We start from the raw sequence: 213,900 nt of genomic DNA on the forward strand, positions 1-213,900 counted from the left end.
CTCTTTCTGTCCAGAAGCCATACCACTTCTCAGATGTACTTCCCTCCCAACATTTTCTTTTCCCAGAATCCTAGCAAAATATTCCCAAAGATGAGACCTTTGGAGAAAAAAAGATAAAAACAAATGTGGTTTTGTTTTTGTTTTTTGTTTTTTTTTTCTTTTTTCTGGTAGCTTCTTCTCTTGGCCAGTTAACACAAACCTGTCTCTAGGCCTGGCTCTCTTTATGTCTGTGGTGGCTGGGGGGACAGAGCCGGCCCTGCAGATCTCAAAACATCCTCATGCCATGGTTGGAGCTGGTAGGAGTTGTGATAAGTAGGAGGCCTGGGCCCCAATCTCTACTCTGGGTCCCGATGTCTTCGTCAATAAAATGGTTTAGAGGAAATGCTGGGGAGTGGGAATGGGAGAAGTTCAAGCAGTTTACAAACTAGATAGGCCTCACCCAAATCCCTAGCAAAATGCCCCAGTCAGACCCATTCCTACCTGGACAGTGAGGGGGGGAGACACAGGGAAATGGGGGGCTAATATGTGTTGTAGGCTTCCAGGTGCAGATGTGATGTGTTTCCAACCTGCCTCTGTGATTATACAAGACAGAAGACAGTGTGCGGGGGAGGGTTGTGGATGGTGGCGGGGTGGAGGGGGTCAGTTAAGAAATAACAGAGGGTACCCACAGTCACATTTTAGTATCACGACAAGGGTTCTTAACTGGGGTGCACCAACCACAGACCACATGTGGTAATTCAGAGTCCATGAACTTGGCTTGAAAGGTATTATCACTTTCCTTCCACTGGCGTCCATGCCCTCGGTTCTGAAGACTATGGTTGTAGTAGCGATGTTGGTAGGAAGCACAGAGCTTTCCGTCTCCCTTTATAGTTGCTGTAGCTCTCTTGAAACACCACGTACGCCCATTTCTATTTCAAATTTGTAGTTTATCAGGGTCCCAGCCAGATCTTGTTATTTAATGCGTCCATAAAGAAACCCATGAATTACAACATCACACACTTAAGTGTTTTCACAACTGTATTTCAACATAACCAGCTTTCCTTTGTAATCCTGTGTATTTCGTTTTAGGCATATGAAAATATTGTTTTGAGGCAGGATCCAGGGCACAGAAAATGGTCATGAGTCTCCCCCACCCTCCTACCCCTTGCCCAGAGTGGCCTCATGGACCCTGGCCCAGAGCAAGGGCAGAGGTTCAGTTCCTGTGGGAGGAACCAGATTAGAATTCCAGCAGGCACTGTCCCTGCTCCAGGAAATCTCCGGGGGGGGGGGGGCGCAGGAGGCCTCCCCAGGGACCTCTCCCTGAGAGCTTCGATCTGATGGAATGGTGTTGGGCCTCTGCTGCCCTCTGTGGAAAAGGAGAAAATCATTAGCTTCCTACCTTAAGTCACAGGAGAATTCAGGGGGGATGAGGACAGAGCCCCAAGCATCCCAGCCTTGGTTCTTAGGGAATTGTTTCCACTGAATTTAAGGACACAAAAGCCAAGAGTGGGGAGAGGAGGTGGGAAGATCCTTCCGTCCTCAGAAGCAAGTCTCCCACACCCTGGTGGAGAACAAAAGCCATGTCTTTGGGCCCCAGACGAAAGCTGAGCCATTCCCCCTTGCAAACAAGCCTCTGGGCTTGCAGGCACTGGGGCACGGATGCACCCCGGACTCTTCCCTGCAAGGATGGTTCCTCCGTCTCTGCCTCCCATGAGCTGCCACCGCTAACACGCCAGGCAAGCCTTGCTTCGGGGGACACAGCAGCCAGGCCCCAGCTGAGGCCCCCCATGGTCTTAGGAGAAGAGCAGCATTATCATACAAGGACTCGAAGGAGGAAATCCAGGACAGAGATTCTCTTAGTCAACTGTCCCCTGTCCCTGAATTTAGCCTCCCGATCTCTGTCAAGACCTTCTAAGCTTCCCTACCTGCCGCAGGGCAGATCCCACCCTCGTCCCCCATCGGGAGCCAGGGACCCAAGACTTGTCAGAGGTCCTATAGGCCAACTCTGAGAGTAACTGAGCCCAGATCCCCCAGTCAGCCTAGAGTTGGACTCACTTCCTGTGACTCTGGCTATGTGCCCATAGGGAGAGGCCCGAACCCATGAACTCCTTCCCAGTGCTCAGCAACTTGCCCCCCTTCAGGGAACCCTCCCAGGTTTGAGATCATTGTAAGGAAGTAACATAAAAGGTTAATTCCAGGATGGGGGATGGACTGGAGGGACACTGAGGGATGATGAGGGAAAGACCTGGGAGTCTGAAACCCTAGAAATTTTCAGGGGAGCCCCTCGAAGAGACAGTCCAGGACTACTCACTTCTGTTTCCTGCTATGTTCTTCGCTACCCGTGATAGCATGCGTGCAGTCTGGTCAGGGCAGATAAATGATCAACAGGACCCCGGGACGTCATCCATTTATTCATGCATTCATTCATTCATAGATGTTTGTTCCAGGCTCACAGTGTGCAATGGGGATGGGAGGCAGAACCACAAACAAAGTAACTGCTGTCCACAGGAGCTTGGAGCAGAGGGAGGGAAATACCCATTCTTGAGGGAGGATTGTGGAGAACTACTTCCTGGATGGCAGCCTGAGGCAAAGCCTTGAAGGACAGGGAGGATTTTCCTGGGAGGAGGGGAATGAAGGGCCTCCCAGGCAGATGCTCTGAAGGAAGCTCCAGGTCCACCGGGAGAGTACTGGGACCTGTGCACTGGGCTGCACTGGGCTGCACTGGGCTGCACTGAGCAAAGAGGGCTCAGTGTGTGATGGCTCTCAGGAGTACATGGGGTCCTAGGGTTAGGTACATTTGGGAAGTTCTGGATTAAACAATGTTGAGTAGACCTCTTCGCTGCAGGACTTGTCAGAACCTTTAACCTATTCACATGCAGGGTGAGCCTCATGGTGTGTCCCAGGACTGGCATTCTGGCTATCTTCACTGGGATAAGGAACATGGAAGGCAGTAGGATTGTATGATGTTAGAGAGGAGGCAAGGGGCTTTGAATGCCAGGCTGACAAGAATGGAATTTGTTCTTGGGACCAGTGTGGTGTCTAAGGAGGCTAAAGGATTTAACTGAGGGATCTTGGCTTGGGACTTGGGACAGTTTAGTAATCTTGGGGCAGTTTAGTAACCTCAGGAGGACAGGGCTATGGCAGGACATGGCCAGCCCCTCCCTCCTTGACAGCAGGGTCACTCTGTGGGAGACGAAGCAGATTCTACGAACACAGGCAGTGAAGGAGCTCAGAGAGGCAGGCCAGAAGGTACAGAAGGCTGGGCCACCGTTGAATCCAAGCGTGGGTTAAGACCACAGTGGTCAAGGCTGCTGGCTTCAAATCCTGCCTACAACCACTCTCCAGCTGCGGGAAAGTGACCCCATCCTCCTGGGGCCTCAAGCTCCTTTTTTTTTTTTTTTTAATAGACATTATTATTTAGAGCGATTTTAGGTTTGCAGAAAACTGTCAAAGTACAGAAAGTTCCATATACTCCCTCCCAACACGACTCGTACCCCGTGCCTCACAGTTCCCCTATTATTCACAACTTACATCAGTGTGGGACATTTGTTACAAGAGCCGAACCAATATGGATACGTTGTTACTAAGGGCAGCAGTTTACTTGGGGGTTCTCTCTGTGGTGGACGGGTCCACTGGTTGTCACTAACGCATATGTCACGTGTCCACCATGACAATATCATACAGAACAGTCTCACTGTCCTAAAAGTGCTGTGTGGGCCTCAGTTTTACCATCTGTAAAATGAGTGTGAGGCCCATGTGAGTCCCAGACTCTCACTGTCCACTGCTGATTTAGGCCTCTTGACAAATGGGACAGACAACAACTAAATGTTTTCCTAAATATGGTCTGATATACATCAGAATCCCTGGGCTTGGGGGAGGGGGGTCTTCATTCAAATGTTCTCTAACCTCAGTCCCATACCCTGCCAAGTCAGAATCTCTGGAGTAGCGCCCAGGAAGCTGGATTTTAACCAGGCCCCTGGCACCCAGGGCCAGAACTACAGGTACCTGGAGTTGGTTCTACCAAAGCTTTTCAAATGCAAACAGAAAAATCCTAGCCATTGTCAGGTTAAAGCTCAGGAGAGATGCACCATTCCTGAGGAGGCGGGAATAGAACTGTTTTTCCATAAAGTCTGGAAAAAGCCCATTTCTGCCTTCTGCAGCTCCCAGCCCACAAGCCCGCTATTGTTTCGTATCTTGATTGCTTATCACTCACCCAAAATAACCTGCGTGCCACGGCTCACCAGCTGCAGTTCTCTTTGCAACTCCCTTAATTTAGCAGCCAGACACGTTTGGCTCTGCGACAGAGCCCAGGGCCCAGGAAAGGGGCCCCTCCCTCGTGGCCATCTGTAGGGGGTTAAATGGTGTCCTCCCAAAATCTGTGTCGGCTGGGAACCTCAGAATGTCACCTCATTTGAAAACAGGGTCTTTGCGGATATAATGAGTAAGGACGGAGATGAGATCCTGCTGGAGGAAGGTGAGCCCTCGGTTCAATCTCTGGCGTTCCTATAAGGATAGACGGGACAGACAGAGCTCCATGGAGGGCAGGGGGCCCTGTGAGAACAGAGGCAGAGACTGGAGGGAGGCAGCAACAAGGTCAGGCACACCAAAGAGGCTGGTAGCCACCAGAAGCTGAAAAGAAGCAAGGAAGGATTCTGCTCTAGAACCTTAAGAGGAAACATGGCCTTGCCGACACCTTGATTTCAGACTTCCAGCCTTCAGAACTGTGGGAGAATATGATTCTTTTGTTTCAAGCCTAGTTTGTGGTGATTTGTCCCAGCAGCCTCAGCAAACCAATACACCATCACCACACAGTCCCCTGCCCCAGCTCGGCCCGTCCCCCAGCCTCACTCCAGCCCCAAGGAAGGACCCCACACGTGGACGAGTCTCCAGATGGACGATTTAATGTGTCTGGTTGTGATCAGAGCTGTTTTCTCCCAACCAACATCTCTGAATTCTGCAGCTACAAGGTCTGTTTCTTACAGCAGGACCAGGCCCCTCTCTCCTCCACCCCGGAAGGGGATAATCCCAGAAGGGCCGGACCTGTCCTAGGGACCAGCAGGCATCAGTCCTAGCGGCAGGATCCCCAGCAGGTGACGCCACAGGTGGTCCCTGGGCTCAGCCAGGGGTCCGGCTAGACAGGTCACTGCAGCTTCATGCCGCTGCGGCGCCGTGAGTCCCTCCGGGCAATGGGACTGAAGTTCACGATCTCCTTGTAGATGTGCTCTGTGAAACACACAGGCTGGCTCAAGGTGCGTTCGGGAGGCCAAGGGCAAGAGAAAGCCCCTCTCCCCCGACGAAATGTGGAGCAGAGTTCAGCTCAGGGAGCAAGCAGTGGGCACAGGAGACAGTATCTGCTCAGAGAGGGGATGGCAGCAGGGATCCAGGAGGGCGGCGGGCCAGCTGAGGCCAGGTCTGGAGACAGAAGGGGGCAAAGAAGAGACAGACCAGAACCCCCAAGTTCCCCTGCTCTTACGTTTCCATTCATCCACTGTGAGTTTCTCATGTTCTAAGGAATCATCAAATGGCTGCGGGGCCTCTGTCTCCTCCTCGGGGTCTCGGAAGGGCTCAAAGAAGGGGTGGGCGAGGGCCTGCGAGGCCGTCAGGCGCTTGTCCACATCCAGCTCCAGAATCTTCTCCAGCAGGTCTATGGCTGCGGCGACAGAGGAGGAAGCTCACGCCCCAGGCCTGGGAGAGCCCAGTGGCTGAGCCAGGCCACAGCTGCCCTCCTTCACAGCCAGGCCCCAGCACTCACCCTGGGGGCTGGCACGCGGAAAGAGCTGAGAGAAATCCTTCTTGGGGCTCTGTGGCAGGGCCTGGATGTAGGATTTGGCCTGGAAGACAGAGGAGTAGTGAGTAATGCCCCAAGGTCAGCCTGTCAGGGGTTAGGCCTTGGGGTAAAGGGCAGGGACTCCAGAAAAGCCCCAGAGCTGGGCCAAAGGCTCAGGGCAAAGTCCAAAGTGGGAGGAAGGCAAGAGCACATGCCAGGGCAAAAGGAGGGGGCCAGTGAGGCCTCCTTCCCAATGGCCTAGAGCCCACGTGACCCCCCAGCTGGCCAAGTGCAGAAGCCTCAGCCAACGTAGACCCATCCGCCACTCACTGCCTTGTCGTTCAGCTTCTGCACAAACTCTGCCCCCGGCACCCCGGTCACTTTTAGGATCTGGGACAGCTGGTCCAGGTCTTGGCAGCAGGTTAAGGCTCAGCCTCACTCTCTGCTGGTGGATCTCTGGCTGTCCTTCCCACCGCCCTCCCATCACTCCCCACCCCCACCCCCAGGCACCCGGGCGCTTTCAGGAGAAGGTGCAGGTCTCCGGGAGGCTTCCCGCCCTCCAGGCTGGGTTAAGGGTCCTTCCCCACAGATGCTCCTGGAGGAGCCGCCTTCCAGGTTCCCATCCCTGCCAGTCAGCCACCCTCACATCGGTCTCTTGGTCACTGTCCCCCACCCTCACGCTGAGTTGGGTGCTGCAGAACCACATGTTCTCAACACCCGCACAGGGCCGCTCAGTTAGAGCACGCAGTGCCAACACGAGAAATCTTTCCTACACGGTGGTGGAACAGCAGGTGGCTGCTTTCCAGCAATTCCCTCATCTGCATTTTAAAGCTGTTCTATGGTCAGTCCATGGAGTGGCCAACCCTTGATCTCAGCCCAGGTCTGGAGCTCAGGGTTGTGGGTTCAAGCCTCGTGTTGGGCTCCAAAAACCAAACAAACAAACAAATAAAATCATTCTACAGGAAGCATGTATCACTTTCGCATTAACCAAAAAAAAAAAAGAGAGAGAGAGAGAGAGAGAGGGAGAGATTTAATCAAGTGTCTGTGGAAGGAGTGAATCCCTGGGTGGAGTTTGGCTTTTCCAGCAAAGGATACAATCTTTCCCCTTGAACAGAGTTTTCCCCGTCAGCATCTCCGCCATGATACAGCCCACAGACCAGATGTCCACTGCAGACAGAGGAGAGGAAGCGTCACCTGAACCAGCTGAGCCGGGGGTCAGTCCACCCAAAGTAGCCAGAATGGTGCTGGAGGGGCAGCCAGAGAAGTCCCCCATCCCCTCCCTGGGCAGCGGGCCACTGACCAGTCTGATTGTAGTGCATCCAGCTGAGGATCACCTCAGGGGCCCGGTACCAGCGGGTCACCACGTAGCCCGTCATCTCGGCGTCCGCATGCCGGGCCAGCCCGAAATCCAAGATCTACGGCTCAAGGGACACAGGGAGAAAGAGTTGCCGCACACAGGAGGCTCCCACCCCAACGCCAGGCTGCCCCTGCCCCCACCCGCTCACCTTTAGCTCGCAATCCTCGTTCACAGCCAGGTTGCCGGGCTTCAGGTCCTAGATGAGAGGAGAGAGCGAGCGCTGGGCTGAGAGGCAGAGACGGGAGCTGGTCTCCCTTCCTCTCTCTGGGTGTCCATCTCCTCAAGTGTAAAGTAGGGGGCTGGCCTAGGTGTCCTCTCGGGCCCAGCCAGCTCTAAGATACTCTTGATTCCCGGAGCCTAAGACCCCCAGCTCAAGGCTCGCTTTGTCTGCAGCATCCAGAAAGTTCCCCAGAACACAGCATTCTTCTGAGCAGGCCTTCCTGGGCCAAGGCCGGGTCTGCAAAATCCACATTCCAGGCTCCAGAGGACTTTCGCCTCCCCACTCCTTTCCTCCTTCCCAGCTGTGGAGAATCTCTCCGGGGTAGAAGGCCCTCTGAGGACCACCGCAGAGAAAGCACTCACCCTGTGCACGACCCCAGCTGAGTGGATATACTGCAAGAGAGACAGAGAGAGAGAAAAGTGAAGCCAGCGCCGGGCTTCCATCCCGGGCGCTTCAGGCTAGCTCCAAACCTCCCCCACCCTGTCCCACTGTGCCTTTCCAGCCCTGACAGCCGGACATTCCCCAAACCTCAGGTCTCAACACCAACGCCCCCCTCCCTCCCCGGCCCTCTCCGCTCCCCCTCAGCCCCCTCCTTCTCCCCACACACACACACCTTGAGACCCTTGAGCATTTGATACACCAGGTACTGGATCTTGTCCTCACTGAACTCCATCCCCATGATCTTCTGCAGGTCCGTCTGCATGAAGGGCATCACCAGGTAGCTGCAAAGCATGAGAGCTTCTTGCCAGCCCCGGCCCCACCGCAGCCAGCCAGACCCCCACACGGGCTTCCCGGCTTCTGGCTCCCAGCCCGCCATGGTGGACCCCCACTGGCAGAGTTCAGGATCAGCATTTTAGCTGGAGCATGCTCAGGGAAACCAAATGGAGCTGTGCTCCCTCTCTTCAAAGGCACCCTCTCCTTGCCCTCCTCTGCTGCACCCCCTGACCCCAGGAAGCCACAGCTGTGACTTAGGAGCACCTGCCAGCATTTCCTTCTGCTTCTGCCTAAATATTTTCTCCCCCAGAGGGTCATGCCCGGCTGGGAGAGCTCCACAAACCACCAAGAACATCTGCCCTTCTAAGAAGGAAGTAATCCCACAGCCTCTAGAAGAGCAGAAGGAAGAAGGAGTAGCTGAGCCACAGCACCCTCTGATGGGATTGCAAAACAGGTCAAGGTCAGCAGAATATGGCTGTTGCTCAAGGTAGTAACGGCAAAGTCCAGAACAAAAGATGATAGGTTTAAAAAGGAATATTTACAAAAAAAGAAAAAAAAAAGGATGTGGTGGAGGCCATCTCTTTGAGCTTATGATTTCTTTTTTAAGATTTATTTGAGAGAGAGAGACTGAGAGCATACACGTGAGAGAGAGCACAAGCAGGGCGGAGGGGCAGAAGGAGAGGGAGAAATAGGCTCCCCACGGAGCAGGGAGCCTGATGATTCGGGGTTCAATCCCAGGACCCTGGGATCATGACCTGAGCTGAAGGTGCCCCAAGCCTGTGATTTTCTGAAGCTTTCTTCTACCTGATCATCCCTTCTCCCCCACGGGGACCCTGCTCCATGCACGGTCCCCTCCCCACTGCTGTCCTTCACCTCCGCGTGGACCCAGGTTCTCTCCTCTTGGCTGACAAACTTGTTAAAGTCTTACTGTGCTTGTATCACCTTCTCTTGACTTGATACTTCAAAGAGCCACACCTTCTCACTCTTTCCCTCCCCAACCAAACTTCTAGAAAGAGTGGTTCAACCTCTCGACTCTCTGCCTTAACTTCCAATCCCCTGACAACCTGACCTCTGTTCCCACCCCTTGAAAACTGCTTGGACCACTCTCACCAAGGGCTGCCCAGCAGGCACTCCCATGGCTCCCTTTCTTCCTGTCGGACCTCTTGCAAAGTCTGACCCTCCCTCAAGATTTCTCTGTTGATCTCTTCATCAACAGTATTGCATCGTGTTCTAGCTGAGTGCAGAGCTTCCTGAGTTTCCAGATTTATTTGCAACTGCTGATTAAACATCCAAACGTTTACAGGCTCCTCAAAAGTTGTGTCCAAAACAGAGCTCATTATCTTTCTCCCAAGATCTGTTCTTCCTTCCCCTTGTATTCCAAGCAGGAGCCTGGCATCCTGACTTACTACAGCCCCTCTCCCAGCCACTCCATCTCCCAACAGATATGACCCTTTGACAGTCCTGTCTCCTGACGGTTCTCAGGTCCGCTCTCAGCCTCCCATCACCTCTGCCTTAGTTAGATCCAGGTCTGGAATGCCATTCTCCAGGAGTTCTCTGCTTCTAGAGCTGCTCCCTGTTTCTCTGCCCCCTGCTAAAGTGCACCCCCAAATCTGATCTGACTACTCACCCCAATGTTCAAATCCTCTGTAGACTTGAGGCTGCCTACGGGATCAAGTCTGGACTCTTCCCTTGACCAAACCAGCTGCTGGCCTTCACCAGTCACACTGAACTTACCCATATTCCCCTAACAGTCCAGTCCCAGGCAACGTGGTCGTTCCTTTGTCCACTCAGTTCCTCCTACCTGGGATGCCTTCAGCACCCTCCACCTCAGGCAAACCTCTATCCATCCTTCGGGGCTGAGTTTGAGCCTTGCCTCCTCCCCAAGGCAGCATGCAGTCCCCCGACCATACTTAGAGCACCCACCACACCTCTGTGAGTCTTCCTGTAGGAACTGTACCCCCACCCTGCCAGGGGGCGGGGGAAACTGGTCCACTTTAAATGCCCAATGCTAAGCCCAGCAGCTGGCTTTATAGGAAAAAAAAAAAAACCTCTTCAGAATCGCTGCATTAAATTTAAAACAAAAGCATCCTAACAAAGGGACCTTCAGCTGCATCTGAAATAGAGGTTGGGAGAAAAAAAATGAGAAAAAAAAGTCCACCTTCCCAAAGGTTCCTGCATTTTAGACCAGGCACTGCAGTAGCAAAGCAGTGCATTAAACAACTAAATTTTCTGGTTCTGTGTGACTGTCAAACACCCCATCAGCCAGAGGCGGCCAAGGCTTCCTGCTAGGAAGACCCCCAAGGTGTAGGCCCACACCTGGGCCCCCACGGAATGGCGAGGTAAGTTGGTGCAGACCCTGTGAGGACTGCCAATGAGGTCTTGGTGGTATTAAAGTGCATAATAAGAAAAGCAGAGGAGCAGACGTCTCTTGGCAGGCAAGCACCCCACAGAGCCCCTCCCACCTCTTCCTGCCAGCCCTCCCCCACCAATTCCCGCCAAGAAACTCCAGAGAGAATCACACAGGGGTGAGGGGTGGACAGCCCAGCACAGGAAGCCTACTGCGCAGAAGAGCGAATCTGGACTCTCCCCCAGCTGGCTCCCGAGCAGCAAGTAAGGCCCACAAATGCCCTGGAACCCAGCGCAGCCCGACTCACAAGTCATGGAAACTGCGCAGGGAGGAGGCTGAGGTGAAGACATCCAGGAGCCCGATGACCTGGGGAAAAGGTTGCCAGTGAGGCCGGGCAGCCGCCACAGCCCTCTCCCCCCTTCGCTTGGGGCCCTAGCCACGCACACAACCACCCCCCATTTCCTGGTACACCATCTCTGGCAGGAGGCAGGTCCCCAACCTTCTCCGGAACAGTAAAAAGGGCAGAGGCAGAAGAGAGAGCCCCTTAATTGGGAGCGAGCTTGCAGTACACAGTGATTGCCCCCCAAGTCTGGGGTTCAGGGCAGGCGTGCAAACTCACTCTCAACTCGAGTAGGCAACCATAAGTGGGGAAGGGAATCAAGGAGGGAACAGGGAAGGGGCCTTCCAGCCAGCAGCCTCCCTGCCCTTGACCTTGGGTCTCCCACCATATCCATCCTTGACTGCCAAAGGGCTGGTTCAGAGACAGGGGAAACGTCACCCTGGGGAGGTGTCTGCTGAAGAGGAATGGGGCTTAAGATTTGTGCACAATATTTTGAAATCATTATTTTACCAATCTAGGTATCCCAGAGCAAAGACTGGTTGTTAAGCTCAGCGCTGGATGGCTAGTCTTCCCAGCTGTTTCTATCAGATGGGATATTCTAATGGTTATGCACTGAGGCCTGGGGCCAGGATGCCTGGGTTCAAATCCCCAGCTGGGCCACTAACTAACGATATAACCTATTAGTCTTTCTGTGCCTTGGTTTCCCCTTCTGTCCTTGGGAATAATACTACTCGACTCCTGTAATGTTGGAGTAACACGTTCGTTTCCGCAAAGCTCTGAGGACAGCACTTGGCACAGAGAAAGTGCCCAAGTACCTAGAGTTATTGTTCTTATTATGGGGCCACATGCGGAAGCTACATCAGCCAGGGTGCTGTGCATCCTAGCTCCAAGATCTAGAAAAAATCACAAGTACCTCGGTGCCCACTTCTTCATAACAGAGAGGAAACAGTAAGTTTGCCCCTCCCAAAGTTCATTTTGCTCCACCGCCAAAAAAACCATCCTTTGCACCCTTCCTGGGAAGTAGGCAGGGCAGGTCCTGGCTCCTCATTTTAATGAGGTGAGGAAAAGGGCAGGAGGGGCAGGAGGCGATCCCGATTCCCCTTCCCCTGGCCCTGTCCTGAGCTCTCTGCACCCTCTCAGGCCATCTCTCCCACACATGGGGGTAGGGGGGAAGCTAGTTAGGAGTCTTACAGGGCCCCTCCCCTGCCCGCCCACCCGTTTCAGAGTGGCCCCCAGAGCCCCCGGGCCCAGCCTACGTTCTCATGCTGCATGTGCTTCAGCAGCCGCAGCTCTCGGTAGGCCCGCTTGGCAAAGATCTCAGACTGGAAGGGCCGGCTCAGCTTCTTGATGGCCACCTTCTCCCCTGACCGCTTGTCGATGGCAGAGCTGGAGGGCACGCACAGGTCGGCAGGTTGTGGCTTTCTTGCCGCCCCAGCAGCCCCCACACCACATCCTGTGTGCTATCTCCCAGGCCACTCTGGGGGAGCCCAGGCCATCCTCACCAAAATCCCTCCTGGCCAGCGGGCTGGGCTGGGAAGAAGGGAACCCACCACCTGGGAGGTGACGAAGCAGCTTCAAACGCAGTGAGGGATGGGGGGGGTATTGGGGGGGGCGAAGGGGGCAGTTCTGCACGGGGTCAGACCCAAGTTCAGGCCAACAAGATCCAGAGCCCGGCACTGTGTACCTTGGCAAGTCACACTTCCTCCTCTTTGGGCCTCAGGGTACCCGCTTGTAACAACGGGGATTTGCCTGGATGAACTCTGGGGTCCCTTGTAAGGTTCAAGTCCTGGGGAACCAGACCCAGTCCTAACTCAAACTACAGAGACCCCACAAAGCCGGTGAGGACAGTGAGGTGGTGCCCGCGGTGGCCGCAGACCAGTCTCTGCCACAGCCTGAGGCTTCTGGCTCCCACTCCGCTGCCCCTTCGCGGCCTCCCAGCTCCAAGCGCTCAGCCCGGAAAAGCCTCCGCCAGAGTCTTCCGAGCCCGTCAGACTCGGGGCTTTGGGGTCTTCGCTCAAGGTGGTGGGGGCGCAGCACCGAGCGCCCCCCAGGAGACGGGGATCCCCCCCAACCCCGAGGCGGGTCCGGGAAGAGGTGCACTGGCCGGGCCCGGGTCGTCGGGAGGCTCCACCTGCGTGCCGGTGCCCGCGCGCCCGCCGTAGGTCCCGCCCGACGCCCCGCGCGCCCCCGGCGCCCCCCAGCGGCGCGCTGTCCCGGGGGTCTCACCACACGGCGCCATACGCCCCGCTGCCTACGTGCGTCGGGGACACGTAGGTCTTGGGCAGCTCCCAGGCGGTCTTGTTGACGTCCTGCTTGTAGAAGCCCTTTTTCCGCGTGAAGCTCATCCCGGGCCCCCAGTCTCGGCGGCCCCAGCACGGCGCCTGCGTTCGCGGCCCGCCGGGCTCCCAGCACCCGGCCCCCCGTCCGCCGGTCCGGCCCGCCCCGCCGCCCGCTCCTCCCCCGCGCGAGGGCGGGGTCCCGGGCCCGCGGCGCGTCCCACCTGCCGGCTCGCCCAGGTGCGCCGGGTGCGGCCACGCCCGGACCTGCCCCGACAGCCCCAGCGGTGTGGGGCCCGGGACCAGAGTCGTGGCCCGGGCGTCAGGTGCGCTGCCCCGCAGGAGGGGGTGCTGCGGGCGTCGCCGGCGGCGGGGTAGAGCCCGGGGGCTCTCGCGGGGGGCGTGACGGGGGTGGGGGTGATGAGGGTGGGAAGACAGGGCCGCCCAGGTCCTTCTGGCCCGGGACTCGATGGGAAGGTCTGCGTGGAGGATGGCGGTACGGCTAGTGGAGACAATACTGGAAAAACAAAACGAAACCCCACAATGTTTTGCTTACGGGAAGTTTCAAAAGTACCAAAGTAAACAAAACAGCCCGATGCTGCTCACCACTGAAGGTGCCCGCTCCCGGACTCAGGGGCTCTCTGGACCACATTTTGATAGTGAAGTTCTAGGGAATCTGCGTGACCCCAGTCCCTCAGCTTCAACGATTATAGCAACCCTTAGCCAATTTTGTTTCCATCATTTTGATGCAACACCAGGCATCATGTAATTTCATCCAATATTTTTTCATCGCTTAAAGATTAGGGACTACTTTTAAAACATAACCACAATATTTTTATATCTAAAATTACCAGAATGATTCTATCACACCAACTATCCAGTCCAGGCTCAGATTTCCAGTTTTGCACGGTTTTTTGTTGGCTTCCTGATGCTGCATGAGGGCAATGACAAGCCAGGGCCTTCTGCCACTGTGTCTGGCGACTGGTGCAGCCCAAGGGAGATTCTGTGCTCAAATTAAATCACGGAGGCCTCCCAGAAGGGGGTTGGGACAGAGAATGGCCATAAGGGGTCCACATGTCTGGTCTGACTTATCTGACCCTTCACTGGTCTGGGGAAGGGGTTGTGGAAGGGGCGGGGACCATTGGCTTCACTTAGTCAAAGGGAGAAAGGGTGTCTTGAAGAAGGAAAGGAACTTGCTTGTGGCCTACACCAAGGAGGGACCTCACTAGGGAGTCTGCAGGCCCCAAACCCTGGGCCCCAGTCCCCCCACACAGTCTGGAAGACCACCACAGGGTGAGGGCGGCAGGGTGATCCCACAGTAATACCCAACAGGCGTATCTTTCAGAAAATCTGCCTTATTCATATCTGGCACACAGTAGGATATCAAAAGCTGTATTGAGAATGAATGGAAGAATCAGCCCATTCGAAGTGAAAAAACCTTTCCGGAACACTTGTGCGTGCCATGGGCCAGTCATTATTATGAGGGTTTTACATATACAACTCCCTTAGTCCTGGTGAGAGGTCTCTGAGTCAGTGTTATGATTATGCTCAATTTAGGGATGAGGAACCTGAGGTACAGAGAGGTTAAGTAACTTGCTGAAGGTTGCACAGTGGCTAAGGGGCAAAGCTGGGTTGAAGAAGTGAGCGGACCCTGGTTCTAGAGGCTATGTTCTCGGCTCCAAGTCTGTGCAGTGTCTCTGAGTTGAAAGGCCTTGCTTCTTAAAGGCAATGGTCTGCATTTCACACTGTCCCCCTCACTCACGTCATGAGGACATGTCTATTGATCAAACTGGGTCTCCCTCCGCACATCCTACATGAGGGTATCTGGAATATTCTCCACCCTCTTCCCTGCCCCTCCCCTGCCTCTAGCCTTGAGACACTGCAGGAGGAAGAGGGAAGAGGCTATGAGCCTGGGGGGGGGGGGGAGGGGGCGGTGCTCCAGGAGTTTGGGACCTTTGAGGTTGGTGGTGCCAGGGGAGGGCATCCTGACTCTGAAGCAGGGGTGAGGTTCTGGGGGCTGGAGTTCAGGCCCTGGGCGCAGGCAAGACAGAATTATCCAGGAAATTCAGGGCTTCCTTCTGGCATGAGGATCACAGTCCCCAGGACAAGGACAGAGCTGAGTGTGGCAGAGGTGAACCCAGAAAGGTGGGGGTACCAGGGAAATGGTCCTGCCCAAGTGGATATAATCCCGCAAGGGCACGAGCTGGCCACTCAGGCTGTGGCTCTGGATGCTTCTTAAGCAATGGTCAGGAAGTGACTCAGGCCTCAGTCCGATGACACTGCCCCCCCACCTCCACCCCCACCCCTGCTCCCTCAGGCCTCAGCTGACCCGTGTTTACTCAGTAGCCAGGTGGCCATGGCCTCAGGAGAGAAATACCTTGGAGGAATCGAGGCTGCCTGGCTACTCACACATGGGAGAGGAAGCACAGTGGGTCACTGAGGCCCCAGGCTCTTCTTCTCTTTCAGCTCCAGTCTCCTCTGCACTTCTCCCAGATGCTGGCTCAACGTTGTCATGTTGGTTTCTGCCTTACCAAGGCTGAATCAAGGGGGTTAGGAAACCCACTTTGGAAGGGGACCCGAGCTGCCACCCTGACTCTGTGCTCCCAGCTGTGTGGCCCCGGGCAAAGCTGCTGCCCCTCTCTGTAGAGGTCTCAGCGTCCCCGTTGTGAAGTGAGAGTGATAGCATGGCAAATAAATCTGAAGAGTCCTGGGAGTATATCATCCCAAGCAAGACTGATCTGGATTAGATGCTGTCGGGAAGTAGAGGTGATTCTATGGTTGGGGATCATAAATCTTACCTAGAAGGAGAGCCAACCAGAAAGAGGCAAGAGCTGTAATTGGTAGAGAAGCAGCCTTTCCTCAGATTAGCTACACGAGGGATGTTTGGTCATTTCTGTGGTCTGGACGGTATTCCTGTTTTGTCTGTTTTCAGGCGTGATTATGGAGCAGTCTTGTTTTTGTCTTGACCCAGCACAGTCACAGATGGCCTTGTCTGAGCTTGGAGGAGTCCAGCAGGAGGGAACTTTGCCGGGCCTGCTGTGAGCACCACCAAGGCCTGGCTGATGGGACCAGGCATCTCCCAGATGTCAGGGCTGCTCTGCTCTGTCCAGACGGAGAGACGGAGGCCCAGAGGTGTTAAGTAATTGGCCCAAAGTCACACATGACCAAGGAGCTGGTGGATGTGATCTTCCAGAGGCTGTGCATTCAACTACCAAGTAGACAGCCCAACACCCAGCAAGCCCCTGAGAAGAGGCTGTTGTACTGTTGTCCCCCTAGTGATGCCACAGGTGGGGGGCAAGGGCATGGGTTTTCGGGGGATTGATGACTCATTTCTTACAACAGAGATAAAAGCCTCACAGGACAATGAGGCTGGCTGCCCATGTCCTCCATCCTGGCCACCTGGACTCCATCTTGCCTCAGGAATCCAGCCATGCCTCAAACACCACAGGCCTCTCTGTCCCAAATGCAGAGCCAGCCACTCAAATCCTCACCACAGTTGGCTACAAAATGAGAAACCGTGATGGGTCTGGGGTGCCGCCGGGATGAAACAGCAAGGGAGCCCCCAAGAACTTGGTCTCCAGCTCTGAGAGGTTCCCTGCTCCTAAGGGGCTTTCAAAAGTCCACAAAACAATCAAAATCAAGAGGAGGTAGGGAAAAAAAAATAAAAGAGGAGGTAGGGAAATGCAGAGGGAAATCCGCACATGTGCCTTGTTGACTTAGCTAGTCCTGGGCAAGTTAGCCTGCCTGAGCCTCAGTTTCCTCATCTGTAAACCAGGAGTGGCAATAATACCCACCTCATGGGGCGTTACGAGGACTGAGAGAGACAGCAGGAGAGGTGTGTAATTCAGTGGCTGGCACATGGGAGATGCTGTCCAGATGTTCTTCCCCTCCCCGCCAGTATTGTCCAGCTTTGCATCCCAGCGCTAGACCCCACCCCCCGCCTGCCCCCCGCCCCTTGCTCCCAGTCCTGCCCCAGATGCTACTTCCTGGATGGCTCCCACTCACATCCAACTCTGTTATCAAGCTTTTAAAATTTTTTTGAAGTTTTCGTTTAACTTCCACTTAGTTAACATAGATTAAAATATTAGTTGCAGGTGTACAATAGTGTGATTCATCACTTCCACACACCACCTGGTACTCATCACAACACACGTGCCCTCCTGAATCCCTATCACCTGTCTCACCCATCCCCCACCCCCTCCCCTCTGGTCATCATCGTGTGTCCTCTGTAGTTAAGAGTCTGTTTCGGAGGGTGCCTGGGTGGCTCACTGGGTTAAAGCCTCTGCCTTCAACTCAGGTCATGATCCCAGGGTCCTGGGATCGAGCCCCGCATCGGGCTCTCTGCTCAGCTGGGAGCCTGCTTCCTCCTCTCTCTCTGCCTGCTTCCCTGCCTACTTATGATCTCTGTCTGTCAAATAAATAAATAAAATCTTTTTTAAAAAAAAGTCTGTTTCGGGGCTTGCCCCCCTCTCCCCAGCCTCTCTTTATCCCAGCCCACAGACTCATTCAGTCAATGTGACCCACTTGGTGTTTACTGAGTGCCCCGGACTGACCCAGGCGCAGGGGAAGTAACTGAAATGTAACAGATAAAGATGCCCCCCGCTGGACCCCCGCGTGGAGCTGACATTCTAACCGTGGAGGCAGATGGAAAACCAGTGAACAAATACGTAGCCTTGGGCTGATCCACACAAAATTGCTGATATTTGACCATTTCGGATGATTCGAGCAAATGTCATGTCAGGCAGTGTTAAGCCCTGGGAAGAAAATCCCGCTGAGTAAGGCTGTCAAGAAGGACCGGGAGAGCTCTTTTAGACAGGCTGTCAGGGAAGGTCTGTCTGGGGAGGCCCTATGTGAGCAATATCTCACTGCACAGGGCAGTGAGCCAAGCAGATCTCCAGGGCAGGAGCAGGTGTCTGCCTTCCCAACTTTTCCACTGAGTTCTGGGCCTGCCCACCACCCCACCCAGCCCCACCCCGACCTCCCTCCCCACCCCACCACCCCTCCCACCCCCTCCCACCCCCGTCCCCAGCCTCATCCCTCACTCCAACCTGACTCTGCTCAGTCCCTCAAGGGACCAGTTCACCACACCTGGGGCCAGGTCAGTGGCCTCAGGGTCCTGGGCCATCTTCCCCAGCCTCTCTTCCCCTTCTAGGGGGCTGAGGCTGGATAACAGCCTCGGGGCCTGATCGGAACATCCATCCCAAGACCAGAGAATCTGGCTCCCTCTTCTCACAGGTGCTCCTCGACTATATGAGCTTTTCTCTCTCTGCCCTCCTGGTCCTCTCCGGGCCCTCAGTTTGAGCACCCCCTGGTGGAGGACTGGGTTGGGGACAGCTCTGCGGGAGCGGCCCCTCCCAGTCAACATTCTTGGGACCCAGAAGGTAAACTTCACCTACTCACATCAAACACCGTTCTCTTCCTTGCTCCCCCTCCCACTGCACCCCAACACCCACTTCTGTCTGCCCAGCCTTCGTGAGACGGGCCCCTTGACCAAGTCCAAGTCCTGTGAGGATGTGGTCTGCGGTCAGTCTGGTGAGATACTCCCGTGATGGGGCAAACTCTGCTCCATTTGATCTGCTTTGTCCTTTGTGGCATTCATTGTAATTGTAGTTTTTCTTTAATATTTATTTATTTGACAGCGAGAGAGGGAGCACAAGTAGGGGTAGTGGGATAGGGAGAAGCAGGCTCCCCACTGAGCAGGGAGCCCAATGCAGGGCTCCATCCCAGGATCCTGGGATCATGACCTGAGCTGAAGGCAGATGCTTAATGATGGAGCCACCCAGGCGCCCTTGTAACTGTGATGAATCGGCACTGTCCTCCATTAAATGGCTGCCTCCACCACTGGATAAATGACTCGGTGAGGGCGAGGGCAGTGTCTTGGTTACCACCAAGTGCCCAGCACTGTGCCTGGCCCACAGGAAGTGCTCAGTAAATAGTGAATGAATGAATCAAAGATCTTTGTCTCTTGTTGGTTCAAGAGGCAATGAGAGGAATGAGGTTTGAAGACCCAGAAGGTGGAATGGAGGAAGCAATAGCAGGGGAGTCATGCTTGAAGTCGGGTCCATTGTGAGGTGTCTGGGACATGTGGTCCCTGTTGGGTTGGACACGCTCTAGCCTGAAGGGTGTTTGGCTTTTCACTATTACTTCACTGCTCTCTGAACCAGGGCCTATGGGGGTCCCCCTCGTGTGGCCCTCCAGCTCCCATGTGTGGTGGTAAAGGACTTTTAATTAAAAACCAAGGGACATAGGGGGCACCTGGGTGGCTCAGTTGGTTAAGCGACTGTCTTCAGCTCAAGTCATGCCCCTGGAGTCCCAGGATTGAATCCCACATTCGGGCTCTCTACTCAATGAGGAGTCTGCTTCTCCCTCTGACCTCTCCCCACTCATGCTCTCTTTCTCATTCTCTCTCTCTCAACTAAATAAATAAAAATAAAATTAAAAAAAAAAAAAGAACCAGGGCACACAACCCAAATTTGGGGACCTCTTCTTCCTTCCCCAAGAATTTGCAGCAAACTTCCATGGTAAAGCAAGCCCCTCCCTGCCTTTCCTGCTCCCGCTGACACTGCAAGTAAGCCAGACCCTCTACACTTTGGAATTGCCCTTCCTTCCTGATCTTGAAAGTTCAGCTCCAAACCCACCTCTTCAAGGAAGTGTTCCAGAGTGACCTCCAGACCCGCTTACCTCTGTACCCCAGTATCTACCCTCCCGACCCCACAACCCTGGATGTTCCCCACCGCACACACACCCAGGCTTTGTGACAACTGCAGAGTCATTGGATACACTCTGGGGAGCAGGTGGAGAGTAACGAGGACAGGGAGGAAGAGCTGGGTTTGAATCTCTGGCCGACATTTACAGGCAGTGTGACCTTGAGTAGGTGAACACGTGTCTCTGAGCTTCCTCATCAGTAAGGTGGGAGAACGACACCCACACAGCAAGGGCGAGCAGCAGGATTTAATGAGACCCTGGAGGCATGGGTGCTCCCTCACATCCTTCAGGGTTGCTCACCTGTCACCTCCTCTGAGTGTCCTCCCTGACCCCATCGCCAGCCACACCCCACCTGCTTCTCCTGGCCTCATTTTCCTTTAAGACCTTATATATCTCTCAGTGCACCTTTTGATCAGCTATCTGCCTGCCCCCATTAGATCATCTGGTCTGCAGGAAGAGCGGCTTCGACTACTTTGTTCATTGTTGAATCCCAAGTACCTAGAACAGTGCCCCCCCCCCCACAGTGACTGGCCAGGAGTGGGGGCTCTCAGCAGAAGCCACTGTTTTTACTGTGCCTCTCTGTTCTCTTGGTTTGCAGCTGATAGGTTGGCTCACTCACCTTCCGGCCTGGGGCCGTCCCAGCTCAACGACCTGCCAAAGCTTGGGACAAGATCAGTGTCCCGCCTGGGGTCCTGCGTGCCCTGCCCTGGGCTGAGGAGGCTGTGCACCCCGGAGGGCATCTCAACAAGCTGCCTTTCCAGGCCAGAGGCCACTGGGGCTGCCCGTTCTGCCCTTCTGATGTAAAGCTCCAAGGCCGGGACACATGACACCAGGACACACAGGACACACAGGACACCAGGAGCCCCACAACCCTTGTCAGAGCCAAAGGAAGCCAGATAAGACTACCAGGACTGCCTGCCATGGCAGAAGTTTGGGCTCTGATCCCAGCTCTGCTTCACGTTTCCTGTGTGACTTGAGGTAAGTCACTCTGCCTCTCTGGGTACTTCGGTTTTCTATTTTGTGTATTTAACAAATATTAATAGAGCATTAATTTGTGGCCAAAAATTGTTCTAAGAGCTTTACACACATGTAACTCATTTCATCCTCTTAGGAATCCTATGAGATGAGTTCATAGTACCCTTCATTTTTCATATGACAAATCTGAGGCACAGAGAGGCAAAGTGACTTGCCCAAGGTCACACAGCTCACAAGGGTCAGAGCCGCAATTCAGGCCCTGGCAGTCTCAACTGCGGTTGGTGCTGGTAACCACTATGCTCACCTGCTCTGCACAGCACCCCTGGGGGCCTAGACTTTGCCTTTGAGAAATCTGAATTCCTCCTGATGGTGCCCCATTATTTGGCCACACATTTATCTTCCTAAACGTTCCATTTAGTTTCCCTAAACACCTGGGTGGCTCAGTGGATTAAGCCTCTGCCTTCGGCTCAGGTCATGATCTCAGGGTCCTGGGATCAAGCCCCGCATCGCATCGGGCTCTCTGCTCAGCAGGGAGCCTGCTCCCCATCCTCTCTCTCTCTGCCTGCCTCTCTGCCTACTTGTGATCTCTGTCTGTCAAATAAATAAGTAAAATCTTAAAAAAAAAAAAAAAAAACAGACTCTCCTTCCCATGCTTCTCCACACCTAATCACAGGATCCTCCTTATTTCTAGAAGGAAATAGCCAGTGGTATCTTGGAAAACCGGCATTAGGTGAGGTGGGGTGGGATCGGGAGTCCCAGCGCGTAGCACTTAGTGATTTCCGTGGTGCGAATACTTCCGCCAGGCCAAATTCAAGCTATCAACTTGATGTCATTGAACATGGAGTTGAGAAGAGCGACACAAAGTCAGCTGTCAAGAGCTACAGCGAGTGGGCTCTGGGGCTGTCGGCCTAGGCAGAGACATGACAAGAGGGATCCGTGGGATACTGGGTACAAACCAGCAGCAGGGCCTCTGGGCCCTGGACACGGTGCTTCTTCCTGCCTCACGGGCCTTCCAGGATCTCCACTCCCTCACACTTCCGTGCTCCTGCTGGCAGCTGGCCAGAAGCTCAGGGCAGGTGTGACCGCAGCCCAGCTGTGACTGCTCTTCTTGGTTAGGACAGCCTTTCCTCCTTGGTGCTCCCTGCCCCTGTGAGCTCCCTTTTGCCCCCAGGAAAAAAGTTTAGACTTCTTAGACTGTTGGACAAGGCTTGCCCCCAACCCGGCACTGCCTTCCTTTCTTGCTAATCAGATCCTCTGTAGTGTCAATGCCCAGATGACCTCCATTCTAACTATCTCACAAACATGCCTTACTCAGCCCTGGCACCACACCTTTGCATGAGCTGTTGCCTTTCTGGAATGCCATTCCTCTGCTTTTCCAACGATGGGGAGGACCCTTGTGCCTCCAGACCCGGCTCAGGAGCCCTTCCTAGGGCCAGCTGTGCCCGGCCACTCCTGCCCAACTGCCCCCTTCACCCTCTGACTTGAATTGTTGGTTAACATTCAAACAAAATGAAACTGACTTTCTTGAGGCTTGAATGTCTTATCTCTCTCTGTCCCCTGAATCAACTTGTCATAAAGCCTTAACCCATGCGAACAAATTTTAGGATGAAGCACCTAGCGAGACATTAAAGACACATGGACATATGTCACTCAAGAAACTCATACCCTAGTGAAGGAGGCAGAGAGAAAGAAGAAATGACAACTGTCACCCGCGGGTGGGAATGTAAATTGGTACAAGCTTTTAGGAGAGGCGTTTTAACATGTTATCACAATAGTGAAAATGTGTACCTTGTTTATCCTGAGAATTCCACAGCTATCAATGTAGTCGACATGAAACAGACAAGGGCCCTTCCACTCATCACTACTGTTCCTCATCTATATCGATAAAGAGACTTTCCCAGCATCGTGAGAAGAAAGTAAAAGGGAAAAAAAAAATGCCTGGATGGATTGTTCCAGATTTGCTGAGTGGGTGTGCATTATTCCCATATGTGATTTTTACTTGTGCTATGTATGTATCTGTAAAAATATCAAACCGGATCAGTCTGCAACTTCCTTTTTCACTCAAGATTGCTGTCGGGATCTGCCCATGTTGATTCGAGCTCGCTCGAGACTTCTCAACCTCAGCACCAGCGACACTCGGGGCCTGCTAATTATGGGGGGGGGGGCTGTCCTGTGTATCATAGCAGCAGCCCTGGCCTCTACCCATTAGATGCTCACCCCTTGCCCCCAAGTCGTGACAACCAAAAATGCCTCCAGACATTGCCACTTGTTCCTGGGACGCAGACAGAACCTGGGGGGAGGCAGAGTCCTAGATCATGTGTCCTCATTGCTGGGTAGGATTTTGTTGCAGGGACACGCTTCAGCTATCTTCCCATCCTCCTACTGACGGACTTTGAGGTTTGCTCCAGTTTTTCTTTTCTTTTCAAGTTTGTTTTTTTTTTTTAATTTTTAAGCGAGCTCTACACCCAGTGTGGGGCTCGATCTCAACCCTGAGATCAAGAATCACACGTGTCACCAATGGAGCCAGCCAAGCGCCCAAGTGTCTTTCCATTACGAATAATTCTGAGTGAAAAGTCCCCTGTATTGATTTCCTTGAGCCCAGTGGTAAAGTTTCTCCAGAACAATTACCTACAAGTAAAACGTGGTGTCATGTGGTATTTATGATGTCTTCTAACGAATGGAAGTTTTACGGCCTCTGCATGATCCAATTCGTTAGCCTTTTCCTTGAGGGTTTCTGGCTTTTGTGACATGCTTCAAAAGCCCTTCGCCTTTTAAACCTTTGCTTCGTCTGGAAGTGATCCTGGCTAAAGGAGGAAGGTAACTGTCTATTTGTCTCAATGCCATTTATTGACACAGACTGAATAATCTGCATCCATTTTTATAGAAGTCACGTATTTTTACAGATTGAGAAAATCTAGAGCTTAAAGCACCTTGTCAAGAACTATTATTTGTGGGGAGTGGGATAATGGAGGTTACCTAGCTCCACTGAAAACATTTTCAATAATCAACACGTTCTGTGTCATGGAAGAATAAGAGTAGTTAGAGAAAGTAATGTGGTCAGTGCTTTGATGTCGGCAAGCTCGGTGCAGGTTACAAACCCCTGCAGTGGGGGATGCCTGGGGCGCTCAGTGGGTGAAGAGTCTGCCTTCGGCTTGTCCTAGGATCGAGTCCCGCTCCCCCGGGGAGTCTGCTTCTCCCTCTCCCTTTGTGCTTCTCCCTGCTCATGCTCTCTCTCTGTCTCTCTCTCAAATAAATAAATAAAGTCTTAAATTAAAAAAAGAAAAAAGAAAAACAGAACGCCAGCAGCGGGCACCTGAGTGGCGGCCGGGGAGAGGCTCGGTGGGGCGGGTGCAGGTGGGGCTTTTCAGTGACAGAATAGCCTCCAGATGAGAGGCTATCATGTCAGCGGCCATGATCAGAGAGTCACGGCCGTGTCATCCCTGAACAATGGAGTCGTGGAGTCGTGGGGGTGAGTTTTCGGGACAAGGGCCCTGATCACCAGCTGTGTCATCCCTGAACAATGGCCGAGGGGAAACGGCTCTTCGGGTAATGGCAGCAGGGGATGACTTGACATCTCCCAATGAGAAGCAGATGACTATACTGGCAGCTCTGCAAGGGAGGCCAGCTGATCAGGTCACAGACACCCAAGCCTAGGACTCCCATGACAAAATCCCACTGTCAGCTGGGTGCCAGGGAGGGGGACCAAAGGTATCCCTGGCCCAGAAATGGCCCCCAGCAATGAGCACTGAGGTCCTGTCCTAGGGGTGCCAGGGAACTAGTACACTGTTTGCGACCATCTCCCCCATTAAGAACATCAATTCCGAGAGGGCAGGAATCTTTTATTTTTTTCTCATGTTCCCAGTGCCTGACACACAGAGGTTACCCAACAGATGCGTGTGGAACGGCCGAATGAGGGCGCAAGACATCATAATGACTTCCGTTTCCCCCTTCTTTTTCCCTGGTATTTTCATTCTAAAGTGGCAGATGGATGGGGAAACGGGAGGAATTACCTGGATCACGGCCATCAGCCGCCGTCACTAATCTTTTGATTCTTGTTCCAAGTCATTAAAGTGCTGGGCGTCCAACTCAAACGACATAGCAAGAGGCAGCCAAGAGAATCGGGATCCAATGATTCTAACGCTTGTCGCTTCTTAAACCGGAAATTTCCACACAGCACCGATTCTTCGGGCAGATAATTGGTCCGTATTTGGTCTCTTTCTTTAGATGGCCTTTGCTTTTTAAGATCGTTGATTATAAAAACAGGAAGCAGAGGACAAGATGGTGTGCGAGTGATTAAAAGAGGAGAGTCATTTACTGACTCAGCCGCCGGGGGTTGGCTGCCCACTGTGTGCCAGGTACCAGGAACACGGTCCTGAACAAGACAGTCTGTGCCCTTGAGGACATACAGTCCTGAACTGACAGGTCCTGAGTGATGTATGCCAAGGGTTTACGCGCCTCAGCTCAGATAATCCCCACAACAACACTATGAGGTAGATTCAGAAAGATTAACTAATGTGCTCAAGATTGGACCCCTCCCTGGGAGCTCGAGGGGCTAGGACTTGGACCCACTCAGACTGTTTCCAGGGCCTTTGTCCTTAACGTTTGTATGTTTCTCCTCTGGAGCAGGTGAGACAAACCCCAGGCAATGACAAATCAGTGATGACAACGCGCAGATGGTGTCACCATCGATCAGTGCAGACAAGAACAACAGCACACAGAAGGGACCTCTCACCCAAGCTTGGGGTGGGCAGGGAAGGCTTACAGAGGGAGTGACAGGGATCCGTAGCCTGGCGAGCGAGAAGAAGGCAGGGGCTTCTGCATTGAGGGAACGCCACGCATAAGACCAGAAGAGAGAAGGCTGAAGTCCATGGTGGCCTTCAACATGCACAGCATGGCCCTAGAGGGCGAAAGGCACTGATGGGGGCAAAGGTAGCTGCTGCGGCCCGCCCCACCAGCCCCACTTCCCTCCTGAGGCTGGGGGTGCATCTCCAGTCCAGGTAAGCCAGAAGGCCAGGTGTGGCGCCATGGACATTGGTATCCTTTTCGCTCCTCTCCTCTTTGGTCCAAACCAGCCGGCAAGTCTTTGGGGGAAACTATGCAGACTGAACACATTTTTTTCTTGATTTTCTTTCAAAAACCAAGAGAGGCATGTCTACTGTCAATGCTGTAAAACTCTGTGGAGCTAGGAGTCCCTCAATGTCGACTCCAGGATGGTCGGTGGATTCCGGCCTCAGGTGTTCTGTGACTCTGGATGAGAACTTGAGACATGACTTGTAGAGCATATAGTAGGGGTTCAATAAAATAACTACTTTCTAGTAGGGAAGGAGGGAAAGAGGGAGGAGAGGGAGAGGAGGAAAGCAGACCTGTCCTTCAGCGTGAAGTCTCACTCCACGGCCTCCCAAGCCGGGCCTGTCTATGTCAGCAGTTCCCCGAGGGTGAACTTGGGAAGTCTTGGAGCCATGTACGGTCATCGCCATGACCGGGGCTTCTGATAATTCGCACACAGGAGGCGTTACGCAGAGTGAGATTCTCAGCAAGAATTGCTTCATGTAACAAAATACACCCTGCTGGACATTCATGGAAGTGGAAAACCCTATTTATTGTTATCTGAGCCTAGACTGTAACTCGATTTTAAAGATTTTTATTTATTTATTTATTAGAGAGAGCGCGCACAAGCAAGCAGAGTGACAGGCAAAGGCAGAGGGAGAAGCAGGCTCGCCACCGAGCAGGGAGCCCAACGCGGGACTTGACCCCAGGACCCTCAGATCATGACCTGAGCCGAAGGCAGACGTCCAACCAACTGAGCCATCCAGGAACCAAGAGCTGAGAGCTTTATCAGAGCTCTTTGTCAAGGGGCTAAGCTACATTTTTTTTTTTACCTTTTGACACGCAGAAGTGGTGGTGTATATAGATTTTCTTCACTGCAAAACTGGATTTAAGGTTACTTCCTCACTTAACTTCTTAGCGACTTCTAAATAAAGCACATTCTCTGAACTGAATGAATCAAGAAGGTCGGGAGTATAACAGTGTCCCTCTGGCTGTGCGTACTCAGACCACAGCCTCTGGCCTCAATAATGGGAATTTTCCAGAAACCACACTGGAGTTAGGCCCCCCGGACTATCTTGTCCTGGGAGCTCTCCTCCCACGTGATTTCAGGTCACACGATAGGGAGGACACTCCCACACTGACTCTGATAGAACCACCTCAACACCCAAGGTCAGCTCAAGTGACAAACTAACCAGGGCCTCAAGTGTCCCCAACATGCAGGGCACAGAGAGGGTTGTTATTTCATTTAACCTTTACAATTACTTGAAAACTGAAAACTATGATCCCAGTGTCACATGCCTGACGAAAGCTTGAGTCAGGATTGAACCTGGGGTTTCTGGCTTCAAAACCCAGTATTCTTTCCACAGTATCCCATCACCTGCCTAAGAAAATCCTGCAGCCATACCAGTTGAAATAAATGTTCTGGCTGTGGCAACGGCCAACATGCTTCTGAACAAAGAATAACTTTATCCACTCGACACCCACATCCTTTTTCTTTTTTTGAAAAATGGGAGAGCCTCAATCCAGTAATCAATCATACTTTTTTCCTGAACTGACATCTTCCTTTTCTCCAAAAAAGATATACCCCAGTCTTCAAAAAGGCCTTTCCCATATCTTTGAGTGAGAACAGGTTAGTAGATGTTAACCTTCGATTATTACTTCAAGAAAAGAGTCTTCGTTATTCTGCAAGACTAGAGGTGTCCCAGTTTTATTATTTAAACACACACACACACACATTTTTTAAAAAGTAAGCTCTAGGCCCAATGTGGCACTTGAGCTCACGACCCCAAGATAATAGTCAACTGCTCTACTGATCAAGCCTGTGGGACACCGTGAGAGGTGTCAGCTTCAGACCAGTGGTTCTCAACCAGGGCTGATTTTGCCCCAGGGGACAGTTGGCAATATGTGGAGACATTTTTGGCTGTCAGAGCTGGGAGAAGGGAGCATGTACACCGCAGTCATCTTGTGAGTAGAAGTCAGGGATGCTGCTTAACCACCTACAACATACAGGTCAGCCTCCACAAGTACCAGTCCAACTCAAGATGTCAAGAGTGCCAAAAGTTGAAAAATCTGGCTTCAGATCCATAAAATACACTCTTCTGTTGGGGAAGAAACTGCCAGGCGCTTCCAGCTGGGGAGGAGACTCATGCTACGATGGAGTGGTGGTGTTCTGCTTGTCAGAGGCCCAACAGCTGGGTGCAACTCCTTCCCAGCAAGTGTTCTTCCGTCTTAGGAAGTTGCACTCTGACCCAGGCAGAACTGAAATTGGGGAATGTTTCCCCAGGTCACACACACCAAAAAAAAACCCCAAAAACCTTTCTCATCAGAAAAATTTTTTAAAGTTTTCGGATTCCAAAACAAATTATTCAGAGTTTCATAATAAAACATAACAAATTGCACAAAGTTAGAGCCTCCTATAATCCCACTACCCAGAGATGGTTGCTGAGTTTTGTGTGTGTTCCTCTAGGCTCTTCCTAGCCGTTATCTTTCTATCCGTAAAAAGAGAGGACAACAGGGACAGCTGGGTGGCTCAGTTATTAACCGTCTGCCTTTGGCTCAAGTCATGATCTCAGGGTCCTGGGATCAAGCCCCGCATGGGGCTCCCTGCTCAGTGGGGAGCCTGCTTCTCCCTCTGCCTGCCGCTCCCCTTGCTTGTGCTCTCTTGCTCTGTCAAATAAAGAAATAAAATCTTAAAAAGTAAAACAAGTAAAAAAAAGAAAAAAGAGAGAGACTTTTTTCTCTCTGCCACTTTCCTTCTAATGTATCTTGCGCACGTATCCATACCTAAATATACGGTGTTTCACTGTAAGATAACCATGAAGTCCTCATTGACAGATACATGGGTTACTTCCAATATTTTGCTATTAATAAAGAACAAGACCTTGGAGTGCCTGGGTGGCAAAGTTGGTTAATCAACCAACTCTTGATTTTGGCTCAGGTCATGATCTCAGGGTTGTGGAGTTGACCCCCGTGTCGGGCTCTGTGCTCAGCGCTTGAGTCTGCTTGTTCCTCTCCCTCTGCCCCTCCCTCCCCTCTCTCTCTCTAATAAATAAATAAAGTCTTTTTTTAAAAAGACCCTGAATAACCTTTTACTTTTTCATCTGTGCACTTGTGGTGCCTCTAAGTCCTGAGAAGTGTAAATGCTAAGTTCAAAGTATATGTATATTAAAATGTATCTGTATCATAAAATAAAAAAGGTCTTCATTTGCTTGTTGGCCAAGGCCTTGTAGCTATCAGATTGTACAGAAAAGGGAAAGTTGTCACACACAAACATTCACTAATGAATGGACTACTTATAACATTAGTCCCTCCTTGCTTCCTAAGTATCAGAACCTGGAGTGTCCATCCTACCCATTCTAATCTTGTTTGTCTCTAACTGTAAGCATATGACCAATGACAGGTTAATTGCGATAACTGCAAATCTTGCAAAAGATGGTAGATTTGATAAACTTGACAAATCGTGCTAGAAAACTGTTCAGATCTAAAAAATGTGGCTCTGGCAGACTCAGACCAGATAACAATAAAAAGGGAAAGGTGATAAAGTGATCACCAATAGATACTTATAAAAAAGAACAGTGTGGCTCGGATGGTTGGGCGTCTGCCTTCAGCTCCAGTCGTGACCTCCAGGTCCTGAGATCAAGCCCCATGTAGGGCTCCTGGCTCAGTGGGGAGTCTGCTTCTCCCTCTCCTTCTGCCTCTCCTCCTGCTTGTGCTCTATCCATCTGTCTCAAATGAATGAATAATACCTTTTTTAAAAAAAGAACAATATGAGTATTAAAGATTGAGGTCCTTAGGAAAACTGAGAAAGACCTCAAATATTTTTGCCAAATTTTCCTCTATGATTATGCCACAAAAATTGGAATGGGAAGGATACTGCAGCCTGAGACACGGTGCCCCTTGAGAAACACTTCATTTGTTCTTTGTTCATTACAAAAGTGTATCTGAAATTAGGAATATGCTCTTGTGCTTTTGTTCAGTTTTCATGACAGTCCCAATCAGACATCTTCTCTCCTCCAAACCCCAGCACACACCATGCAATTCTGGTCCCCATTTTAAGTGGATTCACTTTAGTTGAGCTTTTTCTGGTGTCAGTTCTCCTTAAGCTAATAAGCAGGGCCTCCACCCAGAAGCCCAGGAGGAAGGCTATGTCACAGCACTCATTCCTGGTATGTGAAGCAAAGTATTTCCTACAACCGTCTGATCCTTACGGGGGCTGATACACCACATGTGACAACTGGGTCCCTTTTCTTTTACCCTCTTATGAAGCTAATGAGGACAGGATGAAGAAAAGAGTCTGTGTTTACTTTGCCTTGTGCCATTATTCCCAGCTGCCAGCCTGGGCCCAGAAACCACAGGACAAAACACCCAGCTGCACGCTCTTGATACCCTCACAGGTCAGAGGGTATCACCAGTTAGCATTCCTAGGCCACCGAGAAAGGAAGCACACCACCACGGGCCCTGAAAACAGCCATGAGACCTTGTGGCTCTTTAATCCTATGGTACAATTCAGTAGTTTTGAAGAATATTGTCAAGCGCCGTAAGATAAAAGAGTCATAAAACACATTTGGTTCAAAGTCTATAAACAATGTACACATATATGTACACATACAACCTTCTCTCAGGCAATTTTCAAATAAAAATATACTTTCTACAGATAGTCTTAGAATGTCAAAGCTGAGAAGAACCCAAACAACTATCTAACCAAACTGCGTCTTACACATGAGGAAACTGAAGTCCTGGGCCAGGGGTCGGCAAACTTCTTCTGTAAAGGGCCAGAGTGAATAGTGTTGATTTTGTAAACCCTCTGGTCTCTGTTGCAACTGCTCAACTTTGTGTCGCACAAAAGCAGCCACAGACAATACATAAACAAACGTGTGGTTGTGTTCCGATACAACTTTATTTATAGACATTGAAATTTGAATTTTACATTATTTTTCACACACTACAAAAATACTGTCCTCTTGATTTCAGCCATTTAAAAATGTAAAAACCATTTTTAGCGGGCCATACAAAAACAGACGGTAGACTAGATCTGGCTCTTGGGCCATAGTTTGCTGACCCCTGTCCTAGGCCACTCTGACACCCAAGTGCAGTAACATTCTGCCTGCCGTGTTATATCTTCTTTGCTATTTGCTCTACCCATCTACATCAAAGACTCAGATCTGCTTCACCAGAAAGTGTACCATCTGTTAAAGTGTTTTCTAAATTTTAGGAGTAAATATTAAGATCTATCAGAAACATATGCCAGGCCACAATTGAAAGAACATCAATACAATGCCATATTGTGCACTAAATTAAAAACAGTCGACATAAAAATACAATAAATTTGAGAAACTCACTAAATTTGAAAAATAGGCTTTATTTTAACCAGTGGTATTGTATGACATCCTATATGGCATAACTGATTACAGCCAAGTTCATGAATACAAATAAAATAGCAGTGTCCCTCATTCTCTCTTTCGCTCTCTATTCAGAGAAATCAGGAGATGGGAGCATGATGCTCAGAAACCAAGGAGCTCTTCCACGGGCTCCAGCTGAGTCCAGGCTCCTAGAACATTCAGCTTCCTAATGCATATACAATCACATGTGCAAAGACCTTTATGAAAAAATATTCAGAGCAGTATTTCTGTAGGAAATCACACTAGCATTTACAACCAAACATGGCTGATAAAATTGATCTTGCTGTGGATTGCGAGGATTTGAACTGTATATAAAGGAGATGAGGCCTTTGCGTTCATTTTCCTTTAAAGAGGGGGAGAATCCCGGGCGAGGCGCCATCACAGTCAGCCTGCCTCCTTCCTTCTTGCTCCAGTTGACTCAGAGGTCCTACCCTGTCCCTCCGGAGCACACGTACCACTGTGCTGTGATAGAGAAATGGAGACACCTTGTCCCAAATACGAGATTCTGTCACACAGCCAATAGTGGAAGTGGCTCTACACATTCTTATTTCACAAGAGGTTTAGATACATGGGCCCTTATGTAGCACAAGACACCTGCAATTCAGGAAATTATGAAAAAACAACTCTTCTCCACCCCTGAGGATATTTCATCTTTATAAAGTTGAAAATATAAAATATTAGAATAATTTGCCCTTTCCCCCCATCAAAAGGAATCACATTCTCAAAGGATTCCTGCAATATACAAAATTCTGAAACAAAATTATTTCTCCCCAAACCAAGACCAAGAAGTCAATGTTAAGCTGCCAAGAAGACCCTCTTCCAAAGAAGGGTGGAAAAGACACCTCATTACTTTTTTTTTTAATAACCATTTTTAGACAAAGATAGCAAAAGGAGTTTCTGGCCTCATGAGCTTTTATTGTTCACTTTGATTTTCAGCATTTCTTAGCATTGGCTATTGGGAGTGAAGAGAACAATTGTTTTTCAAAGTCTGAGATATTCTCGGGAAAAGCCCTGATCTTTCCCATGACGGCTCCCCAAAAAGAGTTTGTCAAAAACCAGATGGCAAGAATGAAAACGCTATTGACCCATCTGTTCCATTTCTTCATAGTTTTCACATCAAAAGCACCTGGAGTATCAATTGTGTTCAACACAAAATAGTACTGGGGCTGGAGAGAGGATGATGTCACCTGCCCTTGGCATCAGCCGAGGTGACGTGGGCTCTGAACTACCCAAGAAGTCTTCACTGGCAAACCTGCCTGGCACCAGGGCCTCCCGAAGGGAACAGACAAGCAGCTGTGCATGCTCAAATAGCAAGACGTGCAAAACACATCGTCACTCTGCTGGGAATAAAGAGTACACAGGAAGTACACTGACAGCAAGAACCGGCTTCTGCCTGCTGGGGCTAATGCGCAAGAAATCTCTGCGCTGGAGGGGGGCGGAAGGCGGCGAGCAGTGAAATGGCAGCCCCTGGGGCGGGGGCAGAGAGACAGAGAGAGAGAGAGAGAGAGAGAGAGAAGCACGCACACGCATGCGCACACATGCACACACGACGCCTCCGAGGGCTCCCTGGTCACTTCTGGTTCGCCAGCGGCGGTGGGACAAGACGACTGCTTGCCGGGCTCCACACGTGGTCGGCCGCGCTGCCTGAACTATCTACACCTTCTTCTCTCCTCTTAAGGCACAAACATATTTACAGTTTCGCACATACCTGCTGAGTTCTGAGAATCACACTAAGCAAATCAATCACAGACTAGCGCACAGAAGGCAGTTGGTCCTTCTTGGCCGCGCGCCGTCGCTGAGGGCCGGCTTCCGCGGAAGCCCGAAAGTGTGTGCCCCCTCTCTGGGCCACTACAGGCTGTCAGCGAGACTACCCCCACCTCCAGACAGAGCCACGGGAGAGGCCAAAATGGCAAAAGCATGACTGGGATCTGGGCCGTTTAGTATCTTTATTTTGCACATAACAAACCCGAACAAGACGGCAGCCCTTGCCTGCCTGAGCTGACTCTCCCAAGGGGCAAGCAGAGGCCCCCTCGGAGCTTCTGGGACTGCCCGTGAAGCCACTGTGATCATAGTTTGCTCCTATTCTCTTACCCTCCCACAGAGACAGACACACACATGCACACGCACAGGAGCACACACACACACACATATACATACACACGCGCATGCGCGCATACACACACCCCTTCCACCATGGAGGAAATCTTTGCAACAAGAGGCACTTGAATGATATTTGGAGAGTTCCCACGGAAAGGCCTTCCCCTCACAGTGAAGTGGGATCAACAGAACAGAAACCAGGCTCTCAGGATTCCATCTCTTCTTGGTCAAGGGGTGGCGGCACAAAGCTGATGACTTCATCGTAGGTCAGGCCTAAAACCCGGGAAGGAAAGGTGGGATGTGAGACTTTAGACTATTCTCTTCGCTGGTAGGTACTCTAACTTCTAGGCTCAAGATCTTTCCTTCCTGTCCAGGCTAGTGGTTTGATGGACTACTTCAAATAACCCCCTCATTGCTTACGTGTGATAGCCTAATGGAACATGTGATCACAGAAGTTCAAGGATACACAAAAAAAGAGCTACTTTTACTTATTTGTTTCACTCAGCAGGGCCTCCTTTCTTAAAGCTCTCTGGAGAAGGTGCTCAAGAATAACAGCTCTTCCGCAAGCCACAGCAACAGGTAATTCTGGTTTGGGGGATCCATCTGGAGTTTTGAATGTGTGTTTTATGCAAAGAATCTGAAGCTGGACATACAGGAGACATGGGTTCCATGTACGGCTGTGTCCCTAACTAGGTCTAGGGTAACAGACATGAAATAAACTCTCTATCAATTGTGAAACTGTAATTCTAGAGTTCTAACGATTGTAAAACTATAAAAATACCTTATTCCCTACTTATCTCAGACAGATATTGTAAATGCAGATTCTGACTTAAAAACCTCAAAGCTCTATATGGCTGTTAAGAGGCCGGGTGCAAAATCAGACCAAACGTGAGCACCTCAAAGGTCCAGACAGTGTCCTCATCTACATCAGAGGAACATACCCGTTCTGCATCAGAGATACTAGTTACCAGTTTTAACAAGTTGGTTATAACCAGAAATTCTGTTTTCCCACAGCTTTTGGACAGTGGCTCATGTAAGAAAGATTTTTAAATTTAAATCCTCACACTAGATGTTAATCCTGCTCTTATAACTTACTTTTCCATTCATCTATAAGGAGGTCCCTGCTTTCAAAGGACTGATCATAAGGGTCAGCTACTGGTTCATCATCAGGATCATGGTACTGAGCAAAGTAGGCGTGTGCGAGGGCTTGGGCTGCCGTAATTCTCTTGTCTGAGTCCAATACAAGCATCTTCTCCAGCAAGTCGACAGCTTTCAGTCCCACGGATTGGAAGGAAAAAAAGAGTTTTTAACAAGTTAGCAAAAAATTAGGCCTTATTAAGCAAACACACTGTTTTGAATCTTCATACTGAACAAAGAGAATACATACATTCTCCCCCCATGTGTCTGCTCTAGGAAACATTACTCCTTTTCTTCTTTGTGTGTGTGTGTGTGTGTGTGTGTGTGGATGTGTTTTGTATTAAGAATACGTCACTAAAGAGGAATTTTTAAAAATACCTGAGACTGTTTGAACAAGCTTTTGTGGAACATCAATGCCAAAGCGTTACCACATAGTCAAACTGTGTCAAAAGGAAAGCCTACAGGCGCCTGGGTGGCTCAGTCAGTTGGGCATCTGCCTTGGGCTTGGGTCATGGTCTGGGGTCCTGGGATAGAGCGGGTGTCGGTGTCAGGCTCTCTGCTCAGCGGGGAGTCTGCTTCTCCCTCTCCCTCCGCCCCCCCGCCTCATACTCTGTCTCTCTCTCTCTCTCTCTCAAATAAATGGATAAAAATCTTAAATAAAAAAGGAAGAAAGAAAGAAAGCCTATAACCAAAGTAATCGAGAAAAGGTAAGCAGGGTGGCTTTTTAATTTTTTTACTTTTTTGTCTCCCTGTGCTATTTATTTACTAACATAAGGCAATGAATATTCATCAAACAGATCTCCCAACAATGAACAAATTGAGGGTTTTCCATGAGTGTGTGGGCAAGGCATGGTATTTGGATAAAAGAAATATAAAATTCTCACAATGAAAAACTTCAATATACAGAACAGTACAGTGAATACTCATATGCCCACTACCCATATCCAACAATAAACATTATTTATTTCCCTATCTATCTATCTAACTCTGTTTTTTTGGCTGGGCCATTTTAAAATAAAATGATAGACATGATACTTTACCCCTAAATATTTTAGCATAAAGACATCTTTCTATATAATCACAAAACCATCTTATCTGACAACTAAATAATTCTCAAATATCATCTAAAATCCAGTTTATGTTAAAATTTCTCCAATTATCCCAAAGTTGTCTTTTATACCTGGCTTCTTCAAGCCAGGATCCAATTAAGGGCCACACACTGCATCTGATTGGGCTTCCTAGGGTGAAAAGTACTATGTGCAGTCACCAATACCTTGGTGAGGAATAAGGTCGGGGTAAGGAAAAGATTCCTCTAAGATCTTGACAGCTAGAAAGACACACACTATATCAAAGGGCAATTCAAGTGCTCGCTTCGGCAGCACATATACAAAGGACAATTCAAGTTTTAATTCATGTTTTGAGAATAATAGTCAAACATGAAGTCAGTGACTGACAAAATACAGCTGTCATTGTTTACATCGTTGGTGTGTTCCTGCTCAGTTAATATGCTGGGCACAAGTTCGTGGTCAGTAACACCATGTTCTGTCTGCAAGAAGAAACTCTTTGTATGACATCACTGTTTGGCAGTGAGCTATTAGGCATGTTTAAATTCTGAGAACTGCAGTGCTGAGCACCAGATGGCCCAAAGCCTCCATTCAACTCATTGGCAGTCTGTATTGCTAAGTGGTATCCAGTTCTTTTGAATGTTTAAATGTCATGATTCCAGAGAAGGATGGATGTGACCTAAATAAGCTACTGGGACACATACATGCCCCCCCCCCGCCTCCCCCCCGAAAAAATGAGTTAACAAATCTCTTGGAGTTGGCTAACAGGAAGTCAAACAGTGAGCACTGCCAGGTCTGAAACATGAACTGGTACGATGAAAATACATTCGGAACAGAATGACAGACAAGAAAGCTACCAGCATGCAGCATAATTTCCCAACATCCTAGAGTATTTACAACTCAAATAGAGCTTGTCACAGATCCTTGAACTAGGTAATAGAGTTCAAATAAATCCTACAGAGCCAATGGGAGCATACCAGGGCAGATGCAGACCTAAACCAACTGCCTAAAATTCTGTATACCCCTGATGAGTCTGTGAACTCATTTTTGGATGTGAGAGTGGCCCAGCTGAGATCTGGCCTACTTACAATCTCCAAGGCTGACACAGACTCACCCAGGGCTGCCCACCATCTCAAACAATGTAAGCATCTCTGCCATTGTAAGAATTACCACAGTAACACTGAAATCGTTCTCAATGGTCACTGTGAATGAGGTATTTAAAAAGGGAAAACCACTGAGCTCTCACTACAACTTCTGAAGAGGGCATCGTGACTATCCGCTCTCAAAGGAGAAAACTAAACCTTTGTTATTAGTTTTTGGGACCCAGCAGAGGGATGACCCACTGAGAGAGTGGAGCACATACCAGTATAACACAATCTTCAGGGAAGTGAGAAGGTTGTTTAGACCATTATCATACCATGGCTCCCCTCCCTGTCTCATAGGAAGGCCTGGTCTGATTTTTCCATGTCTGCTGTTAAATGGCCTGGTCTACAGCACAATCCTTGAATCTGGGAAGTAGGGTCTTGGCAATGCCACTTCTAGGGACCAATCAAAGCACATGTTAGACCCCAACTTTAAGGAATAAATCAACTCCCTTTTTAGCCAAGGCAGTACATATCCTGCAGCCACTACTGTCCCATCCCTCTGCCAAGGATCCCAGAAGTGATGGTGGCAGGAAGGAATATGGAGCCATTCCTTAAAGTCTTCAGTGGCAAATTCACTCCACGAAGAACACAGAATGGTTAACTCCCTGGGGGAAGGGCAGAAGAAGAAGAGAAAGGAAAAATGCACGAAGATGGCAGGATCTGTGGGCCTGGGAAGCTACAGGCAGCACAGGGCGCACCGCAGGGAACTCCTGGGGGTGGGTCTTCTAAACCCCCATCTGTTCTTCGGTTGTTTCTGCCCTTGGCTTGGGACACCACAAAACACCAGCAGTTGTGAAGTCACAGGCTTTCCTCCGTACCTCCTTCTTCCAGTGCCCCTCAATCTTTTCTCCCAACATCCCCACCATTTGCTCTCCTTTCTTCACCATAAAATGTCATTTCCTCTACCAAATTCTAGGACCATATAAATATATAAGCATATCATGTGATTAAAAACCCAACAACACAAACACAGATAACAAATGGCATTACTTACCACCTTCCAGGACTTAATTAATGGTACCCTATTTAATCAAAAGGTCTTCTTTAAATCCCCAATTTATGTCATTAACAATTCAATATTCATGCGGTGAGGATATGATCAACTTACCCAAGGGATTGGCACCAATAAATACATTTGCAAAGTTCATTTTCGGCATCTGGGTCAAAGACTGAATGTAGTTTCTTGCCTGCAAAAATAAAACGTTTTCAAATGGCTTTGTTCAATCATGTTACTGCTCCCAGAGAGTCTCGGTCCTGCCAGGGAACAAGCGTTCACTGACAAGGTCTGCTAGCTTCAATGTTTATGACTGTCTTTGATATTCAATTAAAAGATTTCTCTCTTACTGCCATTCTAACTACCTTACGTATGATCAGCACTTTTGTTCATTCTGGCTATCTCTCACGGTTACATTTTAAGTGAACGAGAATGCTAAGCAATTAAGTTCCCTTTTATTAGCTTTCTGATCCAAGGATCAGAAGTTTTAAAAAAAAAAAATGAGGCCAAGATATCTAAGAAGTTCCCCTTTCTGAGACAGCCTTCCTGGAAAGCTAGGGATTGGGACTCCTAAAGAGAGTCTAGGACCAGCAGTTCTGACGGCACTGATCTCAGTAGGTACTCTCAGTTTGTAAAAAGGGTATCAGTGTTAAACCTTGTTAACAAAGTAATCTTGGTAATAAGAAAGTAAACATAAGCCTAGTATATTATCCTAAAAGTCTTGAACACATTTTAAAAATACTAAAGCAACTTAGTAAGAGTGACAAAGAATAATGGATTTTTAAGTTACATGGCCTATGCAGAAATCTTTCCCCTACCACTTAGGAGGTATGTCTTACGCAAGTCTCAACCGACTTATCAGTGACCTCATCTGCAAAATATTAGTATTAGATATTAGTATTTGGCTTGCCTGTATCATACGGTTATTGTGATATTCAAATAAGACAAGGCTCATGAAAAAGCTTCAAACTAAAATTTTGATACAAACAACATTTATATTACCAGTATAGTTGTTACAAGTTTGGTCCCTATGGTGGAACAGGCTTGAGTTTGAATCTTGACTTGATCACTTTGGGCAAGTTACTTATTCTCGTTAAGGCTTGAGTTCCTCTTTGATAAAATGAGATTCACAATGCCTACTCATGGGGCGGCAGTGAGGACTGGAGATAACAAACCAATACTTCCTTAGCACAGTACTTGGTGCAGAGTGAGAACTCAACAAACATTAGCTGCTTTCCCTGTTGCCTTTAGAAAGTTTGCTCTCACTCTTTAAGGGTGTTTCAACTTCACAATTTCTGAACTCTACTCAAAGGAACTTAAGGTGTCAAATACTTTTAAGGACTGATAGCTCTACCAAGGCAAACCCAAAAACTTGACCAAAAACTAGTCTTGAGAATAATCATATAAATACAAATATAACTCATAAATGTGTACTTCAAATATTAGGTATTAAACTGTTGCTATGACCTTCCCTATTTCAAAACATAAATCCCACTATCAGTCCATCTGAGTAGTTGAGATAAAACTCTGAATCTGTCTTAACCACTTAAAATTCCTATTTTAATATAGCTCAACCGTAAAAGTGTGTGTGTGTGTGCGTGTATGCGCGCACACGCGCGCACACAAAAGCCTAGAAAAATCTCTGGCTACTAGGGCAACTTCACCTTCTTAGTCCTTGTATGTGTAGCAAGAAGGGGAGGTTGCTTTGGTTGAGAATCTCTCCAATTTGAAAAGAAAGTTCTAGGAATTGAATATCCACATGTCTGTAATCCTTTCCTCCTCAAGCGCGTAGATAAAAGGATCAAGAGAAGATAGAAGTCAGAGAGACCTGTCTCGTGCAGAGAACAGTCATCCCTCCAATAAGGTAAATAAAGGTAAATTTAAAAACTACCTGAATATAGCTGAAGCAGAAACAACACTGCTGGGAAGGGCCTCTGTGACGACAGCCTGACTCCCAAAAAGATTAAGGGCACCGTGGAAAGAAGTGCCTCAACCATTTCTGATAATAAAACCAGTGTCAGATTAATTAGGAAGAACTGATAAAGATGACGAACAGCCCTATGTAAGTTGTTCGCATTTATTCCATATTATTTGCGTATTTTCTTTTAAATATAGTACTTATCAGTGATGGATCTCTAACAGACTTGTTTTTTTAATCTTAAAGGAAGAATCCTCTTTGGGTCATCATTATAAAAACTTGATGACTAGGAAAGCAACCTAACGGCCCTCAGTTTAATACCCTTCCAGCCTACAGTCATCAGATGCTAACATACCCTCACTAGGAAAACACAACAGCCTCTTGAGCACTAAATTCATAAAACCCAAATATAAAAATCATATCACTTTCTATTTACAAGCCTATAAATTATATTCTCAATCCAGAGGACAGGATGACATTTTCTCCCAAATGTCAGCATCCTGCCACAGCACAGAGGTGCTCATCCCCTTAAGCCCTCAAGGCACGTGCAAGCACTCAAGTGATATTAAAAACCGTGTTGCTTATACAGTGGCAACAGAATGAGGATGTGGCCTTCTGAATTGGATATCCCTATCCAGTCTGTTTGTTCTCACCTCATGGCTTGGCATCCTGTTAATGAGATAAGCAGGGGGGGTCCCCGTCAGACGCATAATCTGCTGAAGCTGGTTAATATCTTAGATGCCTAGTCAAGGGCATTGTTAAACATACAGTGCAAAAAAATAACTTTCAACTCACGTTCTTAAGAAGGCCACAAAAGCCACCCCAAAACGAACAAAAGAAACCCACTCCCCAGCCCCCACCCCCCACCCCAGGCCAGAGCCCAAGGCTGCGTGTGAAAGCCTGCTTCTGTGGAATGGCATGAGGGTTATTAGGCATGCAGCCCATAACTGGCCATGCAGATAAGGAAAATTACTTTCCTTTGGTTTTAGCATCATCTTTAATGTTAAATATTTTAGGCTCCCTGGAAAGAGACTGCCCCTTGATCCAGGATGCCAGCCAGAGAACTGTTTTCAAGTACTGACAGCCCAAACCTGCTTGCTTAGGGCAAGGGGTGGTGGTAAATGGAGATGATTTAGAAAATTTTGATTCGGCTTCAGACAAAACAAAATTTTCGCTATATCTATTCAAGGAAGAGGTTACATTTTCATGGCATGGGTTCTGGTAACTCTTCAAGGCACCACCCCTCCAAATGTAAGACATGGGTGCGTGTGGGAGCTGATAAGCAATGCCAAGTTTCAAGGACATTAGTAGTGGTACATTTATAAAACATGCCACAAACACACAATGGTGATGAAGAAAGAGGAGACACGGGGCAAAGTCAGAAGCTAATGGCAAAGACAAAATAGGCTGCTAATGGTAGCATAGCACGCCACAGTGATTTCCTCCACAAGTCTCTAACAGGTGACCAGGCTGATTTCACTTAATAAACAGCTGAGAGGAAGTCTGCAAAATGCTCTGCAGTGATCTGACCAGGAGGAAACTGCTAGGTCTTCCATATGTACAAGCACGTAAGGAAACGGTATTCCACACTTCTCTCTTTTTTTTTTTTTTAAAGATTTTATTTATTTATTTGACAGAGAGAGATCACAAGTAGGCAGAGAGGCAGGCAGAGAGAGTGAGAGGGAAGCAGGCTCCTCGCCGAGCAGAGAGCCCGATGCGGGACTCGATCCCAGGACCCTGAGATCATGACCTGAGCCGAAGGCAGTGGCCTAACCCACTGAGCCACCCAGGCGCCCAACACACTTCTCTCTTCTTGCTGCCCCACCAACCTGAACGCAATTCCCCCTCCCCCAAAATGTTATATGAACTGTTGGTTTATCATAAGTTCCTATTAAAGGAGCACTGATGGGATTTTTTAAAATCAATGCAATTCAATTAAAATCTTTCTATATTCCCTTTCTTCTGAAATATTAATTCCCTCCTCCAGTTGTAGCAGCATCTTCAAGGAGCACCCTGGTCAAGCAATCACACTTCTTTGTGGCTTCCTTCAGTAATTTTTCATGTTAACTCATTCCCTTGACCTCAAATTCTCTCATGGTCAGAGGACTACAAATATACCTGGCCAGCCGGCCCACAGGACAGAGCTAGGACCATGCGCTTCATCCTGCCTTTCCCAGTCCTTATGCCCAAAGACAGAGGCAGCAAATTCAAAAGGTGGCATGAAGCCCTTTTAACATTCTCTCAAAGTCTAGATTTACCTCGAAACAAATTACATAAAAAATAGTACTTTAAATGCCAAGTAATACAACAAAAGGGGCTCACTAAGTAAACCAGCAATAGCAGAATACTAGTTGGGTTTTAAAATCTTAGAATTCAGCCACCTCTCTCCTCTCTCTTAGGAATAATACTTGGCCGGTGCATTTTTCTATTTTTGTCTCCATTAGTCAAATAGGTTATTATATCCCCTTCCTATCAGGAAGTTAGGAAAAATATATTTCTAGAGAAAAATGGGAGTCAGTGAAAGGGCTTTTGCTTGCTTAATGATTTTTTTTTGTTGTTCTCTCATTGAATTACTACAGGTTCTGGGTCACTAACCAAAACAGTCCTCTCTCCTTAGCTGGCACCACCTATTGATCCCCTTTCTCACAGCACATCCCAACTTGTTCTCAATCAGTGCATCCATTATTGCATTTTCTTACAATGTCCTACTGTTTGTTGATTGGATTTCTAGATAAATGATGGCATCTGTATGTTAACTAGCTAGAATTTAAATAGAAATTTGAAAAGAAAAAGAATGATGGCATCATTACCTTACTACTTTTCAGGAGTAATGAAAATAGTGATTGGCTTGCTTTTATTCCATTTCTTCACTAATGAATTTTTCTTTTGATTTTTAAAATCCTTAAACAATCTTACTCACCTGGCTTTGTTATTTACACAGCATGTGTCCCACACACACCGTGTGGTTTTAAGATAAACTGGTACTTGGGCAGTATTACTACCACCAAACTAATCTTGTCTACCGTTTAAACCCCTTTTATCCACTTGCCATAACCATGTAGGGAAAAAACAAAAACAAAACAATACCTTTCTTACTCCTATATTCATTGTTGGAGTACATTCTATATTCTGATAGTCCATTTTACTATGCCCAACTCTAGAGCTATTTGAATGTATGATGTGCCCTATATCACATAAGATAATGGTATCTCATTAGGTTGGGCACCTGATGTTGTTTCCTTCTTAAAAATAAATGATGGATTAATAATAGGTAAATACCATATTATCCATGCTTTTCCTCTTAGAACTTCTTGTGACTAACAGCACATATCTATAGGGCCAATGGTTGGGTGTGGGAGAGGGGACTGAGAAGGAGCTGCTAGTGGCCATTCCCAGACAGGGAATGAATTTACTGTCTTAGTCTCATTCGTACTATTGGTAAATAAACTGAACCTCCTCTCACCCCCACTGCCTTGCCTCCATGTCTTCTGTATTACCAGTCTTTCTCAGCACATGCATTTAAAACAAGAAAGTACCATCTTCTCTAAGTAGCATTCCTTATCTTCTTTGATTCACTCTACCCAGCTTCTGCATTTAATAAAGCAAAAGAAAACACTCCTTTGGGTTGACACAGTGGCAACTCCGACAACGACTTTCAAAATAGTGTGCAATCGCATGAGATTAAAGTTTAGAGATCATGTTATCAGAACATCTGAGATGCTCAGCTCTCTCTGCCAAGTGACTCAGTGCATGACTCAGGCAAGTCACAGCTTTTCTGTGCTCTTCCTTCTTCATCTTAAATAAATAAATGAAACAAAATAATAGAGCCAGCACGGTCTCTTACATCCCTCCAAGTGGAAATTCACAAATACACTGGGCTTTGTGGTCTTTTAATGTACCAGAAACATACCAGATGACAATATTCTTTATGTTATAAGGGAGATGATGAACCATTCAAACTCACCTGCTCAAGCCTGCCTCAAGCCACCCAGCAGTCCTTCCAACGGGGCAAAGGGACCCCTTCAGTCAGAATGGTGGGAGGAGAATTCAGGAAGGCACAATTGGAGCTTGGCTCCACAGCTCTTTTTCCCTTTTAGTCAACTGCCTGGCAGCAGACAGAGGGGAAAAGGGAGAAAGGCTGAGTTTTCATGATTTCTCTCTTGTCTCTGCCTCCAGAAAATGACCAACAGCAGGAAATTGGAGCCAAAGTAAGCCAGAGTCACATTCCCATGGCTTCTCTCTACATCCCTGCTTAGAGGCAGGAAAGCATTAGCTCCAAAGCTTTTTCTCAGGTTATTCAACTTGTAATGACAAAGGCAGGCTGTGGGAGGAAGGATTTACTACAAGTCTACTCCAATGGATGTGAGGTATCAGGACTGGTCTGGAGATAGGGTAGAGATGTGCCCTTGTTGGGAATAGACAACTTTTACAAGATGTTGTGCGTTGTCTATTCTAAAATAGTAAAAAGCAGTAACTTCTGGAAAACGGCAGTAGCGTGGACACAATGCATACTTCATTCTTGTAGTGAAGCTAGACTAATACGTGGTAAAGTTCATGCTCTGAAAACACACACTAACCGAAAACTAAAAAGAACTCAAGTATATGTGAAACTTCTGAGAAAAATGATGTCAGGGCTTGATAACAGAGGCATATTTTCCTTTAATCTCTTGGAATGAGTTAGAATTGCAAATCATTTACTGGGATACTACTGCCCAATACAAGCTCTCATGATCTAAGTACATACTCCAATAGAGAACAAAACACACTCATGCATGGGGGCAGACGAGTGCACGTGTACACACACACACACACACACACACACCCCTCATCCAGGAAGTCAGCACAAAAGGGCACACATGCTTACAAACATACCCGGGGCAAAGTACAGATTGATGGAAGGCAAGTGGCAGAGGCTCCCAACAGGGCAGATAATTACAATCAAAGCATCAACTCACAGACTCTGAGGAGATTTTCTTCAAAAGATCAGCCCCTGGGGTTCCAACGAGTCTTAAAATGAGCTTCAACTGATCAATATCTAATGGTGGACTATAAAGGAAAATGTTGGGACAAAATAAAAATAAAAAACAAACGACAACAAACAAAACAAAACAAACAAAATACCCCAATAACAAAAAGTAAAACCCCCAAACCAGGCCAAAACGGTGAATTCATCTAGATCAAGGCTTCTGTGGGGACGGTCACTCCAAGTGGAACACGCTCCTCCTGTACAAAGACTCAGAATGGCGCCACACACATATACAATTTATATTCATTTTGTGGATCTGTCAACATCACTGGTCAGTAAAGCGAAGTGACTTTAGCTGGGTACTTAGCTGCCGAAGACAGCGGGTGCAAAAGCAAAAGCTTCACTCAGTCCACACCGACTTCCTCACCTTCCACCAAAGCATTAGTAAGTAGCCAGTTAAGCAAAGAGCACTGGTAAGCAGAGTGCTACAGACAAGAAAAAAGCAGCAGAGCACAGGAGCGAGGGCCAGCCAGGGCCACCTGTGTATACTCCCCGACGGCTTAAGCTCCTTCCTAATACGACAGGAGCCTTGACTATCCCAGAGCCTAACCACTTGAGCGAGCCCTCTAGAAAACCTCTCTCTCTACACGGCTTCCCCGGGCAGAGAAGAGCGGTGAGCGACGGTCGGCCAGCAGAGGGCGCCACTCCCCTACCGCACGGGCACGTGTTCCGGGAGCGCCATGATGAAGCAGGACTCCGGAGGTTTCCACCTCACAAGTGCGGTGGCAAAGCTCACACAACCCTGAGGCTCTGAGCAACGGGCTACAATGTCCAAACCTTTATTCTGGTAGCCAACTCTTCCATGCACACTCACAGTGTATGTGCGTGTATTAACCAGAGGCCAAAAACTTTGCATTTGTTCTTACTGCCTTTAGCCTTGCCTAAAAATGAAGTTAAAAGGGGAGAAAGAGAAAAAGTCATATAAAATAGCTTTTCATATTCCCTATGAAAATGCGAGTAGTTTATCTCCATGTCTATCCTGACATTCAGAGGAAGGAGGGGAGGAGGGCTGTCTTCTGATGCCCGTCACAAATCCTGTCAGCTTCTTCACCCATCAGGTCCTTCTCAGCTTCAGGTCTCAGCTTAAACTTCACTTCTTCAGACAGGCCTCCCCCAACACTCTAAATACGGAAGCCCCCTCTTCCCTGTATTCTCTACCACAACACAATGCTTTCCAACATCAAAGTGCTTCTCACAATCTAGAGTTACTTTGTTTGCTTTCTGTTACCTCTGTAGATCTGTAGCTCCCGAGGGTAGGGGCCACCTATCCCCAGCGCTTTGCTGGCCTTCTGCTACATGGTGGGCACTCAGAAGACTTGAGGAGAAGGTGGAGCAGGATGGAAGGGAGGATGGAAGAAAAGATTTCTGCTTATGATTACACATATAAAGGTAATATGGTGTAACTTAAAAATAATGGCCTCCGCAAACCATAGTTGCTTAAGTTACAGGAATTACTTATGCAATATCACTGGCATCTTGCCCTGTTCTCTTTTTTCCCCCAGATGAAACTGACTGAAATGGAAGAAAATTCTAGACAGGAGTCAACAAACCCCAGCCTGCTGCCTGTTTTGAAAATAATGTTTTATTGGAACACAGCCATTCCCATTCGTTCACGTGCTGCTTTCACTCTACACAGCAGAACTGAGCAGTTACAACAGAAATCACAGGGTCCCCAAACCCTAGAAGATTTACTATCTGGCTCTTTCAAGAAAAGGTTTGTCCAACCCCATCCTAGACCCAAGTAACTTGTACTCTATAGAAAACAAGGATAAATTAGAAACAAGTCCACTCACACAAATTATTTCTGAATTAAGAATAGTAGAGAATTTTGTCATCTGCAAATGGCAAAAATCAATGGGTTCTGGAGGTTAAAATTTCAATACTGATTCTGAGTTCAAAGTGCTGACAAGAAAAAAAATCTAAAGCATGCATTAATGCAGAGAGAGTGGGGAGGGCAGATGATTACTGTCTTGCTCTAAAATAATCAAATTAACTATACAACAGTAGAATTTAGTACAGGATCCCCTTTGCCCATTTAAAATGATTCAATAAGCGTTAAGTCCCCTCATGCTCCTCAGGAACAAACTGAAGTGGGTAGCTATCCCACATCACAAAGCATATCATATACGAAAACTGACTACTGACTACTGAAACCAAAAACTGACTACTTCAACTCTCAAACAGGTAGTCTGACAATCAAAAATAGTCTCTAGAAATAAAGCTGTTGAGATGGGTACCCTCATTCAGGAGACTCCTAACTACTGAGATGAGAGTCAAGTTTTAACTTGACAGGGATGACGGAAGACTCTAGGCTGTTTCTTTATTGCCCCAACTTCACTTCAACATACCTGAAGAGTAGGCCACGCCCACTACTCACAGAGCTCATTACAGCAATGAGCTGGGGGCCCCACATCTCTCTCTTGCTTCTGCCAGCACGAGACAATCACAGGTCTGAAGAATAAAGCTGCAATTCCTCAGCCCCTCAAGGCCCTCCTGGCTTTGGCTTCAAGCTTCTTTTCTGACTCTGCCTCAGACTATTACTCCTTAATGCACTCAATGCTTCAATCCACACCAAATATTGTAGGCACTGCTCAGCTTCCAGCTTCTTATACACCCAAGTCATAAACAGAAATACTTTCCACTCTCTCCTCCTACCAAGCCTTTTCTTATTTATTTTTCAAAGTCCTACACAACAAGGACTCTGCCATCAAGTCTTTCTGGATATCTTAGGTTCGAATTAATCTCTACTTCTTCTCAATAATTTATCTATACCTCTATTCTAGCATTTTTATCAGTCTGTCTTATTTTGTAACCAGAGGAGAGGCATTTGTTTCTACCTAGGAGTTCCTAACTCCTAGAACTCACTTTCCACTGAGTATGATCATTCTGTTTTGGGGGACAGCTGTTATATTATCTCTAGAACCTTCCACAGAGTAGTTTGATAAACACTGGTTGGCCTGAAAAGACCTGCTGTAATATGCTTTTTAACTCCGCTCTACCCCTCTGCCTTGCCCTCAAGACCTATAATGACCATACTCTATGGAAAGTCTAACTAGAAAAAAAGATAAGAAAAGTTGTTTCATTTAATATCAGGCCTAACAAAGTTTTGAACACGCCATCTGAAGTGTTTACATTATAGAGAGTATGCAAACACAGGGCCACGAGTGTGTAAGGGCCATGGACAAAGACAGCTGCTTCAGCATGATAGCTGATACTTAGGAGATTAGTAAACACACAATGCAAAATAGAAATCTACTCAGGAGCTAAAAGCACTTGCATGAAGGAAGTCAAAGCATGCAGACCTCGGAAGAAATCACCATAGGTTCTCCAAGAGCTGGCAAATCCACTGAAATACAGGTCAGTCTTCCAATAGTACCGGCTACTGTAAGGCCACTACCATTGGTCCAGGCGGTTAAGGCCAGAAGGCACTTCAAGAAGCTGCATCAGCAGAGCAAAGCAAAATTCACATTATGACAATTGTTATTTCCACAAGTCATTCTTCATAATTGGTTTAACCCCTTTTTTCCCCTAGACAGAAGAAATTTTCACTATTAGGTAAAAATGTGTTTTATTGGTCATCATCAAACCGTTAGAATTTAAATCCCAGATCTCCTGGTCCTTTCTGAAACAACCACCGACGCCTAAGCCTACTCTTAGGCTCTCTGTCACAAAAGTAAAAGAGAGAACGAACAGTTAGGGAAACCAACCTAAGGGGACTAGGGTAATCACAGGGAAAATGAGAGAGGACTATTCTCTTTACTTCTAAGTGTTCTAGGCAACTCTGAAAAAGCGTCCACAGGCCGGAGAGTCGAAGATGAGGAAGAGGACCAGTGGCAGGACCTCCCCGCAGTGACCACTGTGTGTGAGCTGCAATTTTCAATGAGACAAAACCCATACAAAGCCAGAACATCCGTGTTTGGAGGGTGGGAGATCCTCCTGGTGACAGGATGGACTAGAAGACTCAGCCTACTTTCTTCTCTTCTTGGTTGTCAAAATAGTCACTTTCATTGTCACACACAAATTCTTAAGACACTCTAGGTACCTTAAGAAAATTCCAACCTTCTCTGGGAAAAAAAAATTTCTGTATTTTCAAGTCGGGACAAGAAAAGGCAAATAATCTAGTGAAATATTTCTCTTCTTCAACATTTATTAGGACACTTGCTTTTAGTGCCTAAAGTGAAACTACTTTTTTTAAATGAGAGAGAACAGGGGCACCTGGGTGGCTCAGCTGGATGAGCGCTGCCTCTTGGCTTCAGCTCAGGTCACGATCTCAGGGTCTTGAGATCAAGCCCTGCATCAGGCTCAGTGCTTGATGGGAAGTCGGCTTGAGGTTTTCTCTCTCCCTCTGGCCCTCCCCCACTAAAATAAGTAAATAAACAAAGAGAAAACAAGGATGCCTCAGTGGCTCCCTTAGCTCGTGGAGCATGCAACTCTTGATCTCAGGATTGTGAGTTTGAGCCCCATGCTGGTAGTAGAGCCTACTTAAAATAAAAATAAAAAGTATTTTTTTTAAGATTTTATTTATTTATTTGACAGACAGAGATCACAAGTAGGCAGAGAGGCAGGCAGAGAGAGAGAGGAAGGGAAGCAGGCTCCCTGCTGAGCAGAGAGCCCCATGCAGGGCTCAATCCCAGGACCCTGGGATCATGATCTGAGCTGAAGGCAGAGGCTTTAATCCACTGAGGACCCAGGCACCCCCCCCAAAAAAATGTTATTTAAAAAAAATGAGATAATACTTGAAACCAGTGACTACAAGTGAGGGGTCGATGTGATAGGAAGGGGTACACCAGAAGTTTTTAGCTCTATTGGCATGTTTTATCTCATGATCTGGGAGCTATGAACATTGGTGTTAATTATATTATTCTTTGTCTTTTTATAAGTATTTCATAAAATGTTTGCAAAAATCAAAAGAAGAAATGAATAAAGCAGAATTAAGGAGCAAATTTAATACACTAATGAAATTCATATGGCATAGGCAGCAGCTAATGACAAGTGGATTACCATTGTCCTCTAGTTAATACCTCAAGAGTACCACTTCTATAAAAACAAAAGAAGGAAAAAAAAGTTTTACACATTTAGGAAATTCATGTGATCACCTAGAAAGGAAAACCACAGCAAGCAAATGCTGTGATCTCTGGAAGAGAAAACAGTATTTGGTGGGTAACAGAGCTAGCTGTGAAATTCATTTTCTCTCTTCCTTTAGGCTACAGACTATTAAGTGTTAGTAAAACTATTTTCTAACTGGTCACGCTTCTCAAAACAATGGCATCTGAAATAAGTTAGCACTAGACCTGAAGAGAGATTCTGTATCCTCACTCTCTTCTAAATATGAACTTCTGCCAGCTGTGTCCACTTGCTATACCTAGTCAACGAGACTTACAAGGCAGGGCTTCATTCTTTAAATAAATAATACTGTTTTTGAGCTAGATGGAAGAAGGGCACTACACAGTCATGAACAAAAACAGTTTCTAACCTAATAATGTATAATGAGCTTTAAGACAAAAATTTTTATTTCTTACACCTTTAGGGGAACTCTAAGGATTAATAACAACTTACTAGTACAACCTACTAGAGCAAGGATTATTAACAACCTACTAGAACAAGATTCTACTAAAAGAATCTCTCGAGGAGGAGACTAATCACAAAAAAAAAATTAGAAAAAGGCAGAATAGTAATGACTAGTAGAGATCTAAAACTGCACTATCTAATTCAATACCAATCACATGTGATTGATTAAATTTACATGTAATCTAAATAAAATCTAATAAATTTGAAGCTCAGATTTAAAACATTCATAAAACTATAAATACAAAGGAACTTCTCTGAGCTTCTGATACCTCCTCAATATGATAAAGAGCATTTATGAAAAATACACAGCTAAAATCATAGACAGTGGAGAAAGACTGAAAGCTTTCCCTTTAAAATAAGAAGAAAACAAGGATGCCCACTTCACCAATGCTATTCTACACTTTACTAGAAGTTCCAGCCCGAAAAATTGGAAAGGGAGAAGGAAAACCATCTCTATTTGCAGAGGACACAATCCTATGTATAGAAAATACCAAAGAATCTACAAGAAACCTTCTAGAGCTAGTAAACAAATTGAGTAAAGATGCGGTGCACAAAATCAACAAAAATTAGTTGTGTTGTTATACACCAACAATAAACAGCCTGAAAAGGAAATTAAGAAAACAATTTCAAGAGAGCCTCAGTGGTTCAGTTAGTTAAGCACCTGCCTTCGGCTCGGGTCATGATCACAGGGTCCTGGATCGACACTGCATCGGGCTCCCTGCTCAGCCGGAAGTCTGTTTCTCCCTCTCCCTCTACCCCCTCCACCCACTTCTGCCTGCTTTCTCTTTCTCTCAAATAAATAAAATCTTAAAAAACACACACACACACACACACAAAGTGAAAAACAAAAAAAAAAGAAAGCAATTTCATTTACAATCTTTTATTCTAGAAGAATAAAATAATAAAATATCTAGGAATAAATTAACCATGAAGGTGAAAGATTTGTCCAATGAAAATTATAAAACATTACTGAAAGAAATTCGGAACTAATAAATGGGAAGACATCTGGTGTTCATGGATAGGAAGACTTAATATTGTTAAGATGTCAGTAATACCCAAAGTGACCTAAAAATTCAACACAATCTCTATCAAAATTCCAATAGCCTTTTCTGCAGAAATAGAAAAGTCCATCCTCAAATTCATATGGGATTACAAAAGACCCTGAAGAGCCAAAACAAAACACTTGGCAATGAGAACAAAGTTGAAGGATTCACAATTCCTGAATTCAAAACTTACCATATAAAGTTTCAGAAATCACAACAGTGAGGAACTGCTGTAAGGACAGATATATATAGATGAATAGAATAGAATTAGCTTTTAACAGAAGTGCCAGGCCCATTCAATGGAGGGAAAGGAGTCTTCAACAAATGGTACTGAGACTACTGGATTTCCACATGCAAAAGAATAAAGTTGGAACTCTAACTTGACAGCATATACAAAAATTAACTTGAAATGGATCAAAGGCCTAAAGGGGATAATTCTAGGCAGAAAATATTTTTAGTTTATCTTAGCAGAAAATCATACAATTCTTAGTAGGAAACAGCAAATATTCACAACCTTGAATTTGGTAATCTATTCTTAGATAGGACATGAGCAACAAAAGAAAAAATAAATTGAAACTTCAAAAAAACCAAAACTTTAGTACATCAAAGGAAATTACCAAGAAAGTGAACAGAGAGCCCACAGAAGGGGAGAAAATATTTGCAAATCATATATCTAATGAAGGTTTAATATCCAGAATATATAAAGAACTAAAAACTCAACAATAAAAAGACTATCCAATTAAAAGATGGGTAATGGGCTTGAGCAGATATTCCTCCACAGAAGATATACAAATGGACAATGAACACAGGAAAAGATGCTCAAAATTACTGGTCCTTAGGGAAATACAAATTAAATTCACAAAGAGATATCACTTTGTACTTACGAGGATGGCTATAAGTTAAAGAAGGGGAGGAGGAAGAGGAAGAGGGGGAGGGGAGGAAGAAAAAGAGGGAACAAGTGTTGGTGAAGATGGTGAAGATGTGGAGAAATTGCTCATACATCATCAGTGGGCAAAAATGGTGCAACTACTGTGGAAAACAGTTTGGTGGCTCCTCAAAAAACTAAATACAGGATTACCACACAACCCAACAATTCCACTCCTAGGTACATATCACAAAGAATTGAAAGCAGAGGCTCAAACAACTGTATGCCAATGTTCACTGCAGCATTAATCACAATTGCTAAAGGTGGGAAGAACCCAGGTATCAATGAACAGATGAGTACATAAACAAAATGTGGCATACACATACAATGGAATAGTATTCAGCCATAAAAAGGAATGAAGTTCTGATAAAATGATACAACATGGATGAACCTTGAAAACATCATGGCTAAGGGAAATAATCAAGAAACACAAGAACAAATATTGTGTGATTCCACTTATAAGAAATATCTAGAATAAGCAAATTCAGGAAATAGAAGAGAGGAAACCAAAGGCTGTGGGAAAGAATGGGGGAGTTATTGTTCAATGGGTACCAAGTTTTGGTTTGGGGGGATGGAACCATTCTGGAAATAAGATAGTGGTGATGGCTGCACAACTTTGTGAATGTAATTAGTGCGAGTGGACTGTATATTTAAAAATGGTTAAAATAGTAAATTTTGTGTTAGCCATATTTTACCACAATAAGAAAAAGTTAAAATGGCAAATTTTATGTTAATATATTTTATTGCAGAGATATTTTTAATCAGTTCCTAAGTTTCACTAGCCACATTTTAAGTGTTCACTAGCCACATGTGGTTGGTGGCTACCAACCACCATAGTGTAGCACAAATATAAAACATTTGCAACACCACAGAAAATTCTATTAGCTAGCACTCATCTAGAAGCTAAAGCCACTAGTTCTAAATGCAAGTTGATTAATAGATGACGAAAACAGGGAGAAAACTGCCCTCAAACAAAGAGCATGCTCTAGAGGTTCCCTCGGCATTCAGTTGCACTTAAAAATCATAAATAAGCAGTAGCTGCATGCTTTTGTGGGCAAAAGCAGCATGGTGGGGCCAACACACTCTCCAGAGGTTTTAAGAAGAGAGGTTCTGGAAATCAGGGGAATAGGGTAACAAATAAAATAATGGAAAGAAACTGTGACCTGAGTTATAAATAACAGTTTGGGATCTATCTTCTCTGGGTCTTGGCTTCCTTGCATCTATAAAAAACAGGGGGTTCAATTAGAGGTTTTCTAACATCCTTCTAGGCTCCCAAGTAGAAAAGTCTAAATTCTTAACTTTCTGATCTCATTGGTATCTTAAAAAAAAAAAAAAATGAAGAAAGACTGCCTAACTAAATAATTTTTTATGATCAGCCTAAAAGGTTAAAAGTCAAGGTCAACGGGGTTAAACTCTGGTACCTGCTACCCTCCAGAATCAACTGGGACTTAAAAAATATGTCCAAGCCTGTGCTTTGACCCCCACGCTGAATGAAGCTGAGTCTCTGGGGTAGTGCCCAGGCATTTGGAGTTTCTAAAAGCTCTCTAAAGTATTCTGATGAAAAACAGGAGTTGAGAACCACTCTGCTAGTCTATAAGCAATTGCACACTTCAGGCGAGGAAAAAAAAATAATAGCACTTTCCTCTTTCCTTGTCAGGCCCAAAGCTACATCCCAACAGATGGCAACTGACAAGATGGGGGTTATGTATATTACAAATACAAATCCTTTTAATTTGATTTTTATGATCCAGGAGAATATCTGTTTCAAAAAGAGCCAAGCAGAAAAGAAATGGTGTATTACTAATATGAGAATTTTGAAAAGAATTTGCATGCATTTTAAAAAAAGTTCATGGTAAAAAATCTAAATGATAGGTTTTCTTTTCTTCTTTTTTTTATTAACATATAATGTATTATTTGCTTCAGGGGTACAGGCCTGTGAATCATTAGTCTTACACAATTCACAGCACTCACCATGGCACATACCCTCCCCAATGTTCATCACCCAGCCACCCCATCCCTTCCTCCCGCTCCCCCTCCCCCCAGCAACCCTTGGTTTGTTCCCTGAGATTAAGAGTCTCTTATGGTTTATCTCCCTCCCTGGTCCCATCTTGTTTCATTTCCCCCTACCTTCCCCCCATCACCCCCTACCCTGCCTCTTAAATTCCTCATATGAGAGAGATCATACAGTAATTCTTTCTCTGATTGACTTATTTCACTCAGCATAATACCCTCTAGTTCCATCCACATCGTTGTAAATGGCAAGATTTCATTTCTTTTGATGGCTAGCATAGTATTCCATTGTGTATATATACCACATCTTCTTTATCCATTCATCTGTTGATGGACATCTAGACTCTTTCCATAGTTTGGCTTTGGTGGACATTGCTGCTATAAACATTGGGGTGCACATGCCCCTTCAGATCACTACATTTGTATCTTTAGGGTAAACACCTAGTAGTGTGGTTGCTGGGTCGTTGGGTAATACTAGGTTTTCCATCTAAAGCTCATAGAAGGAAAAGAAGTATGCATAGCAAGGGAAGACTTCTTAGAAAGTTACCCTTCCTTTATTTTATTTTTTCGAGAGTGTGCATGCATGTGCAAGAGCAGGAAGGTAGGGGACAGTGGGCAGAGGGAGAGGGAGAGAGAATCTCTAATAAGCTCCATGCCAACATAGAGCCTGATGTGGGCCTCGATCTCACAGACTTGAGTTCATAACCTGAGCTGAAATCAAGACTCAAATGCTTAACCAACTGAGCCACCCAGGTAAGGTGTGCATGAAAGTTAGCATTTCTAAAAGAGTCAAGGCATCAGGGGGCAGGCAGCTGTCTGTAGATAAAACCACAGGGCACAACTGCTTTGAAACCTTTCTATCAGTAGCCTGCCAAGGGGATCCATCCTTCACTACCTGTCACGAAATACAAATAAAACAAACAAAAATTAACCTTTAATGATTCATAGGTAGACAACAGAGTGGGAAGGTAAAGGGAAAAACTATTTCCCAAAAGTCACTAATGAAGATGATGGCTAACATTTCCTGGCAGGCTCTAAGAACCTTCCAGACACTATCTCACTGGATTCTCACAGCCACCTTGCGAGGTATATACATTTAACATTTTACGGTTAAGGAAACCAGGAGACGGAGGTTAGAAAATGTGCTCACAGTCATGCAGCTGGGGGCAAAAGAGGCAGGATCTACACCCAGGAAGTCTCACTCCCGAGTATGTGTTTTCAACTAGTACACCCTGCTGTCTCTCTTGCTTTCCACCACTCTGGTTATCTACGTAGGCAGAAGAGTCTGCAGCCGACTGAAGACAGACAGAGACAGAGATAATAAAGGAGACGAGGGGAGAGGGCAATAGAGCAATGCATCATAGTAGTACACTTGGCAAGACATGCTAAAGGATGGGACTCTGAGATAGGTACCTGAGGAAAGAAGGAATTACAAAATTTCCCTAATTCTCTTAGCCTGGACTGTAACATATATACCACAATTCTAAGACGAAGACATAAGGTGAATAAAGCAAAGGACAAAGGAGAAACACTAGGTATTTAAAAAACTAAGACTCTGGGAATGAGAAGCAGTAAGTATAGGGAGACAGAGCTCTGTATCAAAGCAGAAATATTCAGAGGGATATAAACAGCTTTGCCTGAGGGGGCAGAAGTTTTTCAGTTCCTTAGGAAAGTACATTTCCTCTAGCAAAAGATAGTTAGAACACATGGATAGATAACATGAACATCACAGTCACCACAGAAGTATATCCCAAACTGTAAGCAAGTAAACTAATGTTCTGGTTTATAAACTCAGTGAGTTTGCTATGGTCTCTATGCTTTCAGGTCTCTAAGCATGAGAGATCACATTCATAGCTTAACTGCAGCATCTTTAAAGCTCTACCCAACCCATTCCCGGGCTACTCCAATGAATTTTACAAAAATCTTCAAGCCTCATTCGAGACACATAAGTCAACATTCTTTCTCACCTGAACGCTTTCCCCAATAAAAGTAATGGGAGTTCCAACAAACCACATTTTGCTGGTATTATTTCTAAACTCTGAAATGGACATGCAGCAGATAGGAAAGGACCTAAAATAAAAGGGCCATGAAAAACTATAAACTAGATAATAAGTCTGGAAGTAAATTAAGGTTTGGCTATACTCTAGACTAAAAACAAAATTGTGCTGGAAAAAAAAAAACAGGCACACGGATAAGGTTGGATGACCTTATCACTTCTTGTTTTTATTATTTGTTGTTAAACAACAAACATAAAGAGAGTCAGCAGGTACATCATCATAGGGACCAAATAATAATCTTTTTAACATGTAAGCCAAACATAAAAGCTAAAGATATCCCTGATTTGTAAATGGGTACCTTGTGCTCATTAAGTGTTGTACAAGCGTACTAAACCAGTCATTGAGATCTGGAGTTTCTCAGGAATACGCTCAGGTTGCAGAACTGCTTTTAGAAGATTAATACAATAAGCGACTCACTGCAAAAAAGATGACATGTGAGAGATGTAAAGAGTTCTCCGGCTTATGAGGAATTTTTCCAACGCACACAAGTAAATTGAAGCCTCTTTCTTGACAAGGCGAAATACTCAGCCAGAGGGCAGATCTCATAACACATATCTGAACTATTTAAACAAGTAACTGAGAGCCTTCCCTAGAGATAGGTAAAAGCAATACACTCCCATGGACACTGGAATACAGATAAGAAACAAGAATCCAAAACTTTTAAAAGGATACGGTCTGTACCAGGAAACAATGTTCTTCCAGTCAACAGCTCGGCCATTATGCATCCCACTGACCAAATATCAACTGGCAAAAGTAAAGAGAAAAGGGTATACGACGTCACTGTTACCATATTTGACCACAAAGAGAACTGTAACTAGAGGCGAATTGCTGAAATTAGTATATAATACATTCAAGGTTCAACAGTCATACTCTTCTTTACAGCAGTAAGCTTATTAGCCCCGCTAAAGAGCTACATAGGTGGGACGTCAAAACATACTTAAGGCAAGAGAAACTGTTCACAAAGGGGCAGAGATTCTTACTGGCAGAAATGGCAGATTCTCCAAAACAGTGTTGAGAGGTTAAAATTATGACCCCACTGTCTTCAGGTAGACGTATTCACAAAATATGTTGGAAATCTAAATAAATAAAAACCCAGCTGCTAGATCACAAAGTTTAAAAGCTGTGTATAAAAACCCCACTTTCTCTACCTGAGCAACTGAAATATTTCCTGTTGACTTTAAAAGGACCACTAAGGGGGGAGCAAAAGATGCTTTCTCCCACTCCCATCATCTCCACTTCGGAGAATCCCAGATACACCCAACCAACATGGTGCTAATAAGGTCCTAAGTAACTAACAAAAGTCAATACCTGTCTGGTTGTAATGCATCCAGTTCAGCATGATCTCAGGAGCCCTGTACCACCTGGTGGCCACATAGCCTGTCATTTCATCATCTGTATGTCGGGCCAGTCCAAAATCCAAGATCTAAGGGAGAGAAGAGAAATCAGGCACTGGAACAGTCAAGCTCCTAAGACTCACAAAGCAGGAGGGGAGAACGCTCTAGTGTCTCGGAAAAGGAAGAACAAGATAGCACTTTCATAAACACACTTCCTAGTCCATGCTTAAAACACATGATGAACACAGCAAGAACTTTAAAAAATAAAATTACAAAAAGCTAAGCCAAAAATGCTACTCCTAGGGATCTATCCAAGAGCAATGGAAGCATACATCCACCCAAAGGCTTGAGCATGAATATTCATAACAGCTGTGCACAGCCCCAAACTAGAATTGAAGCAGATGTCTAACAGGTGGATGGATAAACAACTTGTGGCCAATTCATAAAATTAATACTACTCAGCAATAAAAAAGAATGAACTACTGATACAACACAGAGAGAATTCAAAAATATTATACCAAGCCTAAGTTAGACACACACACACAAGTACTGTATGATTCCACTTATATGAAATTCCAGAAAAAATATATCTATTCTATAGTGTCAGCAAGCAGATCACTGGTTGTCTGAAGCCAGGGTTAGGGGTAGTGGAGGGCTGGGCGGGGGAGGGTGCTGGCTAGGAAGGAGCACAAGGCGACTATCTGAAGTGATAAACTGTTCTTTATTTTAATTGTGTTGGTGGTCGAATGGATATCAAAATTTTGTCAAACATACACTTAAAATGATGTATTTTTTTATATTTAATTATGTTTAAAAAGTAAAGATAAGAAAAAAAAAATTCCAGAGCTGCTTGCTCTCTATAGACTACCTATCTCCTATCTGAATTAATTTGATGAGTGGCTTTTGCCCTTTTTCTCTCAGAAAACTGATCTAGTAATTATCTCTCCAGGATTGCTTACTTGATATTCAGACTATAATCTTCCTTTATTATAACTAATATATTAAATTTCTAACAACTTTATTTTAGAATGAAAACAAGACACCGGATGCCATCTTCAATGTCCTGTAAACTAAAACTTACTAAGTCTATGGTTCAAACTTCAAAATCTGATATTCCTAAGGAATGAATTTTCAGATAAAAAGTCATGGTTTTATAAACCCATCTGTTCTATTATTCTGCCTGGTCAATCAAACACATAATTACATGCTGAAACAAACAATTACCAGTGTCTCTTCATCTCACCTTCAGCTCACAGTCTTCGTTCACAGCTAGATTACTAGGTTTTAGGTCCTAGGAAGCAAGTACAGAGAGGACATGATCAACTTTATGATATATGGTAGGTTTTTTTCCTACAGGTAATGATGAAGATCCAAACATAAATGTAAAACTACCCAGCTATCAATGATCTCCATCTATAATCACTGGCTAGTCCTAATTAGCCTTAAGTAACTAAAAACAATATATTTTCTTTCTTTAATCGGTTTAAACCTAGAGCAAAGTTACAATCAATCAATACTTCCATGGCTAAATTAAGTTTGGATTAGGATCTTGGCTGAATGCCAGTCCTCTCCACTTCAGTGGTTCTCCCCAAATAATTTAATCAAAATCACAATACATTACCCTGTGAATTATGTCCGCTGAATGTATATACTGTGAAAGAGAAAAAAGTCGGTTAATCAAAAAGTTATCTCCAACCTCTTACAGTCATATGACATAGTTGAGGTATATTTTCATGAATCAGTAAGAACTGCTAGTATTAAATAATGGGATTAGAAATGAGAACAAGTTAATTAACAGTAATCTGTACATTTATCATAACTATGATTTCTATACCATCAACTCTACCCACATGAGTTAAACAGAATTTTCAACCTGTTTTCTGGTGGGTGCTGTGGAGCTCAATTAGGATTCAAAGCTGCTAAAAGTCAAAGGTGGCTTAATTTTAACACATTACTTCCCGGCCCCTCCCACAAATAAACCTGAGGAGGTTTTTAAAGTTTCAACAACATTGACCAGATATTAGATTATATCAATAAATTATTACTACTCTTTAGATATAAGAATGAAGTCCTGAGCTCTTGGACATACATACTGAAATATCTATGGGTGGAATGACATTATGTCTGGACTTGCCTTAAAATAATCCAGGGATTGTGAAATACAAAAGAAACAAGATTGACCATATGTTGGTAACTGTGGTCACTGAGTAAATACAGGGGTTCATTACACTAGGATTGTACTTGTGATTTTGTGAGTGTTTGAAATTTTCCATAGGAAAGGTTTTTTTTCCTTCCTTTTCTTAAGCCTTGGAATGAAGAAGGGAAGACTATACCTTGAGACCTCGGAGAATCTGGTAGATGAGGAACTGAACATGGTCATCCGTAAGCTTCTGACATTTCACAATGTTGTTCAGATCTGCTCCCATGAGATGGGTCACCAGATACCTAGAAATTAATGGAGAGTTACACGATAATCCAGAACCCCTATGAAAGCTCTTATCTTCATAAGACTTCTAAAAGTTTTTAAGAAAAGGCCACTCCTATATGGCAACCTACTGAATAGAAGATATTTGGAAATGACATATCTGATGTAGGGTTAGTATCTAAAATATATAAGCTGAGGGCCACCTGGGTGGCTCAGTCGTTAAGCATCTGCCTTCAGCTCAGGTCATGACCCCAGGTCCTGGGAGCGAGCCCCACATCAGGCTCCCTGCTCATCGGGGAGCCTGCTTCTTATGTTCCATCTCTCACTGTGTCTCTCTCTGTCAAATAAATAAATAAAATCTTTAAAAAAATAAAATATATAAACTGATACAACTCAATACCCAAAAAACAAATAATCCAATTAAGAAATGGGCAGAAGACATGAACAAGACATTTCTCCAAAGAAGACATACAGATGGCCGACAGACACATGAAAAGATGCTTAACATTACTCATCATCAGAAAAATGCAAAATCAAAACTATAATTTTTGTATTGTCAGAATGGTTACAATTAAAAACACAAGTGGGCGCCCGGGTGGCTCAATTGGTTGAACATCTGCCTTAGGCTCAGGTCGTGATCCTGGAGTCCTGGGATTGAGACCTGCACTGGGCTCCCTGCTCAGCAGGGAGTCTGCATGTTCTCGCTCTCAAATAAATAAATAAATAAAAATCTTTTTAAAAATAAATAAATAAATAAAATAAAGACACAAGAAACAACCAACGTTGGCAAGGATGTGGAGAAAAAGGAACCCTCTTGCACTGCTGGCAGGAATGCAAAATGGGCAGCTGCTGTGGAAAATGGTATGGAGGTTCCTCAAAAAATTAAAAATAGAACTGCTCTACAACCCAGTAATCACACTATTGGGTATTTATCACCAAAGTACAACACTAATTCAAAGAGATACATGCACCCTTATGTTTACTGCAGCGCTATTTACAATAGCCAAACTATGGAAGCAGCCCAAGTGTCCACTGATAGATGAATGAAGATGTTATATATATATAAAATATATATAATATATATATATAATGGAATATTACTCAGCCATAAAAAAGAACGAAATCTTGCCATTTGAACAACATGGATAGAGCTAGAGAGTCTAATGCTAAGCGAAATAAGTCAAAGACAAATACTATATGATCTCACTCATATGTAGAACATAAGAAAGAAAACGAATGAACAAAGAGGCAAAAATAAAGAGAGAGACGAACCAAGAAACAGACTTAACAATAGAGAACAAACTGAACTACACAAATCAGACAAGAGGTGAGTGGAGTGATGGGTGAAACAGGTGATGGGGATTAAAGAGTACAGTTATCACGATGAATAAAATAAAATAAAATAAAATAAAATAAAATAAGATAGCCACCTACTAAGTACCACAGTGAGAGCTAAAACATAATAACTACTCATGGTGGGGGGCTCATTTTTAACACCCCTATTCTAACTTTACCACTTATCATCTATTTTCCTAAAAACTTCTATACTCCCTCCTACTTGATGTTAGTTAAAGAGAAAAGAAAAAAGCAAAGATGCAAATTAGAATGATGTATGTGTTATTATCAGTATCAGTTTTTTTTTAATCACCTCTTTATAAATCAAGTTGTAGATTCTAAAGTAGTCCTTTAAATTTTCAAATTATAATTCTCCTTTTTCAGGATTCACTGGCAAAAGGATACTGTTCACTGACAATATTCCTGCATTTACTTTAAAGGAAGGAGGAACATTATCTATAAGCAAGATGGGGCATTCCAGAACCTCTCCTCACAGGTGTGGTGCTCGTTATTAATCCTACGTGGTCAGATTAGGGAACAATTATATTCAAGTCCAACAGGTTCACCACAGATATTCTAGATGCAATAGCTTACCCACTCATTACTGTATTACACAGCTATGGGAACACAAAAACCAGATCAGTACTAAAATGGCTGAATTTTTAAAAAGCAGGTTAGGTTTTATCTGTTGTGTAAGAATCACTACTCATTCCTGAGGCTGAATCATAATGTATACCAGTCGAACTATGAAAAATGTTGATTTCATCTCTATTTTGATTTTTTATAAATTTGGAGGGAAAGAAACCAGACTAGTAAATTTAAATCTACTATTAATGTGTTGTATAAATAAAAATGTGTATGACCTCTACACACACACACACACACACACACACACACACACACATACTGTAGTATTACTCTTTCCTCAGAGGGGAACTGAATTTTTTTTTTTTCTGTTTCATAATTTCCCTGTTGGGATGACAGGGTCAGTTACCAATTTCACAAAGATCAACAGAACTTAGCCTAGATGTAAAATTAAGATTTTAGCATTTCATATTTTTAAAGTTTGTACAATTATACTACCTTGAGGAAAGGGCAGACTCTAAACGTAACTTAGAGAAAAAACTGGACTTTCTGAAATGTTTCATAAAGGCAATTCTCTTGCAAGAAATGTTCCATGCTGAACAAACCGTAACCAGAAGTAGTCAGTGCTTATTCTGTGCAGAGCACTCTTCCTGATGCCTCATGGTCTCTTCCTGACAACTCCGTAAGGTTAAGTCCCATTAGCTTTCCCATTTCATTGACAAGGAAAGAGAGATGAACAAGGATATGTAACCTGCTCAAGGTTAAGAGTGGTAATGTCAAGGATTGAATCAAAAACTGTCTGCTCTCAGGACCATGCATGATCTTAATCACAGCACATACTGCCTCCAAATTCTTCCAGGTGACTTCAAGTTTAAATCAACAGAATGATCTTTTCTAAAAAGTTTTGTAAGTATCACAATAATCTGGGAAGTGGGATGTCCAGATAATTTCCATAGTAATTCTCAATACTTACTATCAAAGTTAATCTTTTTTTTTTTTTAAGATTTTATTTATTTATTTGACAGAGAGACATCACAAGTAGGCAGAGAGGCAGGCAGGGAAACAGGCTCCCTGCTGAGCAGAGAGCCCAATGTGGGGCTCGATCCCAGGACCCTGAGATCATGACCTGAGCTGAAGGCAGAGGCTTAACCCACTGAGCCACCCAGGTGCCCCTCAAAGTTAATCTTTAACGAAAGAAGAAAGCTGGCAAAAACCTAGCAATATTCCATTGATCACAGTCACTGAAGTTTTTAACCCCACCTGACTCATAAATCTGACAAATATGAGAATGTTGCCAATAACTGGGTAATATTTTGCAATCAGGACTTCTCCCAGAAGATCTAGTGTATGGTCGCCATATCCATAATACCAATTATGACAAATTGCAAGGCTCAAGCTGAGGAAGAGAGAATACAATTTCTATTTTATAAGTGTGCTCTACAAATGATCACATTTTATGACTTCAGATAGTAAAGGATTATTCTCTCAACTTTAAAAAATAATTTTAGAGAGAAAAGGAAAATATTCTAGATGACTCCACTTACAATCTATCTTAATTTGTCTAGAAATAAAACCTAAAAATCTTAACTAATATGTTTGTGCTGGTTCACAAAGATGTGAAGCAGTATTACCAATGTAACCACAGTAATTTCTAGTACAACTAGTGTGTTTAAATGGTTACCAATAGGAGCGCCTGGATGGCTCAGTACGTTAAGCGTCTGCCTTCAGCTCAGGTCATGATCCCAGGGTCCTGGGATCAAGCTGTGCCAACCTGTGTCAGGCTTACTGCTCAGAGGGGAGCCTTTTCTCTTTCCCCCCACCCACCCTCCAACTCATGATCTCTTGCTATCTCTCCCTCTCTCTCTCAAATAAATAAATAAATAAAATCTTTTAAAAAAAAAAAAAAAACTTGTTACCAGTGACTTAAATCCTACACAGCCAGAAGACCACTGAATGCACAGCCTGAGAAAAAAGAACATGCTTTTAATTACAATATTCCATCACTGGTCCCATCAGAGATCACATCCATTTTATCACTAAAATTTCCAGACAGAGGGTGAGCCTGTCAAAACATTATTTAAGTATATAAGATTAATCAGTCTAAATAGCAATAACTATCAAGCATTGCTGCCAGGCTACAATTAAGTAAACTAAAAAGCATTATTCATGGCAGAAGTGTCTTGCAGGAACTAACCTAAACACTGTATGTTGTTCCCATGAATCCCAAAGACCAATCCATAACCACCAACTATCAAATTCTAACTCATCATATATAGGAAGGTTTCTAAAAATAAATCTTCCAACAGTGGACAAAAGCAAGCATCACACAAAGTTACTGAATGTTTATGGAAGTGGTATGAAATTTTAAACAGTGTACAAGGGAGTGAGAGGAAAATGTAGAGGAGCACATTTTAAATAAGTCAATTCCAAAAGGAGCATTCACTGATAACCTCATAATTTCTACAGCATTTGTCTCTGGAAAGCAAATTTAACTACAGTTTAGTGAAGATGTAACTACTACTGTCAGTGTTCAGAACACCTCAAATAAATTAATGGAGGTTTGATTTAAGAACAGCTGGAATGCTATCTAGTTCTCCCACCTTTTTTTTCCCCTCCTTGTTTATTTTTAAGCTAGAAAGGAAAATCAAATGTAGAACAATTCTGATGGACTTTTTAAAGGAATAGGTACCACAGATTTGGGGCCCAAGTCTAGTAAGGGTTCTAAAATACTGAGTTTCTTCAACCCTAGTTGGACAAAGAAATATATTAAAAGTTTTCTTCCAGAAAAGGAACATTTGACAATAAAAAAAAGAAAGAAAGAAAACATTTATTTTGGGGTAAGATAGAGATTTTCCCCAAACAAAAGGATGAGTTACAGCTACCCTATTTCAATAATTTATAATTCAGCCAGCCACAAAGAATGAGGACTACATAACCACTTTTCTCTTTAAATGAGAAGCTGGGGCACAAGTGGTATGGAATGGGAAAAATATGATAAATTTTTAAAATTCAAATGACAAGTTCCTTTTGGCTGGAGAGTGAAACGAGGGATACCACACAAGCTCAGATTGTGTAATCTGTACTCTGTAAAGACAGATAAAGTGACTACTTCACAGATGAAGACAGTGTGCTCTTGGACTTACAAGGGACCCCCTGTGTGAGAGGGAAAGGAAACAACATATTTTACAATAATATGCAATTGCATTTACAACTAAAGAAAGGCTACCAAAATGAATACTTGAGCAGTTTTCCATGGTAACTTTACTGAGTCTACATTTCAGCTCTGTGTACTCAACACCTTTTGTCTACAGTGCAAATGCACACAGCAACTGCCAGCCATGCCCACGCATCCCTGATGTCCCAGATGAGGGCCTCTGCCTCTGAGCTAACCATATCCAAGAGTCTCTGGAAGAGGTCTGCTGGGCAGCAGGACTGCTGCTACTGCTGCTGCTAAGAGGCCTCTTGTTGGGAGACCAGGAGCCAAAATAATGTCTAGATGCAAAAATCCACTGGTGCATCAGCCAAGCAGGACACTCAGCCCATCAGCATCATCCTTCCCCCACTGAACTGTTCTGAGGGCTTCCCCTCCACAGCTGCAGGTCACTACAGCAGATGGATACCGTAGGACAATATGACCAGGCTTATGATGGCAAAGAACGTCAGGATGAAAATATCCGGCATTATGGAGTCCTTAGTGGAGGAGGCCTCTGGATTCTGGGCAAATGTGAGCTGTGAGCACAGAGGTTGCAGCCAGTGGAGAGAAATGGCTCCCACTTTTCCCTTCCCTAGTTCTCCCGTCTTTAAAATTGAATTAAGTAGGGGTGCCTGGGTGACACAGTCAGTTAAGCCTTGGACTCTTGGTTTTGGCTTAGGTTGTGAGATGGGAGTCCCAGGTCGGGCTTCACACTCCGCAGAGAAGGGAGTCTGCTTGAGATTCTCTCTCTCTCTCCCCCTTCCCTCTGCCCCTCCCCTCTCTCTCACATAAATAAATAAATACTTAAATAAAAATGAATTAAGTAGGACTTTATTAGTCTAAAGGCTGAAAAGACAATTACATGGCCTGATACAAATCTCACCTTTCACTTTTCTTGTGAAGATGGTTTCCTTTATTTTTTTAAATTTTTTAGATTTTATTTATTTATTTGAGAGAGAGACAGTGAGAGAGAGCATGAGAGAGGAGAATTCTGATCAGAGGGAGAAGCAGACTCCCTGTGGAGCTGGGAGCCCAATGCGGGACTCAATCCTGGTACTCCGGGATCATGACCTGACCCAAAGGCAGTTGTTTAGCCAACTGAGCCACTCAGGCACCTGAAGATGGTCTCCTTTAAATTTAATCAAACTTAAGAAGCACAAATCACCATTTCTCAAAGTCATTCATAAGTAAAATCTACTCTATGAGCAAAAAGGCAGAACTCCATAATAAATGGGTTTTAGTACTACAGACAGCACCCCATTCTAGAACTTCTTTTATTAAGCACTTCTTGGACAACAAGAGGTCAAGAGTCCTCCCCTGCCACCCTTCTTTTTAAAGCATTATACAACCAGAAAAAACCCTATGTAGAAAAAAAAAGTCTGTTCTGTATCTGTAAACTGGCATGTTTACTATTGTCAGCCCTATTTGATAAAGCAATTACCAAAAGGCAAAAAACATTCCCATACTTAAACAAAGTATTTAAAATAATCACAGGGATTGACAATTTGTAACCATAAGCCTCCTAAAGACTTCAGATGGTCCTTGGGACTTGCTACAGTCTATCTGCAAAACAGCAGCAGAGTAATTCTTTAAAAATCAGATCATGTCACTTCTCTCCTCAAAAGGCTTCCCTTTTCATTTAGAATAAAGATAGGGGCACCTGGGTGGCTCAGTGGGTTAAAGCCTCTGCCTTCGGCCCAGGTCATGATCCCAAGGTCCTGGGGCCGAGCCCCACATCGGGCTCACTGATCCGGGGGAGCCTGCTTCCCTTCCTCTCTCTCTGCCTGCATCTCTGCCTACTTGTGATCTCTGTCTGTCAAATTAAAAAAAAAACAAAATCTTAAAAAAAATAATAAAAATCCCGGGGCACTGGGTGGCTCAGTGGGTTAATAAGCCTCTGCCTTCGGCCCAAGTCATGGTCTCAGGGTCCTGGGATCGAGCTTCGCATCAGGCTCTCTGCTCAGGGGGGAGCCTACTTCCCCCTCTCCCTCTGCCTGTCTCTCTGCCTACTCATGATCTCTCTATATATATCAAATATATAAATAACAAATTTTTTAAAAAAGATAAAAAATCCCTTCAATGGCCATTAAAGCCTTACATAATCCAGTACCCTGTCCCCAATTATCTCTCTGACCTCATGATCTACTTTTCTCCGCTATTCTCATTCAGCTCCACACTGGCCTCTGTACTCCAGGCACACAAGCCCCTTGCTGAAATTCCAATTCAGCATGGAGTTTTCCACCTCAGGACTTTTGCATTGGCTGTTCCTTCTGCTTGGAATGCTCTTCCCCCAGATATCCATGGGTCTAATTCCTCTACTCCTTCAAATGTTTGCTCCAAAATTCACCTTCTCAATGAGGTCTATCCTTGGCCACCCATTTAAAACTGCATCTCAACCCTACCCTCACACTCCTATCCCCTTTCCCTACTCTACCTTTTCTTTTTGTCCACAGCATTATTGTCTGCTAATATACTATCTAATTTTTTGTATGCTCATTGTTAATTGTTATCTATCTGTACAATGTTCAAAGAGGACAAAATTTTTTTTGTTCCCTGTACTAGAATGGTGTCTGGTAGATAGCAAGCACTCAGTTACTACTGAATAGAACAAATGACCCAGAACAACATGTACAGAATTACTAGTAAGACCAAGACATATAGAATTACTAGTAACACCAAGCTAGACACATCTTACTGAAATACTCATGCCAAAGATCTTAGCTGGTCAGCAGACCAGAAGCTTCTAATATAAGGAGTAAAAGCACCATTCAGCAGCCAAGTAGACAGCTTAGCCAGCTTATTTCACAACAAACTATTCTATTCATTGGAAGCAAAGATTACTGAGAGGTGCCCTCTACATTACCCACATCAACCAAACTAGACCCCTTAGATTCCATATGGTAGAATACTTAGTTTAGTTATATCCCGTATATCCTATGACAGGATAAAAAAAAAAAAAAAGCTAGTCAAAAGAGAATGCACTGAGCAGATTACAAGAAAACCAGATCATCAACCAGTTACAAACAAGACAGCACAAGGTTATTTCTTCAGTCTCTCCACCGACAAATATTAACTGTCGAGCACTGGGGATCCAATGATGAAAAGGATGAGAGGAAGGCAAATATAAATATAAAATCATTAATACGGCATGATTAGAACTATAAAAGGGAATATCAAGGGGCTAGAGAACACACAAGAGAGGGCCCCAACCCAGACTTAGGAAGGAATTAATGAGGAAAAGATTTACTAAAAGACTGAAACTCTAAATTAGACCCTGAATCTTCTCCACCTTTTGAAATCAGTTCATCTGAGAAAAAGGGGGCATCTTATTGACATGTCAGACAAAAACTCAATGCTACTTTCTTAAAGGATATGTAATTTAGTCAGTTTTCAAGTGTAAGTCACTGAAGGCATCTACAAGGAGCTTCACCTCCTTCATCTTTCTCCCAGACTGATTCTCTTATATTACCTATCTTGGACACTCAGCCTGTTTTCAAAGAATGAAAGCATGTCTGTAGGCCCAAACAATGAGGTTGGGTATTTCTTTCATAGTGATGGAGGAAAGCATTATTTCCAAGTAACGCTTATTTGCTAAATTGGGAAAACAATTCTTCTCTGCCACAAAAGTCAATCAGAATTCACTTACACAGTTTTTCCAAATACAAAAGAAAAACCAATGGTTATTTATCTAACATTCTCCATTCAATGCAAATCTCTTTTTCTGTACACTTTACACGGTTTCTTCATTTCTTTGACTGTCTGGAAAAAATTTCAACCTCTATGTCCCATCCATATTTATCTGTTTCTTCAGATACAGTTCTTACCTTCTTCCTCCACTAAGTTTTTCACATTGTGATATCACTTAATACCACATTACAAACTTGACTTGGTCATTTAGCTGTTTTAGGCAAACATTTATGCTTCACCTCATTAGTAACAGGAAATACATGCAACTGGAAGGTCTTTAGTTTTGACACAGAACTGATCACCGTCTTTACCCAGTAAGAAGGATTTGCAGACTTTCAAATAATAATCATAGCCCTGGATCAAGACAAACGTGATCAGAAATAGACTTAGAGCCGAAAGACTTGAGATGGTTGCAGTTCTGCAGGCTTTTATAGAGTTCAGTTCATCTCTCTCAAGTGCAGTTTCCTCATCTGGAATCTCTAAGTACTGAAGATTCAACAAGGAAGGAAACAAACTCCCTACTCTTTTAGAGCATGTAAGCCAGAAAGAGGAAAGACACAGTAACAAACATAGGATGGTAAAATTTGCTAAGAACCAAGTGGCATAAGGAATAGACACTGACAGTGGAGGCAGACACAGCTATGGTGGTGAGGGGGAAAGGGCTCCTGGTGAAGAGACCTTTGAGGAGGGTCCTGAAAGAAACTAAAGATCCAGTCGTGTAGAGATGCGGGGAGAGTGTTCAGGCCCATGTTAGAAACCAGGGCAAAGGTCCTACTGAGAATGTGGATGTCCATACTCAAGGGAGAACAAAGCGGCCAGAGGGGCTGAAATGCAGAGAGTGAATTGAAAGACTATAGATGGGGTCAGAGATTGCACAGCAACAAATCATGTAGGATCTTTCAGAACTGCCCACACTGTCTTTTGTTTGATTATTTATAATTTTCTTCTCTCTGGCGCCTGGGTGACTCAGTCGGTTAGGCATCTGGCTTCAGCTCAGATCATGATCCCAGGGGCCTGGGATCAAGTCCCACATGGGGCTCCTTGCTCAGAGGGAAGCCTGCTTCTCCCTCTGCCTGCCGCTCCCCCTGCTTGTACTGTCTCTCTCAAATAAATAAGTAAAAATCTTTAAAAATAAATAAATAAATATTAAAAATGAAATAAAAAAATAAGATTTTCTTCTCTCCCATTAGGCGTCTCAACTCTATCATCAGGGATCATGTTTATCTTATTTACTGTTACATTCCCCAGAGACTAGTCCTGTGCCTAGTATACGTTGGGTATTCAAATACTGAATGAAATCAGGTTAAATGTAAATCCAGAAACTCCCTTTACCTATTCGGTATGCCCAACAGCTTTTACACTGACATAAAAGGCTACCCTTATTGGTTAAACATTCATTTTTATCAAACGTAACTCTAAACTAGATGATAATCTGCTCACTGGTTTTCACTCAAACCATGGCTGCTGACTGACCCTGTTGTAAGGTCTTCTGCTAGATCATAAAAGAGTCTATAACCCCACTACTATTTCCTTCTTCAAGAACTAAGGAGAGGTAAGGAACTCAGGTATGAGAGACCTGCAATGTAAAGTTGTAAAAAAATGGAGAAAGCGGTAAACAGTAGGGACAAACTGCCTTCCACTTACCATGACAATTCAGTTTTCCTGAAATTTGAGGAAATAGTTCCCCCTAAGTCCAAAAACTCTCCAATACCTCCTAAGCTTGGTTAGAGAACCTCTATAACCAAGAAGAGATGATATGGTTGCACGAAGATGCAGCTAGCTTACTCTAGGGGTTAGGTTCTGAAACTGACTATTTAAAATTCTGGGACTTCTATTGGGAGCTAAATATTTGCAGCATGCATATGCATATATATGCCACCTCTTGCCAAATGTTGCCATTAAGAAGCCAACAGAAATGCCCAAATGATTTCCAATCATTTAAAAGGTCTAGCTATATCTCTACAAAATTTTGCCATCTGTGTAACCACCTCATACGGCAGTCAAGTACTCGATATACTCATCTTTTAGTTTCACACTTTCCAAACACTGTTAGATTCAGTACCTGCCCATTATTCCTAATGAACAAAACTCACCACCTACTGTTCCTTTCTCAAAAGTACAGTCTTACAAATGAAGTATGCAGAATGCCTATTAACCAAGAAGTTAAAAATTCAGTAAAAATTAGAATTATATGATAAATGAAAAGTGCTAAGTGAAACATAAAGGCACAAATACACATAACACATAATTCAGTTACTGTAAACATGAAAAGTAACTAGATATTTTATTAATTAGCATGAGAAGTTCATGTTCAAAACTAGCGCCTGCTCTAAAACTGTAGAACCACTCCAGCCTTCGGTGTGTTTGATTTGGCCAGAATAGTGGTTTTTTTGTTTGTTTGCTTGTTTTGGATTTTTTTTTTTTAAGATTTTTATTTATTTATTTGACAGAGATCACAAGTAGGCAGAGAGGCTGGCAGAGAGAGAGGGGGAAGCAGGTTCCCTGCTGAGCAGAGAGCCCAATGCGGGGCTCGATCCCAGGACTCTGGGATCATGACCTGAGCTGAAGGCAGTGGCTTTAACCCACTGAGCCACCCAGGCACCCCTGCTTGTTTTGTTTTAATGTCAGTTTGAGTGCTTTTAGGAAGTACAAGTACTCTATTTTACCAAAGATCCTACCACTTCCATTTATGTTATTTGTCTGACTCATTTATGTTATTTGTTTGACCCTAAAGGTATTTAAATTTGCAAACCTTGCAATTATAGGTGAAGACGTTTGGCCTCTTAAGCAAATTCTGAAATGATTTTGGAAAACACTGAAATTACCACTGTCCTCGACAAGCAGTAATTTTTTTCAGTGATACAAACATCATAGAAAAATAAACAATGAAATATTTTCCTAAGGTAACCTTGGGTTTCCATTCTATTTCCAGAGATTCTCTCATATTAAAAACACTTCAGGGGTGCCTGGGTGGCTTGGTGGGTTGAGCATCGCACTCTTGATTTTGGCTCCGGTTATGATCTTGGGGCAGTAGGATCGAGCCCCCATTAGGCTCCAGGCTCTGCACTCAGTGCAGAATCTGTTTGAGATTCTCTCTCCCTCTGCCCCTCCCCCTGCTCGTGTGCTCTGTATCTCTCTCTCTAAAAGAAATAAATAAAATCTTAAAAAACAAAACAAAACACTTCGGAAGCCCACCACCCCAATTTTCATTATTTGCCTACTAGGTTTAATTAGAAAACCACTGGGGCCCAGAGAAGCAAAGTGACTTGTCCAGGTCATACAGCCAAGTAACTCAGTTACAAAATGTTCTCGAGTTTACTCCCTTCTCCTAGTAAGATTTTGATTTCATCAAGGGGAAAGATTAGTGTTTCCCATTATTTGGAGACTTTTTCTAACACTCCACTCAGCAAGCATTCAACAAGTGGTACTGAGATTTGCTCCCTAGAGATGAACTCAGTTCTTGTTTATAAATAATCAGATCTCAACTTATACAATGTTTTATGTTAATTATAGCTCAATAAAGCTGGAAATAAATAAACAAATGGCCAAAACCCAGTGATAGTCAAGTAGAGAGAACAGATTCCTACTCAACAGTATTTGTTGAATGAATGAAAAAATAAATGCAACTTCAGTTCAGTGGGTATGCTTGTAGTCAGTGGCCTTCAAACAGATAACGGAGCCAAAGGCATAACAATGGATAAAACTTCACCTTTCAAATAGACACCAGCCTTAAATAAGATCTTTTCACATGGAAAAAAAACAGATTCATAATCCAGTTCCATAATGCCTTATTAAGCCAAAATAAAGCATTTTCCCAGGTCAGTAAATCACCAAACCATGTGTTAAATAATAAACCCATCTTCATGATGCCTAAAATTTAGGGTATAGCTCAGACTTGATTCAAATGCTTTCCAGAGTAATTCACAAACACATTATTTCAGCATTTCTTTCACATCTAGGCAGAATATCAAAACCCACCATTCTTAGGGCAGTGAAAATACACTGTATAATATTAAATGTTAATATATCACTATGTGCTTGTCCAAATCCATAGATTTACAGCACCACGAGTGAAGCCTAAGGTAACCTATGGACTTTGGGTGAGCATGATGTGTCACTATAGGTTCCTCCTTGGTAAGAAAAAAAGAAAAAGGGTACCATTCTGATGAGTGATGTTGACAATGGGGGAAGTTATGCACGTGTGGGGCAGGGGCATAATTGGGAAATCTCTGTACCTCCCTCTAAAATTTGTTATAAAGTTAAAGATGCTCTAGGGGCGCCTGGGTGGCTCAGATGGTTAAGCGTCTGCCTTCGGCTCAGGTCATAATCCCAGGGTCCTGGGAACGAGCCCCACATCGGGCTCCCTGCTCCTCGGGAAGCCTGCTTCTCCCTCTCGCAATCCCCCTGCTTGTGAACCTGCTCTAGCTATCTCTCTCTGTGTGTCAAATAAATAAATAAAATCTTTTAAAAAAAGAAGTTAAAGATGCTCTAAAAAACTGTCTTTAAAAAAATAAAAATGAATTTTAAAGGAAAAAAAACCCACAACATTCTGCAATATTCTTTTCCAAGTATAGTTTACAGCACGGCTCAACAATTTGAAACACATGTGCCCTTGCCTGGGTAGCATCCAATATTCTTTGGAAGCCTCCACATTCCAGTGCCAAGCAGGGCTGCAGGTTTTTAGTTATTGCCTATTTTTCCCTTTGTTTGTTTCTTTTTTTTTTTTTAAGACTTTATTTATTTATTTGAGAGAATGAGAGCGAGCATGAGCAGAGGTGAGGGGCAAAAGGAGAAGCCCTCCCAGCTGAGCAGGAAGCCTAAACACATGGCTCAATTCCAGCACCCTTGGGATCTCAACCTGAGCCCAAGGCAGACACTTAACCAACTGAGCCAGTCAGGTGCCCGCCCTTTGCTTGTTTCTTAAACTTCCATTAGCAGGATCAAGGTAAATGTGGGTGGAAATTCTCGAACCTGGACCAGATTCTTCACTTTCATCTTCTATTCTTAGCCATATCATCTTCCAACTAAGCTCACATGGTGGGGAAAAATTTGCTACTTTTCCTGCTTCCTTTTACATTTCATGTTCTGTATTTTTTCATTTTTTTCTTTGACCCTTTCATTAGACAGAACACACAAGCTCAAACATAGCCCCCTGCTTATTCTTTGGGAAAGGAGCAAATGGTGCTTGCATTCAGCCTAGGATAAATAAAGGTGGGAGAAACTGAACACAGGATAATGGTGCAGAGAAAGTGGATAAGTTCAGCACTGGGGAGTAGAGGTTAAGAAAGAAGCAGCCATGATCTGCAGTTCTGTGTTGATTTTCACAACAGTCATCTCTTTCCAGGTAAGAATGCCAAAATTACAAGAGGACAAAATGTATAACTCTGAATTTAAGGTGTTCCTTTTCTCTATGGTGGAGTATATCTGTGAACTGGGAATGGGAGGGAGGTGGGCTAATTCAGCTACTGGGGAAGCTACCGTAGATAGCTCCTACGTGCTCAAGAACACCTGCTGGAATCGATCTCGTACTCACGCATGTGCAATCTGGGCATGTGAGGGCATTAATGCCCCCCTGGAGCAAACCCTTGCCAACAGGCCAGGGGCCAGGGGATACATGCTCCCCGTCTGAGGTGTATTCAAATTGCTCCCTAGAAGATCCTGGTAGTTTTCAGCCCAGTTGCCCACAATGGTGACCTACTAAACAAATATTCTCACAGCAGCCTTCTCTTCCTGTTTCATTTTCCCAAATCTCCACTACTGATTCCTGATAACCTCAGGCTAGCACTGGGAGAACAAGCACTAGGCAGCAGCTTTCTCAATACACGAGGCCCACCGCCTGTCTCAGGACAGAAATCTAATACTTCAAGGAAGCAGGCAGGTCTAGTACCATTTCCACATGCAAGTGGGACAAAAGGGAGAGAAGAATTTATATGGAACCAGGGCCTGGTTACATTGCTTGATGTGAATGCAATGACGTAAAGTATAAAGGTGTCCCTTGAAAACTGGGACAGGCAATTTGAGAACAAAAATCATAATCAAAACTCCCTATGCTCCTTTCCATGGAAGTCCTGCAAGGACTCACCACTAGATCATCACAATGTGCCTGGAATGATGAAAATACTAATAGACAGCCGAGCCTTGAGTAATGCAGCGGCTGGGGGCTGACCCCTCCCACGAGGATTTAGACCATACAGGATACACATTTCTGTATTCATCCCCTTCCCCTAGGGGAGTTGGATGGTAGGAATAAAGAATCTTCTGAAGTCTGTATATCGCTAAATGGTGCAGGAAGAGAAATGGGCTGCTAATCGTTATCATCCAGCTGAGGAAGGCAAAGGCAGAAGATTCACTCACACATCATTGAATTCCTCCAGAGACCTTGCAGGTGTAAAAACATCCAACAGACCGATCACCTATAAGAAAATAGAAAAATCAGCCGTAAATAAATATAAAACCATAATACCCATCAGATCTTAACCATTTTAATAGGAACTGATTACAAATCCCACTACTTAGTTCAATGACATCACATCATCATACACTTAACTACAACTTATTTTTTTAACCAAATTATGCTTTTGATTTTTTCTTATTAGCATCACCTCCCAGAATAACATATTTTACCATTAAAAACATCATTTCTTTAGAATTTGCTCACATACAGCCATTAGTTTATCAAGAAACAAAAAGATTTAGGGCTCTTGATTTATACAAACACTGATAGTCTACTGATGAACAAGCAGGAAAAAAGTCACACTTCAACCGTTATTACTATAGTATCTTTTTTTTTTAAGATTTTATTTATTTACTTGACAGGCAGAGATTACAAGCAGGTGGAGAGAGAGGCAGAAAGAGAGGAGAAAGCAGGCTCCCCACTGAGCAGAGAGCCCGATGAAGGGCTCAATCCCAGGATCCTGAGACTATGACCTGAGCCGAAGGCAGAGGCTTTAACCCACTGAGCCACCCAGGTGCCCCTCATTTTTCTTTTTTAAACATATTATTATTCCATGAAAATTTTCCATATGTAGTCTTCAAGACTGACATTTTTTGAGTCCCAAAATATTCTCTTAGTATATTCTTGGTGTTATTCTTACAATATTCTTAATACTCAGACATTTTTCTTAGTCATTGTCAAGTATTTAGGTCAGACTATTTAAAAATGAAAAAAAGAAAAGGCCATCCTAATACAAGGATGAAGCAAAAACTACTTAATACGCAGTAATCCATGGTTTTTGAGCAGTTTTTCTGGTCATGGATTTACACTTACTAATCTGCATAGACTACCACCATTCCCAAACCACCCCAGTCACTCCTAAAACCAGAATTAAGAATACCTGGAAACGAAACAAACAAAAGCTAAATGGCCTTCAAGAACAGACCCACTACTGGGCCACATTAGCATGCTGCTCTAACCTAGCAAGTTAAATGAACAGTCCTGAAAGTAAAATATACCTATGCTGCAAACATTATCATAAAAAAGAACACTCTTAATTAGCATGTTACTCCACTCATCTAACTATCAACTTTTAAAAGCAATTTCAATTATACAGCCTGGACCCAAAAGGGAAACAAGCCCAAAGAAAGGTCTTGGAAGTCAAAGAGAATAGTTTTTTAAGACTTTACATCTTATTCCAAAGGAAAGGTACAGTTATCTGTACGATCATTACCCAGACAACTGCATACAAGAAAATCAAAATTACGTATAATTGCTCTACCTATTATAACTATCATTAACATTTTGAGATATTTCCTTTGATGTTTCTGATGTATGTAAATTAAAGTTGGCGTTATACTCTGCATAGGTTTATATCCTGCCTTGTCACTTACTATATAATGATTATATCTTCAAATATTTTTCATGCTCTACCATTTGTATATATCATAATTTAACCAATTTCCTATCTTTAGACATTTAAGGACCACTGCAAGTGTGTATGCACACATATGTGCATATGTGTGTACATGTGTGTGTAATATATATTTTTGCACATCTTGTATTTCCTTCCAGAAAATAAGTTTCAAGAAATAGAATTATATCATCAAAGGACACCAGTATATTTAAGGATCAGCATACATTCTCACCAACAGTGTATCCCTGACCTTATGACGGCTCTGAATGGTGCTTTAAATTTAAGTCAAATAATTTTCTTTTACCTTCCCCATCTAAACCATAATCGTTTTCCCTAAATTTGATATACTGCTGGCTTAAGACCTCTGATCTTCTGATTACTCTCCCCGTCCTCACTTGTACTTTAGGTAACTGAGATCTAGAAGCCAATTTTATTCAACTGTTCCAATATTTTCTAAACATTGATTCTTGTTATGTGAGATGCCTCATCTCCCCAGTGCAATAGGAAAAGTTTAAAACAATTCACATTGTTTTACATTATTTCAGTGGTGATTGTGAAAATCCTCAGATTAAAGTAAATCACCAGAGATCAATTTACACAGGATTTTTCATGCAAGAGGTACCTCAAAGACAAAATAAAGTAAAACTTAAAAATAAGTCCAAATCATTTTCAAATAACAGCTCCAACTTCAATTTGAAAACACAAGCATTTTGGAATCCAACAGCTTTAAGTCGGAACTCCACAGTCAGTTTGTGACTTCCTGGATCCATAAATTTATGTCTTCTTCAATCCAATAATCCCAGCTCTTGGAATGGTGCCTGGCACATAGTACTTCAATTAGTATTTGTTAAATAAATGAAAAACGGGTATCTTCTCCAAGCCTCACTTCCTCATACGGAAGAGAGAGGGTGCTCATTTTTACTGCATTGTGGGGAAGATTAAGTCAACAATGTAACTGAAGGTGCCTAGTCCAAAGGCCTGACCCTCTCTGTTGATTACCAAAGTAAGTGGTGATCACAGTCCTTAAGTTTTATAAAGAATTACAAAATACAAATCACAGAAACAATTTGAAGCAGCTACTTTCAGTACAAAATTTGAGACACAAAACTAAGCTAAATTATTCAAATGATTAAGAAGCATGACCGTCAGAAGCACAATAGACTAATTTGGAAAATATAATAGAGCAAGCGCGTTAGTAAACAGCCTATCAAATTTAATTTCCTAAAAAGGACCTATTTTATGAGATTAAAACTACTCATATTACATCAAAGTATTTTTAATTTTTTGTGGGCTTTTACTAATATCCCTTCTCCATTAATAAGTTTCCCAGCATTAGAATAGGTCTGGGAACTTTTAGGAATATTCCATAATCTATTCATTTCTATTTTTTAAATGGAAATTTCCTTTTAAATCAAGTTAATTTTAGCCTATTTATTTATTCCTTTTGCCATTATATGTTTTCAGACACCCAAAAGTAACCCAGGAATCAATTATTCAGAAAAGACATTTATACTAGAAATAATCAGCAAATGTCTCTGATGACTGTCCTACAATGGTCCAAAAGCTGACAGACAAAAGTTAACACACATTTTTACTAACTTGGCACATACTCAAAAAAACCCCCACCTTAACTCAGTCACCGAAGACAATATCTAATGTATTTAACACAAGTACACCAAGGCAATGACTTGGCCTATCATGGCAGTGTTACATCTAAGGCTCCCAAATAAAATTTATTAAAGGACTCCTTGGTTATTTTTAAATCTCAAAACACACAGATTTCCAGGCCCTTAACACCAGGCAGTCTTTGTAGTACCTACTCAGAAACCAAAAAGATGCAACTGGCAGGATGCTTCCCTTTCATTTTTCCTTAGAGCAGGTGTTAATGAGATCAAGGTCACAAGTCCAATCAAGAATGCACCAGCTAACTCTGTTCAGAGAGTAACTCTTACAGACACAGAGGACATAGCCCTAGCTCCTACTACTCATCTGGTAAGCGTGTATCTGTCATTCGTTATCACTAATAAAAGAAATAAGATGAACCACTGATTCTGAGCCAGGCATTTCTGTGTAAAAGATCACCTGTGCACTTGGCATCTAGAAATTATATTTGTTACCAATACTTAGTATTGTCAAGAGTCTTAAGCTGCTGCTGTTTCTGGAGGCCTAGTGGCTGGTTAAAAATTGTACAGGGCCCCAAAAGAGTCATTCATTCATTCATTCATTCACTCATTCATTCATTTAAAAGATTTTATTTTTTTATTTATGTATTTTTTTTAAAGATTTTATTTATTTATTTGACAGAGACCACAAGTAGGCAGAGAGGCAGAGAGAGGGGGGGAAGCAGGCTCCCTGCTGAGCAGAGAGCCTGATGTGGGGCTCGATCCCAGGACCCTGAGATCATGACCTGAGCCAAAGGCAGAGGCTTAACCCACTGAGTCACCCAGGCGCCCCTAAAAGATTTTATTTTTAAGTAATCTCTACACCCAATGTGGGGCTCAAACTTACAACCCTGAGATCGAGAGTCCCATGATCTACTGACTGGGCCAACCAGGTATGACCCAAAAGTTTTTTTTGGTTTTTTTTTTTACAATTTTATTTATTTATTTGAGAGAAAGAGAGAGAGAGCACATGTGCACAAGTCAGGGAAGGGAGAGGGAGAAGCAGGCTCCCCACTGAGCATGGAGCCTGATGTGGGGCTGGATCCCAGGACCCTGGGACCACGACCTCAGCTGAAGACAAATGCTTAACAGGCTGGAACCACCTGGGCACCCCCAAAAGAGTCATTTTTTGAAAAGAAAGAGGAAGAGAAAGAGGAAGATGAAGGAGAGGAAGTCCTCTTAAAATCCTCAATTAAATTTATTTGGAGGTCGTGGCTCTTCCCTGCTTAAAACTACTTTTACAATTTGAGCTTCTAACCAGTGTTTGTGGAATAGGCTGACATTCAGGAATTTTCCTATATTGAGTCAAAGTCTGTTAGCCCCTAACAGAATAGAGAACTATAAAACATTCAGCCATATGCCTTTTTTTGTTCATAACCAAATCACCAATATTTAAGTACAGATGACCCTCTCCATTGATATTGCTAAAACCTAAACATGTTAACATGAAAAGTCCAACTGCTATTAAGCAAGCTGCTTATGAAACAACTTACAGAAATTAAAATCCTGTGTTCCTATACTATCAGCCCTCTCCTTTTTAAGATTTATCCATTCATTTTAGAGAGAAAGAGAGAATGCAACAGGGAGGACCAGAGAGAGAGAGAGAGAGAGAGAGAGACAGTCCTAAGACTCCCCGCTGAGCACCAACCCCCAACACAGGGCTAGGGCCCACGGCCCCAAGATAACAACCTGAGCGGAAACTGAAAGTCAGACACTCAACTGACTATGCACCCCCAGGCATTCCATCAGGATTCTTGTAGCCCTTCCTAAATTAGAACAATTGTATTCCATCATTGTGGCCTCTTCATTTCTACAAATGTAACCAGCCTAATACTGTCTAAGACATATTTTGAAGTATCTCATTACAGACAATTAAAGCATAATAAACTAAATAAGCTTGTTTCTTATGATTACTAGAAAAACTAAGGCATGGATTCAGATAACCCAAAATAATCTTTGCCCTAAATACTGGCTTAAATGGTCTACGAAGAGAAGCAAAACAATGAAGTGTAGTGCTGGTAATCTAAACCAGATGTTCGTAAATGAGCACTGGCAACATCAGTGGGATCCCAGGGCCCCCTCAAAGTGCTTTGGGGTTCCATAAATGTTTCATTTGCGTTCTATTTTCAAAGTTTTCTCTATTTAAAAAGATATGATAATGTCTTTGTCACATTTATTAATGTGTAATGAAAAACAGCATACACACTCAACTGTGTTAAAAACTAAATGTAAATGCATCAGTTAGGCTGCCAGGCCACCTTGATTATATGCAGACCTTGGAATAAAGCATCTCTTGGTAGCTTTTTCCATATATCTCAACTTCTTGTAAACATGTCACTGATTAGGAAGGCTGCAGCACTGCACTAAACTTTTTAAAAACACAGCTTTGCACATGGATGCTCACAAAATTTATACCTAGGAATACAGGTTACCTGGGGAAAACCGAATTTGCTCAATAGTATGCAATTAAAATAAACCATGAAAATAAATAAGCTATAGCTGTGACTGTAAGAGCATTGGTAATCCAACTCCAAATTTAAGTCTCAATACTCCCAATTTAGAAAAAATTCGTATCCTGTGAAACAAGTATATATTAATAAAGTATCACAGATCTGTAATTGAAAAAAAATTTTTAAAGTTCAATTATTAAAACAAAAAAGGTCTGAGCAGCCAAATAATAAATTTATACATTTTGAATTTTTTTCTACACAGTAACGATCAATACAGTCAAATGACTCCAAAATCTCTATGGCCATTGTTTCCACAATGCTACAAATCTTACAGTTCCTTTCATATGGCAATCACATACATTCCCTTTAACTTGATTTTAAAATTTAGGAAAATAAGTATCCTTCATTAATTATTTTTCACTTTCAGCTAATGGTCCAGTCGCAACCTTTTATTTACTGTATTAGGATTCTGAACCACTCCTTTGCAGGACGGCATTGCTCTCAAATTTCCAAATTGACAGGAAAGAAAAAGTTATGTTTAACTTAAACAGTGTGTTTGTCACATTTATTAAAATACCTGAATCTGGAAAAGCTGTCTTGAAAAAGATTAAAAAGGAAAATTATAATATTAAATTATCCGTAAATTAACAGTCACCTTCGATAGGACAGTCAGTGAACGTAAGGCATGCTGCCTCAAACTTCCCACTGAAATAACCCATAATACAAAATAGCCTCGGCCTCCCATATTTGGACACTACAGCCTTAAGTAAACCCGGGAAAGAATGCAAAATTTGTTTGTAATATTTTCTCTTAAATATCTTTTTATTTTTAAAAAGTCAGTTAATGCTTTCCCTCTGAAACTGTCCAAGTAACACTTGAACTCTAGGAAGTTGACTCCCATTGACTCCCAAGGCTTTAGGGGGCGACCAGGTATAACACAGTGACCACAAACACTCTGGTACCAGGAGGATGGTCCAAAGTCTGATGCATTCTCATGTATGCCCATCTGTAGTAATTAAAACACAATTTTTTCCAGCCCATTCAAGAACAGCATTTACTCCTTGCATGAGTAACTTACATTTTCATGTTTCATATGTTTAAGTAACCGCAGTTCTCTGTAGGTCCTTTTGGCATGAATAATGGACTGAAATGGTCTGGAGAGCTTCTTCACTGCCACACGTAACCCAGTTTTTGTGTCAAAAGCAGCACTAAGAAAAAAAAACACATAAAGATTTCATCATTGAAAGTGCTTCTAAATACTTCAAAATTAGTCCTTATAAGGAAGGCTATTTCATTTCCAAATTAAATGGGTCTATAACAAAATACAAAGTATAAACATAAAAACTAAAATGACCTATAATCCCACTATCCAAAGTAACCTTCTTTTATTTTTGGTGTTTCCTTCTCATTTTTTTTTCTATGCATCTAAATCAGGGATCAGAAATTTTTTTCCTGGAGGGCCAGAGAAAAAATAGTTCAGACTTTGTGAGGCTTAGGATCTTTGTCACAACTACTCAACTCTGTGGTTATAGCCAGACAATAAATTTGAAAATGGATGTAGCTGTGTCCCAATTAGCACAAAAACAAGCAGCCTCTTGATCTACAGGAGCCAAAAGACTGATCTACAAAGAGCTGGATTCTGTCCTCTGTTCCTTAGGCCTCACTGGCACCTTGCCACCAAATGCTGCCTGATCCGAGTGGAGGGCTTGGAATGATTTCAGGACAATGAGTTGGCAGAAAAATTTCTTGAGCACCTACAAAGTATCTGCCACTCTTTAGAAGATGAGATATAAGAACGACAAGTCAACAAATCCCTGCCCTCAAGGGATGGGGGAGAGGGGATCAGCAGAATAATCTAGTAATTTCAAATAGTGATGAAGGCTATGACTAAATAAAACAAAATAATGGGACAAATGACAGAAAGCCAGTGGAGTTTTGCCACTTTAACTAGGATGTCTCAGCAAGTAGGTTCAAGCTGAGATAACTGAATGATGAGAAAGTAGCAACCATGTAAAGGTATATAGGAAAAAAGCTTCAGAGAGAAGAAAAAAAGTTGTATTATTTTTATTCACTTTTTTTTAAAAAAGATTTTATTTATTTATTTGACAGAGAGAGAGACACAGTGAGAGAGGGAACACAAGCAGGAAGAGTGAGAGAGGGAGAAGCAGGCTTCCTTCTGATCAGGGAGCCTGATGCAGGGCTTGATCCCAGGACCCCGGGATCAAGACCTGAGCCAAAGACAGATGCTTAATGACTGAGCCACCCAGGTACCCGGAAAAAAGTAGTATTATTAACATTTATTGAGTCTTTATTGCATACCAGTAACTGTTCCAGGCCCTTAACATTAATTTTTGTTAAAACTAAAATTAAAATAAGTTTTAATCCCTAACACTGCTATGAAGTAACTGCTATTATCATTCTCCCACTCAGAAATGAGGAAACTGAAGCACAGAGATGCTAAATAACTTGCTCGTGATCACAAAGCTAGAAAGTGGCAGGAGGGAATCTGGATCCACAGCTCATGCTACTAACTACTTGCCATGCTGCCTCTCAGAAGAGCCAAGTGCAAACAAAGGAAAGAAGACACAGAGGTAGACAAAATATGGCATGCTGGAGGGCGTAAAGATGGCCTGTGTAGGTGGAACACACAGAGCAAGGGGATCGGAGAAAAAATTGAGGTCAGAGGTACCGGCAGAGGCTAGGTCATGTAGGACAACTATAGCAAGAAACTTGATGTGTATTTTTAATTATTTTTAGAGACTGGGCTAATCCAATCATGCCTCATCCTCCTGTTTCTCTGTCTCTAATAGGCATCCAAGACCTCCGGATCATCTATTGGGACCAAACTTTTTCCCATGTGACTCTGTACTTGTTCCAGAAGTTCCCCCCACTTCCCTCCCAAATCCCTAGACTAAGTCCTTGCCCTTCAACTCCCAATTTGTTACAAACTCCTATAAATCTACAACCCCCTTTCTGAGCCTCCCTTCCATCTTTTTTTTTTTTTTCCCATCTCTTTAATTGAAACTAGGCTCTACCTTGAAGACACTACTCTTACAGCCCTGCCCTTGGAAGGGATTCTCTCTCGTATCCCATGTACCTCATGGCTAGCAGGTGGGGCAGATGTCCTCCTCACCAACCATTCCTACTTCCAGACTCTGATTCTCCATTTGTTTTACAAAACCCCCCCTCGCAGCAATTGCTACCTCTCTGTTGCTGTAATCCATTGACCCGGAATTTTCCATTATTCACTGAAAAGTTAGTTCCTATCTCAAAGTCTCTCTCCACTCCCAACTTCTGTCATCATTCTTGGCAACTTCAACATCCAGGTGGAGGACACATCCAACATCCTGGCTTCTCAGTTTCCTGACCTCTCCAGGAAACTCCACCTCATCCAGCCTCCTCCATGGTCACGCCCTGGACCTCTATCACCACCAAAAGCTGCCCTGCCTACACTGTTTTAAATGCCAGCACCCATTTTCCATCACAAACCTTCTATGCCTTTTAGTTTACTTCTTGTTTACTTATATCCTGACTACAGTGATTTGTGGACCTAATCATCGTTGGCTGATTCTATCCTTCAAGCCCTCCCCCGTCTTCACTTCCCTTCTTGCCTGGCTTAGACTACATGCTCCCTTTTGCTCTTTCTCTCTGTCTCCTATACTCACCTGGATAAAGTCTAACTTTGGGTGATCTCAACTATTTAATTCTCCTTGTCTGAATCTAAGAACCAATTGTGGTTGAAAAAAAAAAAATAAAGAAAAGAATGTACAATCATACAGACTGATTTCATTCTTAATTTCTGACCTAACCTCAAATAAGGCTCTCAAAACTGCCACTTTTTTCTAGGAAGTGCACTTTCTTACTCAAAGTCATCATTTGACACTGTCTCTCTCCTCAAACCTCCAATTCACCCTCTTCCTTCAAAAGTTGCCCTGGCCTTCATCAAGAAAATAGAAACCAGCAAAAGGAAGCTCCATCGGCCTACGGGTAAATCTATAAACCCATCTGTACTTGAACCTATCTTCTCTTCTTCCTCTCTTGCTATAACAAAGTACACATGCCCTTTCTTACGAAAATCCAAAACCTCAATACATGCTCTGGAGCACCTCCGTCATCCCCTCAAGGACCTCACACCTTCATTCCCCTCCTCTCTCCCTTCTGAGTTTCTCCCTATCTTCTGGGTCATTCCCATCACATAAATATGAGTTATTGCCCATCCTCGAAAAACAAAAAATTTCCCTTGAATGCTCTCAGAGTTAGAATTCCCTATTGGTTCTCAACAGTGCAGTTCCTAGACCAGCAGCATTTGTATCACCTGGGATCTATAAGAAATGCAAATTCTCAGGTCCATCTCCCAGACCCACTAAATTGGAAACTGAAGTGGGTCCAGTAATCTGTATTTTATCAAGCCCACCACATAACTCTAACAAACGGTGACGTCTGAGAACCACTAATCTATACCGCTGCTCTTCCACGGACCAGCAGCATCAGCATTACGGGGAAGCTCTTTAGAAATGCAGAATCTCCAGAGACCTGTACCCCTGGGGCTAATAATATATTATAAGTTTATAAAAAAATAAAAATAGAATATATGATAAAAGGAAAAAAAAAGAAATGCAGAATCTCAGGCCTTAAAGTAGAAACTACATTTTGACAAGACCTCCAAGTAATTCATATGTATCTTAAGGTTTGACTCATTTCCTCAGCTCCCATTCTTTCCTCAATCCATTACACTGAAAACTACTCTTTTCAGGTCATTAATGACCTGTTACCAAATTCAATGGCCATGTTCCTGCATCACCAGTTGATCCAGGATCCAGTTGATCCATTTCCCCTTTCTTGAAACACTCTCCATTCTGGAGTCCATATCAGCACATTTTTTTTGTTGTTGTTTAATTAGCATATAATTTATTATTTATTTCAGGGGTACAGGTCTGTGACTCATCAGTCTTACTAGTACTCACCATAGCACATACCCTCCCCCATGTCCATAACCCAGCCACCCTATCCTTCCCCCCCACCCCAGCAGCCCTCAGTTTATTTCCCGAGATTAAGAATCTCTTATGGTTTATCTCCTTCCCCAGTCCTACCTTGTTTCATTTTTCCCTCCCTTCCCCCTACAAACCCCCACCCTGCTTCTCAAATTCCTCATATCAGAGAGATCATATGATAATTGTCTTTCTCTGATTGACTTAATTTGCTTAGCATAATACCCCCTAGTTCCATCCACATCATTGCAAATTACGATTTCGGTTTTTTGATCGCTGCATAGTATTCCATTGTGTGTGCGTGCGTGTGTGTGTGTGCGTGCGCACACATGCGCATGTGTATCACATCTTCTTTATCTATTCATCTGTTGATGGACATCTAGGCTCTTTCCATAGTTTGGCTATTGTGGACATTGCTGCTATAAATATTCCTGTGCATGTGCTCCTTTGGATCACTACATTTGTATATTTAGGGTAATTATCCAATAGTGCGATTGCTGGGCCGTAGGGTAGCTGTATTTTCAACTTTTTGAGGAATTTTCATACTGTTTTCCAGAATGTCTCCACCAGCTTGTGTTCTCACCAACCATGTAGGAGGGTTCCCCTTTCTCTGCATCCTCACCAACACCTGTTTTTTCCTGACTTGTTAATTTCTACTGTTTTTCTGTGACCTCTATGGTAGCTCCCTGACTCCACTGCCTGTGGTCCCTCTACTTGGAACTCTCTGTTAGTTCCTCAGGGCATGACATTGGACCCTATTCTCTCTCCCACATTCTAGATGATCTTATCTATACCCAAGACTTTAAATTAAATGCCATCTTATGTTGAAAACTTGCAAATCTATGTCTCTCACTGAAATCTCTCTTTTTGAGTCTGACTGCTTACCTAACATCTCCACATGAAAACCACATAAGCACCTTAAAACTTAACAAATTCAAAACACCTGGAACTATTCTTCTCCCTGTTTCCTATGTCTCAATAAATGGACTTTCCATCCAATTGCTCGAGCTAAACATTTGATTATCCTTGATTTCCTCCAGCCTCCTGGCCCCCAATCAAATCCATCAGCAAGTGTTGTCATTTCTTTCTCCAAAATACATCTCTAATTCAACTTCTCTTCATTTCACTGCTACCATACTAGTCCAAATCATCTTCATCACCAGCCTGCCTTCTTATACTAGTCTCCCTGTTTTGTTCCCTTCTTACATACTCTCCATAAGCATCCAATTCAATCTTTTAAAAATATAAATTAGAGGACAAAACCCACTTCTTCAAATCCTTCAAGGAATTTCCTTGGCATATACAATAAAATGCAAATTTCCTATCATAGCCTACAAGGTTCAGGTGATCTGACCACCAATGACCATTCCATCCTGCTCCTGTGCTATTCCTTCCTTCCCCTCAGCCACTATGTTTTGAACATGCTGGCTCCTTTCAGTTTCTTAAATTCTTCAATGGGCTGTTTCTGGTCCCTGAGCTGCTCTTCTCTCCCATGTCCACTCCACCCCACAGCAGAATACTTATCCTTCAAGCTCTGGCTTAAATTGCCATCCCTCCTTGAGATTATCAACAGGTCTCAGTCATTCTGTCACAACACCCTCCTCATTTCCTTTCTTATCCTACATAGAGGGGGAGTTCACCTCTGTCCCCCTCCTTTTCCTACAAACCCATAAACTAATTACTTCTTCCCTCTTGGAAGGACCAGGTAAATGTATACTCTTCTCTACACCCCTCAATGGCTCAAGTGAGACAGAAAATGGCCATGGCCATGTGACCCATCCTCCTCAACTCTTCACCTCAGTTTGCCTGCCTGCCTGCATGTTCCCCCTCCTCCACTGGTAAACCCTTTGGGACATCCTGGAGCAACAAATGTTATCAGGTTTCTAGCTGAACTGCCCATGACCGAATGTGCAAGTTCAATTCAGTGGGGAAGAAATAAGCAGCCCATTTGAACGGCCTGTCCAAGCCATTCTCTATGCCAGCTTTACAGTAATAAAGTACATATTTTTATCTCTGACTCCTGTATCTATTTAGAGAAAGGCAGGCTAGGATTAATCAGTACCCTACCCCAGTGATCACAATTTATTACTATATCTTTATTTACCACCCAGCAGAGTGGTTAAATAGAGGCTGGGGCTTTGGTATTACACTATCTGGTTTTCATTTCAGTTCTGCCACTGAGTAGTGCATAATCTTGAGAAACTTAATTAAATTCTCTCAGCCTCACATATAAAATGAGGATAAGGTATATATTAATAAGGAGAATGGTTGTTAAGATTAAATGGGGTAACTTTTGTAGTAGTTTTAGCAAAAGGGCCTAGCCCATAGTCAAGCTTAAATACTGGACGTTAATGTCTGCCTTTCCCACTCATCATAAGCACCTTGAGGGCAGTTAGTGTCTTCTGCTTTATTCACCACTGTATCACATAGGACTTAGCATCATGCCTGGCACATATATATTCTCGAGAAAGGCTTTACAAAAGTATAAGAGCATTCTGTGATGTAGTTATCTGAAACATGTAAGAAAAAACTTCAACTTTATTAGGTGGCCCTCAATTTTTATAAATTCAATAGCATCCAGGGGTGTCCATCTGGCTCAGTCAGTGGAACATGCAACTTTTGATCTCGGGGTTATAAGTTCGAGCCCAGACTGGGTGCAAAGATTATTTAAAAATAAAATCTTGGAAAATAAAATAAAATAAAATAAAATCTTGGGGCGCCTGGGTGGCTCAGTGGGTTAAAGCCTCTGCCTTCGGCTCAGGTCATGATCCCAGGGTCCTGGGATCGAGCCCCACATCGGGCTCTCTGCTCAGAAGGGAGCCTGCTTCCCCCTCTCTCTCTGCCTGCCTCTCTGCTTGCTTGTGATCTCTGTCTGTCAAATAAATAAAATTTTTTAAAAAAATTTAAAAAAAATAATAAAATAAAATCTTTAAAAAATAAAATAAAATAAATTCAATTGCACCCAACAAGGAACTCATATTAATGTTAGAAACCTATAATCACTGAGTGCTTACTATTATAAGGCACCATTTTTAGATCTTTACATGAATGAGCATCTGTATCACAACTTTATAAAGACATTATTATGATTTCCATTTTACAGATAAGAAGACTGAGGCACAAAGAGTAATGGTGCCTACAGTATAGAAAGAACATCGCACAGCTGAGATTCAGATTCAAGTGGTGTGTTTTCAAGCATCAACTCTTTTTTTAAATTTTTTTTTTTTTAACAAACATATAATGTATTTTTAGCCCCAGGGGTACAGGTCTGTGAATCGCCAGGTTTACACACTTCACAGCACTCACCACAGCACACCCCCCCACCATGTCCATAACCACACCACCCTCTCCCGACCCCCCTCCCCCCAGCAACCCTCAGTTTGTTCTGCGAGATTGAGTCTCTTATGGTTTGTCTCCCTCCCGATCCCATCTTGTTTCATTTATTCTTTTCTTACCCCCCAAACACCCCACGTTGCATCTCCACTTCCTCATATCAGGGAGATCATATGATAGTTGTCTTTCTCCGACTGACTTATTTCGCTAAGCAGAACACCCTCTAGTTCCACCCACATCATCGCAAATGGCAAGATTTCATTTCTTTTGATGGCTGCATAGTATTCCATTGTGAATATATACCACATCTTCTTTATCCATTCATCTGTTGATGGACATCTAGGTTCTTCCCATAGTTCGGCTGTTGTGGACATTGCTGCTATAAACAGTCAGGTGCACGTGCCCCTTCGGATCACTATGTTTGTATCTTTAGGGTAAATACCCAGTAGTGCAATTGCTGGGTCATAGGGTAGCTCTATTTTCAACTTTTTGAGGAACTTCCATGCTGTTTTCCAGAGTGGTTGCACCAGCTTGCATTCCCAACAGTGTAGGAGGGTTCCCCTTTATCTGCATCCTCGCCAGCATCTGTCATTTCCTGACTTGTTAATTTTAGCCATTCTGACTGGCGTGAGGTGGTATCTCATGGTGGTTTTAACTTGTATTTTCCCAATGCCGAGTGATATGGAGCATTTTTTCATGTGTCTGTTGGCCATCTGGATGTCTTCTTTGCAGAAATGTCTGTTCATGTCCTCTGCCCATTTCTTGATTGGATTATTTGTTCTTTGGGTGTTGAGTTTGCTAAGCTCTTTATAGATTTTGGATACTAGCCCTTTATCTGATATGTCGTTTGCAAATATCTTCTCCCATTCTGTCAGTTGTCTTTTGGTTTTGTTAACTGTTTCCTTTGCTGTTCAAGCATCAACTCTTAATGGATACTATTGAATGGATCCTCAATGGATCTCTGACTAGAACTCTTAATGGATAATCAAGCTCAACTTTGCAAAAAGTTTGGTCCATTTTAAATATATTCTAATTGTATAAACTCTGCTTTTCTAAATTTTCCTGCTATAATTAATTGCATTTCATATGGAAAAAGCTCAGGATAGTATTAATGAAAAGTATTTCATAAGAAATAACCTTCGCAAAAAAAAAAAAAAGAAGAAGAAGAAGAAGAAAGAAAAGAAAAGAAGTAACCTTTGCTCTCTTTGTATTACTTAATTTAGGGGAAGTTTTTCAATTCCTAAAATTCTACTACTCCCTGTGAATCTAGAATACTGGAGGAGGCAAAGATGTGGAATTTTACAAATAACAAAAATATCACTTCCTGATTATTTACTGAAATATCTCCTTCATGAGAAGCTTTGTGAATACAAAAGAAACATTAAACACTGTACCTGATGTCACAGAACCTACGATCCTTCTGGAATAATGAAAACAAACATGAAAGCAAACAATGCCCAATAAAAGAGTGCAACTACAAACAATTGACTACTTTTTTAAACCTTAGATTCAAAAATATATAAATTGGGTTTAAAGTTTACATATAAAAATATATAAATTGGATTCACAATATATGTGTTTATTGCAGCTTGTTCAAAAGAAGGAAACCAGAAATGACCTTAATGTCCAATGGGGAGAATCTAAATTATGGTATTTTCTCCCATATATATTGTAGCCATTAGCAAGAATCTCCATATAGTACTAACATGTACATGTTCTATTATTAATGGGTAAGAGAACAAGTTTCAGAAGTAAAGAATGATTCTACCTGTGGGGGGAAAAAATGTATACTCATACACATATATATAAATATACACAGAGGAGAAATGTCTAATATATTCAGAATTTTAACTTTTTTGCTTATTTTATATTTCCTGGTTTTTTAAAAAATGAGCTTGTATCTTTTAATATTAGCTATTAGTAAGATTAGAACCTAAGTCATCTGTATTGTTGTTACCATAAAACAAAAAATAGGTACTCTCTAACTTTAATAAAAACACTATTAACATTATATTTCCTTCAGGGGCACCTGGGTGGCTCAGTCGTTGGGTATCTGCCTTCAGCTCAGTCATGGTCCCAGGATCCTGGGATCGAGCCCCATGTTGGGCTCACTGCTCTAAGGGAAGCCTGCTTCTCCCTCTCCAACTCCCCCTGCTTGCATTCCCTCTCTGGTTGTCTCTCCCTCTGTCAAATAAATAAAATCTTTTAAAAAAAAATTGTATTTCCTTCCAATGATACTTACATAGCTATACTCTTGGTACATAAATTTGGGCTGTATCCCAAAGGCATAAGCATTTTCCATTTTACTAAACATTTATAGTAATTTCATTAAATATCTGCACCACAATCTACTCAATCATTCTCTTTATTGATGGGCATTATAGCCATTCCATTCATTCATACATACAAATATGATAAATACTATTACAATGGACATCTTAATTCATACTGCTTCTACAATAATTGCATGATTTCCTTAGAACAGAGGATTTTTACTTCAAAGGACACACACTGTCACTTTTTAAAATATTTTGCTTACAAAAGAGAATAAGCAGGAATTGTTCAGAGAAACTGCTTTCTGCTTATCAATGATTCCTATAACAAAGCTGCTGAGGCAAAGAATATAATAGCCGTCCTCAACCCCACCTCTTCAAGAATTTACTGCTCTGACCTAGCCTCCTGTTATTATCACTAATTAAAGCAGTATTTAGAAAGAGGAGAAATTTCACCCCAAATCACACACTGATTACCAAAAGCAAAAATTACTGATAATTTTTTAAATTACCTGATAAAACCAATTAAATCAAAGGAGAAGAAATTCAAATTTACTGACTATCTGACTATGTCATACATCATTTGGAAAATATATAACTTAATCCTTATAACATTTTATGATAGCTATATTGGCTTTCCAAAATAAGAAACTAATGGTCAAAGACATTAACAACTCATCCAAAGGCATATAACTCCTAGGCAGTGGGATTCAAACCCAGATTGCTCTAATATTAATGTACACTCTTTTTCCAGAATGCCAAGCTGCCCAGGATAAGGGCAATTCGCTTTGCCTTTATTATAATGATTCACTTACTAGTATTACCAGTTGGGCCTCTTAATCACATTTTTTAAAATTACAGCTACAAATAAAACCTTGTTTTCATGAACAACATCATAAAATGGGATTATCTTTACAATGATCAGGTTTCCCAAACTAAATTCAGGATACATTGTTTAATAAGGTTTTCCTCCAATTACAAATTCACATGAAGTCTCCCACAGTTATAAAGTTAACTCACATTTTATAAAATCGCTGATATGGTAAAGAAAAAATTAAAGGAAAAAATATAAAATTAATTAAAAGCAATGATTATAAATGTAGGATGTCATACTCACTCATCTACTGCTGTGAATCCAATGCCTAGGACACAATATTCAATAAAACTGAATGTTTTGTTACCCATTCAAATTTGCCTCCTCTCTCCCCACCAAAAACTGGATTAGAGCCTTTTTTTAAAAATATTTTATTTATTTATCTGACAGAGGGAAAGAGAGCATAAGCAGGAGGAGCGGCAGAGGGGTGGGAGAAGCAGGCTGTTCACTGAGCAGGGAGCCCAAAGCAGAGCTAGATCCCAGGACCCTGGAATCATGACCTGTGCTGAAGGCAGACTCTTATCCAACTGAGCCACCCAGGTACTCCTGGCTTATTAGATTCTTAACATATCCTAATATATTCAGTTTAACTTCCAAATTTATTTATCCCACTTAATTCCACAATAGATTTAAGGCAGTATGGAACTATACATACATCACTTGAAATAACAGTGATTACGGGAAAATAAGAAATTCTATATAGATGAGGTTAACATACTAATGATTACTATGAGGTCTTTTTTTTTTTTTAATTTTATTTATTTATTTGACAGATGGAGATCACAGAGAGGCAGGCAGAGAGAGAGGAGGAAGCAGGCTCCCTGCTGAGCAGAGAGCCCGATGCGGGGCTCGATCCCAGGACCCTGGGATCATGACCTGAGCCGAAGGCAGAGGCTTTAACCCACTGAGCCACCCAGGCACCCCTATGAGGTCTTTTCTAAATACCCTTTAGAGTGGGTTTTTTAAGTGGGCTCTGAGCCCACTAAAGCCACCACACAAGAGAATACAACCAGTTAAGACATGAGTCACAGGGACCATATAATAAAAACAAACTAGGTACTCAGGAGAACTGAAGAGAGGCATAATTATTCCTGTAATAAAACCAGAGAAGAGTTCCTCCTGTGTATGTTTATGAAGGAGAAACTGTATAATGTGGTATGAATGTCCTAATCAACATTCTTAGACAAATATAATAGTGGGTTTCAGATGGTTCTTTTCTTAGAGTATCTTTATCAGTGAAGACTGTTTCATAAAGCCAAAATACCGTTCATTATTAGCAAAGGTGGGTTAGAGAGTACATAATAGCATGCATGCTGCTGTTCTCCGGTGGACTTAACCTAAGAGGAAATCTTAAGTGTGTTGAGAGAAAAAGGTAAGCTCCATGCTCCTCAGATAATCCTCTAAAGATGATTTCCATCAACTGAGCTTTTGATAGGTATAGAGACACGGAGCCTCTGTGTTTCTCCTCCATGACTGGCACCTGGCTTGCAGATTTTCTATGCAGCAAGGCAGAGGCAGATCAATATGCTCCAACACTCAGGTGAGTTGCTAGGTAGAATAAGAGAGACAACCTCTTAAGAAAAGCGAGGTGCTGCCTACCCAGGACAAATGCTCACATTAACAGAGCATGGGAGGGCAAATGACCGTGCCAGGTTTTTCCTCAAAAAACAATTTTGGTTTTCCCCAACAGAATGAAGAATGAACAATCACCTAACAAGTCTCTAGGTAATTTGTGAGGATCAGAAGTGGTTTTACAATTTCTTTCAATGGTCATAGATGACTTCTCTAATCCCCGCATGATGTTAATGAGAAAAAAAATGAACCCTCAATAATGGTTAAAATGACAAACCACAATTTTTTTATTTTTTGAAATTATGGGAAAATTTTAAATATATTAAAATTTGTAGTTACACTGAACTAACAAACTCCCATTAATGCATCAAATTAAAGTATCTAAGGTGAAGGAAATAATGCAAAAACATGATATCTCTTCTCCACATTATACAATTTGAGGCTTTTTTCCAATAGAATCAGGCTAACTGCTAATAGCCTGCAAAATAATTACTAAATAAGTAATTTATACTACTAACTTGGAACTTCCTCTTTACCTATAACATCTGGTACAAATTTCAATAAATATCATACTAGAAAGATTTTTCGGCACACATCTCCCCCTCTACTATGGAAACTTTTTTTCTTCCTTCTAAATTCAGACAAATGTGCAAGTATCACTATAGGTTTTTTTTATTTTTACGGTCTATTCCTCCATTTTGGAAATAATGTCATGAAAATAAGGCAAATTTATGCAAAAACTAGAACTCGAGTTTTGATTTAGGAACCTCAAAAAATATCCTTCAGAGCAGCAAGGGACTTAAAACTGATTCTAAAAACTCATCACACTTGAAACATTGTTAGCTTTCTTTTAATATTTTCACTAACTCAAATACCTTGTTTTAATGTTTATGTAACACTTTTTTTAAAGGATCACAAAATGATTTGACTATTTGCAACTATATATAGTATTTTTAAGTGGAATTTAGTTTCTTATAATAACATTTTCATACTTACGGGACAAACATCAAATGTCATTAATACAACTGTTACAACTGTGTACAATGTAACCAATCCCCAACTTTTCAGATTTTAAATATTACTCTCAAAGAGGCTCAAAACACAAATGACATATTAAACATTCTAACAACAGATTAATATGCTGAATGGAAAAGAGTTATTTGATTGACCATATACTTTGCCTTACACAACTTAATAGTTCAAGAACTTTTATGCAAATTGAGTATTTTCATGAAAATCTCATTCAGACAGGAAAAGTGTATTTGTGACAGAATTTATTTGGGACACTAGCTATGTGGCTGGAACTCAAGAGCATAGAAACACATATACTGGATACCTGCCATTCTTGATCAGTCTAATTCCTGCTGCAAAACTTCTAAACTACTAGAGCAAAAATGTTTTTCACAATTGCTTTAATTTTTATTAGCCTGATGAAAACTATAATGCAAACAATGCAGAAATTCACTTAGACATGCAATCTAAAAATTCAAACCGATTTGTGATTAAAATGTGAAATGCAATTAATCTTCATTTGCTGTAAGCCCATTTGAAAATAGAATGATTTTGTAACATATTTCTTCACTGAAGCTTTTAAAAGCCACAGTGGTGTCGGTTAACGTATTTCTTTGACTGCAAATGCAGTCAATACATCTGTATCAAGAGCAATAGTTATCTCATATTGATTACATAAATATTACATGTGGATTATTTTATTACATGTGAAATTATTTTCCCAAGCCTCATTAGAATATTGTCACCATGAATTTACCTTCACTACTTTTGTGTTTGAAAATTTCAGTAACTGGGGCGCCTGGGTGGCTCAGTGGGTTAAGCCTCTGCCTTCAGCTCACGTCATGATCCCAGGATCCTGGGATCAAGCCCCACATCAGGCTCTCTGCTCAGCAGGGAGCCTGCTTCTCCCCCTCTATCTGCCTGCCTCTCTGCCTGCTTCTGCCTATTTGTGATTTCCTCTCTGTCAAATAAATAAATTAAAAATCTTTAAAAAAGAAAGAAAGAAAAGAAAATTTCAGTAACATGTTTTTGAAGTTATCATTAACTAGCTTTTAACTCCTTTCAAGCAAATACAAAATAAACAAATCCTATATTACATTTTAACTATTTCCAATTACCATCAGTCAACTTTGCTTGCTGCTCCAATTAAAAGGCTTTTACAATAATTGTGTTCATAGGCTTCATATCCAGAAAAAAAGCCCCCTACAAACATATCCTATAAACATGACTACAGATGCATATAACAGGTATTACTATGTCTTCACAATCTTTGGTTTGCATAGTCTGTGACTACAGACATACACATATATGACATACACATATATTTTATAGTAACACTTAGTGTATTACTAAATAATAAATTACCCCCAAGTTTGGTGGCTTCAACAAGATTTATTATCTCACAGTTTCTGTGAGTCAGGAACTGGGAAGCTGGATAGTTGAGTGGTTCTGGCTCAGAGTCTCTCAGGAGGATGCAGTCCAGATACTGGCCTTCGCTACAGTCATTTGAAAGCCCAACTGAGGCTGGAAGATCCGCTTCTAGGATGGCTGCCTCACACGGCTTTGGCAGGCCCCAGTTCTTCATAATGTGGGCTTCTCTGTAAGGCTGCTTCTGAGTCTTCTCAACAGAGCTGTCCCTAAGGCAGTGGTTCTCAACAGAGGGCAGTTTCCCCCCAAGGGGTACCTGACAATGTCTGAGTCATTTTTGGCTGCTACACCTGGAGTGCGTGGAGTGTGTGGAGTGGGCACTGGCATCTAGTGGGTAAAGGCCAGGGTTACTGCTAAACATCATTCACAACAAAGAATTATCTGGCCCAAAATGTCAATAGTGCTGAGGTTGAAAAACTGCTCTAGAGCAAATGATTTCAGAGAAACATTCAGAGAAAGAGCAAGATAGGGGCCATATATCTTTCATGACCTACCCTCAGAATCACATTCCATGCTTACTACCACATTCCATATATTAGAGAAGTAAGTACCACCTTCACTGAAGGTGAGGATTATTAGCTCCACCTCTTTAAAGGAGACGTATCTAATAATTTATGGTCATATTTTTAAAACTTTGCAACATGCTTTTGTTGTTGTTGTTGTTGTTTTAAACAAAATACTGAAATTTTCGAGATATTTCACTTACTTTTGGGAATGCTATTTAAGAATCTTTTTACTGCTCTGGAAAAATCACTGGAATTCCATTTAACAAAGCTACCTTTGCTTCCTAGTGAATGGTCTCTGCAGTATTTTGATGACCTAATCTCAAAAAATTCTATTAAGCATAAACATATGCAGTCTGATACAGAGAAAAATAAACTAGTAGTCAAAAGACTTGAGTTCTAGTTTTGGTTCTGGCAAACACTTCCTAGCAGTGTTCTGGGGCAAAGCTTCTACAAGCCTGTTTCCAAATAAATAAAATGGGTGCGTCACCAGCTCTGCTTATCTCACAATGCTGTTTTGAGGCTTAAATAAGATAATTATGTGACAGTACCTTATGAACTATAAAAGGCAGGTAGTTTTAAGCGTTCAAGGTTGAAATAACATGCTATTATAAAATAGTTTCATGACAGCTTCCAGCATGGGGTTTACCACACAGTAGATTCTCAATATATATATTTAGATCTATTACTCTCAAATTTGAAGTTGAGTAAACCTCTGAAATGACAGTAAAATATAATTGAGGGACCAAATCCTTGATCATTTGTTTTCATGATATGGATAACGAACATGTAGTTTCTACAAGTTAAAATGTACAAGTAAAATTATTCAGCAATTATTAGACAGGATCTAAGACTACAATCAGCAACATAATGTAGCCAATACTTTATAAACAGTGAATTAAAAAAAAAAAAATCCCTTTATTATTTGTCTCCAAATCCAAACTCTGAGGAAGAGCAGAAGCTATTGGTGATCTGCATATCCTCAGAATCTAGCCCAGGGCCTGGAACATAATTCAAGATTAATAAGTATATACCAAAGCAGATAATGCTTGACCTCAAGGAACAGTGAAGTCTCAGTGGAGACTCAGAATAAACAGACACTCACATAAACAAATCACTGAAGACTTTTAAAAGCAATACATTTGCTTCCTCTAATCCATTCTATACACTCCAGTCAGATCAGTTTTAAAACACTTTTCCTCAATACTTTAAAAACTCAAGAAATTTTAACAGCTTTCCATGGCCTAGGAAAATGCCGTGCCTTAGCCCTACTCCATGGGTACTTCTTCATTTCTGGGTGTAGGATCCAAGCATCTGTATTTAAAAACTCCACACTGATTCTGAAGCACAACCAGAATAAGAACCACAACTGGGTTCAAGCTACCTGAGATATTCAGGCCAGTCCATCTCATAACTAATTCCCTTAGTTGTGTTTTCTCCTGCTCCCTAAAATATGCTTCTTTTCCTCTTCTCCAAATATTATCCACCTTTCAAAATAACCTTCAAATCCTTTTTCTTCCATGAAACCATTCTAACTACTATAGCCCACAATGCCCCACATCTCTACACAGATCAATACCTTTTTATATACACAGTTCACTTCGATTTTATGTCTATTTCTTTGTTTATTTGTTTGTTTTAATAGGCTCCATGGCAGGGCTTGAACTCATGACCCTGAGATCAAGATTGAGCTGAGATTGAGAGCCGGTTGCTTAACCAACTGAGCCACCCAGGTGCCCCTTCTGTCTATTTCTTTTAACACTGATAGGCATTTAATACTGATGGATGACCAACAGATTTTCTTCACTACGTTAAATCTAAAGCACAGGCAAATACATATACACACACATTTCAAATTTTCAAAATCATGTTGCCTTAACAGAGTTACAGAAAGTTACAGAAATCTTCAGGTAATTGGCTGGTTCCCTCATTGTAATTTTCATGACCACTGTCATTCATCAGTGCTAATGAAAGCTTTCTTCAAATATCACACCTTCACAACTCTAAGCCTGAATCATACAAGTTTATAACATCAATCTATTCCCAGGGTAATTAGTGCTACATCTGAGATCATCCTCAAACAATGTTAAGAAAAATAACCAAGGAAAAGCATGAAACATTACATCTCAATAGATCTTAAAACCAAAGGGTTAGATATTCTTGAGATAAGGTTTAGAAATACAAATTTAGACACACAATGTATGAACAAAGCCCCTGCTGAGACTGTATCATATGATGAACTGTGCTTGGGTGGCACAGTTGGTTAAGCGTCTTCGTTTTGGCTCAGGTAATGATCTCAGGGTCTGGGGATCAAGCCCTGAATTAGGCTCTGTACTCAGCATGGAGTCTGTTTGAGACACTCTCTCTTTCCCTCTGCCCCTCCCACTCATGCTGTATCTGTCTGTCTGTCTGTCTCTCTCTCTCTCTCTCTCTCTCTCTTTAGGGTTTAATAAAACCTTAACAAAAAAAAAAAGAAGAAGAAGAAAAAGAACACGCACAGAAAGTATTGTTTTTCTATCTTTCTGCTAGTGGAAGGTTCAAGTTATCCTATCTAGGTTTTCCTCAGAGCCAATCGACCCAAATACATAGGGTTATATAAGTAGTTCTCAACAAGGGTGATTTTGTCCCCAGGGGACATATGGCAATGTCTAGAGACATTTTTGGCTGTCACAACTGGAGGTTGCTCCTGACATCTAGCAAGTAGGGTACAAGGATACTGCTAAATATCCTATAATCCACAAGATAGTCAGCCACCCCAAACAATTATCCCACCAAAATGTCAGTAAGTTGAGTAACCCTAGGTTATATTATATTTGGAACTTGACAGATGTTCATAATACTTACTGTTTTCTTAATTTGCTATTTCCCCCTTTTGCTCCCTTTAGCATTGATACCATTTAACTTACTGAGATCGCTAATTTCAAAGCAGATCATTCAAAGAATAAGGCACATAACATCTAGTACACATAACATTTTGTTCCTAAACTAGGAACAAAAAAATGAAGCAAGATAAACTTAAAATGTCAAATGAGAAAATTATTAGAAGTTTATCAATATAAGATGCCAACACCAATATTTCACTTCAGTTTAATACAAAAATCATTAAGAAGCTGAAGAAGATAACTAAGATTTTCCCAGCATTTGGTTGCCTGGAGAAGAAAACATAAATAGAAACTTATTATGCAAAAGTCTAAGTTTGAGAAGGCTCAAGCTAGATAAAGCCCTATATGGATTTGACAGAAGGGGGGGGGATACCTTTTGGAGGATATTAAGAATAATGCAATTATTTCTGTAAGTAAAGTTACATCTACTACAAAGATGATGAAATACAAGAAAGAATTCAATATACACTTGCATAAATCAGACACTTCAAGCTGAGTGTCACAGGACGGACTAAGGGCACGATTAGGGCACTTAATTTGTAGGTGAAGAAGACTATCGCAGCAGAGACACCGCCCCAAGTGGAATTAAAGGGCTGGGTTAAGGCTCTAAAGGACCCTTACCCTGACAGTCCCCTGCTTCCCCTAACACATAGCCTCCATGAGCCCTGGGCAGATCAAAAGAAGAAGTTCTGACCTGTTGTGGGCACATGCTGATGTCATCACTTTCTAGATTTGAATCATCAGATGGGAAGGCTTCTCTGACACAGATTTCCAACATATATCCTTGCACAGGGTTTCCCTAGATATAAAGTAACCAGTATCACTAGTCAAGGGAGACAAAAGAATCTAAAAGAAAATTTCAAAGGAAGCCATTAGAAACATAAAGGTGGATGTGAAATGGCAACTTAAGCGAAAGAATGCAGAAAAGAAAGCTACCAAGATATTACTTACAAAGTAATCTCTGAGGAAACAAGGTAACATGTCCCTAGACTGATACTTTTGAAAGCAGTCACCCTTCCTGCCTTTTTATTTTTATAAACATAACATCTAGTACAGTGCTTAATACAGGCAATACTGAATTAATGAACTTAAGAAAACAAAGAGGACAACTGGTATGCTTTTTGCCTTTTTGTTTTTTTTTTTTTGACATAGTTGTGTTGTGTGATGCCTCCACGCGGGACCATAAGCTTGGAAAAGCATACTTGTGGGTAGACTGACAGTAAGACACACATACATACCTCCTTCATGTCACAGGCATAGTGATAATACCACAAAGGCCTAGAGCTTTTGAGGAAAACAAGGAAATCTATAACAACATCATTCAAAGTAACAGGAGCCAACGTGTTCAGGGTCTAAAGTTACTCAGACAGCAGCTAGACAAAATAAACATTTGTTCTATTACCTTTTTGTTATGTTACCATGGGAATCTGTGCTTAGGAACACTTATTTTCCCCAACTAGATTATAGAGCAGTAAAAGGGGGAGAGCGTTCATGAAAGAGGAGAGAAGCCTGTGTATCTATAAAGGCAGGTAAGACAATAAACCCTATAAGATTTTATAGGGTCACGTATGTGTAGAATTGTTTAATCATAACCTATTCAAGTTAGCAGAGAAGCCCTTGGGGCCTCACAACCAAAACATTAGTAACAGGTAACAATAATCAGACCTCTACTAAAATTACTATAATGGGGTAAGGTGGAGGAATGTAAAGCAGATGCAGGGTCAAATAAAACACAAAATAAATGAGATCTTAAATGCTGAAGGAAGGTAAAAATGTCTTTCAAAATATGACCCAATTGTAAGAAAAAACCTAGAAGCCCAAAGAAGTTAGAAAACATTCAAACTGCCAGCAAGCTAATCTTCTTTTGTCAGCAGAAGTCTAGAGCTAATCTCTTCACTCCCTTCCTTTTGGCAACAGAACCCTGAAAAAGTGAAGTAAGCCCATGTTATTTAAAGAGCTGGACTGGAATACCCTGAATTTCTAGGGCCCAACAGAAGTACCAGCTCTAGTATTCTGAGCCTTCTGGAATGAGAGTTGTGCACATGGGTTGGGGCTATGCACCAATTCATCAGACTCCCCCATTCTACCCTAAACTACAATTAGCACCTCTAATGGGTAGGGAATAGAACTAAAAAATAAGAGACCCCAGAGAAGAGTTATCCATTAAAACATAAATTAGATCATGTGTCTCTCCTCTGGTCATAACCCTCCATGGCCTCCCCTCTCGCCCAGAGTAAAAGGCACAGTTCTTAGGAAAGCAAGGCCCTTCATGATCCCTGCACATTTGCAGCCCCGCCCCCCCACCCTCTTCTATTACTATTTGGCCCCTGGATCATTCAGTGCTGGCCAGACTGGTCTCCTAGCTATCCTGGAGAAAGAGGCCTTTGCCTTGAGGCCTTTGCACCTCCTGATTCCTTAGTCTGGAATGTTCTTCCCTCCCCACCCAAGTCCAACCCGTGCTCTACATCACCTCCTGCAGGTCTTTGCTCAGCTGTCACTTCATCACTGAGGCCTACCCTGACTAAAAGGGCCCGCTTAAAAGGACAACACAGCCATCCCAGTATTCCCTCTCCTTTCCTTGCTTCATTTTCCCCATAGCAACAATCACCTGACATACTATAAATTTTATTTATTACCTATTTCCACTGTCATCCCCCTTAGAATATAGCTTCTTATGGGCAGAAATTTTCATCTGTTCTTACTCCATCTCCAAGACCTGAAAAATGACTCATACATAGTAGGTGCTCCAAGTATCCATATAACACACAGTCCTGTCCTCAAGGACATTAGCATGAATCCCTCTTTCTCTCCATTTGCTTTCACAATTCTTACAATACTCCAAAGTTCAGATAGTGGTACTGAAATAACCATTTGTCCAAAACCAAAACTTAGGGGTCATCCTAGGCTGCTCTTTTCTGTATTCTTTCTCCCCTGACCTTCAGCCTAGGAGTCATGTCAAAAATCCAAGACCTATTTGTCAAAACTGCAGAATTTACAGACCAATATTTTCCTCTTTACTATAATAAACTCTTAACAGGCTGAAATGCTAGAAACTGGTTTGTTTTATAAATTTTTAACACACAAGCACTTAATTTATGGAAACCCTGTGCAAAGACAAACGTCTAATACTGAAAGCTTTATTTACATAAAAATTAAAAAAAAAAAACACCTCAAGTTTAAAGAGGTTTTTTTGTTTGTTTTTGTTTTGGGGTTTTTTTGTCCTGAAGAAATATGTGCATGACTTCCAAGTACATGGTGACCGTGATACAAAAATCCCTAGGTTCCCTAAGCCAGGAAACCCACTTTACAGTGAGGTTTTTACTGAGCATTATATAAGGATACCTCTTGTACAGGAACAAATCAATAACAAATTTCACAGTAAAGAGCAAAAATCTAATGTATTTTCAAAGGCCTGGAGAGGCAATTTTTTTCTATTAATATTCTCTACTTATATAACACAAACATGTACAAATAGTACCAACTTTACAACATGTACACTGAAGAATTTCAAACCAACATGATTCATAAATTCAGAAATTAAATATTTGCACTGTCTAATAATTAGTGGGGAAAAAATGTGATCTGGGCAATGAGTTCATTTTTGGTCTATCAATTCTGAGGAAGAGGTATACTTTAACAAGTTAAGTCATTAACCCTCAGATTAGCTAGGAAATGACGCTGGTGGGATTGATTCTGTACAGTCATAGCTCTATTGCAAGTGACCCAGCAACCCCTTTCTTCACAACAAGAGGGATAAATGCAAACAGCACAAAAGAAGGTACTATCACACAAACTCAACAGCCTGTATATAGAGCAAAGACAACTAAAGTGTTGAAACCCCAGAACCAAATCCAAAGAACCACTGACAAGTAAGCCATTCCTTCTAGAAATGAATACAGTTCTTCTTCTACATAACTGGGTTAATAACAGAGAATCAGTAAAGACTGAATGATGATGCTTTCAATGAAAATATAGTGTAAAATCCCATAAAAATGCTAATTTATACTAAAATGAGAATGATCTAGCCCAGTGAATTCTTCCACCTTTGAATCCAAAGCTTCAGGGGTTCAGGACCATCTGCACTATTGCCCATGCAAGTTCATGAAAGAGTCAACATACAAATCATCTCTAAAGCTGAGTTAGAGGGAAATAAAAAAAGAGTACTCTTCAGTATCAAGAAATTAAACTGGCAGAACTGAAAAGCCAGAGGTTCAGAATACCCTTATTTTAAAGTAGAGCCAGTATATAAAGCATATACACAAGCCAGTAGAAAAGCACCAGTAAGAAAATGGGATTCAATAAATAAAATATGACTTCATAACAAATCTGAGGGTTTTTTTTTAAAAGATTTTATTTATTTACTTGACAGAGAGAGAAAGAGAACATAAGTAGGCAGAGAGGGAGGCAGAGAGAGAGGGGGAAGCAGGCTCCCTGCTGAGCAGAGAGTCTGATGTGGGTCTCCATCTCAGGACCCTGAGATCATGACCTGAGCCGAAGGCAGAGGCTTTAACCCACTAAGCCACCCAGGCGCCCCAAATCTGAGTTCTTTTTTAAGAATCTTTTATATCGGGGGTGCCTGGGTGGCTCAGCCTTTAAGCGTCTGCCTTCGGCTCAGGTCATGATTTCAGGGTCCTGGGATTGAGCCCCATATCGGGCTCCCTGCTTGGTGGGAAGCCTGCTTCTCCCCCTCCCACTCCCCCTTCTTGTGTTCCTGCATTCACTATCTCTCTGTCAAATAAATAAATAAAATCTTTAAAAAAATCTTTACATATCAATAATATAAATACTTGTTATTAGATTTAAATATTTATTTGTTTGTACTGGTGACATGCAGCCAATCACCTTACCTTTGGTTACAAAGAAAAGCAAATGGGAAGAAAGATCAGTATGGGTCTATTATCGCCACTAGAAAAATAAAGGGCAAGCCTCTCTTAATGATCAGGAGTCAAGAAAGTCATCTTTGCATAGTCAACAACGATGTTTTTCATTTATCTGTACCCTGGCTCATCCCAAAAGAAAAAAAAAGATTTAAAACTGTAAATGGCTATTAACACTAAAACTTAGCTTTGTTTATTTATATTACATTTACGTATATGTAGTCTTATTACACAAAGCATTTAGGAAGCTGGATTTGATTTCTTAGTAAATTTTGCCATCCTCTTACTAAAAATTGTGTATATGCTTTATATACTGATGATAAATAGAAATTACACAGCAAAATGCCTAGAACATAGTAAGCAATCCATAAAATAGTTATTATTCACATTAGGCTATAAGCTTGAGGAGGGAATAGATTATCTCACTCTGTCTTGCTCAGCACTCTAGCTCATGAAACCTAGCCCGTTATCTAGTCCATAGCCAGTACTCAATACTGTAGAATAAACAAATGACTATGACTTAAGAGTAATTCTCAACTCTCACCTCTTTTATGGTGACCAGGGCCCCACCTCCTCTAATCAACAGCAAGGGTCTGGAAAAACCATACCCAGAGGAAAGGCATTTAAGTTCCTGTTTGTATTTCCTTAAATTCACCACAAAGAGTCCCCCCTTCTGTCCCAAAACCAAAAAATCAATGCTTTGCAACAAAGTATTCTTAAACAATACTTTTGCTTCATTTCCCCTCACAGACAATGCACAAAGTTCCTTAAAACTGCAAGACTTATTTAGTTCCCTTTACCCCTTAAAAAGGAAAGGCATATTTCTAAAACCTTATCGATTCTCAATTTCTAGTCTGATTCCTCGATTTTGGATTCATAGTTGGTTATCATACAGGATGCTATTTGCTTTTCTACCATATACTTAGCACAAATTAAAATAACGAAAATAGGCTTAATATTAAAAAACTTAAGTTATACATCAAAGCATATCACATATCACACTTTGGAACAATCAAATTAGGAAACTGACACCTATTTCAGTGAGGTTGCATCCCTTAAAATGCTTTCAGGGATTCTTTTTTGGAACAGACTTCAGATCCAGTTCTACAAGTCACACAAGAAATTCGGTCATTACTTTATAGTTACAACTCCTATTTGACCTAAAACAGTATGACCAATCTGAATGCCTAATCTTTTTCACCAGACTTGAGTACAAGTTCTCTAAATTATTTGAATTCAGTTTGATTGTGTTATTTCCTAAAATCAAATCTTTTCTCAAAGGATGATGGTAGTGAAAAATAACAGAGGCTCCAGAATGGATACTAAGAGAAATTTAAAAGGGAAAAAAAAAAAACAAAAAACAAACCAAAAAAAGCAGTTTTCTGCAATACCCAAAAAACTAATTGAAAGAACAACTTCAAATAATTCTGAATGAGATACCACTTAATTGTAAATCTAAATTCCAGTATTTCCAATCCAAAGTCAGTTACATTTGTTTACAGTCAATTGTCACATAATATCAGATGTATTTTCCTCCATCATTATACCATAGGTTACAATTTAAATCCCTTAACAGAATTACTACTAAAAAAAAAGACACATAAGAAACTCAACAGTGGTTGTCTCTGAGGAAAGGAATAGCATGGTTGGAGAACAAGAAGGAAAGGATACCTTTCATTAAATATCCTTTTATGCCTTTTGAATTTTATACAATGTGAACACATGACCTATTTTTAAAAATCTGTTTGGCAAAATTACTTCCAAGTGTCAGATACTGCTGGCTTCTATAAGCCAGAAAAGTATAGTACTGAAGAAATGTAAAGGTCATTTTAATGACACTTCACTGTAAATCTGAATCTTCAGTTCCAGTGTAGAGCTATTCATACCAACAGCTGGAAAACCTTACAAGCATTTCTTTTCAAGTTCACTAAACTACCCAGAGTTGAGTTATTCTGCTGTATCATTTCATTAAAGTTTAAACATCAATGGAAACAAAAACCTGATACTACAAAAATTAATGTCAATTGAAGAATGAAAAATAAAGGTTAAAAAGTAAGCTATTATAAAGGAGCAATGATCTAAATAAATCTTTGAAAATTTGCAAATCAATCACACACACATATATACACATCTATAGAAAAATGTTGCAAATTCCCTTAAAATCTAAATTGACATATTTTTTTAAAAAATGGAGATGTCAAGCATGGAGCCATCCGCAACATTAACTCACACAGCTTGAACTAGAAGATGCAACGTGATCTGTTTCCTGACACAATTGCATAATCTCAATTACCCAGAAGATTCTACCAAACAGGAAATTCATGATGTGACTTCAAGAAACACAGGAATTATAAAGATTAACACATCCAAAAGTCTGGAATTTGTTCCAAAACAAAAAAATAATTTTATAGAGCCCTTTTCAAATGATGCATGCACATGAATACATGAATTAGTCTCAAATTAGCAGCTCTCAAGTTACAGTAAATCTAAAATTGAGTGTGTAATACCTAAATTAGTGAAATATTTCAGATCCAGAAATTTTATGGTATCAACTTAATTTAAAACACCTAGTGTGATTTAAAGATGGGAAGTGTCTCTTCCTTCCTCTGCTATAGACTATTCCTTCCTTTGCTATAGATCTTTAAATAACCATCGTGTACCTCAGGCTACAAATGCAGATAAGTTCCCTACAAAGTCTCTCACGGACTTTAAAAAAAAAAAAAAAAAAACTCAATATTCACAAGATGTACTGCAATTAAAAAATATTTACAGTACATCCCAGCATTGTTAGTAACTTCTTGCTCTTGAGCGCGTCCAGCGGATCTGAATCTCACTTGCTCCAAAGGGGAAAACTGTTTTGCCAAACAATACTTAAATGAGCAGCGGTATGTGACTAATCAGTGAGGCCGCCAGCTTCTCAAGCTGCAGTGTTCTTGCAGGCACTACCACCCACCCCCACTCTGCAAAAAGGAAATACGCTTTCAACCGAATCGGAAACACACCACTCAAGCTGGCACTGTGCTGGCCGAGATAAAGTCGGCATTCTAGGTTCCACGGGTCGCTGCTAATGCAAGTGCGAATTCAAAACGAATGCTTCTCAAAATGAGATTTCGAAAGAGGTTTGGAAAAAAAAAAAAAAAAAAACGGACAGAACGCCCTTCGTCGTCAGTTTTGTTCGGACAACCGCAGTCTCCCGGTCGAGCTTTGCCCTTCTGCTTCTCCCTGCAACTCCCCGGGCTTGTCTGCTTTGAGGGCGGGCTTTGGCGCCCAAAGTGGACGCACCTCCAGAGAGGATCTTTCTGCTCGATGCTGGCAGGGAGACCCCCGAAGAGGCACCCCCGCCCCCGTGCCAGCCCCCGGAGCAGCAACCCCCACAAGAAGGGCTTGCGCAAGGTGCGAGCCGGGGCCGAGCTCCAGCACCACAACCCACCGTGGACCTGCATCCTGCACACAGCTGACCGCCTACCTGGGGGTGCAGAGTGAGGGGTGCAAGGGGTACAGGGAGTGCAGGACAGGGGTCCAAGAGGCAGCGGTGCCCTCCCCCAAGGAAAATTCCTGCCGCTTGGTGCATCGCTGAGCTATGGGGGCACGCCTGGCTCTGGGGTATTAAGGGCCACTCAGCCCACCGCAGACCCAAGCCCGGTGACACTCACCACACGGAGCCATATGCACCAGAGCCCACCGGGGAGAGATTCTGGTAACGCTCGGGCACCTCCCAGATTGTCTTGTTCAGCTCCTGCCGGTAGAACGTGGGCCTCTCCTGAGACATCTTCCAGCGGCGGCCGCGGGGCTAGGAGGTGGCCCTGAGGGGCCCCGCCTGCGCCCGCTCCCGCTCCCCGGCCCTCGTCGCCCGCCCGGCCGGGCGGGGACCTGGAGCTGGCAGTCGGCGCAGGTGCGGCAGACGCGACCCCGCCGACTCCCGCGCGCGCGGCCCCTGTCAGCCGCAGCTGCTAGACGCGCCTCAGCGACGGGAGCGAGCCCGGCTAAGGGCAAGGGCACGCTCCGGAGCTCAAGGCTGCGCCCACCACGCTCTCCCTGCACGCTCTCCCAGACCAGGCCGACTCCCGGCTACGCCGCGGGACTACCGCTCCAGCTGCAACGCCCGCTGAGGTTCCAGTGGTCGCCGTTCCAGAGCCAGCGAACAGGAGCCTCTTGCCCTACTCTCGCGAGAGCAGCTCCCGGGACTCTCCGCGAGCCGAGATTTTACCCAATATGGAACCTGCCCACGGGAGGGGGTTGACGACGGGAGAGGATGGGAGGAGCACTTCTCGCGAGAAAAGAACAACAGCTGGACACCAGAGGCAAGAACTCTCCCGGACTTAAGGGCGCGAAGGCAGACCCGGGAAGGAAGGGATAAGCTGGCAATGTATGCTGCGTGCGCCCCACCGTGGTCGGCGGGGTAAGTGCCTGGCTCCGTGGTGGAAAGGGACAGTGACTAATAGGGTGTCGGGAAAAGAGCCAAAAGATCTTTGAACTGCCTGTAGTCACCAGCAGCCGAGCATCTGCTAAGCAGAACCCCCAATTTCCAAGAAATATTTACATTAAGAAAAGGAAGATTCTGGCCAGAAAGCCGTTGTATTCCATCTGCTCAAGGACATACGGCTTAATCTTCTGAATTGTGACGAACTCTATCCCAAAAGCAAATATTAGCCCTGCATTAAGGCTGAGGTTTTCCATCCAAACTCTCCTAGCGGTTCTTAAACTTTTCTGTGCAGAAGAATCACTTTAGATGTTTAAAAATGCAAAGTCTCAGGACCCACAGGGAGTCTAAGTGGATAGGTCCCTGACAGGCTCCAAGAATGCGCATTTTTACAAAATGCCCCAGGTAGTTCTGATTCAGGAAAGTCTCCAGTATCTCCCTTTGAAAGGGGTTTTGAAACATTACTCAGAGGGTTTGAAACTGATTTCTGCTCTGAAGCTTCCAGTGAAGACGATTTTAAGCATTTGATTCATGCCTCTCAGATTAAGGAGAGTAAGGCAGATAGTGGTCTTCTGGCAAGTCGATTGACCTTTCTTAGACCTTCGTTCTAGTTCTGGAAAAATAATTCCTGCAAAAATAATTCCTGCCTTACATTCCCACCTAATAGGGTCATTTATAAAGCTGAACAAAATAATAAGTGTGATTGGGCAAGATATTACAACCCCATACCTACCCCCATTTTTAAGTTTGTCACAATCTCTCTTAGAAATAACTGGGTCCAAGCCAGGACACTTCTCAACACTTAGCATGATTATTTTCTTTAGTGTTACGCATCCCTTGGAGTGCTCCAACTTTGCCTATCTTGTCCCAGCATCTTGCACAGTGCCTGGAACATAACTGGTACACCATAAATATTTATTGGACTAATTATGAATAATGACCATGATCTCAGTTTAGGAGGTAGTGCAGGATCCTCAGTTCTCCTTGAGGAAAAACAAAAACCAGAATCATGGATGATTCATGGAAAGCTTTTCTTTGGGGGATTCAGTGTGGCTTAGCCTGGATTCTCTTGCCTATGAAGACATCCTGCTTGAAAATGTTCCAAAATGCGGGTTAGGGAGCTTTCCAAGAAGTAATGAAGGTTGAAGGAGGAAGTAAGAGCAAGAAATATGACTGTAATATGGCAGGTAGGAGTGGGGAATCAAGGTAATGAGTGCATTGATAGAACGGAGGAAACTCGGCAGCAGGAATCCTAAGGAATTCATAAAATTATCCAAAAAATTGGGATAGTGAGGTGAGTGACTGAAAGGGCAAAGATGAAGTAAGCAGTACATTCAGTCACTCATTCAATAATTACGTACTCAGTACCTACTGGGTGCCAGGCGCTTCCCATTAAAGTCGATTCAAAAACAGAGGCAGTTGCTGCTTACATGAGATTTACAATTTATTGACCTCTTACTATATCCACATTGTTTATGCACTGATAATACAGATAAAAATCCCTGCCTTATGGAGGTGACAATCTACAAAAAGGAAGGACTAGGTAAAGTGAATGCGTTAGACATTAATACAGTAATCGAGCAGGTGTAAAACCGCTCTGGGCCAAGCAGGAATACAGGGCATAGTTAGAGTGAGTGACAGGGACTGAATCAACTTCAGAAGGTTAAAGGGCCGGGTTCTGAGGGGGAGCGCAGCAAGAGACCTGGGCAGAAGAGCGTCCTTCAGTGGGAGGAGCCAGGCTTGTGGGCAGAGAGCTAAGGTTGGAAACCTGAATGACCTTCTGATCTCCAGTTTCCTCCTTCGTCTTCTGATCTGACGACGTCGTAGGGTGACTTAAGTGAATGACTGTAAGTGAAGTGCAGGGCACAAGGCCTGGTATCTAGAAGGCCCCCAGCCAAGAGCAGTCAAACCCCAAAGCAAGTGGAGGCCTGGATGACACAGGTGAAGGGGCTTCCCCAGCCCGGGTACCACCACCACCCCCCCCACCTCCTCTCCCGGCTTCCTACTGCAACTGCCGGTGCTCCGGTTCCTCGCCCCATCTCCGGGCCCCCGCCCGCCAGAACGCCCGCGAATTCGGCAGCAACGGCTCGGGAACGGCCGGCGTCCGCGTCTACAGCGTCTCCAGCTGGGTCGGAGCAGCGTCCGACCCCAGCGCCAGCACTCGCGCCACGCTCCGGGAACCAGGTGGAGCCGCGGCCGGGAGCTGCAAGGGGCCGAGGGCCGCAGGTTTGAGCAGGACGCGAGCGTCCGGGTGCGGGGCACCAGGTCCTCGTTACCCTTCGAAGTCCCCGGGCGGGGGCTGTGTCCGTCATTCGCTGGGTCGGACCCTGTCGCGGGCGTTCAGTTAATATTTGCGAAATGAATGAATGACGGTGGTCCTCGAGAGCTTATCTCTCGGAGGCATCATCTCTACTCGTCAAAGGCAAGGACTAGAGGCAATGCGTGCGATTTGCAACCGAATCCTTGCAGACTCATCGGTCTGAGTTGTCTGCAGCCGGAGGCCTCTCCCTACCACCTCACCGTCTGTGCCCACAAGCGCCTTAAAGACCTCACTGCTCTGGTTCATTTGTTCCTACGGACTGAGCCCCTACTCCCACCTGCTATGGCCCCTTTTCTTTAACTCTTGTTAATGAATCAGTGTCCCCGTTTGAAGCCTTCTCCAACATCCGCACCCCGACCCAGAGTTTCTCTCCAACACACCCCACTGGGAATAGTCTCACCAAGACGCATTTAAAGTAGTTGTTCATGTGTACCGTGGTCAGCTCCTTGAGGGCCGTTCGCTTATTATTCATCCCCAGCCACCAGACAGTGTGACTGAAGGATATTAAAAGCGATGCACCTCGCTCGTGCCTTTGCTATATTCCAAATACATTCCCTATAAAAATGAGGTAGTAACGGGCAAAGGGCTATTGTGTTTGATGGAACTACATACAAATGCTTATTTGAAATTTTGTAAGTGAATTTTACCTTAGCATGATTATAGAGGATATAGGAAAGATGACGCTATGGGGCAAAAGATACTTGCAACTAAAGTAAGGTTCAGGATTTCATTATCTATCAGGTCAATAGTCAGAAAATTGGGTTGCATTTAAATTTTTTTATGCTTGGCTTTTTTTTTCATATTTTATTTATTTGACAGAGAGAAATTACAACTAGGCAGAGAGGCAGGCAGAGAGAGAGGAGGGGAGCAGAGAGACTGATGCGGGGCCCGATCCCAGGACCCTGAAGTGATGACCTGAGCCGAAGGCAGAGGCTTTAACCCACTGAGCCACCCAGGCACCCCTATGCTTGGCTTTTTAAAATACTTTCAACACATCATGTAAATGAATCAATGGATGGCTGGATAGATAGGAGTAGTATGGGGGATGCAGGGACTAGGTCAAAAGTCCCTGTTTTTAACAGTGCTCCCAAAGTTAGCACAGAAAGACTGACCAAGTAAAGATAATTGTCTTCTTTTACAGTGGCCCCCATACTTGACTGTGTATCTGAATCACCTGGAGCTTTTCTTAAACCAGCTCCTGGCCCATCCTCCGAGTTTCTGATAATTTAATTAAGTCTTGCTTGGTAGGGCCTGAGAATTTGCATTTCTAACACGTCCCCAGATGATGCTGGTGCTATTAGTGTGGGCCCTCAGTGTGGACTACATAGATTAAAATAATTTGTTAATTACTAGGGAAGCAGGATGCCCAGAATGACATTTGTAGAATAGGAAAATGAAACCTTAAAAACTCTGGGCCTGTGGTCATCCCACCTAAATATTTTGTTTGACGTCAGGAAGCATCAGGGAATTGTTTTTCTTTTTCTTTTTCTTTTTCTTTTTCTTTTTCTTTTCCTTTTCCTTTTCCTTTTGTAAGAGAGAGTGCACGAACAAGGGGTAGGTAGGGACAGAGAGAGAATCTCAAGCAGGCTCCATGCCCAGCACCAGCCCAACACGTGGCAAACCAACAATTGGGAGACTTAACCGACTGTGTCAGCCAGGCTCCCCCCAGAATTGTTTCTTAAGTGGACACTTAACCTTCAGGATAATGGGTAGAGCTCAGCATGTTGTTGATCACACTGTGGACAGCGGCCCATCACACTGATGCCTTCAGGAGTCAGTAACAGAGACTCCTCTCCCACCTTGCACTGTGTCTCAGCCAACAGGTACATTATTCCATCAGTATGGTTTGGTAACTTTTTTCTGAAATGCGCCACCTGCTCCACATCAAACTACATCTGCCTCTTGTAAATAGGAGCTTCTTGTCATCATACTTTGTTACAAGTGTCCTGCTAGGACATGTAAATGAAGCACTAGGGTTTCTAGGAAATCCACAAAGACATAACGAAGCTGGACAAACTCTAGAGATGACACACTCCAGACAACAACAGCAAAACCCAATAAGGAAATCATGCATTTTACCTCACTACCTTTGCCGGTTGTGTGACGAACCCTGAAAGACAGCTTTCCTGCAGCCCCTGCTAGCTATCCTCTCTGTGGTCCCTCCCCTGAGTTACGACTTGATTCCTTTTGCCCTAAACTACAGTAATACTCTACATCTCCACTTGGACTTCTTGCCTCAGTCTCTCCTGTCCAACAGAACTTTCTGTGATGATGCAAATGTTTCATACTTGCACTGTTCAGTAGGGTAGCCTCTGCCGCATATGGCTATTGAGCACTTGAAATGTAGCTAATGCAACTGAGGGACTGATTTTTTCATTTTAGTTTATTTTAATTACATTTAAATAGCCACAGGTAGCCAGTGGCTACCATATTGAACAGTATACCCCTAGATCATACCACTGACACCATTCATCCTCCCAAAAAACCTCCTTGTGCCTATGACAAGTCCTGCTCAAGCACTTTTTTCTTTCCATCGTGGTAAGTGTAGTCTTTGATCCCCATCCCCTCTTTCACCCATTCCTCCCACCTCCCTCTAGTAACCATCCTCTTATTGTCTATAGTTAAGAGTTTCCTTGATTGTCTGTCTCTCTCTCTTCCTTTGCTCATTTGTTTTGTAAAATTCCACATAAGAGAGAAATCATATGGTATTTGTCTTTCTCTGACTTACTTCCCTTAGCATCATACTCTTTAGCTCCATCTATGTTGTTGCAAATGGCAAGATTTCATTCTTTTTATGGCTGAATAATATTCCATTATATAATATATACCACATCTTCTTTACCCATTCATCTAGCAGTGGACACTTGGGCTGCTTCCATAGTTTGGCTATTGTAAATAATGCTGCAATAAACATAGGGGTACATGTTTCCCTTTGGATTAGTGTTGTATTTGGGGGATAAATACCCAGTAGTGCATTACTGGATTGTAGAGTAGTTCTATTTTTCATTTTCTGAGGAACATCCATATTGTTTTCCACAGCAGCTGTACCAGTTTGCATGCCCACCAACAGTGCAAGAAGGTTCCTTTTTATCCACATTCTTCCCAATACTTGTTTCTTGTGTTTTTAACTGTAGCCATTCTGACAAGTGTAGGTGATAAACTCATTGTGGGTTTGGTTTGCATTTCCCTGATGATGAGTGATGTGGAGCATCTTTTCGTGTGTCTGTTGGTCATCTAGATGTTTTCTTTGGAGAAATGTCTGTTAAAGTTTTCTGCCTATTTTTAATTGGATTAGTTATCAATAATAACTAATAATAATAGTAATAAGTAACTAATAATATTAGTTATTATTAGTTATTAGTCTTAATTGGGTATTGAGTTGTATCTGTTCTTTATAGATTTTGGACACTAACCCTTTATTAGATATGTCATTGGCAAATATCTTCTCCCATTCTGTAGGTTGTCTTTTAGTTTTGTTGATTGTTTCCTTCACTGTCCAGAAATTTTTTATTTTGATGGAGTCCAAATAATTTATTTCTTCTTGTATTTGCCTTGCCTTAGGAGACATATCTAGAAAAAAATGTTGCTATGGCCAATGTCAGAGAAATTACTGCCTGTGCTCTCTTCAAGGATTTTTATGGTTTTAAGTTTCACACTTAGGTCTTTATTGCATTTTGAGTTTATTTTTATGTATGGTATAAGAAAGGGATCCAATTTCATTCTTTTGTATGTTGCTGTCCAGTTTTCCCAACACCATTTGTTGAAAAGACTGTCTTTTCCACACTGTGTATTCATTCCTCCTTTGTCAAAAATTGATTGACCATATAATTGTGGGTTTATTTCTGGGCTTTCTATTCTATTCCATTGATCTATGTGTCTACTTTTATACCAGTACCATATTGTTTTAATTACTGTTGCTTTGTAAAATAACTTGAAGTTTGGAATTGTGATACCCCCAGTTTTGTTTTTCATTTTTAAGATTGCTGTGGCTATGTGGGGTCTTTTGTGGTTCCATAAAAATTTTAGAATTGTTTGTCCTAATACTGTGAGAAATGCTGTTTCAAACACTTTAAATAGCTAAAAAGTCCAAGTTCAGTGCAGATATTCAAGACCCTCCAGGAATAGGCCTCAATCCACTTTTTGGGGCTTGACACTGACTTCATGCAGATATTTTTTTTTTTTTAAGATTTGTTTTATATATTTTAGAGAGACTGTGCCTGTGAGCAGGGGAAGGAATAGAGGGGGAGGGGCAAAGGGTGTAGGAGAGAAACTCAAGCAGACTCTCTGCTGAACACAGAACTGAAGGCAGGGCTCCACCTCACAACTATGAGGTCATAACCTAAGCTGAAATCAAGAGTCAGACACTCAACCCACTGAGCCACCCAGGCTCTCCTTTACTCAGATTATTAAATTACTTGCTTTATATTATCTTTGTGATTTTATCTTGTTCTCTTCCTTCAATACCTTATTCTCCTCTCTGTCCCCAGTTTAGACAGAGCAAAGTTCATCTCTCCCCAAGGAGGCCTTTCTCATCCCCCTAGGTTGAATTGTTAATCCCACTTGTAGGAGATCACATGGTATTAGAATGTGGCATGATTTTAGAATCAGAAAGACAGGGTTCAGGTTCTGGCTCAGCTATTTAAGCCTTTTATGACTCTGAGAAACTCACTAAACTCATCAGTAAAATGGGTATCATCATCATGAGGAAAAGAGTACCTCTCTTGAGATGATGTGTGAGAAGAACCTGGCATATGGCAAAGCAGCAATAAATGTTAATATCTCCTGTCTTTCCCACCTCTCAACTCTTAGAGCACTATATTTTGGAATTTTTAGTCTATTGAGCTATAGAGTCTTTGTCCTTTTTAATCCCCATAACACCTAGCATTCAACAAATGTTAGTGGAACACTAAATTAATTGACCACAGATGAAATACCATGTGAATTCTGAAGCAGAAACAAATGAAGGCCAAGAGAACATATGGTAGAAATTTATAAAATTGTGAAAATAAAAGCAGACAGACTTACCAAAACTTAGTCTGGTAGGTGGGAGCTACCTCTTGAAATATAAATGATGTAGATTGAAGACAATAGAATGAAACCCTACTTTCTGTAAGTGAACTAGTGGGATCCAATACCTCCAAAGAGCATGACAACAGAAAATATAAATACTTTCACTTGGGAAGAGAGTTAGAGAAATTCTTGGGGGATAAACTATAATATGTGATAGGATAGCATGAGGGTATTTCGTAGCTTCGACAACAAGACTCTTGGTTCAGAGGTCACACGCTGATGGTCCATAGGCTGAATCTGGCCTGCAGAGGGGTTTTGTTAGATATGCTCTGTGTTGGAAAAAAAAAAAAAGTATAAAGTAATTGACAACATTTCAGAGTTAGAAGACTTCAGATAAAAATCTGCAATAGTCACTCATCTTGAGAAAGATCAGACCTGGCCTGGCTGGGCCCCACTTGCCCCGTGCAAGGAGCTGTTGTTGCCTTCATCAGTCCCACTGTTCCCTCTGTGCCTCAATGTCTATATGTTGCCTGCTTTACGCCAACCCTGCCTTGGTACCACTTTCAGAAGGAAAATGCTAGATTTGAAACCCTGGATCCAACCCAGGATGGCAGTTTTTATAATCTCAGTATAATTGGCAGGTTAATTAGGCTCTTTCAGTTGCCAGGAACAGCTCTCTTCCAGCAATGGAAGCTTATTTTAAGATTACACAGGAAAAGTAAGGATGACTGGATGAATAGTCCTATGGACGGGGGAAGAAAAGGAAAAATACTACCTGTTTTAATGTATAGTTCTGTTTTTTCTGCGGAAAACACATATTACTAATTCTCTTGAGTGGTACATTGTAAAATACCTCTTCTGTTCTCTTCTATATTCCCCAATCACATGCCCACTTTTTTTTTTTTAAATATTTTTTATGCTAATTATACTTTTAATTAATTAATTAATGACACAAAAACCAGAAAATTGGTAAATGAAAACATTAAAAAACATCTCTGAATATAAGTAGAAAATAAGATGAATATAGATAGAAAAAAATCAGTCTAACTTGTATAGGTTTTGCTTAAAAAATTAAATAAAAAATTGGAGAAAGTACAGTTAACTCTTGAACAAAATGGACTGACCAGCACTAGTCCACTTGTACTGAATTGTTTGTTTAAGTTGATAGCAAAAGCCATAGGCATTTATTTACAATTGACCACCCTAGTCTCCCCAGGACCAAATCAAGGGCAACTGGTGCTAAAATTGTGCCTACTGCCTTCATAATACCCAGGGAGGCCCACCAAGGTTGTCAGTAGCCCACAGGGCTCCCAAGACCTGGCAGCGTTTCAGATCATGGTTGTGCCCACAGGATGGTCTGTAGAGCACCCGAGCCTGGCATACAAGAGGACAGGCTGAAGCAGAGAAACATGCCCAGAGTATAGGTATGGCCCTGTACTGGGAGCCTCATGCCCTTGATGCCCCTGTGGCACCCCCAGTTCTTTACACACCATCACATGCCCACTTTATTGAATTTGTGATCGTTAGTTCATAGGTGTTATACAACACACGAGTGCTTTGAGGGTAAAAATACAATCTACGTCTACAGCCCAGTTAGTTAATTTCTCAAAATGTATAAAGTAATTGACTTGGTTTTATCACCCATAAAATGAGCATAATAGCCGTATTAGGATTGTCATGGAAATTATGTGAAATAACTCATGAAAAAAATCGAGTGCAATGCTTGGTATATAACAAGTGCTCTATAAATATTGCTGCTGATGATGATGACACATGATCATTCTGAAGGAAAACAAAGCTGCTGGTACATTAAACTTGTTTTCAGCCTCACTTATAAAAGAACTACTTGGGTAATCTACATATGTTGTGTGTTTACCCAGGTATCTTATATATCTATAGATAGATACATCGATATATATGCTTTTCCACATTTACGTGGAAGCAATTTAGTTTATGCTTTTTTTATTGTTCAAAAACATGATGAGGGACACCTGGGTGGCTCATTCAGTTAAGCATCTGACTCTCGATTTCTGCTCAGGTCATGAAATCAGGGTCATGAGATCAAGCCCAGCATCAGGCTCGTGCTCGGTGAGGAGTCAGCTTGAGATTCCTTCTCCTTCTCCCTCTGTCCCTCCCCCTGCCCACACTCTCTCACATGATCTCTCTCTAAAATAAATAAATAAATACAGTCTTTAAAAAATAGACAAACAAACATAGATGATCAAGAATGATTATACTTTCTCCCAGAAATAGACCTGTAGCCATCCACAGTAACTGCTACTTCTCATTTTCTTAAAAGAGCAGAATGATATAGATTTTTAAAACTTAATGTGACCCAGGGCACCTGGGTGGCTCAGTCGGTTAAGCATCTGCCTTTGGCTCAGGTCATGATCCCAGGGTCCTGAGATCAAGGCCCACATCGGGGCTCCTTGCTCAGCGGGGAGCCTGCCTCCCCCCCCCCACCTGCCTCTCTGCCTACTTGTGATCTCTATCTGTCAAATAAATAAATAAAATCTTTCAAATTTAACGGTCTTAGAGACCACGTGTTCCAACCATGTTATTTTATGCATGAAACCAAAGGAAAACTGACCCTCAGTTTCTGAGACGCTTGCTCCTAACCATATAGCTAGTTAGAAAAACAGCCTGGGCTGGAACCCGAGTCTCTTGATAGCCCATGCAATGTTTTTTCTGCTACACCATGGTGCCACTAGCTGGTACTTTCCAGCAATATTCTGGCACCTGGGGATATAGCCGTGAACAAAGTCCTGCCTCTTGGGCTTCTATTTTAGTAAGGGAAACAGACAATGGACAAATATTGAATCAGGTCCTGACAAGCGCTATGAAGAAAAGGAAGGGATAAAGGGAAGAAGATACTGTATTGACCACTTCACCTTCAGGGTTTGTGGTGAAAATTGATGGTTCTACTGACTTTTACCTCATAATCATTTCCTCCGCAACGTAGCAATATAATTGAACATAAAGAAAACTAGGTTTCCTAGCAAGACGTTTGGGTTCTAGTCCTGACTCTAATTATTAAACAACCAAGGCTGTTGAAACTTTTAGGTCTCCCTGTTTGGAAAATGAGACTAATACACACCTTGCGTTTTTTATAGGTGGATTTGAGTATAAAATTATACAAGAGAAAGTTTTTATTAAGACAGCAATGTGTTGGGAAGCCTGGGTGGCTCAGTCTGGTTAGGTGTCTGCCTTCGGCTCAGGGCATGATCCTAGGGTCCTGGGGTCGAGTCCTGCATCCAGCTCCTTGCTTAGCGGGGAAACTTCTTCTCCCTCTACCTCTACTGATGCCCCTGTTTGTGCTCTCTCTCTCTCTCTCTGATAAATCAATCAATCAACCAATCAATCTTTTAAAAAAAAAGACAGCAAGTGTTATGCAAATACCAGATATTATTTTATGGAAATTTAATTTCCATAAGAATGTGCCAAGAATCTAGATTTTTTTAAAACTGTTTTTTGTTTGATCTCTTCCTACTCAACCAGGAATGTTGCAACCAGAGAGGAACCCCGAGGGTTTTGGCTATAAATACAGGCAAAATTCTTTCACATATGATGTCAAGCGAGATGTGTACAATGAGGAGACCTTTCAACAGGAACACAGAAGGAAGAGTATTTCCTCTGGGAACTTGGACATCGACATCACCACGTTCAGACACCACGTCCAGTGCCGGTGGGTGTAGGGGGTCATTCAGCTGCCTCCAAGCTAGCAGCACCAAAATGCTACTTTACTCCTTCAGTGCCTAACTTCTGTCTTCCTCCTCTGAATTCCTATCTTTGGGATCCTTAGGCTGCTGTGTGATTTTTCTTCAGTTGGTTTGCTTATGGTTTGTCCTGTAGCACCCTCTTGATTATAAATTTCTTGGATGTCCCTAACAGCATTTATGGATGATATTTAATAAATACATCATTTGATTAGCGACTATTACCAGTCTCCTAAAAACAGCCACAGAAGCAGCGATGGTCGACTAAGTACTGGTAGCAGAATGAGATCCTTCTAACCTCATATCCCATGGACCCTAGGCAGTACTTGTGCAACCGTACAATGTAGAACTCACTGCCTCTGATAGTCACTGGGACTATGTGGGTCCTCCAGTTCAAGGGCCCTTAGCCTGTTTTTGTGCTGTCAACCTTGTAGCAGGCTGGTAAAGCTAATGGACATCTTTGCAGGATAATTTTTTTTTACTTAAAAAATTGTGGTAAAATACATATAACAGAAAATCAGCCATTTTAACCAGTCTTAAATGTACAAATCAGCAACATTAATGACATTTCACGATGTTCTGCAACCACTGTTTTCAAAACCTTTTCGTCACCCCAAATAGAAACTTTGTACCCATTAAGCAATAATTCCCCATTGTCCCCTCCTCCTCATCCCTGGTAACCTCTCCTCTCTGTTCTGTCCCTATGCTTCTTCTAGATAATTTATTTAAGTGTAATCATGCAATTTTTGTCTTTCCTCTCTGGTTGATTTCACTTAGCATGATGTTTTCACGCTTCAACTATGTTGTAGCGTGGATCAGTACTTCATTTCATTTTATGGCTGATGATATCCCATTGTACATAAATATCGTATTTTGCATATCCATTCATCTGTTGGTGCACCCTTGGGTTGTTTGCACTTTTTGGCTATTGCGAATAGTGCTGCCATGAATATTGGCATAGAGTATCTGTTGGAGAACCTGTCTTCAACTCTGTCAGGTATATAACTGAAAGTAGAATTGTTGGATCTTATGGTGACTCTATGTTTAATTTTTTGAAGAACTAGACTTTTTCATACAAGCTACACCACTGTACATTCTCACTAGCAATGTACAAGTGTTTTTGCTCTGTATCCTTTTCAACTTGTGTTATTTTTCCTTTTTTTTTTTTTTTTTTAATTATAGCCATCCTATCAGGCATGAAGTGGTATCTCATTGTGGGGTTTGGTTTGGTTTGTTTGTTTGTTTTTTTTTTGCATTTCCCTAAGAACTAAATATGTTGAGATCTCTTCATGTGCTTACTGGTTGTTTTTATATCTTCTTTAAAGAAATGTCTATTTACCTCTTTTAAAATTAGGTTGTCTTTTTATTGTTGAGTTGTAGTAGTTCTGTACATATCCTAGATACTAAACCCTTATCAGATATATGATTTGCAAATATTTTCTTCCATTCTGTGGACTGTCTTTTCTGTGGGTTGATAGTATCATTTGGTGCACCAGTTTATAATTTTCATGAGATCCGGTCTACCCAATTTTTGTTTTGTTGCCTATGATTTTGGTGACATCTTTAAGAAACTATTGGGAAATCCAAGATTATGAAGATTTTCTTCTATGTTTTCTTCTATAAGTTTTATAGTTTTCAGCTCTTAAATTTAGATTCTTGATCCATTTTGAGTTAATTTTGTATATAGTATAAAGTTAGGGTCTGACTTCATTCTTTCAATATGGAGATGCCATTTTCCCAGAACCATTTGTTGAAGAGACAGCTCTTGGGATGCCTGGGTGGCTTAGTTGGTTAAGCGGCTGCCTTCGACTCAGGTCATGATCCCAGCGTCCTGGGATCGAGTCCCACATCGGGCTCCCTGCTCCGTGGGGAACCTGCTTCTCTCTCTCCCTCTGCCTGCCTCTTTGCCTGCTTGTGCTCTCTCTCTCTCTCTCTCTCACTGTCAAATAAATAAATAAAATCTTTAAAAAGAAGAAGAAGAAGAAGAAGAGACAGCTCTTTCCCCATTGAATGGTCTTGGCCAGAATATTTTTTTAAAGCATAAAATACATAGGGCTATAAAGTAAACCAACTAGGTTGAAATACAGTTATCAAAATATTTTAAAATACCACAATAATGTTATTTAGTAATATGGATCTAATAACTATCATAATTTCAAGGTAGTGATGAACATAAATGATATCTTAAGATCTCTGCAGCAATTTGAATATAATATGAAAATTTGCAGTTTCTATTGGTGACAAAGGTTCTACTGATACTACAGTGGCTTGTTGTCAATATTCATAATTGATGGAAATGCTTAATTTCAGTTAGGAGGTAATGAAAATAAAGGTATAATATTCCCTAAGTTCACATACCTACAAATTCTATCTACAGACCCATGGGGGCGGGTCCACAGACCTCAGGTGAGGGACCCTTTGTAACCTACATCATTATATCAACCCTAAGTATTCAAGCTGTCTTCACTCACACTTGGGATTTATCAGTCTTTCTCATCCCTTGACTTATCACTACAGTTGGCCTGTGTTGGGTGACAAGGGAGGAAGGCCTCCACACAGCCCTATTGTAGACCTTCCTTCTCTGAGGCATTCTCCCTTGTCCATATCCTACCTTTTGTAAGTTGTGGTCTTGGAGACCCTCCCCAGTCCTACATCACTATTCTCATTTTCTCTACTCCAGATGGGTCAGAGGTCATGTGTCAAAGAGGGGATTTAGGGGCACATTGACTTTGTCTCTACAAAAGGAGAATCTTTTCCTGACTTTTACTCCATCATAAAAAGGTACTACTGAAGAAATTTCAGCCTAACTCCCCCCAACCTGCCCTATCCTTAGACACTTAAATCTGATCAGTTCTACATCCCAGATCCTTATTTCTGAAACATACAATTGTATCCACTTTTGGATTTTTAACATGAAAGGTTGCACAACTCTGTGGTTAAGAGCAAGGCTCAGAAGCCAGATTGCCTGGTTATGAATCCCAGTTCTGCTGCTTCCCAACCGCGTGACCTTAGGTAAGCTATCTAACCCTACTTTGCCTCAGTTTCCTTATCTGTAAAAATGGGGATGATATTAGCATCTACTTGACTGTGAAGATTCAAAGAGTATTTGTAAGGCACCTAGCAAATAAAAAACATGATTTTAGGTGGGGTTTTTTTAGTAAAAAAAAAAAAGTCTCTGAACTCTACCTCTTCTTCTTCTTCTTTTTTTTTTTTTTTTAAGACTTATTTATTTGAGAGAGAGAAAAAGAAAGCAAGTTGGGAGAGGGTCAGAGGAGAGAATCTTCATGCAGACTCCGCTCTGAGCATGGAGTATGACACCGGACTCGATCTCATGACCCATGAGATCATGATCTGAGCTGAAACCAAGAGTCAGACACTCAACCAACTGAGCCACCCAGGTGCCACAACCACCTGTCACAACCACTTGTCTGTCTTTTCTACAGAAAACTTCATCTCTTTCCTCATCTTCTCCCTTTCCATTATTAGCAACTACAAATATTCCCTTTCTTGTCAAAATGCCCCGGTCCTTTCACATAGACTCTTACATTCCTCACTTTTAGGATGCCCTGAATAAAATCCAGATTCGTGTCAAAATGCTTATACTGCGTCCCCCCCCCTCACTGCCCCCCCCCGCGTGCACACACACACACACACACACACACATTGGCTTTAATTCCTATCCCTCTAGCTCCTTCCTTGATTTTCTTTCAGGTCTAGAGTCCCATCATTCCATGTCCACTGTATTATTTTTCCATGCTAAAGAGCTTTGATGACTCTGCCTAGGGTGGCTTGTCTTCTGCCCAGTGGTACATGGTAGAGAGGGGATCAGATGAAGGAAAAAATTGTCCCCATGACATGCTCTGCTCTCCCCTTTGGGGGCCATAATTGGAGAAAGCACCCTAGGTATCCTTGCCTAACATCCAAGGACTCTCATAAAAACAGCAGTGTGATGTTCCTTCCAAACCAATGATCTTATTCCTGGCTCCCAAACAGAATTTAATAGCTGTCAATATGAACTATGGTGGTAATAGAGTGGAGAGAACACTGAAGTAAGAATCAGAAGACCTGGTTTGTAGCCCCAGCTCTGTCCACACAACTGTGACCTTGGAAAAATCACTTACACTTATTTGGCCTCAATTACCTTAGGGGGAGTAATGCTCATAGCTGTGAGAGTCAAACATGTGAAATTCTTTTATGAGCACACATTTTAGCTTTGCTACACAAAAGTTCTATTTGTTACTATAGCCAAATCCCAGTTATCCAACTATAGCTCATACATAAAAAATCTTCATACTTTTGGCTTTCAGCCCATACTAAGATTTAACTAGTGAAAAGCAATTTAAAACCATATTAGTTTTACTGGTTGATTGATTAACCAATTGACTAACAATGATTCTGCTGTTTTAGATTTAGATTTAGATTTAGAGGTTAATGTAGGTTTTCTCAATCTCAGCATCAGTAACATTTTGGACCAGAAAATCGTCTCTGGGAGCACCTGGGTGGCTCAGTGGGTTAAGCCTCTGCACTTCAGCTCAGGTCATGATCTCAGCGTCCTGGGATCAAGCCCTGCATCCAGTTCTCTGCTCAGCGGGGAGCCTGTTTCCCCCTCTCTCTTTGCCTGCCTCTCTGACTACTTGTGATCTCTGTCAAATAAATAAATAAAATCTTAAAAAAAAAAAAGAAAAGAAAATTGTTTCCGGCATGGGGGCTGTCCTATGCAATACAAGATGTGTAGCAAAATCCCTGCCCTCTACCCACCAGATACCAATAGCACCCTCTCCCTCAGTTGTGACAACCAAAAATGTCTCCAGACTTTGCCAAATGTCTCCTGGATAACAAAATTGGTTCTGATTGATGTCCACTAGGTTAAAGGATAATAAAGCTTTATTTTATTGCCTTTCCTTTATATGGCCAGCTCCTAAAGTGCAGGATTCCATTACCTACCTTTTCTATAAATTTCTACATACTACAGATCAAAGCGGCATAGAGTTACTATTCAGTAAAGAAAATTGGTATATGGGAATGATGTGGACATCTTAATGGCCCCTGCCTTCCACCAGTATCACATCTCAAAACACTGTCCTTATCAAGAGAAAACAGTAAGAGTCCATTTTCCATTTTCCTACTGGAAAATTTGTGGGTTTCATTCTTTCCAAACATCCTGTTTCGTATGCTAGATGATAAGGCTTAGTTCTTCTCATATATATATATATATATATATATATATATATATGGCATTTGGTTCTCAATCAGAAGTGATTTTTGTCCCCCACAGAACACTTGGCAATGTTTAGAGACGCTTTGGGGTGTCACAACTGGGGGAGGGGGTGCTATTGGCATCTGGTAGGTAAAGGCCAGGGATGCTGCTAGCCATCCTACAGGTCGCAGGACACACCCACCACAACAAAGAATTATCTAGTCCACTGTGTCAGAATGTCAATAAAGCTGACAAGAAACACTGCTATATGGGAATAGTTATGCACTGGGCCTTTTCTTGGCTATGTGGGCTTTTTCTTTGGAAAATCTTATCAAGTCTCTGTTCTTCTTTCTCACAGCTGCTCATGGCACAAGTTCTTAAGATGCATAATAACGATCTTTCCTTTCCTGGAGTGGGTGTGTTTGTATCGGTTCAAGGATTGGCTTCTTGGAGACTTACTTGCTGGTATAACTGTTGGCCTCATGCAAGTTCCCCAAGGTAAGGAAGATTCAAAGCCTCTTCACCCACAACCTGTCAGACCTGGTCTGCTCACCCAGAGTAAACAATTAGTAAACAATTACCTGTGTTAGATGATTGGAAAGAAGGAGGTGAATTCCATTCACGTTACTACCATCTGTTCCCTTACCTGCCAGATTTCTAACTCTTCCAGGGTGGGTTCCAAAACATTAAGTTAGTTTTGGGGCACCTGGGTGGTTAAGCATCTGACTCTTGGTTTCAGCTCAGGTCATGACCTCAGGGCTGTGGGACGGAGGCTTCTGTCTGGCATCACACTCAGCAGGGAATCAGCTTGAGATCCTCTCCCTCTCCCTCTGCCCTTACCCCCCCTCCCAGCGCATATGCACACTCTCTCAAATAAAATAAATCTTTAAGAAAAAAAATAAACTCAGTTAGTTTAGATAGAATACTTTCAAGAGTATTTGCAATGCTCATTCAATGTTGTTTTGGCTTTTTTTGTTTTGTTTTGGTTTGGTTTTGCTTAATTAGTTATTTCATACTCACACAACTACAATAGACCTCACTTGGCATTGGTTTTCCTTAGGAAGGTAAAGCATAGGAAACACAGCATGCTAGCATCTCTTCAGTAAGTTACACACAAAGCAGTCCAGACACCACTCTTTGGTCTTCCAAGTGGCAGTTCAGGTAGAAGACAGTAAGATCACACAGACAGAGGTGCAGGAATTATCATGGGCTTCAGAAGCCTCATTTCCTGAATAGGAAACAACATCTCTCATAATTCTCATAACTTGTTTCCAGGGTCCCACAAACGGCATGGCGAGTTACAAGAGTTATTGCACTCAGAATATCAAAGCTAACGATTCCCACTGTATATTTATCCTTCATTCACAGATCAGCATGGTCCAGATAGAGTAGACTAATAAGGCTCATTTTTACCATAACCAGTATTGGCTGGTAACACAGCTGACATCCCACCATTACTGGGCTTCCGAAGAAACAGTAGAAAGTTAACCCAATATCAAATTTATCCGCAGAGAAAGAGAAAAGATTTTATTAATCCTTTACTCACAGTAGTTTGCAACTACTACATAGTATTTAAATTAATACTACATAGTATGTATGTATGTATGTATGTATTTATTTTAAGATTTTATTTATTTGACAGACAGAGATCACAAGTAGGCAGAGAGGCAGGCAGAGAGAGAGACGCAGGCTCCCTACTGAGCAGAAAGCCCAATGCGGAGCTTGATCCCAGGACTCTGAGATCATGACCTGAGCTGAAGGCAGAGGCTTCAACCCACTGAGCCACGTAGGCGCCCCTACTACATAGTATTTAAATCCTATTCCTTTATTCTCCTGGGGCCCATCAGACAGGTTTGAAACCTGTTATTGTATGGCTTGTACGAAGCATGAGAGAGGCCAAGCAAAGGGGCGAGAGGTAGCTAACAACCAACTCCAGGACAAGGCGATTAGTTGGAGAAAGGGGATCCCCCTTTTTTTTTTAAGATTTTATTTATTTATTTGAGAGAGAGAGAAAGAGAGAGAGTGCATCAGAGGGGAGAGGGCCAGAGGGAGAAGCAAACTTCTTGCTGAACAGGGAGCCCGATGTGGGACTCAATCCTGGGACTCCAGGATCATGACCTGAGCCAAAGGCAGTTGCTTAACCAACTGAGCCACCCAGACATCCCAGGGATACCTTTTTAAATACTCAATTAACTATTCTGCAGGAAAATTTACTTTTCTTCCCCCTTTTGGTGTTCAATTCTATAAATTTAAACACATGCATGGATTTATATAACCACCAACACAACAAAGATACAAAACAGTTCTGTCAACCCCAAAACACTCTTATGCCATTCCTTTTAGTCCCATCCACCCCTGGCAAAACCTGATCTGTTCTCTATCACCACAGTTATGCCTTTTTGAGAATATCATCTAAATGGATTCAGGGAGTATGTAACTCTCGAAGGCTGGCTGCTTCAATTCCATACGTTGTCTTTGAAATTAATGGAAATTGTGATGTGCATCAATAGCTTGTTCCTTTTCATTCCTGAGTAATTGTCCATTGCCCTGACATATCACAGCTAGTTTACCCATTCACTTGTTGGGAGACATTTCATGGCTAGTTTTTGGTTGTCAAAAATAAAGTTGTTATGAACATTCATGTATCATTGGTCATATGGTAGCTATGTGTGTAACATCCTAAGAAACTGCCAAATTGTTTTCCAGAGGGGCTGTACCTACCATTGTTCATCCCTACCAGCAATGTACAAGAGTTCTAGTTCCTCCATACCCTTCACTTGATGATGTCTGTATTTTTTTAATTAAACTTCCTATTTTTAGATAATTACAGATTCACAAGGGATGCCCGGGTGGTGCATTTGGTTGAGTGTCTGACTGTTTGTTTTGGCTTAGGTCATGATCTGAGGGTTGTGAGATTGAGCCCCATGTGGGCTCCATGCTTGGTGTGGAGTCTACCTGAGATTCTCTCTCTTCCTCTCTGCCTGTCTTCTCTTCTTCCCACTTGTGCTCAATCTCTCTCTCTCTCTTTCAAATAAATAAATCTTTAAAAAATTATAGATTCACATACATTTGTAAGAGACTACAGAGACATTCCTTGTATCCTTTTCCTACTTTCCCCAGTGGTAACATCTTACAAAACTACAGTTCAGTTTCACAACCAGGATATTAACATTGATATAGTCAAGATACAGAACATTTCTACCACAAGGAATCCCTCATGTTGCCCTTTTATAGTTATCCCCACTTGACCCTTGCCCCCATCCCCTCCTTAACCCTGGCAACCACTAATCTGTTCTTCATGTCTAGAATGTTATCCTTTCAAGAAAGTTATATGAAGAGCCATACAGTTGAAATTCTTTGAGACTGCCTTTGTTTCACTCTTCTTAATTCCCTACAGATTCATCTAGGTTTTTGTATGTATCAGTAGTTTTTTCCTTTTTGTTACTAAGTAAAATTCTGTGGTATGGATGTGCCATAGTTTATTTAAACATTCACCCTTGAAGTGTATCTCGATTGTTTCTGGGTTTTGGCTATTACAAATATAGCTGTTTTGAACATTTGTGCACAGGTTAATGAACATAGTCTTCATTTCTATGGGATAAGAGATCAGGGGCACAGTTGTGGGATTGTAGAATAGTTGCATCTTTAGATTTTTAAGAAACTGCCAGCTTTTTTCTAGAATGGGTGTATCATTTTATATTCCCACCAGCATGAGTGGTCTATGAGTGATCTAGTTGCTCTGTATCCTCACTAGCATTTGGTGTTGTCACTACTTTTTTTGGGGGGGGGTCCATCCTAATAGGGGTGTCTGAGACCTCATTGTGGTTTGTTTGCATTTCCCTAATGCCTTGTGATGTTTAAGATTTTTCCCTATGCTAATTCCCCACTCGTGTGTGTGTCTATGTATATATATACATATATATACTTTTTTTTTTAAGATTTATTTATTTATTTGACAGAGACACAGTGAGAGAGGGAACACAAGCACAGGGAGTGGGAGAAGGAGAAGCAGTCTTCCCACTGAGCAGGGAGTCTGATATGGGACTCTATCCCAGGACCCTGGGATCATGACCTGAGCCCAAGGCAGACTTAATGACTGAGCCCCCCTGGGGCCCCTCCCACCTTTATATTTAAATGAGATGGCTCTTCCTGTCTTTTGCTCATGTTCTAACTCAGATTATTTGCATTTTCACCATTGAGTTTCAAGAGTTATTTTTATATTCTAGATATTAGTCCTTTGTCTTTTATGTTTTATAAATTTTTTCTCCCAATCTGTAGCCTGTCTTTTCATCCTTCCAACAGAGTACTTACAGGGCAAAATTCTTATTTTGATGAAAGCTAGTTTTTATTATCTTTTATTGTAACCATTCTAAGAGGTATGTAGTGATGTCTCCTTATGGGTTGAATTTGTATTTCCCTAATGGCTAATGAAGTTGAACATCTTTTCATGTTCATTTTTGCTATCCTCATATCCTTTTTTTAAAGATCTGTATTTATTTATTATTTTAGAGAAAGAGAACATGAGCTGGAAGGGAAGAGGGAGAGGGAGAGAGAATCTCAAGCAGACTCCACACCGGGCATAGAGCCCCACATGGGGCTCAATCTCACAACCCTGAAATCACAATCTGGGACAAAACCAAGAGTCAGACACTCAACCAACTGCACCATCCAGGCACCCCTATCCTCATATCTTCTTTAGTGAAGTGCCTGTTCGACTCTTTTGCCCATTTTTTTAGTTGGAAAAAAACCTTGTTTTCTTACTGTTAATTTTTGAGACTTCTTTATATATTCTGGATACAAATCCTTTGTCAATATGTAGTTTGGAAATACTTTCAGTCTGTAGCTTATCTTTTCATTCTCTGATAATGTGTTTAACAGAACAAAAGGCTTTAATTTTGATGAAGTACAATTTATCCATTTTTTTCCTTTTGTGGATCATGCTTTTCCTATCATATATAAGAACCTTTTACCTAACTCCCAGGTCACAAAGATTTTCTTTTATGTTTTCTTTTAAAAGTCTTATAGCTTTATGTTTTACGTTTAGATCTATGATCTATTTTGAGTTAATCTTTACATAAAGTGTGAAGTTTAGGTCAAGGTTTATTTTTTGTTACATATTCAACATCATTTTTAAAGAAGGCTATTGCTCATTGAATTGTTTTTGCACTTTTGTCAAAGATCAAACAACCATATTTTTGTGGGTCTATTTCTGGACTCTATTCTGTTCTATTGATCTACTTGTCTTTCCCTTTACCTATATCATGTTTTGATTATTGTATCTTTATAATGAGTCTAAAAATTGGGTTGTGTGATCCCTCTAATTTTGTTGTTTTCCAAAATTGTTTTAGCTTAAAATTTATATAAATTTTAGCATCAGCTTCTTTATATCTACCAAAAAAATCCTTTTTTTAAAAGATTTTATTTACTTATTGACAGAGAGAGAGGTCACAAGAAGCCAGGCAGAGAGAAAGGGGGAAGCAGGCTCCCTGCTGAGCTGAGAGCCCGATGCAGGGCTCGATCCCAGGACTCTGAGCTGATGACCTGAGCTGAAGGCTGAGGCTTAACCCATTGAGCCACCCAGGTGCCCCCACAAAAAAAAAAAAAAAAATCCTATTGTGATATTGATGGCTGTTGCATTAAGCCCATAGATCACTTTGGGGATAACTGATACCTTTATTATGTTGAGTTTCTAATCCATGATCATAGTATATCTCTCCATTTATTTTGGTCTTCTTTGATTTCCTTCATTAGCATTTGTAGATTCCAGCATACAGATCTTACACATGTTTTGTTAGAATTATATCTAAGCATTTCATTTGGAGGAGTTATTGTTTGTAGTAATTAAAAACAGTTTTGTTTTCCAGTTGTTCATTGTTTACATATAGAAATACAATTGATTTTTGTGTTCACCTTGTATCCTGCAACTCATTTACTAACTCTAATAATCTTTTTTCCTTGGGGTTTACTACATTGATAATCATGTCACCTATAAATAAGAACAGTTGTATTTCTTTTTAATCTGAATGGCCTTTATGACTTTTTCTTGCTTATTGTGCTAGCTAAGATTTCCAGTACTATGCTGAAAAAGAGTGGTGAGAATAGACATTTTTGCCATGTTCCTGATCTTAGGAGGGAAAGCATTCAATCTTTCACCATTAAGTATGATATTAGCTGTAGGATTTTTGTAGATGCCCTTATTAGGTGAAGGAAATTTCCATCTATTCTAGCTTGCTGAGAATTTTTATCTTGAACGGATGGTGTATTTTCTCAAATGCTTCTTCTGCATTGTTGACATGAGCATGTGATTTTTCTCTTTAGAATATTAATATAGTAGATTACATTAATTGACTTTTAAATATTGAACCAGCCTTGCATTCCCAATATAAAGGAGTATCTTGTAAAATTTCCATGTGGCAGCTATAAACCAAAATGTTCCATTTGTATGGGTACATTCACTTCCAGAAAAGTATCAGAAAGTCTCTAGAGAGCTATAATGGAAGACCTGAACTCTTGGGCCTGATGCTTTAACTGTGAGTCCTCTACTGACTCCCACTTATCAAAGGTCCTTCATTTATGGTGAAAATTGAGGCCATCCCATTGCTAAAGTACCAAATCATCAGTGTAATTTCATACCAAAGGGAGAATAGATATATAAGTTTACCTGATTCCAGCATAGTGTCTAACACATAGTGGGTACACAAGATCTTTCATGAATAATAATAATTACATAACTACATGAATGAGTGAATCTGAGCAACTCTTGCTAACTAAGGGATTGTATATTATTTTAAGTAGTGTGAATAATGAAATAATTTGTTGTATAAATAATTCAAAAGTTTTATTTATACTTAAATAGGTAGTATCTGACAACTTAATAATTTCCTTCAAATGAAACAAAAATACTACATGGCAAAGAACTTATTTAAAAAGTTCTAGGTATTGGTCCACCTGGGTGGCTCAGTGGGTTAAAGCCTCTGCCTTCGGCTCAGGTCATGATCCCAGGGTCCTGGGATTGAGCCCCACATCGGGCTCTCTGCTCAGCAGGGAGCCTGCTTCCCTCTCTCTCTCTGCCTGCCTCTCTGCCTACTTGTGATCTCTGTCTGTCAAATAAAAAATAAAATCTTTTTTAAAAATTTAAAAATTAAAAATTAAAAATAATAAAAAGTTCTAGATCTTCCTTACAGTACAATTCCAATTTATAAACATAAAAGAAGGTAGAAAATCACCATTAGGGAAACACCACACTAGTGATTTTCATGGATAAAATCCACTAACAGATGTTAAAATTAGTGGGTAAAAGTTTGCAAACTATGTAAGGAGATCTGTGTAGTTTTGAAGAATCTTTCTCAAGATAATTGCTAACTACTTCTCTACTCTACAGTGGAGAACTTGAGAGAAACAACCTGAACCAAGTGATCAATGCTATGTCATCACCAGTAGTAAGACATACAGAGATTTTATGATCCTGTGATATGACACACTAAGAAGGACACAACATTATGTCTGTGGCATTCTTGCCAAAAACATGTAAACTTGTACTATCACACAGAAACTAAAGACCACCCCAGAATGAGGAGCATTTGGCAAAATAATTGATCTGTTAGTATTCTTTCAAAGTGTCAAAATCAAGTAAAGACTGAGGAACTATTACAGATTGCAGGGCTGAGGAGAAATAACAACTAAAATGAATGTGGGACTCTGGATAGAGTCCCTAACAAAAAATGGAAATTAGTGGAATAACTAATGAGAGTCAAATAAAGTCTTTAGTTAATTTATAATGTTAATTTCCTGATTCTGATAATTATACAATGACTATATAAAATACTAACATTACAAGCTAAGTAAAGATTAATGGAAACTCTTATTTTTAAAACTTTTCTGTAAGTCTAAAATTAATTCAAAATTTAACAATTTTTTAAGGTAGTGGGAAGTTTGGAAACTTGGTTTCCCTTTATTTCTCCACAACCTAAGCTTAACCAAGATTAGACCACTTAGTTCTCAGGGTCCCAACAAGTAATTCTCTCACTTCCCTGTATTGGTAAGTCATTTGAAATCCTACATTTCAGGGTGCCTGGGTGGCTCAGTTAGTTGGGTAGCCAACTCCTAATTTCAGCTCAGGTCATGATCTTGGGGTCCTGGGATTGAACCCTGCCATCTGGGTCTGCTCTCAGCAGGGAGTCTGCTTGAGTATTCTCTCTTCCTCTCCCTCTGCCCCTCCTCCTGCTTACTCTCTCTCTAAAATAAATGAATAAATCTTAAAAAAAAAAAAGAGAGAGAGAGAAAGAGAACCTACATTTCAATAGACTTTCTCTTTGTGCTCTATGTTGCTTATCAAGAGTAAATAAGGGATGGGACACCTGACTGGCTCAGTCGGTGGGCCGTGCAATTCTTAATCCCAGAGTCATGAGTTTAAGCCCCACACTGAGTATAGAGCTTACTTAAAAAATAAATCAATATGACATATATATTTTTAAAGAGTAAATAGGGGCTATTCAACATTATATTTGAATTCATAGGCAGCACATTAAAGCCAGAAAAAGAAATATCAGTATAAAGATTGTAAAGGAAGAAATAAAACTTCATTAGTTATAGATGAGGATTTTTCTAATGAAGAAAATAATCTACAAATAATTAATAGAACTAATAAGACTTTATCTAGTTTGCTGGATACAAGATCAGTATATAAAAATCAAGTATATTCTTACATACCTGCAGGGAACAGATAGTGAAATTTTTTTTTAAAAAGGTAACATTTAGGGGCGCCTGGGTGGCTCAGTGGGTTAAAGCCGCTGCCTTCGGCTCGGGTCATGATCCCAGGGTCCTGGGATCAAGCCCCGCATCCGGCTCTCCGCTCAGCAGGGAACCTGCTTCCTCCTCTCTTTCTCTGCCTGCCTCTCTGCCTACTTGTGATCTGTCTGTCAAATAAATAATAAAAAAAAATTTTTTTTTAAAAAAAAGATAACATTTACCAAAAGCATAAAAAATATGGAATAAGTTGTAATGAAACTAAGAAAAGATATGTAAGTCCTCTTTAGAGAAATTATAGTTTACTGAGTAATATTAATTAACTAACTTAATTGAAATTAATGGAGAAATAGCATGTCCAGGAGTTAGAAGACTCAATATTTAAAGATCTCGGTTCTCTCAAAATAAACTTCATAGATTCATTACAATGTTAATGTAGATCCCAACAGCATTTTTTTAAAAGATTTTATTTATTTATTTGATAGACAGAGACCACAAGTAGGCAGAGAGGCAGGCAGAGAGAGAGGGGGAAGCAGGCTCCATGCTGAGCAGAGATCCCGATGCGGGGCTCGATCCCAGGGCCCTGAGATCATGACCTGAGCTGAAGGCAGAGGCTTTAACCCACTGAGCCACCCAGGCGCCCCCCTCAACAGCATTTTTTTAATGGAACATTATAAGCAGATTCTAAAATGTATGTGTAAATGCAAAAAGCCAAGAATGGCCATATTCTTTTGAAAGAATAGCATGGGAAGACCTGCTCCTCCAATTATCAAGACTTAATATAAAGTTATAATATTTAAGATAATGTCCACCAAAAGTAGACAGAATAAATAAACATTCTTATATGTGTATATTGGAATACATGCAAGGAACATGAGCAATCTCAGGCACTCACCACAACATGGCGTGGTCCTATACACATGATATTGAGCAAAAGAAGCAGAAATAAAAATTACATACAGTGTAACTCCATTAATATAAAATTCAAACTCAGGCACCTGGGTGGCTCAGTCATTAAGCATCTGCCTTCGGTTCAAGTCATGATCCCAGGGTCCTGGGATCGAGCCCCGCATCGGGCTCCCTGCTCAGCAGAAAGCCTGCTTCTCCCTCTCCCACTTTCCCTGCTTGTGTTCCCTCTCTTGTTGTGTCCCTCTCTGTCAAATGAATAAATTCCTTTAAAAAAAAAAAATATATATATATATATATAATTCAAACTGAAAATTCATGCTGAACTAAACTCTGTTGTTTAGAAATATGTATACTACTGGTAAAACTATAAAGAAAAGCAAATAAATTTTTATCACCAAGTCAAGATAATGAATACCTTTGTGGGAACAGGTGGAATTATAACAAAGACCTGGATGGTGGTAACAAAGGTGTTTGTTTTATAAGTATTCATTCAGCTCAACATCTATTTTTTTTTAAGATTTATTTATTTATTTGAGAGAAAGGGAGAGAGTGCATGTGAGAGGCTCATGAGTTAAGGGAGGAGCAGAGGGAGAGAATCCCAAGCAGACTCCTCCTGAGCACAGAACACAACCCAGGGCTTGATCCCACACCCTGAGCCGAAACCAAGTTTAGTTGCTCAGCAGACTGAGCCACCCAGGCACCCCATCAACATTTATTTTAATGCACTTTCTATATGTATACTATATTTCATAATAAAAGTAGGCATTTTTGACTTAAATTATCAAAACTATTACTAAACTGATTCCTATAAAATAGCAAGACAGTGTGGTATTACAGTGACAATCAGACCAATGGAACAGAAAAGAGTCATACAAATATATGTTGCATACTTTATATCAGATGTTTCACTATAGAAACAAACTTCTTAATGAATAATATGAAACAATTGGATACTTACATGAAAAAATAATTTTTAGGAGCACCTGGGTGGCTCAGCCAGTTAAGTGTATGACTCTTGATCTCAGCTCAGCTCTTGATCTCAGGGTCATGAATTCAAGCCCCACACTGGGCTCCATGCTGGGTGTGCAGGAACCTACTAAAAACAACAAAAACAGCACCAAAAACCCACAATTTTTAGACATCTTCCCTATGCCATACATAAAAATCTATTGCTGGTAGATTAAAGACCTAAATGTGAGAGGTAAAACAATATTTTTAGAATTATGTAGAAGAATATTTTCATGATCTTGAAGTAGAAAATGATTTCTCAAAGACAACATAAGAAGCACTAGCCTACTTAAAAGGAAAAGACTAATAAATTGAATTAAGTAAAAGTCTTGTTCATTCAAAGACACATAAAGATTGAACGACAAACCATAGAATTGGAGAGGTATTTGTAATACATGTACCCAACAAAGGATTTAAATCTGTAATATATATACTTCTACAAATCTGTAAGAAACAACTCAATGAGACTGATCAACATTACTGACAATCAGTGAAGCGAAAAGTGAGGTTCAAATGAGTTACACACTAACTCATACACACTAAAATTTAAAACCTGACAATATCATGTGCTAACACAGATGCAGATGATGGGAACTGTCATACAATGCTGGTGGGAGTGTAAGTTGTATAACCATTTGGAAAACAGGTCGGCATTTTCTGGCAAAATGCCCCAGCAATTATGCTTCAGAATATAGAATCCCAAGGAACTTGTACTTTGATGCACCAAGAGGCATGTACAAGAATATTCATGGCAATGTTGTTCAAAGTGGCACCAAACTGGGAACAAAGACAGGAGACTGTGCAAGCCTGGAGACAAAGAAAATAGGGAGATAGCTGCCTTGGACCCTGATGTTTTTTTTAGTTCCGGTTCCAGTCTCTGATGAGGCCTAACTGTCCTTTGTACACTTTTAGTAAATTTCCTGTTTTGCTTAAGCTAATTTGAGCAATTTTTCTGTGTGGGGGGAGGGGGTTGAGGGAGGTGGTTTGGTTTTTTGTTTTTGCAATCATTAGAACCTTGCTTAGGAAAAAAAATGTGGAAGGAGAAACTATAAATTACAAAGATCCAAGAGACCTATCAACCAATGTGAGAACTTCATTTGAATCTGATAAATATTGTCAAAGATAGTACAACATATAATAGCAAAAGTTTTTTTTAAAGATCACCCCAAATCTTTGGCTGAAGGTTTCTCATGTGGTTATAGTCAAGCTGTCGGTCATCTCAAGGCTCCACAGAGGCTGGAGATCAGTCTTCAGGCTCACTCGTGTGTCTGCTGACAGGCCTGGGTTTCTCACCTTGTGGGCCTCCATCTCCAAGAGCACTTGAGTGCCCTCCTAATATGGCAGCTGGCAGGATCAGCTACATGAATATATTCAGAATCCAAAAAATATTCAAAATATTCAGAATTTCAAGATGGTCAGAGTAGAGCATTAAGCCAAGTGTGGTGCCTTCTAAGCCCTGTTTAATTGTATAGGTCACACATTCTTGAAGCCAACTGTGGCAGCTGGTGGCCTAGATGAAAGAGACAGTGAGTCAAAGAGCAACCAAGATAGAATCCACAGTCTTCTTGCAATCTACTCTCAAAAGTGACATCCTATCATCTTTATTGTAGTCTGTTTATGAGATGCAAGTTACTAGGTCCATCCCACACTTAAGGGGTGAGGATGACACAGAGGCAGGAAAACTAATTAGCCATTACAGATCATCTTAGGGGTTCTCTACTGCAACAACCATTTATGAAATAAGCAGGGAAATTTGACCATTGACTGGATATTTGATAGAGAACCATTATTAATTTATTAGGTATAATGATGGTATTGTAGTTAAATTAAAAGAGGGTATTCTAGGGCACCTGAGTGGCTCAGCTGGTTGAGTATCTGCCTTCGGCTCAGGTCATGATCCTAGAGGCCTGGGATCAAGTCCTGCCCTGGGCTCCCTACTTGGTGGGGAATCTGCTTCTCCCTCTCCTTCTCCCTCTCCCTCTCCCTCCGCCTCTGCCCCTGTTCATGCTACCTTTCTCAAATAAATAAAATAGTTAAAAATAAATAAGTGAAATAAAAGAGGGTCTTCTTTTGGGGCACCTGGTTGGCTCAGTCAGTAGAGCACGAGACTCTTGATATCAGGGTCATGAGTTTGAGCCCCACATTGGGTGTAGAGATTACTTCAAAAAAAAATAAGAGAGTTGGGGTGCCTGGGTGGCTCAGTCTTAAGTGTCTGCCTTCGGCTCAGGTCCTGATCGCAGGGTCCTGGGATCGAGCCCCGCATCGGGCTCCCTGCTCAGCGGGAAGCCTGCTTCTCCTTCTCCCACTCCCCCTGTTTGTGTTTCCTCTCTCGCTGTGTCTCTCTCTGTCAAATAAATAAATAAAATCTTTTAAAAAAAAATAAGAGGGTCTTCTTTTAAAGATATGTACTGAAATATCATCAGATGAAATAATTTCCTGTCTTGGATTTGCTTAAAAATAATATGAAGTGGGAGAGGAGTGAGGGAATAGATGTGACAAGATTGGCCATGAGTTGACCACTGTTGAAGCAGGTGATGGGTATAATGGGAGCCCATTATACTCTGTTTTTGTACGTGTTTGAACTTCTACACACACACACACACACACACACACACACACACAGAGCCTTTCTTGTCTAAGACACTAAATTGGCTCACTGAACTCATAACTGAATTCAAGCGAGCACATGGTATGATGTAAATTGAAAATAGACCACACAGGGGTGCCTGGGTGGCTCAGTCGGTTGGTTGTTAGACTCTTGATTTTGGCTCAGGATCATGAGATCGAGCCACGCATGGAGCTCCATGCTGGGAAGGAGCCTGCTCAAGGTTCTCTCTCTCTCTCACCCTCTGCCCCACCCCAATCTTCCCCTGCCCCTGCACATGTACACGTTCTCTCTCTCTCTCCTCTCTCTCTCTTTCAAAAAAAAAAAGAAGAAGAAGAAGATACACCCTTAGGGCAGGAGCTGTGGGCTTCTTACATCAAAGGATGAAAGGATGACACCATGCACGTTAATCCATTTGCTTCAAAATTTCCAAATTCTCATGGTGTTCTTGGAAAAGTAAGCAAGCATTGAAGGAGTTGCTGAAGAAAGAGACCTAAGTGATTGTCATATGAAAGAGGGACTGCACATACCAATATGGAATCAAGCCAATTACATATGATTCTTCACTTGTTCTCCAGCTTTATTTCCAGTCCTGGAGGATGCCCGGGCCTTCTGCTATTAGACAAGGTGTGAAATGGGGCTGCTTCTCAGCTGCTGGAATCAGAGGTCTTATTGTTGTGACATCTGTTTTCCATGATTAGCATGAAGACCTTGAAAGGAGAGGTGTTTAAGCCTGTGATTTAGAACTGGGGTGTAAAATCATGTGGTAAAGTAGGAGGAGAAGCTAGATATCAAAGGAGGTAATAAAAGGCACTAATGACGGGCTGCAGGTTAAGAGATCTTATTACCACACTTAGCAGCTAGACACGTAGATCATTTTTGTTTTCAATATTCTTTACGGTTTTTGTTAGAGGTGACTTTGAAAAGCCAGCCTAACTTTTCTTACTTGAATTATCTTGTTTTTCAGCCCTGACATTTAGCTTGCTGACGAGGCAACTGATTCCTCCTCTCAATGTCTGTTATGCGGCTTTCTGTTCTTCAGTAATTTACATCATTTTGGGATCATGTCATCAAATGTCCATTGGTGAGTTCAGCACTAGAACTACAGGGGGTGGATGGACTTTCTGCCTCAATCATTTCCTTATTGCTATGTTTAAGGTAGGATAAAAGGAGGCAGAAGATGGACATTCTATCCATAGGGTGAGTGTTCAGATTTCAGAGATTGTGCCATTATCAATGTCACTGCCAGACAGAGTCGGCTAGCTCTTTCCCAAAGGAATTAGACAGCAGGGGTACTTTCCCTAGTGAAATTAACACACATTGAAATCTGACTGCCCTCAACCCAGAAGATCCAGAGGCAAGTTTGCCAATATTCCTAGAGTAGATCCATCTTTCAGCTGGACCTATAATAACCCAAGTCCATGGGCCTACATTTCAATAACTATATTAGCTTATTAATTTACAATGAGAAAAGGCTGTCATGTAATCAAAGCACTCAAATCCATAGGACAAGCGCTTTCCTTCCCTGAGTCAAAAGTACATCTACTAATTTATAATTAGAAATAACTTTTACAGGGACCAAACTATTTGAAAGTCATACAAGCAGCACATTTTCTTCACTTAGGTAAACCGTCATAGCAATCAAACCACAAAATGTGCAATAATCTTGGAAGGGCATTGTCAACATCTACTTAGTAAAGTGCCGTTTTCTTGGCTTCCCCACTGAACAACTGACCACCCAACCAACACTGATCATTTTGACAGACACACTTTTTCTCCAGATACATTTGTATATTCAGTCTGATTACCACCCCATTATTCTAGATGCAGAGTGCTACCCTGCCTTTTTAAAGGACAGTATCACATGTCTTTACTAAAATCCAATATGTGTTGATTTTACATTGGGAGACTGAGAGGACAATTTATTTCCATATTTCCAAGTTCCTGGGGCATAGCACAATCATTTCCAGATACTGATAAGGCGGCTACAGGAGTTTTGTTTCTGTTAGGTAATTTAAAGGTAAGATTTGCCTTTACTCCCATATGTGACTATGGGGATTGGAGGACTGAATGAAATCATGTTTGAAACAGGTTTATCTCATTGTCATTTTGCAACTAATAAATCCTTCACAAGTGATAGGTGCTATTTTTCTTATTATTATTGATTAGCTTTGTTTTCTGATCTGCCTACCTACCATTTCATTCACCATCTCTAAGAGCAGGTACAGTGGCTGAGCCTGATATGCATTTCCAGCCAATTTCCCTTTGAATCCCACTCCTTGTGCCCATATTGCAAAGAGGTTAATACCTGTACCACCAAGATCTAAATTCTGGAAGATGCTCATGGCATGTGGAACCAGAGTTCTTTTCTTTGCTCCTTCTTACTTTTCCAATGGCCACTTTCAAAAAAGAAAAGTTCTTCAGATCAAAAACAAAACAACATAAGACCATGCCTTGATTTTTCAAATATGTCAGGTTACCTGGATTTAAAGCTGCACTTTCTGCCCCAACACTTTCTTTCATAGGTTCCTTCTTCCTTGTGAGTGCTCTGATGATCGATGTGCTGAGGTTGTACCCATTCAACAATGGCAACCTGATTCTGGGAACTTTCATCAAGGATGACTTTTCCAAGCCCTCCTTCCTTGCGGACTATAACAGATCCTTGAGTGTGGTGGCATCCACAACTTTTCTGACTGGGATTATTCAGGTAGGATCAGAGTCTCCGAACCCCTGAAGAAGAAATAAATAAATAAATAACGGAGCTACAAATGGACCCCTTCCTTTTGTTGCTCCTGTTATCTGTCGTGATATATCTGGAACTTTAGTTGCTTATTTTTTGAAAACTTACAGGATGTGTGGATAGGCTCTCCTTAGTGACAAAACTTCTCCCCTCCTCAGAAACAATTCACCGTTGATTTAGAATGAGACACTGAACATTCTCATTTGTCTAAAGAAGAGTCCTAGGGACTATGGTCTAGAGTTCTATTCATGATTTCATGTTTTTTAAAAATGTCTTTATATTCTTTCAACAAGACTAGCACTCATAAGCTCGTTTCTTATACTTTGGGTTAAGTAAGCATGAGAGCAAGATCTGGAATCCTTTTTTTAAAATTTCAGGAGCACAGCTAAAGGACAACAATATCAATGACTTATTAAAATATCAAAACTTATTTTTGGTGTGTCTTTGATTTTCTCTCAGAGACTAACATCTAAAGCTTCACCCATTGAACAGAAGTCACATATGCTAGCTTTATTTCTCTTTCTTTGCAACCAATCTACTCTCTAGCTAATTTTTGCTGATCTCTCCTGGAACCATCTTTTATTAGATAAGGTTTTATTAAAAGCCTACAAAGTCTAGCCCAGATACCAGCTATACGACTTACTAAAATTACCTTACATTTATGGGCCTTGGTTTCCTTGTGTATAAAATAGGAATAATAACATTTATTTCATGGGGTTCTTATGAGGACTAAGTGAGAAAATACATGTAAAGCACTCAGCACAGAGCCTGTCACGTAGTAAGCATCAGTATGTGATAATTACTGGGTACAGAAATATGAATTTGGGTACTTTGATAGAGACCAAAAATAAAAAAGAAGATGTAATTCCTGTGGTTAAAAAAATCAATCTTGTAGCAGAAGACAAAATAACAGAATATAAATCAGCAACCTATGAATTCTCTACATGACCCTGGGCATGTTCTCTTGCCTCCTTTGAGCCCCAGTTTTTTCATCTAATAAAGGAGAAGATATTCCATTTCCAGAAAGATGAAATAGATCTACTTTTCCCTATGCCTCCTGCTAAGTACAACTAAAAACCTTGGAACATTATATATAACACAAACATAAGACTCTGAATAGTGGAGAGAAGGCAAACTGGCTCAGAACCTCAGGATCCAAGGAATAACACAATGGTGAGTTTCCAGGGTTTTCTTTTTGCCTCTTAAATTTCAAACTTGGTGCTAAGGAAGCCAGAAACCCAAATCCTAATACCTGTGCACACACACACACACCTACATACACACACAAAGCCCTAACAGAAGTCTGTTCTTTATAGCCACAGCACCAAAAAAGGCTAGCAAAGCTGAAAACTTTTACATATAACTACTATACTCCAGACAAACACCAATGAAAAACAAAACTGTGATATCAACCCCCTCATGCCAACAAAGGCCAACTGAGGAGTCCAGACTTTCACCCTTACCCACCCATAATGAAGTGCACACCCACAACCCCAACTGGGGTGTTGTCAGTGAAGGCCAAATAGGGAGTCAAGACTTTCATTCCCACTGTGCAATAATGAGACCCTCTCCCTACTCCTCACTGGGGTGGTATCAGAGATGGCCTTCGGAAGAGGACAACCCCTTCTGTTGTAGTGTCATTGGATGCCAAATGGGAAGAAGTAAGGTATTCCCATCTCTTCCAACCAGGATAATATCAGCCAGAGGGCTAGTGGGAACCAGAACTCCTACCCCTGCCCAGCAATAATGAAGAGTCCTTACTGCCACAGCTGTCGGTGGAAGCTTAGGGGAGAAGCTGGACTTCTACATCTACAGGGCATAACAAGATGGCACCTGCCCCCTCCCCTGCCATCACTTTGTCAAAATAAGTAAGGTAAAACACAGGTTTAAATAAGATCCAGCATCTCATAGCATAGTGTCCAAAATGTCTACCATTGAACTGAAAATTACTTGTCATGTCAAGAACCAGAAAAATCTCAACTTGAATGAAAAAAGACAATAAAAAGATGCCAGCACTGAGATGACAGAAATGTTAGGATTATCTGACAAAGATTTTAAAGCAGCCATCTTAAACATGCTTCAGCAAACAATAATGAACATGCTTGAAACAAGTGAGAAAATAGAAAGTCTCAGCAAATAAACAGAAAATATGAAGAAGCAAATGGAAATTTTAGAAGAGTCGAGGAGGCAGGAAAGAATGAATGAATTCAAAGAAAGAACAATAGAAATTGCCCAATAGGAACAACAGAGAGCAAACAGACTGGAAAAAATAATGAACAGAGACTCAGGGACGAGTAGGGCAATAACAACACATCTAATATTTATATCAGGAGAGTCCCAGAAAGAGAGGAGAAAAAAGATGGGGGCTGAGTTACTTGAAGAAATAACAGCTGAAAACTCCCCAAATTTGGCAAAAGATGTAAGCGTCCAGAGTCAAGAAGCTGAGAAAATTTCAAACAAGATAAATCCGTAGAAATCCACCTGAAGACAAATTATAGCCAATCTCTTAAAAACTAAAGACAATGAAAAAACTCTCAAAAGCAGTAAGAGAAACACTTTGCCTATGGGGTGGGGTGGGGGGTGGGGGTGAGCAACTCAAATGGCAGCAGATTTCTTATCAGAAACCATAGAGTCCAGAAGGAAGTTACACAATATTTTCTGTTTGCTAAAAACAAAGAAATGTCAATCCAAAATCATATACCCAATGAAAATATCCTTTAAGAATCACAGGGAAATCAAGACATTCTCAGAAGAAGGAAAACTTAAGAGAATTTGCTAGGAGCAGACCTACCCTAAAAGAATGGTGAATGAATTTCTCTAAACAGGAAATGATAAAAGAATCTTGGAACATCAGGAAGGAAGAAAAAATAATGGAAAGAGTAAAAATATGGATAAATATGATAGATTTTCCTCATCCTCTCATGCCTCCTAAATTATGTTTGATGGTTGAAATGAAATTATAACACTGTGATGTGGTTCAAAATGTATGTAGAGGAAGTATTTAAAACAATTACCGTAGACCCCTGAACAACATGAGTTTGAACTGCACAGCCCCCTTATATGCAGATTTTTAAAAATAAATACTGTACAGTATTGTAAATGTATTTTCTCTTATGATTTTCTTGATAGTACTTTTATTTTCTATATCCTACATTACTGTAATAATATAGTATGTAACACATATACCAAATGTTAATCATCTGTTTACGTCATTGGTAAGGCTTCCACTCAATAGTAGGAGAATAGGAGTTAAGTTTTGGGGGACTCTAAAGTTATACGTTGGAGGGGGGTGCTGGGTGGCTCAGTCAGTTAGGCATCTGCCTTCAGCTCAAGTCATGAGACCAGGCTCCTGGGATCAAACCCTGCTTCGGGCTCCCTTCTCAGCCCAGGATACTGCTTCTCTCTCTCCCTTTGCCCCTCCCTCTGCTCATATTTTCCCTCTCTCAAATAAATAAAGTCTTAAAAAAGAAAAAAGTTATACATGGATTTCAACTGTGTGAGTTTGGGGAGGGGAGTTGCCCCTAACTTCTGTGGTATTCAAGGGTCAACCATAATTTTGCAAGATGATATCAGTGGGGGAAACTGAGTAAAGAGTACACCAGATTTCTCTGTAATGTTTCTCCCAACTGCATATTAATTTACAGTTATCTAAAATAAAAAGTTTAAATTTTAAAAAGAAGTCTGTACTAGAAAATGTCTAACATTCATTGTTATGTGTTAGTCACTGTTCAAAATACTTCACATGTATCCCTCTCGTTTGACCCTTACAACTCCTTGTATGAGGGTAGGTATTACTATGATCCTTTTTTTTTTTTTAAGATTCTATTTATTGATTTATTTATTTGAGAAGGAGAGAGAGAGAATGAGCGGGAGGAGGTCAGAGAGAGAAGCAGACTCCCTGCTGAGCAGGGAGCCTGATGCGGGACTTGATTCTGGGCCTCCAGGATCATGACCTGAGCCAAAGGTAGTCACCCAACCAACTGAGCCACCCAGGTGCCCACTATGATCCTTGTTTTAAGAGGAAAAAAGGTATAGTGAGGTTAAGTGAACTGCCCAAGGTCACACAGCCAGTAAGATCCCAAACTGGGAATTAGGCTCAAGGTTGTCTATCTCCAGAATCTGTGCTTTACATAATTTTAAAGTGCAAATTAATATTAATATTAATAAAAGTGAAGTGTTCAGTGTCAAAAGAATGTAAAGCACAAGAATAACCTTTAGTTGGTTAAAGTTGTCTGTGAAGGAAACAACCATGTTTTGAGACTTCTCTTCATTCACTGAACATTTAGTACTTGTTTTCTATAAGAATGTGCAATAGGTTTCGTGTCATAGGCCAACTCTGACTGATTGACATTCGCTGCTTAGAAAATTAGGTCAATACAGATTCTGATGCCACAACACAGCTGAGCAAGAAAGAGCTTTATGGTTATAGGTATTTGCCACTTACAAGGTGGAAGGAAGAGATGGCATGAAAAGTGAATGGTAATGTATTTGCCTCTGTCACTACTCTCAGATTTGAGCTAAGTGTTTTACATGTTTTATACAATGTAATCCATACAAAACACTACATGTTGAGTATTATTCACTTTTTATAGATGAAGAAACAGGCTCAGAGAGTTTACTTAACTTGTCCAAGCTCACACAGCCTGTGAGAGGCAGAGCCAGGATTGAAGCCAAGTTCTTCATCCCTAGGAATCATGCTCTTCTCACCACATCTCCTGGAGGAGAGGAATTTTATTGAGCTCTTGAAAGAAATGATGGACAGGGATTGGCAGAAATGGGCAAAAAAGAGGGATTCATGCATAAACACAGAAATAGATACAGATCAGCCAATCACACCAAAGACAGGAAGCTGACTGGCCCCATTAGAGTAGCAGAGCATATTGGGCAATAATGATCAAAGAATATAGAGACATGGTGCTCAACTGACTGAAAGCTTGAAAACAAAAAGCTGTTAAACCTCCAAGATTTACTCTTCCAAGTTTGTTTTCTGAGAGCTTCTAGTGAAGTAGAGGTGAAGTGCTAACAATAGTAGGCTTCAAGACTTATCTTCTCCATCTTCTTCATTAAGCTGTGCAAGTTTTCTCAACCTCCTTAAGGGGAAATGGGGATCGCCCTCTATCCAACAATTTTCAAATTGCTTTTTATTATAAAAGATGGAGGGCATCTGGCTGGCTCAGTCAGTAGAGCATGTGACTCTTGCCCTCAGGGTCGTGAGTTCAATCCCCACATTGGATGTGGAGCCTACTTGGAAAAAAAAAAAAAAAAAGATGAACACGTATATTGCAAGAGTCTCAAATAATAAAAATGCATAAATCTTAAAATATTGCCCCAACCTTTTTAAAATTTTATTTATTTACTTGAGAGTGAGAGAGAGTGAAAGAGAGTCTGAGCTGGAGGAAAAGCAGATGGAGAGAGAGAGGCAAATGGAGAGGGAGAGGCAGGGAGCCCGACAAACATTGGGCTTGATCCCAGGGCCCTGGGATCACCACCTGAGCCTAAGGCAGACACTTAACTGACTGAGCCACCCAGGTGCCCCAGTATTGCCCCAACTTTTAATCCCATTCCCCAAGAGTAACTTCTTTAATAGTTTGGGGTCTACCCTTTTAGATCCTTTGTATATTTAAAAAAATACATATATATATAATATACATATATAGCATATATTATACATGCATGTGTACATATAAAATACTAAATTGTAACCTACATTTAATGTATAATTTGTGGCATATGTAATTATATATAAATATAGAATTATTATATGTAATTATATATAAATATATAATCAGATAAATTATATAAGTTTAGTTATATAATATATAATTACATTTATTTATGCAATATATAAATATACTAATTATATATTAAGTGTAATATGGTATTTTACATGTAACATATGCATATATAACATATAAATTATATTTATTATATATACTGGATTTATAGAAACTGAATTTATGTCTTATATATACATTTTATCTATTATGTATATAATCCTGAAGACATAAATTCAGTTTAATCATTCTTAGTAAAGATAAAGGTCAAAGGCGGAGGAGTTTTTTAACTTGCCTTTTCCCTTTGTGAAAAGCCACATTCCTCACAGGGATATTAACATCTCCTGAAAAGGGCTATCAAAACTTCTAACAAAAGGGCCCTTAAAAAGGCAAAAGCTTGTTCTAATCACCACTTGGTCACTGTTAACCTCACATTAATAAGGTCAATAGATGCTAGGGCAAGAACTTCAGCGTAAGTGCTCCCGAAGCAGGAAGGAAGTGTGGTCTGGCAGCCCTGCAGAGCTCCTGAATCAACACCAAGGGCGGACCTTGTCAATTGCAGTTGCTGAGAAAAAGAGGGGGCAGAGTTAACCCCAGAGGCCTCACAGAACTTTTTCGTTGGCAACCTCCTGGAGAGTGCCTAATTGATGCCTTTGATGGTTTGGTGACATTCTGTCTCACTCCGGTTTTCTTTTCCACACGAACGTCCCGCAGCTCTCAATGGGCTTGTTAGGTTTTGGCTTCGTCGCCACGTACCTTCCGGAGGCTGCAATCAGCGCTTACCTGGCTGCCACGGCACTACACATTATTCTGTCCCAGCTGACTTGCATCTTCGGGATTATGATTAGTTTTCACGCTGGTCCCATCTCCTTCTTCTATGTGAGTAATTTCTACCCTCACCCAGAGATACAGGTGCCCCTTCCCTTGCCTCCAAAAAGGAGTGGACTCGAGTGGAGAGATTGGCTGCATAGGCGGCTGGGTAAACAAGGTCTTAGAAATAATTTTATCTCTTCTAGATTTACAGTCGTAATTAAATACCGATGCTGATGCCGGTGGTATCATGTTCTCAGTTGCATTGACCATTTTGCCCAGCCCTTTTAAGCAAACATGATTTACATTAAAAGTTGGTTTTAAAAATACTGTAATCTAGGATAATTCTTCCCACTACATGCCTCATAGCAGACCTGAATCCTAAAACATCTAAAGAATATAAGATGCTACATTGTCCCTTGATGCAAGAATGGCGTAGGAGCCATGCTAAAGAACATCCATCAGTGGTCTAGAAAAATTAGTAGAGAGTAGGCTGATAAACAGAACTCCTGGGTCCCTCTCATTACACTGAAACATATAAAGTGTATTCTCTCCTTACTGGGCATTATTATCTTTTAGTATCTCTTTTTCAACTTAAAAAATATCTGTATCTGTATCTGTATCTATATCTATATCTATCTCCATCTTTCCATTTGCCTCCACTGTGCTAGTAATACTTCTAAAGACATTTGTGCCCAGAAACTGCTTAGGGATTTCTTTTTGAACTAATCTAGACTGTCATTTTCTAGATAGAGACAATTATCATACCCCTTACTAAGCCTTTGTAATTTTGTTTTCTTTCAGAACATAGTTAACTACTGTGTAACTCTCCCAAAAGCTAATTCTACCAGCATCCTACTATTTCTAACTGCTGTTGTTGTGTTGAGAATCAACAAATGTATCAGAATTTCTTTCAATCAGTACCCACTGGAGTTTCCCATGGAAATTTTTCTGGTAGGTGTTTTGATGCCCCAAATTCACGGTTTAGACCATTTAAAAATGCCCACTTTCTTAAAAAAAAATTAAAAAGCAAGCAACCTAGGAAGGAAAAAGATTAGAGGAGACTATTAAAATAATAATTTCTTAAAAACATATGTAGAGGGGTGCCTGGGTGACTCAGTGGGTCAAGCCTCTGCCTTTGGCTCAGGTCATGATCTCAGGGTCCTGGAATCGAGCCCCACATCGGGCTCTCTGCTCCTCAGGGAGCCTGCTTCCTCCTCTCTCTCTGCCTGCTTTTCTGCCTACTTGTGATCTCTCTCTCTGTCAAATAAATATATAAAATCTTTTCAAAAATAAATAAATAGGGCGCCTGGGTGGCTCAGTGGGTTAAGCCTCTGCCTTCAGCTCAGGTCATGATCTCAGGGTCCTGGGATCAAGTTCAGCGTCAGGCTCTCTGCTCAGCAGGGAGCCTGCTTCCCTCTCTCTCTCTGCCTGCCTCTCTGCCTACTTGTGATCTCTATCTGTCAAATAAATAAATAAAATCTATTAATAAATAAATAAATAAAAACATATGGAAATAACCCAGGCTCATTCTAGATTTTTTTTTTTTTTGAGAGAGGGAAAGAGAACAGGCAGGGGCAGGGGCAGAGGAAGAGGGATAAGCAGACTCCCTGCTGAGCAGGGAGCCCAGTACAGTGCTGGATCCCAGGACCCTGGGTTCATGACATATGCCAAAGGCAGACACTTAAGTGAGCCACCCAGGTACCCCTCATTCTAGCAACTTTGAAAAAATAAGAAAAAAATGGAAGAATAGAAATTTCCACACCTCCCAAAGTCAATTACAATAGATAATTTTGGATTTTCAGTTATTCAGTTTTCTTCCTTCAAATATATATGATAGGCCTATGCTCAGTGTTGGTGAATTTCTGTCTTCTACGTAGAATGTTGTTCCTATTTTATTTTATTTTTTAAGATTTTATCTTTAAGTAATCTCCACCCCTAATGTGGGGTTTGAACTCACAACCCAGAGATCAAGAGTCACATGCTCTACTGACTGAGCCAGCCTGCTGTCCCTGTTTCTATTTTAATAGTGTTGCCATCATACTGTTTTCAGCCTCCTTTCATTCTCACTATACTACAGAAGAGAAATTGAGGGAGGTGAGATGTTAAATAGATTGCCTAATCCATGTCATTAGTAAGTGGCAGAGCTGGGGCTCACCACTAGCTAATGATAACATTTCTTCTTTCTTTGAAAAAAATATCTGGTAAAAGTTATCTTTTTCAGTTATGATTAACACTTTTACAATGATAAAGACATTGTCATAAATAAAGGTCAGGCCTTTAAAGTTAGCATTTCTCTTATTAGGATTGCTGAATGCTTGGGGATCCATAAGAATTAATTTCCCCTTAAGAAGTGTTCTGTTGCAGAGATGCTTGAAGTTCACCAGATGTCCATGTTTTGCCTTAAATTTCCCAGCTGCCCTGTACTTATGCAGGGCCAGTGACTTTGGAGCCAAAGCATAGGAGAAAGCATGTGAGTCCCCATGTTCTTTCTCTTCCTGCTGTGGTAATCATAGGGCTGCCTATTGAAATAACAGGGTCCCCAGGTAGAATTTGCCTGGATCCCTGAGGCACTGTTTGCAAAGAAGTTGCCCTGAAAAGACACTGGCCCACAATAGACTGTGTGGGCAAAAAAATAACACTAAGTTCTCATGATTTGTATGTTGTCACCTAATTCTATATAAAGCATCCATGTCTATACACAGCATGATTAAAACAGTATGGGAATTGCTTTGGAATTTGAGACCAGGCTCTGTCTTATAACTGTTGTCTACTTCTCGTGGAGTTGTATATTCTTTCTTCATTGGAGTAGCTGAAAAGCTATTAGTTTGTAAAGGCCAGAAGCTGAAAGACAACTTTTATCAAAGACTTCCCAAATCACTATACAGAAATAATGGTGCCCGAGAGAGTGGAGTCAGTGCCAACCTCTCCTTTTCATGGAACCCAGCTCAGCTCAGACGCCTTAGGAAGCTGAGGCTTTGGAGTCACCAGCAGATGGCATCTGTGAGGCAGATATTGGCACTCTCTTGCTAATTTCAGCTTTCCTTGAAGTGTAATTGACATATAAAGTGTACACCATGGTGATTTCATATGCAGATACGTTGTGAAAAGATTCGCCCATCTAGTTAATTAACATTTCCATCACCTCATGTATCTATCTTGCGTGCACGCACACGTGTGTGTGTGTGTGTGTGTGTGAGAGAGAGAGAGAGAGAGAGAACATTTGAGTTCTACTCTTAGCAAATTTCAATTATACAATGCAATGTTATCAGCCATAGTCACTGTGCATTACCTTCGACCCTCAGACCTTATTCATCTTAAACGTGAATGTTTTTGTATATTTTTATCAACCTTTCCCCCATTTCCTTCAACCCCCAGCTCCTGGCAACCCTTTTCTACTCTGTTTCTGTGAGTCTGTTTGTGTTTTTGCTCTTAGATTCCACACTTAAGTGATACCGAACAGTATTTGTCTTCCTCTATATGGCTCTTGTCACTTAGCATATTGCCCTTGATGTCCATCCACGTTGTACAAATCAGCCCTCTTTTAAGAGACATCAGCAGCAGGGATTGTAGTGATATTCCTTCAAGCAACCTTGAAAGCAATGAACGTTAACCAGAGTTATTAGGAAAGGCAAGAAGTAAGAGTATAGAGGATTCTCTGAGTTGACTATGGCTGACAGATTGGTTTGGGAGCCACAGTTAAGACATTCCTTTTGGAGAGCGCTATAAATAATTACGATGCACCAAGGAGTGAAGTGGGGGAAGAAACAGATCCAGCAAGAAAAGTCGGTGGAGACTTAGAATTGTTGCAATTTAGGCATTACACTTTTTTGTGACCTAATTTATACTCAAAGGTTATCAAAGCCTGCAATAATTACTTATACACATATCAAGCAAGTCAAGTAATCAGGATCACTGTCCACCAAGTAGCAAGGATTAGAGATGTTGTTAGAACTGAGAAAAGACTTGCACGTTTCCCCTGGCAGTGAGGCAAATGGGAGAGGGAGGATTAGAGTTGCTATGCCCTAAGGGTGTAAAAAGCTTCTCACAGTACCCACCAAGACACTTACTGTTTAGACATGCTGGAGGAAACTGCACACACCCACCAATCTGTCCTTAACACATAGTGTCAAATAGAAAGGGAAAGTTTCAAGGCAGTATCTGGGATCCAGGTAGAATATACTGACAAATAATTCAGGAATCCTATAGCTCTAAGAAATTATATGTATTATATGTTCATCACTTATATATGTATACGAGTGTGTTTGTGCCTATGTTTATTTAATTTGTACAACACACACCAAACAGGCATCAAAAATAATTGTCTTTGGGTGATTTACTTCTGCTTTTTAATTTTCCTGTTTTTCTCTGTGTTCCTTTATGAGCAAGCATTACCTTTATATTGGAAATAAAAAGAGTTCCTTGGCCGGTTTTCACACTTTTTATCCTTTAACTATATAAAGAAGAAAACTTTTCTCTGAGTCAAGCTATGATCTAGATTTTTCCTTCCCTTCTGACCTGTAAGGTTCCCAGGGGTCTTCATCAGATCACAGCATCACAGATAAACCAATTGCTATTCTGCTCAGTGTCTGAACTCTCAGCAGAGGCTGGGAAAAGATTTATGTGTTAGTAGGGAAAATGGGGTAAAGCAGCTACATAATTATTATGCTAAGACCTGGGCATCAAGTTCTTTTGTCTCTGGCTTAATTTGCTCTGGTGTGAGGTCTCTATAAGGTGCAACAGCTGCTAGGTCGTCTATTTTGCCCCTAGTTGAAATGGAAAGGAGCCTTGTTATTTTAGGAGTAAATGAAAGGGAGATTAAAAAGCAAGTCATTGCCTTGCTGAAGACTTTTTCTTTGTGCTATCAAATGCTGCTCTATATTTATTCTTAAGGGTTAGTCAGTAATATGATTCTCAGTATACCTAAACAATCCCCCAAAGGCTTATGTATCTTGGTACAGTGTCTCTAGATCTAAAAACTTCTACAACTGAGGCCTTAAAGTACCGACTACCTGAAAACATGTGTGTACTATTTGGTCCAGATGTTCCAAGTTGGTAAATGCATCCACTTATTCCCATTGTCATGCCAGAGACCAAGGCTGAAGTTGCTTTTCATTCTGTCTACGAGGCTAAAAAGAGCTAAGGCTGGGGGCATCTGGGTGGCTCAGTCAGTTAAGCTTCCCACTCTTGGTTTCTGCTCAGGTCACGATCTTGTGGGATCGAGCCTCCCCCGCCCCACATCAGGTTCTGTGCTCAGTGGGGAATCTGCTCGAGAGTCTCTCCCCCCTCTGCCCCTTCCCCCCACATGCTCTCCTTGCTCTCTAAAATAAATAAATAAATTTTGAAAATAAATAAACAAATAAATAAATAAAGAGAGCTTAGGGAGCTAAGAGTCAGAGAGGATTTCCAACTTTCTTTCTCTGCTGAACTGGCCCCGCCTCTCTTTCTCACTTTCATGCATGGGGACCGCCACATATATTTCATTCCCCACCTCGCCAAGACTAAATGCACCTCTGTTCCTGGAAGCAATTCATAATTTTGAGATGATCATTTGCATTTTTATTTTAACCCCTACAGATTCTTGGCTTCACTGCATTTGCCAACAAGATAAGCATGGCCACTGAAACCAGCAGGACGCTCATTGATATGATTCCTTATAGGTCAGTAACTCCACTTCTCAGGATTACTTTTCCCTTTCTGTTACCTTCGCTTAGCCTCTGACCACACAGCCTGATTGGTATTCTCTACTAGCAGCCTGGCCGCGGACAAATATGGGTAATGGGCTCCAGTGCATTTTAGAATACAGAGGTCCACGAAGGAAGACAGGCTAGGACAGCCCTTCGTTTCTTCAGTCAGCCTCTTACTCTCTTCCCCAGGTTGAGCCAGTCCCTTTACACAAGTAAACTGTTGGAGGCGCCAGATACCAGAGAGACACACAGTTTTTTTTCCAGTACATCTCGGGTCTTCAAAACATCCATACCTATCTGACTAACTCTCAAGGACGGACCAAGAAATGCGTCTGCTTTCCTGGCCTCGGTCCTGGAGCTAAGTGCTCAGGAGATGAGTGTCCCTCTGTCTCCACCCACTTCGACCTCAGCGTCCTTAAGAAGCATTATTTCATTACTCTGAGTAGAAAACTATCTTCAAATAGTCTGCCCTATGGAGTTCTTAAGGACTTGGAATGAATTTACATTATAATTCCTACCAGTGACCATGGGTCACTCTTGTTTCTATTAGGAAATATTAGTTCCCTGTAACCTTCATCAGATGAATCACTTTAGCTAAGAAAGGCAATACATTGCAGTTTCTTGACTCACAGGCAGGCTTTTGAAGAGCGTTGTTTATTTCCTAAGGCTGTTCAGTGGGGAATACTGCAAAGAGTCAGTAATACCGGCAAACTCCAGGAGAACAAAACATAGACTACTTTGATGAAAGCGGATTGGATTAGTCTCATGTCCTACCAGTTCTCCATGAAATCCAATGATGACTAAACCATTTGCAATTCTGTTCAGTTAAAAAAAAAAAATGTGAGCAGACCACCTAGGTGCCAAGGAATGTGACGGTAAATAAGACTGCCTCTTTGCTCTCAGAAAAAAATAACAAGAACAACAATGAGATTGATGATAATTATTTTATTTCATTTGCACCTCCCAGTAATACTCCTTTTTATGGCTGAAGAAACTAAGGTTTACCAATTTAAATTATTTCTCTGCCATCACACAGTTGGTCAGGGCACAGCTGCTTTTGAACCCATTTCTATTTAATTCCAAAATCCCTGATTAGAATCACTCTATTGATGACTTAAAAACCATATGGTCAACTTTTGCTTGTTTCATCGCAAGATTCAGGGTATAGATAGATAGGGAAGCATTTCAAAAATCTAATTTTAGGTATTGCTTTCTTTTTTTGTTAGGTATTGCTTTGAACTTCCCTTTTTATTATATGTTTATCTGAGGTTGCTAAAGATTAGAAAATTTGAACAATTTAAGTTAGTTTTTTCTGTGACCATGTGTCCTTGTAACCTAAACTGCTAACAAAGAATTAAATGTTAGAGAACACCAGAAAGGAAAAACAGTAGTTTGTGTTAGCATACTGAATATTTAAGGTTTACTGACAGAGATTTGGGCAATAAATTCCATTTACTGTATACCTCCTTGGGATAGCCACGTTTTTCTCTAATTTCTTAAAAGTACAAAAAGGGGAAATTTAACGAAAGGTTAAATATCTGCCTTTGAGCCTTCAGTTATATTTCTATCTAGCTCATTACCTAGAAAACACCTAGGTGCTTGTACGTTATAAGTATATTTTAAATAGGGAACTAAAACAGACATAGATGGTGAAGGAAAAGATATTTAAAAATAGGAATTTAGATTCCTATGCATAATAATGTACAGTAGGATGCTTCTTATTCTAAAGAAAATAAAATTGAAAATGCAGAAACTAATAACATTTTATTAGATAAGGGATTAAATATAAATACATCACAAAATATATTTTAAAATAATTTTCCCAAGAGATATTTAACACATTGTTCATTTTACTGAATTTGGGTTTTACACAAAATTTTGGAAGTCAGTTTTGGAGTCCTGTGTCTGTGTCTTGATGAAAGGATAAAAATAATCAGAAGAATTAACATTTCAAATAGCAAACTTCATCTAAAACATTTCAATGTTTTGTTTTGTTTTGTTTTCACTTAGAAAATAAACCTAGAGATATAGAAACCAAAGCATATGTGTGCTTCCAAATTCAGCTTGAAGGATTATTTTACGGATCCATGGGAAAACAATACTGCCCCTCAAATCATGAAAATTTCTTTTCCTTTTTTAGTCTGTTAATATCATGATTGATTTTTGAATGTTAAACCAACATTGCATCCTCAGATAAACCTCACTTAGTAATGATATATGATTACCATTCTATATATTGACTTGCTAAAATGATGGTAAGAATTTTTGCATTTATGTATATGAAGGATATTGGCCTGAGAGTTTCTTTTCTTGTAATATCTGTATCTGGCTTTAGTATCAGAGTATTGTCAGCATTATAAAACGCTTTGGATGTATTCTCTTGTCTTTAATTTCTGGAAGAGTTTCTATAGAACTGGCATTATTTCTCCATGGTAGAATTCATCAGTGAGGATATTTAGGCCTGAAGTTTTCATTGTGGAAAGGCTCTTAACTACAAATTCAATTTTTAATAGGCTATTATTTAAGTACAACTACTATTAAGTTACATAAACTTTCTCTATACGTCAGGTTATCCATTTCTTCTTGAGAGTACTCAATTTTGGTGATTCAAAGAATTTGCCCATTTAAAGTGTCAAGTATATTGACAAAAAGTTATTTATAATATTTTCCTACTATCTTGTTTTAATAACAGCTTTAATGTATAATTCATATACCTTAAAATTCACCATTTTAAACTGTACACTTTCATCGATTTTAGTATATTCTCAAAGTTGTACAACCATCATTGCTATCTAATTTTAAAATATTTTATCGCCCCCCAAAAAGAAGCCCTGCCCCATTTGTTCCCCTCCACAGCCCTGGGCTACCACTTAATCTAATTTCTTTTATTTTTATTTTAATTTTTTAATTTTAAGTAAACTCCACACCACACATGGGACTTGAACTCACAACCCCAAGATCAAGAGTCACATGTTCTACTGACTGAGCCAGCCAGGTGCCCCTTAATCTAATTTCTACTTCTAGGAATTTGCTTATTCTGCAATGGAATCATAAAATGTGTGGTGTTTTGACTCTAGCTTCTTTCATTCAGCATAATATTTTCAAGATTCATCCATATTGTACCATGGATAATTCCTATTTATGGCTGAGTAATATTCCATTATATGGATATACCACCTTTTGTTAATCTGTTCATCAGCTGATAGACATTTCATTTATTTCCAACTTTTGGTTATTATAAATAGGGCTATGAACATTAATGTGCAGGTTTTTCTTTTGAGCACCTGTTTTCATTCCTTTTGAGTTTATATGTAAGAATAGATTTTGTTGGGTCATGTGGTAATTCTATGTTGAACTTGTTAAGGAGCTGCCAAACTATTTTCTACAGCAGCAGCGCCATTTTACCTTCCCACCAGTAATGCACAAATTTCCAATTTCTTCCTATGCTCACCAACATTTGCTATTTTTTATTATTATTGTTGTTATTATCCTTTTAGTAAGTATGAGGTGGTACATCATTCTGGCTTTGATCTGCGTTTCTTTAAGGGCTAATGATGTTGAACATTTTTTCATGTGCCTACTGGTCATTTGTATATCTTTTTAGAGAGATATCTATTTGAGTCCTTAAACTATTTTTAATTGGGTTATTTGTCTTTTTGTTGTTGAGTTGTAGGAATTTGGGATACTAGACCCTTCTCAGATATACAGTTCGCAAGAATTTTCTCCTTTACTGTGGGCTGTCATTTCACTTCCTCAACAGATCCTTGAAAGCACAAAGATTTTTAATTTTGATGAAGTCCAATTCATTTTCTCCTTTGTTTGAGGTTTTGGTATTACAAAGTCATGTAATGTAATCCAAGGTCATGAAGATTTATCTATATGTTTTCTTCTAAGAATCTTATAGTTTCAGGTCTACATTTAGGTCTTTAATCCATTTCAAGTTCATTGTTGTATATGTTGTAAGATAGGGCTCTGACTTCATTCTTTTGCATGTGAATATCCAATTGTCTCCATACTATTTGGTGATGAGACTGTTCTTTCTCAATTTAGTGGTCTTGGCACTCTTGGTGAAAATCAATTGACCATGAATGTTTGAGTTTATTTCTGAACTCTCAATTCTATTCTGTTGATCTGTATACTAATCTTAATTACTACAGTTTCACAGTAAGTTTTGAAATGGAATACCCTTAGCCCTCTACCTTTATTCTTCTTTATTTTAGAATCAGCTTTTCCGTTTCTGCAAAAGAGTCATTGAAATTTTGATCGGTATTGCCTTGAATCTATATATCACTTTGAGGTTTTTACCAGCAAAACGTATAAAATATGTTTAAATCAGTGAATATAAAAATTCTAAAAGAGGTGGGTAGCTCAGTCGTTTGGGCGTCTGCCTTCAGTTCAGGTCCTCATTCCTGGAGTCAAGTCCCATGTTGGGCTTCCTGTTCAAAGAGGGGTCTCCTTTTCTTTTTCTCCCTCTGCCCCTCTCCACTGCTTTCTCTCTCTCTCTCTCTCTCAGATAAATGAATAAAATCTTTTTTTTTTTAAGAGCAAACCCATTTTTTTCACCCTCCCAAAATGCTGTAGAACCAACTTTTGTTATTTTGTAAATTGTTAAATAAAAAGAACAAATAAGCATTTATCATGCTTTTCCTATAAGAACTGCTCTTTGGGAGATCCAAATATTGATATTCAGATACTTCACTTTATAGAAGTATTACAGCAATTTAAGGGAGAAGGAATTATAGAATTAGGATATCACCATTAAAGTATACTAGTGTAACATCTGTTAACATCACAAAAAGACACAATAATGAGCTATCAGAAAAAGAAATTAAGAAAACAATCCCATTTATAGTTGCATGAAAAAGAATAAAATACATAAGAATAAATTTAACGAAGGAGGTGGAAGACATGTATACTGAAAACTATAAGACTTTGATGAAAGAAATGGAAGAAGACACAAATAAATGGAAAAATATCCCATCCTCATGGATTGGAAGTACTAATATTGTTAAAATGTTCATACTATCCAAAGAAATCTACAAATTCAATGCAATTCTATCAAAGTTCCAATGGTATTTTGCACAGAAATAGAACAATCTTTATTTTAAAGATGTGTTTATATATTCTAGAGAGAAAACACAAGCACAAGCAGGTGGAGGGACAGAGGGAAAGAACTCCAAGCAGACTTCCCACAGAGGGCAGGGCTCAATTCCAGGACCCTGAGATTATAACCTGAGCAGAAGGCAGAGGCTTAACCAACTGAGCCAACCAAGTGCTTCTAATTATAGTTTTTTTAAAAAGACATTTTATGCCTCCTGACAGAATTACACACTACCACCTATGAACTATTTTTGCCCCCCAAAACTAGCCCATATCTGACCAAACCCAAAAGGCTAACTACCAATTTATAAGAAATACAAAAGAGGAATATGTTAAATGATAATTCAGAGATGCAATCAGCAAAATCTTTTGGGAAAAGGAACAGTGTCCAGGTTTCTTTAACAACAACAACAGCTTTTGTTGCAGGGAGGAAAAACAAAAATATGTAGCAAGAACCTATAGCTTAAAAGAGATTTAAGAGACATAACAACAAATTGTAACATATGGATCTTATTTGGGTTCTAATTAAAACAAACTGTAAAATATATATTTATAAGACATTTGGGAAAGTTTGAACATTAATTGTATATTTGATTATATTGATAAATTGGTATTAATCTTCCTGTGTGTATCTTTCAAATAGGTACACTAAAATGTTTACAATTAAAACTATAGAGGGGCGCCTGGGTGGCTCAGTGGGTTGAAGCCTCTGCCTTCGGCTCAGGTCATGGTCCTAGAGTCCTGGGATCGAGCCCCGCATCGGGCTCTCTGCTCGGTGGAGAGCCTGCTTTCTCCTCTCTCTCTGCCTGCCTTTCTGCCTGCTTGTGATCTCTGCCTGTCGAATAAATAAATAAAAATCTTTAAAAAAAAAAAAAAACTATAGAATGCCTGGTATTTGCTTCAAAATAATCTTGGAATAGGCAGTGGGTAGGAGTACAAATGAAATAAGACTGATTATAAATTGTTAAGTATTGAAAGTGAGTGATGGGTACACAAGAGCTCACTATACCGTCCTTTCCTCTTTTGTAAATTTTTGTAAAAAACATTAAAAATAAATTACCAAATATTTATGAGTGTTACTCAATGATGCATGCCCATGAAGGGAACCAAAAACAGTCTCTGACTCCTAAGAAGTCAGCCTAAAATTGACCACACAGAACCTGTCTTAGATACTCCGGATAACAGAGTGAAATTCCTAAACCCCTTCACAAACAGACAAGCATCCATTCCTATAAGAAGCAGGATAATCTTTAATTCTCTGATCAGAAATCTGATAGTAATACTGACAAAGAAGAAAGTTTATTGTCTTAAGGAGAGTTTCCTGGTTTACAATATGGTGGGAGATATACCTGGGAAGAAGTTCTACTTGTGGTAATATGAGACTGGCAATGTTTTATATGATGTGATCTTAGAAGAAATTATGTATATATTGACTTAATAGAATTAGATGACAGTGACTACCAGCAAGACGGACAAGTCTCAACAATCTGGTGACCTCAAATCAACAGGAGTTGAGAGAGGATCTGGGGAGATGGTGGAATAAAAAGCACCAGGAATCTCTCTCCCCACCTAGACAAAAATTACACTAGCAGAATCTGTCTGATATAACTATTTTGGAACTCTATAGCCTATTGAGGCCTTGTAACCTCTAGGGAAAGGCATGGATGGTAAATTGCAATTAATTTCAGGAAATTTCAGCTCTTAGCACAGTGTCAGCTACCATCCCCCACATCCAGCCTTATGGCAGGCAGTGGAATACCTGAAGCAACTTGCACACAACTTGAGGGAGGAAGCATAGGCAAAGAAGACCCTGTCCTCCAAATATTGTGGATCTTTCCTCTGATTGCTGATTGCTACTTCTGACCACAGAGGTGCAAACAAAAAGGTCAACAGCCATTGTTGTTGCACCTCGCTCCCATTTGTTGCAAGTCCCTCCCCCTCTGGTAAAAGTGACTTCCAAGGGATGTAAAGGGCTAGTGCCCCTTTTTTTCTTCATTTTTCTCTTTTTTCCCCTTTTAGAAGTCACACATTAAAGATTAGGAGATTTTTAAAAACTGTATATATAAGAAAAATTAGAACATAACTACACATACCCAGAGAAAGGTACAGACTCAGAAAAACCCTGAGAAAACCTTAAGTTTATACATCAAGCTTATCCTCAGCATAAAAACAGCCTACAACAACAACAACAACAGAACAATTACAAAAAACAGCAACTCTGGGAGTGGGGAGAATCTGATTTCCAGAGTTATCACATTATTAGATTCAAGTACACAATATTCCACAAAAATCTGAAGGCAGATAAAGGAAGTATGGTTCATTCAAAAGAAAAAAGAAACAAGAACAACAATTGTCCTGAAAAAGGCCTGACGGCAGATCTATGAGCATAAGACTTTAAAGCACTTGTCTTAAAAATACTTAAAGAACTAAAGGGAAATGTGGAGAAAGTCATGAAAACAATGTGTGAACAAAATGGAAATATCAATAAAGAGACAGAAAACTTAAAAAGAAACTAAAAAGAAGTTATGGGGCTAAGAAGTACAATAACAGAAAGGAAAATTCACTAGAGGGATTTAAAAACAGATTTGAGCAGTCAGAAGAAGGACTTGGTGAACTTGAAGATAATGGAAATTATTGAGTCTGAGGAACAGAAGGAAAAAAGATCAGAGAAAAATGAACAGAGTTGTAAGGACCTATGGGACACCATCAAGTACAACAACATATACTTCATGGTAGTCTCAGAAGGAGATGAAAGAAAGAAAGAGATGGGGAACAATATTTGAAGAAAAAAAATGGCTGAAAACTTCCCAAATTTGATGGAAGACATGAATGTAAATGTCTAAATCTAACAAATTCCTAGTAAGAGAAACTCCAAGAGACCTGTATTTAGATATATAATCAAACTTCAAAAGACAAAGAGAGGGGCGCCTGGGTGGCTCAGTGGGTTAAGCCTCTGCCTTCGGCTCAGGTCATGATCTCAGGGTCCTGGAATTGAGCCCCATGTCAGGCTCTCTGTTCAGCGGGGAGCCTGCTTCCCCCTTCTCTCTCTGCCTGCCTCTTTGCATACTTGTGATCTCTGTCTGTCAAACAAATAAAATCTTGAAAAAAAAAAAGACAAAGAGAGTCTTGAAAGCAAAAAGAGAAGTGACTCGGCATACATACACAAGGGCTTATCAATAAAGTAATGAACAGATTTTTCATCAGAAACCTTGGAGGTGAGAATGCAGTGGGCCAACACATTCAAATTGCTAAAAGAAAAAGAAAACTGTCAACCAAGAATCCTATATCCAGCAAAATTTTCCCTCAAAAGTAAAGGAGAAATTAAAGCATTCCCAGATAAACAAAAGCTGAAGGAGTTTATTACCACTTGAACTGCCATGCAAGATATGCTCAAGGGAGTTTTGCAGGGTGAAATGAAAGGACACTAGACAGTAGCTTAAAGCTGTATGAAGAAATAAAGATCTTAATAAAGGTAAATATTGGGAAATTATAAAAACTAATTATAAAAACTATTATAAAAACTAAATTATAAAAACTAATGTTTTTAACAATGGTTTGTAATTCCACTTTTTATTTCTTACATAATTTTAAGAGACCAATGCATTTAAAAGAATTACGAGTTTGGGGGCACCTGGGTAGCTCAGTCAGTTAAGCATCTACCTTCAGCAGGACCTCAAGGTCACTATGTTGAGTGGACTAAGCCAGTCACAAAAAGACAAACACTGTAAGACTCCACTTTTGTGGGGTGCTGAGAATAGTCCAAATCATCAAGACAGAAAGGAGAATGGTGGTGGCCAGGACTGAGGGAGGGAGGGGGGAAATGGAGAGTTATTGGTTAATGGGATTAATACAGTTTCAGTTTCACAAGGTGAGTGTCGGGTGTGGATGATGGAGATGGTCACACATTATGAATGTATTTACCGCCATTGGTACACTTAAACATGGGTAAGATGGTAGATTTCAATGTTATGCATATTTACCAAGACAAAAAAATTGGGGGGAAAAACTATAGAAGGGAAGGTATGGTTAGAATTGGAAGTAATTTGAACAAAGGACAGTGATTTAAGTTATACCCTGAAATAACCCTGAAAGTTATACCCTGAAAGTTAAGTTATAACTTAAATTGAGCATGAGCATGAGATTTGAGCATGAGTAGTATAGAATTCATTGAGCTTTTTAGCTGTGACCCATCACAGACATGTATCTGCCTGTTGTTTATCCACTGGGATGGTCTCCCAATAGCGTGGATGAGCCATTTTCCATCAATCTTTGTTGCTTCCCTGTCCTGTTTGTTGCTGTTGCTATGTGACAAAAACGTTGACATGGAAGATAGCAGAGCATGTTCTCACAACGGCTTTAATAACCTGGCTGGGTTTGCTTGTGGTTTTTGGTAGGCTGCTGCCTCAGTTGTTCTTCTTATCTTTTATTATTATTATTTTTTAAAGGGTCAGGCCAGTTGCCCCACATGATAAGTCTGGAGTGGGGAGGGACCAATAAGTTTTTCCTGCTATCTAGGAATGATTCCACCATTTTATTCCAGCTTCATGTTTCCTGTGACACCAGATTTGAAGATTCTTCCTGAACTTATTTTAGAAGCTTTCTCCTTAGCTTTAGTAAGCTCCTCTCTGCTCATATTTCTGGGCAAGAAGATTGCCAGTTACCATAACTACCACGTGAATTCCAACCAGGTGAGATGACAGGCCTTTCTCTTATATCCTCTGACCCTATGTCTTTGTTCTCCTATCTGAGTCTCCTGCTAATATGACGACTTCATTCTTTGTAACCAGAGAGTCAGTGAGACTGTAATTTGAATTATAATTACCCAAGGATTTTTGAGGAGTGTGGCATACTTAACTTTGAAGTCACTTAAATTAACACGAGTGTTATTCCCCCAGAACAGCTATGGTGTAGGGAGGCAAGAAGATAACATATGGTATCGTGTTGTTAAGCTAGCAGAATTCCTCTCTTAATTTTGTCTTTCTTTCCAAGTCCTGAGGAGTCAAGCACATACTAAGGCACAATAAGAAATGCTAGGGAATATCAAAACCAGGCTACTAACATAATTACACTACTCTCCTAGGAACAGTCCTTCTTTGTTTGTTTGTTTAATTTCCCCCTATTTTAAGTTTGGCTCTTTTCCTAGAAATCCAAAGAGAGATGTGGAAGCAAGAGGTATCTCACTTTGATTTTGAGGTAGTATAAAAGGGAGTGAGGAAAAATAGTACTATGTTTCCCTCTGCCATTCTATGTCCCAGTAATCATGTGAAAGGGAATAATAAGACAAAAAGTTCATTTCTCACTTTGAAAAAGTGCTTTTCTTATGATGGCTAACTAAAATGAAGATTCGAGTTAGTCCAGGAATCAGATTTGCCATCCTTTTGTTTTTTCTAGGAATATTTCAGTGTTGTCTAAAATGATGGAAACAATCTTATTATCAAACATAAAAAATAGACAGTATACCTTGAGTTCAAACTCAACCCTGCCTTCTTCCACAAACAGTGGGCCAAATGTGTTTGCCATTTCTTTACAGGATTTAATAGCCATTGGCCTTTGCAATGTCATCAGCTCATTTTTCAGATCTTGTGTGTTTACTGGTGCTATTATCAGAACGATTATCCAAGATAAGACTGGAGGAAGACAGCAGGTATGTTGGAATAGAATTTTTTCTTTAATATGAAACATATTTATACTACTCATATGTATATTCATAGAAGAGTATTTTATTTGTTTAATTTTGTAGCTGCTTTATTTTAAGATTTTATTTATTTGTTTGAGAGAGAACATGAGCAGGGTGAAGGGGCAGAGAGAGAGGGAGAAGTGGACTCCCTACTGAGCAGGAAGATCAAGGAGGGGGGTGCTCAATCCCAGGACCTTGAGATCAAGACCTGAGCCAAAGGCAGACACTTAACCAACTGAGCCAACCTGGTGCCCCATACTGCTGCTTTAATGTTATGTTTGTTAGGGAAGGTCTCTTGGAGCAACTTGAATTTCACGCTTGCCTAAATTTTTGCTTAGACTTTTGTCTTAAAAACTATTGCCAATGTAGAACTTGTAAGTCATTTTCTATAGAAATATTATTCTATGTGAGAGGTTTCTATGTATTAGCCCATAAAGACCCATTTTTCATGTAACATCTCCCAAAGAATAATATTTCAGGTAAACTAACCATCACCTCTTAATATTGTTTTCCAGGGAAAGATATATGCCCAGTCCTCATCTGGGAAAGCAAATAATACACCTCTCTCCATACTAGCTGCAGAACTAAAAACTTTCCTAGCTTCCCCAAGGCGCATGGCAAGAGGCTTTCATGATAGAGAGTAAGGTCTTTGTCTAGATGAGCCTAGAGAATTTATGACCGGTCTGCCTTGGAATATAAGCAAACCGTCTGGGTCAGATTCTCTTCAGGTATGCTGAATTAGTAACCTAAATGTGTGGGTCAGAGGGGAGAACGAAGGGGAGGATGTTGGTAGAGAAGAGTTTAAAGGCCAGATCTTTGTCTAACTGTAGGCATGAGATTTTGTAAGTCTAATATCCATAGGTTCTGAACTGACTAGATAGAAATTCCTGCTCTACCGCATGGGAGGTATCCCAGCTCAGCTCTGCAGCATGATGAAATGTCAGAGAACTATCAGAATCGAAACTGGAGTAAGCCCAGAGAATGGGTCAGGGTTCAGAGGGCAGAGAAACAGTGACAGAGGTCAGCAATGAGCTTAGGTCTCAGACACATGGTAGAAACTTAAGTGTCAGAGAATGGACACTACACTTTAATGGGGGAAGATAAAGTGTCCCCATCCCTGGGTAGATAGAGGTGAAATATAAGGTCAAAGCCAATAAAAGTTAGCAGGGTCGAGAGCTTGAGTCTAGAGTAAGACCATGTCATGTCACTTCACGTTCTGCCAGACACGCTGACCTGTAAGGTGTAGCTCTTTTCCACCACCGTTGGGCAAAGAGAAGGAAGGTGGGCTCTGTATAAAAGAAGGATGTTCTCTGCACATGTGTACAAACATTCAAGTCAAAGGAGGGGATTTCATGATAAGAAGAGAAAATGGCCATCCCAGACATTAGTCTCCACTAACTTTTAACAACATGCCTTGTATATTCAGTAGGTAAGTGTAAGATACATGTGGGGAGAAACAACACACACAGTTGGAAAAACTAAATCGCAAGGCAAGTAACATTAAGTGCAGAATAAGTTGTATAAATATGTTGAGTGCAGTAAGTCAAGCAGAGAAAGTCAATTATCATATGGTTTCACTTACTTGTGGAACATAAGGAATAGAATGGAGGACATTAGGAGAAGGAAGGGAAAAGTGAAGGGGGGGAAATCAGAGAAATCCGAGAAACAAACTGAGGGTTTTGGGGGGAGGGTGGATGAGCCCAATGATGGGTATTAAGGAGGGCACATATTGCATGGAGCATTGGGTGTTATATATAAACAATGAATCATAGAACACTGCATCAAAAACTAATGATGCACTGTATGGTGACTAACATAACATAATAAAAGATAATTAAAAAAAGAATGAAATAAAAAGTACCATAAATCTATAAATACAAGAAAGAGATGGATGGAGGAAGTGGACTTCTGTAGATTATTGAAAGAAGATTAGGACTGGGGTGCCTGGGTGTCTCAGTCAGTTAAGAAGCTGCCTTCAGCTCTGGTCATGATCCCGGGGTCCTGGGATTGAGCCCCGTGTTGGGCTCTGTGCTCAGCGAGGAGTTGGCTTGAGATTCTCCCCTTCTCCTTTTGTCCCTCCCCCTACTTGGTCTCTCTCTCTCTCTTTCTTTCTTTCAAATAAATAAATAAAATCTTAAAAAAGAAAGGAAGGAAGGAAGGAAAGGAGAAAGAAAGAAAGAAAGAAAGAAAGAAAGAAAGAAAGAAAGAGAAAGAAAGAAAGAAAGAAAGAAGAAAGAAAAGAAAGAAAGAAAGAAAGAAAGAAAGAAAGAAAGAAAGAAAGAAAGAAAGAAAGAGGAAGGTAGGTTAGGATATGTATAGCTAGGAGGAAAGAAAGTCTTCAGTTCAGCTTGAGTTGCATTTAGCCTGTTGGAAAAAGTACCCAATTCAGAGGCAGCCTGGGGCTCTCATCTATTTTCTGCTGCTGCTGCTGCTGCTGCTGCTGCTGCATTGTTCTCCTGTCCCTACCAATGACTCTCCCTGCGGCATAGTGATGCTGCACAGATGGGCATTCTCCCAGGGATGCTGGTCCTTCCCTGAGACCCTAATTTGCCCAGTAAATCACTGGTTTGAGCAGAGAATGTTAGTTGGCCCCTGGCTCTGGAGGCACTGGGGGTCCCCAGCCTCCACTCTGAGTTTCTGATCTGGACAAGCAAAGGCCTCTGAGATTCATTCAGCCCTCTTCATCCCACAGCGGTGGGGTGTTCTCCCTATCCCTCCTTTCTGGGGATTTTTGAGTCACTTCGCCTGGGAACGCCTTCATTTCTTCCAAGTTCCTCAGAACTCTAGGAGGAGAAGCTAGGGGGCAGGCTCTGTACCTCTCAGACCTGACCTGCCACCAAAGGCCTTTTTTTTTTTTTTAATCTAAATTTCACTTTAATTTCCCTTGTCTAGAACCCACTTATCTTCCCTGGTTACAGCAAAATGTATTGGCTCTTCCATCCAAGGCTTGGATTTCAGTGTTGGCAGGCCAGGGCAGAGGGAATATGAAGAGCCCCAGACCTGGGGTCAATTGGACTGTCCCCCAATCCATCGTCCGGCTCCCCTCATTCTAACATTCTAACCACTGGATTTCCATGTTCTCCGTGATTGGGCTCCTTTCCTTGTTCCCTGCTTTCCAAGGACTGGTCTTCTAGCCATGCCCCCAGGCTCTCAGAACTGCTTTAAAAAAATTATTATTATAAAAGAAAGAAAAGAAAGAGATATAAAAGAAAGAAAGAGATATAAAAGAAAGAGATATAAAAGAAAGAAATTGCTTCCTTCTTAGAGGAAGCAAATGGGTCAGTTGGAGGGAGCCTAGATCTTGGAGTCAGCCAGTCAGATAGATTGGAACCTGACTCTGGTTCCTACATGGGTGACCTTGGGCAAGTTACTTTTGCTTTTTGAGGCTGCAGTCCTCATCTATAAAATGGGGCTAAAGATAACTTTTCAGTTAGGAGAATTAAATTAGATGGTAATAGTGCTTATCATAGCCCCTGTCACTTAGGAGGTTCAAAAATTGTAGCTTCTACCCCAAGTTCCCAGGGCCTGGGCCAGTACTTGGCAATGTGCTTGTCAACTTCGTGGAACCCACTGTGTATGGAGTAGTTGGTGTCTGAGGGTCTGCATGTTGATAGTGGCTGTGGCTTGTGGGAACTCGCAGTGCCTTGAATTCCCGAAGAGAAGGCAAAGTCAGCAGAGTCAGTTTTTGTTCAAGAAAACCTGGGAAAGAGATGGAAAATGGGAGCAGAATAGCAAAATATGCATGAGATGTAAAGTTCTACATGCTGGCTGTCTTTAGACCCTGTTCAGACACTAAGTCTGAGATTCAGAGAACCATCAAGCATCCTCCTAAGGCACGATGCCACCAAGGATGGCCCTCTGATCCCAAAGTCTACTCCTTTGTGTGTGCAGCCCAGGGAGACACAATTTTTGGCAGGTCTCCCACCCTCTCTCAGCAGCAAATTTTGTGGGATTCAGTGTCGGATTTGTACTCATTTAAATCTAGGTTTTATGCAGCTTTTTTTTTTTTAGCATCTGCCTATCTTTGTTTCCTTCAATCAGAAGAACTTGGAGAAAAGAAGTGGGAGGTAGGTAAAGCCTATCCAGGAATGCCAAAAAAACAAAACACCAAGGCAAACAAAAACAAAAACAAACCAAACAGCAAGAAAAAAGAAGTGATAGGAAGGAAAAGTGCTGATGTACTTTCCTGTGCTGATCGAAGTAGTTTTTCTACAGTGCCAACGAAGACCACCCGATGCGAGACCCTTATTACACTAGATCCGGCAACAGGCTGATATGTACATTGGTTGGAGAAGCTCATGTTCTCAGTTACCTGTTTCAGTTCCACAGGGTATAAAATGTGTGTCCGTAGAACTCCCTGAGTTTCAGTTGTAGTGGTCCATTTTCCTCAATCTCCTTTCAACCCTACCATTGTGGAAGGAAGGAAGCAGGAAATTTATTTCCTTGCTTTTACTTTTAGTGATGCATTTATAAGCAAATAGCAGTGAGCAGAGAGAGGGAATCCAATAAGAAGGTCTGTCTGTCTTTCTTTCTTTCTTTCCACTCCTAAGAAACAAAGAGAAAAATTCGAGCATCATTGCTGATCTGTCACTTAATGGGTTAACTTTGAGGGACTCCCTCAGATCTTGCTTGTTTGGACCATGGTTCTGATCAGTGGTTTGTTTTATCTTCCCCCACACAGATCCCCCAACACATTGGGAGATTACACTGTTTTGTAAACATTTTTGCTATCAGAGGCTTAAACTATGGAGATTTATCCATGGAGGACATATTGAGTCCAAGACTCTGTCCAGAGAGCCATGAGACTCTAAAGGGAACTGTGTGGCTCAGTTTGCTATCTGTAGTTGCCGACCAGAACCCCTGCTTACCAAGCAACACTGAGCCCAGAGTCACACAGCTAGCATAAGACCCAGAGCTGCTCTCTGCAGCCCTGACTCACATTTGTAACTTTTTTTTATGGTAATGAAGCAGAGAAAAACTGAGGAACATCAGAAATGATTATCATTGCATTTTTAAGATGGAGCATTTCTGACACTGTTTGATGGGAAGCTATCCAAGCTCCAAGCAGGAGAGTGAGGAGGGAGGTATTTACTGATATGGGAAATGGAGGGGTTGGGATTTTAGGGTGGACAGTAATGGGTCTACTAGGGCTTTTCTAAAATGTTCCAGGAGGAGTTAAATTTGGGAGGAAATGCAAACCCAACCTTAGAAGACTCCAGATTTCACAGCACAAAGCTAGGGCAATAAAGATTCAAATAGTCAAGACAATTTAGCACTTTTCAGAAAGCATTCATGCATTCATTTGACAAGTATTTCTTGAGTACCTAGTGTATGCTTAGCGCTTTGACAAGACCTGAAAATGTCAGCTCAACAAAAAATGCACTTAGGCTGGTTGGTTACACTCAACTCCTTTTAAGAAAAAAATGACACGCTTCTCACCAAGCAGAAGGCCTCAGTTGCAGACAGGGACCAATACATTCCTGATGGTCTCTCTCCAACTGGCTCTGTCTCCTCAGTTTGCATCTCTGGTAGGCGCAGGTGTGATGCTGCTCCTGATGGTGAAGGTGGGACACTTTTTCCATGAAATGCCAAATGTAAGTAGAACTGATAAATAACCAAGTGGGGAAAGATCAGATCTCCAGATTGTGTCTTGGCAGGGCATTCACCTTGTCCCCAGGGGTGGCCCTGTCCTAGCTCACATCCCTTCCTTTTAAAATAATAGCATCCGCCTCATAAGATTGGGAGTTAAATCAAGTGATATTTGTAATACAGAGAGAACAGCATTGAGCTAATCGTAAGTACACAAGAGGTATTAGGTATTATTGTCACTCTTCTCATTCTCATTAATCTTCTTTTTCTTGCTTAAGCTATAAAGTAAGTTTTATAAGTAAGGATTTAGTTAAAGATGACCAAAATAGACTTCAGATGCCAGAACGCCCCTCACCGACTCAGGCTTGGAAACTCATTGTGTATTCATGCCATCTGTTTTCCTAAGCCGTTTCCAGAAGGCCTTGTTCTGCATTCATATGAACTCAATCCCCCTATTACTGCCATTCTGCCTTGTGATGAGTTTACACTAGACAGCAGGTTCTGAAAGTTGGGTTTTAACCCTGTTCAGCTGGGACGCCTCTATATACTTGCCATTTCTTCCCTTTGCGAGAGACTGATCACCCTGCATTTAGAAATGCCAAGGGCATTAATGATTGGCTGTCATTAATTTGTTCTCAGTTACAATACAGATCAGTGCTCAGTGACCACAATTTCCTTGTAAATTTCCTTAATGTTCCCTTTCGCCATGTTTAGATAGTATTAAGGGAGGTGGGAAGAAATTTCATGACTGGGGGGAGCAGCTTGGTTACAAGCTGGAGTGGTTGCAAATATTATCCCCATGCTTTTGAACACCACCATTCCACCTGGTAAATATCAGGTTTCAGGAGAGCGGGACTACCTCAAGGCTCCTGCTGCCTTCTGCTCTTGTGATTCAGAGATCTTGGAACTCAGCCCCAGAATCTATATGCATGGAAGGTGGGATTAAGTTTGTATTTATCACACAAGCTGTCCTCTGATTCCCAGCAGAAGTCATCTCCAGAATGTAGCTTCTATAGCAAGGTGCATTAACTCTTAGAGTCTATTTTAGGAGAGCCGCTCACTAATTCACTTTAAATAGGGATTTTCCTCTCTCTCTCTCTCTCTCTCTCTCTTTTTCTGTATAGCTAGAAGAATCAGAATTCTTTAAAACTGCAAACAAGTAAAAATCTGTCAGAATTCACCAAGGTCCCGCCTTTATTATACATACATTAGAAACAGAACATGCCTTGCTTTTGGCTCACATTATTTTTATAGCATCTGGTTAGGATGTTTCTGGTTGAGAAGATGTGAACACCAACTGATCAGTAGAATATCTAAACCGCTGTAATAATGGGGCTCTATAAGCATTAAACTATGAATGAGCCCTTCCTTTCTTGAGAGATTATGGATAGCTTTTTATAAAACTCTTATTGGAGTAGTTGGTGGAGCATCATGGCTAGGATATCAACCTAGGGGACCAACACAATATTTTTAAAAACATGATACACAATAGTATCTTCAATATTCTAATTTTATGTGAAAAAATATATAGCACATACCAAAATGTTAAGCATGGTTATCTCTTGGATGATGGAAACTATATATATAAGTCTACTTCTTTCTTTATACATGAGCATGTTTTACCTTAATATTCAGAAAGGCAACTTTTTTTTAAGATTTTTTAAAAGATTTTTTAAATCTTTTTTAAAAGATTTTTTAATTTTTAAAAAATTAAACATCTTTTCATTTATTTAAATAAATTATTTATTTATTTATTTATTTATTTGACAGACAGAGATCATAAGTAGGCAGAGAGGCAGGCAGAGAGAGAGATGGGGACGCAGGCTCCCTGTAGAGCAGAGAGTCTGATGTGGGGCTTGGTCCCAGGAGCCTGGGATCATGACCTGAGCCAAAGGCAGAGGCTTTAACCCACTGAGCCACCTAGGCACCCTGGAAAGGCAACATTTTTTATTATATGCTGTTATGAAAAGATTTGCCAAAAATCTTGCAAAAAACCTATGAGGTAGAGTTTCTTTTCTCTCGCACCACATGTCCCTGCAAATTGCAGTACATTTAGATTCTTCTTTTTTTTTTTTTTAAGATTTTACTTATTTATTTGACAGAGATCACAAATAGTCAGAGAGGCAGGCAGAGAGAGAGGGGGGGAAGCAGGCTCCCTGCTGAGCAGAGAACCCGATGTGGGGCTCCATCCCAGGACCCTGAGATCATGACCTGAGCCAAAGGCAGAGGCTTTAACCTACTGAGCCACCCAGGTGCCCCACATTTAGAGATTCTTGACTGGAAAGAAGATGAAGATGGAAAAGAAGTGATTTCTGCTGACTTCGTCTTTGCCTATCCCTCCTCTGTTGACTTGTTGAGTCCACTGGTCACTGAGGAATCTCAGAAAACCAGAGCGAGCTTAGACCCAGCCATTCCTGGTGACTGGATCAGTTCTAACTCCCAAGCAGAGCATATAAAGGAGATGGCTAGGAAATGGCTAAGAAATGGTAAGCTAGTGCAGGGACTGCATGAAAACAAGAAAATGTATCTTAACGTTAGATTCTGTCTTGAAGCCCTGAGGATTTTTTTTTTTTTTTTTTGAAGCCCTGAGGATTTTTAACATTTCTGAGTGGCATGGCTGACTTTTTTGTGGTTCCTTTGTGAAGAACTGGGAATTCTACCTCTGAAGGGAAAATGAAGCAGGGTTTCCCTTTTCCCCATAGGCTGTCCTGGCTGGTATTATTCTGAGCAACATCCTACCCTACCTTGAAACCATTTACAACCTACCCAGTCTATGGAGGCAGAATCAATATGACTGTGTGAGTATAGATACACTGGCTGGGATAGGGAAAACAGAGGGGTAGGTTGGAAAGAGGGAACAAGAACAAGCAAAAGAGATCAAGGTGAAGGACACTAGCAATTCTTTGATAACTAATACTCTAGCTTAAAAAAGGGGGGAAGTCAAGGTTATTGGTGCATGGAAATACTGAGACTTCATTCCAAAATGACACAAAATTAATAAGAAGAAATTAAGTGGCTAGAGTTAGATACAAATCTAGTAAAAAGGATTTGTCATCCATGACACAGTTGAATGATTTTTAATCCGATTAGTGTGAACACATTCCAGGATAGGAGGCACAAATCTCACTAAGAGAAGGCAGTGTCTTGCCAGGCAGACTAAACGTTGGAGCACCTTCCCTCCTTCTAGAGCACACTACTGGGGACACAAAGGGGAAACAGCAAAAAATAAAGATGGCGGATATAATATCATGAGAGAAAAAAAGACCCAATAGAGGCAAAGAGATATGAAAGGGGATAGTTTTGGGATCCAGGTCTCAGAGGATCTAAAAGAGGATGTGGTCCAGCACACAGATACCACTTCTTGTCCTTGGAGGAGGGACAGAACTCCCAACAGGAGTGAAGAGAATGAGGGAAAGTTAAGCGTGGATACTAACAAGTGGCAAGTGAAGGGGGAAGGAAGTATTTAAGGGAGTTTGAGCCTAACCGCTCTGTGAAGATGAGTCAGGTCGCCTACTGAGAGTGATGGAGAAGGTGTTAGGGTAAGAGCTTGACATGTTGTTAAAGGCTCACCATAACCATGATAGGTCTTAAAATAGCAACTATTGTTCATGTGGTGAGTATTCTGGGTTGCTTTGGGACCAGAATTTCTAATCTCAACAGAGCCTATAAAGTAGATATTGTTATCCCTATTTTGCTCATGAGGTTTCAAGAGAGAATTGAAGATAGAAATGACCAAGGATGCCTACAAGAATTGCTAGACAGCCTTGAAACCCAATCTTTGTGATGGTGTCAGTCCATAAGGCTGTGGAATTTGTGCTCTTAAGTTCTAGGTGTCAGGAGGGGGTGGAGGAAGGGGGCTTGAGAGATAGAGCTGGTGGTTTTCTCAGTTCTGCTTGTTGTCATGGTCTTCCTTTTCCCTTCTTCCCCTCTTCCATAAGGTTATTTGGTTGGTGACATTCACATCTGCCATTTTCCTGGGACTGGATGTTGGGCTACTTGTTTCAGTAGCTTTTGCCTTCTTCATCATCACTGTTCAGTCACACAGGTACTTTGTCTCAGGTAACAGGAGGTTGGCCATGGTGATGTAAGGCAACTATGACCTAAAAGCAAATACATTTCCTTTCAGAACTAAGATCCTCCTCCTGGGTCAGATCCCTAACACCAACATATATAGAAACTTCAACGACTATCGGGAGGTAAGACTCCAAATCAGTCCCACTCCTTTGCCCGAAGGATGGGCTAGACCAGGACCGCTGCTTAGTTTTTCTACAAAATCCCTTTGCTGTCGTTGGCTGCACTACAGATACGCATCTCCCAAGGCGGAGAGAGGGAGGCAAAAAGGCAGAGGCAGGTGACATAAGCGGGTAGATCCTTAGAGTACAGTAGCCAGCTAAGGATCACTTCCTCTGGCGAGAGGGAGGCCAAGAAAAAGAAAGGAGCAAAGGGAGGGGGAAGAAGAAAGCAGGAAAAGCAAGGGGTGAAAATGGGCGGAAAGAACTTGCTAATTCTGGCCTCCCATAAAGAAGAATACAGATTCTCCAGGGGGTTCGAGAGATTTTTTTTTTTTCTTCCTCCATAAAAGAGCTGAGAAATTGCCCTCCATTTTACATTTGTCTCACAGGTCACAAACATTCCTGGGGTGAAAATCTTCCAGTGCTGTAACTCCATCACTTTTGTCAACATTAATGACCTAAAGCACAAGCTGCTGAAAGAGGTGATGGCCGCCTCCCCTGCCTTTCTCCACCGGCTCCCCCCACCCCTCCGGGGCCCCTCTCTTTGCCCACTCACCATCTGATCACAACGTCTCTTACTTCTCTCAGGTTGAAATGGTAAGGGTGCCCCTTAAAGAAGAAGAAGTGTTCCGTCTGTTTAATCGAAGTGAAGAAGGCTCACAGGAAGAAAAGATTTGTCATTGTTTCTGCAACTGTGACGAAGTGGAGCCATCACCCAGGGTTAGAAGCCTCTCTTCCTTTCTGCACAACATCCCCCACGTTTTATAAAGACGTGCACTTGTCCTTTAAAAAGAAGAACTAAGGAAAGAAAATTGAAACCCCCTCAGGGATTTCGGCTCTGAGATGGGCTCTGGGGTAATGGGAAGTCAAAGATTTCTACTCAGAAATGAAGACACAGGTCCCCTTTTGAGATTTAGATCTTGACCTAAATAGGAAGGAGGAGATGGCTGAGTCCCTACTCAATGGCCAGTGAGTAATCTGAGCACAGGGAGTACACTCTGCGTATTGAAATTGATAGTAAGAACTTAGTTGTACCTGTTTCCCTGACTTTCACCTGCCTGGCTTTAGATTTCTGAAAACAAGTGACTTAGAAGTTGTTTTCTAGAGGTGCCCGTGTGGCTCAGTTGGTTAAGCATCCGATTCTTGATTTTGGCTCAGGTCATGATCTTGGGGTTGTGGGATCGAGCCCTGAGTTGGACTCTGTACTGGACATGGTGCCTACTTGGGATTCTCTTTTTCCTTCTCCCTCTGTTCCTCATCCCCCCTCTTAAAAAAAAAAAAAAAAAAGATTGTTTCTAATTCCCACTAGGGCAGCAGAGTCGAGGTGGCTGGGGTTCCCAAGGATGTACCAGGGTCTCCTGATGTCTGCCTATGACCAAGGAGATGATGATGGGGTGTGGAGGGCAGATAAGCATAGATGGATATTTTACACCATCTGAAGCTTATTTTAGCTGATGAATTACAAAGTGTTAATTATTTCTGACTTGGACATGGTCTAAATTAATTCCCTTCATCTAATATTTATTCTCTTTCCAGTTCATGTGTAGCTTTGGGACCTTTCACCCAGTCTATACCAATACTCTGGAAGGGCAGTTCTGTGTACACACACACACACACTTTACTCCCCTCAACAAAAACACCCCTGTCCCCCTCCTCATGTAGGCACTTGCAAACACTAAGCACTCATTCTCATTCCCATGTACCCTAATGGAGCATAGGTTCTACTCAACTCCCTGAAAACACCAACTTCCCTTCCCAAGAGGACAGAATTACCACTTTATCTAATTTTTGTTTCCACACTGCACTGAGCATCATAGCGGGTGTTTACAGGACATCAGAAAATACATTTTAGAGTAGAATAGGATTGCCTAGTATTTCTTGAACTTCTACTCTGCACCCAGAACTGTGACACTTTGAAAAAGGAAAACGAGTTTGAAGGGTCTCTGTCCTCAGGGAGTTCTTTTTTCTTTTTCTTTTTTATTGTGGTAAAACCCATCACATAAAATTTACCATCTTAACGATTTTGAAGTGTAGAGTTCAATAGTATTAAATATATTCACCTTGTTCTGCAACCATCCCTATCTTCTATCAACAGATTTTTTTTTAAGATTTTACTTATTTACGTATTTGACAAAGAGATAGAGAGAGCATAAGCAGAGGGAGAAGCAGCCTCCCCACTGAGCAGGGAGCCCGATGCGGGACTTGATCCCCGGACTCCAGGATCATGACCTGAGCTGAAGGCAGACGCCAAACCAACTGAGCCACCCAGGCGCCCTTATCTGCAGGTTTTTTTTTTTTTCATCTTGCAGAACTGGAACTCTGTCCCCATTAAACAAGAGCTCCCCATTTCCTCCTCTTCCCAGCCCCTGGCTACCCCTGTTCTACCATCTGTCTCTATGAATTTGACTATTCCAGATCCCTCATTAAGTGGAATCATACAGGATTTGTCTTTCTGTCACTGTCTTACTTCACTCAGAGTAATGTCGTCAAGGTTCATCCAGGCTCTTCTTTTTTAGAAATGTTTTTGTCATGAAAATTTTGAACATAAACAAAAGTAGAGACAAGTATAACGAGCCTCAATATACCCACCACCCTCTTCAAGATTTATCAACTCATAGTCAATTTTGTTTCATCTCTATTCCCACCCATGTTTAGCCCCTCAAAATCACAGAATTATTTTGGAGCAATTCATGGAATTTTCTTTTATTTTAGTGATCTTACTTTTAAGTTAGTTATCGCTACACCCAATGTGGGGCTTGAACTCACAACCTTGAGATCAGGAGTTACATGTTCTACTGACTGAGCCAGTCAGGGGCCCAACACATGGAATTTTAAGTCAGACTAGGGAAATGGCTCTCTATTAATGTGACAAACAAGGCTTTTACTTTATATTATCCATCCTAGGATGTATGTTCTTTTCACTTCTCTGAAATTTGGATTCATTGTGTAATTGATGGCATGTCACAATTTAATTTGCAGTGACTTGTTTTTCTTTCTTGACATATAAAGTAGTGGTGCATCTTAAAATCGATGAAGTGGGGGCTCTTGGGTGGCTCAGTTGGTTATGCATCTGCCTTTGGCTTGGGTCATGATCCCAGAGTCCTAGGATTGAGCCCCAGTGTCCCAGAATCGACTCCCATGTTGGGCTCCCTGCTCAGTGGGGAGTCTGCTTCTCTGTCCCTCCCCTGGCTCGTGATTTCTCCCTCTCTCTCTCTCTTTTTCTCTAGCACGTGCGCACAAATATGCATGTGCTTTTTCTCTCTCAAATAAATAAAATGTTTAAGGAAAAATTGATAAAATAAGACAGTCAGCCATTCCATACAGTATACTGTCATGTTCAGAATTGTGTTTTTCGATTTTAACAACTCTCAGACATCAGGTATAGAGAGATCAGCGTGATTTCAAAAAGTCAGGCAAATGTCCTGGTCGCAATGGACTTGAGCTAGGCAGGAGAGAGAAATTTGAATTTAGGTCAGGTGGGGGAAAAGAGGACTCCCAGCCTGTGGATAAGGTTGGACAAAGACACTGGGGCAGAAATACGTATGGGGTCCTCCGAGTAATAGGCCGGGGAAATTCAGGCAGACAACGGTGCGTGCGGATCTTGAAAGTCCTTAAGGGACAAGAGTGTGTAGAGTGGATGAAGGAGCGTAAGGGGAGGCTCTCAGAGGTCTCCTTTCACCTGAAGGAGCTTGCATCTCCCGCCGCTGAGCCCGTCTTCTGCTGTTCCCCCAAAAGCCTGGCCTCAGTAACTCTCAACTCTTGAGAAACACCCATCTCCATTGAACTATAATTTATTAGCCATCCACATCACTTTTTTTTTTTTTTGCTATACAACATATACTATTTTGTGCAGTTTTTCCCCAGAAGAAACATCACCCCAACTATACCACTCTAGCAAATGAACTTTAAAGAAATTTTTCCATGTACCTTATAGTTCTTGTCTACCTATGTTGTTGTTTATCCTTTAAATGGGCACATGCCCTCTCCCCAGGCAGAACCTGGTGCCTGTGACTGCGGAGTGGGGCATTCCACACCTTGCGTACTGTTGTATTCCCGGTGCTTGGTACTGTCCTTAAGCTATGGCAGGCACTCCAAGCCTATTAGAATGAAAGGAGCAAAAGGTAAAGACAGCCCCGCTCAAGTAACCTCTATCTTCTTAAGGAAGTCTGGTGAAAGATGGAGGCATTGAGAAAGGGACCAATGGAAGAAACACCTCAGACAATATGTTAGGAGGTGCTGGAGACAAATTAGAACCCAGGGAGGAGGGGAAGGAATCAAGCAAAGATGATCTTAAGTCTGGCTCACAGGACAATGAAATTGTCACTGGTGCACCGAGGGAAACTGGGAGGGAAATGATGGTGCATGTAGTTTTAGGTGTGCGCTCAAAGGGACAATGAGGTATCCAAGTGAAATCCAAGCTCCTGGTCCACAGGGAGCTTTCCTGCGAGAGAGGGCGGTGAGTCGGTAGACAGAAATGGCATAGTGGTCGCCCTTCTCTGAGCCTCCTCACGGTCCTCCCCTAATTCTGTTGTCTCAGGTTGTCTACACGGAACGATTTGAAAGTAAACAGGACCAAGACTCTTCCTCCATTAACCTGATCCGCTGCTCGCGTTTTGACAACATGAACATGAGCCAGTCCATGTCTGATGAACAAGTACCTTACACCCAATCTTCCACCTCCCACAGAAACCCCGGACAAAACTATGATGACGTGGACCAAGCCTGGCTTTCTAATAACCCCTCTAGAAACAGCTCAATGCCACTGCCTGGCATTGCTGAAAAGCAGGGGAGGAACAGATCATTCCTCCCCTTCTCAGATAGCTCTCTTCTAACCAGTATCCACACCATTATCCTGGATTTCTCCATGGTCCATTTTGTGGATCCACAGGCTTCGGTGTCATTAAGACAGGTAAGTACTGAGGAGGCTTTCACAAGAGATGGGATCCCCTCCTACCCATGCCTGCCCGCATCCTGACTGAACACCGTCAGTCACCGATCAGCTGCTATGTGACTCTGGGACCACTAGAAACTTGGCCACTGAAGACAATTTAAGGTCAACCAGAGTAAGGGGTGCCTGGGTGACTCAGTAGGTTAAGTGTCGGCCTTTGGCTCAGGTCATGATCTCGGGGTCCCAGGATTGAGCCCTGCATCAGACTCCCTGCTCAGCAGAGAGCCTACTTCTCCCTCTCCCTCTGACTGCCACTCTCTCTGCTTATGTTCTCGCTCTTTCCGACAAATAAATAAATAAAATGTTAAAAAAAAAAAAAAAGGGCGGGGGGCGGGGGTTGGTCAACCAGATTAAAAAGAAAATGAACCACTCTATTGAACTGGGATTGGTTCTCTAAGCATGGCATATTCTTTCTCAAAAACTCAAAAGTGGGTAATTTTAATACCACTGAGGTGGCCATCTGTGCTACACACCCAGTCCCTCTTAGGATATCCTAGGAGTTCACTGCCGACCTTTTCAAGAACAGGTCTGAATGCTACAGAAAAAAAACACACTGAGAATCTTCCGCGATATCGCAGATCTGCGATTGTCAAAGATTGTCAAAGATGCTCAGATGTGAGGATGTGGTAAGAGGACATGACAAGCCTGGGGCTGCCTGGTCCAGGACCTACAGGATCTCCCCAGTTCCTTCCACCTTGCCTGCATCTTTGGGTAAAGAGGGCAGGGATGACTTTTCCTTCAGAAACTGTGTCGCTGAGTCCTGGCTTCTCTCCTCCTCTTTGGTTTCTCTGACAGTCGTGGTTCCTCTCCTTCTTATGCAATATTTAGACCCATAACTAACCACAACAGCTTTATTGCTAATGTATCGTAAGTACATTATCTGCTTTTTAGCCACCTTATGTCCATGTGCAGCCCTGTCTCATTCTTGCTCCCGTTGGTGATGGCTCGTGTGTAAACAACCCAAACACTCACTTCCCAGGTCTGACTGTGCCCACTTCTTTTTTTCCTTGAGATCTATCCCTTCAGTTGACTTTCCTTCTTTTATCCTCTGATCCTATCAAATCTCCTTATTCCTAAAGAACTCTGATTATCTCTTATGGGAATCCAGCTCCTCTTGGGTCTTGAGGCAACAGGAAACTTCTGGGAGCAGAAAGAACTCTGGTTGGCTGTTCGTGGTTGTGACCTCTATCCTGGCTTTGCTACTGTTCTCCATCCATCTGACCCAAGGTAGTTTAGTAAATTACACTGGGTCTTCACTTCCTCATCTATAAAATGAGAGGCTCAGAAGAAGTTAATGTTAAGGGCTCCCCCATCCAAGACATCCTTGTTTCCACCCCATTTTCAGAGTCAGTTATACTCAGTGTCTTACCTTTGGGGCTTTTCCGTCTTCGGTTGCACTGCAGGGCTGTGCAGAGGAGTTCTGAATATGAAGTTCAGGATTCCTGAATTCCATTCTCTACTATGTCACTTAACCATCTCTTGGCCACGTTTTTGGTTTTTTTCTCCTCTGCTCAGTGAATTCCAGGAAGAAGGGGTCCCATGCATACACTAAACAATAATACCAAGACCTGGCTGTTCCTGAGGGCTGTCCAGTATGTTCCCATCACACCCGTGCCTGTGTCTGTCTTAGCCCTGTCCTCAGGAGCACCATCTCTTGGTGTGAACTGTTTCCCACCTGAGCCCATGGGCGACACTCCCTCTCAGTCTCCGCCCCACCTGAGAACGTGTGATTCTCTTCTGTATTTCTAACACTTTAGACATTTCCTGGCGTATGGAAGTCTACTCATCAAATGTTTAGAGAGCTGAAATGGAAAGCAGAGGTACAAATACTCCAGACAAGTGAATGACCAAAGGGGTATTAAAACTTAGCTAATCAGAAGGCCCTTTCCTCATGAGCATGAAGATCACTAACGCTGCTTTCCTCTCCCTCTTTCCCCACAGATGTGCAATGCTTTCCAAAATGCAAACATTTTGGTACTCATTTCAGGATGTCACTGTGAGTATCCACTCTGTGACAGGGCTGTTTGCACCCTGGGCACTCTCCTCCCCAGGTGTCTGACCCTGTGTGTGTTCGGGTTTGGTTTGTAGCTTCTGTGGTCAGGGCATTTGAGAAGAATGATTTCTTTGACGCTGGCATCACGAAGTCCCAGCTGTTCCTCACTCTCCACGACGCTGTGCTGTTTGCCCTGTCAAGGAAGTTTCCAGAGTCATCCGAGTTGAGCGTGGACGAATCTGAGACAGTGATACAGGAAACCTACTCAGAAACAGACAAGGTTGGATGACGTGAGGTGTTCCGGTGGGGGGTGAGCAGGGGGAGACACCCGATTAAGTCGAGATGAACAACGGCCAGGAAAGGTTTTTGAGTATGGCCGTGCCAGACTTTGGGACGTTGAAGGGCTCCCTTACCGGTTGGTAAATAGCACTGGAACTGAGTCCCAAGTTCCCCCCACTGCCATGGCATCTGGGCTCCGTTCAAGACCCTTTCCCAACTGAAGAGAGTGTTACCCAACCCAGCAGAGGTCTCAAGGATCCCTTTATAACAAGCTTGGTTAGTGCCAGGGCCATTCCAGTTACTGAATATTTTAAATATTTAAATATTTTTATTTTTATTTAAATATTTAAATGAAATATTTTAAATATCTCCCCTAGCTATCCCTTTAGAATCCATCCCTATACCACCCTTGGGATGAATAATAGAATTGATGAACTAGCAGAGGTAAAGACCTTTGGCTCTCATTTACATTGGTAGTAACATAAGGTTTACTCAACCTGACAAACACAAAGGAGAATGATCTATAAGCCAGAATTTTTAGCCATTTATTAATACTAAGTAAAGACCTGGGCCTATTTCAGTATTTTTATTTTATTTATTTATTTATTTTTAAAAGATTTCATTTATTTATTTATTTGACAGAGAGAGACACGGCGAGAGAGGGAACACAAGCAGGGGGAGTGGGAGAGGGAGAAGCAGGCTTCCCTCCGAGCAGGGAGCCCAATGCAGGATTCAATCCCAGGACCCTAGGATCATGACCTGAGCTGAAGGAAGACGCTTAATGACTGAGCCACCCAGAAGCCGCTTTTTTGAACACTTTAAGAAGTAAAAGAGATCCAAGCTTGTAAAACATGGCCTTTTTCTTTTTCTTTTTCTTTTTTTTTTTCTTTTTCTTTTTTCTTTTTCTTTTTTTCTTTCTAAGCTCTCTGCCCAATGTGGGGCTTGAACTCATGACCCGGATATCAAGAGTCATATCCTCTACAAACTGAGTCAGCCAGGTGCCCCACATTCTTTTTAAAGTAATGTATTTCCCTTAGTTATTGAGAAATCTCACAGGTTATGTACCCCTGCTTATCCTGAACAACTTTTCCTCAATGGACATATTTTTTCTGTTCTGCTCTATACCCCACTCCCATCTATAAAATCATAGAGTCACAAAACCTTTCAGTTGGAAGAAACCTCGGAGTTTCTTAGGTTCATCCCGTCTGGAGCATTAATTCTCTTAACATTTCTGACAAGAGGTCATCCTATTTATGCGTGGAGATTTCCTGTGGCTCTCAAACTTTAGTATGCATCAGAATCACCAAAGTATGCTGTTAAAACAGACTGCAGGGCCCCTCTGTGCTCCACATCCCCTGAATTTCTGATTCGTTGGGTCTGGGGTAGAGCCTGAGAATTTCCACTGCTAACAAGTACTGGTTAATGCTGATACTACTGGTACAGAAACCACACTTTGAGAACTACTGCCTTAAAGATTCAACGTCTATCTTTCACTATCAAAGTCCAGTGTGCCTGGTAATCTTTGGGTTTGTGCCAGACATTGTATTTAGAAAATGTTTGTAAAAATAATTTGAGGCCCAGGATGATATTTTTCTTCTGGAAAGAATTTGTTTTGCCAAGTACCTGGAGGCACTAGCAATCCAGGGTAACTGATCTGATTTTAGGACTTGAGGTGTTCTAGGTCTTCCAGATGACCCACAGCCCAACCTCAGTCTGTGGGAAGGCATGCCACAGCCCCTCCCTTGGCAGACCCTGGAATGCAACTTTGGCAACTCTTAAGCCCTTAAAGTTGTCAAAAGCACTGCTCCGTATATATGTGTCACTTCAAGATCATCAAAAACCTTCTACAAAACTTGTCCCAAATACCAGACTCACCTCTGTAGATTTTCACCTTTTCCAAATCTTGGCCTGGTAGTTCTTCATGATGTTTGTTAGCTTTGTAGTGTCTTCAAGCAGAAGTTTTAAAATATTTTATCCAGCTCTTGTGGCTGTCCTCAGTAGGAGGTCTGAATTATGTAGTCTGCCTTTACTATAAGTGGAATTTTCTCTATTTTATTTATAATTATGATATACTTGGCAGATTTGCTTTACATATTACATTGTCTTTCCTATATTAACCTTATTTTCCATTTGCCTTTTATTTAGAATGTCATCTCACTTAGGAAGTAAATTAATCATTTATATTTCTTCTGGATTTTTATGTTTTAAGTGTTTATACGTTATACTCTTTAATCTAGTTAGAATGCATTTCAGTGTGGTGTTAAAGAATCATCCTTTTTTTTTCCGGTACAGTTAACCAGTCTGAGCTAACTCATCTATTGGATAAGCTGTCTTTCCTCCACTGATTAGAAATGCTATTTTTATAAAGTATTCTTATGAAAACTAAAGTCTATTTCCAGCTTAGTGTTTTCATTGTTGAGTATAACTTCAATACAGCTTTGCAATACATTTAGCATTTGCTTAAGAAGTCATGTGTCACCAGTGCTCTATTTCAAAATCTGCTAAGTCATTCTCACCAATTTATTCTTCCAAACTTTTAAATCTTTTATCAGCACCCCACCCTCCCCCCAAAGAGAATCCCATTAGAATTCTCATTAGAATTGCATTAAAAATATGAAATAATTTGACAGTTGATACCTTTACAGTATTTGTTCTTCCTATCTAGGAACATGGACTGTCTTCACATTTATTCAGTCTTTTTAAATGTTGCATTCAGAGTAAGGTTTTGTGATTTTCTTATACAGACAAATTCTAAGTACTTTATACTTTGTTTTATACTTTTACTGATTTTTTAAATGAACATTCTTTTTCATTATATTTTCTACTAGGCAATTGCTAGCCTATAGGAAACTATTCACTTGTATAAAATTATTTGGCCACTTTTGTGTATCCTTTTATTAGACCTAAGAGGTTTCATTGTTAATTCTCTTGAGTTTTCTAAATAGAAAAATGTTTTCTACAAATAATATAAATACCTTATTTTCCAGTTGTCAAAATTCTTATTTCAGTATCATATATTATGGCAATAGCTAGATCTCCCAGAACAACATAAGTAATAATGAGCTGTCTTGTCTTACTCCTGAACTTTATGAGAAAAACTTCTTATGTATCTCTATTAAGGATAGTGGTAACTGTTGGCTTAAGATAGACATTATATTTACTCTGTTTTTAAAAAGCGTTTTTCTATTCTACTAACATCCTTATCAGGACTTATATTAAGACTTGGTATTGAATATGCCAAATTTTTTTCTGGCATCTAAGCTAGGGAACTTAAGAGAGGAGCAAATTCTACTTTGAATGTATTAAATTCAAGATGCCTGTTAAACGTTCAAGTGGAGATGTCAGAATGGAAATGGGTGTATGAACGAGCAGATCAGAGGAAGGGTTATAACCAAAAAGTCATTGGCACATATATAATAATGAAAATTGTGGGCCTAAATAAAATTGCCTAATAGAAGGAGCATAGGTGCAGAAGAGAAGGTCCCAGGATCGAGCCCTGGGGCTTGCCAACATTTAGAAGTCCAAAAGAAGTAGAGGAGATAACAAACAGACCAGAAAGAAGCAACCAGGAAGTAAAGAGGAAAAGCAAAAGATGTCATATGGTGGAAGAGAAAAAATTGTTTCAGGAGAGGTGAAAGTTGTTAATTCTATGGGATGCTTCTGCAAAACTGATTCACCAAGCCTGTGGGGCATCTGCTATAGGGCAGGCTCAGTGCCTGGTACTGGGGTTATCAAAAACCAGGAACTGCCTTACCTCAAGGAGCTTAGAGTCTAATAGGGGAAACAGATTTGTAAATAAATAAGGCAATACATTATTGGCACGGTGATAGAGGTATGTGTGAGGTATAGTTACAACACAAAGGAAGCTCTGATCCTGGTTGGTCATCTTTGATCTGAATTTGGAACAGTGAATAAGTGTATGTGGACAAGGTGGAGAAGGACAAGGAAGACACAGGGAGAGGGAGCAACATGAGCAAAGGTAAGCAGAAGTCAGACATCTTTGGTTATCTTTAAGGCTAGAGCAAAGGGTGGAGACTACAGATGTGGGTAAAGCTAAAGCAGATGGCAAGAGGCAAGGTCACAAATGGCCTTACATGCCCTATCAAAATTACACTGGGGGTTGGAAAGACAAGTAAGATCAAGAAGACAAGATGTTTCAGATTGCTGCCAAGACCACTGCTGCTTTAATGGTTGACCAGGAAATCCAAGCTAGCTAGGAAAGCCAAAGAAATCAGAAGTTAGCCTAACGAATAGGGAGTAAACAAGGAACTGGAAGGTGCAAAGTTGAAAAGCAGATGTGAGTCAGAGATATTTTCTACTTTGCCAGGAACTCATGATTTCACATATCTTAAGTCCTATTGTATTCTGAAATTCCTTGACTGTTCAAAAGTTAAATTTAATTGGAAATTTTAACCCATCCAATTGTGTGTATTTTAGAATGGAGTGTCAGGCCATCTTCTAGATGTCTCCAAAAACATAAATCCAGACTACAGCATGTTTCAGGAACCAATAACAGAGGAGGAGTCGGAGCTAGACCTGGAGATGGAGCCCCCGCTGGAGTCAGAACAAGAGCCTGGGCTGGACCTAGAGTTAGACCTGGATCGTGAGATGGAGGCTGAGCTAGAGCCCGAACAAGAGCTAGAGCCTGAATTGGACCTCGATCCTGAATCTAAGTCCAAACCCAAACCAAGGGCTCAGACTTATCCTCAGCAGCAGTACTGGCCTCTCTATCAGTCTATGCCTCCCAGGTCCCCAACTCAGGATCGGCCTAGGACACAGTCATTGGAGAGGAAGAATCCACATAAGAATTCATATTCACCCAAGGGCAATAAAACCGCAGATCCTTAGGAAATGAACTGGGAATAAGGAGTCAGATTCCCTGGGCAAATCCTCCTAACCCAAATGGGTTCACTTGGTCAGAAGACCTAGACTAGTTACAAACAATACTTGTTTTGGGACTCCTCTATCTGCTGGCCTCTTGCTTGCTCAGCACTGGGATTTCACTTCCAGATCACAACACTAAACACCAAGAATTATCCCCGCATTCCCTATCTAGGCTTACCTCATTTCACCTTCAGCAGATATTCTAGTGAAAGATTTCCTTCTTTGCATACCCCACACCTCTGGGGTATATTGTCCAACCATCTCTAACTTCCTCCTTTCATCTGTTTACCCTTCTCCAAAGAGATGAGGCTCAAATAAAATATATAACTCTAGTTACATTTGGACCCTTCCTGCATCTTTTCTATTCTCTGTATTCTGTATGCCTAAGGAAATGTTGGGTGGGAGAAATTCCAGAAGTGGGTGGACGTGGTGAAGAAGAGATGAGCAAGAAAAGGAGAAACTTGGTAGCACTTGCAATTTATATGCAAGGTATCCTCACTGCACTGATGGTGGAAAAGCAGAAATAGGCTAAGCTAGGTCAGACTGTGAGTTTTGTAATACAAGGAATTGTTAGGCTGAAAACAATTTTGCCATCACTCCAAGGTCACAATCTTATCCTACCGGTATTTCAGAAGACCAATCAGCTGTACCAGCTGATGGGGATGTTAGCTTTACAGAGCTGTCTTTGGTATCAGATTCACATTCACCACTGGGGCCTTCTTACAAGTTTTTAAGATACAAGCAATCTAAAATCTGATTCTTGGTGGACCAAACTTAAAATCTATGACATACACAAACCTCTTAGGAATTAGAAAAGTCCATCATTACCAGTTTGGCCCAAATCCATGCAAAAAAATTCCCACTCCCTTTTAAAAAATATCTAGTATTAAGCTATAAGCAGAAGAGAAATAATGGACCCCTGGGCAAAGGTATCCTGAATTTTATTTTCCACTCGATAAACAAGATCCTTCTTGCCTGGGTACTTAATTTCTCTCATCTGTTAGGTGAAAGAAATTCTTGTTAAAATATAGCTATCTCTTATCACAGAGATGACATGTTGAATCACTCATTCTACATTCACTAAGCATTGGCTTCATGCACACCCCAAACTGTGGGGTAGAAAGAACAATATTAACCCTACTTTACATGCATAAACTGAGACTCAGATAAGTTTTGTAACTAGCTTGAGGTCATAGACAATTGTACCCTAAAAGAGGTGGGAGGCCACATCACAAGCTTCATTTGTTCCTGTTTACTCAATACATTTATTGAACTCCTACTGTATGTCAGGTACTGTCCCAGGTGGTGAAGATATAAGGTGAGCAGAATAGACAACAAAAATAATTATAAATTGTGATAAGTACCTTGAAGGTAAAATATATGAAAATCTGAGGGCATACATCAGGAAGGCCTGAACCTATCTTGGGTGTCAAGGAAGTCCTCCCCATGACAAAGACCTGTGACCTGGCACCCGAAGGATGAGTAGGAGTTTGGCCTAAACCAAGTTCCAATGACTGCTAGGAAGGCAGAGCCTAAGGGGGAACCAAGAGTGACAATGGTGACAAGAGTGGTCACAATACAAAAGCCAGATCCCCTGGAACACAGCCAGTGGTACTTGCTATGGCCCCAAGGACTTAACCAGAAAACAGGGTCAAACTCAGAATGAATTATCAAGGTGGCAGGGACAGGCATAGAAATTTGTCAAAACCCAAGAAAATAGTTCACACTTAAAACAGTAGACTAGAAAGTACATGGAGAGCCCAATTTCTGTGGGCTGCCACCCTCTCACATCAGCTGCCTTGTATTGCCACATTCCCGTCAGAGGAAGGTCTTTAAACATGGAATCAGTGGCTTCTGACACTTGGGCAGCAAGTGGTAGAGTTTAGACTCTGGTCCTTTTTGCTGCAACTGCAACATAGCCAAATCTTGCCTTTGATGCATGACCTCAGAAGGACCCAACTTGTTGCTTGTATTACAGTCTGTCTTTAACATCCACCTTTCCCAAAGTAGCAAGATTTAAAAAAAAAAAAAAAATGGTTAATTGATTGTAAATAGTACAACATTAAAGAAAATGTAAACTGAGTAACAATTCAAAGGCTGAGTCTTCTTCCAAAATGCAAATCACTTGAAATTCTAAGATAGTTCAAACCATATAAAATACTACAGTTTGGGTTGCTTTGCTCACTTTTCACAGCATGGTCAAGGCTGAAAAACCAGTACAGACTGGATCTAAAAGTGTAAGTGTCTTAGCACAAAGTTTTCTCCACTACTGAAAAAAAAAAATACCTCAAAGCGCTGATGATCTACAGTAAATGGGAGTTGGGGTGTGATTTTTAAATGTGAAGAACTAAGTGGAATCACTAGACCTGCAGAAAGGTAGGTCTGGAAAAGAAACTGGTCGAAATAGGTAACCTTAGGCAGCTGTGTCTAAATATGTTAAATACCACAAAACCCAATGAATTAAAACATGCAGCTTCACCCATATCTGATTTAGATGATATTTAGATAAGACTTTGGACTTAGACCTTTGAATTGATGACATGTGAGAAGGACAGGAATTTTGGAGGGCCGAAGTAGAATGTTATGTTCTGAATGTATCCCCCCAAAATTGTATGTTTACATCTTAACCCCCAAGGTGGTTGTATTAGAGGGTGGGGCCGTTGGGGGGTGATTTGATCACCCTTATAATTATTAATGGGATTAGTGTCCTTTTTAAAAGAGACCTCAGAGAGATCCCTCCTACCTTCCGCCACCACCTCCTGGTCCACAGCAAGAAGAGGGCCATCTATGAATCAGGAAGTGGGTTCTCACCAGACACCAAATATGCCAGCACTCTGACCTTGGACTTCCCAGCCTCCAAAACTGGGAGAAATAAATTTCTGTTATTTATAAGCTGGCAGCTTATGGTATCTTGTTATAGCTGCCCAAATAGACAGGATACCATGGCATGAGGATAAAAGAATGAATAAAGTATGATTTTTGCCCTCAATGAGCTCCCAAACTACAAACAGCCATTGTGAAAGAGAGTGTCATGGACTCCTAAATGAAAGGGTGATGATGAGAGGTAAAGCACTATGGAAATAGAAATGACAGGAGAGGTTAGAAAGAATGCAGATCAGGAAAAACTACTGAGAAGAAATGACATTTGAGCTGGACATAAAGAATATGTAGGAATTGTCAACTATACTTAGATTGAAAAGTTTTTTTGAGAGGCTCCTGGGTGGCTAAGTCGACTGGCCATCTGACTCTTGGTTTTAGCTCAGGTCATGATCTCATGAATCGTGGGACTGAGCCCCGTGAGGGGTTCCACACTTAGCACGGAGTCTGCTTGTCCCTCTCTCTCTGCCTCTCCACGTCCTCAAATAAATAAATGTCTTTTAACAATACTTTTTTTTGAAAAAAGAATACAGGGCCGCCTGGGTGGCTCGGTGGGTTAAGCCTCTGCCTTCAGCTCAGGTCGTGATTTCACGGTCCTGGGATCGAGCCCTACATCAGGCTCTTTGCTCAGCAGGGAGCCTGCTTCCCCTTCTCTCTCTGCCTGCCTCTCTGCCTGCTTGTGATCTCTCTCTCTGTGTCAAATAAATAAATAAATAAACAAATAAGAAAAAAGAATACATAGGAATTACGTGATAAAAGAGGAAGTACACAGTACAACCTACGAAATGATCTTGCCAAAAAAATTAAACCTGAATATTATTAATACTGCAGATCTAATTGCCAGATTTTAGGAAATACAGGGGGCGGAAGAACATGTTAAATGATTTTAAGCAGAGTCAATCAGTGGGATCCAAAAGCTCAGCAGGACAAATAAGCCACTTTCTTCAACAAATAAATTGAAAAACAAAAACAAAGAAGGATGGGAAAATCTATAAATTCAGGATCTTGAGGATGGAATGTGTGGACTTTGTTCGAATCTTGACTTGAACTAATTAGAAAAGAACATGAGAAAACTTCTGCTTCAGAGTAAAATGTAGGGGGAAGTGACGGCATCCCTCCCTCAGTATCAAGAAACAAATGAACAAATTATGAAATATTTCGAAAGATATTGGAAAACTGTAGAAGCCAGGAAGAGTAAAAGAACTCAAAGTTAAGAGAGAAAAAACTCCTTCTTAGGTAAGTTGAGATTTTTTTTTCTTAAGGGTTATTTGCAGAATCTGGAATCAAGCTTTCCTTAGGCAGAGGGGTCTGCCAGGAAAAAACAAAACTAATGAAGCTTTTGATGGCCACTTCAGTGGTTGTGTCAAGCTGACTGATTTCCTCTTTGAGGCATTGGCTGAGTGCCAGGGCCACTCTGGAGGCTAGGGATTGGCCTGCAAAGGCAAAAGAAATCTACTAAATCTCAAAGTACTTTTGTCTACAAAACAGTCAGGAGAGGAAGGGGCCTTCAATAAGCATACAAAAAATCTTGCCCTCAAGACATTTGAAGCCAGAGGTGCACTGAGTCTAACTAAAGCCATAACACAGCACAATTTCCAATACAATTAGGATGATCAGTCCCTCATTTTTTTGCCTAATAAGAAGTATGTATCCTCTGTGGGAAGGAAGAACATTGACTTCAGTCTCTTTTTTACACAACCTCAAGCATACAATTTTTAAAAACCACAAGACATTTGAAAAGGTAGGAAAAGTGTCTGACAATCAAGGAAAAAAAAAAAAACGGGGGGCGGGGGGGGCACCTGGGTTGCTCAGTCATTAAGTATGGACCTTCAGTTCAGGTCATGACCCCAGGGTCCTGGGATCGAGCCCCATGTTGGGTTCCCTGTTCAGTGGGAAGCCTGCTTCTCCCATTTCCCCTGCTTGTGTTCCCTCTCTCTCTGTGTCTCTCTCTGTCAAATAAATAAATAAAAATCTAAAAGAAAAAAAATAAAGAAAAAGAAAAAAGAGGGGAAAAAAAGCATAGGAGTGCCTAGGTAGCTCAGTCAGTCAAGCATCTGACTCTTGATCTTAGTGTTGTGAGTTCAAGTCCCACATTGGGTTCCATGCTGGGCATGGAGCATACTTAAAAAAAAAAAAGAAAGAAAGTATACAATAGAAGCAGTCCCACAGATGATCCAGATGTCATAGTTAGTGGTGAAGAACTTCAAAATAACTATTGTAAACACGTATACAAGAAAGCGGAGTAAAAGATGGACAAAATGAATGAAAGAAAAATGAGTAATTTTGAAAGAGAATTATAATTGATAGAAAAAGAATTAAATGGACATTCTAGGACTGGAAAATGAACCCTCATTGGACATGTTTAACAACAAACTGGACACAGCACAAGATGAACTATATCACTCAAAAGACAGTAAACACAATATATTCAAGATGAAGCACATAGAGAAAAACATGGAAAAAACAGAAAAGAGCATTGAAGAAGACATGTAACACATAGTATAATGGCCTAATATATGTGTTATAGTAGTCCAAAAAAGAAGAGAATATGGGGGAAGTAGTATTTGAAGATGTAATGACTGAGAATTTGCCCAAACATGAAAGATAGCAACTCAAAGATTCAAGAAGACCAGCAAACCCTAAGCAAAGTAGAAAGAAAGCCAAGCACAGACATATCATAGTCAAATTGCTGAAAACCAAAGAAGAACATAAAAATCTTAAAAGCAGTCAGAGAAAAAAGACACATGCTTGCAGAAGTACAACGATAACACTTTAACAGAACCTATGGAAAAACAGAAGACCAAAGGGTGACATCTTTCAAATTCTGAAAGAAACAAAAAATCTGCAGACCTAAAATTCTGTACCCAGTGAAAATATCCTCTAAAAATAAAGATGAAGTAAAGATTTTATCAGACGAATGAGTTGAGAGAATTTATTACCTTCAGATTCACTCTACAAGAAATATTAAACTTCTTTTTTTTTTCTTTAAAGATTTTATTTATTTATTTATTTATTTATTTGACAGAGAGACACACAGTGAGAGAGGGAACACAAGCAGGGGGAGTGAGAGAGGGAGAAGCGGGCTTCCCTCAGGGCACGGAGCCCGATGTGGGGCTCGATCCCAGGACCCTGGGATCATGACTTGAGCTGAAAGCAGACACTTAATGACTGAGCCCCCCAGGCACCCCAAGAAATATTAAACTTCTTGAGGCTGGAACAACTTGCTGGCTCAGTTGGTAGAGTATGCAACCCTTGATCTCAGAGCTGTGAGTTCCAAACCCTATGTTGGGTGTCAAGATTAAAAATAAAATCTTGAGGAGCGCCTAGGTGGTTCAGTGGGTTAAACCTCTGCCTTTTGACTCAGGTCATGGTCTCAGGGTTCCTGGGATGGAGCCCCACGTTGGGTTCTCTGCTCAGCAGGGAGCCTGCTTCCCCCTCTCTCTGCCTGCTTCTCTGCCTACTTGCAATCTTTCTCTCTATCAAATAAATAAATAAAATCTTTAAAAATAAAATAAAATCTTGAAAAAGAAAGTTCTTCAGGCTGAAGGAAAATTACTGCACAGGAAAGCTCTGAACTATAAAAAGGACTAAAGAACATTGGAAGGGCTAAAAATGTGAATACATATTAAAGAATATTGCTTGTGACTTTTTAAAGCAATAACTATATTGTGTATAGTTTATCAAATGTTAAAGTATGCTATATAACTACAAAAAATACAAAAACAAGATGGTAAATGGAAGTAAGCTGTTCACAAAGTGGTAAAGAACTAATTTAGGGTAGATCATAATAAGTTAAAAGCACATATAATTATATCAAGGGAAACTATTAAAATAATAAAGCAAAAAATATATAATTAAAAAATAATAGAGAAGAGGTGCACCTGCGTGGCTCAGTGAGTTGGGCATCCAACTCTTGATTTTTACTCAGGTCATGATATCAGGGTCCTGGAATTGAGCCTCGCATCAGGCTCTATAATCCTCTGGGAGTCTGCTTGAGGATTCTCTCTCTCCCTCTCCCTCCAGGCCTCCCCACTCTCACACTCTCTCACACACTCTCTCTCTCTTAAAAAAAATAATAACAAATGTTTAAAAAAATTAATCGAGAAAATAAATGGGATAATAAAAATACTTGATTAATCCAAAGAATCACTGGAATAAGAAAACAAAGAATATACGGGACAAGTAGAAAAGAAATACCAAGATGGCAGTCAAATTCACCTATATCCATAAACTAAATAAACTAAGTATTCTAATAAAGATACAGACTTTTTGAATGGATACTTTAAAAAAAACCAAAATATATAAAAAAAAACAAAATTTGGTATTTAAAAAAAATATATATGTGTATATATATATATATAAACACACACACACATATATATATATATTTATGAGAGACACACTGTAAATCTAAATATACAAATATATACACAGTAGAAGAATGGAAAAACATAACAAGCAAATAGTAACCAAAACAAAGCTGGGGTGACAATGTTAATATCAGACAAAGTAGAGTATCAAACCGAAAGTATTCCTAAAGGTTAAAGGGGGCCATTATACCGTGATGAAAGATGAAAGGGTCAATGAAACAGGACAACATAAAAATCCTAACTTTGTATGCACTTAGTAACAGTTTCAAAATACATAAAGCTGGCTTTGTTGGTAGAGCATGCAACTATTGATCTCCAGATTGTGAGCTCAAGCCCCACTCTGGATGTAGAGTTTACATAAAAATAAAATTAAAAATAAACCAAATATAGTATGTCTGGGTGGCTCAGTTGCCTAAGTGTCTGCCTTCAGCTCAGGTCATGATCTCAAGGTCCTGGGATGAGTCCCACAATACGATCCTTGCTCAGTGGGGAGCCTGCTTCTCTCTCTGCGTGACTCTCGCCCTGCTTGTGCACTCTCTCTCTCTCTGACAAATAAGTAGATAAAATCTTAAAATAAATAAATAAACAAAATACATAAAGCAAAATGACAAAAATAAAAGGAGATAGAAATCTCAACACAGTTGGAGATTTTTAACCAATTCTCTCAGTACAGAAAGGATTCTGAAGTCCTTGTATTTTTCAGGAAGAGGACAGCGATGGCGATTAATGCCATATTTCAGATTAAATATGTATAGCAATATTTTAAGGGTAACCACCAAAATAAAGTGTGTAATTTTCAAACCAGTAAAGGGAAAAGTGGGGGAGGAGGAACTCGATCAAAAAGGAGGGGAGCAAGAAAGGAGAAAAACATTTTTTAAACAACCAATATGTGAGTGGGACACCAAGAAAAATCTTGAGTTTTGCTATTCTTTTCTTGAGTAAATCTCAAGTTCCCAGCATACAGTAGGTGCTCAGAATATGTTTACTCAGGATATTAAGCTTATTTATTCATTCATATACCCAATTTTTTATTCTCATTCATCCATGCATGCATGCATCAAACATTCAAGATAGTCCTTGCCCTCAAAGTATTTCTAATCTGAGAGAGAATGAATAGAATAATAAATTACAACATTACAATGTGATATGTACAAACCAAAACTTTGAAAGAAAGAAAGAAAGAAAGAAAGAAGACTCCCATTCTTTTGGCTGCAGCCCATATTTTGTATCACAACACAGTACACATACACACATATAACAGAGAAAAAAGTTCCAAGAAATAATACTTTCCTTCTTGTTACCTGGTATTCTTCAATATTCTCTGTTCCTTTCTATTTCTCTGAGTCTCTCACTAGAGAGACCACCCAGGCGCCAGGTTCCCCTTTTCTTGCCCAAATGATAATTAAATATGTTTGACAACTTTCTTTTTTAAAAACTATCTTGGAGATTTCTAATATCAATACTGACCTGAAGGGGGATTTTTTATCTGTTTTATTAATTTGTGTGTGTGTGTGTGTGCTGGACTTCAGGTCAGTTTTCACTTTAAACAGCTTTATTGAGCCATACTGATGTACAATAAATGATACATTTTTAAGTGCCCAGTTTGTTTTGACCTATGTACACACCCATAAAACCATCACCACGATCAAGATAAGCATATTGGTCACCCCCCAAAAATTCCTTGTGCCCATTTGTAAACCCATGCTCTGGGCCCTGCCCAGCCAAGTGTCCACTCCCAGACAACCACTGACCTGTTGTCGCCGTGCATTGGTTCTCATTTTCTGGACTTCTGCATAAATGGAATTATATGGTATGTGCTTTTTCTGGCAAGGCGGGGGAGCTGGCTTCCTTCACTTAGCACTTGAAGACTTAAGCATATTGCCGCATTTATCAAGGATTCATCTCTTTTTATTGTTAGTTTTCCATTGTACAGATAACTCACAATCTGTTTACCCATTCATCTGCTTATGGACATGAGTTATTTCCAATTAGGGACTATTACAAATAAGAGTGCTATAAACAGTAATGCAGAAGTCTTTGCATGAACATATAGTTTCACTTCCCTTAGGAATAGAATGGCTGAGTCATATGGTAAGTTTGTGATTAACATTTTAAGAATTTTCCAAAATGTTTGTACTATTTTATATTTCCACCAGCACTATATAAGAACTCAGTAGCTCCCTATCCTCATCAACACTAGTTATGTTCAGTCTTTTTAATTTAAGACTTTCTAAAAGCTATCTAGTTATATCTCACTGTGCTTTTAATTTGCTTTTCTCTAATTACCAATAATGTTGAAAATTCTTTCATGTGCTTATTTTGTATTCATGTATCTTTTAGTTTTATTGATTTGCTCTATGGTTTTTCTATTTTTTATTTCATTGATTTCTACTCTGATCTTTATTTCTTTTCTTTGCTTATTTGGGATTTCATTTGCCCTTCTTTTATTAGATTCTTAATGTAGAAGTTGAGGTTATTGACTTGAGACCTTTCTTCTTTTTAATACTGTTGTTAGAATGCTATAAATCGGTGCACCTGTGTGGCTCAGTTGGTTAAGCTACTGCCCTCGGCTTGGGTCATGATCCCAGGGTCCTGGGATTGAGCCCCGCATCAGGCTCCCTGCTCAGCAGAGAACCTACTTCTCCCTCTCCCTCTGCTGCTCTGTCTGCTTGTGCTCTCTCGCTTTCTCTGTCAAATAAATAAATAAAATCTCAAAAAAAAAAAAAGAATGCTGTAAGTTTCCATCCACATACTGCTTTAACAACATTCCACAAATTTTAATCTGTTATGGTTTTATTCAGTTCAAAATACTTTATGATTTCACTCTTGATTTCTCCTTTGACCCCTGGATTATCTAGAAGTGTGTTATTTAGTTTTCAGATATTTGGGGGATTTTCTAGATGACTTTTATTTAATTCTAACTTAATTCCTTTGTGGTAAGAGAGCATACTTTTCATGATTTGATTCCTTTAAAATTCTTTGAGACTTGTTCAATGATACAAAAAGTCCATCTTGGCAAATGGTCCACATGCACTTAAAAAGAATGTGCATTCTGCTGTTGCTGAGAAGACAATTTCATGAAAGTCCATAAGGTCAAGATGGTTGATAGTGTTATTCAAATCTTCTAAAGCATTACTGATTTCCTGTCCATTTGTTCTATCAATACTGAGAGAGGGGTATTGAAAACTCCAGCTACTGGGGCACCTGGCTTTTTCAATTGGAAAAGCATTTGACTCTTGACCTCAGAGTTGTAAGTTCAAGCCCCACGTTGGGTGTAGAGATTACTTAAAGTAATATTAAAAAAAAAAAAAAAAGAAAAAACCTCCGACTCTAATTATAGGTTGGTCTATTTCTCTTCACATTCTGCTAATTTTGTTTAACATGTATTTTGACACTCTGTTCTTAAGTGCTTAATATTTAGCTTTGTTATATCTTCTTGATGAATGGACCCATTCATTCCTTATGAAATGCACTCTTTGTGCCTGGTGATATTTTTGCTCAGAAGTTTACTTTGTCTAATATTATTATTGCTGTTACAGCTTTCTTTAGAATAGTGTTACCATGGTAAATCTTCTCTCTATCCTTTTATTTTTAACATATTTATACCTTTTAATTTAAAGCGGGTTTCTTGTTGGCAGCATATAATTTAGTCTTGTTCTTTTTTCTGTCTGAAAAATCTCACATCTTTATTTGGGGTATTTAGACTATTTACATGTAATGTGATTATTGATATGATTAAGTTTGAATCTATCATCTTGTTATTTGTTCTTTATTTGTATCATTTGTTCTTTGTTCCATTTTTCCTTTTTCTGCTTTCTTCTGGATTAAGTGAATATTTTCAGTGATTCAGTTTTATCCTTTTTGTTGGGTTGTTAGCTACAACTCTTTGTTGGGTTGTAGTAGAGGTTGCTATAGGGTTTATAGTATGCATATTTAACTTATCACAGTCTACCTTCAAGTAATAGTCTGACTTCATCTTTAAGAACCTTACAAATGTGGGATGCCTGGGTGGCTCAGTTGGTTAGCGACTGCCTTGGGCTCAGGTCGTAATTCCAGGGTCCTGAGATTGAGCCATGCATCAGGCTCTCCGCTCAGCGGGAAGCCTGCTTCCCCTCTCTCTCTGCCTGCCTCTCTGCCTACTTGTGATCTCTCTCTGTCAAATAAATAAATAAAATCTTAAAAAAAAATTTTGTTCTTTTTTGCTGCTTTTAAGCAATTTGATTAAAATTTTATTTGGAATAGTTGGGGGGGTTGTTTGTTTGTTTTTAAGATGTTATTTTTAAGTAATCTCTACACACATTGTGGGGCTTGAACTCACAACTCCAAGAGTCACATGCTCTACCTACTGAGCCAGCCAGGCAGCCCTGGCGTAGTTTTCTTCACTTTTTTTCTTTTTTCCTGCTTGTGGTTCATTGAGCTTCAGGGGTCTTTTGGTTTATACTTTTCATCAAATTTATAAAAGTTGGTCATTTTTCTTGAAATATTTACTGTCCCTCTCCCTTCTTCTCCAGGAACTCCACTAACATGTGTTATTAGTCCACTTGAAATCGTCCTATAGCAAACTGATACTCTGGATTTTTGGTTTTGGTTTTCCCCTTTTCTATTTATTTTCTTTATTCTTTCTTTCTGTATTTCATTTTGGATAGCTCCTGTAGTTATATCTTTGGGTTCACAGGTTGGGTTTTTTTTTTTCCTTCTACAATGTCTACTCAACTGTTAATCCCATACAATCATCTCAGACATTATTGTTTTCTTTTCTAGAAGTTTAATGTTGTTCTTCTTTTATGTCCTCACATCTCTACTTAACATATTTAACATTTCCTCTAGTGTCTTAAGCATACTGAATATAGTTATAGTTGTTTTTGTGTTCTTTTCTACTAATCCTACAAGATACTTTCTGGGTTATTTCAGTTGGTTGATTTTTCCTTCTCTTTAAGGGTCATATTTTTTGCCTCTTTGCATATGAATTAACTTTTATTGGATAGTGGAATGATCATGTTAGATACTGTAAATTTTACCTTTTGGAGCATGAGATGTGATTGTATTCCTCTAAACATTCTTGACCTTTGTTCTGGGATGTGGTTAAGTGACTCAAAAACATTTTGATCACTTTAAGTATCAATTATGCTTTGTTAGGTGAGACCAGAGTAGCATTTAGTCTAGGGCTAACTTTTCCCCTAAACTGAGACAAAATCTTTCTAAATATACCCATTGCTCTGAATACTGGATTTAACATAGTCAAAGGATGGGGTGCCTGGGTGGCTCGGTGGGTTAAAAGCCTTTGCCTTCGGCTCAGGTCATGATCCCAGGGTCCTGGGATCGAGCCCCACATCGAGCCCCACATCGAGCCCCACATCGGGCTCTCCGCCCGGCGGGGAGCCTGCTTCCTCCTCTCTCTCTCTGCCTGCTTCTCTGCCTACTTGTGATCTCCATCTGTCAAATAAATAAATAAATAAATAAATAAATAAATATTTAAAAAAAGAAAACATAGTCAAAGGAGCCTCATGGTTTAAACAATTTGTGTTATTTTATAAATCTGCAGGTGGAGACTTTTTTGAGCTCATGATGTAAGTTTGCTAAGGTTTTTCGTTATAAGAATAATACTTGCTTTTAAACAAAAATCTACAAAATATAGGAAAGCAGAAAAAAAAAGTCCTTTGGACTTATATTCCCTAGGGATAAATTCTGTTGCATTCTGGGGCGCTTCCTTTGTTTTACTAGGGAGCATGAGCTTTCTCGTGGTAATGGAAGGATTCTCCCCTCCCAAGGTTATAGAACTTTCTAAAACTTCAACAGATTAGGGAGTACTTTGATTAAATCTAAAAGAGAATAACCCATGCTAACATGCTTTTCTTGTTCTCAGGTTGATTGATAACCTGGGAAGTGCTGCTGGCAGCCCACATCTGGCCCCAGCCCTCCAGGCAGCTCCCAGGGCCAGCAAGTTTTCTAGCACCCTTTCTTCAGATTAAATAAGCCAGGGAACTACCAGCCAGCCAGTAGACAGACTATGTGACCATGACCATTCTCTGACCCTCTTTTTTAGGAAGCCTTGGGTCATGGCTGCACCTCCAGTCTCAGGGCAAGTTGTCCTGGGCCAATCTGTGGTGTCGGCAGTTTATCTCCAGATTTCTTTCACTTAGGGAACATTTGAGTGCTTGCCAATCGCTGAGTCTTATGCTTGTCCGGGTTTGTAATAGAATGACTCTCTGCTCTGGAGGAAACCATAGGCAAGAGGAGGAGACACCATACAACCCAAGGATTATAATGCTAAATACACTGATTCCCCTGTTCGAAGTTGCTGCAGGGCAAAGCGTGAGGCAGGACTCTACATCGCCCTCTGCTGGGAACATCGGGAAAGAATTTTAGTTTTGGTCCGTTGGTTGGTTTCTGTTTTTTTACAAAAATACTAAACATACTTTCTTGGTACAGAAGAACAGCCATTATATGGTCCATTAAGTAGGAACATACAGGGGCGCCTGGGTGGCTCAGTGGGTTAAGCCTCTGCCTTCAGCTCAGGTCATGGTCTCAGAGTCCTGGGATTGAGCCCCGCATCGGGCTCTCTGCTCAGCGGGGAGCCTGCTTCCCCCTCTCTCTGCCTGTCTCTCTGCCTACTTGTGATCTCTCTCTGTGTGTCAAATAAATAAGTAAAATCTTTAAAAAAAAAAAAAGTAGGAACATACATTAGCAGTCAAAGGGTTGGTATTATATACAAATACAGCTTTTCTTTTTTGTAGCCTTGGCTATAGCCTTAGGGATGTAAAAAATAGCAATTTGCAGCAGCAAGTTAGGAAACCGAGAAGCATCCACCAGTGGTTTTGAGCACATTAACAAAAACACACAAGAATGGAGCCACCACTTCAGTGAAAAATATCTAGGACAGAACTGTAAATTCAGTCCAATACTAAGCAAACACTAGAGCTTGATATTACTTCCAAAATAACTCACTCAGGTAGTATTGCATACTATTCTAAGTGACAAAAAGGGGCTAAGTAAACTTACTTACAGATACAATGACCATAGAGTGCCTTTTAAATCTGCAATTTAGATTTCAGATTTTCTATGAAAAATTAACTGTACTGAAGTTCTATAGGTTGTACTTAAGCAACTTGGCTATGAGAGTTTACAGCAAAGAGAAATATTACCATCCAAATTATTAATTACAGTTTAACAACAATCTCAACATCAGTGGCCACTGTCATTACCATTATCTGGCTTGTTTGGCCATCTTCGAGTCTCACTTTCGTCTTGATTCATAAACTCATTGTAGGAATAGGAGCTCAGGATGGGAATTATTGATTAGACTGCACATATCAACTTAAAAGTCACACACTGTTGGGGGGGGGGGTGCCTGGGTGGTGCAGATGATCGTCTGACTCTTAATTTGACTCAGGTCCTGATCTCAAGGTCCTGAGATCAAGATCCAACCCTTAGTTGGGCTCTGGGCTCATGCTCAACTACAGAGTCTGCTTGCCCCTCTCCCTCTGTTCCTACTCCCCACTTCTTCTCTCTTTCTCTTTCTCTCTCTCTCTCAAATAAATCTTTTAAAAAAATCACACACAGGATTACACTGCAGCAGCTATTCCAAATGTCTGTGTTTTTTGTGTGTTTTATTTTTGTTGTTTAGTTTTTATTTCATAATCATAAACTTAACTCAGCAATTCAGCTGGACTTGGAGGGAAGCAAGGAAAACATGCAACCCATAGAACTGCAGTGAGAGCACAAAGATTATAGGATATTTCGAACAGATGGGGGTGAAGGGTGAGCTCCTGAGCTACAGAAGGAATGGTCTGATAGTTAAGAGAAAACACAAGTCAAATGTATTAGATTTGTCCACAGTCTGCAATGGCGATCTTCTTGCTGGTCTTGCCATCCTGGACCCAAAGCTCAGCATGGCTTCCTCTTCCATGCCCTCTTCCATGCCCTTCCATGCCCTCTTCCACCTTGCCAAAGATCACACACTTGCCTTCCAACCACTCAGTGTAGGCAGTGCAGAAGAAAAACTGGGAAGTGTTTGTGTTAGGGTCCAGCATTTGCCGTGGACAAGATGCCAGGACCCACATGCTTAGGAAGAAATTCTCATCATCAAATTTCTCCCCGTAGATGCACTCGCTGCCGGTGCCATTATGGCCATGAAGTCACCACCCCGGCCCACCAATCCCAGAATTGTCCTGTGAAAGCAGGAAACTTTATAACCACATCCTTTCTCCCCAGTGCTCAGAGCACAAAAGTTGTCTGCTGTCTTTGGAGCTTTGTCTGCCAACAGCTCAAAGGAGACGGGGCCCAAAGGCTCACCCTAACCAGTGATGTCAAAGAACACCGTGGTGGGGTTGGCCGAGGCTGGCTGGCATGAGTGGCTCGGAGCAGCAATGTCTACAGGGTCCCAAATGTCTGTTTTGAGTTAAAGCACTCACTAAACTATTCATACCTAACCTATCAATACAATTTTACTACCAACTTTATAAATCTGAAATTTTAGAACTATTATTTATAAAACCTGGTTTATAAACAGTACCTTTTGCAGAAGAAGCAGGGAGACAGAACATAAACTCTATCAACATGTAAGTGAAATCTACTATGCCCTTGTGGGCAGAAAACTGCACTTTATTCTAAAAGGAAGATAGTTATTATTTTTTAAACTTCCAGTGCTTAATTTACAGAACTCCAAGCATCGCTGCTTTCAAAAGTTTATAGAAAAATTCTTAATAAAACAAACTTAAACATGAGTCATACCATTGAAACACTCCTCCAATATTAATAATTAACTCTTCAGTAAGAAATAGAATTCTTCTTTGCAAATGTCCCAGAATTACCTCACTCGATTACCACAAACATTAAAAACCAAACTGTTAGGGGCGCCTGGGTGGCTCAGTGGGTTAAAGCCTCTGCCTTCGGCTCAGGTCATGATCCCAGGGTCTTGGGATCGAGCCCCACATTGGGCTCTCTGCTCAGCAGGGAGCCTGCTTCCTCCTCTCTCTCTCTGCCTGCTTCTCTGCCTAGTTGTGATCTCTGTCTCTCAAATAAATAAATATAATATTTTAAAAAAAAACACCAAACTGTTAGTTAAATCGGCAAAATATTTTTGTAGCCCTACTGAATGCCTGTACCTGTAGCTCCTCTGTTGTCTCAATAGGCACCACACTTATCTAAGTAACAGCAGGTCACATCTGGCAGATACTCACACTATGCTTATATATTGTACTGAAAAAGCCTAAAGGTGATATGTGTGCTTATTGTTGGTAGACTCTCTGGAGCACGTAAAAGCGGAGGATCTAGTTAATGACCTTTGAGAACAGCAGAGTTCTCTCAACTTTTTGTTTATAATGATACTTTTTTTTTTTTTTAAGAATTGGGTTTTGGGGGGTGCACCTGGGTGGCTCAGTGGGTTAAGCCTCTGCCTTCAGCTCAGGTCGTGGTCTCAGGGTCCTGGGATGGAGCCCAGCATCGGGCTCTCTGCTCAGCAGGGAGCTTGCTTCCTCCTCTCTCTCTGCCTGTCTCTCTGCCTGCTGGTGATCTCTGTCTGTCAAATAAATAAATAAAAGTAAAAAGTAAATAAAATAAAATGTATAAAAAAAGAATTGGGTTTTGGTTTTTTTTAAAGATTTTATTTACTTATTTGACAGAGATCACAAGTAGGCAGAGAGGCAGGCAGAGAGAGAGAGAAGGAAGCAGGCTCCCCGCTGAGCAGAGCCAGATGCTGGCTCGATCCCATGATCCTGGGATCATGACCTGAGCCCAAGGCAGAGGCTTTAACCCACTCAGCCACCCAGGTGCCCCTCTTTTTTTTTTTTTTTTTAAAGATTTATTTATTTAAGAGCGAGTGCAGGTGGGGGAGTGATACAGGGAGTGAAAGAGAGAATTTTGTAGCAGACACTGCGCTGGGCGCAGAGCCTGACCGGGGCTCAAGCTCAGGACCCTGAGATCAGGACCTGAGCCAAACCCAAGAGTCTGACACTCAACCCACGGGGTCCCCCAAGCACCCCTATAAGGATACTCTTTTTAAAAATTCTGTAACATTAATGATAAAGGAAGCCCATCAATTCTATTACATGTAGTTCGTCTGCAGATTACTGCATGGCAGATAACGGCAGGCTGAAAGGGAAAGTCCTGTCTGGTGATACAGTAAACAGTGGTTCAAAATACATGCAAGAACTGGGATCTTTTAAATAAATCTTTTAAATTCCAAGCGTCCTGTTACAGCAGAGGCGCGAAACACACACAGGTCATGAGCATCAAAACTAAGGTGGTGTTTCCGCTGTTCAATCTGGGCACGAAGGGACCTGCCGTAGGGGCGGAAGCTCACAGAGAAGAGGTAGTCCTCTTGTGCAGAGTCCCTGAGCAAAAATGTTCCTGCAGCTTTCCCTTCAAGAAGGGCTTTCACTTTGTAGCGGCCCATCGCTCCCCAGCAACGGGGATTTCCTGTAGTCGGAAGCGAATCAGACATGAGGCAGTGTATGTAATCAGTGGGTGGATAGACTTCCCAAGCTCCCAGTCGGTTAACATGGGCACAGGTGCCTCCAGATACCTGACGTTGTTTCTGCCTACGTGACCGCAAGACAGTATGGTTGTGTCCTCTTCTGAGTCACAATTAGCTTGTGAAATGGCAAAATGGTTCCCACTTATTTCAGGCATCCCATGAGCTAATAACTTTGGTCCCAGTTAATATAAGGAATTAACCTGTGCAGCGGCTTCAGTGTATGTATTTGTGCAATACTAGGCCACCTTCTCTCTCTACCTTTATCTACTTTATTCTCTGTAGAAGCCAACTATGGATCAAATGTATCAAAAAATGTTGAGTGTGGTTTCACAGGGCCTACATGCTATGTAATCAAATGCCATTTTGGAGCTAAATCTGAGCCAGGAGGAAAAGGGCATTTTGCAAGGATTAATTCAGACAGGTGTATTTTTCTTCTATTAGAAGAGAAGGGCTTTAACTATGTGTTGTAAATTCTCATGGAAAAACACAAGCCCGTAGTATCTGGCAACCTTTGTCCCAGAGACTGACTTCCTTTCAGGGGTCCAAACAAAGGGTCATATTGAAATACTGGAGTCTGGATTGAGAAAGTAAATACTTGAATGACTGGGTAACACATCTTTCTGCAAGTCAGATGGTTTCCCATTATTTGATTTTGACAAAATTGAATAAGGACCTCCTGGAATTGTCAGCCGATGAGGGATTAAAATAAGCTTTGGTGGCAATTACTGCATGATCTTTGGCAAATTATTTGAAAGGAGTTCCAAAAGAACTCTGAGCATTCTATTACTATAGCAGAACTCTTTCTATTCCCATCTACTTGTTTCATATGGGCCAGTTTTCTTGGCCACTACTAAAAGAAGTAGGAATGGAATGATGCAGAACTCGTTGAGAAAAATCACCTACTGTTCTACTGAGATGCATTTGCAACAAAATTTCATTTATCAGAAAATGATATTATATGTTATTTTGATTAATCCTGCAATAAGAATACTTGTAACAACAAGAAAGTTTTTAGAAGATTATGATCTCAGGAAATGTTTTTAAAAATTAAATTTCAGGAACACCTGGGTGGCTCAGTTGGTTAAGTGTCCGACTCTTGGTTTAGGCTCAGGTCACGAGGTTGTGCGATCAAGTCCTGCATCAGGCTCTGCACTCAGTTCAGTCTGCTTCAGATTCTCTCTTCCTCTCCATCTCACTCGTGTTCTCTCTCTCTCTCTCTAAAATAAGTAAATAAAATCTTTTTTAAAAAGTTTTTAAAATTAAATTTCAATGTAAATGCACATTTATGTGGTAGAGAAGTATGATAGGATGATCAATAAAGACTTTTTTTTCTCATCATAATTCATTTAGAATCTATTTCCAACTCCAATGTTTTATAGTTATTTTCTTGCCCGGGTGAGATTTTTTTTTTTTAAGATTTTTATTTATCTGACAGACAGAGATCACAAGTAGGCAGAGAGGCAGGCAGAGAGAGAGATGGGGAAGCAGGCTCCCTGGCAAACAGAGAGCCTGATGTGGGGCTCGATCCCAGGATGCTGGGATCACGACCTGAGCTGAAGACAGAGGCTTTAACCCATTGAGCCACCCAGGCGCCCCCCCAGGTGAGATTTTATTCCTGACTCATACCTCCCTTTTCTTTCATTTAAATTCAATTAATTAACATATAGTTTATTATTTGTTTCAGTGGTAGAGGTCAGTGATTCATCAGTTGCATGTAACACCCAGTGCTCATTACATCATATGCCCTCCTTAATGTCCATCACGCAGTTACCCAATCCCCCCCCCCACCTCCCCTCCAGCAACCTTCAGTTTGTTCCCCATAACTAAGAGTCTCTTATGGCTTATCTCCCTCTCTGATTTCATCTTGTTTTATTTTTCCCTCCCTTCCCCTATGCTCCTCTGCCTTGTTTCTTAAATTCTGCCTATGAGTGAGATCATATGATAATTGTTTCTCTGATTGACTTATTTCACTTAGCATAATTCCCTCTAGTTCCAGTCATGTCATTGTCAATGGCAAGATTTCATTCTTTTCGATGGCCAAGAAATATTCCATTGTATATATACACCACGTCTTCTTTATCTATTCATCTGTCAATGGACATCTGGGCTCTTTCCACAGTTTTGCTATTGTGGACGCTGCTGCTATGAACATTGGGGTGCAGGTGCCCCTTCAGATCATTACATTTGTATCTTTGGGGTAAATACCCAGTAATGCAATTGCTGGGTCATAGGGTAGCTCTATTTTCAACTTTCTTTTTTTTTTTTTTTAAGATTGTATTTATTTATTTGACAGACAGAGATCACAAGTAGGCAGAGAGGCAGGCAGAGAGAGAGGAGGAAGCAGGCTCCCTGCTGAGCAGAGAGCCTGATGCTGGGCTCCATCCCAGGACCCTGGGATCATGACCTGAGCTGAAGGCAGAGGCTTTAACCCACTGAGCCACCCAGGCACCCCTGTTTTCAACTTTCAATAAAGACTTGAAATAAAATTACATCACTTGAGAATAAATTTCTGTGACAGTAAAATGGACTAGAAACACAAGTCCAAGGAGACAAAGGAGTAATGTAAACTTTCTTGTAGTTAACAAAGTGATTTTACTTTTTTTTTTTTACATATATTAATGGATGTTGGTGGCTATCAAATTGACATTCAAAGCTGATGTAACACTTTTATTTCAAAGTATCAATTTCCTTTGCAATTTGTATGCTTTTACCTCATTTTCTTGCCTAGTGACCCTGGCTGGTACTTCTAGTATACTACTGAATAGAAGGAGTGAGAATGGACATCCTTGTCTTATCCCTGATCTCAGGGGATAGTCTTGTCCCCTAATAGTAAGACATTCAATCTCTTACTATTAAATATGATGTTAGCTGTGGGGTTTTCATAGATGCCCTTTATCAGATTGAGAAAGTACCCTTCTGTTTCTAGTCTGTTAAATGTTTTGCATGGTGGTAGTTTAAAAGTTATTTCAGTGGGTAAGGGAGCAAAATGTTTGAAAGTTCAAGTTCAAGCTCCTCAAATGCTCTATCCTTGCTGTAGTCCTGCCCTACAAATATCCAAGGAGCGAACTCTCTCCCATCTCCCCTCCTTGCATTTTATTCTCCCCAGTGATTCTATGGTGTCTGTGGTGTCTATGCCTCCCCTGCTCCGCTCCCCAACACCATGCTGTCTTATCTGGAGTTTCCTTTCCACTCTCTTCTATTCCCAGCTGACACGTATTCATGATCCCCAACGCTGTCCAGGTGTCATCTCATTCAGGAGAGACACCGTTCTTCAGACCCTGAGCTAAGTGGGCCTTTTTGTGTGTATTCCCATGGTACCCTGTGCTTCTACCATTATACACTGTGTGAATTATTTATCTATATGTCCATCCCCCACTAAACGAGACAGGTGATATACACACAGGTGTGTGGCCAAGAGTGTAGATTTAAGAGCCCTACCGCCCAGATTCAAAACCCCTCCTCTTACTAGCTTGGGTGACCTTGGCTGTGCCTCAGTTTCCTTATCTGCCACGGATGATGATAATAACGCCTATTTGGTAGTGTGTGACAGCTGAGGGACAACAGTGTCTAGTAAACAGTAATTATTCCATGAGTTAGCTATTAAGTCCCATAGGGCAAGGCATTGGTTTTCTCCTTCTCTGCTTCTCATAGCCCTGGATTAAAGGTGAGTGAGTCCTCAATAAATGTTCATCACGAGGGTAAGCATGGTGAACAGTATCTGAAAGAAGGAAAAGCAAAACGGATTCAACGTTGCACAGCAGGTAGAAATCAGAATTCAACTGTGTAAGCCATTTCTATGTATTTCCTACCCCGCCTTCGGTCCCATCCTGAGACCAAGCTGGAGAAATTAAATACCTGTCGTTATGTACTCCCTCTCCCTGGGGTCCCATAAGAGCCTGGGAGGTTTATGAACTGCTCAGAAAATAGGGAAAATACTTTGATCTCCAGTCCATTGTTTTTCTGGTCCAAGTCTTCATCACCCCTTGGACATATTTAGTATAACAGAGCATCTTGTCCTGGCTTCCACCTCATGATGTTTATAATTTGCCTTAAAATATTTCGGGGGCGCCTGGGTGGCTCAGTTGGTTAAGCAACTGCCTTTGGCTCAGCTCATGATCCTGGAGTCCCAGGATGGAGTCCCGCATCAGGCTCCCAGCTCCACGGAGAGTCTGCTTCTCCCTCTCACCTTCTTCCCTCTCATGCTCTCTCTTTCTCTTTCTGAAATAAATAAATAAAATATTTTTTTTAAAAAAATCAGGATTCCCCCAGGGAATCAAGGAAAGATCGATCCTCTAGATCCATCTCTAGATAGACCCTCTAGGTGGTTCTTCTGGTACTTAACAGAACCTTAGAAAGGAGTCCCTGGGTCCCCGTTTTGGCAACTCACCTAGACGGGATGTGCTATAAAACTTTGGTAACCATTCCTCTAGTGTTGGATTCCCACGTTTTTTTTCTTTAATTGGCATTTTTCAAGAAACAAATCCATTTTTTGAAAATAAAATACTTGGGCATATTAAAACTTCTGACAGGGGCGCCTGGGTGGCCCAGTGGGTTAGGGCCTCTGCTTTCCGCACGGGTCATGGTCCCGGGGTCCTGGGATCGAGCCCCGCGTCGGGCTCTCTGCTCAGCGGGGAGCCTGCTTCCCTCTCTCTCTCTGCCTGCCTCTCTGCCTGCTTGTGATCTCTGTCAAATAAATAAAATAAAAAAAAAAAATTAAAAATTAAAAAAAAAAAAAACTTCTGACAAAGACCGGATAACATTTGTAGGTGCTAGTTACTTATAGTTAACATCCAGGTGCAGCTCACATTCTAATCTGTGATTCCCATGCCGGGAGTGGTTTGTAAACATTCTGATCGGAAGGCGGCTTCGACAAAGGAGTTCAGGGTCATTGATTAACGCAAATACCGCCAACGGCAGTTTTTTTTTTTTTTTTTAATAACATCCATTACACAAATTAATAGGCAACTCATTTCACGAGTGGAAACCTGCTTCCAATGATGCCTCTGGTGTTGATCAGGATTGGAACAGCATAACTAATTATAAAGGAGACTCCGTCTCTGGTTCCCTGCTGCCAACTCTGTGGGTGACAGAGTCCTGCCTCGGTGATACTGTTATCCCACCTTGAGTAAAACAGTAAAGCATTCATGCAGTGGCCAGAGCATCCAAAAGGCCAGAGACGTCAAAGAGCTTACACAGTCATAGGAGCTGTTTTGTGCCTGCCTGCTAATGAATGTTTAACAAAGGTTGCATGTGTGTGGCCGGTTTTAGTGTGCAACATTTTTCTTTATATTCTGGGAGTGAAGATGAGAAGCTGGCAACTCCTCATTGCTTTAGAGTTCTCTGGCAGGTATGGTTACTGACAAAAAAGAATGCAGAGTTGGACATGATCAGCTCATTTCAGTTTACAACAGCTGCTGTCTCCCTGAGCACACAGGGAGCAGAGCAAGGGCTCTCCCTACCTCTGGAACCACCAGTCTCTGGGACCTGCCCATTGCTAGAGAATCTCCTTTCTCTCTCAACTTTCCTGCTGTGGGCAGAGCATCCAAAAGGACAGAGAGCTGAGACCTCAAAGAACTTACTTAGTTTCCCATTCCACCAAGCCAAGATTTTTATTCTTTTATCTCTTCTCCCTACTCTCCCCAACCCTTCACTCCAGCACTATTTCTTTTTGAAGCTTAAGCTTTATAAAGGAGGAAGAAGGAAAAAAAAAAGTCAGAAAGGGGGTTATCTCCGAGCAGCTTCTGTTCTCAAGCCTCTCCAGGGAGCCCAAAGGCTGGCTTATTTGCTTGGAAAGTGCTAGCCACTTTGGGTGTATCCTGTAGACTGCCCAGACAGGCTGTGCTGGATAGTCTCTGTTTGCCCCTCCAGATGAACCCTCCACCCTTCTCCACCTTCTCTGTGCCCTGGGAGTTTGGGTCGCACGGACCGCATCACCCATGCACCCTTGCCTTCTTACTTCCAGTTGGTTCACTCAATGGGAGGCACTAGCTGGCCTGAGAGGATGAGAGGAGTAAGAAATTGGGCATTTAATTCCCTGCCGGACAGTGGTTATGTCCTTTTATCAAAGGGCACAGCTGCCATCCAGCAGATCTTTCTTTTCACTATAATTCTGATAGGGGTTAAATTGTGTCCCCTCCACCCATCCCACCAAAAAAAGATATATTAGAGTCTTAACCCCTAGTACTTCAGAAAGTGACCTTATTTGGACATAGGATCTTTACAAAGGTTAAAGTTAAAGAGAGGGACACTTGGGGTGGCTGCCTTGAGCTCAGGTCATGATCCTGGGGTCCTAGGATCAAGTCTTGCTCAGCAGGGAGCCTGCTTCTCCCTCAGCTTGCGGCTCCCTCTGCTTGTGCTCTCGTTCTCTCTCTGACAAATAAGTAAAATTTTTTTAAAAAATAAAGAGAAGTTAGAAGAATTAGAAGTTAAAAGAGATCATTAGAATGCATCCTAATCCATTATGACAGGTGTCCTTATGAAAAGGGGAAATTTGGACATAGACTGAGACACACATAGAAGGAAGAAAATATAAAGAGGCAAAGAATCCTCTACGAGCCAAGGAAAGAGGACAGATCCTTCCCTCACAGGTCCCAGAAGGAACCACCCCTGCTGACACCTGGATTTCTAGCCTCCAGAACCATGAGACAATAAATTGCTGTTGTTTAAACCACACAATTTGTGATACTTTGTTATGGCAACCTTAAGCAGACTAATACAAGGTATTATTGGGTTCTGGTTAACACCTCCACCCCTTGTCCTTTCAGGCCTAGGGGTGGTAAGGACTCCCACTATTGCTAGTCCTTGGACGCCTCACCATTCCTTCTTGGTTTCCCTTAACCCTACCCACACCTCAATCCCTTCATTCAATTATCTTCAATTTTTCTGTTGAATGTGCCATGTGTTTCTTGAAACTCCAGCCTAGGATATAATTGTTTTCCCAATATACTTCACAAAACTATGTAAAATTCTGTTGGGGTTCTTCAATCGTGCAGACATCTACTGGAAATCTGAAAAGTAAAGCATCTGATATATTTTCATATTTTGTTCTGCTGTCCATTTCATCTCACAATACAAAAGGGAAGCCATAAAAGGGAAATGATATTTTTCGATTTAATTCAGATCAAAACTTAGGACAAAGTGTCAAGAGTTTGTGGTAACCAAAGCAGGGAATGTTGGGTTTGATGAAACATGTGTCCTAAACTTTAGGTGATCAAATTTCAGAAACTTCCAAGAAGCATTAAGGGACAGTCCTAGGGAAGTCTTAATAAATTAGCTCACATGGGGCACCTGGGTGGCTCAGCAGGTCAAAACCTCTGCCTTCGGCTCGGGTCGTGATCCCAGGTCCTGGGATGGAGCCCCACATCGGGCTCTCTGCTCAACGGGGAGCCTGCTTCCTCCTCTCTCTGCCTGTCTGCCTACTTGTGATCTCCGCCTGTCAAATAAATAAATAAAATCTTTTTAAAAATAATTAAAAAAATAAATAAATTAGCTCACAGGGAATGGGATCTTTTCAGAAATTAAATTCTGACACTGCTCCTGAACAGTTTTCCAAATAATTCTACTTTTAAAAGAACTTGAGAAAAACAGTTGTGCAAGAGGGATATGCATGCTTCACCACTTGAAGAGGAAGGATGAAATCCAGAATGGGACAAGCCCTGTGAAATTGGGGATGAGAGGGTGGGGAGTGATTTTTAAAGTTATGTTTAAAGTAAGAAGCACAAAAAGGCAGAGGCTTTATTTATTTTTTATTTTTTCAAGTTTTTATTCAAATCCCAGTTAGTTAAAATACAGTGTAATATCAGTTCCAGATGTAGATTTCAGTGGTTCATCACTTACATACAATACCCAGTGCTCATCACAAGTACACTTCTTATCACCCATCACCCACCTAACCAAACCCCCTGCCCACCTCCTCTTCAGTAACTTTGTTTGTTCTCTATAGTTAAAAGTCTGTTTCTTGGTTTGCCTTTCTTTTTTTTTTTTTCCCTCCTATGTTCATCTGGGGTTTTCTTTCTTTTTTTAAAATTTTATTTATTTGTCAGAGATAGCACAAGCAAGGGGAGCAACAGGCAGAGGGAGAAGCAGGCTCACCGCTGAGCAAGGAACCTGATGCAGGACTCCTTCCCAGGACCCGGGGATCATGACCCGAGCCCAAGGCAGATGCTTAACTGACTGAGCAGTTTCTTACTTAAAAAGGCATGGGCTTTAGAATGGGGGGGGGGGCAAACTAGCTAAGATGAACAATTATACGGATTTTAGAAAAAGTGTGGAGAACTGAACATGCTGAGAGAAAGGGGAAAAAAACATAAAAGGGAGAAACGGTCAATTGAGGGAACTCAATCCAGTGAACTTGACAATGACTCTGGAAAAATTCTCAAATGAGTTATTAAACAATAAGCTCTTAGGGAAAGAAGCAGTGATCACTCAGAGCCAGAATAGGTATGAAGAATTCATGCCAAGTTAAACTTATTTCCTTCTTAATGAATCTGCAATATCGCATTTGGGTTATTAGCACAGTTTCACGTTGTCTGGCTCAGTGTTTTCTCTCTCTCGTCCAGAAATTTCTCATAAACTGCACATCATTTATTCTTTGATCAGACAAATATTTAAGCACCTCCTAGGTGCTGGGTACTACGCTAGGCACTGAGGATACCTCAAGGAAATTCCAAACAGGATTCCTACTCTCATAGAGTTTACTTTCTTGTGGAGAGTACTTTGCCAATTCTGGGACTTCTCATCAGCCACCACAGCTCTCCTGTCTTTTCTAAATCACGGGAGGTTTTCCTGAGCTAGCAGAACCCTCAGGCTCCAGGGCCTCACTGTCTGTCCCAATTCTCCTTTTGTTCTCAAGTAGAGTGGGGAGGAAACTGGGATGCAGTTTTCCTTGGCCAACAGGTGCTGTCCTCTTTTGCAATATGTCCAGAAATGCTATCATTCAGGTTCCATGCAATAGATATTAATTACCTAAATTTCAAATATGGCCAACCTGCATTTCTGGCATCACGTTCCACTGGATCCACTTCAGTCATTACCAGCCCCGCCCCCACCCTGAAGTTTCCAAATCTGTGCCTTTTTGCTCAACTGATTTTCTCATGCAGGAATGCCTGATGTCTCTTTCTCCACCTACAGAAACCCTGCACATTTCCCAAGACCCAGTTCAAAAGCTGCCTCCTCCCCTGGCTGAATTTGATTACTTATTTTGCTCAATAAAATCCCGCCCAAGACCCCATGCTTCACTTGTGCAGTACTATTACACTTTCATCTTCCTTTCTCAGTCAGTTAATTACTTGTCTGTCTTCCCCATAGAGTCTAACTTCTTCTAGGGCAAGGGTCTTTAAAGCTTACCCGCTGTCCAGCTTTAGTACTTTACAACAGGGGTTGGCAAACTAAGGCCTGAGCCAAGAATGATTGAAATAGTTGAAAAAGATTAACAGAAAAATAGTATTTTATGACATGTGAAAATTACATGAAATGCAAACTTCAGGGACCATAAACAAAGCTTTATTGGAACACAGCCCCTGTTTTCTATTTTCCTTTTGAGCTCTAGGGGCAGAATTGAGGAGCTGAGAGAGATCTTATAGCCCACAAGCCTTAATGTTTACTATATGGCCCTTTACAGAAAATCTTTGCTAACCTTGCCTTACAATATGGGTTTGATGATGGAATCACTGGATCAGGACACCCAAAATTGGGGGCACATTCCCACCAACTTTCAGTTTCTTAGTGGAGGTAATATTTTGCTTTTAAGCTGTCATAAATATAAAATGAGATAATGCACTTAGAAAAGTATAAACACATGCTACAACTATATTTATCATGTACTAAAAAGATGATAAAGTGGTAAAATGAGAAAACACTGTTTTTATTCTTCCCCTTCCTTCCTTTAGAGCCTTCATATAAACGTGAAATTTTAAGAGAAAATTCAGTTTTAAGGTTTTCACGTTTTAAAAAAATTTTATTTATTTAAGGTTTTCACTTTTAGAATGAAGGTAAGTTCACAGGCTCCTTCTTTCCAGGCTCTTTTTGGTGCTGCTCCAACTTTCTTTTCTTTCTCACTTGTAATTTCGCCCGCCCGTCCTCCCGCCCTCATTTTCTTTCTATAGTATCTGAACTGAACCTCACAAGAGTTCAGCAAAGAAACTGGGACACGCCTGACTAAGTGCATT

General features: G+C 41.6%; 3 protein-coding genes across 4 annotated transcripts; 1 reads left to right on the top strand and 2 right to left on the bottom strand.

Annotated features, from left to right (window-relative positions):
- Positions 1 to 4,856: 4,856 nt before the first annotated feature.
- Positions 4,857 to 13,157, bottom strand: MAPK13 (mitogen-activated protein kinase 13). The gene is made up of 12 exons (XM_080805126.1): positions 12,951 to 13,157; positions 11,981 to 12,110; positions 10,692 to 10,750; positions 7,937 to 8,045; positions 7,686 to 7,715; positions 7,252 to 7,299; positions 7,047 to 7,161; positions 6,842 to 6,913; positions 6,077 to 6,156; positions 5,732 to 5,810; positions 5,453 to 5,629; positions 4,857 to 5,202 (listed from the first exon to the last, which is right to left on the bottom strand). The coding sequence occupies exons 1-12, from the start codon at positions 13,067 to 13,069 to the stop codon at positions 5,120 to 5,122; spliced, it is 1,101 nt and encodes a 366-aa protein (XP_080661252.1). The 5' UTR covers positions 13,070 to 13,157; the 3' UTR covers positions 4,857 to 5,119.
- Positions 13,158 to 30,604: 17,447 nt separating this feature from the next.
- MAPK14 (mitogen-activated protein kinase 14) lies at positions 30,605 to 108,537 on the bottom strand. 2 transcript variants are annotated; one of them, XM_080807274.1, is made up of 12 exons: positions 108,024 to 108,537; positions 81,708 to 81,837; positions 75,023 to 75,081; positions 59,777 to 59,888; positions 59,065 to 59,094; positions 58,687 to 58,734; positions 57,418 to 57,532; positions 56,782 to 56,853; positions 40,134 to 40,213; positions 37,677 to 37,755; positions 34,318 to 34,491; positions 30,605 to 33,495 (listed from the first exon to the last, which is right to left on the bottom strand). In XM_080807274.1, the coding sequence occupies exons 1-12, from the start codon at positions 108,137 to 108,139 to the stop codon at positions 33,428 to 33,430; spliced, it is 1,083 nt and encodes a 360-aa protein (XP_080663400.1). In that variant the 5' UTR covers positions 108,140 to 108,537; the 3' UTR covers positions 30,605 to 33,427. The 2 variants fall into 2 exon arrangements, with proteins under 2 accessions (XP_080663400.1, XP_080663399.1); XM_080807273.1 differs by lacking the exon at positions 40,134 to 40,213 and adding an exon at positions 44,436 to 44,515 and having other exon boundaries at positions 108,024 to 108,485.
- Positions 108,538 to 108,666: 129 nt separating this feature from the next.
- Positions 108,667 to 185,977, top strand: SLC26A8 (solute carrier family 26 member 8; the record flags this gene model as incomplete). Its single annotated transcript, XM_080805932.1, has 20 exons — positions 108,667 to 108,769; positions 119,619 to 119,805; positions 125,392 to 125,531; positions 139,268 to 139,384; positions 140,826 to 141,007; positions 147,529 to 147,693; positions 148,429 to 148,578; positions 153,202 to 153,284; positions 162,952 to 163,099; positions 163,942 to 164,055; positions 169,605 to 169,682; positions 172,380 to 172,475; positions 173,616 to 173,722; positions 173,804 to 173,873; positions 174,299 to 174,391; positions 174,498 to 174,629; positions 178,447 to 178,818; positions 180,799 to 180,853; positions 180,946 to 181,130; positions 185,567 to 185,977. The coding sequence occupies exons 1-20, from the start codon at positions 108,739 to 108,741 to the stop codon at positions 185,975 to 185,977; spliced, it is 2,916 nt and encodes a 971-aa protein (XP_080662058.1). The 5' UTR covers positions 108,667 to 108,738.
- Positions 185,978 to 213,900: the final 27,923 nt, after the last annotated feature.

This window comes from Martes martes (assembly GCF_963455335.1).
Source record: "Martes martes genome assembly, chromosome: 6".
Lineage (NCBI taxonomy): Eukaryota > Metazoa > Chordata > Mammalia > Carnivora > Mustelidae > Martes > Martes martes.

Coding starts and splice junctions, on each gene's coding strand:
- MAPK13 (XM_080805126.1), bottom strand. CDS start 13,069: ATGAGCTTCACGCGGAAAAAGGGCTTCTACAAGCAGGACGTCAACAAG. Junction 7,716..7,936: donor AAATGCTCAAGGGTCTCAAG/GTGTGTGTGTGT, acceptor TCTCTCTTGCAG/TATATCCACTCAGCTGGGGT. Junction 5,203..5,452: donor CACAGTGGATGAATGGAAAC/GTAAGAGCAGGG, acceptor TGTGTTTCACAG/AGCACATCTACAAGGAGATC.
- MAPK14 (XM_080807274.1), bottom strand. CDS start 108,139: ATGTCTCAGGAGAGGCCCACGTTCTACCGGCAGGAGCTGAACAAGACA. Junction 81,838..108,023: donor GGTGCATATGGCTCCGTGTG/GTGAGTGTCACC, acceptor TTTTTTTCTTAG/TGCTGCTTTTGACACAAAAA. Junction 40,214..56,781: donor ATTGTTTCCTGGTACAGACC/GTATCCTTTTAA, acceptor TAGGCATCTAAG/ATATTAACCAGCTTCAGCAG.